This window comes from Maniola hyperantus, chromosome 13 (assembly GCF_902806685.2).
Source record: "Maniola hyperantus chromosome 13, iAphHyp1.2, whole genome shotgun sequence".
In the NCBI taxonomy this organism is placed as follows: Eukaryota; Metazoa; Arthropoda; class Insecta; order Lepidoptera; family Nymphalidae; genus Maniola; species Maniola hyperantus.
The window spans coordinates 2,483,915-2,715,277 of record NC_048548.1 but is presented as its reverse complement, the minus strand read 5'-3'; the positions used below and the strand labels follow the sequence as shown (position 1 = coordinate 2,715,277).

Below are 231,363 nucleotides of genomic sequence, written 5' to 3'. Positions count from 1 at the left end.
TATAGGTAGTTAGTGGCGGTCTGTGGAGAGAACTCGAGGATTGTCCAATCGCAGACTTCTGAGGATCGTTGTTTCGCACCGCTTTAATATATTATTCTGATACCCGAGTTGACCAATATTAAAATCATAAGAATAATCAAGCTCCGATAAGTTGCTGTCCAGAAAAAATTAAAATTTATAAAAAGAATTGTAGTTAACTAACTAGTTCCGAAGCGAAGATAACCTCGGGATACATGCAAACTTTAAATTTTTACTCCAAAGTGCAGACTAATAATACCTAATTAATGAATATAATTACACAACACCAGAAAGTTTTCAGAATAACTATAATAAGTATTTTCGCTTTACCTAAGGTTATTGTAACATAACCTTATTATCTTAGTAACGTACCTACCTATTTTACAAACGACTACAAACAGTATTAATAAGTAACCTATAACCTAAAGTAATAAAAAAATATGTGAAAGTTTGGATGTTTGATACTCCTTCACGTATCACGCCACAATCAATAATTATTAAACCGAATGGGAAAGATGATAGCTTAAACCCACTTAAGAATTTAAAAAAAAATCTGATGAAATACATTGTTCCTTTTTAGGGTTCCGTAGTAAACAAGGAACCCTTATAGTTTCACTATGTCCGTCCGTCTGTCTGTCCGTCCGTCCTCGGTTAATCTCAGAGACTATTAGTGCTAGAAATCTGTAATTTGGCATGGGTATAAAAGCTCTGTTCAAACTGAGGCGAATAACGCGCGGGACGCGGGACGCGATTTAGAGCAATTCGCTCGCTCGCTTATCTCAAACTGATGCGACTTCCCGCGTGTCATTTTTGGTTCTTCAATGGACAAACATCATGCATTTATGTCTCTTGATTTCGATTTTTGAAGATGAAGTTTTACTGTTGTTAGCAGTAGCAGAAGAATCATAAGATTCGAGGTAGGTAAGTAATATACATTTTCTTTCACTTTTTGTAAAAATAGTTCCATATTGAACGGTATTGCGAGATTAGAAAATCCTGTCCCGTCCCGCGTCCCGCGCGTTATTCGCCTCAGTTTGAAAGCTTAAATATTAATCACGCCGACAAAGTGCTGAAATAAAATTTTGATAAATATTTTTTTTCGGTAGCTCCCCTACATGTAAAGTGGGGATGGATTTTTTTTCTCGTCTACCCCCTAGTGTGGGGTATCGATGAATAGGCCTTTTAAAAATACTTTGGGTGTGGGAACGATTTCTAGACCCGTTTATAAAATATGATGTTTTTTAAGTGCTAATTTTTATTAGAGTCAAGTGTCGTCGTCCCCCCCCCCCCCTCTATCAGCCAAATGGTAGTATATAGGAACGTGAAAAAATTCACAGCAGTAGTATATATACCTAATCAATTTTAAAGGAAAACTATCATGGCTAAGTAGGGTTCACAGGTTAAGGAGTTATAGGTATCTGTTTTTCGAGGATTGTGACTACGGAACCCTACACTGCGCGTGGCCCGCCACGCACTTGGCCGGTTTTACTAAGCTATTATAGTGATCACGATCGATTTGCTGGTGCCCATTGAGGAGTTCCGTCCTCTATTTCCGAAACTATTCATCAAATCTTCACCTAACTTACATGATACCAACCTGATAGTAGTAACCTTTGTAAAAAAAAAGAAATTGTAAAAATAGGTTCTCTGACAGAGTTATGGAGTAAAATCGATATATACACTGTTACCCGTTGAGGAGTTCCATCCTCTATTTCTGAAAGTGTTCATCAAATCTTCACTAAACTCATATGGTACCATCCTGATAGTAGGTACCTTGCAACCTTTGTAGAAAAAAAAGAATTCTGAAAATCGGTTCTAATTTGACGGAGTTATGCAGTAAAATCGATAAAAAAATTGATTCCGTATCCCGACAAATCCCTAATCGTTTTCGGGATAAAAATATGTTAAACCGGAATAACAGCTACCACTGTACCTACTAAATTTCATTTGAATCCGTCCAGTAGTTTTCGCGTGATGCACGCACATACAGACAGACAGACAAAAATTCCTTAGTTTCCTCCGATTAAAATTTTCAAAATAATATATTTAATGTACAGAATCCGTCCAGTTACAGTTTTATCATAAGTATAAGTTTGCGAAATAATTATCACCACTAGGTAGGTAGGTATATCTTACAAATCCAAGAACTGACAATCAAAAAAGAGTAGGTAGGTTATTTATTACCTATTTTGAATAAATCATATGACTTTGATTTAAGGTTATTTTTTGGTAATGGGGCCGATTCTCTAGTACACAATCTCTAAACTAAACTAAATTAATAGGTCTAAATCTAGTGCTCTCCTTTTCCGCAAGCAACATTATGAAAGGGATAGCAATAGATTTAGACGTGCCATTTTAGTTTAGTTTAGAGATTATGTACAACGGAATTAGCCACATTGGGGCCGATTCTCTTGTACACAATCTCTAAACTAAACTAAAATGACACGTCTAAATCTATTGCTATCCCTGTCATAATGTTGCTTGCGGAAAAGGATAGCACTATATTTAGACCTGTTAATTTAGTTTAGTTTAGAGATTGTGTACAAGAGAATCAGCCCCATTATCATGTTATAATTCAGAATGTTTTCTTCTTCATTATTATTATATTATCATTTTTATTATTATTAAACTGATAAAGATTACAATATATACTGCTACATTCAGTGCCACAAAAACCACAGTCGGTTTTACTGGGCACAAATTACACTGGTTCTCGTGACTGACGATCTACGATATTAGTACCTATTGGTATGTTATTATTAATATTTTTAAATTTTACTCGACTGATTCGAAGCCCAAAAGTAGGGTTACGTGTTTATCCCGCAATATACACGAATGGTTTGTCAGTTCGTATGTCCACTCGTAGTCGTAACTACTCAACTGCTCAACCGATTTTGATAAATGATAGGTAGGTACATAAGTCATTAGATTCGTCTTGATGGCGCGAGTGTCACTGGGTAGGTAGCCAGAGGCACCTACATAAAATTCTTAAAAAAATAAAATCAAAATTTTATACGCTTTGACCTGTGGGCTTAAAATGCATAGGCACTTCTACTTGTAACTAAACTTAAACTAAACATAAACATGTAGGTTTTTTTGAAAACTTTTTAAATTAATTGTTCTTCAAATATACTTGTATAATTTAAAATTAGGTACCTACATATACCTAATTAAACACACTATTTTTTTGTTTTTTTAGATTCGTAAAAGATACATACGTACACCTACACTAAGGAGAGCTACCTACCTATCTACGCCATGGTGGCAGATTTGACTACCAAGACTAAGTGCACTGCTACTTGGAAAATATCGGAGTTTAAATTATGGATTTGGTGTACACTATGTTTTATGAGTATGCTGTGCATTTCCGCGAAATGCATGAATTTGGACTTGTCAGTAAGCATCTATCCAGCAAGAGGCATAAACATAGAATACGGCAATCCGTTAGAGATATTTTGTGTTACAGAAGGCAATTATTCCTCCAATGATATCCAGTTTATAAGCAAACAAAAACATATTGACTCTGAGGCAATAAACAGCACTACGCGGAGGTTGTACGTTGAGAAGCCTGAAAAGCAGAGCAGTTTATACTATTGTCAAAATAGCAAAACGAATAAGCTTTGTAGCAGCAGAGTACTAGTTGATAGTCCTCCAAGTGATGTGACTGATTTCAATTGTGTATCTGAAAATTTAGAGACATTAAATTGTTCGTTCAGTATTCCAAGTACATATAGTCATATTAATTATAATCTAGCTTTTTACATCTTTAAACATATTGTTTTGCCATTCTGTGGAGTTAATCAAATTGAATCTACAGGCTACTGTGTGTGGAATACTTCTAGCGCACCCAGATATAGGCAACAAGAAGAGCAGCAGTTTTTTACCTTGAATGCTTGCAACGAGTTTGGGTGCAATAGCCAGAATTTCACAATAGATCACTTTTCCATCGTCAAGCCGAACCCTCCATACGATTTAAAAGTAATAAAATATGATACTCATAGTGTTCTTCTCAAATGGAAAATTCCAAATAACATGGTTGATTTTTTGAGCTGCGGAGTGGATCATATTATACAGTATCAGATACCTAAGGTGGATAACAGAACATATTTTCGAACGGTAGACACGTCCCATTTACCTACAAAAAATAAAACTTATACATTTAATTTAACGGATTTACCATACGCTCAAATGCAATACGAAGTACGGATTTACATTAAATCAAAAAAGGCGACGAAAAGACAATTCTGGTCTGAATATGCATGTCTATCATTTACTACATCTAGTGAAATACCAAAAAGACCACCGAATATAATACCAGGAGCATTTGATGAATCTATTCTCAATAAAAATGAGAGAGTTATAAACGTTTATTGGCAGGAGATCGAAGAACTAGAAGAGGCCGGTCCTAATTTTATATACAAAGCACTGATTACCCAGGGGAATACGGCTCGAATAATATTTTCTAATGATCGTATGAATCACGTCTCATTTAAAGCAAGTCATGATGCACTTGATATCACCGTCTGGTCAACCAATATCAATGGCTCATCTCTTAAAAATAGCCAGGTGTATATTCCACCAGAAAAGGACACTCGAAACTTAAAAATCTCTTCTTTTACAAAAGTGGCTTATGAAAATGGAACTTATATGTTGTCATGGGATGGTTTGGGTAGTAAAAATATAGATAACTATACAGTTCTCTGGTGTGAACACAATGGCAATCAAATATGTAACGGTCGGATTGACTTCGCTGTTTTGGATTCGAAAGCTACCACACATATTATTGATTTACCAATACGAAATAGGTATCAGTTTGCGATATCTGCAAACAGCGGTATAAAAAGTGGTGGTATGACTTGGGCGAAAATATATGGTGCCTATACCAACAACAAATGTGACTGTACAGATTGTATTCAAGAATATCTAGACCGCTTAAGTAATAAAAATTAAAATTTTAATTATTGTTGTAAAATAAAAACCAGCCAAGTGCGAGTCAGGCTCGCGCAACGAGGTTCTGTACTACAGTCGTATTATTTCGACATTATGCACGATAATTCAAAAACTATGATGCATAAAAATCTGTTTTAGAATGCACAAGTGACGACCTTTCATATTATGATACCCCACTTGATATAGTTATCTTGAAAATATTAATTATTAATTCATGACCACAATATGTAAAAATCCACGGAACAGAAAGAACAAAAATCAGACTAGTCAAAGAGTATATAACGTAGTAGAGTAATAAACCTTTATTACATTCATCTAAGTTTATTACTCTATCTACGTTATATACTCTTTGACTAGTCTGATTTTTATTTAGATTTTTTTCCTACCTACCTCCTCTACCTAGATTGAAGTACTGCACAACCGCGTATGAGATAGCGATAGCACGATGTAACGATGAATAACATGACAATTATTACCATTGTTTAATGTTTAGTAGTCAATATTTGTATTAACCGATCAACAATATTTGTATTAAACGTTTTTTTATGTGAAAACAAGTAAATAACTAATGAGAAATACAATTACGCCACGAATTCTCAAAGTTTGTTTTGCAACTAAAGTTGCATTCCTTGTATGTATTCTTGAAAAAAAACCAGTTACACGATAAGGGACAAAAAATAGGTTAGCTGCGTCTCTGTTTATCACATAAGTAACTTTATCTGTGCTCTCTTTTTAGTGTGAATGAGAAAGCAAACGTTCCTGTATCTACCTTTATTACTCTATCTACGGTATATAATAACTACGTTCTCAGAATAAGCACTGTTAGAAGTAGCCCTATTGTGACACTTACTGTTAGAGCGAGATAGCTAAATGCATTTAAGCTCTTGTTAGAACGTGACAAAATGATTATGTTTTGTCCTTATCACCGTGGCCACTTTTTTTTGTTTGTCAAAATCATAGAGATCAAAATGTATTTGTACGTGAGTATTTGACAAACAACGTGAAGTTATTTATTTTTTCAATATGTGTAGAAGGAATGACATTTCACAAGTAAGAAAATCTGCTTGAGCGAGAGGGACTGAGGGGGCCACGCTAGTTGCAAATCTGGACATATTATCTGTGACTACGTTTTAAGACTAGTCCATGACTAGTCACTGCTGTCACAGGTGATAGTGTGATCCCACTAATATTATAAAGGCAAAAGTTTGTATGTGTGTGTGTGTGTATGTTTGTTACTCCTTCACGCAAAACTACTGGACGGATTTGGCTGAATTTTGGAATGAAGATAGATTATACCCTGGATTAACACATAGGCTACTTTTTATCCCGGAAAATCAAAGAGTTCCCGCGGGATTTTGAAAAACGTAAATCCACGCGAAGTCGCGGGCATCAGCTAGTAAAAATAAAATTAAATATTTGGTACCTAACTAAACATTTGAGTAGGTACCTAATTAAATAAATCACCTAGAATATTTATTTCTATTAAAAAACTGCAAACCAAGCAGTTTTTAAACCTGTGCTAGAGAGACAAAACCGATCGATGAGTTTGGATTTGGAGAAAGCTAACGAAACGCAACAGCTAATGCAGAATGAAGGCGAAGAAGAAAGGCCGAAAGTTCCTGCCGGCTACTTCACCAGTCACAAGCAATAAAATGTCAAGTGAAACAGCTAGTCTAACATCAAAAAACCTCCATACATACAAGAGGTCATAACAGTATCAATGACTCTGCTAAATTATCATATGTAAATGAGAGACGGTTGAATCGTGATTTCAGTCGCTCTAATAATACAAGACCTAAACACATGCCAAGAGAAACACCAGATGTTAAACATAAATGGAAAAGGCTTAAATAGATAAGTAATAACAAAATAATATTCTGATTATAAAAAATAACAATAAATACAATAAAAATATACCTACCTATTTATTTATTTAAATGAGGTTGTAATTTGTTCACATCTATCAATAATACGATTGAAAAGAAACAAGAAAGAAAACCAGTTTATTCATCTTGTGCATTACATAAACAAACTTAAAATGAATGGTCAGTCAGTGGTAGTTTGGTCTGTTAAACTTATCTCGGCTCCACTCTGCTTGAATTGATACAGAGCCTTATGGAAGATCCTCATTTAGAAAGGAAATATATGGCATCTAAAAATCTTAGGTTTAACAATAATTACTTTTATATATCTATATACTATATGTGCCTTTGGTCACAGAATATTATAATAGTCCTAATGTGGTATACAGTATTAAAAAAAACACACACACAAACGACCAAATAATTTGTGAAATAGAACATCTTAAGATACCAATAGTTTTAAATCAATCACAAATTAATCAAATTAAATTTTACACATGGGATTCATGGGAATAAACCAGGGTAAACCATTTATAGTAAAGTCGTGATAGCTATGGTTATGGGGTGGGGACGCCCCACAACCCAGTGCAGGCGAGCGCGGGTGACGTGCGGGGCGTCCCTCTGCCTCATACCTCGATTGCCATCTCGGTCTGTCGCGAACTATATCTAATTTTAATTCTAGTGATAAGACAGGTTTTATTCTAAACTTAAACTAGTTAAGGTACATTTATATATTATCACAGTTTTTCTTTTGTAGACAATGAATTACAATTTAAAAAAAAAAAAAACTCAAACTCTACAGAAAAACTTACAAGATTTTTTTTAAAACAAATCAATTAAGTAGGTAATAGAGCAATATGTAGGTACAAACTTTAATTATATTAGTAAACAAAGTAAAGTAGCAAAAGAAAATGTAAGGCTGCCTGTCCACTGGTGCGGAGAAAAGAGGAGTGGAGCTGTACAAATATTAACCAATAGACCGGAAGCGATCACTGGTAGTGATAAGGTCGCCCTTTATTTTTAAACATATTATCGTATATTGCTTATAAAAAATACGGGATAATCCCGTATTTTTTATTCTTTGTCATAGTATTAAGGAATAAAAATGTTTAAAACTCCCGCTCAGCTTCACTGGACAAGGATTTGCGGATTAGTTTTACAAAATCATACATTTTAATGCGGAGGTTTGTAAGGTAGAGGTCAACGGAGCGGGGAGCTCCGCGAATGGAAAACAAAACGCAGTCTGTAACTCCGCTCCGCATTACTTTCTCGCTCCGCTCCGCTAACTAGCTCCGCGTCTATGGACAGAGAGAGGCACGATAAAAGGCGTCACGACACGCCACTATAGTGTGTGTGTAGGCTTCTTGACAGACAGACAGACATCGATCCTATAAGGGTTCTGTCTTTCCTTTTAGGTACGGAACCCTTAAAACATTTTAAAAATTATGTACCTAAACAGCTTGTCGCCAGCCACCGGTGGTTGTTTTCAGTAGCCTATTTGTGCGGACCCTAATGGACTAAGAGCCAGTCAGACACCCTTAAAGTTTGAAAGTTTAAGGGTGTCTGGCAGGGGGTTGCCACGACACTGTCTGGCAATGCATGCCGTGATTTCTAATGCTATTCTGAAGAGAATATAAAAAGATTAGACTTTCATTTAAGATTTTTTTACACCTTTTTTACCCGTTATCTTCCAAAGCCACCATGATCCAAACAAACGTTCCTCCCTGTGTTGAGGAGAATATGCAGAGAAACTTTCAGCTTTTATAAAATAACGAAGGTAAGGTACGCGCTGGCTCTCTCTCTCTATAAACATATGAATCCCATAAGCTGCTGGAACGTCACGACACACCACGACACGTAAATATATTTCCGCCTTAAGTAACTATTAAAGTAAGATTATTTGGAACAACCTTCGAAATAGAACCTTCATTTTACACAAAAATCTGATGGTATCCAAGACCAGTCAGTTTCTTCCTACAAGTGGGACACCTTTTAGGTTTGGTTTTTAATGCTGTTGATAAACAAGGCATACAAAATAGATGACCACAATTGGTCGATCCTACTCTTTCTCTCGTAAAGTCGTCCAGGCAAATAGGACAAGTTCCTACTAATGGTTGACTAGGAGTTTCAACATTATTATCGGAAATAGTTGTAGTAGTTAAATTAGTTGTAGTTGGATTTATGTTGTTATCTTTACTTTGACTTTTATTTTGTCTTTTACTTCGTTTGTTTGTATTTTTATTTTGAGTGCGCTCAGGAAGATTTCTTTGAATAGGATTATTTAGAGAGTGCTCAGGAACATTCCTTTGAGTAGGATTATTTAAACTGTTATTTAGAGAGTGCTCAGGAAAATTTCTTTGAATAGGATTATTTAAACCATTATTAATAAAGTACTCAGGAAATATTTTTTCATGGCCGTGCAAAAATATAGCAGCTTGATTGTGGGGACGACTAGTGTTTCCCCGCTTATCAAAAAACTCTTTAACAACTTTTTCCAATTCATTTGAAAGATTCAGTTGATCATTTATAGTGTGGTCAGTGTTCGTTTGGTTATTTTTACTCCCAAATTGCATGTTACTCACATTTTTAGGTGTATTTTTTCTATAAATATTTTCAACATTTTCCACTAAGTTTACAGAGCCTAAAATTTTGCGTTTGCTATATTTATCAAGTATAGATTGATTTTCAGAAATCACATCATCAACATTAGTTAAATCAATTTCAGCAATTATGTCTGGATCAAAAGGATTATAATATTTTTGAAGTACTATTGGTGAATCATTTGTGTTCGTTTCTGATTGGGCTTCTTTACTGCATTTTATGTTAGCATTAGTTGTATTAGTGTCTATTATTTCACACATATCGTCATCATCTAATATAATATGTTTATTAACAACCATATCCAACTTATTATTTCTATTACTCTCCTTTTTAACGTTGATGCAAGATTTAGTCTTCACATCCATGTCGTTCATATCATCATCATAGGAACCATAATTTGTCATTAATTCATGTACTGTGTTTGCCGGAGGGCTTTTTTCAAAATTTAAATTTATTTTTTCTCTATCGCTAGGATTTTTCAAATCTGCACCTATGTTCAATTGATCATCTTCAATAACCATAGTTTTACCAAATGTTTCAATTGCATGATCAGTTTCACTGTGATTCTTTTTCACAAAACTCTCTATAAACTTCTGATCATTTATTGAAATGGTTTCGCAGTCTTTTGAAGTGCTAGGTACAGGTGAAAATCTACATTTAGGAAAGTGTAGTTCATAGATCATGGTGTCCTCACTATCGGAACTACCAATAATGGGATTGTTTTCATTAGATAGTAGTTTTGATGCTATTTCATTTGCATGAGCATTAAAGATTGATTTTGATAAACTATACCCATTGATATAAAATCCTGGTGTATCGCCACAATATTCGTCTTCGTCTTCATTGAAAGCATTCGTTTTACTAGTAATACCATAATCATCACCTTTAAAAACATTACAATTAGGATTTTCTGGGATCCTTTCACGTTCAGTGCAACCAACTATATAGGGTACTTCTGGTTTTTTATATTTTTTCATTGGTATAATAGGCTGAGGTGCATCTTGACCACTTAGTATTTTCAATATTTCGTCAGCATATTTCTTTGCAGTGGTTGGTGTTATTGTCCCATTAGAAACCAGCGTGCTATTTTCTTCTGGTGGTTTAATATCTTCTAGAGTAGCCACTGCAGTTGTTTCAGGCATATCTTCATCACTCCCCTCGTACATCTTTTCTAATTCTGATAGAGGTGGCATTGGTTTGCCGCATACAAGGCCCAGTCCTTTTCTTTTGTCCATTCTATCTGAAGCCCGTTTTGCTCTAGCTGAAGATGTCTGTGTACTTCGCAATAGCTGTTGAGATTTGTCGATTCCATTGGATGGGCTTGATACTCTGGTTTTTTTAGTAAGTTTAGCTTTGCTTTGGTTTGAATCTTGAGATTTTGTACGTTTCATTTTTTGTTATTCAGTTATATATCGTTTTAAATATAAAAATTTGAGTGCTCCAGTCACATTTCAAATTTTTACTATAATATTTCAAACGCAGAATTTTATCAGTTGATGCTTTGCACTTGAAAATTGATCATACTAAAATTTTATTCTGAGAACATTTCAGTTGTAAACAGTTAGTTGTGTTATTGATTCTAACCACTCGTTATAGATATTATACGATGATCGATGATTTAATGTTGTTTTTAGAACTTAATTCATCTAAAAATAAACAGGAGAACAAAAAAACTTTAAGGATTTTTTTTTTTTTTTTTTTTTTAATTTATTTTACGGCCCTGGATAACAGTCCTTTAAGGCCTAAAACTTTAAGGAAAAGATCAAAGAGCACAGACCAATAACATATTGATCAAAGAGTATGAAAAGATGACGTACCTATATGCATATTAAAAGATAAAAGGATGCATATGTTATTGGTCTGTGATATGCAATATGGCAATATGTATAACCATAAATATTGACCAATAGTGATTGACCATCTCTCTATGGCATTGACTTATTACACTTATTATGGCGTACCTACCACATGCTTGCGACATGTTTGAATATTCTTAAGCCTTTGTTCTCCAACAGCGCCTTGTAGCACTGTACATTGTACGAGGCCTAAAAGGCCCCGTAAACGGTCAAGCATGTTTGTCAAATTTTACGTGTTTGACAAATTATTTGATCATCTGTGATCGTTTTTCACGTGCTTATCAAACAAACTACGTGTTAGGCAAATTTGATTGACGGTCTCTTGACGGTGTGTTTGTGAAACATGCTTGACGGTGTACAGCTATGTTTGTCTAACAAACGCTGCATTTTATCGACCGCTGCTACATTATAATATGTATGCGAGACGTGAAGTACCTAGTTATCTCAGCAAAATGACGGAACCAATGCAAATGGTTGAAAAATCTTCGTGATTTGCCGCAATTTGTCCATGGTGCTCATCGCTCAGCGCCTATGCTCAGCGCAGTATCCCTTTCTTAATTCTGCGTCAAAAGTGACGCCTTGTTTGACAAACTTGTTTGAATGGTGCATGAATGGTGTTTGCACCGTGCTCTTGTGTTTGATGACCTTGATCCACGATAGCGTGCCCATCGACATAGGAATACACCACGTAGTAGTGCTTCCAACTTCTTTGAGCGTGCCTTGATCAAACAAAACGTAAAATTTGACAAGCTAGAACAAAGAGGACTTGACGGCAACGGTAGTTCCGATTTTCACCATGCGCCAAAAGAGCCTTGTCGCATTGTAGCCCATAGATATAGTTCTATCCTTGTTCCGTCCAAGCTAAGCTAGGGACAGGGAGCACATCACTAACACATTTGACATTAATGATAAGTAACTAATGACACGGATTTGACATTAGATGATTAGAGTGAAGTTGGTGTTACCTGAATTTCAGAAATACTTCAAAAGTTTCTTTTTGTTTTTTAATGTAAGTAGAAGGCGTATTCAATTTTCTTGTGCTAATAGAGATTCAAGTCTCGATGTTTAACTTTTGCAAAGCATAATATTCTAGTGCGTTAAATTCAGCGTAATGGATAAATAGAAGTGAAGTTGAGTGGTCGATGTTAGTCAGGCACAGCCGCACAGGCTATTGTCAACGTTTCGACTAGACAGTCGACTGTGCGCCATTGATCTCGTCTCGAGTTAAGAAATAAAACTAAATATGTTTTTATCATTTCTTATAATTGTTCCTTCGAGGTGAAGAGAAGTGTTATAAATCGTAATGTGGCAAATCACAGGTGTATAGGACAATAACATTATGGCAGATTTGCTATCGCGGAGAACTAAGTGCAGTGGTTCCAGGAAAGGACCGCAGTTCCAACCGTGGATTTGGTGTATATTGATGAAGTGTATAAGTTTACCGTGTATATTTTCGAAATGTCTCAACGTAGACATAACAGTCGCAGTGTACCCACCAGGTGACATCAACATCAAATATGGAAAACCATTGGAGATGTTTTGTGTTACGGACAGTAATTACTCGGCCAGTGATATACAGTTCACTCTCGGTCGAAAGCATCTCGAGTCCGAGATAGTGAACAGCACAACGCGGCGGCTGTACATCAAGATGCCCGAGAAGCAGTCGTCCACTTACTACTGTCGAAACTTGAATACCAATAAAATATGTACCAGCCGAGTACTCGTCGATAGCCCTCCGACTGATGTTACTGATTTCAATTGTATTTCTAAAAATCTGGAAATTTTGAATTGTTCGTGGACTAGTCCCACATCATTTAGTAGTGTTAGTTACAATGTAACTTTTGCTGTCAAAAACAATCTCGTGAATCCACCCTGTACAGCCTTACAAGTGGAATCCACGAGGTACTGTGTGTGGAACACTAGTAGCGCTCCTAGATACAGGCAACAAGAAGAAGAGCAGTTCTTTTACATGAATGCTAGCAATGTGTTCGGCAGCAATATCCAGAACTTCACTGTAGATCACTTTTCTATCGTCAAGCCAGACCATCCATATGATTTAAAAGTAATAAAATATGATACTCATAGTGTTGTTCTCAAATGGAAAATTGCTAATAACATAGTTGATTTTTTGAGCTGCGGAGTGGATCATATTATACAGTATCAGATAGCTAAGGTGGATAACAGAACATATTTTCGTACTGTAGATACCTCACATTTACCTACAAAAAATAAAACTTATAGATTTAATTTAACAGATTTACCATACGCTCATATGCAATATGAAGTACGGATTTACATCAAATCTAAAAAGGCAACTAAACGACAGTTCTGGTCTGATTATGAATATGTAGTGTTTACTACGGCCAGTGAAATACCAAATAGACCACCTGATATGATAGCTGGAGCATTCGATCAATCCACTTTCAACAGTAACAGGGTAATTAATGTATATTGGAAACAGCTAGAAGAATGGGAAGAGGCTGGTTCTAATTTTACATACAAAGTGCTCGTATCTCAAAGTAACAAGACTCAAATTATGTTCCCCGAAAAAAATAAAAGTATGAGTTATGTTTCATTAAATGCAACACTTGATGCATTGGATGTCACCGTGTGGTCGTTCAATATAAATGGCTCCTCTCTGAACAGTAGTCACATCTACATTCCACCAGAAAAGGACACTCGTTCCTTGAAAGTCACCTCTTTCACTAAACTTGCATACGAAAATGGCACCTACGAGTTGTCATGGATTGGAATAAAAAATATTGACAATTACACACTTTTCTGGTGTCAACATAATGCAACTCATATATGTATCGGTCGATTGGACTTTGCCGTTCTGGATTCACACAAAACTAGTCATATTATAGATTTACCGAGAGAATACAGGTATCAGTTTGCAATATCTGCAAATAATGGGTCAAAAACTAGTGGCATGTCATGGGCAAAGTGTGATATATCAAAAGAGGGATTTGTAATGTATCGCTTTGAAGTGCATTTGAAATATGATGCTCCGACTAAGTCCTCAGTCACGTTACGATGGCAAATGGACTGCGCTCTCCAGGATGGCATCATAACTGGCTACAACATATCCTACTGTCCAATCGTTCAAACAAGTAGTGAATGTGACAAATCTGTTGAAAATAAAGATGTAATTATCCGTAATGCTTCGACGATGTTTACGACCATTGAGAATTTATATTCTTTTAGAACATACCAGTTCACTTTTGCTCTTCTTACTATACATGGACAAAAAAATATAGAAAATGCTACCGTCGTCATCACAACATCAGAAGATGCACCCACTCCTCCTAGGAATGTTCATATTTCTAATATTACTTATAATTCATTAGTGGTCACTTGGGACCCTCCACAAAATAGAAATGGTAACATTGGCAAATATGTAATCTGGAACTTTGATAAAGAAATATACGTGGACAAAGTGTCTGGAACAGACACTTCAAAACGCCAAACAACTTTAACTGATATTCAAGCATTCACTAATTATTCTCTCTCTGTGCAAGCTTGCAATATTCCAATAGGGTTATGCTCTAAAAAGGGACCAAATGATTCAATTTTTGTAAGAACAAGCATCGGTCCTCCGAGCAGACTAAAAGCACCAACTGTAAAGAATCCTGGCTCACTTACATGGGAAGATCCTGAAGATGCAGGTGGAACAGTAGATTTATACCAGATTAGAATAGTTAAAGATGACTCAGAACCTGAAATTATAAACACAACAGGGTTGTCATATTCTTTAACTCACTGTGAAGGTGTGGTATCAACAGAGACCTATGAAGTTAGAGCGGTGAACTTTGACGATGACATATACAATGGAGCTTTGGGAGAAAACAATGTGACACTACCACAAAGGGCTCCAAATGACACTCACAAGGAGTATCCCGGTCCGTGGAGTGAGCCGAGCACTGTGGCATGTAGAAGTAAAGATGGCCTGACTATGATTCTGATTTTCATGGCAGTGTTTACTCTAATAGGTGTGGTATATGGATCGGTTAAGCTTTACAAAAAATATAGAAAAATGGAAGATATTAAGCCAGTCTTGCCAAATGGTTTGGGAATACCCGAAAAAGATAATTCAAAGTATACATTTAGTAATTGGAGTCCTACAAACAAGGACGAAAAGCCACCATCAGACGAAATGTTACTGCTGCCCAATAGCAAAACTACAGTTCCAGCACCAGACACTAAACAGAAAGCTGACAATTGTGGTGCTAGTGATCACACAGATAGTACTGCATTATCATCTGACTCATCAGTGCGAGGCCCCATCGATAGACAAGCCTCTACCTCAGACGATGGATCCAATTCTTCCTTCATAGAAGCTGAACAAATCAAAGATGTAGAAGGTAATGAAAATAAAGAGGATGAGGAAGAGGATTCGTCAGCAATCGACACTGAGAGTTCAGCCGAAGATTCCCCCTATTTTGGTGATAAATCTTTTAAGAAAAATCCAACCAGCGGTTATGTGCAACCAGTTGTGAGTCCTGCTACTGGATACGTTCAGTCGGCGCCGGCGCCCGTAAAGAATCCAACTACCAAAGTCACAATGCAACCAACTACCACCAGTTACGTAATGGCTGGTCTGCAGCCTCCTGTATTCACTACAAGCACGGCCGCGTCGCCCGCCTCCAATCCGCCTCAGCCGTCATCGGGATATGTTCTTCCCGAAGAAGCACAGGCGAGGTCTATTATGAATTTCCCTAAATTAGGGCCATCGCCTCCTAAGTTGCTGGGACCTGAAAACTTGCCAACTATGCCTTCTTTGCCACCACCAACGAAACACAGCACAGACAATAGCTACATCCAGCTGCAGTCGCTAGACTCCTTGCCCAGTCTCAAGTCCAGTGCGCGGAACCCCGTACCTCTGAAGCCGCCCGCCTCCAGCGGCTACGTCAGCCCCGCAGACGTGGTCATCAACAAGCACCTGAACAACATGATGACAGGGCAGCACGCCGATGAGTCTGCCATATTGGACCCGGCGATGTCCCCCGACGCGTACTGTCGGTTCTCGTGGAGCACTGACCCCGCGAACGATAACTTACACACGCTTCTCGCCGAGTCGCCCACGCGGACGACCAAGAATTGAATCAATTAGTGTATACAGAAGTGACATAGTTCGATAAATAGGCATAGACTCACAGTGACTGAATTGTAAATAGAGAACACTAGTAGCTTTACCTGTTAAGTTATTGGATGTTATAATTTCGCACGGGAACTCTGTGCTGTATCTAGTGATAAATCTTGTGCCTTATTAAATTATTTTAGGTGATATAAAAGAAGCTTATAGGTGAGGTTATTTTCTGTTGAAATACTTGCCGTGAACACTACGTATACATATACAAAGAATCTCGAAAGCGAGTACATTGTTACAGATTCTACAATATTCAATATAACTATAGGAAGTCAAAATGGAGGGTATCTACAAAATCAACTTGATACCGAACGATCTGAATATGGAAGGGACCATATTACAGATTGCTGATACTTTGGACAATCTGAATGGAATAGTTGACGATGTGTTTACGCGTATAATGAACAGAATCAATACTAACGTGGAAAAGACGTCAAAACTCCAGGAACGGATCACTTTATGCAGAACAAAAGTGGAGACGATTACCGGCATGCAGACGGCAATTAAAGTGTTTTCTAGCGCGAAATATCCAACTTCGATCGAACATGAAAATTACCAGTCGATTTTCGATACGAATAGTTACCACTATGAATCAAAAAAGATTGCTCTGAGTGGGAAGTCTCAGAGGCAGTCCAATGAAAAGGCAATTAAGGTACGTATTTAGAAATTAATAATGTTTTCGTGTGTATACCTACTTTATTTATAGTGATGATAGCCTAGTGGTGGATATCGGCACATACCTCTAACTTTTCAGAGTTGTGCATTTTAAGCAATTATTATACATATATCACTTGATTTAATGGTGAAGGAAATCATTGTGAGTAAACCTGCATGCCTGAGAGTTCTCCATAATGTTCTCAAAGGTGTGTGAAGTCTGCCGATCCTCACTTCGCACTGTGGCAGACTATGGCCAAAACCTTCTCATTCTGAGATCTGTGTTCAATAGTGAGCTGGCGATGAGTTGGGTTGATCATGATGTTTTTATTTATTTATAGTTTCATTTATATTAACAGATATCTTTAATATCTGGTGTTATTGTAGGAAAAGCTGCACTTCTTCCACGTGAAGGTAGCTGAACCTAAACAAGCACAACCTAAACAGGATTTCAATTTGAAAGCTGTAATAAACGATTTATCGACCGTGGGTGAGCTGCTGGTCTACAACAGCGACGAGAGTCCGTATTTGGGAGCTGCAAGCAAGACGCCCGTCTACGTCCCCAGCGTCAGCACCAACGTGGAGAAGAACGTGTTGGAAGATGCGCCGCCGTCGATCATGAACAGGAACATTCTGAAGAGGGAAATAGACGAGTACATGTACGCGCCCGGCATGGGAATGGTAAGTTGTTTCATACTAAAAACTAGCGACCTGCCCCGGCTTCGCACGGGCGCAATGTAGATACTAATGTGGTATCAGTATGGAGTGATTAATAATAAGACGGCATTTTCGATGAAAGCTCGCAGTCAGTCGGTTCGATTTCTTTCGACATCTTGAACAATTATTGTTATGTCTGATGTAAGTGTTACCACAAATTCACGGTTTTCGGATTTTCCCTATCCCATTTTTTATCTAATTATTTTCTATATCCTATAAGATAGTGCTACCTGCCAAATTTCATGATTCCAGGTCAATGATCAGTAAGGATGCCTGAGAGTTCTCCATAATGTTCTCAAAGGTTTTTTAGAGCCTCAATAGCTCAACAGGTATAGGAGTGGACTGAAAACCGAAAGGTCGACGGTTCAAACCCCGCCCGTTGCACTATTGTTGTACCTACTCCTAGCACAAGCTTGACGCTTAATTGGAGAGGAAAGGGGAATATTAGTCATTTAAAAAATGGCTAATATTCTTTTTATTAAAAAAAAAAAAGGTGTGTGAAGTCTACCAATCCGCACATGGCCAGCGTGGTAGACTATGGCCAAAACCCTTCTCACTCTGAGAGGAGACCCGTGCTCTGTAGTGAGCCGGCGATGGGTTGATCATGATGATGATGATGATGATCATTAAGGAAGGGTTTATCATTCCCTTTACAGGTTTTGACAGACACGACAGACAGACAGACAGATAAAGAAGTGATCCTATAAGGGTTTCTTTTATCTGTGGAGATACATAACCCTAAAAACATATGAGGAGCTGGCGAATAAAATGGAGTAGTTACACTTCTGATCAAAATATTCTTCTTTGATCTGGTCTTTTTTCGCTCACCCTGCCTGATCAACTCATTTCCAAGCAAAATGGCCTAAAACTGTGCTGAAATTGAGTCCAAAGTTTGTACTCCGTAATTTCAGTGCAATTACAGTAAAGTTTCAGAAGATTTCTTACTGTAAAATTTTATTTCGTAGATCATTTTGTTCGCTAGCTCCTCAATATATTAAATTGTAAACGTTGTCCACACTAGGTACCGGAGATGGACATGCCACTAGATCTACCGCATCTGCCAGGAATCGCCGGGGACGTTCAATTCCTTATAACGAGCGACGGTTCCATCGCCCCATCGGCCATCTCGTCACCAGTCAACCCATTGAACCTGGTACCTGAACTAGAGTTACCGGAATTGCCGGATTTGCAAGATGTTAGTGACACTGTACCGGATATACCGGATGCACCACCGGTTCCGGCTCTGGCTGCCCCAATACCACCTGCCATGCCTGGGCCACCTGCCATGCCTGGGCCATCTGCCATGCCTGGGCCACTTAACATGCCTGGACCACCTAACGTGCCTGTGCCACCTAGCATGCCTGCGCCACCGCCTCCGCCACCGCCGCCGCCGCCGATGGATATTCAAACAACTAACGATAGGTGAGTGCTAGAGTTTAAAGTTGTATGCTAGATAGAATTACCATGAAGTTATATGATATTACATACAGAAGTTCGACAAAGCCGTCTAGTAACAAAGTGCGGGACGAACTGGCATATTGCAGTCAAAGCCTTACTTGTAATCGAATAAAATAAAATATTAATTATTGTTCCTAATAAGCATAATGCGCTCAGAGTACAGAACAATGTATTCTGAGTATAATAATGCGTTATCTTTAAAAAATATGTTCAATCAATGATAAGTCGTAGACTACAAAAATTCGGAGCTTTCTGTAATTTGAGCTTTCTTACCTGATTTTTTCATACACCATCCTAAACACATGTTTGTATGCACATAAGATGAATGGGAATTTTGAACGCATCTTTTATCAATTTTTCAAAGGCAACATGGGGTTGGTCTGTTTTTAGGGTTCCGTACCTTAAAAGGAAAAACGGAACCCTTATAGGATCACTTTGTTGTCTGTCTGTCTGTCTGTCAAGAAACCTACAGGGTACTTCCCGTTGACCTAGAATCATGAAATTTGGAAGATCTTATAGCTGACATTTGGGGAAAAATCTGAAAACCGTGAATTTAGGGTTAGATCACACAAAAAAAAAATTAAATTGTGGTCATGAACTAATAATTAGTATTTTCAACTTTCGAAGTGAGATAACTATATCAACTGGGGTATCATATGAAAGTTCTTCACCTGTACATTCTAAAACAGATTTTTATTTATTTTTATGCATCATAGTTTTTGAATCATCGTGCAAAATGTCAAAAAAATACGACTGTAGTACGGAACCCTCATTGCGCGAGCCTGACTCGCACTTGGCCGGTTTTTTACTAATGCAAATGGACTTTTAGTTGCCCTATTTACTCACCGACATCTCCCTCGCAAGTTGTTTGTGAATAAGTTTTCGTACTTAAAAGTTCCATAATCAATAGAAAGGTAAGGATCTAAAGTTACATACCTATTACCTATTATGTATCACTATTAATATTATGTAATAATGCAAAACATTTGTTTATATAAATGTTTGTTCGTTGGTCCTTCAATCACGCCGTACCGGAGCAACGGCAGGCCGATTGCGAATCGACTGCATCTATCATTTAATGACAGCATCAATGTCAAAATATGGTTTTCCTATCACGGTTCGGTGAGACAGTCCACAAAGGATAGATGTGGACAAAAAAATGTTTTGACAGTTCATTTACACTATCGATAAAATTTATTGTATGAAAAATGCTATTGCGGACGCGTTTTGAAGTTTGATGTCATATAAGAACCTCGACAAATGTTACGTCAAATGAGGTTTTCATTGAAACAACTCGAGAGGTGTTTTTATCAGTGACATAAGCTATCCGCAAATCGTTTTACTACTCATATTAATTAAAATAAAGTTATGGAAGGGATTAAAAAATGCTATAGTAGTTCTTCTGCTAGATTAGAAATCAATTATTAATTTTAGAAGCTAGTATAATAGTATAAAAGCATTTTTAGATTAATATAAGTCTCATAAGTACTTTTAAAAGAATATGTGATGACTCTTTCATTAGTGGGTTTGATGCACAGAGTACATTAAATATAGAGGTATACTAACACTGAGAAATGAGAATCACAGAGTACTTTTTACATTTTAAGTAAATAATTAAATATCATTGCTTTAACGGTGATGGAAAACATCGTGTGGAAACCTGCATGCCTGAGAGTTCTCCAAAATGTTATCAAAGGTGTGTGAACTCTACCAATCCGCATTTGGCCAGCATGGTAGACTATGGCCAAAACTCTTCTCACACTCAAGAGAACCGTACTCTATAGTGAGCCAGCGACAGGCTGAACATAATAGTATACCTTTGACTCCTTTGAGAACAATATGGAGAACTCTCAGGCATGCAGATTTCCTCATGATGTTTCCTTCACCGCTAAATCAAGTTAAGTATAATTAATTGTTTAAAACGCACATAACTCTTAGAGATGCGTACCTAAAATTGAACCCCCAACCTTCAATTATTCAGAGGTGGACATCCTAACCACTAGGCTCTTCGGGGGACTTCTAAAATTATTCCCCAAAGTAATGTCCAAAAGTCAAATCATTTTCTGATTTAATTGATTTAGCTTTGGAAATTACTTTGGAATTTAAATTATTTAGGCAAATAAAACAACAGTTTGATGATTTTTTATGTTTTCTTTTATTAAAGTAGATTAGATTCTGACATCTTAATTATATCACCATCTGCTTCTTATAAATCTAATCTGGCACCGTTCATTATTTTATTTGTCTCTGCACGGGGTCCAAGAGCTCGAGTTCACAACATATCCCAATCCATATCTTTGTCAGGATGAAGAAATGAATGCAGCACTGTATCACCTTTGCCTGAAAAAAAATTATGATAACTGAGTAAGTGACCACTGACTGTGTTGCTTAATCTATACCACTAGGCACTACCAGCTTCTGTTTAGGTATGACGTTGTCTGCGAAGACTTTAGAATCAGTGTATATGGTATCTTTATTACTAATTTAGCTAATCCAAATTGTTTCTTTAAATATTTGTGGTGCGAAGGAGTAAGAAACATCCAAACTTTCATATGAAGAGCAACGTTTTAGGCAGCTCTAGATACATAAGGAAACATACTCGAGAAAGCACTTGTAGTGTGGAGGTACTTACTATGAAGTCATAACCACCAGTAGCAATGGACTCAATTTGTATAATAGGTACTTTATGAAACGCTGTTAAAACTCCTCTAACTTTTCGGAGTTTAATACCATTGTAACAACTATATATCACTTGCTTAGCTGTGAAGGAAAAGGAAGATCGTGAGGAAACCCGCATGAGAGCCTTTACTTGTATTGAATGATAACGTTTGTTAACTTACGAGTTCTAACTTCTACCACACATCGTCACACAACAACTTCTCGAAGCAGCCACAGTCCGTCAATAAGGGTCCCAATACTTAGGCAAATCAGTGCCCAGGCATTTGCGTATAAGTTCAGTGAGAAAAACTAAGTCTCCGGAGTCCGAGGAGCAAGCAAAGTTGCAGAATTAATCACAAAAAACAAACGGGTAAACTAAGGAAAAACAACAAAAAATTGTACTCTGTGGTCTGGGGTTCTAAATAGTTAGGTACCACAGACTAACTACTTATTTGTAATAAGTAACGTAGCCAAATTTAGGAGACTGTTATGTCCATGTAAATTGCTAGATTACCAAGTGATTACCATAGATATTCGATTTAGTCGGGTTATAAATAGGTCCGTGCTACCAATACGTCATCAAAATGTCGATAATGACCAATTGCGATATAGTGCATTAGTCGTCCGCGATAGCAAATTTATCAACTGTAACGATCACGATTCTTAAGGATATTTCTATTGCGATGTCACATGTCAGTTTACGGCAATCGGCCTGCGGGTCGATGTGGTTTTTGACATGGATATGCACAGTTAAAGATCTCGAAATTGGTAGAAAATAAAAGAGTTCCCAAGGATTTTTCAAAAATCTTAATACCTACACGCAGACACGTCGCGAGCATCATCTAGTCTATATCATTACTAGCGACCCGCCCCGGCTTCGCATGGGTGTAGTGTAGATACTAATGTGGTGTCAGTGAGATATCAATTTTCCTAGGGATCTCTAATTTTTTGAAACTTAAACTATACCCATAAACCTTCCTCATTAATCACTCTATCTATTGGCGAAAACCGCATTAAAATCCGTTGCGTAGTTTAAAAGATCTACGCGTTCATACATACAGACAGCGGGAAGCGACTTTATTTTATACTATGTAAAGATGAACCTATGTGCAGTTTTTTCTTTTAAAAAGATAACTTATATAGCTATACCTACGTCTCGAACTTATACAATTGTTCTTACCACATACTCCTGTTAAATGGTACTTGAGACATGAACTTTGGAAAGACGTAGAAAAAAGCACCGCTGACTCGGGTTACGTGTACGTAATTTATGCGCGGGACTAAAGCGGCATTTTTAACCACGCTATTGGAATTCGTGAAACGTACATTTTTCAAGTAAACCGGCTGCAATAGATGTTGCATCGCATGAATTGTAAGTGGCATCGTTATCCACTAAAGGAAGGTGTAATAGAAAGGGTTTCGTAGAAAAATGTAAATTGTGCGTTCTGCTCGAGTAGGATTAGAGTTATGGGTCACTTGACCCTAGCTCGGACCGTCGATGGAATATCAAATGGGAGTTTTGTGAGATGAACGCCTTTTAATACGGCTTGCGTCCAAAATCTTTACGCGCTTATTATGGCTCTCAGAATCTCCGTTTACTGCAACTGAACCATCTTCAACGTTATCACGTCAGACAGACGACATCAATCGAGTCGCAGGGAGCCGCTGGATTCAGGCGGCGCACGACCGTGCACCATGGCGCCTGAAAGATGATGATGATGTTAATCCATACTTCCATACTAATATTATAAATGCGAAAGTGTGTCTGTCTGTCTGCTAGCCTTTCACAGCCCATCCGTTCAACTGATTTTGATGAAATTTGATACAGACTCCAGAGATAGCTTGCATACCGGGGAAGGCTACATTTTATCCCGGAAAATTAAAGGGTTCCCACGTGACTTTAAAAACCTATATCCTGCGGATGACGTCGCGGGCGTCATCTAACATCTAGCAGAATATATATCGTTTAAAAAACAGCTTTTCTTTTATCACAGAATTCTTAATATAGTACCTTTCAGGTACTAACCTATGTCCGGTTTTCTCGTTGAATGCCCGATTAGCTTATGAATATGAAGGACCTCCGACCATCCCGTGGTATGCCCGAAACTAGTCAGGCATCATTTTAATCTTCTTCTAAATACATAAAAGGAAAAGGTGACTGACTGACTGACTGACTGATTGACTGATCTATCAACGCACAGCTCAAACTACTGGACGGATCTTGCTGAAATTGAGTAGATACCTATGCAGATAGCTATTATGACGTGGACATTGCTAAGAAAGGATTTTTGAAAATTCAACCCCTAAGGGGGTGAAATAGGGGTTTGAAATTTGTGTAGTCCACGCGGACGAAGTCACGAGTATAAGCTAGCTTATACTTCGTATATAAAACTGAAAGTTCTGACTGACTGCAAAGGTAATGAATAATGATAAATGGTGACGAATAGTGTCATCCCATAAACATTGATCGACCTTGTGATAGGTTTCGAAGATAACTAAGATAATTATTATTTATATTAATTGCAACATCACGCACCGAATAGGATGCTACAAAGAGTAGGTGAACGTGGCTTGACTAGGTCTAAATGCCTACACAACAATTCTACGTACGCATAGACAACCATCTTCTAGAATGGCGCATGAACATTGGAATTTTAAATTTTCTCCGCACATTTCAAAGAATTCGTCCTCGGGAATATTTCTTGTATAGATAAATTTTCCAGGAATGTCATTGTGTAAAGTCTTTTATGTATTCAATGGTGAATTTTCTTAGAGAATGTAATTAATTAATCACTGGGTGTTTTTAAAACTCATTTAACACAATATGCCCGCGAGTTTGTCCGCGTGGTGGATGGTTTGTTTAAGAATCCCGCGCGAACTCTTTGATTTTCAGGGCTAAAAAGTAGCCTACCTATATGACAGATATCGCTATTCTAAAGGGGTATGCCGACATTTGGCCCAAAAGTGCCCAGCCTATTCTTATTGTGAAAAAAATGGTATAATATTGAAAATCGATCCTATGGAAAATCTCTATGTATAAAAATGAATCGCTGAATATGTAGGTATATGTTCTATAGGTTTCTTGACAGACAGACAGATAGGGTTCCTTTTTCTTTGAGGTACCGGAACCCTGAAAATGTGAAAATCGACATATAAATATTATATTTAACAAAAACAAATTGCGTAAAATGTACGAGAGTACAAAAAGACAATTTTCCTACACACAAAAATTGTGTTTCATAAAATCCGTTAAAGTTATAGCGTTATAGGTTTGCGAATGAAATGTTCGATTCCAATTTCCATCTATACGGTTTCGGAGTTTACAAAATAACCAACTTCCCCGTATTTGCGAAGTGGAAGCGGTTTTGAAAACAAAGCGCGTGCGTATGTTCCGAGGAACTTTGATTTGTACAAATAACTCGTGTTTGCTTTTGTGATGTATGCGAAGATAAGGTTTCACCTTACTTGTGTACAGTATATATCCGATACTTGGCCTCGTAAGGTCGTGCAACGGTATGTCGGTGGCACGACCATGCTTTTGCGCTCATTTAAAGTTCTGAACCCACCCATAGATCGTTCGGATCTATAATACAGTACATGATCTCTTAACTGAACTAAAATGACAGATCTAAATGTATTTTAATGTAGATAACGGGTACATATCACGATTAATTTTATGGTTTTTATTTGTTAATTTTGTTTTTAATTATGTAAGTATCTAACGAAGGGACTGCGGTGCTACGAGAGATGAAGTTCGAGCTGTCATGGGCAGTAGCGAACTACCCTCTTTCCGTACCCACTACTCGTACCCGTTTTTTTTTTTAATAGATATAGCGAGCAAACGAGCAGGCGGGTCACCTGATGTTAAGTGATTACCGCCGCCCATGAACATTTGCAGCACCAGAGGACCGTATCCCGTTATCTACATTAAAATATGTCGTTAAACCACGAAATAAACCTAAATGTATTGTTATCCTGTTCATAATACTCCCTGTAGAAAAGGATGGTATTAGATTTAGACCGGTCAATTTATTTTATCTAAGAGATTGTCTAAAACATTATTATTACAATAAGTCACTCTGTCTCTTGAACAAAGAAATAAGTTTGTTCCAAAATCTGACGAACAATTAACATTTTTATTTTCATACATTTTGCACTGAGATGGTATTTCAAGTTTTAACCTTGAAACAGACGTACAATCAGCCACTGGTGCTAAGTGACTGACGAATATTTTATCATAAAGATACACTATATAATGACGCTCAGTTGATTCTAGGGATTGAGAAGAAACTATGGTTTAATTACCCGCTAGTATAGGAAAACCTCTCGCACTGCCAAGGGTCACTGGTAGAGATCTCTTATAGAGTGCTTCCGTGTCCACTTTTCTTTCTCTTTCTCTTTATTGTTACAACTTTTCTGGTAAAATGTCGAAAAAATATGACTGTAGTACGGAAACATCATTGCGCGAGCCTGACTCGCACTTGGCCGGTTTTTTTACATTCGCTGAGTTCCAGATCTGTTTACGGTCCAAGGATTGATAGCAATTGTTAGAATGAGGAGACCCACTTGGCCGATGTCCGCTTTGCTACATTTTGCCGTCCACTTTGCCCGATTTTGAGCAACGAGCTACACACCAAGACACTTTTTCTTCCTCTTTAACAGCTTTTATTCATTTATTGTTGAACATAGGCCTCATGTGTACGCCATTCTTCGCGATCTTAAGCGAGTCTCGTTCAAGTTTTTCCCGCAAGCTTGGTGATGCCATCGGACGAACGAGATGGTTGTCTTCCAAGTTCCAACGTTTCCGTGGTCTCCATGAAAGTAACAAACGGGGCCGTCGGTCATCTGTGGTTGTTCTACAGACATGCCTTGCCCATCTCTATTTCGACTGGACACTTTCAAAACAATGTCAGTTCCGTCCATTGGCGTCACAGATATGTCCAGATTTGCAACTAGCGTGGCCCCCTCAATCCCTCTCGCTCAAGCAAATGTACTTACTTGTGAAATGTCATTCCTTCTACACTTCACGTTGTTTGCCAAAATCTCACGTACAAATACATTTTGGAAAACAAAAAAAAGTGGCCACGGTGATGATGACAAAACATAATCATTTTGTCACGTTCTAATAAGAGCTTAAATGCATTTAGCTATCTCGCTCTAACAGTAAGTGTCACAATAGGGCTACTGCTAATAGTCCTTGTTGTGAGATTTGCGAATTGTTTTGGCGCACGGTGTCACATAGCAAGACAGTGTCGAGTAACTACTACAACTTCTACGGCAAGCTGACTGGGCGACCCTCGTTTGGCATTGGCCTCCGCTCGATCAATCACATGTAGCCCTGCAGGCCGTCATTAACGCTCTTACACGCTCGCAGAGCTATTCAGCTTTTTATCGCACACATCCTCGGTAGCGAGACCTAACCGACCAGTTTTTGAAATGAAAAAATGTCGTCTATTTCCAATTTGTAAAGACTAGTTTATGCTTGTGACTTTGTCTGTTCGTCACCATGACAGATGTAGAGTTTCTGGTCTAGGGTAGCAATACACAACATAAAATATTTACATGTCGGTTTCATTTTATACTTTCCATATTTTCAAAATGGTTGTCTAAAGTGATATGGTTCAAATTGTAATGTACTTACAAGAGTTTGAATTATGGCAAATAACAACCACTATCCATGTTAAGATTCAATAAATGTATTATTTGAATGTCACTTTGTATTAAGGAAAACGCGATAAAAGGCTAATGAAACAGATCTTCATAATATTTTGACCTGCTACGTACAACAATAACAGGAAAAATCAAATGGTATATTAAGATGTTTTCATATTATTATTATTAAGCCGCGTTTAAATTTGCGTTTATAAATATGGTCGTATACCTTTTGTAGTCTAATTGTCTCCAGCTAACGACCTTGATGTGAATTAGCATTATTACAATGTGCAGAATACTAATGTCCCGTCTTATATGGTTATCCGAATGACTGCAATAAATATTTGAATTATAATGGCGGTGCGATTTCTCGATATTGGTATTTTGAAATACTTGAGCAAATATCAGCATTATAAATTCGTGCACAGGCGTAAAAATTTGTACATCGCGCGAAGTTTAAATGGCCAATGTGTGACGTTGATTGGTTTAGAAGTTGGATTATTTGGAATTCTCAGAATTTGTGTGGATGTTTTTGTGGGCACATTTCGGCTTAAAATTGATTTATACAGTCAAAGGATTTTCTGTGGACTTTGGATGACAAAAAAGTCAAAGTTAATCGACCGGCATGTAACCTTTAGATAATTTATACGACTTACGCAATGTATGAGGAAAACATTAGGCACAAGCGAAATCTTTGCATCTGTTACACGTGCAGCTGATAGTTACCTGTGGGTCATTTTTTAACTACTGTAACTACTACGAATTGCAATTTGAGATAATAATATTGCTACATAACTAGTTTCGAATAATAAAATAGTTTTTATCACAGACGTTTGTAAGAAATAATTTAGATCTAAGTTTTTATGATGAAATGTTTTCGAAATCCTTGCGTCTGTTACACATATAGCTAATAGTTACTGTGGATCATATTTTAACTGCTGTTTACTACTACGAATTGCAATTATTCAAGATAATAATATTGCTACATAACTAGTTTAGCATAGTAATATAGTTTTTTCTTGACAGACGTTTTTAAGAAATAATTTAGATCTAAGTTTTTATGATGAAACGTTTTATTTTAATTGTTTCTGAAAACCGAATCCATTTATGATTTCTTGACAAACCGGATACGATTTTTATTTTATGAATATATGATATTTTCATTCGAGGAATCGAAACCGGTATCTACACACTATATATTACTTTTGTATGAATATAAAGCGTGTTTGTTTGTTGGGTTGTCCTTCAATCACGTCTCAACGGGGCAACGGATCGACGTGATTTTTTGCATGGGCAAGACCTGGAGAGTGGCATAGGCTCTTTTTTATTCCGGGAAATCAAAGAGTTCCTACTTGTGAGTGCTCTTAGGGTAGGCGCATTTTCGACAAAATTTGTTCGTGCCGTTACCTATATGTATTCGCGAATCACAAGCCACAGGCGAGAGAGAGCTTAAAATAAATTTTGTATATTTTTACTTTTTCAATATATATACATAATACTGTAAATGAGTTATTAATACCAAAGCCACTTGTGAGTAAAAACCAACATGACGATTCTGGCTTATGCAATACATTTATAATTAACCTACGATTTTTTATGTTCACGTTAGTTGTAAATTTAATTTCCATTGAAAAATATATAATGGCGCCGTTATACACAACTATGTATTCATACGTCCGCGTTGATAACTACTACGTCACCACGCGAATTCATAGAACAAGGCAAATGCGCGCGCGCTGGTCTCTAGACGCTAATACAAATGTGTGGGAAGTTTGATGATGCAGCGCATCAGTTTGTGGTAATTCGTCTGTAAACGCTGTAGTCTCTGTTAACTCAATTACGAGTATGCTCATACAGGACACCACTTCTTCGCCTTTTCACCCTTGATAAAACCATCACGATGTGTAAATTTTTTGAGCTTTTTTAGGGTTCCGTACCTCAAAAGGAAAAACGGAACACTTATAGGATCCCTTTGTTGTCTGTCTGTCTCTCTGTCGGTCTGTCAAGAAACCTACAGGGTACTTCCCGTTGACCTAGACTCATGAAATTTGGCAGGTAGGTAGGTCTTATAGCAGACATTAGGGGAAAAATCTGAAAACCGTGAATTTGTGGTTACATCACACAAATTTTTTTTATTGTAGTCATGCACTAAAAATTAATATTTTCAATTTTCGAAGTAAGATAGTAAGAAGGGCTTCACCTGTGTATTCTAAAACAGATTTTTATTTATTTTTATATTTTTATGCATCATAGTTTTTGAGTTATCGTGCAAAATGTCGAAAAAATACCACTGTAATGCGGAACCCTCCCCTCGGTGCGCGAACTTGTTTCGCACTTGGCCGGTTTTTTTCTTCTTTGTCGTTACGTCCTTTGCAGAGCTGTCGTGGTCGTCGTCTTCACTTCTCTCTGAAAGCAGTCTTTCTTGTACACTCTTGTAAGCGGACGTCCATCGCATCTATCGGAGTGAATAGGCATCTTCTAGGCAAGCGCTCTCTGACGAAGCGATCCTGTAATATAAAAATCCTTCACTTGTCCTGTCCATGTCATGGGCAATTTTAAGTTTACGTAATTAATTATCCCCACTATATCATGCTACAAATCCAACAACTGACTGTCAAAAAGAGTACAACAGTAACTACTTTGAATAAATGATTTTGATTTGCCACTAAGAAATATACTTTCAGATCTCTACAAAATGTGTGGTGCAATTGCCTAAAGATCCCGCATCCTCATATTTTAAGATATAATTATGATTGAGTTAATTTTTCGAATTGCCGTATAAATATACTCAAATAAAAGTAAAACCAATCGTCAAGGTCGACTATTTTGTACTCGATATAAGTTGATAAATCAGTATTTTTAAAAATCATTAGAAATTACTTAGAAATAGGGTGCACCCAAAGCATAATAATTATTACGTATGAGGAAACTACGAGATGAATTCTCGATTAAAACCAACAAGAGTTAGGTTTAGCTTCGTTTTCAGAATAGATAGACACTAAAGTAATTACAGAATCAATCAGTGAATGACAGCAGGAAATTAACTACGTCCAATCATTACAGCCAGACACGCACGCTGTTTTTATCTCAATTGTAAATTAATCATTTACCTACGCGTGTAACCTAAGTAACACTCACGTATACAAAATGCTTTACAAACTGGCACTCCTTCATTACTAATTAACAGATATAGGTCATGTAGGTTTCCTAAGTTCCTTCGAGTGGACTCCCACACGAAGGGTTCCATGCCATCATACTTTTTTTTTTAATTTTCAAGCAGTTTTTTTGATAATTTTACTATTGGTTGTTTTAGTGGCAATGGAAATAAACATTCTGCCACTCTACTTATCTTGTTTCACGAGATACATCTCGCTGACAGACGGACGGATAGCGAAGATTAATAAAAGGGTCTCGTTGGCATCTTTTGGGTACGTAACCCTTTAGACTTTAGATGGCTAAGAACTAAGAATCTCGAATTCCGAGTACGGCTATCTTATAAGATTTTTGCCCCTCGAAACCAAAGAAAAGTCAATATTATTTTCCTCAAGACCAATCAATACAATGTAAGAGTAATTGAGTTTACTTGAAAGATATTATCTGATAAGTAATTATACCTACTGTAGTATGTACCTATTGTTTGTTATAAATTATAATACGAGTATAGTAATGAATAGTTTGCTAGAATATGGCAATTCGTTGGCAGACATCGAGGATATGCTTACAAGACAAAATCTAATATTAGTCATAACAAATGAACTAGTAACTAGAACACGAAATAGCAGAAAATAAGTAATAACATTGGTAATAGGAAAATAAATAAGTTAATAGCTGGTAACTTATTATTTGTTGAATGGGAATTGAAAAATATTCATCTATTGTTTTCTAGTCAATATATATTGCCTTATTTTTATGTCATAAGTCATTTACCTACTAAAATTTCAAGCATTTAGTTTTTATCTAAGCTTAGGTCTGTACATTCAACGCTGTATCCTCGTCTAAAAATACCAAATTGGTCTTCTACATGCCAAATAGGTCGTCCACTTTGTCGTGTCGTGTTGACGACACGACACGCTTGAGCCTTGCCAAATGGGTTATCTCCATAAAACCGTTGTGATAACCTTTTATGATCAAAATAGTCTCAGAACTACGATAAAGTTCCACAAAGGCGCTTAATTGAATAATATAATGGGTTGTACATGCGCAGGATTCTAATAGTTTTTTTTACGAGTTTGACTTGTTCGCGTGTTGTCATTTCTTCGAAATTGGTAACAGATTTTTCGGCTACTTCCAAATTATTTCCCGGTTGAGTTGTCCAGACAAGTGTGAATTGGATGACAATACACACACGATTTATCATTGAGCGTTTTAATGACGGAGGTGGGTATAACATAATTATATGGCAGAGCAGTCGAAATTAAACTGATTTACTTTGTTTCATACTCTTGAAACAAAGTAAATGAGTTTAAAACTTTTCAAAAAATACCTTAATTGATGATGGAGATAGAAGTTAGGCACTGGAACTCCCTAATGGCATACCTAATTATTATTATGGCAGGAAAGTCGGGTATGGAATTTACGATCTACATTATATATAGGTATATTATTTACTTATTTTTTCTCATGAGTAAGTTTCAACTCTTTTAGTCATCGAAATAATGCTTTTTAGTACACTAAAAAAGCTTTGAAAAGTTTTTTTAACATTTAACTCATTAATATTAAACACGGGATACGGAAAAAACATCTGTTACGACTTCCAAGAGCTGGGATTACGAAAGTTCAATAATACTCATAAATTATTCGATATGTAAATCATTGATTAGCGTCTAATAAATGTTGCAACGAGGGCATCGGCCCTTGTCAATAAAATTCAGCGTACAGGCGTTGAGGAAGGAAACGTGTGTGTTTCTCACGAAGAGCTATTTCTGTTTGGGGCGTCTTACGCTATCGTGATCTGCGTTCTCAGAAGCGTATAGAGAGTTGTGCGCTCGAAAGTTTTCTATTTTTGTCTTCACTGTCAATGTCTAGTCGATATTTTATTCCATGTCCTTTAGTGGTGCCTCCTCTATTACTATTTCCTCGTAACGTGCGCCGCTAATCATAGACACGAGACTTGCTCAACTCGGTCGTAGTTTTTTTTCTATTTATCTATCGTGCTTATCAGAATTAATTATCAAGAAAACGATCTTTCGATTTTATCTATTTCTGGTTAATTTTGTTTAGTGATGAAACTTGTTTTAACTGAATTATTTTATTTCATATTTCCTTTAGTAGTTTCCCATAAATTATTTTCTAGACACGTTATGCGACGTTTCTGGTTTTACTAATCGCTTATTCGCTGTTATCACAGATGCTCTCTGGTAGAAGTTCGTAGTACCTACCTATTTAATGGATAGTTAAAATATGTATAGTTACGATCTTCAATTTTAAGCTCAAATTTTGCTTTATTTCTATTACATAGATTATTATTACGTAAAGAAATAAGTTTATATCAGTCAGTTCTTTAACATAATTCGACGACTTTTATTTCAACATTGATATTATGTGCTAACTGATCATCAATACTTATAATAAAACTGTAACAGGTCAAATTCTGTACATTGAAGATATTTTGAAATTTTTTTTTCGAGGGCACTCTATAATCGATACTGAACCCAAAACTGTAATTTTTTTCATTTTTGTCTGTCTGTCTGTCTGTCTGTATCACGGCCGCGCATCACGCTGAAACTACTGAATGGATTCCAATGAAACTTGGTACGATTTGAGGTCATACTATGAGGAAGAATATAGGATACTTTTTATCCCGAAATTCAGCATGGTTCCCGTAGGAGAGGGGATGAAAGTTAAAATGTATACTGAGTTGTAATTCGATTTTTTAAATTGAGGGGATATTTTAAAGATTGTTCCGTAAATATTTCAAGGTCATCGGTTTTTAACCGACTGTCAAAAAGGAGGTGGTTCTTTTTTCTACATCGATTTTTTCGAGGTTTTTGGACCGATTTGCAAAATTTTTTTTTAAATCAACAAAAAAAGTTTACGTCGTGGTCACGTAAAAAATTCTGGATTCAACTCCTTAATCCTGATGCTGCAGGGTTACTGCCCGCCTGGGTTATCAAGATTCAGGAAGTGTTCATAGTGAATTCATATTGTAGGTACCAAGCAACGACAACAATCCCGAAAAATCAAAGAGTTCCCGCGGGATTTAAAAAAACGTAAATCCACGCGGACGAAGTCGCAGGAATCAGCTAGTAAATTAATAAAAATAATTGATAAGATTTATTTTGATATTAGAAGATGCTGCGACTTCGTCCGCGTGGATTGAGGTTTTTAAAAATTTCGTGGGAATTCTTTAAAATTTAGTGATAAAAAGTAGTCTAACAGAAACATGTTTGATGAAACTTTGATGAATTTTTCAAGCATAGTTCTGGGACAAATGAAGTAATTAAGCTGTTACATACAGAGTGTGCTAATCAACAGTTGAATAATTCAAGTAGACCACTCCGTCCGCTAGTGAGTGTTTTAATTAGTGTGCGATTGATATTTATTACCCAGCATGCATACATCCCCCAGTGGCACGCTGCCAAAGTGAATGCTTTAGATTAGACGTCTACAGCCATTACAGGAATCTGCGATACTTATAGAATTAGGTTTTGTATAGAAATGTTGTGATAATCTGTGATAGCCTAGTGGTTACCTGTGATAGTTAGGACATCCACCTTCTAATCGGAGGTCAGGGGTTCGATCCCCGGCACGCACCTATAGCTTTTCGGAGTTATATGCGTTTTAAGTAGTTAAATATCACTTGCTTTAACGGTGATGGAAAACATCGCGAGGAAACCTGCATGCTTAAGAGTTCTCCATAATGATCTCAAAAGGTGTGTGAAGTCTACCAATCCGTGTGTTACTATTGTTTTGCTTACGAATACCAACTTTGTTATACCTCTTATAAATGCAAAGGTCGTTGAAAGAAGGTAAATAGTAAACAGTTTTGAATAACAAATTATAAACAGAAAGCCTAGTTCCAGTTAAAGTTTGTTTTCCTTTGCACTACAAGTACTTTGGTATTTCTGAATAATGACCCTAAAAACTAACAGTGCTATTAAATAATTAGTCCGCGTGGACTACACAAATTTCTAACTCCAATTTTTCCTCCGGCCCCCTTCAAAAACCCTTTTTTAGCGGGTGTCTACGTCATAATAGCTATCTGCCAAATTTCAGCCCGATCCGGCCAGTAGTTTGAGCTGTGCGTTGATAGATCAGTCAGTCAGTCAGTTTTTCCTTTTATATAGGTGGATGTAGCGCGCACAAATAAACGGACCAACGTCAATTCTCTAATACATAGTAAAGATTTTCCTACTTGGAATTATTCTATACCCTATTTCAACATGCCAGCAAGTTTCAGATACGTCAACATAATTCCGGTCGAGCGCTTATAAATCTGCCGTGTCTGTTCCATAAATCCATTCGATTTTCTCGTTACTGGTATTCCTATCCTTATTCCTGAGGACCAATAAATCGGCCCGTCTTACATAAATACCTGAGTCTACGACAAGTATCTAATATATGGAGAGGTGATGGGAGATTTTGAGCATATATTTGTTAAAAGTTGAGTTATAACGTCTTTCTCTATGATTAGTAGGTACAGTAAAAGACTTACCAGCCGGTCTGTCGTGGATTTATAACTTCGAAATAGTAGACTCAAAATGGCTACAACCCAGAGCCGTAAACCCTGATATAGATAGTAGATACCATCTTTAAAAAAAAAATACTGCTACGAGGTGTGCATCCATCCTGGACCGATTGGCAGATCTACAGTACGCGGCCAAAAGTGATGAACATCGATCTTTAGAAGGAGACAGGAGATTTGTAGAGCACTGTCTCGGTCGTTGAGATCGATAAAGCGTCATATGGGTATGAGTGACAGAGACAACGCTCTACAAAGATGAAATGTCATTCTAAAGGCCGATGTTCATCACTTTAGGCTGCGTACTGTGCGTTTCACTATTATCTGGTAAAGTAGATGATAGAGGTCACTGAGTAGAAGAAATAAGATACAGATCGAATCCCGATCGAACCTCAACGGGCGTTCAAAGTTTTTCTATGTTATTATCAGAAATTAAGAGATCCGAAAAAGAACTAAAGTTACCGACATAGCTCAACGGCTTGCGAAGCTGAAGTGGCAATGTGTAGGACACATATTCTATCTAAGGCCATGGAAACAGCCTTGCTCGGACTTCTGCTACGTGATGAATTCAGAAACTAGGAGATCTGTATAAGAAGTAAGAACCAAACTGATATAGCTCAATGGGTTGCGAAGCTGAAATGGCAATGAGCAGGACACATGATTCGAAGAACGGAAAGACGGTGCTGGAATGGCGACCTCGTGCCGGAAAGCGTTGGCTAATCCCCATTAGGTGGATAGTCGTATCAAACAAGTCGAAGGGAGCTGCTGGATTCATGCGGCACAAGATCGTGGCATAAGGAAGTCCCTAAAAGAAATCTATATGTAGAGTAGCGCATAACTGAGTAGGCTCCTGTGGTAGTGGATTAGAGATGGAGGGTGACAATTGTCACAAGTTGAAAAATCAGTAAGCTCTCGCTTCACGTCATCACACCCCTCCCGCGGCGCTACCGCAGGAACCTACTCAGTTATGCTTCATGTCTGTAGCAGATCTATCTATAGACGTCTATGGGTTGACGACAGACGACAACGACGATCGAATCCAGAGACAGGATTTGTTCTACTCAAGGTTATTCTCCACCAGCTCTGAACACAATACAAGTTCTCGGGAGCATTAAGTCAGTAGGGCCGCGATAGTGCGTTTAACGGTAAATCGATTTATGCGCCATCGTGACTAACTGTATACACTATAGAGGGAGAATTAAAAACACACAGTGTTGGCCTTAAATCAATACTGTGTGAAGGTCATGCTTAGGTATATTTAGCCAGTTGTTTTGGGAACCCGTACAAATTAATGTCACTTTCAACTTCCTCCGATAGGGTTACCTTTGGGGTAGTGTTACTAGTGCAGGGTTAGAACGTGTTGCGTATCCACGCAGCAGTGCTGCCGCAACAGTGCTGTCGCAGCACTACTGGTCCCCATACAATCTCTATAAGCTTATATGAGATTACATTGCTGTCTAGCTCGGAATGTAATCTCATATAAGATCAAGCGTTACATCTGTGTCGGTGAGTCCATCGAGCCGAGCATTAGGTAGGTATATAGTCGCGACAAGTCGAGATGGCAATCTGAGTATGAGGCGGGGGACGCCCTGCACACCCGCACGTCACCCACGCTATCCCACACCGGGTTAGCGCGGGGCATGTGCGGGTGTGCGAGGTGTCCCCACCCCGATTGCCATTTCCACCTGTCGCATACTATACATTACGTATTTCGTAAATACAACTTCTAACGTTGCTTGAAACGTGCGTCGAGTGTGTTTTGGGATTTGTGTGGTGCTGCGTGGTGGTGGTGCGTATTGCTTGCCGAGTGGCTGCTTTTCCTGCATGGTTAGCAGTGGGAGGGCGGGCGGTGCATTTCGCATGCTGCATGTTGAATCATACAGATTCGACATATTTCAGCGGATTACAGCAAATTAAGTTTTTGGTTCATTGCATATCATGGACTTCCGCAAAGTAACGCCTGCTTCTATACAACCCCGGCACCTCGATTACGGGAAACCTGCATCAATCATTATTACAATCTCAATTGTTGTGATTGGCTGACTTTGTGCAAATCTTGTTGCAACAATGCATTGTAGCCAATAGTGAGCGAGCGTCAACCAATCCGAGGTGATTGCGATCGTGACATTGTAGCTGTCATTCTACGGCAATCGCGCACCTGGGCTTGATCACGGTAAAATGACAGCTATAGTGTGACAATAGCAATCACCTGTATGGTAGATGCTCGCTCATTATTGGCTACAATGCATTGTTGCAACAAGAATACCATCAATTCAGCCAATCAGAACTATTGTGATTGTAATAATGATTGATGCAGGTTTTCCGGAATTGACCTACACGTTAACATTACTTTGACTTGATTTCATTTAACATTGTTTTGTACGACTGGGGATTACAAATTGTGGTTACAAGAGAATGCTCTTAATTAATAATACGCAGTCAGTACGCACCTTTAGATGATGACGTCGGTAAATATTTGCGCAATATTAACCTTTATACGCCAGACAGTTGTACATATACGTTTTCTTCATTGAAACTAGCAAATACTTCGAAGAAACACGTTTCATTTATTTATCTCTGAAAATAATGTCACATAATTTATGTAGGTGTATGTCCTCAAAATTTCGTAGTTCCTATGTTAACTATTTTACTTAAATATGTACTTAAATATATCGGTATATATTTGCAGTTTCGGAATGTATGTGGATATATTAGGATGCGTCATAACATGTGCATGACAAATAATAATTGGGAAGGGGAATTCACTTACGCATGGAGATTTTCTACACTACCTTAATTCATTCAACTTCATAGTAATAAGATCGTATCTGAGCATGACGTCATCCGATTGATACAACTCTCTGAACTATCACGGTTCATGAGATACAGTCCGCTTACAGACAGACGACAGATGGACAGCGGAGACTTGGTAATAGGGTCCGACAGGCACCCGCTGGGTACAGAACCCTCATAAAAATATGGTTATTATACAAAATTCAAAACATCATTTTATGCGACCGAGAGTCGAATTTCAAGGAAATAGAATTAGAAAGATTTTTGATCCAAATAAACTTTCTACAAGTGCTTTCGAATCTTGAAATGAATCTGCCATTTTCTTTGGTTTGGAATCCGTTTCCTACTGAGAAGAATCAGCAAGAAACTCGGCGATTGTGTGTCAAAACTAAAATTTCCAGTACATTACTACACGTTGCGTATAAATCATAAGGAAACTTAATCCATATCCTTGTTTTTGGTCAAAAATAAAATAAACCGACGGCCGTTTCGAAGAGAAATAAATGCAAATAAATAAATGGGAAAGGACGTGACTCTATAAAATTGAAATCCGGCTTAGAGAAAAGACATAATTATTATAAGTCCAAAGTAGAAAGTAAAGAAACATGTTAAGGTAGAAGCACATTTGCAACACCTTACGCCATGCGTGTTGAATCAATTATCATCGTAATATTTTTTATGACCAGAACACTAGGTACCAGAAGTCAGGACCCCAAGTAACGCTGGTTCCAACTTCCAAGTGAACCAGTTTGGCGTCTATTGACTTTCGTTGGAGCGAGTATACAATATGCCGTGGTGGAACTGAGTAGGTAATAGAGGCATACACACTTTCAGAAGCGTGGCGTCTCGCGAGTGTTCCAAAGACAGTGTGTTTTTAGATTTTTTATTTTATTTTTTATTTTATTTATTAGGAACACACACAATACATTAATTTAACACAAACTACGACACTTATAAACAAACACAGGCTGATAAATGTATCTATAAAATGTGAACACAGCATTTGCAAAATATCTAGACAAATAAAAAGAACTTAACTAACTACTTAACTAAACAAATAACTAAGTTACTTAGGAGATGAACCCACCGTAAAATGATAAAATAATACCAGTCAGTCGCGGAATGGCAGGTTGCAAATATGTTCCTACCATAAATTGAAACCCGTATGTAACAAAGTTAACATTGGTAACAAAAAATCGACCCGCACCGCCATTTGCTAATTAAGTGTAAAAATTAACAAACAGTATGGATACTAGTTCACCGGGTGACACGGACGACCTTCGCTCTGTTTACTAAATTAATTTATCGATTTCTGCGTACGTACCTCGCCTACTTGTTTTGTCGGTCCCGCATTCAAACTGTGGTTATTGCATAAGTTAATGTATTTTATTTGCGACATAGCCCCTTCGACTTTCAATCAGTGCGAAGGCAATAGGGGGAAATTCAGATTCAGATTTATTTATTTGCTTTCATGTACATTTTCATTAATTATTGATGGTGGGTACTTAAAGCTAAATATAAGTACCTGGGACCCTGTCAGGGTATTGCGAATACAATTTTAGGTACTCGTACAATAAAATGATAAATATTAAAAATACAATAAGAATAGGATTAAAATTATTAAATTATCATTACTATATATATTATATATTATTCATTTGTACGCTTATATTTTCTATTATGAGAATGTAGACTAGAATTTAATTTAGAAATTGCTTTCAACTTTGTTAAAACACTACCCACATTAGCAGTGGCGTGCACAGGGTTTGAAGCCTAGTACATGGTAGCCATTAGATAAGTAGACATCTGTTTACTGGCATAATGAAAAATATGCATTGAGCTATTACAACTGGGGTAAGCAGTGCATTTATGCCTCTATGACCTGCACGCCAATGCATATTACTAGCTGATGCCCGCAACTTCGTCCGCGTGGAATTAGGTTTTTAAAAATCCCGTAGGAACTCTTTAATTTTCCGGGACAAAAAGTAGCCTATGTCCTTCCCCGGGATGCAAGCTATCGCTGTACCAAATTGTAGTTAGTATAAGTCCCGCAAATTGCTATTGCTCTGGAACCATGTCTCATTAACATCGAAATGACGTTATTTTGACGTCAGCTGAAATAAAAATGTACCATCAGCTCGAAACTTGTCTAGTGCTGACGTCACTAAAATGGCGGCTACGCGCATCTAATAGCAATTTGCGAGACTTATACAGACTACAGAGGCACTTAAATACTAATCTTCATTCTACTATAAAGTTCCTGGTAAGCCAGGTCTTCTTCTCTAGATAGTTCACAGCAAAATCGCATTCAGCCTTTGTGTGTGTGTACATGCGTTTAATCGCGAATCTTCTGGTTTGTAAACTTTAAACTTTGAAATCCACTTGTACAGGTAAGTTTACAACTTTGAAGTTCTAAACTTGTTAGTGGATTTCTATGCGGGTTTCACCATCGTGTAGAATAATATTGAACCGTCTTTGCAACTAAAACATAAAAGTAGGTACAAGGAACTTTAGATATTGAGCCTTCATATTTAAACAACTAATAAAGGCTTCGTTTTCTTCTTCATCACGATCAACCCATTGCATTGCCAAAGCACTACTGAGCACAGGTCTCTTCTCAGGGTTTAGGCCCTAGTCTGCCACGCTGGCCTAGTTCGAATTGGCAGACTTCACACACCTTTGAGAACATTATGGAGAATTCCCAGGCCATGGCCAGGTTTCTTCACGATGTGATGATGTGTGTGTGTGATTCTCTCAACTTCATCGTTAAAGCAAGTGATATTTAATTGCTTAAAGTGCACATAACTCCGAAAAGTTTAAAGTGCGTGCCCGGAACGGAACCGCCGACCTCACGAAGAGGAGGCGGACGTCTTAACCACTAGGCTACCACTGCTTAACATATTCATATATTATTTTAGTGTATAGAACAGGCAAGCAGAGACCCTACCATTTGTAGCCGGGGCTAGTCATATTTCAAAAGACTGCTAGTATGTGCTGTAAAAACCACCCTCCTTTTTCTACAACCGCACCTCGCGCCATCGCAATCAATTCCACCCTCACCACCCGGGTTTCTGGAGCACTTCGACCACCCGTTGTGCCAGATCCTTTTTTCCACGCACATGCAAACTGTGGAATCAACTCCCTTCGGCGGTGTTCCCTTTAGATTACAACATGGGGTTATTCAAGGGGCGGACCAACAAATTCCTAAAAGGCCGGCAACGCATCGGCGGTTCCTCTGGTGCTGCAAATGTTCATGGGCGGCAGTAATCACTTAACATCAGGTGACCCGCCTACTCGTTTGGTCGCTATCTCTATTAAAAAATAAAATATATATCTTTCCCTTAATTATTTATCAACACTGCAATCCTGCTCGTCTCGGGAACTTTATCTGCATTTAAATGTATTCGCTTTGAACAGTTCTCGGATTCCAAGTAAACTGCGCGCTTTTGTGAAATACCTTTCTCTGTGAAACTAGAATATATTTACTTTACTGCTCTCTCTCTCGTTTAATATTTTCATTAGTATTGGATGTACCGCTAATTCAACTTTGCTTTACTGAAAGATGTTTGTATGTTTTTTCGTACCACGTTCGATACGTCATCGTCCCGGCCTATTTACCACCTATTACTGAAAACTGAAAACGAATCTCCTCTCAAATTGGTAAAGGTTTTGGTCGGCCATAGTCCACCACCCAAACGGTACCCAATACTTTTGGGAACATTATCAGAGTGAACAGTGACACTAAGAACTCTCAGAAATCTAGATTTGTTTATAGGTAGGTATATGAAGCGGTGATAGCCTAGGGATTAGAACGGCCGCCTCCTAATTGGAGGTCAGGGGCTCGAGTCCGCACCTCTAACTTTTCGGAGGTATTTGCGTTTCAAGTAATTAAATATCACTTGCTTTAACGGTGAAGGAAAACATCGTGACCAAAATCCTTCTCACTCTGAGAGGAAACCCATGCTCTGTAGTGAACCGGCGATGGGTTGATTATGATGATGATGATGTTTATATAATTATGGAACATATAGATTGATTTTATCCGGAGTAGGCTACGACACTAATAATTTTCCTAATAGAAAGTGGTAGAAAATGAGTATGTATTTGATAGATGTTTTCCTTGTCGTGCAGGAAGGAGCGAGCGGCGCCCGCCCCCGCGCCCGCCGGCGACGCGCACGCGAGCCTCATGGCCGCCATCCGCCAGGCGGGCGGCGTGGGCCGCGCCAAGCTCAAGCCGGCGGCAGACACCGAAGAGGCTAAGGTAAGGCTTCATTTTACTTTTATTGTTACATCGTAAAGGTTGCTTTTTCGGTCATCTATAAAGCAGACGACCTCCCTAGCGCAGTGGTCTTATTAGTAGGACTAGGTGCCAGGTTCGATTTCCGGCAGGAATTTTATAATTTCTAAATCTCTGGTCTGGTCTGGTGGGAGGCTTCGGCCGTGGTTAGTTACCGCCCTACCGGCAAAGCCGTGCCGCCAATCGATTTAGCGTTCTAGTACGATGCCGTATTGGTAGAAACCAAAGTGGTGCGGGTTTAATAAAAAGAAACTGCTTTACCCCTTCGAGGTAAGCCCGTTTCCATCTGAGACTGAATCATCACTTACCACCAGGTGAGAGGTCTGTCAAGGGCTAAGCTGTAACTGAATAAAAAAAAAAGATCCCTCCACGAGTTTCCGCGGTTGATCCTCGAAGGTTGAGCCGGAAGAACCTGGGCGACAAGAAAGAAGTGGGTCGACGATATAAAAGAGTGGACACGACATAATCCACACCAATATTTTAAATACGAAAGTGTGTCTGTCTGTATATCTCTCTCATTCGTTTAACAGATTTTAACGTTTGATACAAAAAGCCATAGGCTACTTTTAGTCTTGGGAAATCAAAGAGATCCCGCGGGATTTAAAAAAAACCGATATCGGTTTTTTTTATATCGACGCGGACAAAGTCGCGGTCGCAGTCATAAATAAAGACAATAAATAGCACATGACCGCAGAAGATTTCTCCGGCTAACCGACCGATCTTCAGATTGAAGATGGCAGGCACTACATGGTGATCCATCATCAAGTGTCTACTACTGCAGATGGGCCTTTTCAAGAGCGCTAAGATATTTCTCATCATTACAGCAATTTCCTGCTGCCTTCTAATCATTTCAGTATCATTAACATAATCTTAACAGTTACTTCGAAATTTTGTTATTTCCAAATCTTAACCACATAAAATAGTTCTACCCACGCGTCACGAGTAGAAGCAATAAACCTCATTTGGACCTTTAAAGTTTAAAGATCTCTCGTTTTATTGATTACGAGAACTGATTTTAAATGTTAATGACAACTTTACTATTCTCTTTTCTAAACATTCGCGGATTCCGCGTAAATTGTCTCGATATCGGAATGTAGATATCATGTGATGTAGATTTGTTTCATGAGAAAACATCGCGAATAGTTTGTTTTAGAAAGATAAGAGTTTGCAAGAAGTTATGGATGGGGTCGAATATATCACGCACAACAGACGGAAACGTTTAAGTGCGGAAACCAGCCCAGAGAGAAGAAGAAGGGGTCGAATATGTCGCAATTTTGAGTCAAATACCCCGCGATATTTATTTCGTCAGACGTTATTAAAAACATCCATATACACTATACAGATTACAGACATATTCTCATAAGTTGTTGTGTTTGTATGCACTAGAATCTAGATAAACAGACCAATATGAAAATGCTTTTACTTTTATTATAACTCCAGTGAAGTTTGAATGCGGGGTACTTTTGCAAATTATGGAGAAGACGAATATCTCAGAAACGGTGACTCTCAGGAGAAAAAATATAAAGACAATTTTTATAGACAATTGCATGATTTACAATTTGGTGTAACATATTTTTATGATAAAACTTACCGTTTGGCTGAAAAATGCAAAAAAACTCATATTTGTGAACTTTGTGACCTTGAACATATTTTATAGCAACATATTTTATAGCAAATGTCGGATTGATCGGGACTTTTCACATTTCATTTATAATGGTGCTCCGAACATTCGTATAAATTTTCAGCTCTATGCGAATTAATGTAACCTTGAACGTCTAATTTGACTGGACTATAGCAAGAACGAAAAAAATTGTCACAATTGCAATTGTTTCTGGGAAACAAGAAGTTTTGGTGATTTCTACGCCCCGCTGATTTGACGTCTACTGCGTAGTTTTGTTCGAGATGTAGAATTTGGACAACTATCCGTTTTAAACATCGATATAAATGACAAGAATTGGTCAAGCGAACAAAATTTTTCACGGTTTAGAAACCAAATAAATCAGCGCCTCTTAGATACTAATGAACGATCCGTTTGAAATCCAGACGACACTGAGGTTGCATTGGTGCATAAGCACCAATGTGTCGGTGCCATTTTGTTTGTTCAATAACCCTGTCCATACGAAGTAATATATAAGTCAATGGTTTAAAACTTTTATATTGTTAAGGGAGATTTTTTGCTATGCACCAATACAATTCTAATTCTGCGAATTAACTTAGATTTTATGAAGTCTATGATTTTATATTATATTGTTTTATTCAATTGTATATTATTTGTTATACTAGAATAGATAAAGGTAAAGGTCATTCGTTACTCATGGTATTACATGGTGTTAATAATTATTCTGCTTAGGGATGCGTCTTTAAAGAGACGCTAGCTCTTTAAAGACGCATCGACAATAACAACCAAGTTTCCATTGTTGCTTTTTCGAAGATTGTATAAACAGCAGTTTTTTGTTAGTTTTAAAAATTGCAGTGTTGGCCTTGGCTGGGTGCGATTCAAATCCACATTTTTGTCGTTTTTAGGGTTCCGTACCTCAAAAGAAAAAAAGGAACCCTTATAGGATCACTATTCACTTGGTTGTCTGTATGTCTGTCTGTCGTGTCTGTCATTAAATCTATAGGGTACTTCCCGTTGACCTGGAATCATGAAATTTGGCAGGTAGGTAGGTCTGTGATCTAACCACAATTTTTTTTAACGGTTTTCGGTTTTTTCCCCTTGTGCGGTGTTCCCATTAGATTACAACATGAGGTTATTCAAGGTTCGGACCAACAAATTCCTGAAAGGCCGGCAACGCACTGGCGGTTCCTCTGGTATTGCAAATGTTCATAGACGGCGGTAGTCACTTATCAGGTTAACCGCCTGCACGTTTGCTCGCTATTTTTATTTAAAACTAGCTGATCCCCGCGGCTTCGCCCGCGTAGATTTAGGTTTTTAAAGATCCCGTATAGCCTATGTCACTCAGGAATAATGTAGCTTTCTACTGGTGAAAGAATTTTTAAAATTGGTTCAGTAGTTCTAAAGATTACCCCCTACAAACAAACTTAACGACATTACCTCTTTATATAATACTAGCTGATCCCCGCGGCTTCGCCCGCGTAGATTTAGGTTTTTAAAGATCCCGTATAGCCTATGTCACTCAGGAATAATGTAGCTTTCTACTGGTGAAAGAATTTTTAAAATCGGTTCAGTAGTTCTAAAGATTACCCCCTACAAACAAACTTAACGACATTACCTCTTTATATAATACAACGGGCCGTGCAGCAGAAATCGTAATATTTTAATTTCGCCATAACTTCAAAACCAAACGTCCAATTTTAATCATTCAAAGACCAAATATTATCTCCATAAACTGTTCTTAGTGATGAAATCATTTATTTTGATAAGGATTAATAGCATGAGTAAAATAAACGCGTTTAAATGTAGTCCAAAAAAAATTCAAGATTTTTAAATAAAAAAATGGTTGCTGTGCCTCACTCGACATAGATGGGTATAGTGTGTCGCGGACTTTTTTGTAGATATTTATAAGATCTACAATTAATTAGAACATTTTATGGTTCTATCTTTTATAGTTTAGGCAGCGTACGCAAAATAAGTAACTTTTCTGGTTGATTTTTTACACCTTGTGTCCGAAAAACCCAAATATCTTACGGAACCCTATTTTTTTCCAAAATAAAATATAGCCTATTACTCGTGGATAATGTAGCTTTCGAATGGTGAAAGAATTTTTAAAATCGGTCCAGTAGTTTTTGAGCCTATTCAGTACAAACAAACAAACAAACAAACAAACAAACAAAGTTTTCCTCTTTATAATATTAGTGTAGACAACAACGGGCCGTGCAGCAGAAATCGTAATATTTTAATTTCGCCATAACTTCAAAACCAAACGTCCAATTTTAATCATTCAAAGACCAAATATTATCTCCATAAACTGTTCTTAGTGATGAAATCATTTATTTTGATAAGGATTAATAGCATGAGTAAAATAAACGCGTTTAAATGTAGTCCAAAAAAATTCAAGATTTTTAAATAAAAAAATGGTTGCTGTGCCTCACTCGACATAGATGGGTATAGTGTGTCGCGGACTTTTTTGTAGATATTTATAAGATCTACAATTAATTAGAACATTTTATGGTTCTATCTTTTATAGTTTAGGCAGCGTACGCAAAATAAGTAACTTTTCTGGTTGATTTTTTACACCTTGTGTCCGAAAAACCCAAATATCTTACGGAACCCTATTTTTTTCCAAAATAAAATATAGCCTATGTTACTCGTGGATAATGTAGCTTTCGAATGGTGAAAGAATTTTTAAAATCGGTCCAGTAGTTTTTGAGCCTATTCAGTACAAACAAACAAACAAACAAACAAACAAACAAACAAAGTTTTCCTCTTTATAATATTAGTGTAGAAAAAGGTCTTGGGCATAAAAATATAGGTCAAGAACAGTCGAACACGCACACAAAGAGTCCCGTACCATCGTTCAAGAAATAACACTTTAATTTTTTTATATTAGAAAAAATATGAACAACTCTCTACCTATTACAGTTCACGAGATACAGCTTGCTGACAGGCAGACGGACGGACAGATGAGTAATGGTCCGGTTGCCACCCTTCGGGCACGGAACCCTAACACATTTCTATTCTATTCTAATCAACTTTGACTTAAAGCCAGGAAGAGGTAGAAGAGAGCGTACCACTGATCGTGTTCGTGAAATAAAACAAATCGTCTGCACATGTATAATTACGATCAGAGTTGGTTCAAGGAAACCGCGATAATTGGACGATGCTGCTACGCGGAAGGTCCACTAGTAAAATGGATGTGATAGAACTTCGATAAATAATCTTATAGTACACTTATTTAGATTTTATAAGAAACTAGATGATGCCTGCGACTTCGTCCGCGTGGATTTAGGTATTTTAAAATCCTGTGGAAACTCTTCAAATATCCGGGATAAAAAGTAGCCTATGCCCTTCCCCGGGATGCAAGCTATCCCCGTACCAAATTTCGTCAAAATCGGTTGAATGGTTGAACCGTGAAAAGCTAGCAGACAGACAGACACACTTTCGCATTTATAATATTAGTCTGGATAAGTAACACTTATTTACGTACGCACGTGTAAAGTAAGAACCACAATAGGTACTGTACGCGGCCGAAAGTTAATGTACATCGGCCTTTAGAATGACATTTCAGCTTTGTAGAGCGTTGTCTCTGTCACTCATACCTTTATGGCGTTTTGTCAGTCTAAACGACAGAGACAACGCTCTACTATCTCCTTCTAAAGGTCGATGTACATTACTTTCGGCCGCGTACTGTACCTATTGTGGTTCTTACTTTACACGTGCGTACGTAAACAAGTGTTGCTTATTACTTTTTAGGGTGCCGTATCTCCAGATAAATAAAATACGCGCTTACGAGCACGAAGAAACCAATATTGTAAGTGTTTTTTTTGTGTGGAAATAAATAAATAATCGGCCAAGAGCGAGTCAGACTCGCGCACCGAGGGTTTCTTACTCGGGTATTTTTTTGACATTTTGCACGATAAATCAAAAACTATCATGCATAAAAATAAATAAAAATCTGTTTTAGAATGCACAAATAAAGCCCTTTCATATGATACCCCACTTGGGATAGTTATCTTACTTTGAAAATTTCATGATTCTAGGTCAACGGGAAGTACCTACCTTCTAGGTTTCTTGACAGACAGGCAACGAAGTGATCTTATGAGGGTTCCGTTTTTTCCTTTTGAGGTACGGAACCGTAAAAACGAACCTTATAGGATCACTTCGTTGTCTGACTGTCTATCTATCTGTCTGTCTGTCAGTCAGAGTCGGTTTAAGGAAACCGCGATAATTGGACGCCTCGCGCTGCTGCTTCGCAGAAGCTCTTAATGTGATAGTACATCGATAAATAATCCTATGAGTACCTATTGTGGTTCTTACTTAACACGTATGTACGTAGATAAGTGTTGTTTCTTTAAATTTTTAGTAAGTAGAACTTGGCTTTAGGCGTTTAGTCGCTTTTCAATATAGTCCGAATTTAGAAGTGATGACGAATGATTAATTATACTATTATTTGCGGCTGGACTACTTTTAAATAAAAATTGCAGTAGCAGCTACTTAGTCAGTTACTCCGTAATAATCTGTTCAGCAGTATAAAATTTACTGCGAAAAGAATATTGGCCTGTATTTTTTTACTTATACCTACTTATGTATTTTTATTACAACCACATTACAACTGAAACCTCATGGTTATGACGAAACTCTTATACTATGACTACATAATATGACGAGTTAGATTAAATTAAGAAACAAGGAAAAAGTTAGGGTAAATAACTCATGTCGAAATGTTAAAAGTAGTAATACTCAGTATTTTTTAAGTATGTAGTCTATTAATGAACCTTATCAGATAGTGAATCGAACGCACGCAATCCAAGAGTCATTTACATTGATTACAATCGATATACGACTATCGATAAATACAAAAACACAATCACGTATCCTGTCTCTTCTGCTGAAAATATCTGATCACCCCCGATATGTCGTCTCGTGTGTAGGACACGAGACGACCTGACCTTTTGTTATAATAATATTTTTATTTATGAATTCCAAATTGGTACATGATATTGATAATGCAAGTGGGGGCGGTGCGCCGGTGGCAAGTGAAAACAATCCATATTTATTGCGTTTATACTATCCGATATCTGAAGGTCTGGTCAGAATCTATATCTAGTTTCGTATCCTGATTTCTGACTTCTTTTTGAGTGTAAGTTTGTGACTAGACCAGCCTCTTCTTGGAGTAATCTCAATATCATATGGAAACCATGTGTGTTTCATCATGATTTTGGTCTTAATACCTACGTTGTCACGTCAATTAGATCAGAAGCCACTTAAAATGTATCCCTATTTCCCTTGGTCACACCATAACTTGAAAACGACTGAACCAAATTCGATAATTCTTTTTTTGTTGTGTTTGTAATGTTAGGACAAAGTTTATGTGAAAGAGTTTTTTTTTTGGAAACTCCACGGGAAAAGGCAGTTTCCGCTGGACGCGGACGAAGTCACGGGCAACAGCTAATCCATACTAATATTATAAATGCAAAAGTGTGTCTGTCTGTCTGTCTGTCTGCTAGTTTTTCACGGCTCAACCGTTGGACCGATTTTGACGAAATTTAGTACAGAGATAGCTTGCATCCCGGGGAAGGACATAGGCTACTTTTTATCCCGGAAAATTAAAAAGTTCCCGCGGGATTTTTATAAACCTAAATCCACGCGGACGAAGTTGCGGGCATCATGTAATACATAATAGTTTTTAAAGTTTGAACTACTTCAAGAAGTGTTCCCTTTATAAAATCTTTAATTGGGCTGAGTATCGGAAATCTAAAAAACAAAAATCAACAACAAAAGGGGAGGGCTTGATAATGGGGGATTGTGGGATTCTTTGTAATTTTCTCCACGGGAACTCACTGGAGCAATATTGGAAAATCTTACTTCGAAATCCTCCAGATTGTCAACGACTCCCTTACGGTCCCATTCTTCCCTCGAATCATAGGAAGAGGCAGATGAACGTTTTATACATTTTTCATGCCTCGATATCGTATCGGATTATATGAAAACGCTGTTACCAGTTTTTAATAAGATGCCGTCGTTTGCCCTGGACGAATGCCGTGACATTTCGCCGAAACATATTTTTGTTTTTATCCACAAGACGCTCCAAGATGCACATAACTGTCGCACTGACCTTTACAATAATAGGAGACGTGTATTCGGAATTCGGTTCTTGATATAACTCATATGATATCGTTTTATCGTGTTTTATGAATCTTTTTGCCACCATAAAATGTAATGGTCCTCCTTCAAGAATTATTGAATCCTCTTTTTTGCTCTGAATTGTAACTTATGAAAAATGGAATTTAATAATTGCAAATGCAATTTCAAAGCGGAGTTACTTTCGTCTTCCACATTGTATGAATAATTAAAAATATATAATATATTGTATGCCTTTTTTGGGGTCTGTACCCGAAGGTTGCCAAAAAGACCTCGCTAGGTGAATTTAAGCCTCCTCTGTGCGTCTGTCAGCGGGCTGTCTCGTGATCCGTGAACCGTAATAGGTAGAGACAACATTTTGTCAACACAAAATATAACGACCTCCCTGGCGCAGTGATGAGCGCTGTGGTCTTATTAGTGGGAGATCCCGGGTTCGATTTGTGGCAGGGGCAATTTGGGGAAATTTATATTTTCATATATAAAAAGTTACTGATTTGACTAGTTGTCAAATACCGTATTTTCTCACCCTAATACACTCCGTTGAGGTGATCTGAAAACATCAGCCAGATGAGGAAGTTACAGAATGACAGTTGCTTATGATGATAACTTCTTTCAAATTTCAATACGCAATAAAGCGTATATTTCGACTTGTTGACGTTTAAGTGGAATTAATGATTTCTACTAAACGCCACATTTCCCACGAGCCGCCTTAGTCGCGCACTTCCCGAGAAAATGCGTTCCTTTCGGCCGCGAGACACAGGCCGCATTGTTTTTATAGACAATTCCTTGAACATGGCTTCAAACAGGGCTCATTTGAAGTTGGGAGAATGAACAGGTCTCCTTTTTCACCCGGACAATCGAGTTTTTGTGCGCACTTATCAAAAACTGTGTTGATAATTTGAGAACCATATAGGTACATACATGAATGATTTCGGCTAAAATGACCACTAGGTACCACTAGGTAAGCGCGTTTCACCTTAGGCTGCATAATGACTTGCCAACAAGCCAGCAAGTTTGTTTTCTGCAGCTTAATCTGGCTGGTCTATAAATTAAAACAACGGTCAAGTGCGAGTCTGACTCGCTCATGGAGGGTTCCGTACCAATAGTATCATCGTACTAGATATAACACCTCTGTATAACATTTTTTTTAAATTTGCATGGCGGCCATTTTGAAATTAGGTATCTTGGGTTTTTATTATATTTGTGATTATAGCGGCAATAGAAACATACACTCAAAATTTCAACTATACCTGTTACGGTTCATGAGATAAGTAGGTACAGCCAGGTGACAGACAGTCAGACGGACGGACGGCGGAGGCTATAGGGTCCCATAAGCACCCTTTGGATTCGGAACAATTAAAAGAGCTGGTTTTATTTATATTTTATACCTTTTTAAGAAGAATCTATAGATCTCTTTCATACTCACCTGCTTGGAGCCACATTTCAGCCATTGCTGTTATGTAGCAGTCCCTCGTATTACAAATCGTATTCAATTTGTTTTAAACTCTTTCACAAGTTAGCCCTTGACTGCAATCACACCTGGTGGGAAGTAATGATGCAGTCTAAGATGTAAGCGGGCTGACTTGGAAGGTGATCGTAGTTTTATTAACCCCTTGTTGGTTTCTACACGGCATTATACGTGAACGCTAATCACTTAAAGCAATGCTTTGCCGGTAGGTTGGTAACCACCAGACCTGACCAGAGACAATTTAAAAATTATGAATTCCTAAATTGCCCCTGCCGGGAATCGATCCTAGAACCTCCCACTCATAAGACCACAGCACTCACCACTGCGCCAGATTCAGTGCTATGTTTTTATGTGCAGCAGCAGTCGCGCTTTTTTCAGTCCAAGCCTTAAATGGTAACGGACCTGCGCAATAAAAAACTCGCTTTAGCAATGCTGCAACGCCGTTCACCTCAAAGATTCACGAACGGGATTGTTCCAAAAAAAGCTGCGTGGGTGTTTGCGCGGTGACGCAAAGGTTGCTTTGCATTTGGAACGCAAACAAAACATTCAAGCCTTTGATATTATCATATCATACAAACATTTCATATGGCTTACATTTTACGGTCATAGGGCCACGCTCGCACGCAATATCATATGTTTACGGTGGTGGTAGCACTAACATTTGACACGTTACAAATACTTATGTGACGATTACAATTATTTCTGACTATAGTACGCGACAGGTCGAGAAGCAACTTCTCGCTTGCTATAATTATGCCCGCAACATCGTTCGTGTGGATTTAGGTTTTAAAAAAACTGAAGAAAAAATATCCGTGATTTATCATGGAATGAAGTCATCTCCAGGATGCCATCCCTCTCTGTAGTGTACTAAGTAGAAGATGCCCGCTACTTCGTCCATGTGGATTAAGGTTTTTTGAAAATCGCGTGGGAACTTTTTGATTTTCACATAGGATTTTCAAGATGAACCTGTGACATTTTTAAGATGCATCTTTCTTACGTGTTTCTTGTAAGATACGGATATCTACGCGAGACGTGCATGGGACTCCAAAGAAATAATTTTAAAAAATCTTGCGTAAAATGTGCGTCCAGCATCAAACCAACTGAACAAAGGAAACAAAAGCTTATTAGACCATTAGTTTTTTTCTAAAGCAATCGATTATTTGGAATTCCTGAGTATACTTGTTTAGGACGGTAGACTGCGACCGAGATCTTGAAGCCCGTGTCGAATGCTCAAATGTTCCATTCAAAACGACCAAAGTCCAAACTTCTTCCAGAGAGCATGCATCACGCATAATGTACAAATGAAAAAAAAACCAACCAAGTGCGAGTCAGGCTCGCGCAACGAGGTTTCCGTACTACAGTCGTATTTTTTCGACATTTTGCACGATAATTCAAAAACTATGAAGCATAAAAATAAATAAAAACTGTTTTAGAATGCAAAGGTGAAGCCCTTTCATATGATACCCCACTTGATCTTACTTCGAAAATTGAAAATACTAACTATTAGTTCAAAGTGATCCTATAAAGGTTCAGTTTTTCCTTTTGAGGTACGGAACCCTAAAAAAGAGCTCGAAACATGTACCATGTCAAATTAAGTGTATCGTTTAAGACCCTTTAGGGCCACATGCGTGAAATGAATTTTTTATTAAGTTATTCTGATACTTTTAACACAAACGCTTGGCCTTAACTGAAACGCGTTTTATGTCTACTAAGCTAGTTTCGAGGAATAAGCTTCTATTATGTTATTGTTCATTGCTTGCTATTTGTTGGAATTGACTTGCATTTATGGGTTTACCACAAAGATATTATTTTATACTATGAACTATTTTATTGTTAGTTTTTATTGTATCTAGTTAGCAACCTCAAAAATAACTGTGGCTGACGTCAGTTTATTTCTAATTGCTACAGCCATAACACATAACTGAGTAGGTTTTTGCGGTTGTCCGTAGTGGCGCTGTGCGGGAAGGTGTGATGACGTGACGCGAGAGCTCAGTGATTCGTCAACTTGTGACAACTGTCACCCTCCCGCACCGCTCCACTACCACAGGAGCCTACTCAGTTATGCGCTATACCTATAAGGATTCGCGTAACTTCAGTTGTATGGAGTGCGCACACGACACGCCAATCTCCGGAATGATCATGACCATCTGAAGAATTTACATTTTGCACTACGTAGAATGCCTTTTGCTCTCTTATTTTTTCCGGCTCGCTTACTTCTCGGTATCCGCTCGTCGGAATACCATTAAAGTGGCCTTAAAAAGGAAGAGCAGGTTCGGTCCCAAATGTTTATTACTTGAATTATTCAATTGAGGTTTATCCTGCAGCCTGTTAGAAGGGGATAGTGTTATGGAGACAGCGGCGGGTTTGAATGACAACAAAACCTCTTTTGTCGCTCTCCTCTGCGGGTCGTATCAATCGAAGAGCTTTATTGGAAAATTTTAACCGCATGCACTTATCTCATGGCCCTCTCTCAATTCTCATTTTATGAGTCACATTTATTATAATCTCGAAATAAATTGAACAACATTATTTGCCTTTCGGATCGTTTCTCGGAGTCTTTTTTTATTGTTGTGTTTTATCATTAAATTATTTCCATACTTCGATAAAGAATCGGCAACAATTGATAGCTTTTCTAAATTGTTGGAAATTGATATTGTATGTTTATATTACTTGCTATTCCTATAATTAAAATGTTGTTATCATTTCGTGCTGTTCTTATAATTTTATTATTAATTGTTATCAATAGTTATTTACGCATCTTTTCAAATTATTGGAAATTGGTATTGTATGTTTATATAACTTGCTATTTCTTAATTAAAATGTTATTATCATTTGGTGCTGTTTATAATTAATTGTTATCGTTGAGTTGTTTACGCATGCCAATGACCTTCCTTCGTCCGCTATCAGCAGATCCTCCGAACCATCACTCACTCTGACCCTCTGAATAGCGTTGTCGTTGTCGCTTGCCAGTCAATTGCTTTATCTGTCGACACTTGGGGATCACCATATCTGCTTGCCTTGAACTTTTTAACTTGAATTCAATTGATATTTTCGTTTGTTTAAGTACCTAGTTACCTACTCACTTTTTACAAATTCTTGTGGGGAGTGGAAAATGCGACAACCACAGACATATTTGTTTCTAGATCACATTGACTTTAATACACAAATGAAAACCAAACTACATACGTTTGTTTGGAAAGCGTTGCTCAGTATAAGCTGTTCAATCACGAACGGGATTCCCTTTTTAGAGTTGGATGGTGCCAACAGGACCCTATTACTAAGTCTCCGCAGTCCGTCTGTCAGTCAGTGGGCTGTATCTGTTGAATTTTTCCACAGTGTTTATTTCTATTGCCCCTAAAAAATAATAAAAAAGGCCGCCATGTAAATTAAAAACAAAAATTGTTCAGGTGCGATGGCACGAAACCCTTGGTGTGCGAATCCGACTCGCACTTGACCGGTCTTTTATTCCTTTCCACTGATGTTAACTAGAGTTGTTTTTGGCAGGGCACCAAGCCGAGCGGCGACCTGATGGCGGACTTGCACGCCAAGCTGTCGATGCGTCGGCGCGGCATCTCCGGCGCCGAGCGGGCAGGCGGCACCGTGCTGCACACGCTAGCGAGCGTCATTCCGGAGCCGACCGAGTCCTCGCCCCAACTGTCTTCTAGCGGCGAAGACTGGGAGTAGACCAGGTTTTAAAATAAACTACTATGTACCACAGACCAGCTAGAGAGATCAAGAGGCCTACCTTAAAATAACTCTGACGTTGAACCTGCGCAGTGGGTATTTATCTACAGTTCAGTGGCTATTTCGTCGTGCAAAGTGAGGCGTGACGGCGAGGGTGTGTTTCCGCCGCGCGGTTGATTCGTCAGTCAACCTTTCGTTTCTTCCGCTGTAGTAATTCTCAAGAAATAGCGCAGAACAACTATATTTAATATACCCAAAGCGCATACATATCCCTGGCAATGTCGTCCACTTTAAGCAAAAAGTTACAAATATGTGAAGCCTCCTCAGATCGAAAATGATTATCATATTGCTACAATCGCAATTGTTGCGATTGGCTGAATTTATAGTTCTCTTGCTGCAGCAGTGAATTTCAGCCAGTCAGATAATTGCGATCGTGACCCTAGCTGTAAAACTACGGCGATAGGCGGAGGCCTAGCGGAGCTGGAGCAACAACATGCGACAATGCGGCATGACAAATGGAAACGTTTAATGCTGATAGGCGGCTATTTTATGCCTTGTGTCAGATGTACACGGCCACGCTATGCGGTGCTGTAAAAATGTCAATAACATTAATGTTATCAAATATGCAAAGTTGTCTATCCGTATGTAATCTAAGGTATTTACTGTCGTGTAGAATCGATTTTACGACTTAGGGATGATTTATGCCAACACCGCTTCATGCTTCACCATGTGGCAACATATACGGCTTCATATAAAATGTTCGTAATGTACGTGGCACGGCTCGTGCTCGCTCCGTGTTGACATAAATCATCCCTTATGGGTAGTTAGTCGACGTTGATTGTCTACATTATTAACCATGCAACTTAGATAATAGCGTTTGGATAAACCCTGTACATTATGCTTTTTATGTATTAGATACAACTACTGTAACTACTGTATTGTAGAGATCCAAGCTAATCGCATCTGATGAGCTCAGAATTCATAGCTCTAGACCCTGGACGTTAGTTCTGAGATCAATAGGTACTTGAATTAAACTGTCAAATAGAAAAGTGTGACGAATATGGTGTACAAGATTAGACAAAGTATTCTTTCTATCTTCTTATCATGTCTCTCCATTAGATATTAAAGGTTGCTCGTCTTCTCTCTGGGCCGGTTTCCACACTTTCCGTCTGGTGTGATTATGTTGCCCGGCATCTCCGTTATATAATAATGCCATGTTTTTTGCCAAACGAAAAATTTCTGCTACTTTGGCTTTTCCAGTAAATTCTAGAATTTTTCTAAGCCAAGACTTTTACGTTTAACGACGCTTCTAATGCACTTACTTTTGCCTAAAATTTCTATCATGGTAAGCCTTTGTAAACTTTCCCGCAGGATCCTCTAGGCAAGTGCGCTCCATCTTAGGCTGCATCATCACTTGTCAGCCGGTCTGATTGCAGCCAAGCGCTAGTCAGTGCATAACTCATAATATGTACATTATACGAAGCCGTACGCACTTGCAGAATCAATAAGTACGAAGAGCCGCATACAATTTCCATATGCCACAGGATTCTGCGGGAAAAATCGCGCGGTGAAATTTCGTAGTGCGATTGCACCCTTATTGAAGAAAAAAAAAATCGATACATCATATTTGTATACCGGTTGTTTTCGACTATCTTAATCGTTCCGAGTTCTCGGAATAGCTTGCCACTGAATCGACAACGCTAATCAGTTTTTAAAATGTTTCTCGCGAACGATTAAAAGGTCATTACTAACACCGCCTGTGAGGCTATGATGGCCTAGTACATAATAATTAATGCGCATAGTATGGAATGCGGGTTCGAATCCAGGTTATGCCACGTTGAACTATAAACTGTATGAACGTTGCGATAGGCTTACGGCCCCTACTAATAAAAATGTTCATACTTCTACACATACATTTTATCATACACTAGCTTCTGCCCACGACTTCGTCCGCGGTGCATAGGTATGTTAGAGAGAGAGCCAGCGCGTGTCAGACCTTCGTTATTTTATGAACGCTAATTGGCTAAGTAGGGTGAATTAAATAATATGTTTGAACTTTAAATGTCTCGTGTGAATTTTATAGGATCAGTAGCATTCACGTATTTTTTTTTCTATACAAAGGGCTTCGGCTCCAGGAGATTATTACAAAAAATAGCCTTTCTGGCGACTTGCCCAATAAAAATAATTTAATCGATGTTGAAACAGTTTAATAATTCCTACTTGGATGATAATTGCTCTAAGTGTTATTATGATTATGAATTTCTATTTACAAGGGCTTTTGGTGTCTTCTTTTGGGTTTCTTTCCTTTTGAGGTACAGAACCCTAAAAATACAATAAAATTCACTTTACTGATCGAACAGGTTAATATTTAATTCTAATTGGATGATTTGAATACAAATTGGCTAACAAGTATTCCCAATATATTGACATTAGTTTAATGTGGATATGCGTTGAAGTATTTTACTTTCTATTTACAAAGGGCCCCCGGTTCTGGGAGGCCATTACGATTAAATCGCCCTTCTTACTAGCCATTTGTCCAATAAAAATACAATAAAATATAAATCTACATCAGACTTCGAATAGTTTAATATTTAAACCTAATTGGATGATTAGGATTCACGGTGTATTGTTCGAAGTTTAAAACATCGATGCGTTGACGTATTTTACAAATTTCTATTTACAAAGGGCCCCCGGTTCCGGGAGGTTATTACGATAATCGCATTTCTCACTAGCGGCTGTCTCGCTTTCGTTTCGTGGAAGGTGCGCACATAAGCAGGCCCGCAAACTATCAACCGGCGCGGGTGATTAGCATTTCCAGAATCGAGGAGAAAAAATACACACACATCTCCGCGCGACGCGGACGGGTAACGACACGGAACTTGATGCGATATGCCCAAAATTATAGAACTCGATATGCTATGCTTTGTTTTTTTTTTGGGCACACCTAAGCCTTTGTTTTCGTTTGAAAAAGAAAGAAATATGAAATATCAGCTGTTGTATAGGCACTTATACTATATACTAATTTTATTAATCTATTACACTTACCTACTACTAAACATAGGAGTGTTTTTTAGGGTTCCGTACCTCAAAAGGAAAACCCTTATAGGATCACTTTGTTGTCTGTCTGTCTGTCTGTCTGTCTGTCCGTCCGTCTGTCTGTCTGTCAAGAAACCTACAGGGTACTTCCCGTTGACCTAGAATCATGAAATTTGGCAGGTAGGTAGATCTTATAGCTGACATTTGGGGAAAAATCTGAAAACCGTGAATTTAGGGTTAGATCACACAAAAAAAATTAAATTGTGGTCATGAACTAATAATTAGTATTTTCAACTTTCGAAGTGAGTGACTATATTAAGTGGGGTATCATATGAAAGGTCTTCACCTGTAAATTCTAAAACAGATTTTTATTTATTTTTATGCATCAGTTTTTAAATTATCGTGCAAAATGTCGAAAAAATACGACTGTAGTACGGAACCCTCATTGCGCGAGCCTGACTCGCACTTGGCCGGTTTTTTAAATAAACGATTTTAATTGCTATGAACTTTGTGCATATATTATGTTTTCAGTTATCAATTCTTGCATGCATTCCGAGGAATAACTTATGCTTTACAACTTAAAGCAATTTTCGAAAATAATATGAAAAGCACTTATAAGACGTTGCGCAATGTAAGGAAGATATTTAAATTTACAAACGTAGGGCTAAAGCTAAAGCTTTTAAATTTTACGTATCGTATTACTATTAAGGCGAATCTTCACGGTTCTTACGGAGTAAAATATTGTAGGGTAATTAATCTTTACGAATTAAGTACCTGTCTACCTATATATTATATGTACTGTAGATTCGCGACCACACCAATGAAAATTTGCGTCGTATTAATATTTTAGCCGCAATAACAATGTTTGTATAAATATTATATTGTTATAAAATACGCTCACATTAAATTATCGATAGTATGCGCTTGAAATTATCGATGTATGTGGACCTGGCTTAGTATGTTGTGATGATTAATTAACCTTAAAAGTAGGAAACGAATTTAGGAATTCAGATACTCGATAAATTACTTGACGTAGGTATTTGAACCGCGTTTTTGCTATTTCGTATATAAAAATGTATAAGATTAAAGATTTTATTTATCGTTAAAATGTTACGGGAAGTAAGCGAGGATGATTGAAAAATCGTGTGATGTTCGTGCCTATCGGGAAAAGATTTTATGTAGTACATATGTATGTAATAGTCGTACTATTATATTATATTATAATATGTAATCTATGTTACTTTTATTCATACAATTTAATTAGATGAAGATATTTAGAAAATTATGATTTATGTAGGTGTAAAGCATTTTCATGTTATGACGACAAGACCGGATTTTATCAAAATTACTTACCTAATTGTTATTGAACATCTGGTTACTCTGCAAAGCTTTAGAATTTGGATCCCTGAGTGTAACTTTTGAATTAACATACGTACCGATTGAAAACTTCCTCTTTTATAGAAGACGGTTCAAAAATCATGTACGTCACTAAAGTTGGCACTTATCGGGATCGGTTAATTTGTACGAATGGCCAAATGTCAGAAGTTTTCCCAGATTACGAAAATGTAAAGCAGAAAATAAGAAGCAGGTCGTACTTTTCATGGAAAAAGACACTCGGGGACACTAATAAAAACACTAATAAAAATATACCTACGTTCTCTAAAAGTTTTTATGTCACGATCAAATTACGAAATTGATATCTCCTGTAAAAGAGATTATAAAAATGTTGTTTAGCTTCAAATGTTTATAAGTACTTCTAAGATTTTTAAAATATTATTTGGGTAATGAGAGTAAGTAATAATAAAAAAAATTAAGTAAGTTACGCTTAATTTATTTCGGCGATGAAATTTAAAAATAATCAGTTTTTAAGAAAAGCCTGAGAAGCATTACAATGAAGTTGATTTAGTAAGCAATAAATAAAATAAACACAAATAATTCGCATAAATCAACAGCGTTGAAATCAAAATTAATTTAATAAAAATACAACGCATATGAATGAATTTTATTTTATTGTACGTCACATTAATTTGTACAGAGAACACAATCACAAAAAAGTACCTAAACAAATTATACAATTTTATAAATAGCGACTATGACACATTATTTTTGAGAATTAAGAACTCGTAGAATGTGGTGAAAACGGCAATTTATCAATTTTAAAACGATTTGTATGCTGGTTAGGTGCCGCACAGTTATTTCCAGCGAACTAGCTGGTTTCGATACGTGGATTAACTTTCGTGAGTCGATCCAAGCCGGATTAAGTTCATATTATTTAAAATGGGGTTTTATATGGTAACGGGACACTTTTCACCGTAGAATACAGAGTGAAGCCTATTCTCACACGGAAAGACGAATTCATAACACAAATGCAACTAATCGACTTAGGTCAGGTTTTATTATTCAATCTATCTGTAATCTGTCGATGCGATAAATTATTATCAATCAACATTGTTAATTATCTGTCAAAAAACAAACAATTTTTTGGATAAATTACAACGACTCATTGCTAAGTAACTTATTGACTTATTACAGATAGATTGAATATTGAAACTGGATGTTTCTCAAATAATATATCTGGTTGTATGACTGTAAAAAACTATATTACAAGTTGCACGTGATTTTTTTTGGCGTCCCCGTGTTAATTTGCTTTGATTTACGGAGCATGTAAACGCGTTGTTCCGCACTGCAATGCAATCAATTTTTTTTAACGCCAATCCATGCGCAAGTTTTTAAACTGCATAAGTCGCTAATATCTTAAATAGTTAAATATTGAATCCCGAAGCACAATCAGAATTCACAGTGAACTAACTAAGTACGCAATATTAAATTTCGCTTGGTGGTAACCAAAAAATTATCAATTAAAGTCTACCACGTTTTATATCTCGGATTAAAATGAATTGTTTTTATAATCATGACAAATGAATGACTGCCCGAAAAATATTTAGTGCAATGATTAAGGATAGTTCGCCTTAATTGATGCTAACAACCTAGTTGTTACTCCCAATACATATTACATGAGCACTTTAATTAACATTTCTTCAAAGTTGCTCCTAGGCTATAAATCATAGTCTAAGTCCCGCAAATTGCTATTGCGCTGGAACCATGTTTCATTATCATCGAAATGACGTCATTCGACGTATATTTAAGTAAAAATATACCATCAGCTCGAAACTTCAGTCTAGTTCTAACGTCACTAAAATGGCGGCCACGCGCATTAGCAATTTTCGGGACTCATAGATGCTGGAACAGTCCCTTGACGTTATGCCATTTTATTTTAGTAAGCGTCTATAGATATATTATATAAGTAAAAATCTGATTAGACTTAGGTTACTTTCTTCTTCTTTTGGCAATCTAAAATCCAATGGCATCTGTGTTTATAATTAATTTAAAATGTACATAGTATTGATGTTTACAAAATGTATAAACTTGTCTACTTATATCTAAGTGTCGTGTAATTAGTAATACTTGCCTTATTTTTAGATTATGCTTAAGTTTTGGACTGATTGATTTAAATGATCTACGTAACATAGTTTTTACACTGCATTTTTATCAAGTCATTGTAACACTATTATTAATAAGGGTACAATAGAAAGAAGCCAATGTTATTTAGCCGATTTCCTGCTGTAGAATCTGATTATTGTAAAATACAATGTACTATAAAAAATCGGTAATTGTATCCCTATTGGAACTTGATCGTAAATGTTGTGATTGCTAAATGGAACGTATCTACTCGTTGCAATTGTTTGTGATTACAATAATCTGATCCGATAGCATGAAAATTGCTGCTGCAATCCATTGCAATAGGGCTGTATACTGTTAGTGTTGTTATATTAACTATATTTATGTAAAATCGATTATTTAAATAATTTCTGCAGATAATATAGGATTGTGTAACTGTGCAAGGTTTTATCTTATACATACTTTTAAATGTTTTGTAAATATTTTTATCACAGCAATGTCCATTTTACGCAGTGTACCTATTCATTGATATAATGATAATAACATCAGTGTTTGTATTTGTATACATACGTTTGTTGTATGAATGAATTTTATTGCTGTCATTAAATGAGATTTCAAAATAATGCAAGTGTGTTTCATTTACATAGCTTACGGCTTCTAGTTGATATCCATCCTTAGTTCCTGTAATAAACGATTAAATATACAAAAAAATTTAAGTAGGTAGGTACTTATTAATAAATTGGTTCGCTGTTTGTGGCACGAAATGGTAAATTAGTAAAAAAGGGCTTCCTGCAGCGCTGAGGATTAATAAATAATGAGGGTGAAGAGATTAATAACCAGGGGAGCAAATCGCTGTTTCATTCCAAATTACAAAAAACTTGGAACATATGGCGATAAAAATAGGAAATTGAGTTTTTATGACATTCCCTACACATTGAATTTAAGATGATCCTCTTTCTTCCCGGTATAAGCGAATGTCGCGGTAATCGTGGGTCAGCGACTTTTCACGCACATTCTGATTATTTATAACGGCAGAAGCAGAGGCACCTCGCTAGAAAGGTACGTGTTTCGGGTTTTACACGGCATTGCCCCAGAATAACGCCGTTGAGATTTCTCAGTATAACCGCGTCGAGTATTTCGGAATCGGAAATAAGAATTCCTGGAAATCGCTGGCCTCTGCGGCGCCGAGGACGCTGAGCGCTCGCTCGCTCAGTGGGTGTGATAAATAGCCTTACGTGCATAATTATGTATGAGCTTAGTAATTACTGAATCGTCATTACCGGTTTATATAAATTGTGTCTGATTACCGGGTCCGGGTTTCGTTTTATCTCACGGTGGACTCCTTTTCTAGGAAAACAGATTCCATGCATTACCTACCTAATATTATATAGGTAGGTACGTAGGAATTATTTAGGTAGCAAGCTGTGATAGCCTATTGGTAAGGACGTCCGCCTCGAAATCGGAGATCGGGGGTTCGATCTCGGGCATATACCTCTCATTATGTGTGTTTTAAATAATTAAATATCACTTGCTGTAACGGTGAAGGAAAACACCGTGAGGAAACCTGTATACCTGAAAGTTCTCTATAATGTTCTCAAAGATTTGTGAAGTCTGCCAGTCCGCACTTAACCAGCGTGGTAGACTATTGCCAAAACCCTTCTCACTCTGCGAGAAGACCCGTGCTCTATAGTGAGCCGGCGATGGGTTGATCATGATGACGAGCTATTTATTTATGTATTAGAATTGGTACCTGTTATGCTAATCAAATGCTAATTTTTGAGATTCAGTAAGTACAAGGAGTTCTGGGTATTAAGCGAGAATGGAAAAGTTCTCTTTCTTTCTTCTTTGAACGAGGTTCATGATATGAGTCATGCCTCATCATGCTCAGCAGCCCTGACGGTCCTTAGTTTAATTTGTGCTCTTGTAGCTATTATAGGTTCTAGAATACCTACCTGCCCACCGAACCAGTTGTAGCTAGGTACAGTTCTTGAATTCACGAGGGCGAGTGGCTCATGCTTGTGTTTAAGTCGTAGGTATCGGTATAAATAACGTACACTGAATGTGTGCGTTTGCGAGCGCTTGCTCGCGACTGATTGGTCCAACATGCAGCACACTTACGCAATGCCCGTGTATCCGACCTAACCACAAGTAAAGTCCACTCGCCTTCGTGAATTGCAAGAACTGTACCTAAATTCATTAAATGAATTAGTATAGGTACCTAGGTGGCTAGGTAGTTAATGTTATCTAGGTACCTAGGTACCTAATACCCACATTTTAGGTACCTACCTACTAGGTAGGTACCTAGCTACCTACATAGGTAGTAGGTATTTAGTACCTAGGTGGCTAGGTAGTACTGGTTTGTAAAAGCAGGTAGGTACCTAACCTAAGTAGGTACCTACCTATAAGAATTGAATAAAAAATATTTCCATTTATATTTCTATGCAAGACAAAACTTTAAAATATTTGATTAGTTATTATAAATCTGGTTTTGCAAGAAGTAAAGTCAAAGATGCCTAATGAAACCTTCGAATCGGCAGATCGATTGGTTTCTGGACTTAAAACCACCTGTCATTTTTTGTTCCTTCAAAATCAGCTGTAATACGTCAAAGCCAAACAAAATAAAGATAATATTAAGTAAATCCTCGTCAATAATAATTTCAAGTTTTAACATTTTTAATACCGACTGTTTGTTTATGGAAAATGCTATGGATCTAATAGCGAAAATATTTAAAATAAGAGAATACCTACTGAATCATGGCTGCAGCTTTCCAGCAACAGATATTTGCGTTAGACGCGCGGTTCAATGCGTACAGGGCTCCTGGGAACCCTAACTTTAGTGAGTTTAACACAGAGGTTTTCAGAACTGATACCTATTGAGAATGGTTTAGTATTAGTGTGTCTATTTAAGTTCTATCAATAATTATTTGCAATCCTTACCAGACTAATAAGTAGGTACCTACCTTTTTTAAGTCCTACCATAAAATGGTTGCAAATAGCTGGGTAGGTAACTTAAACACTACCTAGTAGAAAAAGAAACTCCTTATTAAATGAAATTTATCAAGATAAGTAGGTACCTACCTAATAAAATTTAGTATAATAATGTAGCTAACTTATTTCAGAAACCTTATACATTCGCCGAAGAAGCCAACTCCTTAGAGAAAATGCAAAATTTAAGGTACCTAACTTGAAAGAAAATAACATCAATATTCTATTATACATATATCACACACTAGCTTTACGCACGTGTTTAGTCGACATTAACCCGTTGTAGTTTTCTATCTGAAAATTGACATTATTATCATGCAAAAAGTTTTGTATGTGTTTTTACAGGACATAGACACCATAAAGAAATACATAAACATAAGAAGTCAGCTACTGCAGAGAAGGTATGGAGTTCAGGACAATATATCCATCAGTTCATCATCTTCATCTCGCCAGAGGTCTAGCAGTAAAGTAAGTTTGGGTTAAAACCCTGTAAATATTAATGTTTATGCTATAGGTTTATTATATTGTGTAAAAGTTAATTTATATCAAAAAAGGAGAGGAACAACCAACGGAAAGGTGGATGGATTGTGTGAAAGAGGATATGCGTGTAAAAGGGGTGGATAATACGTTGACGAATGACAGAAGTGAGTAGAAAAAAAGACATGTATGTTGTGCCGACCCCAAGGGATAAGGCAAGGAAGAAGAAGACTTTAAAACCTATTAAGTGTACTTTACCGTTTAAACTATTGTGAGTGATTTGCATTATACATATATATCACACACTGGCTTTACTCACGTGTTTAGTCGACGTTAGCCCGATTAAACACGTGACTAGTCTTGAGTACTAGTCTTGAGTTCGCGAGTCACAATCGCGGAATCGAACTGAGTCCCTGTAAAAAAGAACCCCAGATGGGTTCGAAACTAGTCAGGCTAACGTCGACCAAACACGTGAGTAAAGACATTGTGTGATATATCTATTATGTATACTTTTCAGGCGAGCTTGGCAATAGAAGACAGTATTACAATCAATGCATCAAGTGCATCAAAAAAGAGTGACAATACAATATCGGAAAATTATGCTTTCACCGGGGTTCATCATATATTTGATCAGGTACTTTATTAATATTATATTTGAGGAGCTGGTGAATAAAATTGTGTAATTACCCTTCTGATAAAAATACTTTTTTAAATCTGAACCTAGCAAGCCTAAAATTGTGGTAGAATTGAGTACTAAATTTCATGATTTTAACCACTGAATACAAATTTAAATTTGTTTCCAAGCAAAATGCAATAAAAAACTGCTAAGATTGAGTCTGATGCCTTGATTTCTATCAGAACAGTATGATTACAGTAAAGGAGATGGGCACTCTCCAAAACATTGATTTCCACAGAAAAATAAGTTTATGCGTCACGATGAAACTTTTACCTTTGGGTTGGTTTTCCTGTGTAAACTAATAATAAATAGTATTTTTGACCCTAGATAGCGGGGTTATTGCGTATTGATGAGTACCCTAACATCTCACTAAAAAAACAAGGAAATGAAAATACTTCTTTTTAGAATAATTTTAAAACCCCTCTAGTTTCTAGGTTTCTATTTGTCTTTCAAAATACTAACTATAGTAACTAGTACTTTGTATAGTAATTTTATTAGATTTATAAAGTTAGGTCTCTTGGTATTTTTCACTATACAACTACTGGGGCAATTTTGGGCCATCTCCTTTCGGGTTTGAAAATATCACGATTTTTGCTGGTAATGGTTTCAGATCCTTATTTTGTTTCCAGCACACAAGTCAAGTGAGCATGGTGAAGTTTGCGAACAACGATCGCTCCAAGCTGTGCTGCGTGTCTCACGACGGCACAGTCTCCGTTTGTGACGTCACGTCTAATCCACCGAGAGTCTCCTTCATTCTGCAGGGACATACGCAGCCTGTTACTGGTAAGTAGTTATATTTTTGTAGCTGTATGGAAAAAACCCGCCAAGTGCGAGTTGACCATACACCGTGGGTTCTGCACTCGGGTATTTTTTTCGACATTTTGCACGATAAATCAAAAACTATCCATAAAAATAAGTAAAAATCTGTTTTAGAATTTACAGGTAAAGCCCTTTCATATCATACCCCACTTGGTATTACTTTGAAAATTGAAAATACAAAGTGTTTGTTCATAAACACATTTTAATTTTTTTTGTGATGTACCCACCAATTCATGGTGTTCGATCAACAAAATTCCATGGTTCTAGATCAACGGGAAGTAGTCTATAGGTTTTCTTGACAGACACAACAGACCAACAGAGAAATAATTATATATAAGCCATTTTTGGTGGTTTTAATATTTCATAACAATTTGCTAGAGAATCAAGATAGTTGCGTGCAGAAACAAGATAGTGCCCTGAATGGCATGCTGCTGGTGTAGGATGCATGTCACAGTGACTAGTATACTCCTGGTTTGTGTCAGGCTGCGACTGGTCGGCCTCCAACGAGCTCGTAGCGACATGCGCGCTGGACGGCATGCTGCTGGTGTGGGACGCGACGGCGCGGCGCAAGCTGCGCGCCGTGCAGGACCAGCTGGGCGCGCCGCTGCTGTGCTGCGCCTTCCAGCCCGCCAACAACAACATGCTCATTGTATCCTTTCCACTTCATACAGACCCATTGGTCTAGCCATCTGCTTTAGTTAGAAATAATAAGTCTGAGATTCTAAGAAAATGAGAATTGTGTTTTATTCATTTTATATTAGCTGATGCCCGCGACTTCGTACGCGTGGATTTAAGTTTTAAAAATCCCGTAAAACGCTTTGATTTTCCGGGATAAAAAGTAGCCTACGTCATTCTCCAGGTCTTAAACTTATACCCTTGCAAAAAATCACGTCGATCCGTTGCTCCGTTACGATGTGATTGAAGGACAAACCAACAAACAAACACTTTCGTATTTATAATAGGGGTAGTGAAGTGATCTTAAGAAATTAGTGAGATAATAAAGATCAAAGTTCGCTTTTCCGCCCGAAGTGTGTCAGAATCGCCGATGCGCTATAATACATCACAGCAACTGAGCGGCGGCGTTCTAGATATAAAACAATTATGATATGTTATTGATTTTAAAAGCAGAAATAAATCATTAGCGAAGGCTCTTGAAAGCGTCCTTGCAGGGTATCTCTTTAATCTCTAATCTCTTTTCGTGTGAAGACTTAGAAAACGAGACACAAATTGTATAAATTTTTTGATAAATTGATAAAAAAATTCTTAACACACTAAAAAGGCCGGCAACGCAAGAGGAATGGTGGAAATTCTCAACGTTTCTACAGGAATATATCCCCGAGGTAAGTTTTGTTCCCGGAAAAACGAAGGATTCCACAAGATTTTTACTATAATATAATAATGCGTAGCTACAAAATTACTCCTCACGCCCCATTTAAACTTTTTATGTCAAATTTAGGTACGATTTTAGTCCTTATGTTAAAGGTGAACCGTACTTTTGACATGACAGTTTACCCATAGAGTTGAAATGGCGCGTTGTCATTTTTTACGGACTATACCTACTTTTTACCTGAGCAAAGTCGGAACGGGTCAGTTATAAACTAATAAACAAACACACTTTCGCGTTTATAATATAGGTATATTATAAGAGACTAGCTGATGCAAGCGACTTCATCCGCGTGCACAGTAGGCGGCCGAAAGTAGTGTACATCGACCTTTAGAATGATATTTCAGCTTAGTAGAGCGTTGTCTCAGTCACTCATACCTATATGACGTTTTGTCGGTCTCAACAGAGACTACGCTCTACAAGTCTGCTATCTCCTAAAGGTCAATGTACATTACTTTCGGCTGCATACTGTATTTAGGTTTCCTAAATCCCGTGGGTAGGTATATAGGTAGTGAGATACAATCATCATCCTACTCGTAGCCTACTCCTGATACATTTCTGATACTCTCGAAGTTTAGTTTTGTGAAGGTTTTCCCTTGTTCGTACCGCGTGTGAACTGCACACATATGTTATGCTCCTCGCAGGCGGGAGCAGCATCCTGGGTGGGCGCGTGATGGCGATAGCGTGCGCCTCCAGCGGCAGGATATTCTGGGCCGCCAATGATAAGGTAATATCTACGTAATACTGTATTGTATTCTATTTCTTAGTATCGTGAATCATATGATAATATTGATTTTTTTGACGCTGGTGATAAATATTGTGTTTTATACGTAGCTCTTTGTCCATCGTGTTTAGGGCATGATAGTGAGCTACCGCATCTCGGGCACGGGCGGGTCGCTGAGCAAGCTGCGGCGCTGCAGCGTGGGCGGCGCCGTCACCTGCCTCAGCTGGAGCCCGTGGCTGGCGCGACACCCCGCGCTCCTCGTCAGCGTGGCCGATAACTCGCTATACTTGTTCAGGCACGTACAGTTCTGTGGTTCAGGCCGTGATAGTGCCTATAGAGAAATGCGGTAATCTCATTAATAGCCCTATAGGTACATTGTACGAACTGATGCGCTCGGCGATCTGCTCGCTGTTGGAGATTTGTGTTAAATTGATAGGCCTAAAAGTATTGCCAAATAGGTCTACTAAGGGTTCAAAAAAGTTGATAAAATGACATCTCACCAGTCATGATTGACCCCTATACTGTTGATTACCTCATGCACTTTTTCTCTATAATTTTTCCTTTATTGTTGAGAATATTGGTCAAAAAGTTCTGTAATCCATCTACCAGGATAACAGACCGTGAAGGCAGTCTGGTGCTAAAGAAGCGCTTCGGCACGCGGCACGAGACGGAGCTGGTGCGCTCGTCGTTCTGCCCGCTGATGTCGTTCCGGCGCGGCGTGTGCGTGGTGAGCGGCTCGGAGGACGCCGCGGTCTACTTCTACGACATCGAGGGCCACCACCAACATCCCATCGTTAACAAGCTTCAAGGTAATGCTTCATTTTAAAAAGGGTACATTGTACACTTGTCTATAGTTCAGTTTTACGTGTTTGTGTCCGTCCACATTGCCAGTAATCACTATCTTTTCAAGGTTCTCTCCTTCTGGCAATGTAACCGAAATAATCGAGGATCCTCTGGAGACACGTGGTTGATAGCCTTGCATTATTTTTAGCTGCTTCAGTAACTATGCGTTGGTTCTATGGGCTGTCCACGGGATTCGGAGCATGTTCCTTCAGCATATCATCTCGAAAGCGTCATGTGATGTTGCTGACGTTTTTGAGATGTGGTGCTATTAATACGAATACGTTATTCGTTTGCAGGTCATGCGTCGCCCGTGCTGGGAGTCAGCTTCAGCTACGACGAGAGCCTGCTGGCGACCAGCGACGTGTCGGGGCTGGTCATCATCTGGCGCCGCAGCTGACCGAGAGTGCCGCACACCTTCCAGCACTTCGTCACTGGGTTATAGGAACTGACCGACACTTTGACGTCTGCACAGAGCGACCGTGCTGCGAGTCCTGACTCGGACGGGAGACTAGTCAGTAGCGCGGGGGCGTCCCCACCCTGATTGCCATCTCGACCTGTCGCATACTGTACTAATTTCTGTAATTTTATCAATTGCTTGCACTCTTCATAACTAAATTGATGAACTATTGTATCTCATGCGTTAATTGTAATTAATCTATAAATATATAAAAGGAAAAGGTGACTGACTGACTGATCTATCAACGAACAGCTCAAACTACTGGACGGATCGGGCTGAAATTTGGTATGCAGATAGCTATTATGACGTAGGCATCCGCTAAGAAAGGATTTTTGAAAATTCAACTACTAAGGGGGTGAAATAGGGGTTTGAAATTTGTGTAGTCCACGCGGACGAAGTCGCGAGCATAAGCTAGTATTATAATATAATTGAAATAAAAGGCATATAAAGTCACAATTTTAATTAATTATTTATTTTTTCATATAAATACTTTTAAATACAGTCATCATATGAAAAAAATACTGAGTTCCATATAAATAACAACTTAAAAATTTATCATTATTAATTATTCATTTAATTGGACAATTCGTTCAAATAATTCCTTGTTATCATGTAAAGGTAATCTAAACAAATCCATAGGTTCATAAAATTAGAGATATTCTCAAACTGATTAGCATAATATAATTTAGAAAAGCTAGTAATTTTACCGATCGCAGGACCATAGACTAAAAAGAAGTCCCTCGTAGAAGATATCTTCCGAACTAACTTCAGCTTCTAAAATCTAACCTACCATGTAACTTCAACGAAATGAACATCTACCGCGTATATACACCTGTACACTAACGAAACGTTTCTAAACACTGTAAAAAATATAAGTTCAGAACAATAAACACGTACGAATAATAAATTTTATTAATAAAAAAATTTCATCTCCGATAACTTTTAAAATTATATTTACAGCAGTATAGTGCGCGCAAAACGAGTAGTCCAATCTGAACACGAGGCGAGTGTACGACTGCGCATTTTGCGTTTTGTGTATTTAACCTTTGGTCTATGACCTGCACAGACCGCTATGTTGCAACTTCAGATTGGTCTGCTTGTTCTGCGATCACTGTAACTAAACAACTAAAATGCGATGATATGGAAATGAGAAAAATTGCACATGAGGCTCACACACACACACACGCTTGGACGAATTGCATAATATTCGATGACTCGGCGTCACGATGCGGGGCAATACAATCATTCGGTGCACAATTGACTAAAAGTTACATTTATACACCCTTCTGTTAGTTAATTTTGTCGTAGTGTTATTCTAGATCTATGGCGTGCTGTTAGTATCGAGGTAAGGCGTAAAGTTGTGTAGAGGTATGTAATGTATAAATGTGATAGTACTAAGTAAATATGTTGTGCCGCCGAGGTTTCATATCCGCTTTGTTGACCTGTCACCACCACTCATACATCTAAAACACTTACCTAATATAAAATTTTACTTAGTATAGAAATTGGCTTTGAATTTTGAACGTTCAATATTTACGGGCGCAACCCAACCGTGGCTCGAGTAGACATTGCAAAATGGTACACTAATATTAATAAAATCAACCTACAGTCCGTACAAAATGACTACTCATGCGCCATTTGAACTCTATGGGTCCAACTGTCATGTCAAAAGTACGGTTCACCTTTGAAATAAGGACTAAAATCGTACTTTTGACATGAAATTTGACACAAAGATAAAATGGCGCGTGAGGAGTTAAATTTTACGCGTTATATATGTAATTTTTCGAAAAGTTACAGGCGTACTCAGAGTTGCTTAATCGTTACTTAAGTTTAGTTAAAACGAGACAGATCTATATCTCTCACATAAATCTGTCTCGGTTTAACTGAATTTTAAGTAACGACTCTGAGTACAGCGGTTAGCAATCTTGTTGCTCGTCAAAAATTGTATGGTACTTTCTGACAAATAACAACGTTGCTGAGTATCTTCTCGACAGATTACAGATAGATTGATTAATTTCAGTCGGTAGCAACGTTGTAATTTGTCCAAAAAAAGACCATACAATTTTTGCAAATTACAACATTGCTAAAAACTTATCAACAGATTACTAAAATATTGTTTTCAGCCGATAGATACAATAAAAGTAGATTTTGCTCGCAATTAACGTGTTTTAATTCAAATCTTTTAGTTTTTAAGTTGGACTGCACCTTGAATGTTATATTTATGTTGCTTTCACAATTCCAAGATGGAAGATGTTTTCATTGTGCGTAGGTGTGATTCACAAATACGATAAAATTTAGACAATACGCTTGCTCAGATACACGTTACAAATCGATGTCGAATGTAAAACTACCAAGTTAAAAGTATAGATATAATAATATTGTATCAAAGTATAAATATTGTTAAAAATTTATAAATAAAGAATTTCATCATTTAAAATATTATAACCTACATCTAGGTACTCTAAATAATATAATTGCAACTTCGTTTTTTTACGAATTTAGATTGCGGTATTTTATTTATTTGCACATGTATCCGACAAATGGTTTAGACTATACGATTTACCTACATTTTATATTATGAAATAACAAAAATATTACGTATACTTCTAGCAAATAGACTTGGTTTCTACGGCTGTATACAACTGAGTAGGCCACTTTCGGGGCATTTCGTGAGGCGTCGGCCTTACATAAGATCCTAAGTAAATATTACAATAATCAAAGCGCTATATCTACATAAATAATAATTATTACCATTTACGGTTATTTGTACCATAGTTTTGGGTTGAAAAATCACTGGTCCAAGCCGTGATGATTATTCTGTTTTGATTGAATATTGCATTGTTTTTTAAATTCATAACTGTTTTTGAATTTGAAGATCATTTAAAAAATTATCGTCACGCGTAAAATGATTGAATTCCGATATGTATAAAAATGTCATGCAAAGTAATAAATTTTAATACTAATCGAACACTTAATCAATAAGACGGTTGGTAATCTTAGATTATAATGGCATTATCATAGCACAACGGCCACACTACTGCCGCTGCATATATTTGAAAACTATGTACAGTACTACCACTTTTATAGGTTGCGCCGATGTACCTGTGCAGAAATCGTAATTTTGAGTGGCGTGAATATATCTCAGCTAATTATAGTTCGCGTCTGTTTGCTATTACAGTTGCCTACGCGAAATGTTTTGTACGCGCGAGATAGGAGTCTGTTGCTCGTGTTTAAGATCTTAACATCAAGCAATAAGGTCTATATTTCATTAGTGTCCATTCAGTTTTAGTCTAATAAAAGTGATAGTACTGTGTATTATAGGGTCTAAACTCAAAACCGCGACATCGTCAAAACACTGCGAACTTGACGTGCTTCGCAAAACTTGCGGCGAGCTTTGCACCCCAAGTTTGTTTATGCTTTGCGCCACGAAATCGTGCAGCGCAGTTCCACGGTGTGAATCCACATCGTGGTTTTCAGTTTAGGCCCTTATGTGCACAAGGGGGAGCGAAATGATGCTTTGGGTTAATGCCTACAGTGCTGCGATGTTATAAACACTAGCGAGAATAGAATAATGTTTATTCGAGGTATTAGAAACATAATGTGGGCAATAATTGTCTACTACAGCAGTGCAACACCTCGGACAGGTAGGCCAAAGAAGACCGCGACACATCCAAGGCAAAGTGATGTATTTCATTGTTCATATTTCAAATATAATTAATAGATTCGCAATTTTGCCATGGATGTGAGGAACAGTGACGTAAGCATCATAACTAAAGCTCTTTGCCTCATTTCGATAAAATTATATAATTTATTTGAGTCCTAATTATCTCCACCACTGTTGGTGGAGCGCTGCACGCACAATATGCGGAAACGTTAAAGTGCGGAAACCTGCCCAGATAGAAATTGAAAAAGAAAAGGGGTTTTAAAAGTTGAAACAGAACACCCACATCCCGTTGTCACATCACCCCAGCACTGCACTGGCCTTTATTCGAGTATTTAAACACATGGTCGGAACTTTTAAACTCCGCTATCTATATATTTTTACACTCAATTTCACTCCCCACTCATTCTTAAACAGAATCCCTAATACCACGGACTCATCCTTTGCACACGGCGAATTTTTCACGTTCTTTTTAAACGCGTGAGACCCAACTAAAACGTCTTAAAAAGCCATTTCACATGTCAGTTCACGAGTAGACGCAGCACGCTTTACAAACGCACGCTAGCGCGTTTTAGTTGCGCCTGACACGCTTTAATGGCATATGGAAGTGTCGCCGTGTGCAAAGACAAATCGAATATGCGCGCTGTTTACGCGTAAAGGTATATACAATATGAAATCTACATCTACTGTTTTGATCTACTTAAGAGATATTCGGTGTTTTGTTCCGCTCGAGCGTGGCCTTCGAACTGCTCTCTATGCCGGAGTCCTCGTCGCCGCTGTCGAGGACGGTGCCTTCTCCCTTCACGGGCTCGACTTTGCTCGAACTTTCATCCTTCGCCTCAGTATTCTCCTCATCGGTGAGGATTATGTTTTTCTCCGGTTCGTTGGTTGGCGGAGGTTTGGTCCCGGAACTTTTGCCGAAAGTGGAGAACGTCGGTTCGGGCATGACGTCCTCGCAATCTTTCGGGACTGGTAACGCCATTGTTATTATCGGGGTTTCGTCCGTCATGACGAGTGGGGGTGGGGTGACTTCGGCCGGTTTCTCGTCCCTTCGTTTCGGTTTGTCGAGGACGAAGTTGAATACACGGTTGTGTCGCGGGGAGGGGACGTGTGGGCTCGGAGGGAGGTCGAGTTTCAACTTGTCGCGCGTGTGACGTAGCCCGCCCAACGATTCGCCTCCTGGAGAGCTCGGGCTAACGGACTCGCTAGAGCTGGCGCTGTCCACTAACCTCCAACACTGATTGGAGTCGGAGTCTGGCATTTTTTTGGCTTTGAAGTCGTCGTCGGTGATGGATCCCGGGGTGATATCTTCGACGCCGGAATCCGGGGTGGTGAAGTCTAGGGAGGGTGTGGTGGCGGGTATGCTGGGGATGGAGGGCACGTACGTGGCGGTTAGCGGGGTGAGCGGGGAGGGTGGCGGCGGGAAGTCTTCGAGGTCGCGAGGCTTGAGATGCGCTCCGGGGAAGAACTGTGACGACATCACGCCGAGACTCTCGAAGGGCCGCGCCGATGACGATATGAAGAAATCTTCGTCGTAATCTGAAAATATTCGTTACATCTTATTTGATTTAAACGTCGCAAATTACTCACCGATTTTATTGTAAATTAAAAATAATTTCATTTATCTTAAGTGACTTCAGAAAACTTATATGAAAATGTCAAAACAATATTGAAACATTATTGCTTTAAGCGATGGTAGTAGGGCCCCAGTATCATATAGTAGCTAGTGAACGAAACACAAACCTGCCCCCAGCGCGATTCCGGCTCTCAGCGAGAACATGTCCAGCGGGTTGGGCGCTCCGAACAGCTGCCCGTAGCCCAGCTCCGCGTCCTCAGCACTCGTTGGGTCCCATTCTGAGATAATGGAAATGGTTTATAATTTTTTTATAAGTCGTTTTACCTACACTTCAAGAAATCTAAATAATTTTTAAATACCGAAAGAAAAGAGATAATATGTATTTTCATTCAGTACTGAAGCGACTGTTAGTGTCACCTAGTAAGCGACACATTGCAGTTATGGCAATGTCCGGAAATTTCGCTGGATAATGAATGAAACTACGTGGATATTTTGCTGAAAATGGATAATAATTTATATGATACTTACCGGAATAAGTAGAGAAGTCGGGCAGGTAAGAGGCGGGCGAGTCGGCGTCCACGTCGGCCGCCTCGCGCGGGTACTCGTACACGCAGTGGTACTTCTGCCGTTTGAACACCACGCGCTTCTTGCTCTCCTGGTGGAACGATACGTATATATATATATGGTACTTGACACTTTGTCACTAAAGTAGTGGTTCCATGGGCTGTATGAAGTATGAACGCAACGCATGTTCCGTACTTTTGATATTTTAGTCTTAACACGTGCAATATACAGGCTGTAACCAGATGCTGGCAGAAACGAAACTCCAGTGGCAGTCCCACGAGGAAGGCACGAACCACCTCATCGCCTTCCGAGCCAGACGCTGAGTCCCCCGAACCGGCGGATGAAGGCACATCACCAGACCCCGTGTTATAAAATAAACAGCACTAACCGGCGGTTGCTCTAAGCTCCGCAGCGAGGATTTAGATGGCGTGGCGCGGCAGTCCCACGAGGAAGGCACGAACTCCACCTCATCGCCTTCCGAGCCAGAGGCTGAGTCCCCCGAACCGGCGGATGAAGGCACATCACCAGACCCCGTGTTGCTCGGCTGAGAGTTGCTGTCCCGCTGCTGTTAGAAAATTCATATTTCTTACACAACTCATTTTTCATCAAAAGTTTAACGTATTCCAAAGTGGCCATTTGTGTTAACTTCGATGTTTGAATGCATTGTGATTTTCAACATATCTTTTCGACTGGTGATATTTCTAGGTGGGTATGGGCTACGGCTCATGAATACTCATGATTGCAGTGAATCGTATCATTAACTATCTATTGTTACACATCAAAAAGCTGAAAAGAAACTATTCTGCCAGTGAAACTGTAATATAGTATGAGATGTATGTATGGACAAGATGACTGTACAACTAAATGTGACCAACTTACTATAAAAAGTACATTTAAAATTACAAGAAATCTCGTAACGTATAACATAAAAAAACTCATTCAAATTAGAGAGAAGAGACAACTATGCATTTAGGGTTCCGCTAGCTATAAAAAAATAGTATCGTAAATTGAAATAGGAAATGAAATGAAATCTTTATTAATCAAACTCAATACAAGATTTATCAAGGAAAGTCCCAGTCCGTAACTTACGGGAAGAAAGGGAACACACACTTAGGGCCTGTGCAGACACGGGAGTATTGTCTCCGAATGACAGAAGTCCCTCATTATTGACTAAGGAGTTTTGTCGTACCTACTATTAGTCCATCGTATTATGGGATGGAACTGCAGCGCATACGATTCGTATGCGCTGCAGTTCTTAGTGACCCATTTTTGTCCTCCGCAGACAAAAGTCCCCGTATTACTTATTTTTATATAGCGAGCGGAATCTTGTACTCAAGCAGCCTATTCGACACTAAATATGATCTGAAATATAAACAACAGGCAATGAAAGCATATAAGGGGGTCCAGGACTTACGTGCTCAAATCGTGTGGAAGGCACGACCGCGGTCTCGCGCCCGTCGCCGTCCTAAGCGCCACACAGACAAACGTTACAAACACATGCAGGCACACCAACACCGATACGGGGTTACTACATACACATTTACAAAATTATATATTTTTTGAAGTAAAACTTTTTTAGACGTAATTCAATTCAAATATTTAATATTTATTTAGCGGCTTTTCTATTTATCTACATGTCAGTCCCATATTCGCGTTACTTCTTTCCGCATTTAATATGGCCGCCAAACAGAACAGATGTTTTAAGGCCACCATCTTTTATCGAAATGTTTTAATGTACCAAGTCGCCATAGAATAAAAGTTTCATGAATACGTAAAAATTTTACTTCAAAGGCGCATAAGATTACACGCAATATTTATTTTTTCGATACATTTGCTCGTAAAGGGGGTCTTTTAAATTGGTGACCGTCAAACGAGTGGCTACCATTGTGAAAACTTTAAATAGCATATAATGCCCACCAAGACTTTTTCTTTTTAAAAGCAAAATTTAAAATATTTAAATAATTAATTTTAAATATTTAATTTATTTTTTTAAAATTGCCTAAAGCTTTAAATAAATAGATAGTTTTATCTAGTATAGATTATCTTAAAGAAGGCAAACACATACTTCCAAGTTCCAACCCACACCACTGTAAAACTATTGCCAAATCATAAAATAGGTTATCTACAAGAATCCACACCAAATATTGTAAATTAATCATATTATAATAAATGAAAAGTAGAAATAATGCACCCACAAAGAACCATTCTGCAAGCACAAGTGCTTCTTCGCTTGTAACCCAATCTTCCACAAATAGACAAGACTAAAAGCAGTGCCATCCTTTTCATAATGTTATCTGAAGAATGGGATAGCATAATTTTTAGTCCAGTCAAATTAGTTTCAGAATTTGGCACAACCAATTCAGCACCAATATAAGGACTTTCATTCACTATGGGGGTTTATCAAAAATAAAAGTTAAAAATTATTTATTTACAGATTTTCTTACACTTAACTAATCTACTACCAAGTATACCATGTCATTAAATTATCTACTGTTCAACTTACCTTCCAGATAAATTCTCCGCTGGAGGAGTTGGTGGAATGCGAGTCGCTATCACTGTCCCACTCTTTCAGTATTTCAGCTGTGGCATCCGGTTTACTGTCCTGCTCGCACTCGGGCGAAGTGGGGTCAGTGGGCGACTCTTGGGTGAACGAGGTGCTCATTATTTCGGTTGCGGGACCTAATATGGGTAAAAAAATATTAGTGTGTATGGTTGACAAGAGCTGTTATATTTAGCGGCAATTTTAGAAAAAAGATCAAAGTTAATCTTGGAGAATTTCTACTTTTAAACTATTTCAAATTTTTCAAAAGAATTATATTTAAATATTTGTACTTATCTGAAATTAAATATTCCATGGCCAGTTGATAGCAAACACTAAAGACATAATTCAAACTTACCAGTAAATCTAATATCGCTTAAGAGAGGGAAATATGAGTCGAGCTGGCAATATTTTTTCTCGTTCTGTAAAAAATCTTCCGTTAGCGACGTCACTTGCTTCTCTTCTTGAACAATACCATTCGCATCCAACCTGTCTTCGTATAACTGTTCCATAGTTATCGTGGGTCCTTCGAGGACATCGAATGTATTAGCGGGACTTTGGGTAGACTCTGAATCTGTTGCGATTTCAAGGGACTTTTCCGAAGAACAGGCCGTTTGGTCATCTTTGTTTACATCAGTGACACCAACATCATTATCATCAACATTGCTCTCCATCAACTCTTCAAAAGTTTCGTTGAGAAAATTCACTGTGGCGTACATTTGGTTACCACCATTACAATTCACACTTGTACTAGCTTCCGGAGCCTCTTTATCTGATATCAAAGCTTTTGTTTCGCTTTCATTGATTTGAGTATTTGATTCAATTTCCTGAGAAGTCTCCAGAGCAACTTTCGGGCTTCGTTCTAAAGAAATATACGCTGCAGCGGGTTTAGCTAAATTTGTTTCTGTAGCAAATTCACTATCTGAATCATCGCATTTTTCTTCCATATGCCCATTGACCCTCTGATCGGAATCTGTGCTATCGTTTTGCCAAATAGTTTTAACCGGCTGATAACCGGTATGAGAATCGTAAGTGTAATTAATGTCCATGGAATTAACCCTCATGTGAGAGTCGTATGTTCTGTTGGGGCTCACTGTGGATGTTATTAAAGGGCTCTCGGTTATAATTATTGAATGCGGCTGTTCAGTCTCTTCTTCTATATCCAAGTCTGTGATAAATACATTTAACGGTTGACTATTATCTATTCGAGATCCAAATAAATTCCTAAAATTAGATGAGGCAAAAATGGGAGATTCTGATTCGACGACGACGCAGTTCTGTGATGTATTATTTAAATCTGGATTTATTTCAATCCTTTCTGCGCCCATTACGAGATCACTGAATATTCTCTCATTTTGAATCAAAAGAGTGCTAGCGTCAATTAATGACGATGCGGACTGCGGACAACTATTTTGTACAGAGCTTTCAAAATCTCTAAATTCTTCTGAACTTTCTCTGTTTTCCAAATTTTGACTTGACTTCCTTGAATGGATATCTTGCGGCCTTGCCTTGGCCGAGCCCGCAAAATCCAAATATGCCGGTACTGACAGGTCTCTGCTCCCTGTTGACACCTCTCTATTGATTTCCAAATCTCTATTAATTTCTGAAACTTCTCTATTGCTATCTAATACTTCTCTAATGATTTCTGAAACTTGGCTATTGCTATCTGATTCACGCGTATTGCTATATTTGCTTAACGTTTTACTTTCTCCCGCTAGTAAAATTTCGGAACTCGTGTTAGAAGATAGATGTTGCGGTCGTACCTCCGCTGATTGAGAAAATGTTTGGAAATTGGGCAAACTATTCGAGAGTACAGAGCTTTGCGTCTCCACTTGAGGTAATTCAAGCGGTATTGCCTCGGTGTTTTCATCCTTCTGAATGGGTACGATAGGAGTGCTGGTTGCAGAATACGCCATGTCTCTGAACAGATTATTTGTTGTGCTATTCATTTCATCGTTGGCTTGTATAAGTTCAGAGGTTTTACTTTGATTCACTTCATCTGGACTGGTGGTGGGATACGCCAGGTCTCTGAAGAGATTATTTGTTGTACTACTAATTTCATCTTGGGCCTGTTTAACTTCAGAGGTTTCACTTTCATTCACTTCACCTGGGCTATCTTGTAGACATGATAGTTCTACACTATCCATCTTTTTAACACACGGTTCTGTCGTGAGCTGCGGAGTTTGGGGACTTTGATTTGGAGAAATATCTCTTTTGTCGACATCTTTAGGTGGTGTAAAATTTATGGTATCGTCTTGGATTGGGGATCTCCTGACTTGTTCAGGTTGAGCGAGCATCCATGCATCCTCAAATGCGGATACAAGTTCAGTAGTACAGTTAGAGTATGAAGGCATTCCAGACATCAGAATTCCATACGCTAAATCTTTCTTGGAAGGATCTTTCATCACGGGAGTTGTAGAGCCTGCCGTTTCCATTTTCTCCTTCGTATAAGTGTGGTTATTAGCAGTGATCGAATCGCGTGAAAATGTTTCACAGACTTCTGATTTGCTGTCGTGGATGATGTACGTGGAGCAGTGGCTCGGGTCCTTTTCTTCGTCGTTATGAGTCAACGTATCTTCGCTTTCGCTCTTATCCTTGTCTGGCTCCGCTTCGATATCCAATGGTATATCGGGATCCATAGCGAGATCATCGAAATTCTCCTCCACGTTATATAAAGTATCGTTCGAACACCACGAGTCGATACTGGTAGCTTTGGACAAGCATTGAGTTTCCGACGGTTTGGATGTCTTTGCGTCGGTCGGGACGGTCGTTTTCGAAACAGTGGATACACCAGCCACGTTATCAGATATTTCTGGAGCCGACGTGTCTGTAGTCGGACTGAGAAGGAAAGGCGATACTTGAGAGAGCCTTTCGCAGTTCGAATCTTTTTCATCATCTTCGTTTTTGGTGTAAGTTTTATCGTCAATCGGTGATTGGACATCCTTTGATTTATCCGGTGAACTGGCATTCAAGCTATCTGCGCTCATTGTCGGTCTGCAAATTAAATCATCCATTATATAATTTCTAACAAAAACCATTCTGTTATCAACATTAAAGTTATATTTATAAAAATGGTTTAACAATAACATGCATTTAATTATAGTATGAATTCCAAGATATTAAATGTAGCGTACACAAGTAAATACATCCTAACAGTCAACCGATATTTCATTTTTTGTGGACGAGGCGGCATTACGGTTCTCGCACCAAGTGCTGTCACAGAATTTGTAAGGATTAACTCACTCCTTGCTGCTAGGCTCCCTGTGCAGGGTGTAGGTGCGGTTAAGGTCCTGGGATTGTATGGTGTAGGTAGAGCCAGAGAGCTGCGGCGCCGTTTGCGCACCGGTGGGCAGATCTGTTACTTCATCCGTCGAGTTGTTACAGGGTTCCGGGTAGCTTGCTGATGACTCTGTCTGGTTTGAGTTGTTCCCTGACAGAATTGTTCATAAGTTACCTTCATTTATTTTGTAATCCAATACAAAAAAATAAACAAATATTTGAAATATATTGCCACAATTGTGATTCAAAGGTATGAAGAGAAGAGAAACATGGCTGATTTTACAGTTTTAGCCATTAGGAGAAATTGGCAGAGTGGCGATAGGACAAATGGCGCAAGAGTGCAAAGGACGGTAGACGTGTTCTCGCACACAGGATCGAGCAAAGACGTACTACAAAAAATATCAAAGTTGCCGACAATTTCAGCTATTTTACGTGGCCGAAAACTTAAATAAGATTGAATAGCTATAGGAAAAAGTGTCGAACAGCTTAGACAGAGCTTGAAACGCAAACACCTTGTGAAGATATTTCTTAATGATCTTATTACTAATACTACACATCGAATAAGGTATTTTACTATTGACTAGGTCACTTACAGGGATCGTCGTTTTCGTAGGCGCATAGCTGCGTGCCAGTCTCTTCCGCGATAGGCGATAGCGTGTAGTATGAGACTAGGAGTTCGGGCGGCGGTGGTAACTCGGTTATTTCGGTTTCAGGCACTGCTGGCTCTATGCCTGCCACCTAGTGTATTGAGTATATGTCAATAGGTTGTTGCTAATTAATTTCAAGTCTAAATTCACAACGTAATTGTTCTAAGGTCAGATAATCAAGCGTTTGGCGTGGCGTGCCATGCGGCTTTCAATCACATATTCATAAAGCCAGATAACACGAAAAGCCACTGTCGTTCTGGCACAGCATAGTGCCTTACCGGTTTAACGATATGGTACGAACCACAAAACGCTCCTCACTCAGGCCTTAGGACTCTTTTTTGGGGACGCTGGCGTTGCGTGTCGCGTATTACGTTTCGTCGCGCGTCGTACTAAACTATTATAACAAGCAAATGCTTCTGCATAAACGCTCTCATACTTGGCAAGTGCGACGCGACGCACCACTCGACGCGCAACGTGCCGCGTCTCCAGAAAAGAGCCCTAACGCGCAACGCACACCTGCAGAGTGGAGTGCAGCCTAGAGACACAGCATAATTTTAATTGATAATAACTCAAACCCTTTACTGTGCCATAGCGGTGCCAGTACACGCTTTTGAGTCTCCTCCGTGTTTTGTTTTTTTTGTATTCATACCAAAAATTCAATCTTAATAAATAAGTCAAATAAATAAACCTGAGTTTGAGTTATCAAAAAATCTGCTGCGCTCCACTCTGTAGGTATGCGTCGGCTCTTAGGCTAATCTTAAAACATACCTGTGCTAGTGGCAACTTGAGCTCCAACTCGTTCCGTAACTCTTTCATTCTCTCTTCATCAATTGCTAGGTTATCTCTAACGTCTTCCAGGGAACCTCCGTTTCCCGCTAAATAAACCTCGGGTATAGCATCATTGTCTCTCATAACGGTGTCATCTAAGGTTAGACCTTCTTCGGTAAGAGGCCCAGAATATTCTATATTCATGTTATTTTCATTCTCAGCTATCGCCATTTTTGTGGTAATCTGTAGTTCGATCTGATTCAAATCTATAGCGTCTTGGTAAGCAGCAGAGATGTTATTGGCGTTCGGATTTATATCTATATCGACTAAATACGCCTGCTTGGACGTCGACGCGAGGAAATTCCCCGGTGAATTCGGCGGGGTTAAAGGCGAAACTCGACGTTCGGTCGTAGACTGGTCTTCGGTTTCTTCCGTGTTATTCGCGGTTTGTGATTCGGGCTTAGCCTCACTTATCGTTGCTATATCGTCGAAGTGCAAATCGTCGGGAACTATATCCGGCACTTCGTTCAGAAAATTTCCATCTCGCAATGGAGACGGGGTTTCGAGATTAATTTCGCTAAAGTTCGAAGAAAACGCTAACAGTTCCTCTTTGGGCAAATCGGCTAATTCGGATTTGATGCCCTTGAACAGTTCCAGAGTACAGTTTTCGAATGAGCCTAAAACTACTGAACTGTTTTCATCGTACGTGTCCGTGTGATGACTTTTTGAAGGAGAATCGAAAGGACTTAGGTTTTCTGGGACGTATTTTGTTTCAAGTTTCGTTAATGTAACTCCAGGGCCGTAATTGGGGACTTTAGTCTCGCAAAAAATATCGGTCTCCTGCTCTGCACTGTCTAAAGTGTTTTCTGCTGACGGTTCGCTACCTTTAGGTGTGCTCGTGCATATATCATCCTTAAATTCTACGAACTGGCTATTACATTTTTCTGAGTGCAGGAAATTATGAGTTTCGTTTATAATGCTCGGGAGATCTAAGTATGCGGTTGATTCATTTTGGTTAAGAGTTAAAGGAGTTTTGCTACTTGAGGTTCCTAGACAAGATTGTATAATGTACATGTAATTATTATCTATGATGTTGTCTTCTAAAGTTTTACTATTTGTATTAGTGAGATCCATATATTCAGTGTCGTTGAACTGTTCGTTCAATCTAACTGTTGCATCTTTAAAGTTCAGTTCTTCTCTATGTAGACTGGCAACACTATCTTTTCTATTTTGTACTTCTTCAGGCGTTGAAACATCTTCTAGAGAATGAATTTTATTAGCTATACTGTTATTAACGTGTAAAACATTTGAATCGGATTCTATGTTAGTATGAGTTTGTACTGTCTCAGGCTGCTCTGTATTTAATTCTAAGTGGTTTGCTATTGACCCTAAAACACCTGTATTTTTTAATTTTCTATCACTTGGACTATTAATAATATCTATACTTGGAAGAGATTCATTTGAGTTTTCGAGATTTAAGGCTTTTTCAGCAGACAAGATGTTGCTTTTTGTATGGGAAAGCAGGTTTACACTTTCTATTTCATCTTGAAAATTATTTAAAGGGTCATTTGAATGTTTACTATGACTAACATCTTTGTTCTGGTTTATTGAAATATCAAAATTTCCTAAAATGGACGTGTCTTCCTTTATTTTGATAAGGTTGTCAAGTTCAGTGCTAGCTGTAATCAAAGATCTTTCTGCTAGTTCAATTGATACAACTTCGTTGGGACACGTTTCATTTTTACTTGTGTCATGAGTATTTTTGTCATTCATTTGTGGCATATCTACCTCATGGTTACAAGAACTTATTGGACTTGTTAAATTAGACTCCATTATGTTGTTAATAGTTCCTTCATCCTTACCATTTATTTCCGTTAAATTTTGATTAGTCTGATCATTTTCTATATTAGATGAAAATTTATGAGTTACAGGTTCCACAGTCAAATTATTTATTGCAGTATGCTGTTCACAAGGTAATATAATAGTAGTGTCTATACTGTCTTCTTTTTGTCTGATTTGTAGAGATGGGACAAGCTTTGGACTTATACAACTACTTTTAACCAATCCTTCTTTGATGTTGTTTTGATTTTCAATTGTAATATCACTGGTTGAGGTTTTTCTTAAATCGTTAATATTTTCTGTATCCATATTAAAATTTGTACTGACTAGAGAATTCTTTGCTTCAGATTTTGTTGTAGCAATATCTTGAACGACAGTAGAAATAATGAGTTCATTTGAATTCAGAATGTTTTTCTCACTTTCAAATGTTTCGGAAGCAATGATCGCAAAGTTTTCTTTCTCTCGATTTTCAATTTCGTTGCTTATAAAAGCTTTGCTATCCTCTATTGACTTAGTTTCTCTACTACCGGTGCTTACATTTTTAATATAATCATCATATGATGTTTGACAGTCTTGTTTTAAGATCACTTGTTCCATTGTTTCACTTACACTAGGCATTGACGCTACACACAATTCCTTTAAATTGGGTACATCACTATTACTACTATCTATTTTACTATCATTTGGCAATTCACTATCTCGGTGCACATGGTTAAAGTCCTCTTTGTTTACTACACTAAGTTCATCGGAGATAGCTCCTATTTGAATATTATTGGCAACGTCCATATCTTTTATAGGTGTATCGGGTGTTATATTTTCGAGAGTATGTTGACTCGTGGTGTCGCTATGGCGTTCAAATGAATGGCTGAGTGTGCCAACAGTGTCATGGTCACCTTCATCATCATCGCACGGTTCAGTACTTTCCGATTTATCGAAACCCATACCCAGGATGTTCTGGAAATTATTAATACCGGGTGATTTCACCATACTCATTTGTATCGGGTAGTCTTTTTTACATTCTAAACTTAAATTGTCCCTCGAAGGACTGGCTTGGTGACTGGATTCAGAGCTCGAGGTCTTTTCCGAATTCAAAATGTTATCCAGATTTTTAATAACATCGCTAACATCTTTGTAGTAGCTGACATCTTCGGTGCTACCGGTGATGATGTCCTTGAGCCATGGATCCATGGAACTGTCGGAGTGGTCTTGTTCCTTTTCTTTGACCTCCTCAAAGCTTATGTTCCCCTGGTGACATTCGAGCGCAGGCGTTTCGTTATGTGTGAGGTAGATGTTCCGTACGTCTTCTAGAGATCCGTGGAGATTTGTGAGACTTTCTGATTTAATTTGTATGGAGAGTGCATCTTTGTCGGACATAATACTGCTGGACCTGGAGACAGCAGTGTCCATTTCAACGCTAAGGGAATCTTGGATTGTCTGCGCGTTATCAAAGTCCTGGTCGGAGCCGGTGAAATGCGAGGCCATCGAGGTAGACGGGGCGTGGATGATGGCAACATGCTCATCCACTTTAGGGATCGTGTTTGGTTTGAGTCTTTGCCAGCGCTCCTCAAAGTCACTGCTCGCGTAGCCATCGTCCTTGGAGGCATTATCATTAATGTGTGTATGTGTGAAATGCAGGTGGTTTATAAGGGCATGGACTTGGGCAGCGGTTGGACGAGCCTCGGGGTTGGACGCCCAACACAATTGCATAACTTGGTATCTGCAAAAAAGAGTTATTTCATGTTTTCATGAAGTGAGTGTTAAATGAACGGACTGCTTATAAGTTAGAATGTTTGGGCATCGTGTTTTGTCGACGTCACAGTTATAGTACACAGAACAGACCACACTACACATTATCATCGCATGTGCCGGAGCACAGTACTCGAAAGTACAGTACTTGTACAAGCGCAGAAAAGTGCTACCTAACGTCAACTATTACACCTTATTACAGACCTTATTGGTTGACTTTAAGATATTAAACACAAGAACAACGGAAACTTGTGCTATCTCGCTCATAACTCGTGCGTACAACACATGGCGCGTAGGCAACAACCAATAGCGGATGGAGGCGCGTTATGATTGGCTAAGATTTTTTCGCGCCATTCAAATTAGATTGCTGCGCAGGCACATCGACTTGTATTAAGTTTATTTATTTTTAAGAGTACCTACATTATTTCTATTACAAAACTTACAGATGATCGCGGTAGGGGCAAGGCAGGTCGGGCGGCGGCGGCAAGCGGTCGGCAGCCGGCGCCGCGCCCCACGTACACACTTCCCATATTAGGAACCCTAACGACCAAACATCACTGCTGGCCTGCAATGAAAGATACAGAACGATATCGACTATTTACAAAAAAAACCAGCCAAGTGCGAGTCAGGGTCGCGCAACGAGGGTTCCGTTCTACAGTCGTATTTTTTCGACACTTTGCACGATAATTCAAAAACTATGATGCATAAAAATAAATAAAAATCTGTTTTAGAATGTAGAGATGACGACCTTTCGTATGATACCCCACTTGGTATAGTTATCTTACTTCAAAAATTGAAAATACTGATTATTAGTTTATGACCACAAATTTTTTTTTTTGTGTGATGTAACTACAAATTCACGGTTTTCAGATTTTCCCCCGAATGTCAGCTATAAGACCTACCTACATGCCTGCCAAATTTCATGATTCTAGATCAACAGGAAGTACCCTATAGGTTTCTTGACAGAACGACAGACAGACAGACAAACAGACGGTCAGACAAACAGACAGTCAGACAGACAACAAAGTGATCCTATAAGGGTTCCGTTTTTCCTTTTGAGGTACGGAACCCTAAAAAATTACCGGATAGGCTTGCGCTTGACGACAATCATGCCTCAAAGAAAGCAATAATGAGGCCTAAGCTGGAGCGCGCTTGCCTAGAAGATGCCTATTCACTCTTGCCTTGATGGTGCTTAAATTATTCGTGATAGGAAGCACAGACGTCGGAAGGGCGTTCCAAACCCTTTGTATTGGCTTGGCTTTGTATCAGAATCAGAAACGTTGACTAAAAAAAGTTACGTGCAAGTAGACTGTATGTCCGACTACATAAGGATGTCAGTCAGTAGAAAGGATCTCTTTTAGCTCTCCCACAACAGGATCTGATCGCGTTAGTTGCTGCCTATTTATAGGCACCACAATACTATCAAGTGTGGAGCAAGATACGTTAAAATTATGTATGGTGTCTTACATTGTAGTAATGTTGAGGCTCATTCTGCACGTACTGTCCGAGGACTGCTCGTGGATTGTCGCTGCCACGAATCAGTACGTTGCCGCTTCGCAAGTTCCTACAAAATCAAATTCTTTATTTTTATCATATACTAGCTGACCCGGCGAACTTCGTACCGCCTAACAGACGATTCTTTAATTTTTTTAATACTTACAATTTTTTAAATTTTTCTCTCCGCAAGAACCATCCTCATATTTCAAGGAATATTACAAAAAAAAGAATTAGTGAAATCGGTTCAGCTGTTCTCGAGATTTGCGCTTAGCGACACATTCAGCGATTCATTTGAGGTAATTTATTAATATGTATAGCTGCTTTTTTATATATCTACCTTTTGTACAATCTATACAATCAATTGTACAATCGTCATGAATGCATAAAAAAATGATGAATTAAACAAAATTTTCCATTTCAATAAAGATCCATCTGTTTGAGGGATTATTTGCCAAAAAGCCAGGCTAGCCAGCAAAAGATTTTAATCTCTACAGACCCGTATAAATATCCTCTCGAATGTATATGTGCAAGGGCTGATGTAACGTCACACATGAGCTGTAGGGGAACACCACTCTCATTTAAAATTGCCATCTTTGGACGGTTCACTGCTAGATATTGCTGGAGGTCCTGAAACAATAAAAAAAATATGCAATTTTCCCCCACAAATAATTAAAACAGACAAAGCTATAAGTCCCGAAAATTGCTATTGCGCTAGAACCATGTCTCATTACCATCGAAATGACGTCATTTTGATGTCAGCCGAAATAACAATATACCATCAGCACGAAACTTCAGTCTAGTGCTGACGTCACTAAAATGGCGGCCACGTGCATTAGCAATTTGCGCGACTTATTTCCAATAAAATTGTTCTGGGTAACTTTAGGGCCACATTCAGTGTTTCAAGGTTGAGACTAACGTATATATGACTATCTCCAATAAGATAGATTGACTTATCTAATGGATGTATCAGAGAGTGATCATTGGTTAGCAAGTGCTTCCAAAAAAACCATAAAAAAGGCATTGACAGTAAATAGCAGCAACCACAGTAAAAAAACTAATCCATATCCAAAACAACTCTATCAGGTACGAATTAGGTATCATAGGCGGACCAACAAATTCCTGAAAGGCCCGCAACGCATTGGTGGTTCCTCTGGTACAAATGTTCATGGGCGGGGGTAATTACTTCACATCAGATGACCCACCTGCTTGTTTGCTCGCCTTTTTTAAAAAAAGGTACGAGTTAGAAGAAAACGTTCACACTATACAGTTTTATCAACGTACCACAGAGCACAGCTCGAATATAAGTATCCAAGGGTCCTCCTGCAGGCATTTGGCTACGAATCCCAACACATTCTCGTGGTCCATGTCCCGGTAAAGGCGCGCCTCGTCGAGAAACCGCGCCTTGTCCTCTAGGCTCGCGTTTTGGTTGAGGATTTTGACGGCGACTGTGGAGTTACTTGCACCGTCTTCGATTTCGCCTTCTACCACCTAAAAGTTAAACCAATTTATAGGTTGCGGTCCCTCAATCCTAGAATATTGCAATCATCCCAATTTTGGTTGCTTGTTGATTTTTCGCAATACTGAAAGAGTGTACGTTACAAGTACTTACTCTTCCAAACCATCCTCGCCCGATTTCTCGAAGATACTGCAACTGGTTTCTCGGGAAATCCTCCCCAGCTGAAACAATAAATAAAAATATTAACCACATTTTACTTACCAACTCCCTTTTTTGCAAGTATGTATAGGCATATAAAATATAGCTAACAACTCTCTTTTTGTGTTTTGATAACGTTTGTGTAACTTTTTTTATGAGTCGAATACTTTCTCAAGAATGGATTATGAATTGGTGGTTCCTCTGGTGGAAGTTCATAAATTATAACTCAACCTTTGGCGATCCACCTGCTTACTAACGCGCTGTTTGTAGAATAACTTAGGATGAGATTTATAGAGTGTAATTGCTCAGACTTAAGTTTCAATTAAAATGACTCAGATTTATGCCAGCGATATAACGCTGTCTCGTTTTAAGTGTCTTAAGTCTGAGCAAAGTCAACGTGCGCTGTATAGATCTTAAGCTGAGATCTATAGAGCGCACTTTAACTTTGCTCAGACTTATGATTGAGTTAAAACGAGGCAGATTTATGTGGGAGATATAGCTCTGTCTCGTTTTAACTCTGTCTTAAGTATAAGCAAAGTCAGAGTGCGCTATATAGATCTCACTTAGTTTAAGACTTGCTTATGTATTACCTGTCCTCGTTTTCACTAACGATATAAATCTCCCGGAGAGAAATTAGGACATTATTGTTCTCTTTACAATTTTGTTATAGACAAAAAACTTACCAAACCAGTCAGCACACCGTTCCAACGGATCGATCACCCGTATCTCGGCTGGTAGCGGTTCGAACTCGACGACTGACTCTCTGCTGATGCGATTCCTCTCCTCGTTTTCACTGACGATGTAGGCTGCTGCGTTGTTGTTCGCGATGTTCTGCATCTCCCGGAGTGAAATGGGACCATTGTTGTTGTCTTCGCTAACATTGTTGTTGACCGGCTCTGAGAAACCAGAGTCGGGCGGCTGCGAGCGGCGGGCATCTTGTAGGTGCGTTACGCTCGCCGTGAACAACTGTAGATAAAAAATTTGGTTCTTTAATATTATTTAACTTCTATGCGAGTATTTTTTATTGATTAATAAGGTCCTTTATAAAGAAGAACCTTTAGTAGGTACACACTATAGTCTACCTATTTAAGAGTTGACTTATATCTGGTAGTTTTGATGAGGGTTTATTATACCGATCAAAATAACATTTGAAGTTTTAGACACATAAAAATCCAAATAAAAGCTATATTTTCTCAAATATTCAAGCAATATGAATTTGTGAAAATAAACTAAAATGTATGCAGTTACTTAAACCCACTACAGTAATAATATGTTACAGATGCATTGGTACTACATAATAATATACTTATTACACCAACAGCCTATCAGAAAACGTATATGAAATAAAATAAGTAATTATAAAAACTAAAATTATCAATATTACTAATAGGGCAACTGCATGTGGTTAGTTTTACACCCCACAAAAAATATCAGGTAAGTGCCTCATAAGGTTAGAGATAAAACTGAGTTCCATAATAACATGATTAACTCTAATTGAATGTAGTATTACTGTATAGTCCACAAAAACATGGTGTATGTAAGTAACACAAAACACAAACAAGATATTCACTAAAGACAACACAAACATGGTTAGAGAATGATAACACATGACGTAAACAACACACACATAGTTAAGAGATGACTACCTGATTGTCCGCTCCTTCGTTCGGCTGCACAACAGAAAACAAACCTGAGTTATGATTACGAATAATGATAAGAGTTCATAACAAATCTAAAATAATATTATAAATGTGAAAGTGTGTCTATCTGCCTGTCTGCTAGCTTTTCACGGCTTAAAAGCTTAACCAATATTGATGAAATTTGGTACAGAGTTACATCCCGAGAAAAGACGTAGGCTACTTTTTACCCCGGATAATCAAAGAGTTCCCCCGGTATTCTTAAAAACCCAACGTGAATTCAAAGCTAACAAGGGTTTTATATAGGTTAGTTGTTTGGCAGTCTGTACTGCCATTAAAGACATTGAAGTTTCTCGTCATAAATGCTTTAAAAGAATCAGAGACGCTTATTCAAAATATAAATGAAAACCCACTTTTGGAGAGAATATTATTCATTCAAGTTGCTGTCATGCTGGCGTTCCTGTAATTATGATATAACGGCGATCATTGCATGACGTAAGTGTAAACTTAAACAAGGACTTTTTCATGCTCGTGAATGTGAAATTATTTGCCTACTACTCGTTGATTTGTTGGGTTGGCATGCACGATAGATCTAAGTACTAGCTAATGCCCATGAATGTATCTATTATCAGATCCTCAATAGCTCAATGGTTGAGGAGCGGACTGAATTCCGAAAGGTCAAAAAAAGGAAAGGTTAAACCCCACCCGTTGCACTATTGTCGTACCTACTCCTAGCACAAGCTTTACGTTTAGTTGGAGGGGAAAGGGGAATATTAGTCCTGTATAGCATGGCTAATATTCTTTTGTAAAAAAAAAGATCCACTCTCGAAGTCGAAATAATTTGCGCGCTGCATCATAAATATATGGTGATTTATTTTACTACCATAAATAAAGTTTCATAGAATGAGGTTAGATTTTTAAGATTCAATATATGCGAGCATTGGCATAAGTATGAAAAGAATTAATATATAAGTAATGCGAACTAATGGCTTCAGTATACAATCCTGAAAAGACCAATTCAGTAAACTTGAAGAATAACAAATAAATCATTTACTAAGTAGGTGGTACGCAGAGGAACGTTGGTCACCTCTACTTGGCTGATGTAAAGTTGTACTCGTAGTTTTGCAGGAAACACCCCACAATAGACAAGTTAAGATTGATCGCGATGAGTCAGTTTTCAAATTGCCAAGAACATAATGGGGCATTCAATGTTCATGGCCATTTGATTCATTCACGCCGCACCTTCACGAAATTGGCGGAACTAATTTTTTTTTTGGATATCATTGTTGACCAAAAATAAATCTTTATTTCTGAATGGAGTAGTCGACTGTTGATGGAATAGACTATAGAGACCAACTTGATTTTTTCTGACCAACAAATTAACACACGCTCACAATAATTCAATATCCAGGAATATTATGATTATTTTGAATATTATGATTCGGAATTTGCATTGGCTAAGGAGCCTAAGCTGATGCCTAACTCCGTGGCAGCAACATAGAGTTTTATCGAATAGGTGCATAGTAAAAAATTGTCAACCAATCAGAGGTGATTGCGACACAGTGTATGGTGGGTTTCATATAGGGCCCTATTCTGGCAACGACTTAATGAATTTGAAATGAAGGCTTCTAAATCCTTGTTTAAAGTTAATAATCATTTGGGTCTGAGGGAAGCTGGTGAGGAAAGGAGGAAAGCAACATTTGCAAAATCTTTTAGATTGGAACTCAATGAATCAATGCGGTAGGTGATGTGTAAATTGAACATCTTTATCTTGTCTCAACGAGTACGTAAAGACCTCTTACCGCACGCGAACCCGTCACCCGTGTGAATGGGGACACCTGTCTTGTTACCTCCTTTGTCACTCTGTTGTAAGGCACCTCCTATCTACGTAATTTCCGAGTCACGTAAAAAATTTATTGATATAAAGTTCAAAATTAAAACCGGACTTCATAAACGTTGAAATATAGTAAAATTTTCAATTGCAAAGTGCATTGTAAGGTCTACATCTCCTGAGGACGTTCCGGTGTCGGGGCGAAACGTGCGTCGAGTGTGTTTGGGATTTGTGTGGTGCTGCGTGGTGGTGGTGCGTGTTGCTTGCCTGGTGGCTGCTTTTTCCTACATGTTTAGCAGTGGGAGGGCGGGCGGTGCATTTCGCATGCTGCATGTTGCACTATACAGATTCGACCTGTTTCAGCGGATTATAGCAAATTAAGCTTTTGGTTCATTGTATATCATGGACTTCCGCAAAGTAACGCCTGTTTCTTTACTTGTGCTATAAGACCTACCTACCAAATCTCATGATTCCAGGTGAACGGGAAGTACCCTATAGGTTTTCTTCACAGGCATGACGGACAGACAGACGGACGAACAGACAGACAGACAACGAAGTGATCCTATACGGATTCTGTTTTTCCTTTTGAGGTACGGAATCCTAAAAACACCACAATAGCTCATCATGAAATTAGATCAAGCACCGCCGCAGGCCGCCAGGCTTTCTGGTTATTTCTAGTTATTTCTAGTTATTTCTAGTAGGCAACGAAACATTACGTTCTTCTATTGAACAAGAAAATTATTATTTAACAAATTAAATCTTAATATTTTTTGCGCAGTTCTAATCTGAAGGGTTTCTTATTGAAATAGTTCTTTATGGATACCGTTATCCATAGAAATTTTCTATATATTTTTTTTTTAATTTATAAACTAGCGCTTGACTGCAATCAGACCTGGGTGCAGCCTAAGATGGAGCGCGCTTGCCTAGAAGATTCACTCTTGTCTTGAAGGTACCCATAATATTATAATTCGGTGGGAAAACTGGTGCTGGAAGGGTGTTCCAAATCTTGGCGGTTCGAATTAGAAATGAGGAGGCAAATCGCTTCGTACGTATCCGGGGAATTTTTAATATTATGTCATTATTTACGTTTTTTGTAAAATAGTCCAAGCTAGTAGCTACTTTTTTGTACCCACATTATATTGAGTGATTCTAAGTTATGAGGAATTATCAATGCCATGTTAAAAAATCATATAAACATATTTAATTTATTTGAAATAACACTGTTCATCTAGGCATCGTGTTTCCAAAAGGCAACTAAATCGCCGATGGCTGATGCTAAAAGCATCATGTCTGCTATGGTCCATACATCCAGTGAAATCTAAATTAAAAGACTTTGCACAGTAACACGAGAAGAACGTTGTAGGTTCAGAGTTTAGACTGAAATGGAAATATTTGAAGGTAAGCTACGACCAAAAATGACATGGATTTTAAGAATATCTTGTGCAATTCAAGGTTGTTGATCTGAAAACACCAATTAGCAAACATGCCTCTAAAAACAGAGGACAAAGTAACAAGTGAAACAGGCGATCGTAGCAAAAACCTGCCAAGTGCGAGTCGGACTCGCACCCGAAGGGTTCCGTGCCATCGTACAAAATATACTTTACCTACCACCTAAATATGTAGGTACTTTTTACCGGACTACGGCGAAGCCCAAAGGAGGGTTACGTGTTTGACCTGTGTGTATGTATGTCCGTTCCTATATCCGCTTGTAATTACTCAACGGCTCAACCGATTTTGATAAATGATACGTCATTATTATAATATTTTTTTATTTGTATGGCAGCCATTTTGATATTTTTATTCTTTGTTGTTCTAGCGGTAATAGAAATACACATTCTATGAAAATTTAAATTCTCTACCTATTACGGTTTATAAGATGCAGCCCGCTGACAGACAGACGACGGACGGACAGCGGAGACTTATACTAGGGTCCCGTTGGCACCATTCAGGTACGGAACCCAGAAAATAAGATGGCATGCCTTTTAAGGAAGCCACCGTTACACAACGGAGCAAAACATGAACAGTAGACAATCATGGTGTTTGCACAATGGTATTAGCGATTCAGGGGAACCATCGTGTGCCAAACAATGAAGTAGTAAACGTTTATTTGCAATCTGCACACAATGAATGAATGCTCAGCGGGACTGTACTCATGGAAAGTAAACAACAGTTTATTTTACACTAACTGATGCCCGCGGCTTCACCCGCGTGGATTTAGGTTTTGAGGATCCCGTGGGAACTTTTGATTTTCCAGGACAAAAAGTAGCCTATCCGCAGCAGCCCGTCCCCGGGATGCAAGATATCTCAGTACCAAATTTTGTTAACACATTTAAACGCATGATTCTTTAAAAATTCCGTGGGATCACCACGATTTAAGAATGCAATTACTTAAAGCATCAGGGCTGAGGATTTGGGTACTCTAGTTTAAAAGTCTTTACTTGGTAGGTAGGTACCTCCAATATCGATTCATAACTGACAGTTTCTAAATCCCATAAATTTTTGTGGTCAATTCCCGTACAGCATCAGGATTGAGGAGTTTTAATCCAATTTTTTTATGGGAAGAAGGCAGACAGACAAACCGACAAAAATTTTAAAAACATGTAAACATGCATTGATATAATGTTACATTATGTGGTTAAAGACCTGGAGAGTGACATAGGCTATTTTTATCTAGGAAAATCAAAGAGTCCCCCCCGCGAAGCATTTTTAAAAATCTGCGCATTTTTGAAAAAATTAATTGCGCCACGAAAAAATACGGTGATCTTTATGTGCTTTAAAAGAAAAAAATGTCATCATAAATGTACTTTTACAGGGATATAATGCATTTCTCGGTTGATATAGGTACCTACACGTGAATTCCCGACAAAAATAGTATCAATATTAACGACATTGTTTTCGTGCCAAAATAATTGGAATAGCGTAGTGGACGTTGACGCTGCTGTCTCCTCGAGATTTTTGCAAGTAAGTGTAGGTATTTCGAAAATGACGGGAGTTAATTATAAACTACGCTGCCAAATGTGTGCTAATTAACACATAATTTTACGGGCGAATACATGAAGGATATATTATGGCTTTATTCCTGGCAGGGGTTTGGATTTTTTTTTCTAAATTTCTGGTCCGGTCTGGCGGGAGGCTTCGGCCGTGGCTGGTTACCACTCTACCGGCACAGCCGTGCCGCCAAGCGATTTAGGGTTTGATAAAACTGTAAAAATATTATTCGCCACACTAGTATGAAGTAAACTTGAGTATGGTGCGGCGATTTGGAATCCAGTTACCAAATGCACAAACACCCGTCTTCACAATCATTACTATGAAATCGCACAGTGTGCTCGAACGCATAGTGTGGATTCCACCACTCAGATTATCGAAACGTGACAAAATAATCTGATTGGTGGAACCACACACTGTGTGTTCAAGCGCATTGTGAAAACTCATGATTGTGAATACGGGGGAAAGATCATTTAGAAAGTATAGGCATTTAGACGATTCACACAATTTTATTCCATTGGACATGACAAAATTTTTCGTCTTAAAATTTTCAGTTTAAACTCACTGTCTGATAGACGCAAACTACATGATGTGGTATCCTTACACAAACTCGTAAGCGTTACCATGGAGAACTCGGAACTGTTGAGCCAAATATCCTTCAAGATCCCCTCTCGTATGCCGCGGTGTCCTACTTCTTGAATTATGTAATTTTTAGGGTTCCGTACCTCAAAAGGAAAAACGGAACCCTTATAGGATCACTTTGTTGTCTGTCTGTCTGTCTGTCTGTCCGTCTGTCTGTCAAGAAACCTACAGGGTACTTCCCGTTGACCTAGAATCATGAAATTTGGCAGGTAGGTAGATGTTATAGCTGACATTTGGGGAAAAATCGGAAAACCATGAATTTAGGGTGAGATCACACAAAAAAAATTAAATTGTGGTCATGAACTAATAATTAGTATTTTCAACTTTCGAAGTGAGTGACTATATCAAGTGGGGTATCATATGAAAGGTCTTCACCTGTACATTCTAAAACAGATTTTTATTTATTTTTATGCATCATAGTTTTTGAATTATCTTGCAAAATGTCGAAAAAATAAGACTGTAGTACGGAACCCTCATTGCGCGAGCCTGACTCGCACTTGGCCGATTTTTTTGTATGATTCTGTTGGTGGTTCAATAAAAAATAAAAAATAAAACTGCCATACCCCTTCCCGGTTAGATCGCTTTCATCTTATAGACTGCATCATCACTTATCACCAGGTGAGATTGCAGTCAAGGGCTAACTTGTATCTGAATTTTAAAAAAACCTGGTTCCGCCCTCCTTTATCTAATCGGACCGCAAGGCAAGGTTTGCACCCCAACGTAATCGATTTTCGTGGACTCGTACCTACTACCTACGGAGCGATTTGCGAGACAGGCATAGACATACGGATGGACAGCGGAGGCCTAAATACAGACAGTGGGTCCCACTGGCACCATTCGGGTACGGAGCCCTAAAAAGATACGCCCTCCTGTAAATCCTACTTAATAATAATGATTCTAGAATGAAGAAGAATTTTCAAGATAATATTTTTTCTAACAATTCACAATGCTCGTGGGAGTCTCCTAGCGCCTATGTGCGCCCCACCCCAGCACCTCCAGAGAGGACTATCCAGTTTCATGGACTTATACTTGCTTATTTTCTTCTTGTTATAATTCGCAAAGCGCGCATTATATAACATGAAAAACATACGGGCGAAGTCGTGGGCGGGCCCCTAGTGTCGCAAACGGGCTGGGCGGGCAATAAACGAGGATTGTGTCATTCGTGACGTGTATCCAGAGGTGGGGATGTTTCCGCGCTCACAATACGACTATTATTAGGGTTCCGTACCTCAAAAGGTAAAAAAGAACCCTTATAGGATCATTTCGTTGTCTATCTGTCGTGACATATCAAGTGAATCAAAGCCTATAGGCTATTTCCCGTTGACCTAGAATCATGAAAGGCTGTCTTATAGCACAAGTAAAGGGAAAATCCGAAAACCGTAGTGATTAAATAAAATTAATTAAAAAGTGATATTTCCTGTACGATTGTACGGAACCTTTCATGTGCGAGTCCGACTTGCACTTGAGCGGTTTTTTTAGGATAAAGGTTTATTTACAATACAACAATGGAAACAATTCCGATTCAATACACCACAAATTATCTGAAGCCACAAGTTTAATTTGTACTAATTGAATATGGAAACGTTTTGATATTGAGTTTCATTGTTTCTAATTACTTGATGATTACTTGTTATTAGTTATATTTTCAAAGCTCGACTTGATTCGAATCTAATTTCTTTTACAGATCAATCTAGATTGCCATCACCGACGAATAAACAAAGACTGCTAAAATTGCTACTAATACTTACCTACTTGGTGATAGTCATGATCATGACAGAAGATGGAAAGGAAGATGTTTTTATATTAATAGCATGCAAACAAGAAGGTGGGTCCCTTCAATAGGAATTATTAGTTTCAATTGTCTGTGATCACGATTTCAACCAATCCTAGGCCGCAATTATTTTGTAGGTCTTCGTATGTCTGTATATATCCTCATTGCCACCGTCCATGCATTATCATCTTCAGCAGAACATCCGCCAACGCGTCTGCCGCCTTTCAGGAATTTATTTGAATAGCCTAATATTAGGTACTAGCTTATGCTTCTACTTCGTCCGCGTGGACTACACAAACTAACCCCTAATTCACCCCCTTAGGGGTTGAATTTTCAAAAATGCTTTCTTAGCGGATGCGTACGTCATAATAGCTATCTGCATGCCAAATTTCAGCCCGATCCGTCCAGTAGTTTGAGCTGTGCGTTGATAGGTCAGTCAGTCACCTTTTCCTTTTATATATTTAGATAATTTTGGAAAAAATAAGCAAGTGGAAACTGGAAACTAGCTAGCCAAGAATAAATAACAAGAGGTGGAAAAAAACTTAGCATCAAGATTGCAGGGGAAAGTTTTTGCGATGTAAGTTGCGATCATAGATATCCAGAGCATCAAATTCCGTACATCATTAGTCACAGTTACAGAGATAAGAATGTTTATAAATAGAGCGATCTTATTGCAATCATATCCTGCCGTACGGGCGACCACGGACCGCGTCAGCTAGAATATAACGTCTCATAAAGTGCCGATGCGGGCTGCAGCGTGCGCGGGCGCATCTCTGACTCATACACTATAATTGCGCACCACGTGTTCCCTTTCAAGTGTCGATAAGTCTAGTCAATAAGCGCTCCTTCTTTGGATACTTTGCTTTTATGGCGTGAATATAATATCCATATCATTATCAATAAACAATACGAAATGAAACGGCTTCTTCGATTTGGATACCATATTGAATCAGAGCTTATCAATAATGTATATTAGAGGAAACAAAAATTTTGTACGTAGGTTCTGCCTAAATAAGTACTTGTAACAAAAACTTTTCCTTTGAAAAAGGAAGAAACGATTTTGAGTAATCTCAAAAGGGCTCTTTGAAAAACTTGAATCCACGCGAAGTCTCGGGAATAAAAGAGATCTCTATAATTTAGAAATTGTATCTGAGAAAATTAAACGCCTTTTGCGACATAATGAATGCCGCCTTCTCATAAAATAACTGTTTAGATTGACGTCACAAAATACATTTTGCGCGTCGCGTCGTTACGACTTCAATGTCACAACTTTACAGAGGCAGTGATAAAAATATTGAAACCGAACTATTTAGTTAGTGATTATTTCAGCAACTATCTGACCCGCCCCGGTTAACTCGGGTGGAATTTTCTTTCATAGTGGGGTCTACTTTGAAAACCTACAAACATAATCTCAAGGTACCAAGCGGTTTGAGCTGTACGTTGATGTCATGATATGCCAGTCAGTCAGTTTATCCTTTTATATGTAGACTTGCTTATGCTCGCGACTTCGTCCGCGTGGACTACATAAATTTCAAACACCTATTTCACCCCCTTAGGGGTTGAATTTTCAAAAATCCTTTCTTAGCGGATGCGGATCCGTCCAGTAGTTTGTGCTGTGCGTTGATAGATCAGTCAGTCATTAAGTTAGTCATTGACCTTTTCCTTTTATATATTTAGATATAGATAACGATGTGCAAATAAAATTCCCATTTCCTGTTAGCAAAACACTATTTCGAAATGTAATAATAAACAACATAGTTTTTCTTGGTAGAGCATTCCGAACCAGCGATATTTTGTTACAATCTGAATGACATTTGACGATTCTATAGCTATCTAGCTACACAAAGTGGAATAAAACATATCGTGACTTATGAGGTCATTGTGTCTATTGATAACTCATGCTCATTCGTTTGCACACAAAAATTAAACTAAATGACCTAGTTAATGCATATTTCCTCGCGAAAAATTATGGCACAAATTGTAGATTAATAAAACACATTTGAAAGAGCGTTACTTGGGAAGAGGAGAAATAAACAGGTAGGAATAGATGATGACTTTTATTTCACACTAGCTTATGCTCGCGACCTCGTCCACGTGGACTCCACAAATTTCAAACCTTTGGGCTTGAATTTTCAAAACTACTTTCTGCATGCCAAATTTCAGCACGATCCGTCCAGTAATTTGACCTGTGCGTTGATAGATCAGTCAGTCAGTCAGTCAGTCACTTTTTCCTTTTATATATTTAGATTGTGTAGAAAATGCTTCAGAAAATAATATCAGATATATATCAGAAACTTGTAGCATCGGAACACTGGTGAATTGAGAATTAAAGCGGATGGAACGCCATGTCGGGGAATATCTTGTAATAAATAGAAAATACCCAGTCAGTTAGTATTGAAGTTCATGCGAATGTATTTGGCAAACGTGCTGGCAATGGTGACGAGGGCGAGGGTACATAGATTCCTCCTACATTAATGGTACGCCGATTAGACCTATCATCATCATCATCAGCAACTCGCCGGCTTACTACAGAGCACGGGTCTCCTCTAGAGTGAAAAAGTGCGCCAAAGTGCGGAATAGCAGACTTTACACACCTTTGAGAACTCTCAAACATGCAGGTTCCCTCACGATGTTTTTCTTTACCGTTAAAGTGATATTTAAAATGATATTATTAATTACTTAAAACGCACATAACTCCGAAAAGTTATAGGTGCGTGCCCGAGATCGAAGCCCCCGGCCTCCGATTAGGAGGCGGACGTCCTAACCTTTACAGCTTCTTATTAGACCTATACACTGGTAATTAGGTACATCGCGATACGTGAGCATACTTTTTAGCAGTGCAGAGCTGCCATCAAACTCACGAGCGCGTCTGAACAACGCAATTACGGGTAAAGACGGGGGTGTTGGGGTCCATACCCGAAGGGCGCCAAGGACCCTATTACAGCCTTCGCTGTCTGTCCGTCTGTCTGTCTGTCAGTAAGTACTATAAGCAAAGCAAAACAATATAAGTAAATACCTATAGCTTACTCTTTTTAGGGTTCTGTACTCGAAGGGCGCCAACGGGACCCTATAACTAAGCCTTCGATGTCGGTCAGCGTCTGTCTGTCAGCGGACTGTATCTCGTGAACCGTAATAGGTAGAGTTGAAAATTTCACAGAATGTATGCTTATTTCTATTGCCGCTATGACAACAAATATATACCTAATAAATCCATGCAAAAAATCACGTCAATCCGTTGCGACGCGATTGAAGGACAAACCAAGAAACAAACACACTTTCGCATTTATAATGAGGGTAGGTACCTACTGATGGCTAATCGAGCAGAGAATTACCCAGATATTTAATCGTGTAAACATTATCGCGTTAGATAATAGGTTATCCGTAATTCACTGCAGTGACTGACAAAAACTGAAGCGAAACCTATCATCTGAAATGGGCCCTCTAAACAGATAGCGAGTTGATTGGACGGCGTCACCAGCCTTGAGTTTTTTCCTCCATACGATGGAGCGACCTGCCTCAATGACCAAACGATAAGCGAATCTTATCTCGCATCACTCTATCTGTTGATTCACAAACTTTGTCAAGTTTTGTCAGTTTACGCAAATATTTATTTTGTACAAAAACCCATTGAATTATATATATTAACTCGTATGGACAGGATTATTGAACAAACAAAATGCACCAATGCAACTTCAGTGACGTCTGGATTTCAAACGGGTCGTTCATTAGTATCTAAGAGGTGGCGCTGATTTATTTGGTTTCTAAACCGTGAAAAATTTTGTTCGCTTGACCATAATATCTTGTCATTTATATCGATGACAAAACCTAATGAAATATTCTTAGATAGGTACATCTCTTTTCTTTTACTGCAAATTGTGTGATGAAAAATGGATCTTGTACGACAATCGGAAACGTTGATCACAATGCAATGGTTGAATATAAGAGAACCGGCCAATTCCTGTTCGTAAGCGAAAGTTGACTCTCAGAAAAAGCTAGTCGTGAGTGTTTGATGGAACAGTGCATTATTATATACTACAGAGTACAGCTTCCTAAGATATTGTCAGACGATTACGGCAGATCTGTATTGCATCTTCATCTATCTCATCTCGTATCTTTTATTGCAAGAGGAACATAAATTAATAAAACCCTGCCCTACGGAAATCGATGCCATAGCCGAAATCATTGTGGATAAATGACTAAAATAAATTTGAAAAAAAAAAACCAAATAATCCTATGACAGCTATAAAATATAATGTAGATATCGACTGTTGTAATGGAGGAATGGAAGTAGACCCGATATTTGAATTTAGGACGGTTTGGAATAGAATAAAGAACTTGGGAATGACAAGGGTTTTATGAGGATATATTATTATAGGTCTTCAGAGTATTAACTTGTCGAAGTGAGCCTGCCCACGCGTATCGCTAGAGACACGTCGCTGCCACATGTCTCAGTACAACATAAACACCTCATGTATTCAATTTCCTTACACCAAAGTGAGCAAGTTTTTATGGAAAAATCGTTACTAAACTACTGTAAACAGCCTAGTATACATTGACCTAACGTGCTTGGCTAATGTATTTTGTGAACGTGTACTGGGTGTACTTGGCTTTCATACAAACATCAAAGAATCACATTCACAGCGCAGTTTGCAAAGTTTACACATTGGCCGACACTTGCCGAATGCACTGGACCGATGCAATGTCTTCAAAGATGCACATTTCACGTGTACTGAGCTACCTACTTGGCGAATATTCTCAACGTGCAGCCAGCGCTGGTTGACTTCTCGACTTTCATGGGTTTTTAATTTTCATACAAACCTCAAAGTATTACGCCACAATTCACAAAGTTTACACATTGGCCGACATTTTCGAAACGCACTCGGCCAATGTGCACTGGCGCTTTAAAAAGATGCTCCGATACAACATGGAGGACATGTAAATAGAATATCACTTGCCGTCGCATAGCATAAATCTAGTTTGAAATGCAGCCGAGATAGATTGCAAGGCGCAGTGGTGACACGGGCGCATATCTACGCTCTTTGTATTTGCTCACTCGTTGGCAATGCTTTGGAATAATACATTGCTGGGTCAACAGCGAGATATTGTGCCCATGCATTAGTTGAAGTAGTAATGGGGAGGCTGGGAGCGACAGAGCCGTGGGTGGGCCGCGACCGGGACGGGAGGTCTAAGATCACTTGCTCTGGGCATTCTGCCAACTCGAAGCGCCGCTGCGCCCACTGCAACGTCTGTCAGGACAATCATAAATCTGCGCTCAAAAACCCCTTATGCTAATCACATAAGATTCAATTTAGCTTGGATTTAGGTTAATGGCATCGTGGTTGTTTGTCGTGTGAACGTCTCGCGCATAGTCTAGGGTTTTTAATGTGAACCATCTCAAAGCCGAATGACAAGGAATTTTGAAGGTGTTTGGAAAACAATGCTGTGAGAATGGTCTTGGCGCCAGTTGTGCCACGTTGACATAAAAAGATTAAATCATGTACCTATTTTTTTCTTAAAAAATTTCCACGACGACGTTTCAGTTACTTAAACCATTTTTAGGGTTTTCTATTTATTTTTGTTTAAATGTAGGTTAACAGAGATGTTTTACGGTTCCGCACCTCAAAAGGAAAAACGGACCCTTGTAGGATCACTTTGTTTTCTGTATGTCTGTCTGTTAAGAAACCTACAGGGTACTTCCCGTTGACCTAGAATCTGAAGAAATTAAATTGGTCTGAACTAATAATTAGTACTTTCAATTTTCGAAGTAAGACTATATATTAAGTGGGGTAGGTATCATATGAAATATGAAATGTCGGTATTCTTTATAAAAAAAAAGACTAATTAAATTATTCACATCCTACGAAAGTTGTTCACAGTGAATGCGAAACTCCTTCCCGCTGAAAAAATCGTCCGTGTCCCAGTTTCCTACTTAGGTCGTTGACTTCGCACAATTACATTTCCTCCAAATCCATCACAAATAGAAGAGGAAATTAATCTTTGATGACTTCGTAGGTACCTACTAAACGATAGATAGCCATAAACCATTTTTAGGGTTCCGTACCTCAAAAGGAAAAACGGAACCCTTATAGGATCACTTTGTTGTCTGTCTGTCGGTCTGTCAAGAAACCTACAGGGTTGACCTACCTACCTGTTGACCTAGAATCATGAAATTTGGCAGGTAGGTAGGTCTTATAGCTGACATTCGGGGAAAAATCTGAAAACCGTGAATTCCGTACCTCAAAAGTTTCCTTATGAGGTAGGGAACCATAAAAATGTTCCCGTTTTCAATTATGCGCAGTTTAGGTAAGAACAACAACACAGAAGGGAACTCTCATACGTGTAGGATCTCTTTGTTTTCTGTATGTCTGTCTGTTAAGAAACCTACAGGGTACTTCCCGTTGACCTAGAATCTGAAGAAATTAAATTGGTCTGAACTAATAATTAGTACTTTCAATTTTCGAAGTAAGACTATATATTAAGTGGGGTAGGTATCATATGAAATATGAAATGTCGGTATTCTTTATAAAAAAAAAGACTAATTAAATTATTCACATCCTACGAAAGTTGTTCACAGTGAATGCGAAACTCCTTCCCGCTGAAAAAATCGTCCGTGTCCCAGTTTCCTACTTAGGTCGTTGACTTCGCACAATTACATTTCCTCCAAATCCATCACAAATAGAAGAGGAAATTAATCTTTGATGACTTCGTAGGTACCTACTAAACGATAGATAGCCATAAACCATTTTTAGGGTTCCGTACCTCAAAAGGAAAAACGGAACCCTTATAGGATCACTTTGTTGTCTGTCTGTCGGTCTGTCAAGAAACCTACAGGGTTGACCTACCTACCTGTTGACCTAGAATCATGAAATTTGGCAGGTAGGTAGGTCTTATAGCTGACATTCGGGGAAAAATCTGAAAACCGTGAATTCCGTACCTCAAAAGTTTCCTTATGAGGTAGGGAACCATAAAAATGTTCCCGTTTTCAATTATGCGCAGTTTAGGTAAGAACAACAACACAGAAGGGAACTCTCATACGTAATTTGTTGACGTACGCGCCGGCAGGTGGGCCTCGGGCGCTGAGCTGACTCACGGCTAAGATAAGCAATTACAGCACATCTGTTTGTTTGTGTTCGTTTTACCGTTTTCAAATTAGATAAGGATAAGCTCGATTTGTTATCAAAGGAATTATACAAACAACCTTAAGCAAACTAGACTGTATTTATTTGTGTAAAGTACTCTAGTTTTGGCAAATTATAACCCACTATAGCTGACCCGGCGAACTTCTTACCGCCTAACAGTAGATTCTTTAATTTTATTTTAATACTTTAAATTTTTAAGAGAAGTAAGAACCATCCTCGTACTTCAAGGAATATTATAAAAAAAAGAATAGCTAAATTGGTTCAGCTGTTGTCGAGATTTGCGACCAGCAACACATTTAGCGATTCATTTTTATATATAGAGACAGACAGACAGACAGACAACAAAGTGATCCTATAAGGGTTCCGTTTTTACCTATGAGTTACGGAACCCTAAAAATTATATTAGAAACCACAATATCATTTTTGAAGACCTATTTATAGATACCCCACACGTATGGGTTTGATGAAAAAAATTTTTTTGATTTTCAGTTCTAAGTATGGGGACCCCCAAATTTATTGTTTTTTTTTCTATTTTTGTGTGAAAATCTTTATGCGGTTCACAGAATACATCTATTTACCAAGTTTCAACAGTATAGTTCTTATAGTTTCGGAAAAAAGTGGCTGTGACATACGGACGGACGGACAGACAGACAGACATGACGAATCTATAAGGGTTCCGTTTTTTGCCATTTGGCTACGGAACCCTAAAAACGGGGCTTTTAGAACAAAATCTGTCGAAGAATCTCCTCCTACCTATTATGGAATGGAAATTTAGGAAATGAGAATGTTCTATTATTGGAAGTAATTTCCTATTCGAATTGCTTGAATTTAAAAAAAAAAATCTACCCGAGGAGGACTGAACTGGTCTGAAATAAAAACAACATTAACAAATTCGCGGATTAGGTACTAAATTATGTACGAAACTTAAAATAATAAAACGCAACGGACTTATCGACTGCTGAAAGTTGAAACTAATTAATTAAAGCAAGCCCTCCCATTCCTTGAAAAGATCCATTTAGCTAATAGGAAAAAATTGCTGAAACTGACACGCCCATGGAATTAAATCAATTATGATTATTGTGACAGCCGCAGATCTTATGAACGTAACCGTGTCACGATAACATCGGTACAGACAATTAACTATTGTCTATTCACCCTCAATTTGGTAATCAATTTAATTAACGGGTGTTGCTCATATTGCCAGGTCCATATCTGGACGTACTTACTACTTAAACTCTCATTTTACACTGTACAATACATATATAGTAAGTTGTGTTGTAGTTATTGTAAGATGTTGCAAGTATACCTATGTGTGTAGATATTTTTATTAAAATGAACTTTTACCTACAAGTTTACTTTTGATCATCATCAATTAATGCATCTACCAACTGGTTCGGAATGCCTTTCCTAACGAGAAGAACCAGCAAGAAACTCGGCGGTTCAAAGATCTTTAGAAGGAGATAGCCGATTTGTAGAGCAGCTGTCTCGGTCGTCGAGACCGACAAAACTTCATATGGGTATGAGCGACGGAGACAACGCTCTACAAACCTGAAATGTCTTTCTAAAGGCCGATGTTCATCACTTTCGGCTGCATACTTTACATATAATTATTTTATTTCATGAGCATATCTACTTTTAATTTACGAGTACATTGGACAGCGGGAATTTTAAGGCCTAGAATATTTTTTTAGTCCCTAGTTTAAGACATAATATACTTTCGTGTTAGCGTATAGTAACTTCCTAGTGTTCGTCTAGTCGACAAGCAGACCAAGTTCGTCGTCGCTTTACCATACATATTATTTGCACCAAGTACAAGCTCGCACTGCATATTAATTGTTGTGTTCCGGTACGAAGGGTGTAATTACAAGTACTTGAGACTGCTTCTTAGGTCTAAGTAATGTGTCTTAAAATGTACGTAGCAAATATTTTTAGGGTTCCGTACCTCAAAAGGAAAAAGGATCCCTTAGTTGTCGGTCTGTCGTGTCTGTCAAAAAACGTATGGTACTTCCCGTTGACCTAGAATCATGAAATTTGGCAGATATGTAGGTCTTATATAACACGTATGGGGGAAAAATCCGTGAATATGTGGTTAGGTACATCACAAAAAAAATTAAACTTCGGCAAATATAATTAGTGTTTTCAACTTTCAAAGTAAGATTACTATACCAAGTGGGGTATCATAATAAATGTACAAACCTGTACACTCAAAAACAGTTTTTTCATTTATTTTATGCATAATAGTTTTTGATCTATCGTGCAAAATGTCGAAAAAATACGACTATAGTACGGAACCCTCAGTGCGCGAGTCTGACTCGCACTTGCCCGGTTTTTCCTTGCAGTACGCTATTTCGTTCTCAAAAACGTGTTTGCAGCTGCTGTACTTAGCTCCCAAAGTCCTTAGATGGCGTTTTGCCAACGAATTTTTATGACTTCGTAGCCTCAACTAAAAGCAAGTTGCATGGGAGAATCAAAAGTACAAGAATACAAAGACTTATCATGGGTGGGTGGATTATATCTATAAACTGTCTTCCAAAATCTAAAGAGTAAAGACCCTTGATGGTAAGACGGTAAGTAGGTAAGTTGGATGGACAGGTAACCCTGATGCGCCCCGACTTCACGAAGGTGGAATATATCTGTAAATCCTTTCATAGTGAAGGTCTATACTTTATAGAGAAAACATACATGCAAATTATGAAGTTTATAGAGCCAGCAGCAGTTTAAGCTGTACGCTGATATGCGCTTCGTAGGAACCTAATAAGCTAATTCCCAATTTCGTGTTGATATATTATCAGTTAGTCAGTTTATCTTTTCATTACAGAAATCAAAATATTTTTTTCTAAAAATTGGTAATATGAAAATTCAGAGCGTTAAATAGAGTAGACTACACGTATTATATAATATGTCAGTGAGACTACGTGGGAAGTGAAGAATAGGCAGACTTGCATTTATACATATAGTTCATACCTACTTAAATAAATATTGTGTATCGCGTATAGTAGAATGTCAGAGTTCATTGTACCGTTCCTAAAGCGAGGTTTAGATTAGCAACTAAACTTGCAGAAGTTGACTTCCGCAAGCTATTTCTACCGTGTAAACAATCACGTCAAGCTCACATCCGCAAGTTTTGTAACTTGCTGGACTTGCCGCAAGTCACAAATGTACGTACATGTAGGTACAATATTGCTCGTAGTGTAAACAATTCTGCAAGTACTTGCGGAATACTTTGGTCTGGTGGGAGGCTTCGGCCGTGGCTAGTTACCACCCTACCGGCAAAGCCGTGCCGCCAAGCGATTTAGCGTTCCGGTACGATGCAGTGTAGAAACCAAAGGGGTATGGGTTTAATAAAAACTGCCATACCCCTTCCAGGTTAGCCCGCTATCATCTTAGACTGCATCATCTTGAGACCAGATGTACACCACCAGGTGAGATTGCAGTCAAAAGGGCTAACTTGTATCTGAATAAAAAAATAAAAGAAACTTGCAAGAAGTTCTTGCTAGTCTAAACCTCGCTACAGTGGATAGTGAATACAAAACGCGCCGTTATCAATAATATTATCAATAATATGCATATCCCAAGCAGCCCTGTAAATCCGCACGCCAACCATACGCACAATGCGATACCATGACCATGTATAGAACTATTTTATGTAATACATTGTCTTGAAACCATACTAGGATTACTGTCTGTACTTTTATGGCGAAGAAAACGTGTAGGTAGATATAAATATAACTTGCATTTGCACAAGTAGATATATATGAACGATATACCATACCCCTTCCAAGTTAGCCCGTATCTATCTTAGACAGCATCAGCACTTACCACCAGATAGAATAGAATAGAATATAATATGTATTTATATTCAAGTAAGCTTTTACAAGTGCTTTTCGTCACCATTTTACCACCGAACCGCAAGACGTCGGGCGAGTTTCCATCCTTATGTCGTCGACATTCCATCTACACGCACGAAACGTTTTGCGTCATCATTCCTCATACGTATGGCTAAGGTTTGGACTACTCTTCCGCGATATGTGTTTCCTACCAATTACAACCCGGGTATCTTTAAAACAAGAGTGAATAGGCATCTTCTAGGTAAACGCGTCCCATCTTAGGCCACATCATCACTTCCCATCAGGTGTGATTGTGGTCAAACGTATACCTATAATGAATAAAAAAAAAACTAGTTTAATTTATCATTGGTTCGGAATGCCGTTCCTACGGAGCAAAACCAGCAAGAACTTTATTCTTTAATTCAAAATCAAAGAATAAAAGTCACGCTAATGCCAAAATGTAGTACCATTAAAAGATGATACGTGTACCGAGCCAAGTTTTTTCATCCAAAAAAACTGCAGTCATATAGGTAGATCATTTAGGTCAGCAAGCTTAACTGGGATAGTTAAAAATTTAATTTAACGCCAGTACTGCGCTTGTAGTGAACTTCCGCATTATAAAATGTACAATGCGGGTACAAAATAAATTTTGAAATTCTACACAATAAAGCATTTTTATAATCTAGGCGATAAATTAATATTTTTAGGGTTCCGTACGTCAAAAGGAAAAACGGAACCCTTATAGGATCACTTTGTTGTCTGTCTGTCTGTCCGTCTGTCTGTCAAGAAACCTACAGGGTACTTCCCGTTGACCTAGAATCATGAAATTTGGCAGGTAGGTAGATCTTATAGCTGACATTTGGGGAAAAATCTGAAAACCGTGAATTTAGGGTTAGATCACACAAAAAAAATTTAATTGTGGACATGAACTAATAATTAGTATTTTCAACTTTCGAAGTGAGTGACTATATCAAGTAGGGTATCATATGAAAGGTCTTTACCTGTACATTCTAAAACAGATTTTTATTTATTTATATCCATCACAGTTTTTGAATTATCGTGCAAAATGTCGAAAAAATACAACTGTAGTACGGAACCCTCATTGCGCGAGCCTGACTCGAACTTGGCCGGTTTTTTTTAAAGTATTGCGTGAGGTAGCAATAAATCCATATCCATACTTATATATATACTGCGAAAGTGTGTTTGTTTGTTGGTTTGTTAGTTTGTCCTTCAATCACGTCGCAACGAAGCAGCCGATTGACGTGATTTTTTGCATGGGTATAGTTCAAAACCTGGAGAGTGATATAGGTTACTTTTTATCCAGGAAAATTACAGAGTTGCCACGGGATTATTGAAAACCTAACCACGCAGACGAGGTCGCATGCATCAGCTAGTATTACATAATAATACAGCTAGTAATACATTGTCGCTATAATTGTGTAGCCAAAACGGTTACAAATTACAATTAAACCGCATCACCAGTGTAGCCTGTGGATCTATTATAATCTTAAGACCACGCGATTCCCTTCGAGAGAAATTTAAGGAAATAGATATCCTTACTGTAGCCTCTCAATATATTTATAATAAAATAATTTTTGTAAGACAAAATATTCTTAGTTACAAGAAAATTGGTGATCTACACAATAGGCTAACTAGAAACAGAGACAAACTTGCAGCTCCTGCCTTCCGCCTCAGGAAAGTCCTAAAGTCATTTGTGGGTATTGGTATTACCTTTTATAATAAAATCCCGCAAACTATTTTGGACTTACCTTTGCACAAGTTTAAAAAAATTATTAAAAATATGCTCCTGAAAAAAGCATATTACACAATTGAAGATTATCTAAATGATAAAAGAGCGTGGATTTGACCTGCAGCTCGTTCCAGCAACGCACAAGACTGCAAATACTATTTTATACATGGCATAATCTTGTACCTATATCAAATATTTGAAAAGAGCAACCGCCGAGTTTCTTGCTGGTTCTTCTCGGCAGGAAAGGCATTCCGAACCAGTGGTAGATGCATCCGACTATTCGTAAGCACTTGTTGTAAGTTTATACGAATAAAAAAGATTTTCATTTTCATTTCATTTCAATATGTAATACTAGCAGTTGCCCGCGACGCCGTCCGCGTAAAATTTCTGGTTTCTCATGAGATCTGAAATTTTTCCCGCTGCAAAAGGGCTCACTTACATACAGTCTCAACTTAAGGCACACAAGTCACAACCCAGAATACCTAAGTGGTAGATGCATCCGACTATTCGAAAGTACTTGTAAAAGTTTATTCGAATAAAAGAGATTTTTATTTTTATTTTATATTTTAAATGCCAATTTTCATATCTCTAACTTTTAAAACATAGGATTTTCATATTACTTTTCAACCCCTATTTCATCCCCTTAGGGGGAGGCTTACTTATCTGATACCTACCCCATAGAAAGAACCTACGTTTCAAATTTCAAGTAAAAATAACAATAGTTAAAACTTTTCTATAAAAACTTTTCCCCCCTATTTTACCACCCTTAAGGGGGGAATTTTCCAAATTGAATTATACAGATTTTTATTATTTAAAGCTAACAACCTAAATGTCGATTTTCACGTCTCGTAACTTCAAAAACATAGGACTTTCATACAACCTTAGACCCCCCCTTTCACACCCTTAGGAGGGGAATTTTTCAAAACCGTCCCTTAGCTGACACCTACGTCCTAGAAAGAACGTACCTTCCAAATTTCAAGTTTGTAGGCTTAATAGTTCCTGAGATTTCGTGATTAGTCAGTCAGTCAGTGAGTGAGTGGTATTTCGCTTTTATATATTTAGATTAAGTGCAGAATATGAACGAAGTCATTATAGATTATTTATAGATAATTTCGACTTGACTTTTGGTTACGGAACCCTAAAAACGTAGACAATGCAAATTATGACTAATCAAACTCATGAACGAACTTTATCAAATGTGTAGGTATTTAAAACAAGGTCATAGTATGATATTTAAAACAGACAATTAGAAACTTATTTTATTATACCTACCGAATTTATATAAAAACAATCCATTAAAACTTAAAAGTATACTCATACTAAAAGCATAATAGATCTTATAAAATTCAAGATCTAAATATATGAGGAAAAGGTGACTGACTGACTGACTGATCTATTAACGCACAGCTCAAACTACTGGACGGATAGCAGATAGCTATTATGAAGTAGGCATCAGCTTAGGAAGGATTTTTGAAAATTCAACGCCTGGGGGTGAAATAGGGGTTTGAAATTTGTGAAATCCACGCGGACGAAGTCGCGAGCATAAGCTAGTTATTATTTTTATTTAATAATTTTTTATTTAATAATAAGGAACACTTACAATATACATATTCTACATATTATACCACATGACATACTAACTATAACAGGTACTGATATGTATATCGATGACAAGTGAACACAACATTTGCAATTTTTGCGCCAAGTTAACTTAATATGAAGGTGTATAGTTATTGATAAAAGAGTGTGGATTTTACTCGCTCCACTCCAGTAATACTGGAATCAATAGTTAATAACTATTGCATATTAATTTTTTAAAGAACAACCGCCGAGTTCCTAGCTGGTTCTTGGTAGGAAGGGCATTCCGAACCAGTGCAGTGCTAGATTCACCTGACGATTCAAAAGCACTTTTCCTTCAAGTTATTTGAGACTGGCGAAGTGAACTTTGCTGATTTGGCACTGAGAAAAGCCATAACCGAAGAAAATGTGAAAGTTTATTTGAATAAAAAAAAACCGGCCAAGTGCGAGTCAGGCTCGCGCATCGAGGGTTGCGTACTACAATCGCATTTTTTCGACATTTTGCACGATAATTCAAAAACTATGATCCATAAAAATAAATAAAAATCTGTTTTAGAATGCACAGGTGAAGCCCGTTTATATGATACCCAACTTGGTATAACTATCTTACTTCGAAAATTGAAAAAACTCATTTTTAGTTAATGACCACAATTTAATTTTTTTGTGTGAGCCTAAATTCACGGTTTTCAGATTTTTCCCCATGTCTACTATAAGACCTACCTACCTAATTTCATGATTCTAAGTCAACGGTACCCTGTAGGTTTCTTGACAGACAACAAAGTGATCCTATGAGGGTCCCGTTTTTCCTTTTACAGGTACGGAACCCTAAAAATCTACTATAAATATATGCACATAGATAAGTATATCTTAACGATATCATATTCACGGACGGATAATAAAAACTCGAAATAAAAAATAAACATTCAATGACTAATATTAACATTCGATATGTTTAATGTTCACGACGTGATGCATCACGGCATCACAGCGAAGAATAGATCTTGAAGCTGCCAAATATCGTGAGTAATGTCACAGGCTGCCCCCTGGGTGATAACCACTGATCTGTAACAAGTACGCTAGACTTGCGATTGCCGATCTGTTTTGAAGCAACTTGATTTTCGGCATTTTGCCGCTGATAGCAGCAGTGAGCGTCATATTGTGAACGTACTCGGAACTAAATGTTAATGATGAGACATCGGCAACATAGTGTCAACGTAAAGACCATTTGCGCAAAAGTGTCAACTTTAATATATACCGATATACAGTACGCGGCCGAAAGTAATTAAGCCTTTAGAAAGATATTTCGGCTTTATAGAGCGTTGTCTCTGTCACTCATGCCTATGTGACGTTTTGGCGGTCTCAACGACAGAGACAATGCTTTACAAATCCGCTATCTCCTTCTAAAGGTCAATGTATACATTACTTTCTGCCGCGTACTGTACGGTGGCTAGAGTGGAGAGTTTCGAATCGGTATAAAAATAAATGTCACTTTGAATGGCACTCCTTTTCCAGCGTACTTGTATATATGTCCGTTTCAGTGGTAATGACTCAGTCAATGGATTAATTAACTCAAGTCAGGGTACAGTTACTGACCCCCCCAGACGTGAAACCTGATAGCTACGGCGGTTCTTACAAGAATGGATTATCGATTGAAGGTTGCCAACTACGTCATGGACATGGTCCAGACGATTTAAATTTAAATGAAAGCGATACTTTTAGCTGTACATATTATAATAGGTGATAATAGGACAGCCGCAAGGTCAGCTGATAAATTGTAAGAATTTATTATAGTTCTTGCATTTTACGAGGGCGAGTAGCTCATGCTTGTGTTTAAGTCGTATCGGTATAAGTAAGGTACAGTTATGGCGTGTCCAAACATAGCGCGGCAATCGTGAGCGGCATGCCGCGCGCGATTTCCGCGCTGTGTTTGGACGGCCGCCGCGCACGAATGCCGCGTGTTGCTGCCGCGCGCGAACGAGGTTGCCGCGCGCGTAGTGTTCGTTCGTCAGTGAAGGTGTGTGGACGTAAACGATGGATAACGAAACGGCAATTCGACTTATTGAAATATATGGTTCATTTAATGCATTATGGGACACCAGGCGCAAAGAATATCATAACAATAATTTAAGAGAAGACATGTGGGATGAAATCGCAAAAAATTTCGAGCAACCGAAAGCAGTTCTAAAAACCAAAATGAAAAGTCTTTTAAGCTCATACAGAAGGGAGAGAAACAGAGAAAAAACGAGTAACATTACTGGTTCGGGTAAGTTTAATCTTTTATTTAATGATATTGATGAAATGACAATAAGTACTCCTACAGCAAACAATAACAAAATGAAGTACTTGTAACAAAAGATTCTATTCTACTTACATATAGGTATCTAAGTTAAATGTATACTGTGGTATATGTAGTTCTTGGAATTTACGTAACCGAGTGAGCTTTATTTGTGGTTACGTCGTGTACATGTATAATTGTGTAAGTGTGCGTGCCTGTCGGAGCCTAGGTGAGAGCGGTCAGGCGCATGCATTGCGCTCGCTCACATAATGATAGTAATATGGTTCGTACGCAGTTCGCACGTTTGTAATGCTCAACTAAGTATAGTACGTTTTTTCATGCACGACCCAAAATATAAATAAATATGGCAAACCGATTGAGTTTGATCTTAGAGCGCAAAATCATTGAATGAATGTTTTTAATAAATCAATGAATTAATGCAATTACGTAGATTGAATAATTTTCGAAATACGTATAATCATCATCGAAATATTTTGGTTAAAATATGTGACCGTTGTAAAATATGTTTAACGGTCTGATCAGCTGGTAAACTAGACTGATGGTCGTGAGTTTATACACACATGTTTAGGAAAGTATTTCTCACAAGCAGATGGATATAACAGAATTGACACTTTTATTGTTACAGATAGAAACAAGGCCTACAAGTCTTTCCACTTTTTGCATGATAGGGGTAATCCTATTGACACAGTGGTAAGTACGCTAATTTCATACATACATTCATGTATAACCATACTAATATTATAAATGCGAAAGTGTGTTTGTTGGTTTGTCCTTCAATCACGCCGCAACAGAGTTACGGATCGACGTGATTTTTTGCATAGGTATAGCTGAGGACCTGGAGAGTGACATAGGCTACTTTTTATCCCGGAAAATCAAAGAGTTCCCGAGGGATTTTAAAAAATAAATTCACGCGGACGAAGTCGCGGGCGTCATCTAGTTTCTCATAACGTAATTATTTAATATCTATCTTGCCAAATAATCGACCCGTTTGCCATAAAATGTTCTGCCAAAAAATTACGAATATCGGTTGGAGTGCCACCTATACATTCGTTCGGTGTTAAAGTAACTGATTCATTCATTGAGTTATTAGAGGTTGTTATTGAAGAGCTGTTTCGAAGAAAATTATGCAAGTGAACAGCAGCTAGAACTACCTTTTTAGCTGATGTTGGGTTTAACATAATTGCATTTCTCAGTACTCTAAATTTAGACGCCAAAATACCAAAAGCATTTTCAACTACTCTACGTGCTCTCGATAGTCTGTAGTTAAAAATCCGTTCTTTAGACCCTTTTGAATGAATTCCTGCAAAAGGTGTCAACATATATTTAGTTAAAGCAAAAGCTTGATCTCCTAATATGACATAGGGTACTTTTGTTGTGTAGGGTATATTTAAAATTTCTGGTGCTGGTACATTAAGTTGATTATTTTCTAACTTTCGGTACAATTCACAATGTTTAAAAACGCCTCCATCTGATATTCGACCTTGACTTCCAACGTTAACGTACATAAAATTGTAATTTGAGTCTACTAATGCTAAAAGTACAATACTAAAATGTTTTTTATAATTGTAATACTCGGTGCCGCTTCTAAAAGGAGCCTGAATAGTTATATGTTTTCCGTCCAAAGCACCGATGACATGTGGGAAATTCCATTTTTCCTCGAATTCTTTAGAGACTATCTTCCAATCTTGTTCCGATACTGGTAACTGAAAAATATAAAGTTCACATTAAAAAAATGCGAAATTTATCTTAACACGGGTGGGGGTGGGTAACCTCAAAGAATCGCGTGGAAATCTAACTACGACATTCTACGACAGATATAAATGAAAACAGTCGGACATCATACGAAAGCATTTTAGTCCTAGCTGAAACGGAGACACTTCTTAAATCCCAAAGACTATACCTATATTCTACAAACACAACTAAAAATCGTTGTTTTGATTACAGGATTGTGGCTCATCGTCGCAGTCACATAATACAGAACAAGGAGCTACAGAACAAGGCGCTACAGAACAAGGCGCTACAGAACAAAGCGCTACAGAACAAGGCACTTCAGAACTAAATACGACTAACATGAATACTGCATCTACGATTCCAACTAAAAGGAAGCCAACAAAGAGAACACACGAAGATCCGGAGTATGATGCCGAGAATAAAATGTTAGAAGATGCATTGGAAGAAATGCGAAAACAAAGCGATAACAGCAACGATTTATACGTTGCTTTTGGCATGCACGTAGCGGCAGAGTTGAGAAAATACGATCCCATAACCTTAGCAAGAGTAAAACATTCCATAAATACTATAATATTTGACGCTGATATGGCATGTATAAACCAACTCAATCAGTCTACAATTCAAGAAAACGATGAAAGAAGACCAGGTTATTTTACTACACGTTATACCGATATCTCCAATACGGCATCCTCTAGTGACTCTAGTATGGGATCCGGACTTACACAATTGATTAACGATTTGAATACTGAGAATAGTTTATAATTAAATAGTGATTGTTTCATTTTTATTGTCTGCACATTAAACATGCACATATTTATGATTGATTAAAAACTTAATAAAAATAATGTAAGTAATAAAGTTGTTCTTTTTTACCTTTATCACATCCTTCAGAGCTTTCACTAGGGCATCGCACACCTCTGGGACTATTTTTGAGATTGTTTGCTTTGACACGTGAAATATATATTGTAGACTAGTATATGAGTCTCCTGTGGCCAAATATCGCAAAGTTATTGCGAGTCTCTCTTTCGTCGTTATTGCTACACGCCAGTGTGTATCAGTTTTTTTAATAAATGGTTCCACCAGTGTATGTATATGTTCAAATTCTTCCAAGGTCAATCTTAAAAACTGTGTTGTTCGATAGTGGATTTCATAATTAATCACTTTCAAATTCTTTACCCTCTGTTGGAAAAGTGGTCGTATCCAGCATTGCCTTGTTTTTTTCAGTCTCTTCCTTCTGCGTAATTTTCGAATAATAAGTAGAGCTACAACACACGCGGCCGCTTTCATTTTGGATCGAATGCAAACTGAGAGCACAGCGTGTCTAGGACATGCCGCGCAGTATTGCCGCGCACACATTTCTGGGATGTCTACACTAGTCGCGCATCAGAGCTGTGTCTCGCGATTGCCGCGTGTTGCTGCCGCGCACTCGCAGCGCTATGTTTGGACACGCCTTTAAATGTGTGGGTTTGCGAGCGCTTGCTCGCGACTGATTGGTCCGACATGCACGCACACCTACACAATGTCCTTGTATACGACGTAACCACAAGTAAAGTTCACTCGCCATCGTGAATTGCAAGAACTATAGCATAAATTAACTTTATAGTTTCAGGAGAATCTGTTCTAAACTAACTATTGTCCTCACATCCGAAGCTTTTGTTTACATTTGAAGGGAAGGTTCACATGTTATTCGTTTTCTTCTTTATCTATATAGCAATTTTTTTACTCTAGATTTGCGCTTGACCACAATAAAATCGGATTAAAAAGTTGATTTAATGTAGGCCTATTACGAAAAGTAGTTCTTATGGAAAGTGAACTGATGATGCTGATGATGTGCCTAGTATAAAACGTGATTTTATAAGTTACTAGTTTATGCCCGGCATGTGTTGCAAACGCTACGTCTAGAACATTTGGAAAGAGTTACCGCCGAGTTTCTCGCTGCTCTTTTCAGTAGAAATAGTATTCTGTACCAGTGATAGATTCTTTTAACAATTCAAAACCACTAACACACAGGTAACGAACTCCTACTCCTAATAATTCTATACTTAAAAATAAAAATTCAATAAGTAAAGAAAATCTTAAAATTAAAAAGTAAAAGAGTTCACGGAAGCGAAGGAAGGCGATAATGTGGGGTACATTATACGTGTCGAAAAACAAAAACAATGCTGTTGACAATGAAAAACGGGTGCCTTATCAGTCAAGGGCGCAATCACGAGCAATAATAAAAGTTGGCCCATTATTGGTTTTAAAGCCGCGTGATAACAGCCGCCGGTGCGAGGGGGGCAGGCAGGGCGTCGACCCACATCGTCCGCAACTGATTAGATATTGAAGTGCAACTTATATTGGCCAAACATTAAACTACTAGCTGATGCCCGCGACTTCCGCTGATGGCCGTGTAGAGGCCCCATAGTTACGACATGTGTGGACTGTTATTTATTTTATTTAACAGGAAAACTTACAGCTAATATGAAAAAATGAATAGGTAAAAACAGAAGAAGATTAAAGCTAATGACAAGTTTTCACAGATAGAACCACAGAGATATTTCGTAACTTTCTTATAGGACAATCAGGCATTAGTCTAAAAACTTTTTCTTCAGAGTTTATTCTTCTTTAGTGTCAGTTTCACCACTTTTGAGTAGCGTCATGTATTCTAGGCCTATGTAAGTATGCCGATCAATTCGACGAAACCTTCCATTAATGATACCAACGCAACGTCGATATTTGCGTACCTTTTGGTTCGTGCAGGAAGCGGGTAGATTAGGAAAGCCAAGGAGTACCATTTGGTGGTGTGTCTATGCAAAAGGCCTATGTCTAGCCGTGGACGCATACATGATGAATTGGATTATCTTCTGAAATATCTCACTAAAACTACAGTAAAACATTCCAACTAGCTTTTTCACGAAAAATCCCGTAGGAACTTGCTAACAACTAGCCCATTTTCCGGGATAAAAAGTAGCCTATGTCACTCTCCAGGTCTATATTTATGCCCATGCAAAAAATCACGTCAATCCGTTGCACCGTTGCGACGTGATTGAAGGACAAACAAACACACACACACAAATTTATAATAAGGCTACTGATTAAAGCTTAATGAGGGAATAGATGGTAGCTAAAATTGTTTAAGTGAGACATATTGGGTCTGTTTAATTAACTAATTACGCATAAAATTACGAAAACAAGACATGATTAGCGCAGCGCAATTTCGGTATGTTTCGGAAACAAACAATTTGTTATTCAACGTTTCAATTCTTGATGGAAATGTTAGATAATGGGGCCGATTCTCTTGTACACAATCTCTAAACTAAACTAAACTAAATTATCAGGTCTAAATCTACTTGCTATCCTTTTCCGCAAGCAACATTATGAAAGGGATAGCAACAGATTTAGATGTTACTTTAGTTTAGTTTTGAGAGTTGTACAACGGAATTAGCCACATTGAATTTGTTAATTTTAGAGGTAAATGGAATGAAGTTTGTTTTAACAATATTAATAACACATAAATATAAGCGAATTCGTTTTTAATTAGTCGCTCATCCCTACATCACTAACGATATTACAAATACGAAAGTGTGTTTGTTTGTTCTTCAATCACGTGCAATGAAGCAATGGATCGACGTGATTTTTTACATAGGTCTAAATCAGGTTGGACAGTTGACCCATAGAGTTAATATAGCGCGTGAGGAGTGATTTTATACGGACTATACCTATGACATGTACTTTATGCATAAGAGCATGAAAAGCAGTTTTAGTCCGCATACAGCCAGCATAAAGAGCAAGCCACTTTACGAGCATAAGAAGTGCAAATACAATTTAGGATTTTTACAATAATCAGTAAACTTATTATAAATGCGAAAGTGTGTTTGTTTGTTGGTTTATTGGTTTGTCCTTCGATCACGTCACAACGGTGCAACGGATCGACGTGATTTTTTGCATGAGTATAGTTTTAGAGCTGGAGAGTGACATAGGTCACTTTTATCCCGGAAAATCAAAGAGTTCCCATGGGATTTTTAAAAACTTGTTTCACGCGGATGAAGTCGCGGCCATCACCTAGTAATATTATAAAACCAATCAGTAAGTATGTGAACAACTGATTTTTTTAGCAGTTAAAGTTTTTGATAATTTTGTGGGTATTAGTTAGCAACTACAACAATGAAATTGGTTGTACTTAAATACAAATTGGTGTAGTTATCTTACCTTGCAGTCCTTGTGCCTGTAGCACCAGGTGCAGCCGAAGAGCAGCCCTACAGCTGTGATTATCAGCACCAGCGCTGGCAATGCTGCATATAGACTTGACTCCCGCCATCCCCCAAATAATGACCCATTTGTTTCTGGAACTGGAACAATGATAAATAGTAACTATAGTCTATTTTTTAATCCTAGAGACTAAAATGACAGATAGAAATGTCAAACTTTAAAATAATGAATTTTAGAAGAATTTTTAATGATTTTTAATTATTAGTTATTTAATAATAAAACTTTATTATTATTTAATAATAAAGTTAATAAAAAATAATTCAATAAAGTAATTTTTAATTATTAGAAGAACTTATAATGATTTTATTCCTAAATGTCACAAAATCCAAGCTTTGCCATCTTATTACCTAGTTTCATCAATGCCACAAGATAACTGTAGTTATGCTCTAATAATAACTACAACGGATATTAACAACTAAAATATTTGTTTAGATTTGACATTGAACATCAGACAACTAAGTCTAAGGGTGAGATCTATGGAGCGCACACTGACTTTGCTTAGACTTAAGACAGAGTTAAAATGAGACAGAGCTATATCACTCACATAAATCTGTCTCGTTTTAACTCTGAGCAAAGTCAAAGTGCACTCTATAGATCTCAGGGCAAGTGTGTAAAAGAAACTTAAGAATCAAGACAACACACAGTGTGCATCGAAGAGTTACAAACCCACAATGATGCTCTGAACACAAGGGGAACTTTTAAGGTTGCAGTGGATACAAGAAAAACTTATAGAAAGTAAGCTTCAATGGTACAGGCAGATAAAAATACAGAGTACAGTGGAAACTCGATTAACGGGACTAATTGTTGTCATTAGGGATTCGGATCATAGAAAATCCGGATATTCCAATGTATGAAGAAAAGGGTTTGTGCATATTATGTAGTTCACCAAAATAGTATTTTCAATTTTCAAAGTAAGATAACTATACCAAGTGGGATATCATATGAAAGGGCTTTGCCTGTACATTCTAAAACAGGTTTTTATTTATTTTGATGCATAATAGTTTTTGATTTATCGTACAAAATGGCGGAAAAATACCTGAGTATGGCCGCTCTCACACTTGGTCGAACAATTTTCGGTTGGTAGTCTGGATAATCGCAAATCTACTGTACATGTATTTATAAGTTTACTTTACTTTGTTGAACACTAATAAGTAGTTAAATTGAACTACGACTTAAATTATTTGTTTTATCATTAATTTAAGACTTAGAAGTCAAATAACCTATTTAAGAATTGGAAGTAGGTAAGTAAGTATGATAAAACATAATCAAAACAAATATATCTATATACAAGGAATTCAATATAAGGCAATAACAAGGTTTATTTGACTTCATATCTTGGGCTGATGAAGTGATCCTACATTACTTACTATAAATATTTTCTGCACTTTTAGAGGGTACACAAAATAATACTAACCATGCTTGACGAATAGTTACACATGCAGAATTATTGGGGTTGATTAAGAACCTATTTGACTTTTATTGCAGACCTGTTTTGATAACTTGAGATGTATAACAAAGGATTATTTAGACATTCTCTTAACTAGCTGATCACGAGTCCTAGATGCTTGTGAAACGTGTTCGAACATTCTTAATTTTTAAGTTAAGTACCCGCAAATGGTAAAATAAGTACATATGTATATTTTTTCTAACACAACTTTTTCTTGAACGTAGTTACGTACTTACTTACTTCTCTAAGCAATTAGCATTCTTTGCAAAGTAAATTGATTTAGAAAGGTTACGAATAAAGTAGTAAATGATGAAAACATTGTTTTTGGATAAATCGACTCACCGTGCGGGTAGGTCTGTGGCGTTGGGTCCACAGGCAATCCTTGCACAGAGTGCACACTTGTCGCGGCCAAAAATAAGATTAGCCATAACACAGCCATCATTAATACATTATTTGCACAGCCGTATTACTTTTCGTTTCATTATTAATAATTTTAACACATCACAACAAAAAATACACGATCTCCGACTGGTTTGCACAAACGAAACTATTCAATAGTTTATTCACTACTAGCCATTTGGATTACGCACAATTTACATTTGAATTATTTTTAACACACAAAATATACAATAATTAAAGGTTTTCGGGCACATTTACATTTAAATTGCGCAATCCACAGCTGTAGAGAACGCCATTTTTCAATTTCATTGATGATGACAGATATGACAGATTATGAAAAAAAGGTTGCCAGTAATTTTGTTATTTTAATGCACGTAGCTTTTCATACAATAATATGCTTAAACATAAAACGCATTTTTATTAATAAAATAATCAGCTGAATTTATAATATAACTATATACTAAACACACATGTAATATAAAATTAATTTATTGCAGACTAGCTGACCCGCCCCGGCTTCGCTCGGGTGGAATTTTCGAACCGCGTCATTTACGGGAGCCGCGCGGGTACCTTACTCATAGATCTAAACTCCCCTCCCGCACGCGCACCCCCGCCTTGGTGACGCCCACTTCGCAACGGGCCGTGCAGCAGAAATCGTAATATTTTAATTTCGCCATAACTTCAAAACCAAACGTCCAATTTTAATCATTCAAAGACCAAATATTATCTCCATAAACTGTTCTTAGTGATGAAATCATTTATTTTGATAAGGCATGAGCATAATAGCATGAGTAAAATAAACGCGTTTAAATGTAGTCCAAAAAAAATTCAAGATTTTTAAATAAAAAAATGGTTGCTGTGCCTCACTCGACATAGATGGGTATAGTGTGTCGCGGACTTTTTTGTAGATATTTATAAGATCTACAATTAATTAGAACATTTTATGGTTCTATCTTTTATAGTTTAGGCAGCGTACGCAAAATAAGTAACTTTTCTGGTTGATTTTTTACACCTTGTGTCCGAAAAACCCAAATATCTTACGGAACCCTATTTTTTTCCAAAATAAAATATAGCCTATGTTACTCGTGGATAATGTAGCTTTCGAATGGTGAAAGAATTTTTAAAATCGGTACAGTAGTTTTGAGCCTATTCAGTACAAACAAACAAACAAACAAACAAACAAACAAACAAACAAAGTTTTCCTCTTTATAATATTAGTGTAGATTTAAAAAAAATTTCAAAACCCAAAAGTCGCCCGTAAATGACGATATGTCTACGTCACTGTCAAAGTCAGCTGAAGAAAATGAAAACATTGAAAAGCAGCTTTCGGTAGTTCTAAACTGTGGTTCTAAATCTGAAAATGTGTCAATAAAACGAAGAAATAAAAAGTTAAAAATTATGTAAAATATTAAGAAGCACTAGCACATTTTAAATACCATAAGGAATGCTCGTAAACTTAACGTACGAATTTCAATAACCTCAAAACACATGTACGGTAAACTTAGTCTATTTAGCAGAGTAGTTAGAATACATAGCGTGCGCTATTACAAAAAAGACACTAAGAAGCTGTTGGAATTTCTAGCCAGTATGCCGAAGCCCAATTCTGACAGGATAGCGGAGGCCCAACGCCAGCGTCAGACTATTTCAAAAAAGTCTGAAAAGTACGGCCCCAGTACAGTGTACCTACAGGTATTAGGTTCCGGTGCCAGAGGAGCTCCCAACACTTTGTATCTGTTCACGGATCAAAAGAGGTGAGTTAATAATCAATTGTGTTAAATAATTATTTAATTTTTTTCTGAAGAAAGCTTCTACAGAACTTATTGCAAGCCTATTGCATCATGTACCTACTATGAATAATGCCTTACCACTTCGGCCTTTGCTAATAAAACTACTCACTGTTTGGTTACAATTTAGGTCATACTAAATTCTAATTATTGTATGAGAGAAATGTGCTAGTAAGTAAGTAAGTAGGTAGTGCATAAATTTTAGTAGTAAGATAGCTATTTGCATTTATGTTATACAATTTATAGTAGTTCTAGATATTCTGCTTCATCATGGTTGAAAGAGGATCCAAATAGCATATAGATTATTTATAATTATTATATTGTACTAGCTTATGCCCGCAACTTCGTCCGCGTGGACTACACAAATTTCAAACCCCTATTTCACCCCCTTAGGGGTTGCATTTTCAAAAATCCTTTCTTAGCAGATGCCTACGCCATAATAGCTATTTGCATGCAGAATTTCAGCCCGTTCCGTCCAGTAGTTTGAGCTGTGCGTTGATAGATCAGTCAGTCAGTCACCTATTCCTTTTATATATTTAGATTAACTCACAGGTACTTGTTTAACTGCGGAGAGGGTACTCAGAGGCTAGCACATGAACACAAAGTCAAGTTGTCACGACTTGATCACATCTTCATTACAAACAAGACCTGGAGAAACATTGGTGGTTTACCAGGCCTCTCGCTCACACTTCAAGATGTTGGTGTACCAAATATCACATTGCATGGACCAGAAGGATTGGTAAGTTACAGCTAAAGATAGCAAACTAAGCCACACTAATAATTTTGAGAAAGTTTTATTTCCAACTAGCTGCCCTGGCGAACTTCGTTCCGCCTAGCAGTCGATTCAAATTTTTAATTTTTTCTCTCCGTAAGAACCATCCTCGTACTTCAAGGAATATTATAAAAAAGAATTAGCGAAATCGGTTCAGCTGTTCTCGAGATTTGCGATGAGCAACACATTTACTTCACATTTGATTCATTTTTATATTATAGATATTGAAAAACCCTAATTAAACCTTAATTTTTCAATTTACAATGTTATTATACCTTACTATACAAGCCATTGCAGCCCCGTGCATTGCTGGAGCGAGTCAAATCCAAGCTTTTTTATCGTTTACATAGTCTGCGACTGTATAATATGCTTTTTTTAGGAGCATACTTTTAACACATTTTTTAAACTTGTGTAAAGGCAAGTCCAAAATTGCTTGTGGCATTTTATTATAAAATATTACACTCATTCCCACAAATGACTTTCCCACCTTCCAGAGGCGGAGCGCAGGGGTAGCTAGCTTATTTTTGTTTCTAGTTTGCCTATCATGGAGATCACTGTTTTTTTTTGTAACTGTGAATGTTTTGTCGTACAAAAATTATATTATTGTAAATATATTGGGAAGCTACTGTAAGAATACCTATTTCCTTAAATATCTCTCGTAGGGAATCGCGCGGTTTTAAATTATAAATTGCACGTATTGCCCTTTTTTGTAATACGAATATTTTCCCAATATCTGCCGCTTTACCCCATAGCAAGACTCCGTAAGACATAATACTGTGGAAATAGGCCAATACACAATTTTTGCAGTTTCCACGTCAGTTACCTGTCGAATCCTTCTAACAGCATAAGCAGCAGAGCTGAATTTACCAGCAAGTGTTGATATATGGGCGTTCCATTGAAGCTTTGCATCTAACGTGATCCCCAGGAACACGGTGGTCTCCTCCACTTTTAACATATCATTATTTATCATTAGGTTAATGTCCTTGGTCGTCTTTGTATTGGGCAGAGAAAATATAACACACTTGGTTTTCTTTGCATTTAAAAGTAAATTGTTGACAGTAAACCAATGAGTGACCCGCGATATGGCATTATTTATATCGTCAAAATTGTTCTTATTTCTATCGACTTTAAAAATTAGAGACGTATCATCTGCAAATAGCACAATATCGCAAGTATTATGGACGAAATATGGTAAATCGTTTATATATACCAAGAACATGAAGGGACCTAGTATAGAGCCTTGAAGAACGCCCATTAGTGAGGGTGATCCGGATGACTTCACATCATTTACACATACGGTTTGTATACGGTCACTCAGATAAGACGCAATGAGACTAAGCGCAGTGTTTTTAATTCCATAGTGGCTCAATTTAGTAAAAAGAGTCTCGTGCTCAACGCAATCGAACGCTTTAGACAAATCACAGAAAATTCCAATGGCATTCTGTGAGTTCTCCCACGCATCGAATATATGCTTTAAAAGCATTGCGCCCGCATCAATTGTTGATCGACCTTTAGTAAAACCGTACTGCTCAGAGTGAAGTAATTTATTCAGATTGAAGTGTCGGAGCAGTTGGTTGAGCATAATTTTTTCAAATATCTTGCTAAAAGTCGGCAAAATTGATATTGGCCTGTAATTGTTTGGGTCATTTTTATTGCCCGATTTAAAAAGAGGAATTAATTTACTACATTTCATAAGATCTCTCATTAAAAATTAGAGCAAGATACGGAGCAATAATATCAATAATATTTGATAGTTATCATATGTACAAGTTATTACTGTGCCATGAAAAGGTAACATTATATATTCAGTTTTATTGTTAACATGTTAATATTGTTATAGGATGAATTGTACAATGCAACAAAAAGGTTTGTGATAATGAAGGAGATGAGTGTCAAAATGGCAAAGTGCAGCAGCTCTGAGGACTTTAAAGACAACGTGATGACTGTCAAATATGTACTTATGTAAGTAACAATGTACTAGTGTCCTGCCGACGCTGAAGCCGTTTATTTGGCTGTCGTCACAACCTTCGGTCAAAGGCGAAGCTTAATAACCTTAAGAAATTCAGTCCAAGATTGGTTAAAAGTGAATAAAAATTAAATAAATGGATTAATATCTATGGATAACTTCGACCCTCGCGGGACGCTTTTTCTGTTGCGCTTTAGTGTATCCATAATAGTTCGTTCGTTTTCGACGCTAGAAACTTTCGGCCGAACGTAAAGCCGAAGGTTCAGTCAGACACTACAATTTACCAAAACACATATTACTCACTGGACCAGTGAAATGAAATGATTTATTTGTTCCTACATAGGTCTTTTTAAAAATTGTGCCAGGGACCCTGAAGTAAGTTTGCAAAACCTGTATCTCAGGGTCCCCAAAAAACTAGTAATTGTAGTATGAATAGGTTGGACGTAGTAGTATAACTACTAAGATGGCCGTACTCTTACTCATCCCTTTACTCGTGGTCCGTTATCCTGATTTTCAAAGAAATTCCTAAAGAGAGTGACATTGTATGTGCAGGCACGACCGTACCAAACGGAGATCTCCCACCAAGCAGTTGGTTGTGCTCGGTAGTACCAGCTGAGACGGTTGTGTCTTGAAACTTCTTTATATAGTCCAGATAGCAGAAAACTGTCAGTGTGAGTACTGTCAGCGGTACATTTGTTCAGGACTATGTCATGAAATATTATCGATTGAATAGCGCCACCTAGTTGCAACTGTGGCAACCGCCACAATATCACCACTAAAGTAATACTTTTATTACAGGGGTCCCAAAGGCAATATCTTCCAAACAGACCCCAAGCCAGCAGCAAAGAAGCCCAAACTAGATGATAAGACAGCAGCTGAGTTCGAGGAGTTTATACATGATGACACAGATTACTACAGGTCTCGCCAAGCAACAGCGAACAGCAAAAATATGAATGCTAAGCCTAAAACGAAACCTCATAACAACGAAAAGGGTAAGGGAGCTTTTTCTTTACCTTAACAATTTCCATAGACTGGTTAAGGACTGCTATGTTTTGAAGAAAGTTATGTATTACCATTAGAATATACAGGGTTAACCAGTAGCCCTACTGCGGTTGTTTGACAGCTACAATGTCACGATCGCAATCATCTCTGATTGGTTAATGCTCGCTCACTATTGGCTACAATGCATTGTTGCAACAAGAATGGCACAAATTCAGCCAATCGGAACAATTGAGATTGTAATAATGATTGATGCAGGTTTTAGACAATCGCCCTGCTGAATGCTAGCAAAAACGAAGTAATAGTACTGATTATTACTGGTATGTGGCACAAAAAACGCAAACAAAATCCTGCAAATTATTGCAAATTAATAAAACATCTGTCTGACGCTAGAGGTTAACGAACGTTGCGTAAGTAGGCCACTCGGAGTCAACACCGCGTTGTAGGTGGGGAATTACCTAAGTTTTGCACGCTATACATTGCTGGTTTGAAAAATACTAAATCACTAAAACTATAAAATGAGGCAAATTGTTATTGGTATTGGATAGTGTATAAATAGTATAACAATAAGTTATAACAATAACGCTAAGTTTTTGCTAGCGTTCTGGTTACACCCTGTATGTTCAATCAGAGGAATTACGTAAATCTACGCACTTTGTGAGAAAACCTCCGGCGCAGCTCAATAGGGATGTTGCCTATATCAAAAATAAAATATTTCTTAGCAACTTTTAAATAGAGGGTCTTCCAAAATACGTAAATTCCACGTCCTTCGTTAGTTTTATGTGTGATAACCATTTTAAATTATCGGTAAAACTAAAAAAGCACGTTAATTGATTTTGACGTCACATACCGATATTCCATAGAAACTCGCATACTAAGCGCGTGTTTTGACGTTTGATAAAAAGTTACTGATTTGACTAGTTGTACTTTGCAACATTGTCCCATAAAAAAAATTGGATTCCAAGTCCTCAATCCTGATGATGACGTGAAAACTGATGGGAATCAAAGAGAAGCACGGGTTTTTTAAAAACCTAAATCTTCGCGGACGAAGTCATCAGCTAGTTTAGAATAAAATTAGGTAGGCCTTGGTTTCCTACCATCCACCCTGGAAGCTGCCGTTTACGTAACTAGCATGCTTTTTCTTTCAGATTATTACAAGAAAAAGACTGAGAAAGTTCTGGAAGATCTACAAAAACAACATTACTCTACTGTTGCGTACATCTGTACTATTAAGGTTTGTTATAATTTATTACATATTTTGTTTATAATTTTGTAACCTACATCCAGCCCTGGGATGTAAGCTAACTCTGAACCAAATTAATCAAAATCGGTTAAACTGTTGGACCGTGAAAAGCTAGCAGACAGGCAGACACACTTCCTCATTAATAGTATTAGTTTGGATTATTATAACTTGCAGGTTTTTTTATTATACTGGTTTGGGTTTCTTTTATGATGGTGCGGAACCCTTCGCGTGAGCTGACTCGTACTTGACCAGTTTTTTTCTTTGTCAATAGAAACGCCTGGGTACTTTAGACCTGGAGAAATGCGTGGAATTTGGAGTGAAACCAGGCCCAATGTTAGGACAATTAAAGAGTGGCCATGACGTAGTGTTGCCGGACGGACGACTGGTGCTGTCCAAGGACGTGAAGACGCCAGACGACCCCGGACCAGTGTTTATCGGTAAGCAGCAGTTTAACTTATACTGGGATCCTTACTAAACAAAGCATTTTATCATAGCTAATGTCAGATTAAATAAGAAGCAGTGAGTGAGCGCAGTCTTAGCCGCGACGCGTGCGCGAACTGCCTCCCTTTTGAAAAAGGAAATCACTCACGATAGTTTAAACGCTAATATAGGTTACTATTTTCTTTAGTTTAGTATCTTTTGGTTGTTATAGTGCTAGAAGTGCCAGAGCTGTCGTACCTGAACGAGTCGGAGTTTGCGGCGCACTTCGACAGTGACAAAAACCCGCCTGAGAACGTGCCCGCTCTCGTCGTGCATTACACGCCGCCACATGTCCTACAACATCCCAAGTCAGTTCCTCAAACCATACTATTAATATAAATGAAAAAGTGTGACTGTCTGTCTGGTGGCTTTTCACGGCCTTTTCTTTGAACTGATTTTGATGAAATTTGGTACAGAAAGTAGCCCATGTCAGCCCGAAAATCTCAGGGGCTGACATGAGCAACTTTTGAAATTGGGAAACCAAGAGTTCCCACGGTATTTCTAGTAAATCGGCCAAGTGCGAGTCAGGCTCGCGCACCGAGGGTTCCGTAGTACAATCGTATTTTGTCGACATTTTGCATGATATACAAAAAACTATGATTCATAAAAATAAATAAAAACTGTTTTAGAATCCACAGGTGAAGCCCTTTCATATGATACCCCACTTGATATAATTAACTTACTTTGATAATTGAAAATACTAATTATTAGTTCATGACCACAATTTAATTTTTTTTGTGTGATTTAACCACAAATTAACGGTTTTCAGATTTTTCCCCAATTGTCTGCTATAAGACCTACCTACCTGCCAAATTTCATGATTCTAGGTCAACGGGAAGTACCCTGTAGGTTTCTTGACAGATAGACAGACAAACAACAAAGTGACCCTACAAGGGTTCCGTTTTTCCTTTTGAGGTATGGAACCCTAAAAATGCGTTTTTAAAATGAGTTGCGGTAAAAAACGGCCAATACGTGCTCTTGTGTTGTTTCTTCAAATTATAAAAACTAGAAACTAAATCCAATAGGCGTTTTAAATTGGGTAATTCCATCAGGTATCGTGCCTTCATGGCAAAGTTTGGCACTTCAACACGCCACCTGATCCTCAACTCACAGAACTCTTGCCTGGGCTCTGAAGCGGTGCACCGAACTCAGCACAAACTGCACCTGTTGGATGCGGACATGTTCCCTATGTTACGCGACTTGAGCGTGCCCGCTCTATGGAACCCTAGTCCGTCTTTGCCGCAGACTGATAGCCCTATACGATTGAAGGGGTTAGAGGAACTGAAGAATAAGGTATGTTATTATACTACACTAGCTTATCCCCGCGGCGCCCGCGTGTATATAATATAGCCTATGTCACTCAGGAATAATGTAGCTTTCTATTGGTGAAAGAATTTTCAAAATCGGTTCAGTAGTTCCACAGATTACGTTAACGTCGTTAAGTTTGTTTGTAGGGGACAAACAAACTTAACGACATTACCTCTTTATAATATTAGTATAGATTTACCTGTGTGCATTTAAAAAGGCATCATGGTACAGATGTTCTATTTCACGAAGACCGTTTGGCTATGTTTGTGTAAGTGCACACGTACACATTGTTTACGTTACGCACACTAATCTGTACACTCACTACTGCAACCAAGGCAGAGCGGTCACCGTGAAATAGAATCACTACCTCACTACCCATTATAAATGCGATATTGTGTTTGTTTGTTGGTTTATTGGTTTGTCCTTCAATCACGTCGCAACGGAGCAACGGATCAACATGATTTTTCGCATGGTTATAGTTAAAGACCTGGAGAGTGACATAGACTTTTTATTCCGGAAAATTAAAGAATCCCTCGGGATTAAAAAAATACTAGATCCACGCGAACGAAGTCGCAGGCCACAGCTAGTATCTATAATAATTCAAATAGACTCTATTTAAATTATTGTCAAGATCGAAGTAATAAAGCAATAATACCTCTTTCAAAAAAGAATTTGCTCGATTTGGTTGCATGTCGAGTGTTCAGTTTGCTTGGCTTGGCTTGGCTTGGCTTGGCTTGGCTTGGCTTGGTTTGCACGCATGCTGGGTGTGGCAACACAACGCGTTTTATAGATCGCCGCGGCTCAGTTCCAAAACCTCATTAGTGCGGAGGGCTTGTGCGGTGGAGACGCGGGAGTTTGCGCTGCGGACTGGCTCGCTACGCTCGAGCTCCAGTTAACTATACTCTATCCGCAGAAAGAACTTAGTATAGCGCTCTCTCTCTGTTACGGTAATCCCATACAAATGATAGAGACAAAAATCTCAGTGGGCGCCAACTATCTTGACCAACCAATCACAAACGATTTCGAATTATTTTTCAAAACATTTTCGAATTGAATTTCGATTTTTTTATTCAGATTAAAAAAATCTAATGTTTTTGAAAACATGTTTGTAATTGATTGGTGCCTCAAAATGGTTAACGCCCATTGATATTTTTGTCTGTATCATTTCATGGGATTACGTAACAGAGAGAGTGCTATACTAACATCGTTCCGCGGATAGAGTATACCCATTTAACTGCCTGCTTTTTTTTGTCTGATGAGACCATTATTCAATATTGACTGGAATTATTTACCCTTTGCTTGGTAAACTTGGCTTGGCTTGGTTTGTATGCACGCTGGGTGTGGCAACACGTGACACGGTTTATAGATCGCCCCGGCTCAGTTCCAGATCCTCATTAGTGCGGAGGGCTTGTGCGGTGGCGACGCGGGAGTTTGTGCCGCGGACTCGCTCGCCATACTTGAGCTTCATTCAACACCAATTTAACTGTCTTTTATTAGTCTGATAGTATAACTAATTTATAGCAAGAATTATTTATCTATCTGCTGGTTGGTAAACTTGGCTTGGCTTGGCTTGGTTTGTATGCACGCGGGGTGTGGCAACACGTAACACGGTTTTTAGATCGCCGCGGCTCAGTTCCAGAACCTCATTAGTGCGGAGGGCTCGTGCGGTGGCGACGCGGGCGTTTGCGCCGCGGACTCGCTTGCCAAGCTCGAGCTGATCGCGGGTCGGACGCTCACGATGTTCCATTTGAGGCCGAAGAAGCTACTTGATAGGTGAGTTTATTACTATTTTACCATTTGAAAATGTTTCTTCTACTATTTCTTTTCTAAATAAATAGTAACGTAAAGTAGAGAGCCACCGAGCAAGTACCGAACGGGCGCCCTCCCGCGTTTCGGCCCATATAACCGCGAGGTTGGTGGGGCCATGGGAGGTTGTCAGTTGTCCCTATCCCTCCAAATTTCATCAAAATCACTACATAATTATTTAACGGGTGGGGCGTGAAAATCTAGCAGACAGGCAGACAGACACACTTTCACATTTATAATATTAGTATGGATATGGATTACGTTACAGAGAGAGCTATATTAACTTCTTTCGACGGATAGAGTATAGTGAGAAATAATTAACTTAGTATTTTTACAGATCAGCGGAGCCGAAACTCCACATCCAAGACTACCTCCAAGAGACGATGAACGCGGACGGCTTCGTGGAGAGCTTGGAGAAGTTCCGTAGCCTGGTGGACAGCATGCGCTACGCGAACAGCGGCGCCCAGAAGGAGTACCCCAAGGTCGTGTTCCTGGGGACCGGCTCCTGTATACCCAGCAAGACGAGGAATACTAGCGCTATTGTGGTACATGTTGAGTTAGTAAAACTATTGTACTTTCAGTTTTTTTTTTATTCTTATACAAGTAAGCCCTTGACTGCGACCTCACCACCATCCGATTTACGCAGTCTTGGCTTTCAAGTCTGCGTTCACGATGTCCAGCCAGCGCTTTCTCGGGCGTCCTAAGGAAACGAAAGCCCAAGAAAGCGCTGGCTTCCGATCTTTCTATACGCGGCTGAGACGTGGACCCTAGACAAACCGACCGGCGAAAGATCGACACTCTGGAAATGTGGTGCTGCAGACGACTTTTAAGAATAAAATGGACCGCACGTCGCTGTGTGTTGATAGATCAGTCAGTCACCTTTTCCTTTTATATATTTAGATTAAGAATTAAGATTTGCAAAAGAAATCTTTCTATACGCGGCTGAGACGTGGACCCTAGACAAACCGACCGGCGAAAGATCGACGCTCTGGAAATGTGGTGCTGCAGACGACTCTTAAGAATAAAATGGACCGCACATCGCTGTGTGTTGATAGATCAGTCAGTCACCTTTTCCTTTTATATAATATTTAGATTAAGAATTAAGATATACAAAAGATTAAGGGTGTTATTCTATAGTGTCATTTCATTAATATTCTAGTGAAACCCGGTCTATGCTGTTAGACTGTGGTGAAGGAACATTCGGGCAGCTGGTGCGTTTCTACGGCCCCAAGCGCGTCAACACGTTCCTGAGGTCGCTCAGGGCTATCTACGTGTCTCATCTCCACGCTGACCACCATATCGGTTTGTATTCTTATTTATTTCCTGTTTTATTTATATTTACCAAACTTGCCAATACCCGGGACTTCGTCCGCGTGGACTAAACAAATTCCAAACACCTATTTTACTCCCTTAGGAGTTGAATTTTCAAAAATCCTTTCTTACAGGATCTCTACGTCATAATAGCTATCTACATGACAATTTTCCGCCCGATCCGTCGAGTAGTTTGAGCTGTGCGTTGATAAATCAGTCAGTCTATCAGCTTTTCCTTTATATATTAAGATTTCTCTTATTTTTGACTAATTTTTTTAACCCCCTCTTAAATTCTCACCCAGGTCTTATCGGAGTTCTGCAGGCTCGACGGCAGGCGTTCGAAGAGTTAGAAGAGCAGACGCCAATAACACCGCTGTATCTTCTGGCTCCTGGTCAGATAGTCACGTGGCTCTCCATATACGACCACCAGTTCGAGCCCATCCGGGAAGAGTTCACCCTTATACCCAACCAGAGTTTGGTATGTCTTGCAAATTGTTTCGTAGCGATTTTTGCTCACGCCAATGAAGCCAAGTTCTATCTTCTGGTTGATAGTCAGATCGTGACCGACCTCTCTATATACTATCTATGTACTGCTCGACCACAAGTTCGAACCAATCCTGGACGAGTTCACACTTATGCCCAATCAGAGTTTGGAAAGAATATCTTGCATATTTCATGCCACGTCTTTACTAACACATAATCATATGAAATAATCTTTATTTCTTACCTTTTCATGTGTATTAGACCATCAGAGGAATGTGCAACACCTAGATGAGTCAAAAGAAAATCTCACAAATTGCGAGACGACCTTTAATAATTTCTTAGCGAATCCCAGAAATGCCTTTTGATATTGTCAAATCTTGTCAGTAGTAAATTAAACTAGTTGACGATTCAAAGGCACTTGTAAAAGTTTATTTGGATAAAAGTCTATTCTATTCTATTCTAATCTTGAATTTTCAAAATATTCAAAATTTAGTTGTAGTGATAGTGTAAACAATATTTTAGTCACGAAGTCGTTTCTCTTATAGCTGGAGTCAAACACTGAATCCTCAAACGCAGAGCTAACGTCAGCAGTGTTAGCTAGTATAGGGGTGCAGGAAATACGCACGTGTCTGGTCTCGCACTGTCCTAACGCCTTCGGGGTTGCTATTCAGGTGGACCTCAATTACAAGCTCACTTACTCCGGCGATACTATACCTTGTGAAGAACTCGTTAAAATTGGTGAGTACGAAAGTTTGGTTGAATCGTATTTACTTGTAACTACCTTCAATTTTAGATTAAGTGTTTTAAGCTGAGGAAGAAGTAAGAATATGTATGTACTTTGAAAAAATTGTGACATTCTTGGGCTGAAATTGCGTGATTCAGCCAAAACCACTCCATTTACGACTTCAGTCCTTGCTTGCATTATTTTATAGCCTGGGCTGAGTATGTTAAATTTTTTTTAATTTCATAAAAACCAATCTGTGACATGAAGGATTCCCAATTAAAAACTGGTTCTAAGGATGGTAAAAATAAAAAACTAAGTTTTGTGCCCTTATCCGACCTTAAAGAGTTTAGCACCCCGACACATTCGCATGCGATGACCCTTTACTTTACACCATTGACATAAAAACGTTCTGCTATCGCGTTAAAACTTCAAAATATGTTTTAGTGTGCTTGAGAAAGACCTTTAAAACTCTGCTCACTATTAGTGCAGGTGCATAAAATCTGACCAAAATATAAAACCAAACATTCCAGGTAAAGATTCCACCCTCTTGATTCACGAAGCGACGATGGAGGACGAATTGGCAGACGAGGCACGAACCAAAATGCACTCCACCACGTCACAGGCCATTGCCATTGGAAAGCAGATGGGCGCCAAATACACAGTCCTGACGCACTTCAGCCAAAGATACGCGAGGCTTCCGCGACTCAATTCCCACATTCTGAACGATAATAACAGCGTTGGGATTTCATTCGATAATATGCAGGTGTGTAATGTGTATCTTTACTTATACAGGGTGTAATTAGAGCGCTAGCAAAATCGAAGACACGTGATATTACTAATGGTTACTGATAAGATACCAGTGGATTTAGTGGATAAGATAAGGGAGCAGTGTAGTTTAACACTGGTATTCATATTCAAGAGGCTCCTTTGGGGGACTATTCAGACGACATGTGTCATATTGAACCTTATTGCATTGTGTAAAGGTTGAATATGACAACATCCTCTGCATGGTCCCATAAAGAAGCCCGTATTTTGTCTATGAATCACTTTGTAAGTCGCGTGTACTTTATTTCAGATAACAACCAGCGACCTTGAGCTCCTCCCGCATATGTACGCGCCATTACAACTGATGTTCGCTGAACATTGCGTCGAGTTGGAACTGAAGGCGCAGAACCGCGCGCGGCAAAAGAAACGGCCAATTTCTCCTAGCATGCCCACTTCCGGTAGCATTCGAAACTATTCCACGCACACACAAACCACAGACAACGAAACGACTACAGATACTAACAAAACCATAGAAAATAGAATGACCGCAGACAATGACATGACCATAGACAATGTAATAACCACAGACATAAACATGAGCACAGATTCAAATGACATCACAGACAGTTCAAATGATACTCTCACAGATAAAATATTTGCAACAGATTCAAACGAAAATCATAGAAAAAATATTACAGATAATAATTGTGTTAGCTAGTGATGGTTATTTGTATTGTTTCCTGCATCAAGTGTATTTAGTCGGGTAAATTTTCACTCAACATTACTAACTGTAATAGTCAACGAAACATGGGATTTTGAGCTGTATTTACGAAAAACGCTTTTATCTTATAATTTAGCTGAAAATCCAATTTATACCGATGTCCGTCAAAGTTACATTGAAAAGCTCGATTTAGTCTAAATACTTATATAAAAGAAAAAGGTGACTGACTGACTGATCTATCAACGCACAGCTCAAATTACTGGACATATAGGTCTGAAATAGCTATTACAACGTAGACATCCGCTAAGAAAGGATTTTTGAAAATTCAACCCCTAAGGTGGCAAAATAGGTGTTTGAAATTTGTGTAGTCCACGCGGACGAAGTCGCGAGCATAAGCTAGTGTAAAGTACGAAAGCGTATGTAATAAATTATAATAATAATTGTTGCCAGTTGTTGATATAGCAGTTATGTTTGATTATGCTGAATCATTAGTTCTGTTCGACTGTATGAATTTGAAAGTCATTGTAATGTTTAAGTTTTAGTTATTCTTGGTTAGTTTAGTATAATTTATTATACTGAAGTTATGCAAATAAATATTTTAGTCTTTAAACTGTAGTTTTTGTAACCTTAAAACTGCCTTAACAATTTACATAATATGTAGGTACTATATTATAGTCGTATAACAAGACAGTAAACGGCAGTAAATATTGAGCTTTAGAAAGAGATAATCGGCAGCTTCAGCATCTGTAAAGCGTCGTCTCTGTCACTCATGCGGTCTATGTGACGTTTTGTCACGGACTTGACAGTTTCAACGACAGAAAACACTACGAAGACTAGACTTTAAAACTCTATACAGTGTAATATTTAGGTCGCGTTGGGTACTGTATAGTTTTCATCAAGAAAGTTGAAACTGTTGGCCAACAGTTTCAACTTTCTTGATGAAAACTATACAGTACCTTATTAACTTGCAAATGTTGTTACGAAAGGCCTTTCGTAACAACATTTGCAAGTTGTTTAAAAATAATATTACCGAAGTCGCATTTATATCTATAAAAATAGGTATGTGTCGGGTAGTGAACGCTGCATGCGTCATAAATTTTTTCGCCGCAACTTCAAATCTTTTTCACGTAGGTAAACACGGCCATACTGACGAGTCGCTGCACCGCAAATTGTTTTCGCTTCGTGTGGACTCGGTTTTACGATGAAATGATAGATTGTAGCGTACATATACCAGTCTTTACTATTGATCTTTTTCTAATTAACTTTACACTAGAATGTAACAAAATGAATCTACAAATTTAACAGCGCCACGGAGACAGCGCTCGCCAGGCTGCCGCGGTGCTGAGTCTGCGCCTGCACCGACTTCTGCTCGCGGATATAGAGAGAGTCACTCATCTCGTTAGTTCCTTTGCCTCTTCTTTTTTACTCGTAAAACCAGCTAGGTATCGACAACCTAAAATTATTTTTTCTAGCGATTAGCGAGGCTTTTCTAAATATTTTATTGTATTATTCAATTGATAGTTTTTGAAACTACAATAAAATTTTCGTCATAGCTTAGACCAGGAAGCAATAATATGGACCCAAACATATTCATGTGGTCATATAAAATTTGAAGGTGAGAACGCATTAGGCGGGTTCGGTGTTGTGGTGTGTTGCAGAGTTTTAAAACAAGGACGATCAATGCACCTCATCATAATATAAAATTTATAACACCGATCGCTTTGTCACGTCGCGACATACCACAGCAAAAATAAAATTGTATGCGCCTTCAGACGTGTATCTTTCGTAATATATGCAGATATTTTATTTGTAAGTAGGTACATTATTAAAAAATGCTTTGACTGAATTAAAAGGCATCCAGCACTTTCTAAAGTTCGATACGTTTATAGGTTTAAGACAAGAAAAAAGTTTAGCAGAACGCAGGGCTGGGTGCCGAAGCAAATCGTGTTCACCCTCTAAGGCTTCAAGGAGCCCGTCTAGTAAGTATTCAAGCTTTATTTTAGTTGTGTTTTGAAGTAAATTAGTAGGTAGGTATCTACGCTAAAAAGAAAAAGAAAAATGTAACCACGTGCGAGGAGTGGATTTATCGATGTTACCACAAAACACTAAGTATTTGCATGTTTTGTGGTAATAGCGATAAATCTGCTATTGTCATTTGTCCTCACACGGCGGGTGTTACAGAAACGATTATTTCTAGAAACACCAACCAGGGGCAGCACACCACATTCACTGGACAGATCTGTAAATCATAAAACGCGTAAGTATTTTTATTAAATACTCATATAAGTCACATAAAATTGAAAATACTTACCGATAATAATCGCACCGCTAAGGTTAGATGTTCTATTACCCAATAGGCCTTCGGGAAGCATCAAATAGTACAACGTTCTCACTTCTGTCGGCAGTCCATACTACAGTGCGACAAGGCTATCTTGGCGCGTGGCAAAAATTGGAACCAATTGGCATCATGTTTCCCCTTTGTTCTTGTCATTGTCTTATAATATATTACTTCGTAAGGACAGGGCCATTGAACAAGCAAAATGGCACTGATTCATTGGTCCTAAAATGTTTATTTAGCACCAATGCAACCTAAGGGACGTCTGGATTTCAAACGGGTCGTTCATTAGTATCTAAGAGGTGGCGCTGATTTTTTTGGTTCCAAAACCGTGAAAAATTTTGTTCGCTTGGGCATATCTTGTCATTTATATCGATGGTTCATGTTTGAATATTCTAAGCCTTTGTTCTCCAACAGCGCCCCCCTGTCAATGTCATTCAAGTGCCAAGAGAGCCTTGTCGCACTGTATCACAATTTTTTTTAATTTGCAGCACGTACGACGAGCGAAACGTCGAATGTTAGCAAGCGGATTGCGGCCAACACCAACACGTCTGCGACTAGTCGTACCACTTTTGTTGTTGACTGTAAATACCCGCTTAATATTTTAGATTCCGTTTGTCATACAAAATGGTTACAGTAAAAACTACAATTTTTTTTGCTAGGACTATTTCTACGGAGAGAAGTTAGTTATAGGGCTCTCTCTGTTACGTAGGTAATCCCATACAAATGACAAACATAAAAAAGTCAGTGATCGTCAATCATTTTGACCACATTTTGAGTGACCAACCAATAACAAACGAACCTATTCGAATGTTTTTTGAAAACATAAAAAATAGGTACGTATAAATTAGGTACCTACCTACGGAAAACATAGGTTTGTACTTTGTGATGTGACTCGACTGAGCGGCACGCTGCTTGGCGTTTATTTCTAATTTGATTAACCTTACTTACATACTTAATATTATAATTACGAAAGTGTCCCTGTCTGTCTGCTAGCTTTTTACGCCCCGTCTGTTTAACAGAACGGGTACAGAGATAGTTTTCATCCCGGAGATGGACATAGGAGCTACTAAGTACTTTTTATCCTGGAAATCAAAGAGTTCCTACGGGATTTAAGAAAAGCTAAATCTACGTGGACGAATGTCATAGCATCATGTAGTTACTTATGGAATGTTTTCAGCTCGCTCCAGAACGTTAAATTCTACAACTGCCAGCTGTCTAACGGAAGCATCGCATGTTACTGCCGACATTTTTGTGAACAATAACATTTTCAACTGCGCTAGAAAACCTGTGCCTGCAACACCTATTGGTTAGATTTCTCAGGGCCGTCTTAACCCGGGGGTTCAAGGGGTGCGGTGCACCCGGGCGCAGAGTCCTAGGGGGTGCAAACGAGCCGACCGCCCATAAATTTACCTACCTACCTAGATATGATTTCGGGCGGTGCCGAAAAGGAAACAAGTATAATATGCCCCCATGGGCAATATTTTGAAAAATTTATACCTACCTCCAGAAATCCTAATAATTAGGATTTCTGTAGGTAGGTAGGTAACTACTAAAATTAATATTATGTTTGTCTATTGAATAAAATTTTCGTATATTATTTAGAAATAAAATTGAGAAAAATTTTGGGATTCAGTTAGTACCTACCTAATATAATTTTAATACGATATAGGTTCTAAAAACATCGGTCACAAAAAACCATTCGTGACACCTATCAATAAAAGATCGGCCCTAAAGACAGGAGAACGCTCAAAACCTTCAGGTATCCTACTTAGATGACAATATTAATGAATTTTTCAGAATGTTTTATTTCATTATTAACCGTCTATTCAAAAGTTGCAGACAGTGAAAAATCTCCTTTATCTGTGAAGCTTTCCCGATCACCCGTTAAATCTTGCAGAGGTAAATAAAGAATTTTCCCCAACTGTTGGCAACTAACTCATATCTTTCTCTTATAGAATATAATATAAGGTATCGGAGGCCGCAGGCGGCTTGCGCTGCATCTTGGGTCACATGACTGTCAGTATCAAATATCAATTACCTATTGGATGTTTATATTAGATCGAGTGATGAAGTAAGATTAAAGGGGTTGTCCACTGAAGTAGAGCGGAGCGAAGACGTTCTCAGCCGACCAATCAAATTATTGATAAATAATTTGAAAAATTTGCACGTCATCTATCAATAATCTCATTGGTCTGCTGCACTCGCTTCCGCTCCATTGCGCTTCAGTGAACCAGCATCGTAATGCATTAGTGGTGTGACTGTGAACTATTTAAAAGGTAATACCTACTGTCATACATTTTTGCATGGAGATAACAAGTACCTATTGGTAGTTACCTAGTTAAATAATTTAGCTGAAATTCAAAATGCAAACCTCGATATCATTTAACATGCGCGTTATATAATAGGTAGGTAATTACCTACTTACATGTGTTTTCACTCATTAGTCTTTATTTTTAAAGCGGAACATACAACGTCTCCTAAAACGGTTTCTGCAACCGAGAGGGTACCACGTAGACCTATATTACGTGAGTATTGACTTGCAAACTTGTAGACCCTTATGAGCTTGCCCTGTACGAAACGTTCTTGTTCAATGTTTCTGATACGAAACGCTATGGTGTGGAATACCCTTCCCGTTCCGGCGTTCGTATTTTCTGCCACGTGTAACCTCAAGGCAAGAGTAGGCAATAGGCATCTACTAGACAAGCGCGCTTCAACCTAGACGTTATCACTGCTTTTTATTAGCATGATTTTCGTCAAGCGCAAACCTACAAGTATCTCGCAATAAAAGACTTCCAAGATGTTATAGGTATTGATGATCACCCTCATAGAGCTCACATATTTTCTAAGAGGATTTTTTCCTATACGCTATATACTTATATGGAATACACGACGACGTCTAAATTTCGTTTCAGTACTGCCCAAAATAGACCTTGCGACCAGTATTCTCTACCACTTATTGTTCTGGAGGCTCCACCACATTGTCGCCTGCCTCTCGTACTTGCAGTGGCAATTGCTAATAACAGTAATCGCAGTTGGTTATTTGTTCTGGACAGCTACTAAGGCCGCACCCAGGTCTGGAGAAAATTCCCGCGGCGTACATACCAGTTCTGATACACCAAGGTTGAATGTGAAAACCGTTCCTGACGCTAAATGTAAGAACTAAGAGTACAATATTATTTGTAGCAGCGAAAACTATTCGAACAGTAACATTAATGTCAAAAAGAAATAATTATTTAAAGGTACAAAGTCCGGCTCGGAGGACCAATTTGATTACTTTCAAGAAATTACTCACATTTTAAATGTGATACATAATAAAATGTAACCTAAAGGAATAAAACCCTCAACAACCTCATCCTGATTATTTGGATGGAAGAAATATTCGCTACGTTGTTAATCCTGTATTTTAATATTTATCCTTTGTTTAATTTTTTTATTAGTTTAATATTTTTCCTTTGTTTAGCAATAAGACAGAAATCGCTTCAGCCACGAGTCGGTTTGAGACAGGGATCACTAGACAGAAATCCGCAAGGTAAAACTATCAAATCAATTGTTCATGTTTAACTAACTAACTACTAACTAGTTACCTAGCGATATAGTTTCCGATTTCTGGAAGTCAGATCGAGCTTTGGTTTACAGAAACGAGATATTTAACTACATCCAATAGGCCGAGATCGTCAAATACGACTTTTATCAGAGACTGGAATACAGGTAAACTTTTTTCAACTACCTACCAGCATTTTAAGGGTTATTGATATCTCTCAGATTTCTGAAAATAACATACTGGTAACAGGATAGACTTCAATGCGTATAGGGTAAACTTATTTCTAATTTCTAGAAAAACCATCGGCAATGCAGGATACTGGAAATCATATTTTTACATTTAATAATGATAATCCTACGAAAGTAAACGTCAAACCACAAGGTATGGACGAAAAAATAATAAATTGAGATTTTATAATTCTCGTAAGTTGAATGTTTAGAGTTGAACCCACGTTTCCAATAGAGCGGAGACATCATCTAACAGTTGGTTATTGACCACGTCTTTCCTCCGTTCCGTTTCAGTGAAAACGCACCCTTAAGGTATAGTCAACTAAAGCGGACTGGAGACGTTGAGTGGACCAATCAGATAATTATTGTATTGATAGATCACGTGATAATTTTATCACTTTTAATAGTGTGATTGGCTCTACACTTGTCTTTGCTCTGCTCCAGTTGACAGGCACCTTAAGGCTCGGTATCCACTTAAGCGGGGATAGGCAAAGAATTGTTTACAGTTTAGATTATAGATAGATGGCGTCACGTCATCTACATACAAAAATAATCTAATTGGTGTTACGGTACCAATGGTCTCTAGTCTGGTTTGGTGGGAGGCTACTACAGATTAATAGGAGGCTATACGGCTGTAGCTAGTTACCACTCTAACGGCAAAGTCGTGGCACCAAGCGGTCCAATACAATGCAGTGTAGATACCGATAAGGGGTAAAGTACCTATGGGTTTTATAAAATACCACCATACCCTTCCAAGTTAGCATGCTTCCACCTTAGACTGCGTCTTTATTTACCAACAGGTGATATCGCAGTCAAGGGCTAACTTGTAAAGGATTTTAAAAAAAACCAAAGAGGTGATTGTTTCAGCTATCGTAAAACCAACACCGACAACTTCCCGAGGGAGTATAAATGTGGCAACAAAAAATCCAGGAAGTTCCAAATATATAAAAACTCTTCCTCCTATGAATGGCCGATACTGTAAGTATTTTCATATATAACAGAATAGTTCTTGTGCTAATAGAGAGAGAGCCTCTTAAGCAGATGACAGCAGATGCACACCGTATCATGTCCAGAGATGAAGCCCCACCTCGCTAAGTTTACCCTAGACTTCCCCATTAGTATTCATTACCAATGGTAAAATAGACTAATAGATAAGCTACTATTTCTTATGAACCGAATTCAAAATTTCATAACAAGTACGAATTAACTATAGTAATTTAAATAATTTCGAAAATGTTTTAATTATACATTGCAGCAGTTAATCACAGCAACAAAAGTTTCAAACCACAGTTAGAAGATATCAAGAGTTCTTTTTTGCTGATGAATAATAAGAACACTGATAGAAATAATAAGGCTCAACCAAAAAGAGGTACATATTCAAAGCGAAACTTCTTTAGTGGCGTAAGGGTACCTGTCCACTGAAACGTAGCGGAGCGATCTGTATATCAGATTTTTATGGAAAATCTTAATTCTATAAAAAAATCTCTGTGCTATTTTTGTCTGTTGAACTCTCTCCTCCGCTCGGCTTCAGTGAACAGACACCCTTAAAATACAGATGTCACACTGAGAATTTTAGAGACCTATCTAAAAAGTAAGCATGAGCAAACACCTAAATAAATTAATTGGTATGTTTATTTTAATTGTGTAATGTTTATGTGACAAACAGATACAATAATTCAAACTGTTATAAATAATGTTAATGTTTTAGATGCTCAACAGGTCCAAGTGTGTAAGCCACAGCCATTAAATGAAAATGAAAGAAGAAAACTGTTGTTGAAAACAATGAACAATTTTCAGACAAAGCAATTTTGGAATGATTCAAGTATGTGAAAAATTTTAGGTTGAAAGTTTATTGAAGATAATAAATTGAAGATTATTTTCTTATTTCAAGGAAACCCTTTTGTTACAGAATACGACAGAATAGAGGGCCTAAATTGGATACCATGGAAATAAATGAGTTTGTGAATAAAGCATCTTTCCCATAAGAATTTATTGACAGTTACATGAATAGTTTTGTTAAAGTTTACGAGTACTAAACATAAATAAAAAAAATTGAATAAATCTTCTTTAATTTTCTTATGATCCTGAGCCTTTTCCATCTTTCTCTTTCTGGTCCTTGTCATCCTTTTCGTCTTTGTCCTTTTTGATGGTAGACATAGCATTGCGGATGGCCTCACTCTGTGGGTCCACGCCCGGGAGGTTCTCTAATACACTTTGGAGGAATGCTGGGTCATTCATAACCTCTGCATATTCCTCAGACACGTCCATAGTCTCTTCAGCCGGTGTTGCATCTTGCTGCATGCTCATTTGCATGGCTAGAGCGATTTGTTCCTCCTCCGATAGCTCCATAGCTTCTCGGCCGAGCGACATGGCTAAATTTCTCTCGATGCCAGTGTTTTGAGCTTCCCCAGTTTTGCTAGGCTCTCCCTCGGTGGTTGTCTGCTGGCGACGCGACTCTTCCTCTTGGCGCTGTCTCTGTTCTTCCATAGACACACGAAGAGCGAGAGCGAGTTCTGGATCTTCATTAGGATCAACGCCGAACTCGAACGGTGACAAACCAGACCCTGATGGACCAGCACCATCACCACCAATGACGGGGCTGGAAATCAAAGCCTCCGACAAAACAACACAGCCACCAGCTGGCACCGATACTAAGTGGCTACCCCCAGATGTATTTTCTTTGCCATTCAGAGTGTTCACAAAGGATGTTAAAAGAGGATTGTTCTCAGAGTCCTCACCAAATGAGACAACGTCGCAATTCACCTTCTCCTTCTTCAGTCTTTTGGCTAGCTTAACGAGCTCCTTCTCATCCGTGTTTATCGGCGAACCCACGAATACTACTATCCTCATTTTATGATTTTTCCCTTGACGATGCTTTAGAGCCAAGTGTGCGATTCTAATACCGGTCAATATGTTAATATCTCCATTAGGCTGGATACGGTGGAGCTTGGTTAGTATTCGGCCGACATCGCTAGTTAATGTGGCCAACACCTCCACATTCGCCAAAGTCAGTAAACCAACATTGTTCTCAGGATTGGTTCGTGTTTTAGAATGACATACCAAATTAACAGCATCTTGCTGAGCCTGCAGCCTTGTTGGAAGGAAATCTCCATTTCTCATGTAATCACTGTTGTCCACACAAATCATTGTACTTTCAAGAACCATTTTGGGGATAATTTCCGAAGTAGCAACTAATTATTTCTGAAAAATCTCAATTACAAAAGCGCAACTGCATTAATAAATTTTTGCTAAATCACAGACCACAGACTAATAACAAATCCTACCTCAGTCTCAAAGACTTATTGACATTTGACGAAAAATATAACGACTTCATAGACTAGAGTAGAAAAAATGAATAATCCACGAATCAAATAGATCGACATCAGACGAGTCGCAGGGAGCTGCTGGATCCAGGCGGCGCAAGACCGTGGCGTGTGGAAGTCCCTACAAGAGACCTATGTCCAGCAGTGGACGTCTATTGGTTGATGATGATGATGATGAATAGATTCGTGGAATAATCTGATCCGAATCGAATGCAGTGCACAAGCCACACAACACTTGTACCATAAACTAAAATTATGTGACTTTTCTGTCGTGTTGGGCTATATATCTGTGGTATGTTTTCTAGACTTGTCTATGGCAAAAATTTTACTGCAAGTCTGAGATTGAAATAAATTTTCAAGATAGAATTCGGAATAATTCCGAATAATCATGGCTTTCGGTGATTATCCAAAAGAGTACAATCCATCAGTACATGGACCGTATGACCCTGCTCGTTATTACGGAAAGCGTAAGTACAAAAATATTTTTCATACTTTGAAGGTAATGTCCGATTATGTAATTTGAAATTTTGTTATGTTTTTAGCTGATACCCCCTTCGGCCAGGTTAAATTGAGCGAGGTGGGATCATGGCTCGCACGTAGGAACAAAAGCCCATCTGCGTTTATGGGTGCCTGCAGCCGAGGTATTTATATTCATAATATTTTTAGGTTAAATACTTCCAATTACCTGACCCACCCTGGTTTCGCGGGTAAAATTCCCTTTCTATTAAGAGGGAATTGTACCCGCGAAACCAGGGTCTACCTCACAAAAAAAACCTACATGCTAATCTTAAGTTTCTAGGTCCAGGTTTTAGCTGTATGTTGATGTCAGTTTATAATTTTATGATGGTTAAATATAAACTTTCCTTAATAATTGAATAAAATTGTCTTTCAAGTTTGGTGGAGATGGCAGCACAAGTACATGCAGCCTAAGAGGGTTACCGCAGCTCCATTTTTCCAATTGATTGTTGGAAGCATGGCTTTCTTCTACATGATCAACTATGGTAAAATCAGTAAGTATCGAGAAGACTACAGGTATTAAAAGGTCAAAAGTAGAATAGGTTTTGTTTAATTTTTATAGCATATTGGGCTAATTTTATATATTTCTTTGTGAAACAGAAATCATATTTTTGCCTATAAATTCAAATTCCAATTAAGTTTTTGTGACATACTTCTCTAATGACCTGTGTGCTGGAGCCTGGATGGATGACCTTAAGAAGGTAGCAGAAAGTGGGTGGATGAGGAAAGTGGAGGGCAGTGTATGGTGGCACATTCTCAGAAAGATCTATGTCCAGCAGTGGGATGCAAACAGTAGTACGATTGCAGTAGAATGACAGCTACGATGTCACGATCACAATCACCTCTGACTGGTTGATGCTCGCTCAATATTGGCTACAATGCATTGTTGCAACAAGGAATTGCGATTGTAATGATGATTGATGCAGGTTTTGCGGAATCGACCTGGCTGATTGATTGACTTCTCAAATGATTACTAAAGGGCATTATTTAAAATTGACTTTTTTATTTCATTACAGAGCACCACAGGAGCTACAAGTACCACTAATAGTGAACATGGATTGTTTCATGCAATATTTAATTATTTATGTGTGTGAAATGTAAAATCTATGTATGTATTGGTTCTAGGTTGCATTCAATAATAACAATAAAGCTAGTACAATAACGTGATTTTCTTTTTGTCTCAAGATTTTTGTTATCCTTTATAATGAACTAGCTGATGCCCGCGACTTCGTTTGTGTAGATTTAGGTTCTAAAAATCCCTTGGGGGGAACTCTTTCATCTTCCAGGATAAAACATAGCCTATGTCACTCCATCACGTTGATTAGTTGCGACGTGACGTGAAGGACAACCCAATAAACCAACATACAAACGCACTTTCACATTTATAATAATTTAGTTGCGACGTGACGTGAAGGACAACCCAATAAACCAACAAACAAACACACTTTCAAATTTATAATAAGGGTACTGATTCAATAATTCTAAACGACTGAAATCGTGATAGGGATGAAAGGGCTTTACCTGTATATTCTAAAAAAAATTTTTATTCATACTAGTTTTTGATTTATTGTGCAAAATGTCGCAAAAATACGACTGTAGTGCAGAACCTTTGGTGCCTGAGTTTGACTTGTGACTGGCACTTGGCCAGTTTTTTTGTATAATCAAGAATAGTTGGGTACTTTACTTATCAACTGTGATACCCATTTGTTTCTTAGCATTTTATTTAATCATAGAAAGAACATAAATTTTCAATTCCTAAAATATCCACTGCTCATTAGTAGGGCTAAAAGTTACAACTGGAAGGTTTAATAAAATTGAAATACACATATAAAATTTTAAGTATACAATTTATTAATACTACACTGAACAAAATTGTAGTTTAAAACACTCTTACATATTAGTCTTTTAGAGTTAAAGCACTATTTTCCATGTGTCATCTGTAAGAAAAAGATTTTAGAATTGTCAATTTTATTCTTACTACACATTTTCTTAAAGGACTCGTACATTGTCTCAATTCACCATGGAAAATGTTAAAAACTTTATAAAAATTATTAGGTAATCAGCAGGCCACTAAGTACACAACCCGACTAATTAAATCTAGCATTTTTCTATGTCAATATTATCAAATTCTAGGCGAATAATTCATTCATAGTGTAGGTATAGTAGGGAGACAGATCAAATTAAACAAAAGCATTTGGAAAAAATATTTACTTAATCACAGTAATCATTTTATTCTACTGTGAATGCATACACCATACATGAGAACACTCTCAGAATCATATCAAATAATAATTTATAATAATTAATTTATTATTCACTGCAACTCACTCCACTCAGTGGATGTATCACATGTACACAATTTGTTTATTAATTACTCTGAAACAAAAAGAAACATTTGAGTCATATAGTTCCAATACCCGCTAACTCCACTTTAATAAAAAAATATGACTGTCGATGGTTCCACATAGTCTATGGACTTTTGAATCGATCATCCAAATAAATTGTATGCCAAGAACCGCTAAATCCCAAATAAATTTGACTTAAACTTTTTAGTTGTTTCCAAAATCCGCCAGCTCCACTATACATTTAGGTACAATAACCGCTAAGTCCGTTTTCGACCAATCACGATGCGCTATTCCACAGCGTGTAAGATGGCGATTCAGTGAGAAAGCTTTGGTTGTGCTACTTAAAATTGCAAATTTTAGTTAAAATTATGGAAGAAATGACAAAGAAAGTAGAAAAAGCAGCTCCTAATAAAGGAAGAAAACGAAAAAGTCAGCCAGATTTATGGAAAAAGAATAAACTGAAAGAACAAAGGTACGTTAAAAGTATGGTCGGTTACTATGGCTAGTATAGGCTATACAGAGTGTTTCCTGTATAGACGTGTTGACAGTGTTCAACAAGTATATACCTACATATCCTTATATATATTTTTTGAATTATTTACTTTACGATCCTATTAATATTATAAAATATGTGAATATTTCGATACCAGAAATTTCAATTGTCGTAAAGGACAGGCCTGTCCATGTCTTGAAATTTCTGGTATGTGTTGAAATTTCTGGTATCGATTTGTATATTTGTACCTACTTTGGTTATTTATTTTTACGAGGACAATAAAATGTATGATGTTATTAATATAATTTTTATTTTTTTCTATTAATATAAAAGTTTGAAACTTACAAACATACATACTTTACATTATAAATAATAATAGGTAGATATAAAAGTTTGTAAGTTTGAATGTTTAGTTTTGACTTGAGTTTGAGTATCAATATTTATTTTTCAGGTACACGCCTCATGATTTGCCTGTTTTTCCAAAGTGTAGACATAATACGAAAAGTTTGAAGTGCGGCTCATTGTTAATGGGTGACTTAATGAATATACATAAGCATTTTTACTTTAAAAAAAATAAAATACACCAAGATAACTTTATTTTGAAGAACTGTGTGACAAAAAATGTTCAAAGACATCGCCCTAAAGATGGTACTGGGTGCTTGAAAAATATGAGTATAACCTATTATCTTTACAAAAAATCTGACAAAAAAAATGTGCGTGTCTGTAAAGAAGCATTTATGTCTATTCTAAATATAAAAAAAGATTCTTCCGGCGCATTAGCAAAAGAAACTCGAGGTGGTGATCACCGATCTCAGGAAAATGAAAGCAAACGTGTTGCTATAAACGCATTCATACAATCGTTCGAATGTAGAGAATCACATTATTGCCGAGGAAAATCAGCCGAAAGAATGTACCTGAGCAGTGATCTCAATATTAGAAAAATGTGGCTTCTTTATAATAGTAACGCATCGCCAGAACATAAAGTCAAGGAATCATTTTTCAGAAAAGAATTGAATTTAAATTACAACATTGGTTTTGGAAACCCACGTACTGATGTATGTTCTCGTTGTACTGAACTATTAGAGAATATGAAGGTGGCTAAGACTAATGAAGAAAAACAGTCTCTAATGATAACTAAACGAGTACACAATCTAAAAGCTAAAGCTTTTTATGCATTATTGAAGGATGACGACAATGAAGTGATGACACTATCTTTTGACTGTCAGAAAAATCATTGCCTCCCAAAACTACCTGATCAATCAGCCTATTTTAGCAGGCAATTTAATTTTTATAATTTCATAGTTGTTATTGGCAACTCTAAAAGTAAATTGACAACTGAAAACGTTTTCAGTTACTATTGGTATGAAACAGAGAGGCCAAAAGGATCCAATGAAATTTCTAGTGCAGTTTTCCATACTTTAGAAAACCTAAATATACCTGAAAATGTTAAAAAGTTAAGACTATTTGCAGACGGCTGTGGTGGCCAAAATAAAAATTCAATTTTAATTGGCATGTGTTCCAAATGGCTATATTCGCACGCACCAACTCAGCTTAAAAGAATGGAAATAATATTTCCAGTTGTCGGTCATTCTTTTCTCCCAGCCGATAGAGTTTTTGCCAAAATAGAAAAGGATATTCGAAGAAAAGAAGTGATCATGGAACCACAGGAATATGTCGAAATTTTAACTCCATATGCAAAAACTTTTCACTTGTCTGAAGAAGTACCCGTACTAGATTGGAAAACTGAAACAAATGCTGCTCTCAAACCTCCGGGTAGTTGGCATTTCAGCTTTAATATTTCAAAGAGATTTTTATTATTTAAGGGAAAAACTAATGTTGCTATTCAAGGAGAAGAAAATTATAGAAGTGAAATGAATGTCAAAAAATTAGTTACCAAAAAAGGTAAATCTGTATGCAATATAACACCTACAGCATTACCTGTAGGAATGACAATGAAAAAGGAGAAGGTGTATGATGTTTGCAAATTACTTCAAAAACACTATGGAGAAAATTGGCGGGATTTACCAGATTTAAGTTTTTACTACACTGCTGAGCAGGCTTTTCTTAATAACAACAATGAAGATCAAAATAATGACAATGACTATGCGTGCGAAAGAATAGAAGAAAATGACCAATTTGTTTAACTTTCTTCCTTCTCTTCTATTTTTGTGTTTCTTTTATTATTATAATAGAAAAAATCAACGAAAAATAAACACTGGTTTTTAAACATCCTGTATCGAATTATAAAGTCGGTTAGGTACAAATCCCGCTAAATCCACTAGTAGTTTGTTCCAAAATCCACCAACTCCAGCAATTAATTACAAATTCCGATAACTCCATTTTAGTTACACAAAAATTTTTTTTTATTTAATTATAATTACGTATGAGATAGTTTAAAAAAAATCAAATAATATTAACAGATTAAATAATCAATTTTCAGTGAGTAAAGGTATTGATTTCACTATGAAACCGATTTTTGCTTACACTGAAAACAAGTGTCGCGTGGAGTTAGCGGATATTGGAACTATATGACTCATTTATGTGATGTAAAATGACAACAATTATTATTGATCATAGACATTTTTCTGCAAAATTAGAACGGAAGTATAACCACAAATATTGTAACTTGTGTACATAATATTTTCTTGCCATGTAAAAAGAGTGAAGACAATATGTCTGATATGGGTGTAGGGTTGTAGTTGTGCTATTCTTTTCTTGGTGTGTGTAGCAAAAGGTTGACCTGCTCTCACAAAACACTTGTACCACTAAAAAGATTTATGAGAAAACTATCTTATGCTAGCGACTTTGTCCGCATGGACTACACAAATAAACCTCTATTTTACACCCTTACGGCGGTTACGCACTCATCCGATCGGAGTTTGAACTGAGAAAATACGTTATTATGTTTTGTATGGTAGCGTATGACATATGTTATAGATAATCACTGGTATTCTCACAGATGACGGAAGTGCCGTACGTAATCGCTGTTAGGGGTTAGATTTTTAAAAATCTTTTCTTAGCTAATGTCTACGTCATAATAGCTATCTACATGCCAAATTTCAGCCTGATCTGTCCAGTAGTTTGAGCTGTATATTGATAGATCAGTCAGTCAGTCAGCTTTTCCTTTTATATAATTATTATATAGATAATACACACACCACATTTTTAACCAGAGATCATTTATTTGATAGAATGATGTGTTAGTCAACTTGAACCATTGAGTGCTATGCTAAGCACGAGTGGGTCTCAAATTCCATTAGCTTTGTTTAGGATGTGTGGTGTGTGGGCATAACGCCACTCTGTAACATACTGACTTAAATAAATAAATTAACACTTACTGCCCATTTTTCAAAAACATAATATCATAAAACTTAGATATTGCGACTTGTTTCTGTTATATGCAACTAATTAGAATATTATACATTTCTGATGAGAGCAGATTTAAATTTGAATTTTGTGTGTACGAAATATTAATGACTGTGATTAAAATAATTACAATATTAGATGACAAAAATGAATAAGTTTTACAGGTTAATTGACATTATTAGCTTAAGTCCCATAGTGAAAACAGTAAGTATAGTCCATACAAAATGACTCCTCACATGCCATTTTAACTCTATGGGTCAACTGTCACCTTTAAAATAGGGACTAAAATCGTACTTTTGACATGAAATTTGTCACAAAAGTTAAAATAGCGCGTGAGGAGTTAATTTTACGCATTATAATTACAAGTATTCTCAGAAGTAAAGCTCACAAAGTATTGCATAATTTTACCTAAGAGTTAGCATCCTATTACAAATCAGATCGACCCATATATTTTGGTTTTAGCTCCTCTATCCTCTTGATGAAGTCAGTCTTCTCGATGCAGCCGTCGCAAACCTCATCCCAATCGTTCAAGATCTTTTTTAGATCTCGAACCTTTAACTTCTTCAGATCAACGCTCTTCAGGTCGATTTGCTTATCGAAGCGAAGATCACAAATTTGTGCGTCTTTCTTCTTCAGTTTCTCACAGATTTTATCGGCGGGCATTGACCAACTGAGAGGTTTGGACAGCTCTCCCAGTATGCCGGTCGCGGACTCTTCTAGCCCACCTAAATAGTAACAGAACCGATTCTCCTTATTCTTAGTACCTTTACAGAACTTTTTAAACTCTGCTTCGATCTGTTTTGTGTCTTTTTTAACGTCATCTGATAACGTGGCTGCGAATTTCTCGACTGTTTTAATGCAAACCTCACATTCGCCTTCTTTGAGTGCGCAGGTGATTTGCAGCACAGCCGCAAGAAGTAATAAATAAAACACACTAAATTTACACATTTTGAATTAGTTTTAAATGAGCAAAATACTAAACACAACTTTAGTGAAGCGCGAAGTGAAATAGAAATTGTATAAAACTAAACGGACTTGGAAAACTCTTCAGCCATTCATTTATTTTTATGACGTTGACAGCGTTACTTGGCGAAATATGATTGGTGCACGTTTTCTTTGCAGATGTGAGATGCGTTCCATTCATCATAATATATTATTCTAAAGGTTCGTACGCACCTGAGCGGCGCGGCGCGGCGCTTCAGTCCGACTGCAGAACGCTTCACCTCAGGCCGCTCGACGGTGCCTACCGCACTACAACTTCAGTACGCGGCAGCTCGCGTCACTTGCGCGTCACTTTTACACCCGTTCGCGTACGAGCAACAACGTCGCAAGATGAGCGACAGTGAAGAGGATTTGATTATTATTTCTTTGTTGTGCAGAAGAAGAACGAATTATCGAAGAGAAAAAACCGGCCAAGTGCGAGTCAGGCTCGCGCAATGAGGGTTCCGTACTACAGTCGTATGATTTCGATAATTCAAAAACTATGATGCATAAAAATAAATAAAAATCTGTTTTAGAATGTACAGGTGAAGACCTTTCATATGATACCCCACTTGGTATAGTCACTCACTTCGAAAGTTGAAAATACTAATTATTAGTTCATGACCACAATTTAATTTTTTTTGTGTGATCTAACCCTAAATTCACGGTTTTCAGATTTTTCCCCAAATGTCAGCTATAAGATCTACCTACCTGCCAAATTTCATGATTCTAGGTCAACGGGAAGTACCCTGTAGGTTTCTTGACAGACAGACGGACAGACAGACAGACAGACAGACAGACAGACAGACAGACAGACAGACAGACAGACAGACAGACAGACAGACAGACAGACAGACAGACAGACAGACAGACAGACAGACAGACAGACAGACAGACAGACAGACAGACAGACAGACAGACAGACAGACAGACAGACAGACAGACAGACAGACAGACAGACAGACAGACAGACAGACAGACAGACAGACAGACAGACAGACAGACAGACAGACAGACAGACAGACAGACAGACAGACAGACAGACAGACAGACAGACAGACAGACAGACAGACAGACAGACAGACAGACAGACAGACAGACAGACAGACAGACAGACAGACAGACAGACAGACAGACAGACAGACAGACAGACAGACAGACAGACAGACAGACAGACAGACAGACAGACAGACAGACAGACAGACAGACAGACAGACAGACAGACAGACAGACAGACAGACAGACAGACAGACAGACAGACAGACAGACAGACAGACAGACAACAAAGTGATCCTATAAGAGTTCCGTTTTTCCTTTTGAGGTACGGAACCCTAAAAAAGAAGAAGAAATGGATTGCTGACATACCAAAGTCACGCTATCAAGAAGGATATCACATTTCTTCAGAATGTCGAAGACAAAATTCTTTATGCTATTGCCTAATAGTTTTTGTGGAAATTACATTAGAAACAATAGGTATACCACACAGGTCGGTAATATAATCCTACAAGAAACCTATGTCCAGCAGTGGACATATCTATCGGTTGATGATGATGATGATGATGATAGTTTTTATGGAAATTATAAAAAAATATTTATGCATATCCATACTTATATTATTATCAACGCAAAAGTGTATTTGTCTGTCTATCTACTAGCTTTTGACGGCTCAACAGCTTAACCGAATTTGATGAAATTTGGTACAAAGTTGAATTACATCCCGGGGAAGGACAGGCTACTTTTTATCCTGGAAAATGAAAGAATTTCCACAGGATTGTTAAAGGCCCATTTATATGAAGTTTGGACCAGAGGTAGCTTGCATTCCGGGAATTGACAGAGGTAGGCAACTTTTTATCCCGGAAAATCAAAGAGTTCACACGGGATTAAAAATCTAAAAAAAAATGCAACTAGATGATGCCTGCGACTTCGTCCGCGTGGATTTAGATTTTTCTATAGGTGAGCACATTTCCGGGAATCACCTACTAGTACCTATATACCTGAGATAGATTATACCCTGTAGGATAAAAGTAGCCTATGTGTACCTACACATAGGCTAGTTTTATCCCGAAAATCAAAAAGTTTCCACGGGATTTTTAAAAAACCTACATCTACGCGAACGAAGTTGCGGGCATCAGCTAGTCCCTTAGGTTCTGTGGAAATTACATTAGAAAAAGCATTTTCGCAAAATGTCTTTGTTTTATGTGCAATAGAATATATAAAATAGGCAGGTAAACACAGGTACATATTATATCTAAATACCTATATAAAAGAAAAAGGTGACTGACTGACTGATCTATCAACGCACAGCTCAAACTACTTGACGGATCGGGCTGAAATTTGGCATGCTGGCTAGCTAACTAGCTAATATGACGTAGACATCCGCTAAAAAGGGATTTATGAAAATTCAACCCCTAAGGGGGTAAAATAGGGGTTCGAGATTTGTGTAGTCCACGCGGACGACGTCGCGGGCATAAGCTAGTATAATATAAACACAAGTACAACAATAGGTAGGCATATTTCCGAAACTATTAATTCTACCTAGATGAAGTAGGTAGGTATAATATTATGTACATAATATATTATAGTTATTTAATCAGGATTATTTTTACCATTGATGTTTTCTCATAACGCTCGGAGAGACATTTATACATTTAGACACTGGGAAGGGGGGAAGCCGACATCCTAGGGGTTGGGACCTTTGAGGATATACTTCTAAGAGCATGAGGAACACGTCATGTGTCAAAAATTAAACCTACGTTATTTATTTTGAGGTCTATCTTGCCGATTCTTGCCTGTACTTTAAATACCTAACAAGATGCGCGTGTATCTTATTCGAGCGACGTACGCATACTGAAGCGCCGCGCCGCGCCGCTGGGTATGTCGCACTAGCGTCACTGCACTGCGCGTCGCTTCGGTGCGCTTCAAAATATTCTCTCCAGCCGTGCCGCGCGGCAACGCGCGGTGAAGCGCCGCGCCGCGCCGCTCTAGTGCGATATGCGCCATACAAAATGATAGAAATGATATTTTGAAGCTCTGTGCCGCGACGTGAAGCTCACTGAAGCGCCGCGCCGCGCCGCTCAGGTGCGTACGAACCTTAATGCTGGCCACATGCTGCTTGGCCGATGTAAATATTTTAATTCGCTTTACACTCGCGAGTTAGGTACCTACCTATTGCGGTGCGAATGCCTTTGTTCACTATCCAAGAATGAAAAGGTACCTAGGTATCACTGTCCTATCCACACTTGCTGTTCCATAGTGAAGTATTCGCACTTCATCTATGTGCTGTTCAGAAGCTGTTGTGTTGTGCTGAAGAACGAGCATAATTATGTGGCGAGAGTGTGTAGTTTATCCAGATTTCATAAAATATTGGTCAGGTCAATCCCATACTACTAGAATCCAGAGTAGTAGATTTCATAAAAGTTCAAACTGTCTATGGTCCAAATTAAGTTATTAATCTGTGGTTGTTGTCATGGAAACGTAATTTGTTTGTCAATAAAAAAAATCACAGCTCAAAGATAGTTTTGTCGATTTTTTAGCAATATAGTTAGAGCAATAGATATTCTTGAATCTTTCTTCTCTTCAAAGAAAAATATGTCACAAACAAAACTACAAGATAACCCAAAGAGCGTTCTGGAACAATACATAACCGCACTCCAAAGTGAATCAAAAGTGGTTCGCCGAAATGGTTTAGTTAAGATAAACGAAGAGATATTTGAAAATCCATTGAACAAGCATAGTGATTTAACTTTTGTATTCCCAGAAATCTATGCGCATATATTGAAAAGCTTTTCAGACGCTTCCGAAGCATGTAGAGATAGTGCAATTTTGATAATGTCCAATTTCATAGAGCGACTGCCTCTTAATGATTATTATCTAACTTACATACTGCCAGTCATCGTCCGTCGTATTGGGTGCCCTGAAATTGTCGAAGACTCTGAGGAAATACGCCTCGTTTTGATAGAGCTAGTACATAAAATATTACAAAAGTATAAGGGGACACATCTTTTGACACCATTTATTAATGATTTCACCAGTATTTTGACTAAGACTAGCACTGATCAGTACTCCAAAGTAAAATTGGAGGCATGTGAATGTATAATATTGGTAACCAAAGTAATGCAGCAAGATTTTCATTTCCAATCGGAGAGTTATGTAAAGCCTATCTTGTCAAACTTTGCTCACCAACATTTTAGAGTGAGGGTTGCAGCTGTAAGAGCTATTGGTATGACTTATCAAGTTTTATATGAAGACTAGCTTATGCTCGCGACTTCGTCCGCGTGGACTACGCAAATTTCAATCCCCTATTTCACCCCCTTAGGGGTTGAATTTTTAAAAATCCTTTCTTAGCGGATGCCTAAATTATAACATCTATATGCATGCCAAATTTCAGCCTGATCCGTCTAGTAGTTTGAGCTGTGCGTTAATAGATCAGTCAGTCAGTCACCTTTTCCTTTTATGTATTTAGATAGATTAATTATATAATATATTATATAATATAATATATTATATAAGATAGTATAGTTTAAACAGATAGAAAAATAAGCAGATGTTTAATTTAGCTATACATTTTAAAGTTGAGATAACTTTTATTGGTATTTAAGTTGGGGATGTGTATGGAAGTATAGGGATGCCCTTTTAGTGTCTGTGAAGTCTTTCTTGCCTACAATAGCCTAATTTCCTTCAAGGCAAGAGTGAATAGACATCATTCAACTTAGACTTCTCATTGTTTTTTATTAAGGATGTTTGTTGTCAAGTGCTAGTCTATCATGCAAGAAAAAATTGTTAGTCTCTTGGGATTGGTTTTATAAAGTTTATGCAGTATGTTAATTGATTGTTTAATTTGAATTTCTAGGTGCCATTGTCCTAGCAGGCAATGTCAAATGCTTCGAGCTATCCATCACCCCGATGGCTGAGAAACTGTTTGATGAGAACACTCAAGTTAGACTGCAAGTCACTATGGAGGTCGGCAACTGGATGCTGACATATAGGGATCGCTATTCCTTCTGGCACCGGATGATACCCTTGCTGCTTACTAGGTTTGGATATTTAATAACTAGCTAATGCCTAACTACGAGTTCCAGTGGGAACTCTTTGATTTTCCGGAATTAAAAGTAATCTATGTCACTCTCCAGTAGGTCTTTAACTACAACCATACAAAAATCATGTGTTGCCCCATTGCGATGTGATTGGAGGTATGGAGGACAAACCAACAAACACACTTTCGCATTTTTAATATGCATGCAAACCCGTGCCGCCAAGCGATTTAGCGTTTCCGTATAATAATATGATGCCACATAGAAACCGATCAGGGGTACAGGTTTGATATGCCATGTCCCTTCCCAGTTGGCTAACTTTCATCATGGACTGCATCATCACTTGGCACCAGGTGAGATCGACCTCAAGAGCTAACTTGTACCAGAATTAAAAAAAAAATGATTTTAGTCTCCATATGTCTGTTTGAAATAAATATTTAATAGTGACATTAAGTTAATACTGATTGACCTTCAACTCAAGAGTGAAAACTGAAAAGGCATCTTCTAGGCAAGTGTCTTAGGCTGCATCATCACTTGCCACTGATTGCAGCCAAGCGCTAGTCTATTAAAAACAAGATTTCTTTTTAACCTTTACAGTCTCAGTGATGTAATGGCTGATATCCGCGAGACTGCGTCGAAGCTTTGGGACGACATAGGTCGTCAATACATGGAGGAAAATGAAGAGGATCTTAAAAAGAAGACCGACTTCCTCAAAGACACGCCGGCACACTATCCTGATGTTAAGCGACCTAATCTAGGATGTAGGATACTAGTACAGAGTAATATAGGGAAAATTGTTCCAGCGATTGGAAGAGGTACCTTAAATTCTATAAAAAGATTTACAAATTTTAAAGATTTGAGATTTTCTCTCAAAAAAAAATCAAATTGGTACTAATATTATAAATGTCAAAATATGATCAATTTTGACGGAATTTACATAAATAGCTTGCAGCTTGGAGAAGGACATAGGCTACTTTTAATTCCGGAAATTCAAAGAGGTTCCACAGGATTTAAAAAAACTTTTTATGTGGACTAAGTCCCAGGGGTCATCTAGCAAAAATTTCTTTAGGTGTGACTTTTTTCAGATGGAAGTAGGTATCCGTATTTAAATTGAACACCAAACAGAATAGTTGTTTTGAGGCCGCCCTCTTTCATTAAGGTGTCTTATCAGTACCCATATTGTAAATGTGAAAGTGTGTTTGTTTGTTGGTTTGTTCTTCAATGACGTCGAAACGGAGCAACAGATAGACGTGATTTTTTGCATGGGTATAGTTAAAAACCAGGAGAGTGGCATAGGCTACTTTTTATCCCGGGAAAGCAAAGAGTTCCCACGGGATTTTTTTTAAACCTAAATCCACGCGTACAAAGTCGTGGGCATCAGCTAGTAAATAATAAAACTCGGTAAGTACGGATCTAAAAGCATGATCTTTAATGTGCAGGACTCATATTTTGGGTTGTTGGTCATGCCAATATCCGTGATTGGTTGGCTGTCATATCACGACTCTGCCTCCTGCATTGGATACCACGTGTCTCTGTACATTAATTACCACAGATGATCTACTTCTCTAATCTGTGCTAATTACAGTCGTCCACGCACACACAAATCCTTTTTACGGTGAGTCGGCGAGTTTTTTGTACCCGTGCACAAGTATCCCCACTATTACCGCTCATGCCTCTAGATCCGTGCGGATACAATGGTACATAGACCTACCAAGTAGGACGACCGTTGTCGAACGACGACTGCAGAGTTGTGGTCGAGGTGAAGTATTCTCGTCACAGAGATGGACGGCTGGCAGGCGGACGCTCGTCTCCGCTGCGCGCAGCTGCTCTGTTGGCTAGTGTTGTGCGCGGAGGAGGGCTCCACTCAGCACGCTAACACCATCGCGAGGACGCTACACAGGGGAGCATCCGACGACGACTGCAGAGTTGTGGTCGAGGTGAAGTATTCTCGTCACATCTAAGTATTTGTTCTGTTTGAGGCGTATTAAACGTAGGTACCTATAGGTAAAGGCAAGATATATGATGCCGCTCCGTCGTGTGACGTTACAACTCGAATTGAATTCTGACAAAAGCTACGAGCAGAAAAGCACACTTTGATCTTCATTACCTGCCTCGTTTTAAAAAGTATAAAAAAATAAAACCACAGCTTTTCTTGTAATTTTTCCTTGATAATTTTTAGATTAAAACTGACGGCTAGACCTATTGTTTGAAATCTAAGCAAATTTTACCTATGGGCACAGATCGAGCGTGCATCTGAGTTGTTCGGCTACTTCATGACGCCGGACACGTGGTGGCCGCTCGTAGAAGCTGAGGTTGACTCGTGGAGCGCGCTCTTCGTCATCGCCAACATCCTGAAGGGGTCCCGCGCAGAACTTGTCAAGGAGAAGGTCATGCATGAGCTCTGCAAGGAACTAGCTGATCCAGATAGGTGTCGGGTTCGGAAGGTGAGTTTATTACCTGTGTAATCAAAAAGCTCTGGCATCTTACAGAAGAAAAGCTGTGTCTCGCTCATTCATCCATACTTCCATACTAATATTATAAATGCGAAAGTGTGTCTGTCTGTTTGTCTGTCTGCTACCCTTTCACGGCCCATCCATTCAACCGATTTTGACGAAATTTCGTACAGCGATAGATTGCATCCCGGGGAAGGACATAAGATACTTTTTATCCCGAAAAATCAAAGAGTTCCCACGGGATTTTGTAAAACCTACATCCACGTGGACGAAGTAGCGGGCATCATCTAGTAAGGATATAAAAAAGCGGTGCCCAGCCATGAGGTACATTACATCGGTTGTTTCTTTTTTGCGTATTATTAGTTCTTTATCTCAAATGACTGTAGAGAAAAATAGCTTTGCTTCGAAAAAAAAAGTGTTATTTAAAAATCAACTAATCTAAACAATTGGACGGATCGAGCTGTTTGGTATGCAGATAGCTATTATGACGTAACATCCGCTGAGAAAGGATTTTTGAAAATTCAACCCCTAAGGGGGTAAAATAGGGGTTTGAAATTTGAAGTCGTGGGCATAAGGCACCTATTACAAATAGCCAAAAAATTGATTTAGATTAATTTTATTTCATGTGCCAAATGATGCCTTTTTTACCAATATTAAATTTTATTTTCCAGCCAAAGTACCAAAGGAACTTGCTAAAAGTAACCGAGGCGTTGATGGACCTCTGCACGGGTGATTGCGTGGCGGTGGCGGAACAGCTGTTCATCATAAACTTCTCAGTGTATGCGATGCCTCATGACGATAACATGCAGTTTATGGCCTTGTGTGAGTATACTTACTAGTAAGCTAGTAACAGACGCGACGTCCAGTGCTGGACATAGGACTCATACCCGTGCGACTTCGTACGCGTGGATTTTGGTTTTCAAAAAATCCCGTGGGAACTCTTTGAATTCCCGGAATACTATAATGCCCTACCGTCCTACATTATTTCCCTTGGAGGGCAAGAACAGCACCTGTACGGGAGCGGTGTGTAGGTTCGCCCGTATCAAAGGGAGATCTCTCCCACCGATCGATTGGTTTGCTCGGTAGCGCCAGCTGGGCCAACGTTTGTGTCTTGAAACTTCTATATATAGTGCAGATTCCTAAACACTTCGTTAGTGCGATTCAGATTTGCGTGTTCTGCTTTCACTTCCAAGGATGGTACCCGTGCTGCCATCTAGTGAGAGCGACGTGAATAGTCAAGGATTGGGTTCGTATCCAATGATTGCTGATCGATTTCTTCGTACGAGTGAAGAGCGCCATCTACTTGTAATTGTGGTGACCGCTTTGAAAACGTTTTTCGTTCAAAAACGGTTAAAGGGTGAAACTACTAAATTATACACTAGATACAACATGGGGTCATGAAACACTAGATTATAACATGGGGTTATTCAAGGGGCGGACCAACAAATTCCTAAAAGGCCGGCAACGCATCGGCGGCTCCTCTGGTGCTACAAATGTTCATGGGCGGCGGTAATCACTTAACATCAGGTGACCCGCCTGCTCGCTTGCTCGCTATATCTATTAAAAAAAAAACAAAAAAAAACTCCTCAATTTTTTATTGATTGATGAATGGCCCCTTATTGTAGGTAAGCTGTAGTATCGAATTATATGAAAGTTTACCCTTTTTCGGCAGCAAATCTGGACAAACTGCGTTACATAGAGAAGTGCGGTCGCACCCTGACATCCCTGTACGATAGACACATCGGTCGCGTCCTGGCCGACATCCACAGTGACGCCGTCACGTGGAGCCTGCTCACGCCGGACCGCTGTCTGCTGGAGTGCGTGTTGTTACACGCAGGTCAGTGATCTATCTATAATACTTCTTCGCTTCGTCCTCGTGTATTGAGGTTTTCAAAAATCCCGTGGAAACTCTTTCATTTTCCGATATAAAAGAATTCCCACGGGATTTAAAAAAAACCTAAATCCTCGCAGACGAAGTCGCGGGTATCATCTAGTGAATAATAAAAGGAATAACTTTCGTAGAAACTGTAAAACCTTTTGATCAAGCAGGGTCTGCAATGGGCCGTCAATTGCACCTAATCGCACCCCTCCTGAAAGAATGCTTGGCACCTCCAAAAGTGGACCCCGAAGTGAAACTGAAAGTGTTCACCGCACTGTCAACGGTTCTGTTGAACCGGCAGACCAACTTCAAGAAATGCGAACCGGACAAACTGGAGGCCTTTTTAAAAATTGTCATTGACGGTAGGTATAACTTTCTTTTAAGAAACTGACCATTTTTTTTTGCCATATTATTATTCTCTCGGTAGGAAAGGCATTCCGAACCAGTGGTAGATGCAGTTGACGATTCAAAAATACTTGTAAAAGTTTAATTGAATAATAATTTTTTTTTACTGGCTGATACCTGCGACTTCGTCCGCGTGGAATTAGGTTTATTAAAAATCCCGTGGGAACTATTTGATTGTCCGGTATAAAAAGTACCCTATGTCACTCTCCAGATCTTTATCTATACCCATGCAAAAAATCACGTCAATCCGTTGCACCGTTGTGAGGTGATTGAAGGACAAACCAACAAACTAACACACTTTCGCATTTATAATAATGGTACTGATATAAGGGAATTTACCAAAAGTGACGTCGAAACTTTTCTTTTCTCTATTAAAGGTGGAGATTGTTTTTTCCACATGCAAACTGTGAACATTTAGACTAAGGCTGAGATCTATAGAGCGCACTTTGACTTTGCTCGGACTTAACATTGAGTTAAAACGAGACAGATTTATGTGAGAGATATATAGCTCTGTCTCGTTTTAATTCTGACTTAAGTCTAAGCAAAGTCAGAAAGCGTCCCTCACCCTAATCTCACCCTAAGCTCTACCTGAAAATAAATAAGTAAGTAATAAAATGGCTGGCTTATGTAATAGTCTCTTGAATTAGCTTTAGTTTCATGTATGTGCTGTATGTTTTCCTTTTGTAAATAAAAATAAAACTCATTTTAGAGGTTATACTGCCGAATCTAGTATGGTCGCCGGGTAGAACAGCGGAGGCGATTCGCACGGCTGCTGTAGCGTGCCTGTGTTCCGCGCTACAAGACAATCCCGACGAGCTGACTGTGGAGAGAGGAGGCGATGGCGATACTAATGACAAGGTGTGATTGAGACTTTTGGTAAAATTCATCGTCATCATGATCAACCCATCGCCGGCTCACTACAGAGCACGGGTCTACTCTCAGAGAGACGGGTTTTGGCCATAGAATGCAACGCTGGCCATGTGCGGATTAGCAACTTCACACACCTTTGAGAACATTATGGAGAACTCTCAGGGATGCAGGTGTCCTCACGATGTTCACGGGGGGGGGGGGGGGGGGACACAACGTTCTACAAAGTCGAAATGTCTATAATTTAATGACGTAGAGTTTCATTTGTTTCTTTATTGTTTAAATATCAGCCTATAGACGTCCACTGTTGGACATAGTTCTTCCCTAAAGAATGCCACCACACCCGGTCCTCAGCCTTCCGCATCCAGTCGGTCCATCGTGTAGATACCGGTACATCGTGTACCATATCGGTAGATATTTGTTTTCAGGAAGTAAATCTATTCCCAAGTAAGGAATCACTAGAGCCCTTCCTGGATCAGATGGTGCCGCTATTGGTCGGTTTGGTCGACGATAACTCTGCTTTGACGAGGCAGCATACCCTGAGAGCGGTATGTTGTCTGGCCACGCTAGCCCGCCAGCGGGGCTGTTTTACTGTTGAAATACTGCATAAGTTATATTTTGGTAAGTTATATACCTACATAAGTTCTTAAGGTATATTTGATAGGATATCTAATATAAAAAAAATTGTGAAAAAAATGTAAATTAGGAGCCTGGGAGGCGCCAAAATGGAATCTTACACCGCCGGGCGCCAAAATGGAATCTTACACCGCCGGGCGCCAAAATGGAATCTTACACCGCCGGGCGCCAAAATGGAATCTTACACCGACGGGCGCATTATCTTATCTTACCTACATAATGTACTTAATGGGGTATTTTAACCTTTTTGAAAAGTGTCTAAAGTGATAATAAACTACCAGAAAATTTACAAAAAAATTATTCGATCAATAAGTGCAATAAAAATGCATTCAAATTTTGCATTTCAAATTTCGCCGCGAAAACGCTACCCGCCATCTTTTTAGGTTCATGATCTGTGATGACCTCACACGGATTGGTAAGCAACGGCGTTTTCTTGGTGAAATACATTACATCTTCAATCCATGTGACGTCACAGTCGGAATTAACATGGCGGCTGCGGTATCATACGTTTTGGATATTTGTAGAACAGACAAAAAAGTGAAATCTTTAAAAGGAATTATAGAATTCATTACATAATTTTATAAACTGAAATTAACGTCTTTATATTGCTTATTGCTAATAGTATCTTGTTGACAAACTAGTACTGACTGGCAGTGAGAATGGGAAACCAGGGATTGGCTTCGTATGAATAGAATAGAATAGAATGTTTTTTATTCATGTAAACTTCCTACAAGTACTTATGAATAGTCAGGTAGTTTTAATTTACCACTGGTTCGGAATGCCGTTCCTACCGAGAAGAACCAGCAAGAAACTCGGCGGTTGCTATGAACAATGCTTTACACAATAGTTACCTACAGTAACATTTTTTTAAAATTTATAGACTAGCGCTTGGCTGCAATCAGCCCTGCTGGCAAGTGATGATGCAGCCTAAGACGGAGCGCGCTTGCCTAGAAGATGCCTATTCACTCTTGTCTTGAAGGTATGCAAACATGATTGAATTTTAGCAGATTTCTGGAACTATAGCGTTAATAATATTGTTCAACATGCAGTGGTGCTGAAACGTCTCGACGACAGCAGCGACAAGGTGCGTTCGTTCGCCGTGCATACTCTGTGCACGCTGTTCACATGTCGGCCACACGCCTACGACACGACAGTGTTCGGCGCGCATGTCGACGCGCTCTACAGCGCCATGCTTGTGCATCTGGACGACGCGGACGAAGTGTTCCGGAGGGAAATGTTGGGTGAGACACACTGATATGCAAACACACGTTGCTCAAATGTCGTCCGCACACAAGTGTAACTGAGTACAGTGCGACAAGGCTATCTTGGCGCGTGGCGAAAATCGGAACTAACGTTTGCCGTCAAGTGTCCCCTTTGTTCTTGTTTGAATATTCTAAGCACGATTCTAAAGCGAGGTTTAGATTAGCAACAAAACTTGCAGAAGTTGACTTCCGCAAGCTATTTCTACCGTGTAAACAATCAAATCAAGCTCACTTTATTTTTATTTTTTATTTTTATTTAGATACAAGTTAGTGATGATGCAGTCTAAGATGATAGCGGGCTAACCTGGAAGGGGTATGGCAGTTTTTATTAAACCCATACCCCTTTGGTTTCTACACGGCATCGTACCGGAACGCTAAATCGCTTGGCGGCACGGCTTTGCCGGTAGGGTGGTAACTAGCCACGGCCGAAGCCTCCCACCAGACCAGACCAGAAATTTAGAAATTATAAAATTCCAAACCCCTGCCAGGAATCGAACCCGGGACCTCCCACTATTAAGACCACAGCGCTCACCACTGCGCCAGGGAGGTCGTCAAACTTCGGCAAGTTTTGTAATTTGCTGGACTTGCCGCAAGTTACAAATGTATGTACGTGTACATTTGTACAATATTACTCGTAGTGTAAAGAATTCTGCAAGTACTTGCGAAATAACTTGCAAGAAGTTCTTGCTAGTCTAAACCTCGCTTTCTCCAACCGAGTTATTTATAAGTCAATGACTAATATGTACTTAGTTAAGATTATCTTATTGGAATTATGGGATAGGTACTGCGAGGTCTTAGTTCGTAAAACCACTAATTAATTAATTATTTTTTGCTTTTAGATGCTCTGCTTACTCTCAGCGATGTCGAGCCTAGGCTGCTAATGAAGAAAGTGAAAGCTAATATTCACTTGTACAGAAACAAAGCGGCGTACGAGCGGTTGTCTAGTCATATAGAAAAGCTCACTATTTAAATTCATTTAATAGGTTTTAACTTCTAGTTATTTTCAATATCCTTTAAATTATCTTTTTTTTTTTTTATTCAGATACAAGTTAGCCCTTGACTGCAATCTCACCTGGTGGTAAGTGATGATGCAGTCTAAGATGATAGCGGGCTAACCTGGAAGGGGTATGGCAGTTTTTATTAAACCCATACCCCTTTGGTTTCTACACGGCACCGTACCGGAACGCTAAATCGCTTGGCGGCACGGCTATCTACCTATTGTTTCTTTTCTTTGTGATTTTAGCGCAAAAAGTGCCTTAAGTTTTATGTTTTAATAATGACTAGATCTATGTACAAGAATGAATAATTAATGAAAGTATGTTAATTTTATCAAGTAAATTCTGCACAAGAGAATCAGATTGGGTTTTATTTTGACAGTATTTTAACAAGAGTAATTTAGGTAGGTACCTAACTATAGGTTTTCGGATTTCGATTTCCTTTTATTATTGTCTGCATTTGCATTTGCATCGAGGTAACAATATCAAAATCCATTTTGTCTGTATGGAATTTCCTGGAAACTCTGAAATGTTCAATTCCAATAATAAGCTAAAATGATTCTTATAATAGGGGAGCCCAAGATGCTAAATAGGGATTTACTCGAGCGTCGTGGGGACCTGTTGGATTGTGAAGATTAGGTGCTAAAAAGAAAAAAAGGTTATATGATGGTGGGGTCACTGGTGGGGAGAGTGCGTACAGGTTTTCAATAATGTAAAAAATAAATCGCGAAGAAATACTCGAGCGCTTTAGATATTAATAGTAGTATATAATGCGCCCCATGTGTTTCTCTATCGCAAAAATATTTATCTGCCGGTTTGCATGGTGGGGGTGGTCGTACGAAGGTGTAGAAGGGGCGCTCCATCTTAGGCTGCATTATCACTTCCCACCAGGTCTAATTGCAGCCAAGCAAGTCTTTGAATTAAAAAAAAAAGAAAAGAAAATAGACCCAAAAATATATATCGAGTGCGTCAGATATTAAGGAGGGATGTTAAGTGAATCCTCAAGTAGCTTCTATTAAAAAAACTGACGCAACAAAAAGCCATGGCCGATGTTTGAAACTTTGTGCCTCTCCCATTTCCTTAGGTCACGCTCAAATTGTCAGATCAGTGAAATGCACACATTTCTGCATCTAATTAACTTGCCTTGTCTTATCGGACGCACTCGAGTAAATCCCAAAATCCCCTCTTGGGCTCCCCTACCATTATAGCTCCATAATTTTATCATTGTCTGATGTAGCTATAAAAGATAGAATTTAGAGCCCTATGAAAAGGTAAAAATTACATTGACAAATGCTGTGATCTATGATCATGCAAACGGCAATGGTGCCACTGATCTGTACTAATACAAGTGCGCTGGACTTGCCGATTTTCGATTTTCACAATTTTGGCGTTGATGGTAGCACTGAGTATCGTGTGAGCGTACTCGGTAGGTCAATTTCATAAAACCTGCATCAATCATTCTTGCAATTTCAATTGTTCTGATTGGCTGAATTTGTCCGATTCTTGTTGCAATAATGCATTGTAGCCAATAGTGAGTGAGCGTCAAACAATCAGAGATGATTGCGATCGTGACATTGTAGCTGTCATTTTACCGCAATCGAGCAGCTGTTATTTTGTAGGGCACACCTTTTCCAACGTACTTGGATAATATGTCCATTTCAGTGCATGATGCCATAGAACAGCCTACTGTCAAGTGCCAGTTGTCACTTGTCAGCTGACAGCTGTCTTTGATCAAGCGCAAAGCGCAACTGTGAACCAAGTTCAGTAGTTATTTTTTTTTTAAGTGAACTGTGAAGCGCCAGTCTATGGTAGCAGGTATAGGTATCTATGGTCTATGGTATACTCTTTGGTCTACGGGTTATTCAGGGTTATTGGTCTGTGGGATTACTGGTCTGTGGCGTATGCTAAGCGTGTTGTATTTTTATGCTTATTATTATTTAATTTTTTCTTAATTATTTTCTACCAGTGGTACATATAGATTATTAACAAGCACTTTAACATTTTACAATGGAAGTAACCAGGAAAAGTGAGTAACCTTACCTTGCAAATAAGTCCTGCACTGTGCGTTGCATTGATAGCAGTTCTCATGAGATTTTTTTTTGTTTTCCAGATTTCAAAGAGGCATTGCCTTTAATCGGTGCATCTATAGAAAAAGCGGACTTTTTAGTAATAGATGCTGAATTCACAGGCTTAATAAACGGCCGCGACGTGTCTATATTCGATTCTCCTCAGGAATACTATACCACATTGTTGAATGGGTCGACGGACTTTTTATTAATACAGTATGGTTTATGCGCTTTCTGTTGGAATGATGACGAGAAACAGTACACGAATGAATCGTACAATTTCTATTTGTTTCCGCGTGGTCGGCCGGGGCCTGAGAAAATGTTTTTGTGCCAAAGTTCAAGTCTAGACTTTTTGTCCGCACAGGGATTTGATTTCAATAAATTGATCAAAGAAGGTAACAATGAAAGATGTTCAATTTAAACATGCAATTTATTTATTTATTTATTTATTCAGATAGATCCAAGTTATTTGCATGCAGTGTTTACCTGTAATTAGCTTTTCATTTTGTTTAAGAACTTTGTAATATTGTTTTTGTGAACTTTGAAGGTATATCATATATGACGGAGCCTACAGAGACTAGGCTAAGAGAGAACTTGACGGAGCGACAAAGTAGAAACAACAATGAGAAGGAATCTATTTCAATCCCTGAAGAGAACAAAAGTCAGATTGAAGGCATTTGGTAAGCACTATTTATTTATTTATTTATTTAAATTGTAAAAGAACCGCCCACAGAATTACACACTTAAAATTACATAATATGTTATTGAGTTTTATGGGTCTAGTGTAACTCAAATTAAGGACTATCAATACAATGAACCAATATTTGTGGTTGAAACACTTGATTTTGATAAAATAAATGTATTAGCTAAGTAGCCTGACATGAACTGAGGTCATACAATATTACAACCTTACTTAAATTTACTTTGGACAATTGTGCCTAATAAAAAGCAATGATAAGTTCTAGGTTGCCAAGAAGATGCCTATTCACTCTTGCATTGCCTATTTACTCTTCATGCAGAATAACAGGCAAGTGCAAGCACACTCTCTGTCTACTTACACTAGTCTCTTGCACATCCATACTAATATTATAAATACGAAAGTGTGTCTGTCTGTCTGCTATCCTTTCGCGGCCTATCCACATAATTGATTTTGATATTTGATATTTTTCTTACAGTAAAAAAGTTCGCAAGTTTTTAGATGACAACGAGTCAGAGGAGATGGAGATAGACCGGTGCAACGCGTTCATCAGGCGACTGCTGTTCCAGGAGCTCGGCACACGGTTCAAGAACGAGGCGTTTGTCGAATCCAAGGTCTTAGAAAATAAGAATAGGTAATAATATGTCACACTGTTACTCAATGGGACAACTATTTTTAAAAATTCCCGTTGAGTAACAGTGTTACACACGGGGGTGTGACTCAACGGGAATAACCCATATAATAACATTTTGGGATCAAATACCTTAACTTCTTTCTTTGGCTAAAGGTCCAAACGCAGTTACGCTGCGTTGCGCGATGCGACGCGGCTCGTGAAATATAGTTTATATGAGTTTGTATGGAGCAAAGTGCACTTGAGCGACGTGGCGCGGCAAATATAGTTTATACTAGCTGATGCCCGCGTCTTCATACGCGTGGATTCAGGTTTTTAAAAATCCTGTGGGAAATCTTTGATTTTTCGGGATAAAAACTAGCTTTTGTCACTTTCCAGGTCTTGTACTATACCCATTTTGATATTTTGACAGTGATAATATGGGTTTGTATGGAACAAGGTGCGTCGCGCAGGGCAACGTAAGTGCGTTTGGACCTTAAGGGGTCGTTCTTATTTCGTTTTTTGATTGAACTAGGTATATTTTGCTGACAGAATCACGTGATTCCGTGATAGCTTAGTTAAGATGTCCTCCTTCTATTCGGGAGGTCAGGGTCTATCTGTTATGTGAATCCTTTCGCTACGTCACATTTCACTTCAGCAGGGCTATTCACTAAAATAACATCTCGATATCGAGGCTCACTCAAGTGAGATAGCTCACTTCGAAAGCAAACTCACTTCACCTTGGTTTGGTATTCTGTAAACATCTGCTACGCACATGCGAAGTGAAGTGAGTTCGGAATGCGAACTCGAACGACTAGGGATGTGTCCTCTATGGTTAAGCGAATCGGTAAAATTTTTAAATCCGTCTTTTATCAAAATACGTACACATTTCTAATAAAATGTATGATTTATAGTTTTGGTACAAAAAAATGTACACATAAAAAAATAAATCTCATTTTTTAACGTATAAGATACCGAAATTACATTTAGCACCTACCGGTCTTTGTCGCAAGATGGCTGCGAATTAAAAAGTTTTAAGTTTGTTTACAAACCAAGTGACATTAGTGATCGAATTCGAAATTGTGGATTAAAAGTTACTATTGTTTTGTGGATTTTAAAGGATTTGTTGAGAAAAAAGTTTCTAAAAAATGAAGTAAGTATTGTAATTTTGCTCTTTAGTTACAAATTATGTTCATACTTAACAATTAGTGTCTAACAAGATTACATTTCGTAATACAGTATCACGGAAAGAGCGTCGCATCCTTCTCGGGCTCAAATTGAGTCTCTTTTGGAGTACTTGGAGAGAAACCCAAGCCTTGCAAAGGGTTTCTCTAAAGTACCTAGTGCAAGGGACGCAGCCCGAAGATCTTGGGAGGCACTGGAACTCCAACTAAACAGCCTTGGAGGCTGTGTTAAAACTTCAAAACAGTGGACCAAAGTTTGCAGATAGATGCTCCACTGCCATAAACAGAAGTAAGTGAATGGTTTACATGTAAAGAAGAAAAACATTGTTTAAAAAACCCTGGTTACACTTAAGCTGTTGGTCCCGGTTATTAGCATTAACATCTCACCTAATGCTTTGCCTCAATGGTGTGACATTAAAAAAAAGTATTTAGTGTAGGTAACTAATTCTATTGTACATAATCTACTAACTTTAAAAACCCCAACTAAAATTTGGGGTCTAAACATTATAATATTATCTCTTTCAAAATGCTCCCTGTGGTAAACTTGTTAGATGTATGTATATAACAGAATAGCTCAAGTATTGTATTTAAAATAATTCATTTTTAAACAAACATCTGTCAGTAATAAATAAAAATAGAAATACTATATTATGCATTTATTTACATTTTATTGTTTTATTCACATTATTTAAATTTGTTTTAGGACCATCAATGTTACAGAAGCAATCCGAGCACACTATCAGATATAGTCATTTCTACTAGGGTAAGGCTAATTTGCTATTGATTTTTTTTAGTTGAGTTAGTTACTAATAATATCTTATCAAATTTACATAAAATATACATATCTAATATTATTATACCTACTTTTTTTCAGAATCAGAGTGTTCTGCCTGTACCTCCTTCCCCACCGCACACCCCACCAGCTGGAGTTAGTGGACCACCGCCTTTGCCTACAACACCCTCGGGCTCGGGTGCTCGTCCCTCACGGCGCACGCTTAATGCCCAAAGTCGGCTGTTGGGATCACCAGCACAGAACCAGCCACCTTCCCCGATGACAAGTAATTATAATTTACAAGATAACTAGAAAATACGATAGATTTAGAGTACCTACCCAATAATAAAATTATTGTTTGTGTCTGTAAATATACCAACAGATTTGAATAAGGATAGATTGACTTTAACTTTATAAATTCTACTAAATTACTTACTTTATAAATTCTACTAAGAAGTTATTTTTGTTCTAGCGCCATCCAACCGTCGCCAAAGACGCCAAACAGTGGCATCTCCAACTCAACGGTGGTCTCAATTCTCCAGAATGACAGAGAGATTTCTGGCAATTGAAGAACAGCGGATTGAGGTGGACCGTCGCAGTTCGTTGCTGTTTGAAGCGATCGTCAATCATGCGCACGAACGGGACACGGCTACGTCTCAGGCATTGCAGACCATCGGGGAGGGGTTAAAGCTACTGGCGGAAGCTTTAATAAATATAAACTTAGGATCATTGCTCTTTCCCATTTAAGTACCTACCTACGCAAAGTTTGTAAGTTTGTTTGTAGGAAGTAATCTCTGGAACTACTGAACCGATTTTGTAAATCTTTCGCCAGTAGAAAGCTACATTATTCCTGAGTGATAAAGGCTATAATATAATTTATTTAAAAAAATATTAGAGATCCTACAAAATTTAATAAGCTACCCGTGCTAAGCCACCGGGTCACTAGTAAACAAAATAATTTTTAATCTGTCATGTCACTTATTACTTTTAAATAAAATAAAATAAAATAAAATTTTATTTATTTCATGTAAAATAACTAGTATCTCTTATAGTGTACCTAGTATAATATCTTATCTGTCTATTATATTTAACTAAATTTATATTAGTTAAGTTAGGTAATATTGTAATTAGGTAAATAGTTTAGGTATAAGAATAAAGGAAAATAGAATTATAATATAATACATGCATACTTCTGCGTAAGTACCTACTAAAATTAAAATATGTACAAAATTTTAGTTAAGTGAATATTATTATTATTTTTGAGAAAATAAATATTCCTTTAAACCGAAAATAATATTTGGTAAACAAATCTTGATGTTTTATTTCTTCCAATAAATGTTCTATTAACTCTTCGGAGAGTCGGTAATTAAAAACAAAGTCTCGAGTAATTATTAAATAATAGTAAGTGAATTACGAATCTCATTCGCTTGACGTCGACTTTTTTCGTCGAAGACCCCCCACTAGGTGGACGGACGACATTAGACGAGTCGCAGGGAGCCGCTGGATCCAGGCGGCGCAAGACCGTGGCGTGTGGAAGTCCCTACAAGAGACCTATGTCCAGCAGTGGACGTCTATTGGTTGATGATGATGAATAAGAAATTGAACACAATCTAGCCATGGTAGTAATAATTCTATAGGTACCTACTAACCAATACTGACTAACAAAATGTAACTGATAAACTAATTATTTTACTTAAAACAACTTATCACTTAAATTAAAGCTTAAATGTTTTATATAAAATCAATTAAAATCACTAAAGCAAAAATTCACTCCGAATTCGATAGCTCTCACATAACTTTATATTTGACAAGTGGATTCGAGCTTTGAGATGACGTAATTCGACAATCGAAGCTCGATCGAACCAAGAAATGGCGTTAGAGAATACCACTTGTGCCTCATTTATCCTGACCAAGTAGTTTATCTCACCGCCGCATTCGTCAATGCGGCGCCACCTGTACTATCGAGTTTTACAGAATACAAATGATCAAACTCATCGCGAATTCACTTGTCGAATTACGAAAAATGCTTTACAGAATAGCCCTGCAGATCTACCAAAATAGATCGATAAATCATCTGCTGCGTAGGTGCAGGTCCTACATGTAAAATACAAATATATGAATAAGATTATTTGATCATCAACAGGGTGTTAAAAGTGACAAGGTTAAAATCAGCAACCGAAATCCAAGATTTGGACTCACTGAAGAGAGAAAAGGAATGGGAGGAGTTTGAGGAGGCAGTTGGTTTCTCAAAGGTCGCCAGGATGATCAGCCAATCTGTAAGATTGAGTTTAAACGAGACAGATTTATGTGAGAGATATACCTCTGTCTCGTTTTAACTAAACTTAAGTAACGATTAAGCGACCCTGAGTACGGCTGTAAGTTTCATATTTTCCTTTTGTTCAGAGATTGAGAAAAAAATATATTGTGTGCTGAGTTGTAGTGTTATGGAAATGCTATTTTCGCTTGGAAAACGACACCTTTTGAGCCAAATTATTTAGAAATCGATAAAGTCCATCATTTTGAATCCAATGAGAAAAACCTAGGTTAAAAAAATTTAGGTTTTTAAAAATCCAGTGGGAACTATTATTATTATTATTATTATCGATATATCTACTCTCACGCCCGTGTACAAGATAAATATATATAACAGCCAAAAGAAATATAATATACTTACATACATAAAAATAAATAAACCTACATAAACATTACATACATACATATTTGTACCGGGCGGAGGATTACACCCCGGCAGGGGAGACCAAACGGCCGGGGGTCAGGGCGACAGGTGAAGAAATCTGCGGACTATCCTAGCCGAGTCCAGCAAGACCGCTTTTTGCTATATTATTATTATTATTATTATTATTATTATTTATTTATTATTTAATTAGAACGGCCATAAAGCCAATTACACTAATTAAACTACGAGTACAAACTAACATAAACATACTTACAAAAATTGTTAATTAAAATTATAAATTTTAAAAAGCAAAATTATAAATTTTCACAAAAGTGCAAGATATGACCCATGAGGTCAGCCCATTTGTCAGCAAATATGTCACAGCGAGGGGACTTCTTCAGCAGTGCGTTGAGCGCAGCCAAAGTGCGCGGTATGGGTGACCTGGAGCGCGCTAACGTGCGACTAAACGGACTTACGAAAAATTTGGAGCGGTGATATGATTTTCCAAAATAAAAAGTTATATTACTTGTACCAAATTTCATCAAAATCGGTTAAACTGTTGTGCCGTGAAAAGCTAGCAGACAAACAGACACACTTTTGCACTTATAATACTAGTATGGAGCTAAATATATACAAGGAAAAGGTGACTGACTGATTGAAAGATCTATCAACGCCCAGCTAAAACTTATGGACGGATTGGGCTGAAATTTGGCATGCAGATAGCTATTATAACGTAGGCATCAGGCCTACGCCGTCCAGTAGTTTGAAGCTGTGCGTTGATAGATCAGTCAGTCAGTCAGTCACCTTTTCCTTGTATATATATAGGTTTTGTTGCAGGAGAAGCTAGTGATCGGTCACAACATGCTATTAGACGTGCTGCACACGCTCAACCACTTCTTCCAGCCGCTGCCGCCAGACCTAGCGTCCTTCAAGGAGTTTGTGCATTGCATGTTCCCAAGGTATCTGACTTATAATGGATATTTTCTTATTATATTTAATACTAGCTGATCCCCGCGGCTTCGCCCGCGTAGATTTAGGTTTTTAAAGATCCCGTATAGCCTATGTCGCTCAGGAATAATGTAGCTTTCTACTGGTGAAAGAATTTTTAAAATCGGTTTAGTAGTTCCAAAGCAGGGGCGTGCAGGTCATAGAGGCATAAATGCACTGCTTACCCCAGTTGTAATAGCTCAATGCATATTTTTCATTATGACCTGCCATTAAACAGACCTAACTAATGCCTACCCTGGCTTCAACCCTGTGCACGCCACTGTTCCAAAGATTACCCCCTACAAACAAACTTAACGACATTACCTCTTTATATAATAATATAGATATTTTCTTACTAGTTATTCCCGCCCCACATGCTCACACTCGCACTTGTTCACGATACTGCGTACCTGCACTGACACGTGCGAGCAAATGCGGAGTTCTAGAGCGGTTACGCACTCATCCGATCCGAATCCGTGAAAATACGGATATAAAAAACGCCGACCAAATTCGGATATTGCTTACGCACTATTCCGTAGGGCGATTTTGTAAAAGGAATTCGTTCAGGCATCAATCATTATTACAATCTCAATTGTTGTGATTGGCTAAATTTGTGCTGTTCTTTTTGCAACATTGCATTGTAGCTAATAGTGAGCGAGTGTCAACCAATCAGAGGTGATTGCGATCGTGACATTGTTGCTGTCATTGTAACGCAATCGCGCAGCAGATCGCTGCTGGAGGCAAACACAATAGATCGGAGACGGTCGCAGTAATACAATTACCCATGAACCTGCATGGCCCCGAAGTAGAAGAAGAAGGGGGTGAAATAGGGGTTTGAAAGTGTGTACCAGTATAGGTTTTGTTGCAGGTTATTAGACACTAAGTACATGTCAAGCTTGCCGCCGTTCAAGGACAAGGTGAACTCCAGCGTGCTGCATCACTTGCTCGCCACGTTGTCAGAAGCGCCCTTCGCGCTGCCTGAAGTTGGTGAGTTCTTCTTTATTATCTGTATATAAAGTCAAGTCAAGTCAAATATAAAGTCTCACTAACGTTTTTTCAACTTTTTTATTTTTTATTCAATAACAAGTTAGCCCTTGATTGCAACCTCACCGGGTGGTATGTGATGGTGCAGTCTTTTTATTTTTTTTATTTTATTCATTATAGGCGCACGCTTAACCAAGATCACACCTGATGGGAAGTGATGATGTGGCCTAAGATGGTACGCGTTTGCCTAGAAGGTGCCTTTTCACTCTTATTTTAAAGATACCCGGATTATAATTGGCAGGAAACACTGATCTAGGAAGAGTATTCCAGACCCTAGCCATGTGTATAAGGAATGATGACGCAAAGCGTTTCGTACGCGAAGAGGGAATGTTGACGACATAGGGGTGGAAACTCGCCCGGTGTCTTGCGGTACGTTGGTAGAAAGGTGAGGGAGGGACAAGATTGAACAGCTCCTGAGCACACTCTCCGAAATATATCCTGTAAAACACCGATAGGGATAAGTCTAAGATAGAAGCAATCCATCCCCTTTGGTTTCTACACGGCATCATTCCGGAACACAAACGAGGAAACGTCTCGCGTTGGTTAGCGCTTTTAATCTGTGAATCTGTTGTAAACGTAGAGTCGGAAGAGGGGCGCGGCTACTCGCGCGCCGACGACAAGCACCACGAGGCGGGGTACGACGCGTACGTGACCGGCCTGTGCTTCTTGGCCATGCACGCGCATCTGGCGCGCATGCGCGGCGAGCAGTGCGCGCGCGTCGCTGCCGCGGACTCCGCGCTTCTCAAGCCCTTCCTCAACAAGCTGTTCCTGGCCAAGACGGCGTACCAGGACTCGCCCTACATCAACTTAACGGGGGCTGATCGTGAGTTCTAGAAGTTTCGAAATCGGTAGCAAAAATTCTGCCCCTTGAATAAGTGTACAGCGAATCAACCAATCAAAGTGCAGAATTTGCTGTCGATTACGTTTTTATAAGAAATCGATGTGTGCCATTTCAAGGGGTTTTCGGAGAGCTGATAACTAAAATGTCCTCGTTTTTGAAATCTAAGTTGGCCGACGTGTTCTTGGGAAGGATTTTTGGGATGATAATTGCGATAACAACGATGCCCACTTTGAAATCTATGCTGGCTGATGTGTTTTTTTTCAGAAACAGTTTTGGGGTGTCATTTCAGAGGTACATTTGGAAATCCAAGATGGTTGACGTGTTTTTTTTGACGAGTTAATGAATGTGTAAATAATAGAAAAAACTAAAGAACACTTCTTCCGCTTGTATGGAATGGATACATATGCAACCATTTGCTGGTCTGTATGGTTTTAGCAGAACAATAAAATTTTAATTAGGATATTAGGAATCAGAGAACTTGTTTCAAAAAAATATTGTTTTCCAGCGGCGCCTTCCAGAGACCACGTGTTCCACTTGACGTTCCCCAAAGAGTGGCAGAGGAATGACATCAATCAGTTGTTTAGTGCGTTTGGTGAGTTTCACGAATTTTTCAAAAAAACCTACATGTTACCGGCAATGAGACTGTTCCATTGCTACCAGCAAACACTAAAAGAGTTACTAGATACCCAACACCAGCAGTAAAAACTGCGCTGGCTCAACGCCACTTTGCCTTCTTAGCACCTTTATTATATAAAGCGATTGATAGGAAAACCACAATTAATAATATTAACAACTACTCGGCAAAAACAAAAATAATTTCCTACCTCAAGAACCTTAGTTATGTGAGTATTGAAGAACTTTTAAGCGCACACCACATTACTACGTAAAAATAATATACACACTTACTTACACACACACCCACACACACACCCACCCACCCACACACACACCCACACACACACACACACACACACACACACACACACACACACACACACACACACACACACACACACCCACAAAATCATACACCCACACACATATGCATACACGCCATGTGAATTTTTATTTTATTCTATTTTATTTTACTTATTTATCTTATTTTATTGTTTAATTTAGATTTTATTATTAAGTAATAGTTAGATACTCAATAATTGTATTGTAAATTAAAAAAAGCTTATGTAACAGGGAAGGCACTGGCTCCCATGACACAGTTTATACTTCTTTGGGAGCCAGTGGTCAAAGTCTTATGTGTCAAACCTTTTTTGCAAATAAAGATATATGTTAAAAAAAAATATGTGTTAATGCATATAATTTAGTAATTGTAAAGAGTACCTAGTCATTCCACGTAATACCGGGTTTGCTTTGGGAGTGTATAAAGTAATACGCATTATTTGAATACGATAGTAAATAAATTACGACTCGACGTGACGGTCGACATCCACCTTCGTTGCTTCGACGTTCGACATCGGCCTTCGTTGCCTCGACGGTCGACATCGACCTTCGTTGCTGCGGTGGTCGACATCGACCTTCTTTGCCTCGACGATCGACATCGATCTTCGTTGCCGGTCGCCAGACCTATGTCTACTCTGACTTCGAACCCTGTGCACACCACAGATCAGGGTGTGTGTGTGTGCATAAGTTCAGACTTGTGATCGTTTGTTGCAGGTCAAATAACCGTGCAGTTTCTGGACGATACATCGGCTCTGGTGGGGCTTTCGAGAAAGGACCTCGCCAAGACGGTCGCGCGAAGCTTCGCGAACAACAGCCGGATATCCCTCGTGCCCTATCTCAAATACAAGGTGCAGACTAACAAGGTCATTATTTACTCAATTAACCTTAGGTAATGGCCCCGATTCTCTAGTCTCTCTCTAAACTAAATTTAGAGTATCTGCATCCTTTTCTTTTTACTAATGCTAAAAAAGGAACGGAACATGACTTTCACATTTAAAGACTAAATTTTAGTGCACAATACAAATTTAAACAGTAGGTTCGCGAGTGCGTGCTAAAATCACGGGTTTACCATCTAAAAATTAAACTTAAAACTGTCAAACTGTGTCTGTCCTTTTCATATTACATTAGTAAGAAGAGCATGCGAATACTCTAAAATTAGGTTGTGCTCAGAATTAGCCCCCAATGTATGCCTAAGCTGTGATAGCCTAGTGGTTAGGACGTCCGCCTTCTAATCGGAAGTCGGGGGTTCGATCCCGGGCACGCACCTCTAACTTTTCGGAGTTATGTGCGTTTTAATTAATTGAATATCACTTGCTTAAACGGTGAAGGAAAACGTCGTGAGGAAACCGGCATGCATGAGAGTTCTCCATAATGTTCTCAAAGGTGTGTGAAGTCTACCAATCCGCACATGGCCAGCGTCGTAGGCTATGGCCAAAACCCTTCTCATTTTGAGAGGAGACCCGTGCTCTGTAGTGAGCCGGCGATGGGTTGATCATGATGAGTGTTATGCCTTATGACATAGCTCAAAGGATTAGCAAGCTGAAGTGGTAATGCGCAGGTCATGTCTGTTGCAAAACCGATGACGGCTGATGGGGCAGACATGTTCTGGAGTGGAGACCGCATACCGGTAAGCGCAGTGTAGGACCTCCAGCCTGCTGGACCGATGACCTGAAGAAGATGGCGGGGAGCGGGTGGATGAGGAAGGCGGAGGACTGTGTTTGGTGGCGCGCTCTTGGAAAGGCCTATGTCCAGCAGTGGAAGCATACAGGCTGATTAAATGTATGCCTTTGAAGCTGTTCAGGAATGCCACTACGAACTACTACTATTACGAAAAAAGGCAGGATATGCCTCGTCTCCTATCTCAATTACAAGTTGCAGACTAACAAGGTCATTATTATGTACTCATGCAGCATGATGAACCCATCGCCGGCTCTTTACTGAGCACGGATCTCCTCTCAGAATGAGAAGGGGAGACCCTTGTTCACCGCTGACCGTAGACGGAGTAAAAAATCTAGACAAAGGAACGTTTGCTTTCTCATTCACACTAAAATATAAGCATTTCCAATGTAACTTAATTTATTATTACTTTGTTACTACAATTTTGGTACATGAAAAATAAAAATAAAAATAAATAAAATAAAAAGAGAGCACAGATAAAGTTACTAATGTGATAAACAGAGCTAACCTATTTTTTGTCCCTTATCGTGTAACCGATTTTTTTCAAGGAATACAACTTTAGTTGCAAAACAAACTTTGAGAATTCGTGGCATCATTGTATTTCTCATTAGTTATAATTTACTTGTTTTCACATAAAAAACGTTTAATACAATTATTGTTGAGTGGTTTATACAAATATTGACTACTAAACAATGGTAATTGTCGTGTTATTCATCGTTTCGTTGTGCTATCGCTATCTTACACGCGGTTACACAGTACTTTAGTCTAGCTTTTTTAATCAGTCTATGCCGCTGACCGCTATGAAGAACATTGTGAAGAATTCTCAGGCATGCAGATTCCCTCACGATGTTTTCCTTCACCGCTAAACCAAATGATGTTTAATTACTACTTAAAAAGGGCAATAAAAAAAGGTTATTCATAGTTATCTAAATAATGTCGTGTTTTCCACAGACCAACCAGCAGTTGGAGCGTCGAGAAGAATCGGAAAAGTTCACCAAATTGTGCGTAGTACTCATTAGTATCATGTTTTCCGTTCTCATGCATCAAATTTATATACAGTAGACATTCCAACCCCCGAATATTGCAGGGCTAGCGTAACGGGCTCGAGAATGCGTTTCGAGGATTATATCGATTTTGTACCGACAGTAGTAAATTACTGCAGCGGCCAGCAAAAGAGGCATTGACGGACGAATACTTAAGTCCATCGATGCCTAGTTGTAGACAAGGCTTGTATAGTACTTTTCTTTCTAAATAATATCTGTCCCGGCTGTACTCACGTGTGTAGTCGACGTTAGCCCGACTAGTTTCGAACCCATACGGGGTCCTTTTTCAAGGGAGTCCCCCCCCCACCCCAGCCACTCTCACAACGGGCGCTACGGGCAGCGGCACGTGCGTCCCGCAGTCAAAACCGCGGCGCGTGCGCGAACGGACTCCCTTGAAAAAGGACCCCGTATGGGTTCGAAACTAGTCGGGCTAACGTCGACTACACACGTGAGTACAGCCGGGACAGAATATTATTATTTAGAATGGAAATCACTCACGGTAGTTTAAATGCTAAAATAGTACTTTTCTTGTCAAATAATGCGCGGAAATTAAAATAACGTAGTACAATTACAATTGTACTAATTTTTTTTGGAATTTTTTGAAATTCAATGTTGACTTTCCGGGCTTATGTTGGTTTAGGATAGTTCTAACGAGGTCGAAGTTTCTACTCTCTAACTCATACTCATACGTAATTAATACTTGAACTCATTTTGTCAAATACAATTACTTTTTAAAATCAATGACGAATAAAACAATAACTATTCCCGTTAATAAATAAATGTTCATTTGTTTTTTTTTTCAAAAAACAGCTTTCTTTTTGCCAGCTATTTCGAAATTTAAATAACACCGTTGATAAGACGTTACCGCCTTGGTTACCGTGTTTCGGAGTAAAAGATCGTTCCATCCAATCCAACCACCCGTCGTCGTGTAATGACATCCAAGATGCATTTTCTTACTACTTTTACCGGCCGCTGCTTGCATGTATTTGGCCATTACAGCAATTTTGATTCTCGAAAGCGGTTGTCAAAATATTGCTCAAATTTCCAAGTATATTTGAGAAAATACTATTCTCTTGTCAGTTTTGCTACTATTGCAGATCATGCTTACAATTGCAGAGGTATTCTAAGCTAAAATGGTGTACTTACCCTTTTCGTTTACGTTTTCCTTGTTAGAAATAAGGATTATCAGGTTGCGCAATCTTAATTTGGAAAATCTTTTTAGTGCGCGCAAATTAAGTAGGCCAATCTGAACACAAGGCATAAGTGACTGTGCGTCGTACAAAAACAGATCTCAGCTGGACTTGTGTATTTAACTGTGCAACCATCTCCTTAAGGTGGTGGTCCCACTACATTTCATTTATTTCACTACACTACATCCAAAGGGTAGATAAAATTTTCTCTGGTACAGCAAATGTTCATGGGCGGAGGTAATTATTTAACGTCAGTCTAGCTATTTTTATTTAAAAAATCCTTAATTTATGACCTGCACAAACCGCCATGTTGCTAACTTCAGATTGGACTACATGTTTTGCGCGAACTAACCAGTTGTATCACGAACAACGTAAAATCTATAGATTAAGCAATTTAAGAGCATTGGTTTTGTCTATGCGTTTATTTCATAACTTTGGCTATGATTTGATAGCACTATTTAATCTAGGAAGGTATTTTTTAGTATTTTTACATTTGCACCCATTGTTTTTTTTTAAATGGAAATTGTATCTCGAATATTTTGTTCGGCTGTGACGTACATCGTACTTCTTAGGTAATGTATAAGTTGAGTTATAGGAAGGTGTTCTTTCTGTTCTTTGTGTTCTGCGACTTGAGTTATATTTTGTAAGATTAAAAAAAAGAAACGAGCCGAATTGAGAACCACCTCCTTTTTTAAAGTCGGTTAAAAATGTTTATTTGTTATTTAATTTAATTTAATTAAATTTGTTACCACATTAATAGAAATACTAACCATATTTTTGCTGAGTTTCTGTAAGTTTTTATACGAATTGTAACATAGCGGAACTCTTTATTTTTTTAATTACAACTAACAATATTACGCAATGATCGTATAAAATCCGAACTCGCCGATGAGTAAGACAGACTACAAAAAGCACGATTAGAAAACTATCAACGAATGTGACCCAAATGGGGTGGTTTTTGTTTAAGTTTAATTTTTTACATTTTAATATCATTGATTTTACGTAATAAATACGTTCATTAGTTGCTCAGCATTTGAGATTTCAATACCTACTTACTGATTTTGTACGTATTCATTAAAATCCTGCAAAATTATCTTAGTTAGGCCGCTTCAGGTGTGTTTTCACTGAAATATGTAGTTTGCACTTTCTGTTTGAAACTGCAGCTCGATTGTGATAGAATGACAGCTAAAATCGCAATCAACTGTGATTGGTTAACGCTCGCTCACTATTGGCCACAATGTGTTGTTTCAACAAGAATAGCACAAATACACAATAGCCAATCACAACAATTGAGATTGTAATAATGATTGATGAAGGTTTTACGAAATCGACCTACGTTTTGAAATTCGTGAGAAAATCACCAACCTTTGTTCCCATTTTGTCCACCCCGAATTAAAATAAGACCAACTAAGATTTTCTCTTATTTTTCTTAGCATTCCTCCCAATTTCGTTATTAATTTAAATAACAGATTTTTATAGAACACTAGCTGACCCGGCGAACGTCGTACCGCCTAACAGTCGATTCTTTACTGGAATAGTGTTGTATTTAGACTTTTTCAGGCAATTTTTTAAAATTTTTCTGTCCGTAAGAACCATCCTCGTACTTCAAGGAATGTTATAAAAAAAGAATTAGCGAAATCGGCTGTTCTCGAGATTTGCGCTTAGCAACACATACAGCGATTCATTTTTATATATAGAGAAAGAAGATAACTATGTTATATTATATAACTACTATTAATATATTCAATAGTATTCTATAAGGCTGAATGGTGAAGTAGGCTGGATATTTGTGGTATTGATTCTTTGATCTCGTTTTATAGCTACCAAAAGTTGAAACTTTATAATAATTTCGAATTTATTTTTATAGTGATATTGCTTTCGTTATCCTCCTTGCGGAAAAAGATAGGAATAGATTTAGGGCCTGTCATTTTAGACAGTTTATGTAGGTACTACAGAATTGGTCAATTTTGTTCCTTAAACCTAATGAGGTTTCCAGGCAACTTTCGAGAAAATTTTCATAGATGGCGCTGAATATATTACCACCACTAAAGACGAAAAATAATACTTATATCTATATCATATATAAATCGGATGCGAAATTAATTAATTACTTCTATTATAGTTCACAGATTTTGTAGGTAAGAAACGTAAGGAAAATTGCAGTGCACGCTAGCTTTTACTCTGCATCTGTGTCATTGATTGACACGACCTAAACATTAAAGCATAGATCATATAGATATAGGTATTATTTTGCCTCTTTCGTGGCGACCTATGCGAAATATTCAAGAGACATCTATGAAAAATTTATTGAAGCTGTCCCTGAAACTTCCTCATTGCTAAGAAAGACAATAGTAATGTAGGATAATTTTACTTACCTTATTATAATTAAAATTATATGTTATTCATATTGTTTCAAATGTAGTAATAATTGAATACCATAGTATTCAATTATTTCGAGTTTTGTTAGTCTCAGATTTTTCCAAGTTTTTTACTTATGTTATAAGATTAGCAATGTGACTCTAGCTAAGTTTCCTTTTACAATTCATATTGTTTCAAAAGTAGTAATAATTGAATACCATAGTATTCAATTATTTCGATTTTTGTTAGTCTCCGTTTTCCAAGTTTTTTATTTATGTCATAAGATTAGCAATGTGACTCTAGCTAAGTTTCCTAAATTAAGTTTGTAAATAGTTTTAAACTTTAAAGTTTTGATATTATGTTTCTATTTTATATTGATTTTTTTAAATAAAGCTTGCAATATCTGTATTGTTTTATTTCTAACTTTATTTTCCGTTAGAGTCATGTTGTTCATCTTTATTACTTACATTACAAGTAACCGCACCGAATCATTAATAGGGTAGGTAGACACTCACCAGTAGTACTAATATAAAGTGCCCCGTAAACGGTCAAACATGTTTGTCAAATATTACATGTTTGTCAAATTTATTTGAACGTCTCCAGGCGTCTTTGATGCGTTTGTCAAACAAACTACGTGTTTGTCAAACAAACCACGTGTTTGTCAAACAAACTACGTGTTTGGCAAATTTGATAGACGGCGTGTTTGACAAACATGTTTGACCGTTTACGGGGCCCTTAAGGATCTCTAGTATGTCGTTTCACTGAGACGGCTCGTGAGGTAAGGCGCGGGTTGCGGGTGGGTGACAGTTGACGTAAAAATAAAAATCAAGGAATTCAGTCGCTGTCACAAAAACACCACAAAAATCAAGACAAAAATTATGTGTGCGAGAGGTCACAGAATATTAATGCAACTGACAGATGTCATAAACGCATACTTAAAACGGCCGCACATTACGGTGTCTGTCCACTGAAGCGGATCGGAGCGGAGATGTGTCGAGCAGACCAATCAGATTGTCGGTAAATAATGTGATAATTTTATTCCGTCACCACTAACAAAACTGATTGGTCAACTATACACATCTTCGCTCCGCTCCGCTTCAATGGACAGGCACCCTTAGAGTCCGAAAGCAAGGGTGCCGCAGTCAAAGAATTTCAGCAAGGAATTTTAATTGACGTACTTAGCCATTGTACCGAAATGTAGATACAAATCTTAGCTTACTGTATTCCTATACATATTATAGTATAATTATTAGGCGAAATAATTTATACGGGCGCATTTTAGAGAGCGCTCCAGCGAGCTATTGTGCGCTTCGGCTAACGGATCGTGAGAGGATATCAGTAAGACGACCACGATTTTGGGAAACAATAAATATAGTACTTACTCCTCAGTTTATAAGGACTGAATTTATTGCAGGTCTCTTGAGGGTTCCCCCACTTGCTAATGCGCGTGGCCGCCATTTTAGTGACGTCAGCACTAGACTGAAGTTTCGAGCTGATGGTATATTTTACTTAAATATAATGACGTCATTTCGATGTTAATGAGACATGGTTCCAGCGCAATAGCAATTTGCGGGAATTATATTATTCTTGTTAGTTTGAAAATATGGGACGTCAAAAGTCGCTGTTTAGCCGAGTGTGTTAGATTTTAGTGTTGTCAATTTCTCTTTCGCCTTGCCTATTAAATTGTAAAACAATCGCATGTAGGACAAATGTATACAGTTACATTTCAATGAACTTTCTAACGTCTTTTCCTATGTTGTTATATGTCGCGATTTAACCGATTGTGAAAGGATATCTGTAGGGTAGCCATGCGTTTGAGAAATAGGACTAACATTGGTACTGATTCTGAGCACAACAAAATTTTAGAGCATGCGCATCCTCTTCTTGCTAATATAATATGAAATGGATAGGCACAGTTTGACAGTTTTAAATTGAATTTAAAACTGTCAAATTTAGTTGCCAGTCGCGAACGCATTATTTAAATTATTAACGTGCACTAAAATTTAGAGTCTTTAAAATGTAAAATTCATGTCTCGTCCTTGTTTAGCAATATTATAAAGAAGAAAATGGCGCCATTCTATCATAATCTTATCTATAAAAAATAATGTTTGTCTGCCTGTCAGTCCGTTTCTTACCGATGCGTTTTAGTTGTGTGCGGTTCAATTAACGAACAATATCGTAAACCTTCGTGCATCGTTCATCCAAAGTATAGTTGAAACTTTGTACAATGGTTGTTGACGTTTTCGTGATTAGTGTTTATCTGCAGTTGCCGGTTATAGCCGAGATTTCTCGCATCTCCAACATTTGCAACCTGAGTGCCACAACAAAAGTACTGGTACTTTCCTTACTGTTTTAAGGAAAATAAACTAACTTTTGACTTCACATACTCACTCGTAATTATAAATGACTTCTCATCTTTTGGTTTCTTCTCTAACCGTGTTTTAGTTTCAGTATAATGTCCTAAAAACAAGTTAGTTTCACTATGAAATGTGTTAATTTATTTCCGTGTAGTAAGAAATAAATATACCTAAGTACCTAACAATTCCAAAACAATAGGTGTGACAACAAATACTGAATGTCCATAATTACAATCGCCACACCCGATTTCGGAGTGACCATAAAAGGAGTATTTTCCCATTAATTATAAATATGGCCACCCTCATTGTCTGGACAATGGCGCGTGGACGCGGCGACCCCGCGACCTCGCGTGCGCGCTTCCGCCATCTTGCATTTTAATGCGCCCGCGCACCGCATTAGCATAGACGACGCGTGCGATGATATTCCAGTCTCATTTACTTAGCGCATTTGTGCATTCTCACTTGAATTGTTCGCTGACTTCGCCCTGTAGAGCATCTTGCATATCTTCGATTTGGTTCCCGTTTGGCGATGTTTTTTGTAGAGCCATCTTCTTTTTTTATTTTTGGTAGGTACTTATTTATTACCATATTATAAATGCGAAAGTGTGTGTGTTTGTTGGTTTATTGGTTTGTTTGTTTAACCTTCAATCAAACAAACCAATAAACCAACAGATGGACGTGATTTTTGCATGGATATATACCTAGTTAAAGACCTGGAGAGTGACATAGGCTATTTTTTATCCCCGAAAATCAAAGAGCTCCCACGGGATTTTGAAAAAACCCAATTCCACGCGTATGAAGTCGCGGGCATCAGCTAGTTTATTATAAATCCCGCGGTTTTTTTGTTTTTTCGGGATAAAAAGTATAGTAGATATATCCGTTCCACCAAATCGGTTTGTCATTGTCCAAACTTCCACATTTACAGTGTCATTAGGAACTAGGTAGATATGCCCGCGACTTCGTCCGCGTGGATTTTCTTGATCCCGAGGGAACTCTTTGATATTCCGATTTCCGAGATAATTCGAGATATTCGTCTCCGACTTTAATTGACAGGTTGTTCTTATTAAAATCAAATACTTACCTAATCTATGGTTACCTACATTTATGTACCTATTTTTGAATCATCATCATCATTACTTTACCCACTGCCGGTCCACTACTGAGCGTGTTGATCCGAAGATAAGAGATCTTATTATGTTGCAAAAGTTATAAACTGGACAATTTCCTCTACCTCAATACATTCACATAGAGAATCAATTTCACTATTGGTGTCTCCTGTGTGACCTTTATAGGGATTTATTGCGCGTCCATATTGCATTAGCGACCAGCCACGAGTGGCATATCAAACTTTGGCACGCCGCAAATAAATAAAGCCAACGGGAGAGAAACATTGTGGCACGCGTCGATCGCTCGTAAACATTCGGATTTCGTCGGCATGGCTCGTGCCGATGATATCGGACGTTTATGTTGTTTAAAAGCCAGAGTAACAGACCGACAGAGAGAGAGCAGAAAGTAAAAGAAATGTCCTTATAGTTATACCAAGTTTTGTACCATGAAAGTTAAAAAAAGCCGTCAAAGTTGCAGGCAAACAATCTGAGCAAAAGTTAGGAAAAGTTGGCGCATTATGGGAAACAAGGGACAATAGATCAATCAATCGCGTGCTCTTCTCGGGCGCGGCGGTAAAATCCCTTGCGCCTCCCTTGGAGCTGCTGTATACAAGAAATCGTTTACGAGGATAGTGGCGCCGATTCTGTCGTCTTTCTCTAAACTAAGAGTATTTTTATCTTTTTCTTTTTAATATTGCTAAAATGGGACGGAACATGAATTTTACATTTGAAGACTCTAAATTTTAGTGCACGCTACAAAATTAAATAAAAGGCTCGCGACTGGCAGCTAAAGTCACGCGGTTTGACAGCTCTAAATTAAATTTGGAACTGTCAAACTGTCTGTACTTTTCATATTAGGTAAATTACTAAAGAAGAGGATGCAAATATTCTAAAATTTAGTTGTGCTCAGAATCAGTACCTACCAGTTACGTAAGAAGCGTTTCGATTTTAAAAACAGCTAGCTAGTATGTTGTTCATATTATTTTTAAGTAACTTTAACACATTGTTTTATGATGATCTTTTAGTTTCATTGCTCTGTGTCGTGTAGCGCACGCGTCCCAAAACTGGGTCGCGATTATCGCTTCCACCTCTGTGCTCAGGCAGAGTGCTGTAGTAACGGCCTCTGATTTAGGCCCTCCGCCCTCGTGCCGCGCATGATCCGTACAGAACACTGTTCGCTCGTGAGTCATCACGAATGTGGCCACATGCTCGCAATGTGTGGGCGCAGCAAATTTCTGGGCATTTCGCTTATAAAAATTGTAGTTTGCGTGTCTGTAACTTTAAGTAACCTTGGCTTTGGTTATTTTTTTGAAAACATTTTTAATTCTTCAATTTATTATTTTGATCATGAGGTATAAATATGAGGCATCTGTATAGTTTCATTGCTCTGTGTCGTGTACCGCACGCGTCCCAAACTGGGTCGTGATTATCGCTTCCACCTCAGTAGTAACAGCTGTGGTAACAGCCTCTGATTTAGGCCCTCCGCCCTCGTACCGCGCATGATCCGTACGGAACACTGTTCGCTCGTGAGTCATCGCGATATGTGCCCATGTGTGGGCGTAGCATAGGAATGTGTGGGACATGTTTAGTCCAATATCTTATTGCATTTGGGAATTTTATCGTTGACTGTTTTTCGTAACGATGATCGACCATTAAACGTGAGATCGCGATAGTAATTATTTTGAATTCCTCAGGTATAAAACTGTACTTAGGTATCTACATCAAGTTTGAATGCGCACTACATTGTCCCCATTTAAAATTTAATTAATTATAAAAAATAAAAAAATAAAAATATTTTTTATTCAATTAAATTTTTACAAGTTCTTATAGTTCTTATAACATTCCACAATTTATCCAACTTATCTAAAACTGCTACTTTGGTGCTCATTATTTTGTTAACGGTAGTTTTTTAGCCTGCGGCCCAGGTGGGAGCGGGTGCGTCCTGCGGAGCGGGCAGCGGGCGCGAATGCATTCCATGCCGCTCGGCACCCGCCCTCGATTAGGATTTTCTTACAATTTCTTGTAAATATTAAGAGCTAGCTGATGCCCGCGACTTCGTACGAGTGGATTTAGGTTTTTAAAAACCCCGTGGGAACTCTTCGATTTTCCGGAATATAAAGTAGCCCATGTCCCTTTCCAGGCCTTAAACTATACACATGCAAAAAATCACGTCGATCCGTTGCTCTGTTGCGACGTGATTGAAGGACAAACCAACAAACCAATAAACCAACAAACAAACAAACACACTTTCGCATTTATACTAAGGGTACTGATTTGTTCTACATGCTGCCCGCCCCGCAGAACGCATTACGCACCCGCTCCCACCTGGGCTGCAGGCTTACCGCTTAATCCAATAATTAAACTAAAGAGTCGATGAAGAAATACTTCATTGATGAAAGATAAGAAAAACTTGAGTAAGAAATGATGTAATAATTTTAGTTCTACATTTAAGTATTACGGTACTTAATAAGATGGTAAACTAAAACAAACGTACCCCGACGTTTATTTGTACATTCCATCTTTGTCGCGTCATGAAACATCAACAGTGTGCTTAGTATGAGATTTTACATCTCGCCAACGTTGAAAGACTTCGAGCGTCGAAACATATTAAGTAACGTCATAGTAAAATGGACCATAAACTCCTTGATTTAAAGTCAAAAATTCAGTACCACTGATGTTAATTTCACAAGGTCGGAGCTGCTGTGTGCTTAGTACTTATAAAATGTTATATCGCAGCGACGTTGATAGAATTTGAGCGTCGAAACTAGACGTACCACCGATTTTAATTTCACAAGGTTGCAACTCTGTCTGTGTTTAGTATTTTATATCGCACCAACGTTGGTAGAGTTCGAGCGTCGGAACACAATAACGTCAGAGTAAAATAGACCCCAGGGTCCTTGATTTTAAATCAAAAATTCCCCGGTCCCCGGTCAAAAGGTCCCGGGTTTGATTCCTGGCAGCGACAATTTTCGGAATTTATAATTTTTAAATTGTCTCCGGAATGGTCTGGAAGGTTACGGTACGATGCCGCAAAAACCGATTAGGGGTGGATATGGGTTTAATGAAACTGCCTACCCCTTCCAAGTTAGCCCGCTTCCATCAGACTGCATCATCACGTCCCACCAGGTGAGATCACAGTAAAAGGTTAACTTGGATCGAAAAAAAAGTATTTCGACGCTCGAATTCTATCAACGTTGGTGCGATGTAAGATCTCATACTAAGCACACAGTTAGAGATAGGAATCGCATCTTCCAGTCCAGTTGGTTAGTCTTGGAGTATTGAAGTTGCATTAGGAGAGAAACGCGGTCCGTTCCGCCGCACGCGGTCTGTCGTGTCGGATTAACACTCCAGTCGCGTCCCTCCGAGGAGTTATTGCCCACGAAACATTGATATACCATCAAACAAGATACCTACGTACTTGCACATTTCAAAAACTAAAACCAGTGGATGTAACTATGATAGGTACTTTAGTTTTCCTTAGTTTACTTAAAAGGTAAACAAGTAGCGTCTCGCTGAAATGCGTAATATACCCATACTCCACGCACAACAGAAGGAAACGTTTAAGTGCGGAAACCGACCAGCTAGGTGATTCTCTAACTCAGTGTCCAACACTAAATGATAGCCACCGAGGTTGGTTAGTTCTACATTGCTGCTTCACTAGGTGATATTAAAATATTTTTTTGGTAGAAAACCTTCAACTGATTAAAAAATAAGCTCCATGCCTATCATTCAGTGTTAGAAACTGAGTTAGCGAATCACCCTGCAGCTCAGAGCGAAGACAGAAAGAAATGCCCCATACGCGGCATATACGACCTTGTTACCGCAAATTCCTAATGAAATTGTGATGCGAGTGAAAAACCTAACTCCAGAAGGTCTAAAGCGCCAGGCAAATCGCATTGCTTACGCGTTTCTCCGAAAGGATTTCTGCGATTTGTTTATCATATAAACGACGAAAGACGGACTATAAGTGACGATGCAGTCATTTTCAGCTGAATGACATTTTTGAGACTATTTCCTCTTTTCCACACTATTATCCAAAATGTTTTGGGATGATGATTTTAAGCTTATTTCGTGGTTTAACGACAAATTTTAATGTAGATAATGGTACATACCACGATTAATTTGATGTTTGTATTTGTTGACATTTCAACCCAATTGCGCGGGTCGTGGTCACGAAGGGACTGCGGTGCTACGAGAGATGAAGTTCGACCTGTCAAGAGCAATAGCGAACTACACTCTTTCTTGTTCTTTTCGCTGGAACTTCACGAGCTGTCCAGCAATATAAACTCACAACGCCACTATTAACTTTCGATGTCGTAAGATGCTGTAAAGAGAAACATCAAATTAATGTGGTATTTTATAAACATACCAGAAGTGAAGTTAAATATTAACCACGTCGCGCAGCCGCTTATCGATAGTTCTACTTTTTATACTAACCTCACTGCAATAATATTAACTTGATTAGGGCCCAATTGCTATTGCGACCACTCAATCAAAATGGCAACCTAAATACAAAAGCATTTAATAGTCGGTTGAGTCTCGCGTCGGAACGAGACTGGCTTCAAAACCACCAACCACCCGTATTTATACAATCGACTCAAGATGGCCTCTTCGCAAAACATCACGTGACTTCGTTCAAAATACAAATGCGATAACATTTTGGGATATTTCAAAGTGTCAAGTAGGTAAGGAAGTGTGAGTCTATGTTTTTTTTGTATCATTGCGATGAACTCGAATATGAATAATCTTTGTGACGGTAAATATCGGATTGTCATGATAGATGCGGATCTGTGCCGATGTGTATACCTTTCACGCTGTTCACCCGGGGAACGTTCTAGCATCTAAGCGTTTTGTGCTATTTAAACGTTATAAGACGAAACTATTAATAACAAAATATTGCAGACTACTGATACGGAACCTGGCTTCGCTATCGCTGCAAGGGTATCAATACCCTTATTATAAATGCGAAAGTGTGTTTGTTTGTTGGTTTGTCCTTCAATTACGTCGCAACGGTGCAACGGATCGACGTGATTTTTTGCATGGGTATAGATAAAGACCTGGCGAGTGAAATAGGCTACTTTTTATCCCGGAAAATCAAAGAGTTCCCATGAGATTTTTAAAAACCTGATTCCACGCGGAAGAAGTCGCGGGCATCAGCTAGTTATGACATATTATTAAATAGAATAGATATATTTTTCAGTAGCTGATGCCCGCGACTTCGTCTGCGTGGATTTAGGGCTAAAAATTCCGTGGGAACTCTTAGATTTTCCGGGATAAAAAGTAGCCTATGTCACTCTCCAGGTCTTATACTATACCCATACAAAAATCACGTCAATCCGTTGCTCTGTTGCGACGTGATTGAAGGACAAACCAACAATCTAAAAAACTAACAAACACACACACTTTCGGATTTATAATATGGGTAGTGATTATCGTCATCATCATCAACCCATCACCGACTCATTACTGAGCAGGGGTTTCCTCTCACAATGAGAAGAGTTTGGCCGTAATCTATCTAGCAGGCTGGGCAAGTGTGGATTGGTATTTGGCAGACTTCACACACCTTTTAGAACATTATTGAGAACTGAGGCATGCAGTTTCCTCACGATTTTTTCCTTCACCATAAAAGCAAGTAAAATTTAATTGCTTAAAACGCACATGACTCCGAAAAGTTAGAAGTGCATTCCCGGGATCGAACCTCTGACCTCCCTAATAGGAGGCCGACATCTTAACCACTAGGCTATCAACGCTCTCGGAACTTCAACCTCTTAAGGTATAGTTACCGTAAAACTAGCCAACTTTGCCACTCAATGATACTTTGCCCATAAAGCAATTTATAAGCAAATTCGCTATGTAATTTTTTTTGACAAATTAACATTTAAACCAAAATTTGTTTGATTTTGGTGGTGGGCAAAGTAATCCGGACTTTTAGCCAACATTGCTAACATCGATTTTTATAAATTGCTTTTTGGCCAAAGTATCATTGAGTGGCAAAGTTGCCTAGTTTGACGGTAACTATACCATTTAGGATACTCTTTACTCAGGTACTCTTAACGATGCAATATGTGAATGTCCTAAGATTCCCCAAGTAAGATGTTCTCAGTTCCACGAACCATTTGTATAACACCCAGTCACGCGATGCTTCCCTAAAATTATTCAAGTGTATTTGTTACAACACTTGCATACAAAACTATTAAAGTGATTAAGACCTAACAAAGTAGCTAATTTCTCATGGCTATGCGCGTGCGTGGAGACAAAAGGTGTAGATAACCCTTAGCTTGAAAGGCCCCAAGCTTTATGGAGGCTCTTTATATTCGACGGGGTATAAATGACGCCACCCGACGATGCTTGCAGTTGAAGATGATCGCATATCTATCTGACATACCGTTCGCGCCGCACGTATTGCATTTTCAGCAGTCATGATACGAATAACGTAATAACTAAGCGTTAGCCAGTACGTACCTACATGCTAATGAAATTCCAATAAGGTCACAGTGTGTGCCGCATTTCTTCAACGCATTCGGCTTGTGCTGATCTTACCAATATTTTAATGGTGTTATCAGTAGCGGAAAGTCAAAATTATAAAATTATCATCAATACATATCATTATTGCGGACTACAAAACCGCAGTAGCAAAGAATACATATCATATTTATATAGAATTGCCCGATATACCTACCTATACCTACAATAAAAAGCTTCCAAAATAGACTGTAGAATCGCGTCGTTTTCGTATTGGTGACGATGGTCTATTCGATTTTCTCCGTCTAAGATGCGGTCTACTGAAGCACGTAGGCACTAAGTAATGAGGTAGTACTGGGGTCTGCTGCGAAACTGCTTGAGTTTGAAAAACCGATTGAGTTACCAAGGGGCTAGAATTTCAACCTCCCACTGGAAAGCGCAAGGTTGGAAGACCCTTCACTAAGTAGACAGACGACATCAAACGAGTCGCCGCTGGCGTGTGGAAGTGTCTACAAGAGACCTGTGTTCAGCAATTGACATCAATCGATGACGATGCGGTGCGTACGGGGCGTGCTTGTAGATGTGTGATCAGGTTTACTGTAATAAGTGTTATAAGACCGCATCTTAACGACGTACCATCAGTTTGAGGCCTTTGTGCCGTGCGCTTTAAAAGAGGCTGAATGGAAACTGGGAGGGCCTCTTGGACAACGTATTTATTTTATTTGACGTTGTATCTTACTTACTACGTTGGTTGTTGATAGTGTCTCTTTGTTTTGTTTGCGAGTGAAATGCTCTAGCTACCTGAATTTACATGTACGCAATGTGAACAGTGACGGTAGAGCCTCGATAGCTCAACGGTTAAAGGACCGGACTGAAAATTGAAAGGTCGTTGGTTCAAATCCCACCCGTTGCACTATTGTCGTACCTACTCCTAGCACAAGCTTTACGCTTAATTGGACGGGAAAGGGAAATATTAGTCAGCGATTAACTTGGCTAATATTCTTTAAAAAAAAGAAGAAGGAAACTATCGTGAGGAAACTGCATGCTTGAACGTTCCCTATAATGTTCTCGAAGGTATCTAAAGTAGGCATGCCAATCCGCACTTGGCCAGCGTGTTGGTTTATGGCCAAACCCTTCTCACTGAGAGAAGACCCGTGCTCTGTAGTGAGAGAAACAAGATGATAATATATGAGAAGGAAAATTGTCATGGATGCCTTGGGCATGTCCGACTCCATTTGTGATGTTGCTCAGTGACCTACGGACTAAAACTTTTCTTCCTTTGCATTTCATATGAAAGATGGCTGTCTTTATTCGTTATCTTGTTTCTGTCTATCGTATTCGTTCTTAATTCTTCTGTTCATTAAATAAAATAATTGTTTGTTGTTTAATTTTTAATAGGTAAACTATCCGTAGATAGGCGACGACTCTCCGTTACTGGCGAAACTTCAAAGTCTTGATCACCGCCGCAAGATTGCCGGCTTATCGGTGTTTTATAGGATATATTTCGGAGAGTGTGCTCAAGAACTTTTCGATCTTGTCCTCCCTTCACCATTTTACCACCGAACCGCAAGACGTCGGGCGAGTTTCCATCCTTATGTCGTCGACATTCCATCTACACGCACGAAACGTTTTGCGTCATCATTCCTCATACGCATGGCTAAGGTTTGGAATACTCTTAAACGCTATGTGTTTCCTACCAATTACAACCCGGGTATTTTTAAAGCAAGAGCGAATGGGCATCTTCTAGGTAAACGCGTCCCATCTTAGGCCGCATCATCACTTTCCATCAGGTGTGATTGTGGTCAACCGTTTGCCTATAAAGAATTTAAAAAAAAAGATGATTTGAAGTATAAGTACCAATATCAAGTAACTTCAAGTTAACTCTCTGTTTTTTAGAATAGAGCAAAAAAGCTCTTATTTTATTTACGCTATTTCTACAGACGAGAAAAACTTATGTCCCAGGTATCCATTTAGACCACATTTCAACTTTTGTGGCAATTTCTCAACATCCAAGAAATGCGATCAAGAATCGCTGTATTCCATTACGAGCTGTCGGAAACCATTCTAAGGCAGTTGAACTTTTATAGAAGGAACTTGTTCTAACAAAGAATAATCAAGCTCATGTAATCTTAGCCAATTATATTTACTTTACTGCACTTAATGGTTTCAGATGAGACTCGCGATAACGCTAACTCGTGTTGAATCTGCAGATGGATGCCACGGCGCTCAACGGAACCTCTTTGACACGTGCTATTTAATTGACATAGGAGTAGGACAGATTCGTGTATGTTTGAAGTCCACGCGTGACGTACTAGCCGGATTAAAAGTTCACGCGATAATATCCCATAGGCCAAAACGTTTACAGGTTCAAATTCTTTGCCATATTTTGGGAGTTCAAAACGTGGTTCGAAGACCCAAATGCTCGGTGTCGGTGAACAATTTGCCCCGGACACGTCACTCAGTGTAATTGGCTGCTAGCCGCTATTAACTAATGAGATCTATCGATAGGATCTGGTCGGCGATCGTGCAAAGCGAATCTCTGGGATAGCGCGCTCCGTTAGCTGACAGCGGGCAGGCGACAACGCGAACGGATTTGAGATTCAACTCGAATGTCTATGTCGAGATGCCGACCGACGACGTGTGAAACTATCCGACAAGCCGAGCGTCCTGCCTATTGCGTTGATTTGTGCGTATAAGGCGCGGTTACCCGTACACCGGTAACGGATGAATTTACTACTGTATTTACTGGATGTAATAGTAGTTTTTCTTGTGATTGTTTACTTAGGTAACGCCGCCATCGCCGTCCGCTAATGGTATAATAAATTTCTTGTAATAGTTCGACAGGAAATTTATGTGTCAAATCCTTTCTGTTGTTGGAGATATTAATAGGCGGTTAACGGTCCAGCAATTTGCCGCTGACAGATAAAATGATTTCTATAACTGCGTATCTTATTTGCAATTGCTGCTTACGGCTACCATAGTTTATTGGGTAACTAGACAGGCAAATATATCCTCCAACAGCAATAAAAATCCGGTGAAGTGCGAGTTGGACTTCCGTATTATAGTACAGATATAACACTAAGTACCCACTTTTTAAATATTTTATTTTTTGAAATTTGTCATCTTGGTTTTTTATTACTTATTTGTTTGTTATAGCGGCAATAGAAACTCTGGAAATTTCATGAAATACCCGCTGACAGACAGACGGGCGGACAGCGGAGGCTTAGTAATAAGGTTCCGTTGGCTCCTTCATAAGGTACAAACTCTTAAAACGACAAGTAATTGAGTCAACAAATATACCTAATACGCAAAACCAAATGTGATAAATTGTACCCAAAGTAATGCGAAACTAAATATCTCTAAGAGTCAAAGCAACAGACAGGAAGAGTTTAAAAACATCCCTGTAATCCAATACGAAATTAGTTAGGCAAAGTCCACGAGCGTTTACGATGGGTCTAATTCGCTACCAGTATTTATTGTTGCCACAACTACACAAATATCGGCGCTGTTAAATCACGGACGACAAGAGTAAAAGATTGGGCTTACATGGCCGCTTCCAATTTTGGTGTCAAATAAAAGGAATTAAATATGGTAAGGCCGTGGTGCTAAGAATAATTTAGCACTAAAACGGATCTATGCGTCGTAGTTCATCCCTTTCTGAGCAATCACGATTTGCTTGTTGCAACCAACGCAATAATAGGTGTGGGCCATTTCTAATCTTGGTTTATGGGTTGTGACTTGTGGATAGTTGTATTTTGGACTTATGATCCAAAAGAGTAAGCTAACTGAAAAACTGGTAAGGCATAATTTAGGTTACCACATTTGTATAAATGTACAATAGGATACATATTACAGGATGCAAAATTCGAGTGCATATTTTTTGTTAATAATTTTAATAATATTGTAGCTAATTCTGTTGTGCACTATCCCTTCTAAACAAAATTGACTGTTCTAAATCTAGTGTTATCCTTTTCCGCAGGGAATATAGAAAAAGGGATAGCATTCATTAAGACCTGTCTTTTTAGTTCAGTTAGTTTAGTTTAGAGATTGTGTAAACAGAATTATCCACAATGTATTTGATTGTGTAAATTGCTACACTGCTGCAGGAAATAGACTTAACATTATTCCATTAACAAAATTTTATAGAACTTACAACTTAACTTACCCACAAAGTAAATTCACCAAGGTTTAACTTTCCGATTTGAAATTTTATCACTATCGTTATTCACATACACACCTACTTTCAGGAAGGTTTTTGTATATTACACATAGGTATCATTCTTTTGTACGAAATAAAAGTACACGTAAATGTCCGCTTAAAATTTGTGATGATAGGTATGTAGGTACTTCTCCGAAATTTCTGAACTGATTTGAGAATTTTTCTCGTCTATTTTTCGCGCTTTGCCTCCTCTTTAGTTAGCGATATTCCCTCATTCGCTCTTTACGCGAGTTTTAATGCGGTCGAACCAGACAATTTAATGATTTTTGCCTTATCCATCCGGGGGCTTATTAGTTTGTTCGGAAAGGGTTTGGGGTAAACTGTGTTTTCAAACCGTTTTGATAATTTTTGTCGTCTATTTTTCGCGCGCCTTTTAGTCGCATCTTGGCCGGCATGTAAACACAGCCAGTGTCGGCGGTCGCGTGCGATCAGTCGATCACGGCAACTTTACATCTTACACAGTTAGCGATATTCCGTCGTTAGCTTTTTACGCGAGTTTTAATGCGGTCGAACCCATGTCGAACCGGACCCCTTTAATGATTTTTGCCTTATCCATCCGGGGGCTTATTAGAGCCGCTCGGAAAGGGTAAACTGTGTTTTTGTGATCAAGGATTGTGATGTCTCTGTCGTATCAATTACACTTAATTTATGGCCAATCGTGCATATTACTAGTTTTACACTGCTGTGATGAAGACACGACAAGAGGTAGAAAGTTCTTTTTTCCGACTATGGCAAAAAACGGAAGGGTTATGATTTTAGGAGTGACTAGCTTATGCCCGCGACTTCGTCCGCGTGGAGTACCTAAGCAAATTTTAAACCCCTATTTTACACCCTTAGGGTTGATCTTTAACAATGAGATTTTTTAAACATAATATGAGCTTAATAAAATATGTCATACTGCTAATTGCAAAAATATTAACTACTAGCTGATCCCCGCGGCTTCGCCCGCGTAGATTTAGGTTTTTAAAGATCCCGTATAGCCTATGTCACTCAGGAATAATGTAGCTTTCTACTGGTGAAAGAATTTTTAAAATCGGTTCAGTAGTTCTAAAGATTACCCCCTACAAACAAACTTAACGACATTACCTCTTTATATAATACAACGGGCCGTGCAGCAGAAATCGTAATATTTTAATTTCGCCATAACTTCAAAACCAAACGTCCAATTTTAATCATTCAAAGACCAAATATTATCTCCATAAACTGTTCTTAGTGATGAAATCATTTATTTTGATAAGGATTAATAGCATGAGTAAAATAAACGCGTTTAAATGTAGTCCAAAAAAAATTCAAGATTTTTAAATAAAAAAATGGTTGCTGTGCCTCACTCGACATAGATGGGTATAGTGTGTCGCGGACTTTTTTGTAGATATTTATAAGATCTACAATTAAACAAACAAACAAACAAACAAACAAAGTTTTCCTCTTTATAATATTAGTGTAGACAAGACTTCAAACTTCAAACTTCAAAACTGACAGACTTTCGTACAAACTTCAAACCCCTAATTTACCCCTTTAGGGGTTGAATTTTGAAAAATCCTTTCTTAGCGGACGCCTACATCACAATAGCTATCTGCATGCCGAATTTCAGCGCGATCGGTCCAGTAGTTTGAGCTGTGCGTTGATAGATCAGTCAGTCAGTCAGTCACCTTTTCCTTTTATATATATAGATATAGATATACGATAGATGATACATGCCACCTCATCCGCCAGTATTTAAGTTTTAAAAAATCTTGATGTTTTTCCGTTATAAAAAGTAGCGGATGTCCTATATATGTATATGTTGAAGTACAAACAAACATACTGTTGTATTTAAAACTAGCTGATCCCCGCGGCTTCGCCCGCGTAGATTTAGGTTTTTAAAGATCCCGTATAGCCTATGTCACTCAGGAATAATGTAGCTTTCTACTGGTGAAAGAATTTTTAAAATCGGTTCAGTAGTTCTAAAGATTACCCCCTACAAACAAACTTAACGACATTACCTCTTTATATAATACAACGGGCCATGCAGCAGAAATCGTAATATTTTAATTTCGCCATAACTTCAAAACCCAACGTCCAATTTTAATCATTCAAAGACCAAATATTATCTCCATAAACTGTTCTTAGTGATGAAATCATTTATTTTGATAAGGATTAATAGCATGAGTAAAATAAACGCGTTTAAATGTAGTCCAAAAAAAATTCAAGATTTTTAAATAAAAAAATGGTTGCTGTGCCTCACTCGACATAGATGGGTATAGTGTGTCCCGAATTTTTATGTAGATATTTATAAGATCTACAATTAATTAGAACATTTTATGGTTCTATCTTTTATAGTTTAGGCAGCGTACGCAAAATAAGTAACTTTTCTGGTTGATTTTTTACACCTTGTGTCCGAAAAACCCAAATATCTTACGGAACCCTATTTTTTTCCAAAATAAAATATAGCCTATGTTACTCGTGGATAATGTAGCTTTCGAATGGTGAAAGAATTTTTAAAATCGGTCCAGTAGTTTTTGAGCCTATTCAGTACAAACAAACAAACAAACAAACAAAGTTTTCCTCTTTATAATATTAGTGTAGATGGGTAGTGATACAGAAATTGAATTGAATTATGTCTATAGATTTTTATCCAATAAGTTGAACAAAAAGCCGTGTCTGGGTACGCTTAATTAGATACAATTCTATATTAATTAAATATCAAAATACTAGAAAAAGTACTAGGTACTAGGTACATATGAATTATTAAAAGGAAAGGTGCTTGGGGTAGGTAGATAATATTATTCAATTAATTTTATTCATATCTGCTCATTATTTTTAACCTGAGCCTAGACTGGATAATCTCGTAGTTTTTAGAGGGAGTCTCTGCTTTATTAAGCTACTAGCTAATGCCCGCGACTTCGTACGTGTGAATTTAGATTTTTAAAAATCCCGTGGGAACTCTTTGATTTCCCGGGATAAAAAGTAACCTATGTCGCTCTCCAGGTCTTTACCTATACCCATGCAAAAATCACGTCGATCCGTTGCTCTGTTGCGACGTGATTGAAGGAACAACCAACAAACCAATAAACCAACAAACAAACACACTTTCACATATTTACAATATATGGGTACTGATAGGTACGTAAATATCTAGACGTAGGTACACGTAGCACATTTCCCGTTCAGATGGACCTACAGCTATTATTATTATTATTATTTATTTATTATTTAATTAGAACGGCCATAAAGCCAATTACACTAATTAAACTACGAGTACAAACTAACATAAACAATACTTACAAAAATTGTTAAAATTATAAATTTTAATATATATATCTATATCATATATTATTTATATGATATAGGTTGGTACAAAATTTCCGTATTTTCATACTTCCATACTATTTTTTGTTTTATTTTATTTAGAAATCTGTATTGCACACATGTATGTAATACTAATATTATAAATAGGTATGTAAAAATGTGTTTGTTTGTTACCTTTTCGCGACCCATCTGCTTAACCTATTACGATTGATACTTATATTTTGGAGTCGGACATTCTTAGGCTACTTTTTATCCCGAAAGATCAAAGAATTCCCACAGGATTTAAAAAAAATTCCACGTGGACAAAATCGCGCGCATCAGCTAGTCAGAGCTCGTATGTTAATAATATGTTAATTAGTGGATATTTATATATTGTAAATCATCAAGTTAAAGATATAAAATATGTTCTATTAATAACAACAAGACTATTAGTATAATTTAAATCGTAATTTAACTGTTATATATATATTTTGCCCTAAATGGGCAATGATATCGAAAAAGGGCATATTATGCCACTCAAAAGCGTTTGGTCTAATGACGTCGTGGTTAATAAACAGACAAACGTCAGGGCGGGTATTGTAGGAATTGATGTATGTGCATATTGGTCCGAGAGCCGGGGGTTTAAAAGTCCTATGAATATGATACATGGTCAATTTTTGACTGTCTTAAACGACGACACTTCTTCATGCATTCTGGTGGGAGGCTTCGGCCGTGGATAGTTACTAGTTACTACCCTACCGGCAAAGCCGTGCTGCCAAGCTATTTAGCGCTCCGGTACGATGCCGTGTTGAAACCAAAGGGGTGTGGGTTTAATAAAAACTGCCATACCCCTTCCAGGTTAGCCCGCTTCCAACTTTGACTACATCATCACTTACCACCAGGTGAGATTGCAGTCAAGGGCTAACTTGTATCTGAATAAAAAAAATGCATGCTAACGCTGTCATTGTTATCGAAGAGCGGAGTATTCTGACACAGGAGTAGTTCTCCTACTCCTAAAAGAAGGCCTCCAACCACTTTGTGTTATTTTTATTTTATTTTATTTATTTTTATTTTATTAGGAGAACCAACAGCTTACATTAACGAATTATAATCTTAAACTTAAGTAACTACAAGCTAATAAAAGGTATGTCCGGCAAATTGCTATTGCGCTGGAACCATGTCTCATTGAACAACAGTCAACATCGAAGTGACTTCATTTTGACGTCATTTGACGTATATTTAAGTGAAAATATACCATCAGCTCGAAACTTCAGTCTAGTGCTGACGTCAGTAAAATGGCGGTCACGCGTATTAGCAATTTGCGGAACTTATACTGCAAAACTAGTTATTTGAAATAAACTATTTTTATCTTTTTTTCTTCTTGGCATTGAAGGCTGTACAGGGCTCTTCCAGATCCAGACCTTGTGTCACGTTGACCGTTGCAGATCTATTATGATAGCCAACATTTACAGCTCCTGTTGAATACTGACTGCCGCCAGGATTAAAACCGGGAGGTTCTCCGACTATTATGTTGTGCGGAGTGTGTGAAGCGATGTCACATGCCTGGCAGATACACGAGCTAATGCGGGATTAGCATCGGCGTTAGGCAATAGTTGACGACCTCTGGTGCTTCGATGCAAATACCCTGCACCTTGTAAGATAAAGTTCTTACATGGGATGTTTTAATGAAGAATCTATTAGCCGCTCGAACAAAAAATATTAAAAATTGGCCGCCATGCAATTTTAAAAAAAACCGGCCAAGTGCGAGTCGGGCTCGCGCAATGAGGGTTCCGTACTACAGTCGTATTTTTTCGACATTTTGCACGATAATTCAAAAACTATGATGCATAAAAATAAATAAAAATCTGTTTTAGAATGTACAGGTGAGGACCTTTCATATGATACCCCACTTGATATAGTTATCTTACTTCGAAAATTGAAAATACTAATTATTAGTTTATGACCACAATTTAATTTTTTTTGTGTAATGTAACCACAAATTCACGGTTTTCAGATTGCATCATAGTTTTTGAATTATCGTGCAAAATGTAGAAAAAATACGACTGTTGTACGGAACCCTCGTTGTGCGAGCCTGACTCGCACTTGGCCGGTTTTTATTTTATGGTTTCTAACTGTTCGGTTGTAAGAGCCAGGAGTAACCAGGAAACAGCTTATTGGTGTAGTGCACAAAAACCGTGGATACAAGTCAATCAATACCGTGCCAGGGCCCAGGCGCGCCGCGCGCCATACTTGGCTCATGTTTGATGAATGCCCCATTCTTATGGGCTTTACCTTGGTGTTAGCGATGAGTGTTCAGTGATTCCATGGTGGCTTCTATACAATTTCTTCGTTTTTTGTTGGTATTGAAAATGTCATGTCGCATTAATTTTTACTTCACTGTAATTTGTAATTTTAATGACTTTCCTCATAGGAAAGTCATTAAAATTACAAATCATTAAATTCTCTGCGCCAAGATGATCATCATCCGGCTGAGTTTGTTGTGGGCTCATCTCAGACCAGGGCAAGTTTGGAACCCTCATAGCTTTAGTTCTAAGTTTGCGTTATCAATTCAAACTCAAAGCATTTATTCAAAAATTTTATGGGACCACCACGGAAACATCCTCTGTTGATTGAAAAAAAATTGCAAATCGGTCCAGAAACCTTGAAAAAGTCGGTGTGCCTACATTCTTAAAAAAAACGGACTGAATTGAGAACCACCTCCTTTTTGGAAGTCGGTTAAAAATGGGTGCACGCAGATGAAGTTACGGAAAACATCTAGTTTTAGTACTTAGTTGTTACTTAGCAGAAATCGTAAAGCGCCATGTCCACGCCCGAGGGAATCACAATAAGTCGGATCTACTATCGTCGGATAAGAGTTGTATGAACATAGTGGCACGGCGAGATTATTGCCGCGATTCTCTCGCCCGTGGAGATGGCGCCTAAGGGGCTTAAATTATTGGTTGATGCAGAGGCGGATTAAATGACGACAGCGCCCTAGTCAAGCACCTCATAGGCGCCCCTCTAACAGCCATATTAAAAAAATTACTAATTAGGTAACTTCAAAAGAACGTCGTCTCATTGCGTAGCGTAACCACATGGCGCGTTTGGAACCCTCGTAGCTTTGGTTTTAAGTTTGCGTAATAATTATCTTACAAAAATCTATCACCAGACCATCAAAAAGAGTAATTTATTTACCTATTTTGAATAAATCATTTGACTTTGACAAAACTATCGAAACTACATACTCGCTTCCCGCTGATCGCCAACTCGTTTAAGTTTCTAGTTCTACTCGTTTCTCGTTCATCGTCGGCGGTCGGACCTTCTAAAACAGGTAAAACCAAAAATGATCGTAGTAAATAACTGATTTATGAGCTATATAAACGGGTACCGCACTCTGTACATCATTGAAGCTTATCGGAGAATCATCATCATGATCAACCCATCGCCGGCTCACTACAGAGCGCGGGTCTCCTCTCAGAGTGAGAAGGGTTTTGACCATAGTCTACCACGCTGGCCGTGTGCGGATTGGTAGTCTTCACACACCTTTGAGAACATTATGGAGAACTCTCAGGCATGCAGGTTTCCTCACGACGTTTTCCTTCACCGTTAAAGCAAATGATATTTAACTCTGAAAAGTTAGAGGTGCGTGCCCGGGATCGAACCCCCGACCTCCGATTAGAAGGCGGACGTTCTAACCGCTAGGCTATCACAGCTATTGGAGAATAGTTAACTTTAATTGGTCATTGTACAGTCATGTTGATCGCGATAGCTCTAGCTTCAAATATAAGAAACATCTCATATTTTATTCTGAAAGATAATTTTTCTCATTACGTCGTCTTCTTACGAATCAGTCACTGAATGTGCATTAACAATGGATCGTTCATTATAAATTACAACTTATAAAACGTCGCGATAACAATCTTAAATGTTATAATTTGTTATAAGTAGCCTTTCATATTTTACCTTCACTTATGATAGATATCGCTGACATAAAAGCTTCTATACGTGTTCTTATTAACAGTATAATGTGCCATCTGAGTGTAAGATGGATTTTTATTAATTTGACTAGCTTATGGTCGCGACTTCGTCCGCGTGGACTACACAAATTTCAAACCTCTATTTCACCCCCTTAGGGGTTGCATTTTCAAAAATCCTTTCTTAGCGAATGCCTACGTCATAGTAGCTATCTGCATTCCAAATTTCAGCCCGATCCGTCCAGTAGTTTAAGCTGTGCGTTGATAGATCAGTCAGTCAGTCACCTTTTCCTTTTAAATATTTAGATTAGCTTATGCTCGCGACTTCGTCCGCGTGGACCACTCAAATTTCAAACCCCTATTTCACCCCCTTAGGGGTTGCATTTTCAAAAATCCTTTCTTAGCGAATGCCTACGTCATAGTAGCTATCTGCATCCCAAATTTCAGCCCGATCCGTCCAGTAGCTTGAGCTGTGCGTTGATAGATCAGTCAGTCAGTCACCTTTTCCTTTTAAATATTTAGATTAGCTTATGCTCGCGACTTCGTCCGCGTGGACCACTCAAATTTCAAACCCCTATTTCACCCCCTTAGGGGTTGCATTTTCAAAAATCCTTTCTTAGCGAATGCCTACGTCATAGTAGCTATCTGCATCCCAAATTTCAGCCCGATCCGTCCAGTAGTTTGAGCTGTGCGTTGATAGATCAGTCAGTCAGTCACCTTTTCCTTTTAAATATTTAGATTAGCTTATGCTCGCGACTTCGTCCGCGTGGACCACCCAAATTTCAAACCCCTATTTCACCCCCTTAGGGGTTGCATTTTCAAAAATCCTTTCTTAGCGAATGCCTACGTCATAGTAGCTATCTGCATCCCAAATGTCAGCCCGATCCGTCCAGTAGTTTGAGCTGTGCGTTGATAGATCAGTCAGTCAGTCACCTTTTCCTTTTAAATATTTAGATTAGCTTATGCTCGCGACTTCGTCCGCGTGGACCACTCAAATTTCAAACCCCTATTTCACCCCCTTAGGGGTTGCATTTTCAAAAATCCTTTCTTAGCGAATGCCTACGTCATAGTAGCTATCTGCATCCCAAATTTCAGCCCGATCCGTCCAGTAGTTTGAGCTGTGCGTTGAGAGATCAGTCAGTCAGTCACCTTTTCCTTTTATATATTTAGATTTTCCTTATAATATCATGTCTGCAGCTTCAATAGCCTAACGGTATGAATGGTTGGCTAAAATCCGAAGGGTGATAACTCTTTAGTCAAATCTGTTACGACCATAACTAAATCATTTTGATGTAACTTGTCTGTAATTTGTTGATGAGTTATTAACAACATTGCTAGACGATAAACGTTCACTGCTGGACATAGGTCTCTTGTAGGGACTTCCACACACCACGCTGAATTCAGCGGCGCCCTCCGACTCGTTTGAGGTTGCGATTCTAGCACCTTGGGACCCCAATGTCTATCAGTTTTTCGAATTATGTGCCCTGCCCATTACTATACTTCAGCTTCGCAACCCGTTGAGCTATCTCGGTTACTCTAGGTCTCCTACGATCTCCTCATTTCTGATTTGATCACGTAGATATGCTCCAAGGATATATCTGCGTCGCCCACTAAATGAACTTTCGTATTCGTATTCACAACCATAGTTGGTGATTATTTCTCGGATTCATATGTCATCACTGGCAACACTCCCTGTTCGAAGACTTTGATCTTCAAGCACTGAGGAATTTTGAATGACAGCTTCGGGCTACTTAAATATTTATATCCTAAAGAAACAGAAAAGCTTTTGGCTTACTCTAAAGTCTAAACGGCTGTCGTTTCGTAAAGTTAAGCGTGGATAAGCGACGATATAAGGCTCCTATTTTTTATCGTTACATCACCGAAGTCGTGACCGGCACGGGAGTTATTCGGCATCTCGGTGTTGTCTCGCGGACAGGTGAATGCGAGGCTAATGCTGGCGCCCGACACGCCACAATTAGCGCGCACCACCCGACACCAATTAAATCCACGCGACATAAACATGCCCATATATCTGCCTGAAAAATAACGCGAATTGAGTTTCGCTTGTAAATGTTCCGTGGGTACCATTTCGACCTACGAGTAGACCTATTTGCCATTCACTAATCTGTGCTTTATAGTTAACTAGCTGATGCCCGCGACTTCGTCCGCGCGGAATTAGGGTTTTAAAAATCCCGTGGGAACTCTTTCATTTTCCGGGGTAAAAAGTAGCCTGTCCTTCACCAGGATGCTGATGCCCGCGAATTCGTCCGCGTTTGGTAGTTTTTCAAAAATCCCATGGGAACTTCTTGATTTTCCGGCATAAAAAGCCTATGTCACTCTGCAGGTCTTTATTTATACCCATGCAAAAAATCACGTCAATCCGTTGCACCGTTGCGACGTGATTGAAGGATAAAGCAACAAACAAACACACTTTCGCATTTATAATAAGGGTACTGATTTTCTTGACTCTACCTGAGTATAAAGTTCATGACTAGGTATAGTACTACGAGAGGGGTTCGAATTTAACGAGATTTCAATTTAACGTTGAGTTTCACGAAACTGTTGACGCTCTTTAAATTCGTCATCAATCGTTATCAGAAAACGCTCTCGGATAGATAGACAGACGGACAGAATACAGATGTCTAACTTTTAGTACTATCGCACAGAACGTCAAAGAATAAATAAAACCAGCACCTGCGGCGGGTGTCGGCAGAAATTAAAAAAGAACAATGCAATTTACCGCTTTAAAGAGATCTAGAATTCTGTAGGCATTTTAACAAGCGCTTTATACTTTATGCTCAAACTTCGTGTTTCTTCTAGAAAATAAGCTGTCGAATTATGTGAATTTATTATTGATGAACAAGTTTTTCTGTGTCTATGACCTTCCTTTATTACTTTTTTCAACGATATCGAGGTGTTTTCAACATAACCATCGTGCAGTTTTTTAACCATTTCGATATATGGTACTTATGTGTTATAAAAAAATTTACCCTTTAAGGCAAGTGAAAAAAACCGGCCAAGTGCGAGTCAGGCTCGCGCAACGAGGGTTCCGTACTACAGTCGTATTTATTCGACATTTTCCACGATAAATCAAAAACTATTATGCCTAAAAATAAATAAAAATCTGTTTTAGAATGTTCAAGTAAAGCCTTTCATATGATACCCCATTTGATATAATCTTACTTTGACAGTCCAAAATAGCAATATTTGTTCATGAACACATTTTAATTTTTTTCTTGTGATGTGACCACAAATTCACGGGTTTTCAGATTTTTACCCTGAAGTCTGCTATAAGACCTACCTACTTGCCAAATTTCATGATTCTAGGTCAACGGGAAGTATCCTGTAGCTTTCTTGACAGACCGACAGACAGACAGACAACAAAGTGATCCTATAAGGGTTCCGTTTTTCCTTTTGAGGTACGGAACCCTAAAAAACGGTGGAATGTTATAGAAAATATTACGTAGTTAAATTTTTTAATTGTATCTATTATTCAAATAGGTATGTAATATATACGTTTTGGTCTAGCGATTCTTTACTATGCAAAAACTATTATAATTTTCTGCATTTCCGTATAATGATTTACCTATCTTTTGACACTAATTGTGATATATTTACTAACGTATTTAGACTCATTATATGCATATTATTTTCTATCTTACATGATTTATACAGCGACGGTTTAAACGGAAGTCTAATTTGATGTAAATTGTGCTATTATATATGTACTAATAATAATAATATATATATAATCTTTATTTGCGACCATAGCGCACAGTTTACAGTTATACAAAACACAAAAATTAATAATACAGTAAAAATTAATCTTGTCCGGCATAAACCCTGTCTGTCTTGCGTGTCTGTGGCGCAAAACTGTTCCAAAAAAGGAGAATTATCTCAGCGTAATGCTGTAGTAGTGTATGTGGGTACACTACCTCAACGCTTTTAACTAGCTTATGCTCGCGACTTCGTCCGCGTGGAGTACACAAATTTCAAACCCCTATTTCACACCCTTAGGGATTGAATTTTATTAGGGATTGAAAATCCTTTCTTAGCGGATGCCTACGTCATAATAGCTATCTGCATGCCAAATTTCAGTCCGATCCGTCCAGTAGTTTGAGCTGGGCGTTGATAGATCAGTCAGTCAGTCAGTCAGTCACCTTTTCCTTTTATATATTTAGATACAGTGAACTGTATGTTGAATATATAATTATAAACAAAATAAGTCATGCAAAGTAAACTAATAACCATACCCTCAAAAACAAATACGGTAAACGGACCAGCATCATGATCCCTCGCCTAATAAATAGTTTAGATAATAAAATAACAGAACTTAGAGTTAATTTAAAATATAAGATCCTATTTCATTAACGAATTGTAACGATTCCCATTTTTAATCGATTTCAAAAAAGGAGGAGGTGCCATTGTAGTCTCATAAAAATATGAAGTCTAGACAATTCGCGCAGCTAAAGCTAAGTGGCAACGGCTCCAAAAAGTATTATAACGGAACTATATTAACTCTTGTATACATAATATATTCGGTAATAAATTAATTTTTTTTTTAATTTTTAGTGTTTGTGTATTGAAGTCGGTTTTTAGTAAAAAAAATCCCATTTTAGATTTAAGTGTACTCGTAAGTCGTAACACAATTTCTAAACTAAATTAAATTAACAGGTCTAAATCTAGTGCTATAATTTTCCGCAAGCAACATTATGAAAGGGATAGCAATAGATTTAGACTTGTCATTTTAGTTTAGTTTAGAGATTGTGTACAACGGAATTCGCCACAGTGGAACCGATTCTAAGCACAACCTTATTTTAGAGTATTCGCACCCTCTTCTTACTATTGTAATATGAAAAGGACAGAAGCAGTTTGACATTTGTAATTTAATTTTTAGATGGTAAAACCCGTGATTTTAGCACGCACTTGCGAACCTACTGTTTAAATTTGTATTGTGCACTTAGAGTCTTTAAAAGTCATGTTCCGTTCCTTTTTTAGCATTAGTAAAAAGAAAAGGATACACAGATAGTCTAAATTTAGTTTAGAGAGAGACTAGAGAATCAGGGCCAGTGTTTCTCTAGACAAATTACGTAATATTAATTATAGAATGTTTATATTATTATTATTGAACACTTCATTCGAGATAAATCCAAATGACATGAATATGCTCTTACATAATTACAATTAATATAATAACGAATAGTATATTTTTTTATATGAAATAACGTTTATATGTCTCAATTGTATAACGATAACTGACCTTTATTTTTCCATTAACCTATGCAACTATTTTATTTATAATCATTTTCTAGAAATTGAAACAGTGCGATTAGATCATGTTTTGTATTGTCTGTTATGTCCAATAAAATTTTAAAACGAAAATATAAAAATGTTGTAACAGACAAAAAACCTCTCAACATCTTACATCGTCAATACAGTATACACCTTTTTGTCACCATATAAAGTGCAGTTAACTGTTAACAAGAAAATAACTTTATCATATTCATATTTTTCGTTGAAAACTATAATGGTTTGTTGGTAAATGTCATTTTTTCTTTACAGGCACTCAGACTACGCTCCGATCGTTCGCCGAGGTATGTGTTCTAATTTTTTAATAACTATATTTTTCTATACAGTTAAAATAAATAAACGTATTTAGCCTTAGATAGGTGTTTTTGTCTTACTCATGATATTTTAGCCCCATTTTGTAGGCGCGAGTGTAATAAAACATATCTACATTGTAGAATCATTCAATAGAAATGAATTCGTAGAATAATAAGTATAATAGGAAAGATATTTCGAACAATCGATTGAAAAATTTTTGCGCTACAAAAAAGAATAGACATTTTCAACTTAATAAAACGAAAAGTACCTTCGCGAGTCATTTCATTTATTACTAGCTTATGCTCGCGACTTCGTCCGCGTGGACTACACAACTTTGAAACCCCTATTTTACCAACTTAGGGGTTGAATTTTCAAAAATCCTTTCTTAGCGGATGCCTACGTCATAATAGCTATCTGCATGCCAAATTTCAGCCCGATCCTTCCAGTAGTTTGAGCTGTGCGGTGATAGATCAGTCAGTCAGTTAGTCACCTTTTCCTTTTATATATTTAAAGACTAGCTATTTCTCGCGACTTTTAGCGCGATTAATAATTTAGCACTCGAGGATAATGTAGCTATCCCTTAGTGAAAGAGTTTTTGAAATCGGATCAGTGGTTTCGGAGATTAGGTATCTCTTACATCCAAACTTACAAACTTTGCCTCTTCATAATACTAGGATTGTTTGATTGTAGGAAATATTAATTAAAATTGAGTTGACTTACTGATTATACATAGTATTTCGTGCTTGATACAAAATCATTATACTTATGCTTTTATTTGCATTCATAACTAAACATTTTAAGGGAAATCACTATGTAAGTATATTTCTAATTAAACTTATAATTACATAATAATATTCGTTAACCTTATAGATAGGTACATTTTTTATCTAATTTGTTTTATCGCCAATGGCTTTGCGCTAAAATTACCGACTCATTTTCAATTATAATACCTACGAGGCGCTTATTATTTTGAAACTTAAAATATGTATTCTATCCAAGTAGCCTCTCGGAAAATCAATTTAGACTATTCGTTGTCTATTTATTGCCTTGATCAATATTTCTTGTTAAATCTTTAGGTCTATAGCTGACTGATTTGGTTATACAGTATTTAAATCTGTAGACAAACGGCCGAAATTTAATAATAATCAATTTAAGTATATGTAATCTGTTGGATAAGTTACTTAAACATAAGAGCCAGCGCGTGCCAGACGTAAAGCTGAAAGTTTCTCTGGTATTGTCCTCAACATTGGGAGGAACCTTTGTTCGGATGTTTGTTTGAATCATTGTGGCTTTGGGAAATAACAGGTAATAAAGGTGTAAAGAAATCTTACGTCAAAGCGTAGTCTAATTTTTTATATTTTCTTCGAAATAGCTACTACAAGGCTATTACAAATCACGTCATGCATTGCCAGACACTTAGTGTCGTGGGAACCCCCACCAGACACCCTTAATAAATAATTACAAACGTTAATAATTTATTACTTTAAAAGTGTCTGGCAAGGGGTTGCCACCATACTAAGTGTTTGGCAATGCATGACGTGATTTCTAATAATATTCTGAAGAAAATATTAAAAAAATTAGACTTTTCGCTTTGACGTATTGAAATCATCGTGGCTTTTGGGAGATAACAGGTAATAAAGTGTAATCTTACGTCAAAGCGTAAAGTCTAATTTTTTATAGCTTATTATATATACCGTCAGGTACTGTAAGCAATTCCCCCACGGCTCGGTCGCCGGAGGTGAGCCGGAGCCGGTCGCTCAGCGCGTCGTCAGCCGCGCCCGCACCGGCGCAGGCCGCTCGCAAGAGGACTTCTTCCGGAGTGTTCCAGGTATAAGCATAGATAGCGTATTATATATACCGTCAGGTACCGTAAGCAATTCCCCCACGGCTCGGTCGCCGGAGGTGAGCCGGAGCCGGTCGCTCAGCGCGTCGTCAGCCGCGCCCGCACCGGCGCAGGCCGCTCGCAAGAGGACTTCTTCCGGAGTGTTCCAGGTATAAGCATAGATAGCGTATTATATATACCGTCAGGTACTGTAAGCAATTCCCCCACGGCTCGGTCGCCGGAGGTGAGCCGGAGCCGGTCGCTCAGCGCGTCGTCAGCCGCGCCTGCGCCGGCGCAAGCCGCTCGCAAGAGGAGGAGGTCTGTAGAGTTACTGACATAGACACAAACGGGTTGCGAAGCTGAACTGGCAATGGCCCACCCATTGCCAGTTCAGCTTCGCAACCCGTTACCACCACATAATTCGAGTTATTTAACCCCCTCAAAACCGGCCAGGAGACAATATACAACTGCTACTGTAAAATCTTCTTTCTTTTCTCTCGTCTCTACTGTTAAAACGTCTGCTACTGTAAAACTAAGAATATGTATTTCTGTATTATTATAACAACATTGTTCTCCTTATGTTTTTATGATTTAGAATTTTTAACACCAATCATTAATTCTATAAGACTGCTTCATCCATTAAAATCAAACAAATTTGTGGCCCAGCGAAAATATGCTTCAATGAGTTTTGCAAATACATAATTATCATGATCAACTCATCTCCCGCGCCGCGCGCCGGCTTACTACAGAGCTCCTTCTCAGAGTGAGAAGGGTTTTGGCCATAGTCTACCACGCTGGCCATGTGCGGAATGTTAGACTTCACACACCTTTGAGAACATTATGGAAAACTCTTAGGCATGCAGGTTTCCTCACGATGATTTCCTTCACCGTTAAAGCAAGTGATATTTAATTACTTAAAACGCACATAACTCCGAAAAGTTAGAGGTGCGTGCCCGGGATTGAACCTCCGACCCCCGATTAGAAGGCGGACTTCTTAACCACTAGGCTATCACAGCTTCATATTATACATATCATCATCATCATCATCATCATCAACCAATAGACGTCCACTGCTGGACATAGGTCTCTTGTAGGGACTTCCGTACGCCACGGTTTCGTGCCGCCTGGATCCAGCGGCTCCCTGCGACTCGTCTGATGTCGTCCGTCCACCTAGTGGGGGGTCTTCCAACACTGCGTTTTCCGGTGCGAGGTCTCCATTCCAGCACCTTGGACACATTATACATATATGTACATACTTATATTTAAATCTCCCAAACAGGTCGAAGAAAGCGAACCACCACCAAAGAAGACAGAAGTCGTCAAAGAAAACACAGAAGAGCGTAACAGCTCTGCAGTCATATCGAACGGTCGCAGGAAACACAGCGAGAGTGAGAAGGAGACGGCAAAGGAGAGAAGAATAGAGAAAGATGTAGTGATAAAGAGTTTCGTCAGCGACAGACCAGTCGAATGTGTAACCGCGTTCAAGGAGAGCGATAGTTGGGACTAATATATTGAAGTTGATGTCTAAAGATTGTTTTATTTTGTCCTTAGAACTTTCTCCTCATTTCTAATTCGCATCGCTAAGATTTGGAATACCCCTGCAATTATAATATGGGTACATTCAAGTCAAGAGTGAATAAGCATCTTCTATCAAAAAAGAGCAACCGCCGAGTTTCTTGCTGGTTCTTCTCGGTAAGAACGGCATTCCGAACCAGTGGTAAATTAAAACTACCTGACTATTCATAAGCACTTGTAAAAAGTTTACATATATAAAAAAACATTCTATTCTATTCTATCTTAGACTGCATAATTACTGGCCACCGGGTCTGATTGCAGCCAAGTCAGCCATCTATACAAATATTATAAATGCGAAAGTGTGTCTGTCTGTCTGTCTCTCACGGCCCATTCGTTCAACCGATTTAGACGAAATTTGGTACAGATATAGCTTGCATCCCGGGAAAGGACATAGGCTACTCTTTATCCCGGAAAATCAACGAGTTCCCACGGGATTTTTAAAAACCACTGATGAATTTAATGAGTGTCAATCTGCCTGTAATCTGTCGATAAGCAACATTGATATTTGTCAATAAAGATCATTCATTTTTGCCAAATAACAACGTTGCTAAGTAACTTATCGACAGTCTGGATTGATTTATAATTTCGGCTGTAAGCGTATATAAATTCATACATTATTTTTCTAGTTTTCATGTACTTATGGCTACGTCAAAATTACCACCAGTTTGGAAAGCAGTTTCTATTGAGAAGAGCCGGCAAAAACTTAGCAGTTTTACTCTTTTCAAAACGCAAAATGCTACAAACAATATGCAGCAATGTTATCAATGGAATAACAACTTTTTACACTATCTTGCAGGCAGCGGAATGTACAGTCGATTTGCTTTCGTGCAACATTGTCATTATGGAATTCATCAATAAAATTGTATAATAGCTGCAACTTATTAAATACACGAGTATGTGTTACTATAGGTGCTAAATATTCCATACACGAGAAAAAATATGAGTGTTGCATAATGAACTAAAAAATAAGTATACTAAGTAAGGCTACTGTAATACTGTGATATTACGGTGAAACCGTAGACTGAATAAAAAAGCTAGACAAAGGAACGTTTCTCATTCACACTAAAAAGAGAGCACAGATAAATTTACTAATGTGATAAATAGAGACGCAGCTAACCTATTTTTTGTCCCTTATCGTGTAACCGATTTTTTTCAAGGACTACAACTTTAGTTGCAAAACAAACTTTGAGAATTCGTGGCCTCATTGTATTTGTCATTAGTCTCATTAATCTCAATAGTTTTCACATAAAAAACGTTTAATACAAATATTGTTGATCGGTTAATACAAATATTGACTACTAAACAATGGTAATTGTCGTGTTATTCATCGTTACGTCGTGCTATCGCTATCTCAGACGCGGTTACACAGTATTTTAGTCGAGCTTTTTTACTCAGTCTACGGGTGAAACCCATGAAACCGAGCTTTAGTTTTATTATTTCAGATTGAATTCGAAAAAAAAATTCACCAACAAGTAACTTTAGTAAAAAAATTACATTTGAAAATGGCGCCGTGCAGACGCCATTTTGTTTTAGGTTTCTGTATCTCAAAAGGAAAAAGTACCCTTATAGGATCACTGCGGTGTTCCCACTAGATTACAACAAGGGGCGGACCGATAAATTCCTAAAAGGCCGGCAACGCATCGGCAGGTTCTCTGGTGCTGCAAATGTTCATGGGCGGCGGTAATCATTTAACATTAGGTGACCCGCCTGCTCGTTTCCTCGTTATCTCTATTTAAAAAAAATCACTTCGTTGTCTGTCTGTCTGGCGTGTCTGTCAAGAAACCTGCAGGGTACTTCCCGTTGACTTGGAATCATGAAATTTGGCCGGTAGGTAGGTCTTATAGCACATTTAAGGGGAACAGTCCGAAAATCGTGAATTTGTGGTTACCTACATCACAAAAAAAAGTTAAAATGTGTTCATGAACAAATATTTAGTATTTTCAACTTTCAAAGTAAGATAATACACAAAGTGGGGTATCATAATATGAAAGGGGTTTACCTATAAGTACATTATAAAACAGCTTTTCAATTATTTTTATGCACAATAGTTTTTGATTTATCGTGCAAAACGTCGGAAAAATACGACTAGTATGGGACCGTCGGTGCGCGAGTCTGACTCGCACTTGGCTAGTTATTTATTTATTTATAACCAGTTGCTCGATTGCTGGAAAACTGCATCAATCATTATTACAATCTCCATCGTTTTGATTGGCAAAATTTATGGTATTCTTGTTGCTACAATACATTGTAGCCAATAGTGAGCGTTCGTCAACCAATCAGAGATGATTGCGATCGTGACATTGTAGCTGTCATCTTACCGCAATCAAGCCGCCAGTGTTATTTGGTGGTGGCAAATAAGTCCTCCAATAATAACTATACATACTTGTATAGTTATTATTGGAGGTATATATGGTAGAATGATATGGGTATAATATCTTCATGAAATATTTTCTTCAATTCTTATTTTCCATTCTTCTTGGGTGATCAGCTTCGAGGTGACGTAGCGTCGAGACATAGTCACCAGCACGTTTGGGATTTCCAAGGGCATTGCATGGTTGAAGGCACATGCCGCTAGGAAACCCCAGCTATACGGCGACTTGATCCTTCCAGATTCCAAATTCCAGACATAAACCTAGTAGGTAAGCATAACGCGTCTAAACTAAGAAACGGAAATCGTGCCCGCCATATTGTGACGTCATAGCTAGATTTGACCAACAAAATCCATTGAAAATATCTGTACCCGTAGTACAAGATTTTACGTCTCACCAAACCAAACCAAATTCGAGAGTCGAAATACTTCCGCGTTACAGTAAACTGGATCTTAAATGCCTTTGTTTTAAAGCTCAAGTTTGTCTACACTTCTACAGCCAGCGCTCCAAGCGGAAACATTGCGAAATTAAAATCAGTTGCATTGAATATTTGACTTCAATTCAAGGCTGTTTAGGTCCATTTTACTGTAACGCGGAAGTATTTCGACTCTCGAATTTGGTTTGGTTTGGTGAGACGTAAAATCTTGTACTACGGGTACATATCCTAAAAATCCATTGACAATAACTACATAGGTATATTGAAAATATGTTGAATCAAAATATGTTTTTAGTTAAGAGGTCACAACATGGCAGACTTAGAACAATTAATCTAAGTAGGTACCCACTTTAGTAATTATAATTATATTACATATGCTAAAATACTATTCATAAAAATCAATTTGTTATGACGCAATAAAATGTATTAGACAACGAAATATTTAGGAACATAGCACAAACTTATTACATAAATGGCGCCAAAGTAATAAAGCACTCACTACTAACATAATCTGCAAACCGACCAGTCATGTCTATCTGTTTGTAATTAATTGTACCTTATAAACGTCAATATAGCTTAAGGTATGAAACAGACGACCGATTTTTAGTTGTTCATCAATTTGTGTCCAACACAGATTTTCAATTTAGGTTGGTCACATTTTTTGTCAACTCTACACACATGTCGTAATATCTACCTCAAGACGTATTCTGTGAAAATTAAACAATTTGTATTCTAAATAATAGTACCTACTTAGCTATTAAAACAATTCTATAGATAGATACTTTATATGTTTACAGGCGCTTTTTAAATGCCAATTATTTTCGTACAACAAACAAAACAAAATTGATTGCGAGCAAGTATTAAACATAGCAGGTATTTTTTTCAAAAAAGTAACGTAACACAAACTACCGAGAAGAATAAAACGAAGAAAGTGCATTGCATTGTGATTTGTAAAAATAAAAATCAATTTAAGAAATAGACTGTTTTTCAGGTTAGCTTCGACTCGTGTGTCAACGTGAATCGATGCATAGCAATATTATTTTACTATCGGGGCTCGTATATTATTCTGTTTTACCATTTGGTTTAATCTATCCTTCTGTTCCTCTTTTGTCGAACCGATTTCTTATCTATGTCGGTCGCCTGTGTTAGGCCTTAATTAGAGTGAATGTGCTTTGAAGTCGCCGCCCGCGCGGAACAGGACTATTGTTTTGTAGATCACGACATAACATGGTCAAGACGAACAGACAGACTTTGGCACAAAGTATACCGACTGAAGAAAATGTATCGGAACATTGAGGAGGAAACAAATACAATACAAACTTCTTTATTGTTACATGATTTGGGGTCCTGCGATGTCCGCGACTTCGTCCGCGTGGATTTTGAAATGGTGACTGACGGCGGTGAGTCAAGAGCAGATAATAATATAGTTGGTGGCAAACCGTACTCTTCACATGGCAGTTGACTCAAAGAGCAGTTGTCACATAGAGCAAATAAGTCAAAGTCTAAGTCAAAGTCAAATAATTTATTCAAAATCAGTACCCTTATTATAAATGCGAAAGTGTGTTTGTTTGTTGGTTTGTCCTTCAATCACGTCGCAACGATGCAACGTATTGAAGTGATTTTTTGCATGGGTATAGATAAAGACCTGGAAAGTGATATAGGCTGGTATACATAATATATTAATCTATGGGCTGCTTTTGATCTCGGAAAATCGTTTTCGATTAGACATAGGATTTGTATGTGGTGATAATTGTAAAGCTACGAGGGTTCCAAACGCGCCTAGGTTTGAGAAGCGCCCACAACAAACTCAGCCGGGTATTTTTTCTACTATCACCACTTTGCAAAACACTTAAGCTTATTAGAACTATCATTAATAAGATGGCGAGTCCTTTCTCAAATTTTACGCACTATACTATACCCCTATTTCTAGCGACGCGTGCGCGTTGATGTCTAATGAACGTAAGACGTAGGTATAAATTTTTTTTTAAAGAATATATTAGCCATGTTAAATGACTAATATTCCCCTTTCCTCTCTAATTAAGCGTCAAGCTTGTGCTAGGAGTAGGTACGACAATAGTGTAACGGGCGGGATTTGAACCGTCGCGTCGACCTTTCGGTTTTCAGTCCACTCCTTTACCAGTTGAGCTATTGAGGCTCTAAGTGTACCAAACGAAGCTGTTGTTGACTTTATTGATTAGCATTTTTTATTATATTACGTATCATTTAAGATTGAAGATAATCTCTATGCCTACAGATAAGTAGTTATAAATTAATAGGGATAAAACAAAAAGTATGTTGGTTAATTTATTGAAAGAAATCTATGACGTTTGTTTTAATAGCTTTGCCTTATATACTTAGTAGGTAGTAGGTAAGGAAAATGAATTTTAACGGATAGTGGAGTTTAATCACACGAGTAGATAATATAGACCAGAGGGGAAGCTTCATACTAGCGGCTGGCTGTAGGTTCACTCACTCTAGCGCAGCTCACGCACACCACTACGTGTCACGGACGCTCCGTTTGCCGCCAAACTGGGTGCACGGAGCGTCCGTGGCCCGTCGTGGTGTGCGTGAGCTAGTGTGAAGCTTCCCCTCTGGTCTATAATATCTACTCGTGTGGTTTAATGGTCATATTAACCACCTACTTTAGATTTATTTTATTTGATGAACGAAACGCGAACGAATTGGTACTTATAGGAACACTAGCTTATGCTCGCGATTCGGACTACATTTTCAAACTCCCATTTAACCCGCTTAGGGGTGGAATTTGGGAAAATCCTTTCTTAGTGGATACCTACTATTTACAAAGAACTCACCCTCCAAATTATTTCGGTCTAGCGGTTTTGGCTTTGCGTTGATATAAATTATAAGTCAGTCAGTCAGGACTTTGAATTTTGTATATACAGATTAATTTTATAATACGTATAGATTTATTGGATGCTAATTATATTACTGACCTATTTAGATTCCGTAAAGTGTTAAAATGTAAGTGGTTTTGCCTTTCTAATGTGCTCATTATATTGTGGCTCATATCCCATAATAATCTAAATATATAGAAGGAAAAGGTGAATGACTGATCTATCAACGCACACTACTGGACCGATCGGGCTGAAATTTGCCATGCAGATAGCTATTATGATGTAGGCATCCGCTAAGAAAGGATTTTTGAAAATTCAACCCAAATTCAAGGGGTTTGAAATTTGTGTAGTCCATGCGGACGAAGTCGCAAGCATAAGCTAGTTTAATTATAAGCTTAAACAAATACTTAGTTGTAAAAGAAATGTACTATACGTGCATACCAACTTGGTTCCGAAACATTTCTGAATAGCTAAAGAGGCGATTACGTTCGTAGAGACACTTCGTTTTTTCCGTTAAATTGAGACATTACACGTAATGTTTCAAAATGATAAGTTGTTGCTCTATAATTATCGGTGTACATGACCTTAATGCTTTTTAGTGTTTCGGACTTCAAACAATCGATCAAGTGTGATTCAGACTTCGCACACAAAGGGTTCCGTACCATCGTGCAAGAAATAATACTTTTTAATTTTTTTGTGATGTAACCACAAATTCACTATTTTCGGAATTTTGCCTTTTCTTGTACAACTAGCTTATGCTCGCGACTTCGTCCGCGTGGACTACACAAATTTCAAACCCCTATTTCACCCCCTTAGGGGTTGAATTTTCAAAAATCCTTTCTTAGCGGATGCCTACATCATAATAGCTATCTGCATGGCAAATTTCAGCCAGATCCGTCGAGTAGTTTAAACTGTGCGTTGATAGGTCAGTCAGTCAGTCAGTCAATCACCTTTTCCTTTTATATATTTAGATAAGCCATTGCTACCTACCGAATTTCATGATTCTGGGTTAGCGGGAAATACCCTATTGGTTGTGATTTCCTTTTCGGGTCTTGACAGTCCTGTCAGACAGGCAGACAACGAAGTGATCTTATAAGGGTTCCTTTTTCTTTTTGAGGTACGGAACCCTAAAAAACGGCAGGTGCGTGCCACACTGTTAACATTAAACTAAAAAGCGAAACTCGCTAAGTATCGACACATTAAAACCTTTATTGCTATGGATTAGTGTTACACACATTTAAATATTATGATAATATTTTTTACACATTACTTAATATACTCACTCGTACCTACTATATTATTCGTCAAATTAGAATCCTTAAAAGATAGGGTCCTGGGCAGGATGTCATAATTGTTATTTTCTTCAACATAATGGGTACAATTTCATTACATTAAATACAGAATGGACATGGCAACGGCTCATTAGCAGCTGTACTTAAGAAAAAAGTATTTTTCACATAAGACCACCCGTTATCGAGATAATTTATCAGTTAGGTGATTACGAAAAAACTGCATTAATCATAATGGTTAAAATTTCAATTGCTATGATTCGCTGAATTTATGGTATTTTTGAAGCAAGAATTCATTTTTGAAGAGTAAAATACCTACTTAGTCTGATCGCAAGCTAAATTTTAGAGTAGGTACCTATTCGCGTCTTTTCTTACCATTGTTTTAAGAAAAGTGAGTGAGTGTGAGTGAGTGCAGGGAAGAGAAGTGAGTGAGTATTAATAATTGAAACCTTGTCCTGACAATTACGAATACAACAAAAAAATCAGCCAAATCGGTCTCAAGTGATGCTTTTTCATAGGTAGGTAGATAAGTGAAATGTTATAACGAATAATCTAGTAGGTAGGTACAGTGATCACAAAAAAATATATTAAAATATATAAATATAATATATTATATATTATATTAATATATAAAAAAATCAGTTTACGTCATTATTTTTATCCTAGTTTATAATAAAGTAATAAAAAAATTGGAGTCAAATACCCAATTGTAAGAACTGTATAAGTAAACTAAAGGCTCTGTTGTTTTGGCGTGGAGTTCTGTCTCACCACAGCTTGGGACTTAGCAGGCCAGTAAGAAGTGAACAAACCCACTAGACCACCAAGACCCTCGCTAAGGTTGGGACTTTTATCTTCCATCTTCTTTCACTATCTTTTGTCTTCAAAGATCTTCTTTTCATGTTTCCTTCTTTCTGTTTTTCGTTTTACAAAATAATGATTAAGCAGGTATTTTAAAGTTATCTCTTACGATATTGATAATTTTAGGTAAATAGGTACAAATATATAAAAAGAAGTAGACATGTTATAGGTATACGCGTCTAAAGTGAAGACAAACTATACCGCATTTGGATCACATATCTGCAGCAAGGTCCTACCTATCAAGGACCTGCATAGCCTCAAAGAAGAAGAAGAAGAAGAACACCCGTGATCTAGAGTGCTGTCTTTTCTACTCCTGTGCATTTTTGATCTTCTGTCGCTCAACTGCGATACGGTATACGCCACGTAATATGGAGAACCTGACATGTCTCTTGGTAGGATAATATCATTAACTTACGTAAGTATAAAAATTCGTCCTTATTTAGAATCATACAGTTATATTTTATTGAAGGCTAGTTTACTTACTTTTTTTATTGATAGTTTCGTATTGGTCGGTCGTTGTAAAGCGTTACCTGTAAGAAAAAAAATGCAAATTAAGCTTATGGTACCTACTTGTACCTACTTCCGCAAAGTAACGCCTGAAGCTTCAATACTAATTTACTTATTAATATACTATAGTCTAATGCATCGTAAAATATGGAAAATTAAATAAGAGGAGAATAGTAGGACGTCCGCCTTCTAATCGGAGGTCGGGGGTTCGACCCCGGGCACGCACCTCTAACTTTTTGGAGTTATGTGCGTTTTAATTAATTAAATATCACTTACTATAACGGTGAAGGAAAACATCGTGAGGAAACCTGCATGTCTGAGAGTTCTCCATAATGTTCTCAAAGGTGTGTAAGTCTACCAATCCGCATATGGCCAGCGTGGTAGACTATGGCCAAAATCCTTCTCACTCTGAGAGGAGACCCGTGCTCTGTAGTAAGCCGGTGATAGGTTGATCATGATGATGATGATGATGATGGTAGAGCTAAATAGAACAGGCATTTGATTTCCGGTGGCAGATGGAGCTCTAATAAACCAGACAGATGCGTGAGATGCGCAGGCGCTTACCAATTACTATGGAGATATGACGTTACAGCAACCATTCACTATTCAACGTTCTTTTCTATATACGATGACAAGTCAGCGCTTGAGGCTTTTTCACACCTATGAAGTGAATAATTGCACAACTTAAAATTTCAGTTACATTTTAATTTATTTCTAACTAATTACTATTTATAACTTAAAGCATTTATCAATATACAACCTATACTACTTTTCGTGAATATTAGAGAAAATTGCTTGTATCTTATTTTTAACTAGACTATGCTCGCGACTTCGTCCGCGTGGTCTACACAAATTTCAAAATTTTACAATATGAAAAATCCTTTCTTAGCCTACGTCATAATAGCTATCTACATGCCAAATTTCAGCCCGATCCGTCCAGTAGTTTGAGCTGTGCGTTGATAGATCAGTCAGTCAGTCTGTCAGCCACCTTTTCCTTTTATATATTTAGATTACTTTAATTTAATCCATTTTCATTAAGGCGAGTCACCGAAGCTAAGCGGAAAAAACTGGTTTGCCAGATCAAATGTTTTAGGTATTTACTATTAAATAATGGCCTTGCTAAAAATATACAATATACCTAAAGACATTGTCTAAAGAATGTGCTACTTTGATACCCAATAGGAAGTACTTCACTCGATCAAATAAAATCTTGAAATAAGCCGAAATAAAAGTCTAAAATGAATTATTTAATACTAAAATTTCTGACTTGGCAAATAATTTTTATATGGAAATATTTGTCTTTAAGTACTACAGAGAACCTGCTAAATTTTGGTTTTCAACAGGACTTCTATAATTTATTAAATTCAAATTTAACGTTTGAAACACAGAATTTGAACGTTGCCAAGCGGTTTACTTCAAAGCCGCGCTGCCCGCCTCGGTGACTCGCCTTAAGGAGAGGAGATCCGTAAGAGAACCAGAGTAACCAACATAGCTGAGCGCATTGCAAGTAAGTAAGTAAGTAAGTAGCACTGGGTAGGGCACATAAGGCACAGGTGCTGGAATCGTGAGCTCGGAAGAAGCAGCGTTAGAAGACCCTCCATTAAGTAGACACAACATCAAACGACTGACTGACTGACTGATCTATCAACGCACAGCTCAAACTACTGCACGGATCGGATGCCGAAATCCGGCATGCAGATAGCTATTGTGACGTAGACATCCGCTAAGAAAGGATTTTTGAAAATTCAGCCCATAAGGGGGTAAAATAGGGGTTTGAAATTTGTGTTGTGTGCGCGAACGAAGTCGCGAGCATAAGCTAGTTTGAGCATAAAGCCAAATAGAGCAAGTATTTGATATCCAGGGGCACAAATATGCAGCTCTGATAAACCAGACAGATGTGTCAGATGCGCATTGCGCAGGCGCTTAGCAATTACTAAGGAAACACGACGTTACGGCAAGTAGGTAAGTATTCACTGTCCAGAGATCTTTTCGATGACAAGTCAGCGCTTGAGGGTTCTTCACACGTATGGAATGAACAAGTGTAACTTACAATTTTTAGTAACACTTAATTCCTTTTAAGTAGACATGTTCTTTCACGTCCAATAATCTACACGTAGTAATTTTATGCGCAGATCATTGTTGTTACTGTCTAATAACTATAATTTAACCGACTTCAAAAAAAGGAGGAGGTTCTCAATTCGTCGGAATCTTTTTTTTTTTTTTTTTTTATGTATGTTCCCCGATTACTCGAAAACGCCTAGACCGATTTTGAATTTTTTTTTTTTGTTTGTTTGATTGAATGTTTGGGATGTGAATTGTGAACAGCAAATCAATTATGATTAAGTGTATCTCTATTCTCTACCCATCCATCCATACTAATATAAAAAATGTGAAAGTATGTCTTTCTCTCTGTCTTAATCATTGTAAGCTTAGTTAGTATTGTGGTTTAACGACATATTGTACTGTATAAAACGGGTACACACCACGATTAATTATGCGATTTTTAACTGACGATATTTCGGCACAGTTGCACGAGTCGTGGTCATGACGGGACTGCAGTGCTGCGAGAGGTGAAGTTCGAGCTGTCATGGGTAGTAGGTACCGATCTACCCTCTTACTTGTTCTTTTCGTTGGAGCTTCACGAGCTGTCCAGAAAAATACACTTACAACGTCACAATTAACTTTCGTGAAGTTCCAGCGAAAATAACAAGAAAGTTGGTAGATTGGTACTGCCCATGACAGTTCGAACTTCACCTCTCGCAGCATTGCAGTCCCGTCGCGACCACGGCTCATGCAACTGAGTGGAAATATCAGAAAATCAAAAAGTTCCCACGGGACTTTTAAAAACCTAAATCCACGTGGATAAAGTCACGGGTATCATCTAGTGTTATTATAAGTGCAAAAGGCTGTTTGTTTGTTAGTTTATCCTTCAATCACGTTGCAATGGAGTAACCGATCGACGTGATTTTTTGCAAGCATATAGGTAGGTAGGTAGACGTGGAGCGTGACTACTATTTTTATTAGCCCGAAAAATTAGCCTTCCCACTGGATATTCAAACCCAAACCAAGCGGACGAAGTCAGGCATCACTCATCAGCTAGTTAGGCATAATAACTGAGTTAATTGTCGATTGCAAATTACTTATTGTGTTGCGCAATCAACCCCTGTAAATCTAGGCACAAAACATTTTACCTACAATAAGAATGTCCGAAGTTGATTCAGTTTGTAGATAGGAAAGATAGCCGGTTTTACTACACTAGAGAGATTTTACAAGCTTATCATTTGTTCCTTATCATTTTATTTGTAATCTACGTTGGATTTCAGCTAAGAGCGTGTAGAATAAGGGAGATGCCAAAGGATACACTAATCAAGTCGGATTAGATAAAACTGGACTCCGCAATCGAGTTGCGATAGTAAGTACCTACCACGTATCGGCCACGAGTCGATAATAAAATCGATTCCGGACACCAAAGATTTACGACAAACGAATCGATTTTCACTTTATCGTCCATTAATGTGGGTGAACTTGTAATAAATATTAGATATGTGAAATTTATTTGTTTTTGAGTGATAACTTTAAATCGTTTGACAAAATTGTTTTCTCTGTGTATAGCGACATAGTCAAACTGATTGGGAAACTGAACTGAAACCCATTGCGGGCAGGGCAGATACCTAGTTCGAAAACACGATATCTAGATGCGGGGGTCCCAAGGTGCTAGTACGACAACCTCGCACTGGAAGGCGCAGCTTTGGACCCTTACAATTTTATTCAATTCATTAACAAAAACACCGCGAATGTAGAAAGAGGCAAACTAAATAGAAGCCAAATAATAAATCAACAATTAAGATGACGGTGAATGCCGTGTATTGTATAATCGCTTAATATTGGCAATAAACAGAGCAAACAATTCGCCGGTCAGTAATTGTGCGCCTTAATTAGGGACTTGTCGCGTCGCCGCCCCCGCACACGCCTTTTGTGATTAGAATGTACTGATGGCAAAAAAATCTAATATTATTAAATTTTTATTTATACTCTTTACCGCTGCTTAAGAAGACGTGTTCAAGATTCTGGATTGGTGAGCCCCCATAGGTGGAAGGCGTCGCATGGAGTCGCTAGATTCAGGCACCTATGACCAGCAGTAGACGTCTGTCGATTGATAGCAGTGACTACGTATGTAAATATTTTAATACAGTAGAAACTCGATTATCCGGCCCTCAGTTATAAAGTGCGAGTCAGACTCGCGCACCGAGGGTTCCATACTCTGGTATTTTTTCCGCCATTTTGTACGATAAATCAAAAACTATTATGCATAAAAATCTGTTTTAGAATGTACAGGCAAAGCCCTTTCATATGATGTCCCACTTGGTATATTTATCTTACTTTGAAAATTGAAAATACTATTATAGTAAACTTGAACTACATTATATGCACAACACTCGCTTTTCTTCATATATTCGATTATCCGTATTTTCGATTATCCGAATCCCTAACGACAACAATTAGTCCGGTTAATCGAGTTTCCACTGTATCACTATTTTTGTATTTGTCGAGTCTTGTCGAGGTAAGTTATTTAGTCTCTTACTCTATATTAAGCGCAATTTAAGCTCGACGTCAGTTTGCGTCCTAGCTCATGATTGTCGTCAGAGTACACATGAATGTCAGTACAAAGACACCCACGCGGCCTTTATACATTAAGGGACTTTCCTTTTATTTCTATTTCCACTAAATTACCTGACTCCTGGTTGAACATTGTTCGCGATCAACGTTACTATCAGTAGGTAATAGTAGGCATTCTTTACCACCTAACATTGTTAAAATATATAATGTGAATTTGTCTTTTAATCACGCCGTGGAACAGACTGTTTTTTGCATAAATATCGTTAAAACCGGATGATCGACATAATATGCTACTTTTTGTCTGGAAAACCGAAGACTTTCCATGAGATTTTGAACCCTCTATCCATGTGAAGTGAAATGTTAAGTCACGGGCATCATCTACTTAATCTTATTTACGTCTTATGCCAATTCTCCACTGGCAAATTTCTAGCAAGTCACTTGAAACAGGTGAAATTAGGGAACTATGAGAGTGGTGGAGTAGTTCTCTCCCAGATGGAGGTGACGGTGATGGGGACGGTGAGGCCCAATTTTTTTCTCAATTTATTCCTCGGAATGCATGCAGCGCAAGCTTCGCGTTAAAAAAAGGTAATTTAAATAATAAAGTTAAAACAAGAGGATTTCTTATGATTATTTTTGTGTAGACAGTACAATTAAAGGAAATTAAGCTACAGGGAGTGCAATGTCGGCGCGTGGCTTCGTCTATGAGCGTCCTGAATGTAAACACGAGAATGCCTGTACAAAGGCGCCCACTCGGCAAACACCTTGTTTAGTATCCACAGAGAACCGGGCTACAGATTGGGTTATAAAGATAAAGATAAAGATAAAATTGTAAATGTTATACTCGACCTTAGTTACCTACCACATACTCGTATTGTACAAAGTTGAAATAAAGGTATGATTCCGAACCACGCTGCACGCAGCAGCGCTGCTGCAACAGTGCTGTCACCAGCTGTCACAGTCCTGTCGCGGCACTACTGGTCCCCATACAATCTCTTTAAGCTTATGTGAGATTACATTCCGAGCTAGGCAGCAATGTCGCGGCAGCAATGTAGCGGAACATTGCGTGCAGCGTGGTTCGGAATCATACCTTTAATCGACTACGATTGATATAGGAATTGATGAAGGAAGGATTGATAAATATACATTAGAATATATTTTTATTCAAGTAAAAAAATTGCTTCACCTAGGTTTACGTACGACATCAGACGAGTCGCAGGGAGCCGCTGGATTCAGGCCGCGCAAGACTGTTTCGTGTGGAAGGCCCTACAAGAGACCTATGTCCAGCAGTGGACGTCTATTGCTTGATGATCCTGATGATGATGATGATGATGATGATGATGAAACAAGTGCTTTGAAGTCAAAAGAATTTACCACTGTTTCGGAATGCCAATGTTTCTACCGAGATGAATCGCAAGAAATTCAGGGGCGCCACTTACCTTAGACTTTAATAAAGTTTAAGGCTGCAACAGTGGGTAATAACGACAGTAAATATCTGGCAATGCATGACGTGATTTCTAATACCATAATTATTCCGAAGAAAGTATAACAAAATCACACTTTATACTTTGTTGAAAGATTTTATACACCTTTGTTATTTGTTGTCTGCCAAAGTCACGATGATCTAAACTTCTTAGTCGCTGATCGTTTCTACCTGTGTTGCTGACAATGTACAGATAAACTTTCAGCTCTTATAAAATAATGAAGGCCTGGCCCTCACGGTCTCTTATTCCATTAAAAATGTAGCAAAGGT

At 38.2% G+C, this 231,363-nt stretch overlaps 14 protein-coding genes and 1 long non-coding RNA gene across 23 annotated transcripts; 11 read left to right on the top strand and 4 right to left on the bottom strand.

The window, feature by feature from the left end:
• Positions 1-807: 807 nt before the first annotated feature.
• Positions 808-5,225, top strand: LOC117987836 (cytokine receptor-like). Of its 3 annotated transcripts, none has more exons than XM_034974901.2 (2): positions 808-939; positions 3,218-5,225. In XM_034974901.2, the coding sequence occupies exon 2, from the start codon at positions 3,277-3,279 to the stop codon at positions 4,966-4,968; it is 1,692 nt and encodes a 563-aa protein (XP_034830792.1). In that variant the 5' UTR covers positions 808-939; positions 3,218-3,276; the 3' UTR covers positions 4,969-5,225. The 3 variants fall into 3 exon arrangements, with proteins under 3 accessions (XP_034830792.1, XP_069358875.1, XP_069358874.1); XM_069502774.1 differs by having other exon boundaries at positions 852-935; XM_069502773.1 differs by lacking the exon at positions 808-939 and adding an exon at positions 2,699-2,766.
• Positions 5,226-6,948: 1,723 nt separating this feature from the next.
• LOC138403210 (uncharacterized) lies at positions 6,949-11,137 on the bottom strand. Its single transcript, XM_069502772.1, has one exon. The coding sequence runs from the start codon at positions 10,820-10,822 to the stop codon at positions 8,762-8,764; it is 2,061 nt and encodes a 686-aa protein (XP_069358873.1). The 5' UTR covers positions 10,823-11,137; the 3' UTR covers positions 6,949-8,761.
• A 1,067-nt stretch (positions 11,138-12,204) lies between these two features.
• wash (WASH complex subunit washout) lies at positions 12,205-62,378 on the top strand. Of its 2 annotated transcripts, none has more exons than XM_069502775.1 (6): positions 12,205-12,296; positions 16,678-17,088; positions 17,478-17,771; positions 18,829-19,229; positions 42,181-42,310; positions 55,081-62,378. In XM_069502775.1, exons 2-6 carry the CDS (start codon positions 16,714-16,716, stop codon positions 55,258-55,260), a joined length of 1,380 nt encoding a protein of 459 aa, XP_069358876.1. In that variant the 5' UTR covers positions 12,205-12,296; positions 16,678-16,713; the 3' UTR covers positions 55,261-62,378. The 2 variants fall into 2 exon arrangements, with proteins under 2 accessions (XP_069358876.1, XP_034830520.1); XM_034974629.2 differs by lacking the exon at positions 12,205-12,296 and adding an exon at positions 16,456-16,592.
• LOC117987586 (cytokine receptor-like) lies at positions 12,303-16,391 on the top strand. Its single transcript, XM_034974613.2, has one exon. The coding sequence runs from the start codon at positions 12,627-12,629 to the stop codon at positions 16,389-16,391; it is 3,765 nt and encodes a 1,254-aa protein (XP_034830504.1). The 5' UTR covers positions 12,303-12,626.
• Positions 62,379-64,347: 1,969 nt separating the features above from the next.
• On the top strand, positions 64,348-72,162 carry LOC117987599 (WD repeat-containing protein 13-like). The gene is made up of 11 exons (XM_034974633.2): positions 64,348-64,591; positions 64,875-64,930; positions 65,086-65,208; positions 65,735-65,851; positions 66,523-66,676; positions 67,195-67,361; positions 67,992-68,052; positions 68,741-68,823; positions 68,952-69,115; positions 69,430-69,629; positions 69,960-72,162. The coding sequence occupies exons 1-11, from the start codon at positions 64,510-64,512 to the stop codon at positions 70,058-70,060; spliced, it is 1,308 nt and encodes a 435-aa protein (XP_034830524.1). The 5' UTR covers positions 64,348-64,509; the 3' UTR covers positions 70,061-72,162.
• On the bottom strand, positions 70,568-123,486 carry LOC117987835 (uncharacterized). Of its 3 annotated transcripts, XM_034974900.2 has the most exons (19): positions 123,121-123,486; positions 121,272-121,411; positions 91,537-91,560; positions 90,574-90,856; positions 89,846-89,913; positions 89,518-89,724; positions 88,733-88,863; positions 88,207-88,303; positions 87,183-87,304; positions 83,155-86,710; positions 82,333-82,477; positions 81,704-81,890; positions 78,819-81,454; positions 78,425-78,600; positions 77,336-77,386; positions 76,310-76,486; positions 75,886-76,012; positions 75,525-75,635; positions 70,568-75,320 (listed from the first exon to the last, which is right to left on the bottom strand). In XM_034974900.2, exons 1-19 carry the CDS (start codon positions 123,218-123,220, stop codon positions 74,482-74,484), a joined length of 9,177 nt encoding a protein of 3,058 aa, XP_034830791.1. In that variant the 5' UTR covers positions 123,221-123,486; the 3' UTR covers positions 70,568-74,481. The 3 variants fall into 3 exon arrangements, with proteins under 3 accessions (XP_034830791.1, XP_069358866.1, XP_069358865.1); XM_069502765.1 differs by lacking the exon at positions 77,336-77,386; XM_069502764.1 differs by lacking the exon at positions 91,537-91,560.
• On the top strand, positions 114,924-118,260 carry LOC138403186 (uncharacterized). The gene is made up of 3 exons (XM_069502716.1): positions 114,924-115,400; positions 115,975-116,039; positions 117,294-118,260. Exons 1-3 carry the CDS (start codon positions 115,085-115,087, stop codon positions 117,840-117,842), a joined length of 930 nt encoding a protein of 309 aa, XP_069358817.1. The 5' UTR covers positions 114,924-115,084; the 3' UTR covers positions 117,843-118,260.
• A 968-nt stretch (positions 123,487-124,454) lies between the features above and the next one.
• RNaseZ (ribonuclease Z) lies at positions 124,455-138,149 on the top strand. 3 transcript variants are annotated; one of them, XM_034974622.2, is made up of 16 exons: positions 124,455-124,667; positions 124,760-124,928; positions 125,514-125,700; positions 127,574-127,695; positions 128,498-128,691; positions 129,847-129,932; positions 130,213-130,378; positions 130,594-130,729; positions 131,474-131,714; positions 133,348-133,502; positions 133,873-134,091; positions 134,695-134,837; positions 135,149-135,324; positions 135,875-136,067; positions 136,584-136,816; positions 137,129-138,149. In XM_034974622.2, exons 2-16 carry the CDS (start codon positions 124,765-124,767, stop codon positions 137,534-137,536), a joined length of 2,823 nt encoding a protein of 940 aa, XP_034830513.1. In that variant the 5' UTR covers positions 124,455-124,667; positions 124,760-124,764; the 3' UTR covers positions 137,537-138,149. The 3 variants fall into 3 exon arrangements, with proteins under 3 accessions (XP_034830513.1, XP_034830512.1, XP_034830511.1); XM_034974621.2 differs by having other exon boundaries at positions 124,455-124,928; positions 133,363-133,502; XM_034974620.2 differs by having other exon boundaries at positions 124,455-124,928.
• On the top strand, positions 138,007-145,803 carry LOC117987834 (uncharacterized). Its single transcript, XM_069502715.1, has 15 exons — positions 138,007-138,043; positions 138,845-138,937; positions 139,429-139,518; positions 139,737-139,796; positions 140,366-140,458; positions 141,547-141,636; positions 141,717-141,776; positions 142,337-142,402; positions 142,790-143,029; positions 143,338-143,406; positions 143,514-143,585; positions 144,513-144,623; positions 144,901-145,014; positions 145,354-145,467; positions 145,555-145,803. Exons 1-15 carry the CDS (start codon positions 138,007-138,009, stop codon positions 145,596-145,598), a joined length of 1,353 nt encoding a protein of 450 aa, XP_069358816.1. The 3' UTR covers positions 145,599-145,803.
• Positions 145,617-146,926, bottom strand: Rpn10 (regulatory particle non-ATPase 10). Its single transcript, XM_034974635.2, has one exon. The coding sequence runs from the start codon at positions 146,808-146,810 to the stop codon at positions 145,722-145,724; it is 1,089 nt and encodes a 362-aa protein (XP_034830526.1). The 5' UTR covers positions 146,811-146,926; the 3' UTR covers positions 145,617-145,721.
• A 347-nt stretch (positions 146,927-147,273) lies between these two features.
• ATPsynF (ATP synthase, subunit F) lies at positions 147,274-148,646 on the top strand. Its single transcript, XM_034974648.2, has 4 exons — positions 147,274-147,435; positions 147,511-147,609; positions 147,862-147,978; positions 148,501-148,646. The coding sequence occupies exons 1-4, from the start codon at positions 147,357-147,359 to the stop codon at positions 148,527-148,529; spliced, it is 324 nt and encodes a 107-aa protein (XP_034830539.1). The 5' UTR covers positions 147,274-147,356; the 3' UTR covers positions 148,530-148,646.
• Positions 148,647-149,677: 1,031 nt separating this feature from the next.
• Manf (mesencephalic astrocyte-derived neurotrophic factor) lies at positions 149,678-154,778 on the bottom strand. The gene is made up of 2 exons (XM_034974643.2): positions 154,097-154,778; positions 149,678-149,860 (listed from the first exon to the last, which is right to left on the bottom strand). The coding sequence occupies exon 1, from the start codon at positions 154,634-154,636 to the stop codon at positions 154,115-154,117; it is 522 nt and encodes a 173-aa protein (XP_034830534.1). The 5' UTR covers positions 154,637-154,778; the 3' UTR covers positions 149,678-149,860; positions 154,097-154,114.
• Positions 154,779-158,167: 3,389 nt separating this feature from the next.
• Positions 158,168-168,557, top strand: Dnaaf5 (Dynein axonemal assembly factor 5). The gene is made up of 12 exons (XM_034974624.2): positions 158,168-158,888; positions 159,519-159,702; positions 160,297-160,514; positions 161,479-161,636; positions 161,940-162,143; positions 162,824-162,974; positions 163,825-163,989; positions 164,202-164,393; positions 165,146-165,294; positions 165,732-165,924; positions 166,989-167,180; positions 168,041-168,557. Exons 1-12 carry the CDS (start codon positions 158,258-158,260, stop codon positions 168,169-168,171), a joined length of 2,568 nt encoding a protein of 855 aa, XP_034830515.1. The 5' UTR covers positions 158,168-158,257; the 3' UTR covers positions 168,172-168,557.
• Positions 168,558-170,064: 1,507 nt separating this feature from the next.
• LOC117987593 (poly(A)-specific ribonuclease PARN-like) lies at positions 170,065-215,245 on the top strand. Of its 2 annotated transcripts, none has more exons than XM_034974627.2 (13): positions 170,065-170,222; positions 170,307-170,657; positions 170,810-170,942; positions 171,438-171,593; positions 175,669-175,801; positions 177,040-177,161; positions 178,058-178,176; positions 178,814-179,056; positions 179,580-179,666; positions 180,743-180,876; positions 182,657-182,706; positions 213,244-213,275; positions 214,986-215,245. In XM_034974627.2, exons 1-13 carry the CDS (start codon positions 170,204-170,206, stop codon positions 215,117-215,119), a joined length of 1,713 nt encoding a protein of 570 aa, XP_034830518.2. In that variant the 5' UTR covers positions 170,065-170,203; the 3' UTR covers positions 215,120-215,245. The 2 variants fall into 2 exon arrangements, with proteins under 2 accessions (XP_034830518.2, XP_034830516.2); XM_034974625.2 differs by having other exon boundaries at positions 180,743-180,891; positions 214,986-215,244.
• LOC138403215 (uncharacterized) lies at positions 171,753-175,656 on the top strand. The gene is made up of 4 exons (XR_011237493.1): positions 171,753-173,042; positions 173,457-173,516; positions 173,628-173,811; positions 173,998-175,656. It is a non-coding gene; the product is annotated as an uncharacterized lncRNA (long non-coding RNA).
• Positions 215,246-231,363: the final 16,118 nt, after the last annotated feature.

Bases quoted from the DNA above. Each gene is read 5' to 3' on its own strand.
- RNaseZ (XM_034974620.2), top strand. From the start codon at position 124,666: ATGTACGGTAAACTTAGTCTATTTAGCAGAGTAGTTAGAATACATAGC. The intron at 127,696-128,497 runs GTAAGTAACAAT...CTTTTATTACAG, and splicing joins ACTGTCAAATATGTACTTAT to GGGTCCCAAAGGCAATATCT. The intron at 134,092-134,694 runs GTTAGTAAAACT...TTAATATTCTAG, and splicing joins GCTATTGTGGTACATGTTGA to TGAAACCCGGTCTATGCTGT.
- LOC117987834 (XM_069502715.1), top strand. From the start codon at position 138,007: ATGTTTGATTATGCTGAATCATTAGTTCTGTTCGACT. The intron at 139,519-139,736 runs GTAAGTATTCAA...GATTATTTCTAG, and splicing joins GGCTTCAAGGAGCCCGTCTA to AAACACCAACCAGGGGCAGC. The intron at 145,468-145,554 runs GTATGTGAAAAA...CTTTTGTTACAG, and splicing joins GCAATTTTGGAATGATTCAA to AATACGACAGAATAGAGGGC.
- LOC117987836 (XM_034974901.2), top strand. From the start codon at position 3,277: ATGGTGGCAGATTTGACTACCAAGACTAAGTGCACTGCTACTTGGAAA.
- LOC138403210 (XM_069502772.1), bottom strand. From the start codon at position 10,822: ATGAAACGTACAAAATCTCAAGATTCAAACCAAAGCAAAGCTAAACTT.
- Rpn10 (XM_034974635.2), bottom strand. From the start codon at position 146,810: ATGGTTCTTGAAAGTACAATGATTTGTGTGGACAACAGTGATTACATG.
- LOC117987599 (XM_034974633.2), top strand. From the start codon at position 64,510: ATGGCTGCAGCTTTCCAGCAACAGATATTTGCGTTAGACGCGCGGTTC. The intron at 64,931-65,085 runs GTACCTAACTTG...GTGTTTTTACAG, and splicing joins GAGAAAATGCAAAATTTAAG to GACATAGACACCATAAAGAA. The intron at 69,116-69,429 runs GCACGTACAGTT...TCCATCTACCAG, and splicing joins AACTCGCTATACTTGTTCAG to GATAACAGACCGTGAAGGCA.
- wash (XM_069502775.1), top strand. From the start codon at position 16,714: ATGGAGGGTATCTACAAAATCAACTTGATACCGAACGATCTGAATATG. The intron at 17,089-17,477 runs GTACGTATTTAG...GTGTTATTGTAG, and splicing joins CCAATGAAAAGGCAATTAAG to GAAAAGCTGCACTTCTTCCA. The intron at 19,230-42,180 runs GTGAGTGCTAGA...CTTGTCGTGCAG, and splicing joins ATTCAAACAACTAACGATAG to GAAGGAGCGAGCGGCGCCCG.
- LOC117987593 (XM_034974625.2), top strand. The intron at 178,177-178,813 runs GTGAGTTCTTCT...TTGTAAACGTAG, and splicing joins CTTCGCGCTGCCTGAAGTTG to AGTCGGAAGAGGGGCGCGGC. The intron at 180,892-182,656 runs GTCATTATTTAC...TGTTTTCCACAG, and splicing joins ACAAGGTGCAGACTAACAAG to ACCAACCAGCAGTTGGAGCG.
- Manf (XM_034974643.2), bottom strand. From the start codon at position 154,636: ATGTGTAAATTTAGTGTGTTTTATTTATTACTTCTTGCGGCTGTGCTG.
- LOC138403186 (XM_069502716.1), top strand. From the start codon at position 115,085: ATGGATAACGAAACGGCAATTCGACTTATTGAAATATATGGTTCATTT. The intron at 115,401-115,974 runs AACAAAAGATTC...TTATTGTTACAG, and splicing joins TAACAAAATGAAGTACTTGT to ATAGAAACAAGGCCTACAAG. The intron at 116,040-117,293 runs GTAAGTACGCTA...TTTTGATTACAG, and splicing joins GTAATCCTATTGACACAGTG to GATTGTGGCTCATCGTCGCA.
- Dnaaf5 (XM_034974624.2), top strand. From the start codon at position 158,258: ATGTCACAAACAAAACTACAAGATAACCCAAAGAGCGTTCTGGAACAA. The intron at 159,703-160,296 runs GTTTGGATATTT...TAACCTTTACAG, and splicing joins ATACCCTTGCTGCTTACTAG to TCTCAGTGATGTAATGGCTG. The intron at 167,181-168,040 runs GTGAGACACACT...TTTTGCTTTTAG, and splicing joins GTTCCGGAGGGAAATGTTGG to ATGCTCTGCTTACTCTCAGC.
- ATPsynF (XM_034974648.2), top strand. From the start codon at position 147,357: ATGGCTTTCGGTGATTATCCAAAAGAGTACAATCCATCAGTACATGGA. The intron at 147,436-147,510 runs GTAAGTACAAAA...TTATGTTTTTAG, and splicing joins TGCTCGTTATTACGGAAAGC to CTGATACCCCCTTCGGCCAG. The intron at 147,610-147,861 runs GTATTTATATTC...TTGTCTTTCAAG, and splicing joins TATGGGTGCCTGCAGCCGAG to TTTGGTGGAGATGGCAGCAC.
- LOC117987835 (XM_034974900.2), bottom strand. From the start codon at position 123,220: ATGATGGCTGTGTTATGGCTAATCTTATTTTTGGCCGCGACAAGTGTG. The intron at 121,412-123,120 runs GTGAGTCGATTT...TCATTGTTCCAG, and splicing joins GCCACAGACCTACCCGCACG to TTCCAGAAACAAATGGGTCA. The intron at 75,636-75,885 runs GTAAGTATCATA...CCATTATCTCAG, and splicing joins CGACTTCTCTACTTATTCCG to AATGGGACCCAACGAGTGCT.
- LOC117987586 (XM_034974613.2), top strand. From the start codon at position 12,627: ATGGCAGATTTGCTATCGCGGAGAACTAAGTGCAGTGGTTCCAGGAAA.